At 36.2% G+C, this 207,965-nt stretch overlaps 1 protein-coding gene across 1 annotated transcript; it reads right to left on the reverse strand.

The window, feature by feature from the left end:
• Positions 1 to 1,557: 1,557 nt before the first annotated feature.
• LOC150106462 (glutathione reductase, mitochondrial-like) lies at positions 1,558 to 180,472 on the reverse strand. The gene is made up of 13 exons (XM_090392455.1): positions 180,118 to 180,472; positions 167,768 to 167,883; positions 155,469 to 155,538; positions 148,930 to 149,062; positions 134,819 to 134,873; positions 105,284 to 105,383; positions 85,362 to 85,448; positions 71,439 to 71,573; positions 38,130 to 38,241; positions 25,064 to 25,195; positions 18,772 to 18,905; positions 9,350 to 9,501; positions 1,558 to 1,770 (listed from the first exon to the last, which is right to left on the reverse strand). Exons 1-12 carry the CDS (start codon positions 180,295 to 180,297, stop codon positions 9,352 to 9,354), a joined length of 1,404 nt encoding a protein of 467 aa, XP_090248581.1. The 5' UTR covers positions 180,298 to 180,472; the 3' UTR covers positions 1,558 to 1,770; positions 9,350 to 9,351.
• Between the last annotated feature and the right edge of the window lie 27,493 nt (positions 180,473 to 207,965).

The raw sequence follows: 207,965 nt of genomic DNA on the forward strand, positions 1-207,965 counted from the left end.
AATTTTTGATACCTTTATTGTTTCTTTTTAATTCTTCCAATTTTATTGGTATTATATCAGTGCTGATTTCTTCATTATTATTTTCTGTTATTAGATTTGGGTCATACTAATATTGTAAAATAATACTGTAAAATCTCTCATGATATGTTACTATGTCACTTATCGTGTTTGCTTTTACGTTTTTCTAGGGAGATAGCACTTAAAGAAATATCAAATTTTGTATGTAATAATCTTGTATTTGTAATAATTTAACCATGAGACTTTGTTAAAATAGTGTGGCACATAACGTCATTATTTAACGCTGTTAACTCATGTCCATATATGGCAATTTCAAAAGACGTGTGACGTACAATATCATGGTCGAGTGTCAATACGTGACCATATATGGAAGTTTCAAGAGAGACACACATGCGTACAACAGAAGTCTGGGTCTTTATAAGGCATGAAATGTTGAAGGACTTTGTCTTAAGGTTTCACCTTCTCTTACCTGGGTCTACTGCTACATGAGGTCTGTTGTTGGTAATTGAAAGAGAAGCACAGTAAGTCTTGGGTTAGAGAATCTTCTACCTGGGTCTGCTGCCACGTAAGGTCTGTTGTTGGGAATCGAAAGAAAAGAGCAACACACTGCCAGCATGTTAAGGGTCTTATAGGGCAGGGCATGGAATAATCAATGACTCGGACAAGGAAGAAATCTGGCAAGAAATCAAGAACTAGCCAGGAGAAGAAAAGAAAGACAAGAAGGAGCACTTATGTGTGAACAAAATATTCATGTAAAAGGTAGTGCTGAATAAGAATTGTAAGTAATTATATATGTGATAATTCCAAATAAGAATATACATTGTGTGTCTGTTTATGGGTACAATAAGATAATCCTGATATTGAATTAAGCTTACTCAAGGTATGCTTTATTGTCAGTTATATATATTTGACTAGCAGGATAGTATAGACTGTGGTTTAATTTTAAGGGTAGAAACACAGAACTAAATCAGAATCAGGAAAATTTGAAATTGACAAAGACTTGTAATGAAAATGTGTGTGTGTGTGTGTTAATATGGATCAGACTGTAAATATTCCTTTTTGATTTCATTAAATGGTTTGTGAACAACACATTGGACTGATTCTATCAATGCACTATCCTGAAAATTTCGAACCTATATAAGATAAAGTTTAAGTGACCATGGGTATTTACATCTGGGTCTACCTATCCACTGATGAGATCTCAACAAAGGTCAAAACTGTTCTGGGTAGTGACCCCCCCCCCCCATAATGTATAGCATCATACATGTCTGCAAGGAGATGTGCTTTACATTATGGGAAATACTAAGGAAAGTGATCAGAGCTTACTCCACCTTTACCATGAGTTGCCCCTGTCATGAAAGGTTTGCTTACGCTTGGATCTGCCGAAACTTTTGTATAGTTTCTCTATTCGGCACGAAACTCTTGTAGTTTCTCTATTCAGCTTTGAAATAATGTTGGATTCAATATCCACTTAATTTGAACGAAGTGTATCAATATTTATATTTATCCAACAATTAGAATATATAAAATATCCTTTATTGTAAACTCTTAGCTTATACAAATTATATTTTTATGTAAATATATTAAATTCTATTGACATAAATAGACAGAATAATGCAGAAGGTATATGCTAAAAATTTTATAAAAACTCTGCATGATGTTTCTTTCTTTTCTTTTTTCTTTTTCAGTCAATTCTTGTGTATGTATACATACACACATACAAATACACCACAGTTTTGTTTTTTAAGAGCCCTAAAAATCACAAAAATATAATTTACAGTCAATGAACAATAATGTAAATATTTACTTCATCACATAAAATAAAACAAAGCATATCATAGTAACTTTAAACATACAGTTAATCATGAATAAATTTCTCATTTATGGAATGATGTTTCAGGGAAGAGAGGTATGGTTACAAGCAATGTACGCAACTGGTGACAGTAATGCTCATCTAGAATGTTTTTTTAAAGTACAGTAGTTTTAACCAATTAAGAATTAAAAGCAATGAGTGAAAGAACTTTTTCTTTTGGTTTGCATAAATTGTGAAGACTGACACTCTGAGAGAGTAGTAACAGCATAAAATAGTAATAAGGAATAAATGAAACAGAAATAAAAGTATGAAGGAATGATGAATATGCAATATATAATGTGCAAGATATACTATCAATTTTGTCAAAGAAAAGTGAGAAAGTTGAAGAGAGAATATAATTACTATAACAAACACTTGGGAAGAATAAAAATCTTTGTTTACAGTTCTACATAAGCAATGATTTGCTCATTTACTTATGTGTGGTATTGCAGTCAGAATTAATATGGTTTTACAAAGGAATATGAATGCAAATATTTTATTCATAAATAAATAAAGTATAATTTCATAGTGCCAATATTGCATTCACTGTTTCAATACATATGTGTTTATTAAAACTCACTTAAATGTGCTTAATGTTATTACTTGAAGCATTTTCATGCTTTACAAATGGAGAAGAAAGATGCAGAAGAATTTACACTTTTATGCTGCATAAATTCTGAAGGAAATACTTGACTTTCTTATTATTTATTTTTTTAATAATGATTTTTTGACTAGGATTTATAGCCTGCAACATCTTTAGAAACTATTTTTTATCCATTAGATGCACTATTCTATAGCAAGTTTAATGTCTCTGAAGAATCTAGCCTAAAACAAACAATATGAGGTTGTCTCTTCAGATAATTGTTTTAAACTAAAAATAAACAATATAAGACTAGTTGGTCTATGCTCCATATATGAATTAGTTCTAGTTTGTGTCTTTAAGTCTTGTGTAAAGAGTCAGTAGTTCAATCAGCGTTGATGATGTCCTTCATTTGGAAAGACCTGGGAGTGAATCCCATCTAGGATGGAAGGGCTTTTCAATTAAAAGTGAGTTAGCCAGCCTCATAAGAAGGTGGCAGAGTTTCCCCCTCTCCTAAAACCCTGGTGTTTCATCCCACAAAACATATAAACTACCAGAGAATAAATAAAGTTGACAAACAGCACACCATATGGACAGGACTAACCACCTTATCACCATTAGTTCAGTTTCTAAGAAATTTAGTTACTTGGCTGTAACAGGACTGAGCCTAACATATAAGGGGAAGAAAAAGTCCTGCTTGCATATCAAGTTTTATTATTATTATTATTATTATTATTTTTTATGACAGTGCCTCCCAAGAAACTGAAAACAGAAATCCAGTACCGTGGGTTAGTTTAAGGTTATATAATTCAGAGAGAAACCTTTTTCTAGAGACCAAGCATTGTACTTTTAGCCATTCAGGTCTCAAAAGTAGTGGTGACCTCCCATCAAGGCAATAAAACTCAATGCAAAAGCATTCACGAACATACTGCAACAAGCTATAGAATGCCAATACACAACCTGTCTGCTGGAAAGCAGAGATGCCAGCTAGGTATCTTGAATATCTTGAACTTCTTTTTGGATCTGCAGACCTGAAAAATTAGATAGAGATAAGATAGAATAAATAGATAAAATAAGAATTAGATAGAGATAAGTTCTTCCTACTTGTTACCTTACTAATGTATATGTGTTTGGTTGTGCTGCTGATTCCTGTAACTGAAAGCTATGAAGAAGTTAATGATTCACAGACATTTATGTTTGACATTAAGAGGCACCATAGCAGTAAAGGAATGGACTGTGAACTTGTTTTTATGTGCTTTGCCTGAAGGTATCTCTTCTGAGGATTATGGTTCTAGCTGCTTTTGCAGATTGTTTTAAATACAGTACTGTATATTCAATTGGTCATTTCTGTTTGTAGTAGCAAAGATATTTGCATTTTTTCCTTCAAAAGAAAGTTCTCTTGTAATAAGTAAAATGGTTTCTGACATCTATTCAACAGAACCTTTTGACAAAATGTTAAGTGTTAAGTAACAACATATTGAATTTATTAGTGATACCCAGGGCACCACAACAAATACACTTCACCGTTCTCCCATGGCAAGTAGCTAGAGACCCAGACAAAACAGAATATTTTTTGTTTAGTCTGGGTCCAATTTAAAATATGGAGACAACAGTTGGATCATCATCATCATCATCATCATCAAATTCCTGCCATGTACCCTCAAGGGTGTACAGGATATGATAGTACTACATGAAAAATTTACATCATTACTAACTTCCTATCTACAATTTTCCACAAAATCAGTCTGTTACTTGTCAAGACTCCAACATTATCAGATCTTATATTTCTATCGTCTAAGGCACTTTGTACCGTATCAATCCACCTATATCTTGGTCTTCCTCTGGGTTGTTTTCCTGCCAACCTGGCAGAGAACACTTGTTTTGCTAATCTTTTCTCTCCATTCTATTTAAGTGACCATACCACCTGAGATTAGCTCTGCTAACGCATTCCTGGATGCTGACAATGTCAAGTTCTTTCCTAATATCCTCGTTTTTAATATGATATTGCCATTGATTCTATCTGTTCACGCCGCTAATCTTTCTCAGGACTCACTTATCTGCGGTCTCTAGTCTTTGGTCAAGTGTTTTACTTCTGATCCAGCTCTCAGATCCATAAGTTAAAACTGGTTTGAACACTGTCTTGTATACAGCTAATTTAGTGTTCCAACCAATTTCTCTCTTATTCCATATGAATTTATTCAATTGACTTCCCACCATATCAGCTTTTCTGATTCTGTTGTCTATTTCTATATTGAATTTACTATCTTCACTAAAAATCGTGCCTAAGTAGCTGAAATGTTTTACTTGTTCCACAGGTTCTCCATTCACAACACAGTTGACATTTTCAATGATTCTGCCTATTTTCATTGTCTTTGTCTTTTTATTGCTGACCTTCATACCATATCTATTACAACAGTTATTCAAGTTAGTCAGGGAATCTTGCAAACTTGTAGCGAATTTATTTAGAAGTATAACATCATCCGCATAAAGCAAAGAGCTCACATTCACATCTCCAATTCTGATATCATGTTTAATACCACTTTCCTTCATAATGTGATCCATATAGATAATGAATAACACAGGGGATAATGTACATCCTTGTCTCACACCAGATTTAACATTAAACCATCTTCCTGTATTTCCTTCAATTCTAACTGCTGACTTACAACTCAAATAAAGACTAAGTATTGCTTGATATAATGCCCCATTGACACCATATAACTGTAGCGTATTGAATAGCTTCTCTCTTGGCACCTTGTTTTCTCCCTGGTGCAGGCAATGAGACTTTTCTTATTCCTTGCCTCTTCTCTCCATGTGAATTTGTGCACATTTTTATGTTGGAACATGGTGTTAGTAATAACCAGTCCATGTCCTGAGAAATCCAACAGATATTTGCCATTATTATTAGCTTTGCTCTTTTCTCCAAATTTTCCCAAAATATTTTTGCATGTCTCACAATCATTTCCTACTCTGCTATTTAGATCCCCAACAAGGACCAACTTTTCCTTTTTCATTGTGTCAGTTGCTTTTTCTAAAGCATCAAAAAATTCCTCCACTTCTACCTTAGTAGAACCTTCTGTGGGACCATAGGCACAAATAAGTCTCATTGTCCAGTTCCCTATTCTCATATTTGCCCACATTACTCTACTTGAGACTGACTGCCATTCAAGAAGATTAGCCTCATATTTTGTGTTAAATACTATGGCTACTCCTTCTTTTCTTTGATTGTCATTGCCTAAATATAACATTTTGTATTTATTGCTCAGAAAGATCTCACCAGTTTTTGTCTTTTTTGTTTCAGTCATCCCTATTATGTCGATCTGGTACTTATCTAATTCCTCAGCTAGCTCCATTTCTTTGCTATTCAGGCTTGTTATGTTGATCGTACCGATCTTTAACTCTGGTGATGTTGAGTTGGGATGTGTTTTCAGATTTGTTCCAGTAGCTGACTTTTCACTGTTTGCCCTGGTTCCCTGGCGAAAACAATGGGGGCCTTGTTTAACCGAGCGACGCTCCAGCCGGCATGAAATTTTGTCATGTTGTACCATCATTTTTTATTTTGGTTTAACCAATAAGAATACAATTTGGTCAGCTAAATCCTAAATTGCCAGCCCATCCTCGTTCGTTCAGTATCAAAGTAGATACCCAACAGGGTGCACCATGAGAAGGATCATTGGAATCATTGATTGAAGAAGGATCAGTTGGATCATTGATTTAACAAACAAGTTAAATTAGTGCAAAAGTCAAGCGACACCACTAGTAGCCACCATGGAGACCAGTGTGCAGGCACTGCATAGGAAACGTGTAAGATCCTTGTGGTCAAATATATGCCCCACAGAACCATCCACATCCACTAACTTAAAGATAAAATCTCATAACTATGAACATCTCAGAGTCTAAATGAGGCTAACCTGTTTACTAATATACTCAGAGATGAAAATGTACTGCTATTACAACACCAATCCAGACTGCTCTAGTATTGTTTAGACATCACATGTTCTTTCAATTATGACAATAAATAATATGAGCAGAAAGAAGGTTTTGCAGTGGGAAGACAGACTTATCATGGACTATATTTTTTCTCTAGTACAGTCTTTGATGTATTAACAGATTTTCTGTCTACTTGCTAATGTTTATATGAAATCCTTTGCAAGACAGACTTTGGAAGATTTATAGCATAAAAACCTAAAACATAACTGATATGAGGACTACATTTTCCTCATATTACCAGGACGAAATAACAGCTGGTTGAATTCAGCTCCTACTCTTTTTTTTTTTTTTTTAAGGAGTAAATAATTCCACACATGAAAGGTTATAAACCCACATACATGAGCAATGCAACAAACAACAGGACCCTCCTGTTCTTGGGTATATTATATCTCCACCCATGATAAACTTGCATAAGCTGTGCACAGAAAGAAATCAAATACAGGACTGTATCCCCTACCACCACCTACCACAAAAACATGTCAGAACTCTAAGGGTAGCATATATATAACATATCAATGGTATATATATGCTACCCTTAGATAAGGAGACAAAAAGAACCAAGAACTTGAATACCTAAGAGATATTCTAATTAAAAAAAAAGGTTATAGGAAGAACAATTATCAACATTTTACAACCAACACCCCACAGATTTCTTATCAAGGAAATCAGAACACAGAGGTGTCATCACTCTACACTACATGAACATATAACCGACAAAGCAGTCCTTTTGACACAATGTAGCTTAAAAGTGGCCATCAATCCCTCTAAAAAAAGTGTCCACAATTTTGTGATTGCCAAAACTATTGGATCTGCCTTTGAAGAAACCAGGTGTCTATAAGATACATTGTGCCTATGGTATTTGTTATGAAGGGGAGGCAGGCAGGCCACTCAGGTGAACTCTGCTTGAACAAGCACATCAGAGATGTGAAGGGAGAAAAAAAAAAGCATATAAATCAGGTCTGGCTTTCTGAAGAAGTAAAGAAAGTAACACAATGAAATTTGGCAACAAACCAAAATACTGTCCACTGCATATAATAGGTACTTAGATATAATTATTATTATGGGCTACTCCATGGGGTCTTTAGACTCATTGAGGGAGGCCCTAAATACATGCCAAGCATTAACCAACAACGTTCATGCAGTATCTCTCATACTTTGCTTTGAACTCACAGTCATGGCACCCAACAACAGATTCAGGCAACCTATTTCACTCATTCACCACTCTCCAAGCAAAAAATCTAGTCCTGATCCCCCCACTCCCATTAACTACACTCCTGCTCAGTTTCCAAGAATTGTTACTAGCTCCCTTACCACCACTGCTCCTGCTTTGAAAAATTTCCTCTGGATTAATCTTGTAAAAACCCTTCAGTAATTTGTATATCTCAATCATATCACTCTTTTTCTGCCTGTCAACCAATTTCTGTAACCATAAATCTTCAACCTGTCCTCATAAGATTCATTCCATAGAGCTGATACCAGCTTTGTCACTCACTTCTGAATCCTCCTCCTCATCCCCAAGAAATCCAGGTGACCAGATCTGCATGCAGAAGTCATAATGGGGTCTTACCAAGGCGCTATAAAGAAGTACCTGCTTGTCTCTCCTCATCAGGATATACTTTAGTAACTGAGTAATCCAATGAGCTGCTTTAGCCACTTCTGCAATATGTCCTCTAAACTTTAATTTCCTATCCACTAACCCCCCCCCCCCAAGTCCCTGGCTTTATCAATTTCATGGAGTACAGTTCTATCAAAGTGTACATGGCTGGTAATTTTTTGACACCTATAATTTACACTTTGCCACAATAAACTGACATCCATTCTCCTTTTCCCAGACTGCCAGTTTATCTAAATCATCCTGCAAAATTTTAATATCCACTGTTAAATTTTAATATTAACTATTGCTCTACCCAATTTTTCATCATTGGCAAACAACTGATAGTCTCTCTCAGACTGTTTCCTATATAGTTAATGAACAAATTAAACAGTGGTGCCCAGGAACACAGAACCACTAGCAAGAGCTAGTGGCTTGCCACAGAACACTGTGGCAAGCCACTAGTCACAGGCCTTCTACTGGACTCTATTCCTGAATAAACTACTTTCTGATATCATTCCATCAACCACCCTCTTATCCACTTCACCAACTTTATATTCATTCCCATGAACTGCAATTTACTGATTAGAATTCCATGCAATATCCTGTCAAACGCTTTTGGAAAAGCAGTATCACTGTAAACCCATTATCTTTATCCAACTCAGCTATCACTGTATTATAAAACATGAGCAAGTTACTGAGGCACAACAAATCCTTCACAAAACAATGTTGCCCCCATATAGTACCCCATTTCTGTATTTTGCTCTTGACTATGACTCATGATATGCTGATCAATCGGTAACTTGCTACATCAATCTTGGAGCTTCTGACCCTCCTTTATGCAATGGAAATATTTTCCCTCTTTCTATTCCCCTTGGGACTAACCCAGAGCTGAAACTTAGATTAAACAACATGATCAAAGGTACTGCCAATTTCCTAGCACTTTCTCGTAAAACTCCAGCCGATATACCATAGCTATATGCATATCAAGGTTCTGTAATATGCTATGCACATCCAGTTCATTTACCTGGAGTTCCATATAAGCCTTTGCCTCTCCTGTTAATGCAATATCTTAACCTGGATGATAGTTTTAAGGAAGCTTCTAAAATTATTTGTTTACCCATGCACTGGAATACAAACCAAGGTATTATTTTCAATCACAAGTGGACAACACACTGTATTTTGTCTTCACGTGTATTTGATTCTACATTTTAAATTGTTTTTTTAAGCAGAGTAAACAATATATAATTAAGAACATAATTACTTCAAAAAAAAGGCACTTTATCAACTTAAAAAAATTATGAATAAAATGTCTTACATTTAATGCATGGTTACAAGTTCTTCAGCAGTTGTGGGATGAATGGCAACACAATCATCAAACTGACTTTTAGTTGCACCCATCTTGACAGCTACAGCAAATCCTTGCAGTATTTCATCACAACCCTGACCAATCATATGAAGTCCGATAATCTGCAATAAAATATTAATGGGGTGTAATTTTATGTAAAAGGATATATATAATATTACTTAATAATAATATAATAAAGATTATATTTATTAGAACCCTGAATATATTTATTTTGAACTGTTTTCACAAGCATGTGAAAACAGTTCAAAATTTTCGAAATATCATCAGCTTAATAAATTATCCTATTTATTTCATTATTGCATGGGTTAATGCCAAAAAAAAGTTAAAATTAGAGTACAGCTATTAATCATCATGCTCATGTATGGTTTTCAATTTTCAACAACAAAAAACTTACATTAGAAACATTGGTTTGTTTGTCTCCTGTTTTATTTTTTGTAGTTCAAGTATCATTACTGTATATAAATTACATAAATTCACCATTACCATGTATAATACCAATATGAACTTATTTCTCATTCATTGAATGAAAAATTGAATCAAAAACCTGACATAAAAAACTTAATAAAGTAACAAGGAGTCTTACAACAGCATAGGTTCCAAGGGACTGGAAAGAAGGTAGAATTGTTCCACCATAAAGGTGGTGATAAGGCTGTAGCTTCAAATTATAGGCCAATCTATATATCTGGAGTTGTGGTGAAGGGTACTAAAGAGACTGGTGAGAACTAGGATACAGAAATGGGTTGATAATAGCAGTATTTTCTGTGGTTGTCAGCATGGGTTTGCTAACCAGAGCTCATGTTTTACTAACTTACTAATGTACTATAACAAGGTGACATATGTCTTGGACAAAAGAGATGCACATATATACACAATGGTATAATTCAATTTTCCAAAAGCTTTTGATAGACTGCCACACAACAAGCTGTTAAATAAATTGAAACAGATGGGACTGGATAACAGACTTCTGGGTTGGATCAGTGACTGGCTGTCAGATAGGTATCAAAAAGTTGTATATGGGAATGCAGTATCCCAAAAGAGGAAGGTGGTGTGGTATGCTGTGCTGCAGAGGTCAGTTTTGGAATCATTGTTGCTCAGTTTGTATATTAGTCATATTGGAATGGGTTGTGATATGCAGCTGTTTGCAGATAATGCAAAATTGGAGAGAGAAAAGCAGAATCAAGCAGATGTTATGGCCTTACAGGAGGACTTGAATAGACTGCATGAAACTTGGTGAGGAAACTTTAAAGGAGGTAGAGGAGATGAGAGATCTGGGAGTGGTTGTGAACAAGGAACTGAAATTTTGGAGCTGCATTGCACAAGTTGTGAAGACATCACATTGCATAATAGCAATGATGCAGAGGATTCTGACATGCAGAAATAAAGAGATTATGATTCCATTGTATAAATCCTTAATCAGGCCTCATATGGATTGTTGTGCACAGATTTGGTCACTGGGTTTTCATGGTGACAAGGATATGTTAGAAATGGTCCAGGGAAGATTCACAAAGGTACTCAGTGGTCTTTGGAATGTGGAGGATGAGGACACATTGAGAGAATGTAAATTGCAAAGCCTCATGAATAGAAGTTGGAGGGGGGGGGTATGATTGAGACGTATAAGTTAGTAAGGGGTTGTTATCAGGTTAACATGGAAGATATTTTTCATAGAATGAGAGAGTGGATAGAACAAGAGGCCATCACTGGAAACTATGAGGAGGGTGTGAGCAGAGAGTGGGGAGAGGGTTTTATATATGGAGAGTGGTTGGTGAGTGGAATGCACTGCCTGAGTGTGTTGCAAATGTAGACTCAGTTTAAGGCATAGCATAGTATGTATCATATAGTATATGTGATAGTATGTACCTCCCATGATGAGGCTCTTACTCCATGGTCGGATGTTAATAATAATAATAACAACCAAAGTTGTTTATAGACTATGAACAGATTTCACCATAAAGCACACCTGGTTCTTTTATTTAGACTTCCATGCAATGTAACTACAAATTGCATGAATATCTGCCAATCTTTCATTATCCTACAAATTTTTTTTTTAATATTAGACATATAAATGCTTCTTTCGACAAGAATACAAGAGAAACATGTGAAATTAATGGATGTAATGTAAATAGATGGATAGTAAATCAAGGTATGCTTAGCATGCTGGTTCCACAAGTGTGAGGGGTAAAAAATAAATGGGAGCCTAAGCTGTATAAACGACATATATTAATTTAATGAATATAAATTGTTCTGTTATTATTTTAACTGCAGTTAATTCTATTAAATTTTAATAGTTGATATATTAAAAACATAGCAACCTTAACAAATAATGAACAATTACTATTTAAATTATAAATTCATGCAATATAATCTCAAAAACAATTTATTATCATTCATAAAGGAGACACAATTATGACCAGTCATTATGGTCATAATTGTGTTATGGGTTGGGTATATTTCTTTTATTTTTATATAACTATAATTGAAATGTTCAAAGTCATAGAAATTAATGGATCCAAAACACGAGGGTGTTCTGAAAAGTTCTCGGGCTAACAATGAAAAAACAAATTTATGATTATTTAAATTATTTAAATTAAGGGGATATTAAATCCCACATTGTTTTAAAACCGAATAAGAAACTCAAAGATTGGAATCAGAGAGTTTCTTGCCGAATATAGTAAAACTATAAAGTATCAGCGACCACTAGCATGAGCTAATGCAAGTGACCCTAGTACGTAGTACAATACTGGACAACTCGTAGCAAAGGTGGTGAAGTTCTGATCGCTATTCTTAGTTTTTTCCCACAATGTAAAAACACATTTCCTAGGAAATGTATGCTGTTATTACATTATGGTGGAAGGTCACTACCCAGACCAGTTTCAGCCTTTTTTGAGGCTTCATCAGTGAGTAGCTAGACCAATTAATACCAAAGTGTATAGCGAAAAGAACTTATATATCTGCTATACGAGTTTCCAAACAGGTGCAACCATTAAGTTATTACTTAAATATAAAGAGCTAATAAGCTAACAAGCTCTTTATATTTAAGTAATTTAATGGTTGCACCTGTTTGGAAACTCGTATAGCAGAGTATATAAGTTCTTTTCGCTATACACTTTGGTATTAATTGGTCTAGCTACTCACTGATGAAGCCTCAAAAAAGGCTGAAACCGGCCTGGGTAGTGACCTTCCACCATAATGTAATTGCAGCATACATTTCCTAGGAAATGTGTTTTTACATTATGGGAAAAACCTAAGAATAGCGATCAGAACTTCACCACCTTTGCTACAAGTTGTAGCAAAGGTGGTGAAGTATTGTATTGTACTACGTACTAGGGTCACTTGCATTAGCTCACGCTAGTGGTCGCCGATACTTTATAGTTTTACTATATTCGGCAAGAAACTCTCTGATTCCAATCTTTGAGTTTCTAATTCGGTTTTAAAACAATGTGGGATTTAATATCCCCTTAATTTAAATGAAGCTTATTAGTTCTTTATATTTAAGTAACAAATTTATGATTTCAAAATTACACATGACCAAAGACTAGAGACTACAGATATGAGAGTCCTGAGAAAGATTAGAGGTGTGAACAGATGGCATCAATGGCAATATCATATTAAAAATGAGGATATTAGGAAAGAACTTGGCATTGTCAGCATCCAGGAATGCCTTAGCAGAGCTAATCACAGGTATGGTCACTTAAACAGAATGGGCGAGGAAAGATTAGCCTAAAAAGTGTTCTCTGCCAGAGAATCCAAGTCTCATCCATAGTAATAAATCGACCCACAAAATCCGTTTTATTCTTGTTAAAGCGCTCTCCACGCACTGTTCAGAGATTTTTCATGCAAGTGCATTTTTGATCTGCTATGAGCAAGCGTGGCATCCATCTTGAGCAAAGCTTTTCCATTTGCAATTCTTCATGCAATATATATCTTGCACGTTCTTTTGAAATGCCTATAGTCTCAGCAATTTCACGTGCTTTGACTCGCTGGTCATCCAATACCATATCGTGCACTTAATCGATGATTTCTAGTGTCGTTTTGACGTCCTTCACATGGATCATCTTCAAAGCTGGTATAGCCACGTTTAAACTCGGCAGCCCATTTCTTAATTGTCGAAACAAAGAGTGCCCATAAACTTTTATGAACTTCAAACGAATTTCTTTTGGCATTAAATCTTTTACAAAGAATTTTATAACTGCACGATACTCAATTTTATCCATTTCAAGGGCTACAGACAACACTTTTGCTTCAGACAGCTGTATAAAACAAACTACTTGATAGAATGACTTGCAATTTCACAAGGATGCTTGTGACAGATGTACCAACTTAGAAAAAAGAAAATCTTGCCGATAGTGTTATCTACGGTCTAGGCCGAGAACTTTTCAGACCACCCTCATCTTTTAATCTACACTGAGAATGTTATTTTCAATAAGTATTGCTCATGTGCCACCCCCCCCTCCAGATGCCCAGTTTGTTCCTTTCTTGAAACAAGTGATTTTCTTCCTGAAGAGAGGTCAGATATGATGTAATTAGATAACTAATCATATGTTTTCTTTGAATAAATACCATTATACATTACTAAGAAAACATCTATTAATGGCATGTTCAAGGTAACGTGTTTCAAATAGTCATCCAATGCTTTACTATAAAAAAAAGATTATATCCTGTTGACTTATGATTTAATTTTCTGATACTACTTGTTAGAATTATGGCTGTAGAAATTCAAGATATGAAGACAGTATAATGTGTTTGGATTGCCTTCTGTTGAAAAGCTTAAGTCTCAGATGGAATTCAAACTCAGTTCTTGCTAACTGAAAGCAATGTTATATCGCCAGCATTGACTATAGTTTATTCTGAATAATTTTGTTTTGTTGCATTTTGTTATTGAAAAGAAGCTTATATTTGAAAGTTAAGAAGTGAGATTTTCAAGAACTTTAAACTGATACCACTAAATAAAAAACACAGTAAAAAATTTTACTGTTTATTACATAGCATATGAAAGAGAAAATGATGGTAACAATGTCCCATATAGCGATGAGTTTGAGTCTGTCTGGTGTGAAGTGGAGGTTAACAGAATGAAATATTTGGTGAGGTGTTGCTACAGACCTGGCAGCTCAGTTGCAGGGGACGAAGAAATGAATCAGCGATTTAGCCTTATGGGTACCAAATAATTGATCATTATGGGTGACTTTAATTTTCCAAAAATTGACTGGGTAGAAGAGAAATCTCATGATAAGAAAGAAGAGGAATTTATTGAATTGTTGCAAGACAATTTCTTCAAGTAGCATGTGAAAGAAGGAACTCTAGGTCAAAAAGTGTTGGATTTGCTCTAGCATCAGCAGGGGTCTCTGTTAAGAATATGGCTATTTTACCAACAATTGATGACAGTGATCATGCTGTGCTTTTTTGGGAAGTATCTCTAATTGTATTGATGTTTCGATTACAACAGGTTACATGCTGAACTACAAAGCTGGAAATTATGATCAACTTAGGAGAATACTACCTCTGGTCTTATGATATCAGTTACTGAATTGGAAAAATGTCAGTAATGCAATCTTTGAAAAAGAGCTTAAATGAGGCAGTATCTGAATGTATCACTACTGTTTGAAGAATAAATAGGTTGGGAGTGAAATGGATGTGCAACCTTATTAAGCAAGAGATCCACAAGAAGACGATGTGGGAAGAATCATTATCATGGAATAAGATATATTATAATATAATAATATCATGGAATAAGAGTGAGAGGAGTTATGAAATATATAAAGCTCAGGCCAGAAAAGTAGCGAGTACTGTGTGGAAAGCTAAATCAAAGTATGAAAAGAAATTGGCCATGCAAGCTAAATGCAATCCCAAAGAATTTTATCATCATGCCCCAAGCAAAAGAAAGAATGAATGTGAAAGAATAACTTTATTGAATGCAGATGGTACTCGAGTATTGGGAGCTGATGAGATTGTTCAATTAATGAGTGCTTCACCTTGCTAAGATATATCAACCAGGTGTATGTAACATGGTGCACAGTGCTACTGCTACATTGGATAAAGAGTTAGAGGTTCATGGCTGGCCTGGTTGGCCGAGTGATTAGCATATCCGCTCTCCAGCCAAAAGGCTGCGGGTTTGAATCCCGCCATGGGCATGGATGTTTGTGATTGTCTGTGAAAATACTACTAATGATTTTGGGCAGTAGATAACTTTAGTATAGATGATGATGGTAGTTGCAGTTCGTTGTAGTTTGTGGAATGAGTGGAAGACAGAGTTGTAGAGTAGGTGCCCTCCCTCGATGAGTCTTTGAACTCTCTGGAAGTGTCACATAATAATAATAATAATAATGAAAATGAGGTTGAAGAGCTGTTGCATAACCTGGATAAGAATTTGTCTATAGGGACAGATGGAATATCAGCCTGTTTCCATAAGGAATGTTCAGCCGAATTGCTAGGCCTTTCACATGTTTGTATAACAGTTCAGGAATGGAAGGAATGTATGATAGTTCCATTGTACAAGGGTGGTTCAAAAACTGATGTGTCTAACTACCGACCTATCAGCATCTCTAGTGTGGTAGTGAAGATTTTAGAGAAATTGGTAGGAACTTGCATACAGAAATAGGTAGACAAACATGCTATACTCTGCAAGGAGCAGAGTATAGCATGTATGGATTTACTAAAGGAGGGTCATGTTTTAGCAATTTGCTCATATTTTATAACAATGTTACAGCCGAGTTAGATAAAGGGAATGGATACACTATGATAATATTGGATTTTTCTAAGGCATTTAATTGGATATCTCATGAAAGGCTATTGCATAAACTGGAGAATATGGAATTGGAATATAAACTCTTGACTTGGGTCAGGAGATGGTTGACAGACATATCAAAAAGTGGTATACAGTGTATGTGAATCTGCCAGATTTAAGGTGACCAGTGGTGTACCTCAGGTTCAGTCCTTGGGCCATTATTGTTCAATTTATACATTAATGACATCAGGCAGGGTCTAACATCAGATGTGCAATCGCTTGCCAATGATGCGAAGATAGGCAGGTCAATCAAGGATGCTACCAATATTCAGTACTTATAAAATTATTTGAATAGGCTGGAAATTTGGGCAAACGAAAATGGCTATCAGTTTAATGTTAGTAAGTGTAAAGTGAACTCTAAGCACTTTGGTGTGATTAAAGTTCCAGCGGTATATTAGTGGGGTTATGCTACAAGAAACTGAGGAGGCAAGGGATCTTGGTGTATTGGTGGATAGGAACTTGAAGTTCAAAGATCACACAGCAAAAGTTGCAAATACAACTCAGAGGATAATTGCAATGTTGAAGTGAACCTTGAACCTTCCTTATCTAAGGATGAGGCAGTCATTTTGCCTCTTTATAAGGCTTTGATAAAACCACACCTGGATTATTGGTCAGCCTGGTTGGCCAAGTGATTAGCATCTGCTCTCCAGCCAAAAGGCTGTGGGTTTGAATCCCACTGGGGGCAGGGATGTTTGTGATTGTCTGTGAAAATACTACTAATGGTAGTGGGCGGTAGATGTATGATATGGTCTTGATTTGGTCTTCCCAAGATGATAAAGAAGCTATGGAAAGGATGCAAAGAAGAGTTACTGGATTATGGGATTATGCGGACAGATTGCGAGAATGTGGATTGCAGACTTTGGTTAACAGGAGAAAGGGAGGGGTGATATGATAGAGGTCTATTAACTTTTGAATGGGTGTTATAGGATATCATCTGATGAAGTTTTTCGTTATATGGAAGGTGGGGAGAAATACGCGGGCATCCATGGAAGTTAAGTTTGTTCACAATCAAGAAAGGGGTAAGAGCTGCATACATTTAGGTTTTTCTCCCAGAGAGCAGTGAACGAGTGGATGTTGTTTACCACAGGGAGCGAGTTACTATCATCCTGACGTTCACGTTGGGACAATAGTAACTTGCAATTTGAGTAGGAGTTTAAATTAATTTAAATTAATTTTTTTTTTTTAATAATGATTCCATGCATTAATGACGCATACCCGAAAATTGTCACGTATCCCCTGAAAACCTTTCACATAATATACAGGGTGTTCAGGATAAATTTGACAGTTTCGTAAGGAAAAAGAAAATCTTCTTTGTATCTATTAAATTTAATGAATTGACAAAAAAACATTACAGGCAGAGTTAATTACAATACTATCAACAAGATTTACTCAAAATAACCACCATTAGCATCGATCACAGCTTCAATTCTGCTTCGGAACCTCGAACAAGCTGATGCTACAGTCTCCCTGGGAAGGGCCGCAAAAACTGTTTTAATTTTATCCATTAACTGGGCTTTTGTATTACTGGAAGTGCGATTGGTGTCTTTTTCAACTGCGCCCCATACAAAATAATCCATGGGGTTAAGGTCTGGGGAGTTTGGAGGCCAAACATTTGGACTGGTGAAGTCGTAGAAATTTTCAGACAACCATTTTTGACTTTTCCCAGAGGTGTGGCAAGGGGCCGAATCCTGCTGCCATACATACGGCCTACCATTGGCTACCCTTGTTATCCAGGGCTTGACTACAGTTAGCAACTCCACGAACAAAGCCCGAATTCCAATGCCAGGGTTCTTCAACACCTGTTCCTGCAGATTTGCGAGGAATTCTGCTGTACGAACGCAATCAGATCATCTGCTAGGGATCTTTCTTCTTGCTACATCCTCGTAGTCACCATTGCAAGTCTCTAGTTCATGCCTGATTGTTTTACCTGTATTCAGGGAGCATTGGGCAGCAGTCGTAATATCCTTATTTTGATGGCAGGCACGAATCATCATGATACAAGTTATTCTCTTCCATGATTCAGGTGGGTTCCAGCTATCCATCCTTTCTGACATCTTGTATATGAATGAAGAAGGGTCCAAACTTTTAAATGAAGAGAAGTGTGTGTTAATACATGTAACTTACGGAAAAATATAATTAATTATAAATATGTCAAATTTATCCCGAACACCCTGTATATAGTATAGCATACCATACTTTGAGAAACACTGATCTAATAAGTGGGTTCTAAAATATTTAGTTTTAGTATGTATGACTATAATTTTTTTTAATAATTAAAATATAATAAGCACATGAACTAAACTAAATGCCATATATTTGTAAAATATCTTGTTGCCATAATATGGCACCTACCACAATATGGCTGAACGAGCACCCTTATCAAGCAGTGCCATGAGGAGGCTGCCTCTATGCTACACCCTGTCAATGGTACTGGATGTCCATACGATACAGGCATTAAATGCAGATATTAAACCTGAAGTTCATATATCCTTCAGGTTGGTATTGTAGTTCTTGACCTAATCAAAAAATTAATGAAATTATAAAAGAATTATAACTGTACTTAATACTAGATTTATTTGACAGAAAAACATACCCTTTCTTCTTTGCCTAAGCATATTAATTTCATTAGGCATTTTGATTTTTGTTCTGTAATTGCATAGTATAAAGGAGTGAAGGATGACTTGTGAATTCTTAGATTTTCCCTTCCATATTTGTACTCTGCTTCCCCTGAAAACAATTATTGAATCCACAATAAATATTTCAGAAAAAATTTCACTAAATGTCGGAAATTATTTCTTATTATTAATTAGAATTAAATATTCTGCAAACTGACCAATATTTGCTTGATACTCCTCTTAATTATTCAAATTATATTCCAAAATCTATATATATATGCACCTCTTATATAATGAATGCATACTTAAAGGTATAACAAAATTAATTATACTAAAGCTATTGATATTATTATATTGCTGGCCTAGTTAGCTAAATGGATAGCAACTCTGCTCTCCAAACCAGAAATATTATGTTCAGGACCTACTGTGTGATGAATGTTTAAGAAAGTCTTTAGATTGGAAAACTGATTCTAAAAGTCTAGTGTGAGACACCGCCATTGCTCTGCTTATTAGAATCCTGAAATGAAAAAGTTCCATGTTTTCTCCAGAACAGGGATTCCCCTATTACCTAAATATCCCCTTCCCCACGATGTTAAATGTGCAATAAATTTTTTTTTTTGTTGGGTGAGATTAATATAAAAGATTAATATAAAATATATATATGCAATAAAAAAGTATAACCATATTTGATGATTATACTTTTTACTTATCGTCAAGGCAACTGGCATCTAATGCTATCATACATCAGTTTATTATGCTTGTCAACTGTGCATGCTACCAGACCAGTTGACCTATTTTGTTGGAGGACGAGAACCCTATTACTACTTCCATTTGAGACTAACTATTGGAAGTAAGACATATTAGTGAAATATCACTAAGATGACATCATGTCCTTTTAGTGAAAAGAAAATGAAACAAAATAGAATTTTATTTTCTTTAAATTAGGTAATAATCCTTATCCAGTATGAAAATATAAACCTCAATTTTCACTGAAAGAAATTATTTCAATTACAAATGTGTTAAAAAAAATCAATTCTCGTATATTTCAAAAACTTGGAAATTAAATAACCATAACTATTATAAGGGATTAATCAGGTAGGAGTAAATCAGGTAGATCAACAAACTTATGAACAGAACAAGAATCAGGCAAGAAAGGTGAAGAAGAAATTAGGAGAAACTAACCATGCGGGCAAAAGGAAATCCTAAGCAGTTCTTTTACAACGTGGCAGAAGATGACAGAAGCAGTTAAATTGTTGAGTACTGAGATCCTTTGCAAAAGTATATCATACAAGTGAGGTTAATGCTATAACATATGTGACAAAGGCTTATGTGGGAAGAGAGACAGATAATGCATAATCTCAATGCAAAAGCAGCTATGGGATTAGATGGGATATCAGCTCACATTTTGCAGGAATGTGAAAGTGGCAATGCCTCTGATTAGACTGTTTAATTTAAGTCTCAGCTCTGGTTAGAGTTCCGAGAAAGAGAGAGAGAGTGGAAAGAGGGCAAAATAATTCCCTTGATTAAGGAAGATTCTATGACGACAGTAGCAAATTATAGACCAATCAGTATTATCTCAGAAGTGGTGATAAAAGTACTGGAAAAATTGGTGAAAAAGAGAATTCAAGAATGGGTGGATAAGAATATGATACTCTATGAGGGGCAACATGGCTTTGTGAAGGGTCAGTCATGCCCTAGTAATTTAATAACTTTTTATTTTATAATAGAGTGACAGCTGAATTGGATAAAGGAAATGTCTACATGATGATTCTGCTGGATTTTGCAAAGGCATTTCATCTGATGCAAATTAGGCAAATGAGGATAGATATGTTATTGGTTATGTGGATAAGAGGGTGAAACAGATATCAAAAAGTGATATATGGAGGAGAATTCAGGTGAAATCTGGTGACTATTCATGTGCCACAAGGTTCAGTGACTTTGGACCTGCTAGGATCACTACTGTTTAACTTGTACATAAACGATATAGGAAATAACCTGAAAGGGAATATTCAGTTTGCTGATGATGAATAATTAGGAGAGTAACAGTGAATCAAAGCAACGTAGACAGTTTGCAGAATGATTTAAATATGCTATCAGTATGGGTAAAAGAAAATGGGTGTCGGTTTAATGTAGAGAAATGTAAAGTTATGCATTTTGGGATAAATTGATTATAAGCTGTGTATCACACTGATGGAACTGTACTCCAGGAAATAGATGAAGCTAGAGATTTAGGGGTGGTAGTAGATAGAGGGGTGAAGTTTAGAGGTAGCTCATAATATAACTTGGCTACTGAAGAGCACACTAACAAGTAGAAATAAGGAAGTTATTCCTCTTTATAAGCTTTGATATGTCCACATCTGGATTAGTGTACTCAGGTCTAGTCTCCTGGATTTCTTCAGGATGAAGAAGTGGTGGAGAGAATTCAGAAAGAGCAATCAAGATGATATGTGGTCTCTGAAACATTCCCTATGAGGATAGATTGAAGGTGTGGGCTGCAGAAGTTGGTTGATAGGTGAAAAAAGAGGGGATATGATAGAAACATCTAAGTTACTTAAAGGATTTTATAGGATTGATGGAAAGGAAATGTTTCAGCACTTAGCTGGGGGGGGGAACAGCAGAACAAGAGGTCATTCCTGGAAGTTGAGTAAAAGTGTGGGCATGAGGACTAGATTTTATACTTGGAGAGTTGTGAATGAATAGAATGGGTTTCCAGAATCAGCTATTAGTGCTGTGTTAATGGCTCAAGGGAGAGGTATGACAGATTGTGCGGATAGTTTTGGTCTCCTGCAATGAGTCTTCGAACTCCACAGTGTTCATGCAATAATAATAAATACTGTATTATACAGAAGCCAGTCAAATTATTTTAATTATTCCAAATGTCAATTTAAAACCATGATCTTTATAAACTTTGTTTGGTGCTACTATTCTCTCTATAAGTTTTTTTTTTTTTTTTTTGAGCCCGTGATATCCACAAACAAGTCCAGAGGTGAAATGAAACTATCTGAGCACAATAACACATAATACAATGGATATTATGTATCCATAACATGAATTTTAACATATCTATATGATGATTGTATTTAATAAGTTAAGGGTAATATCTCTAAATTTTCTGTTACAGGTACTCCTCTTATTTTACATATTTTAATGAAGCATATAAGAACTGGTTCCCATTTATGTCAGATTTGAATTACGTCAGTTTAGAAGTTTATAGTTAAGTGTATAAGAAGTTATAAAACTGGTAACTTTAGTTATAGAAGAAAATGCATGTTTAAGTGCTTTAAACTTGCATTATATCAGACACTTTTTTTTTTCATTCTCAGATTCTGTGCCTGTTCAGCTAGGAAACCTTGATATCAACATCAATTCTTGTAACTCTCCAGAATTATAAGAAGTGATGCTGATATCAAGTCCTAATACTTGGAAGTTGAGTTGAGCTGCTTTTTTAACATTAGCAATTTTTATGTGACTCCAACCCTCAAAAGGTTGGGAAACTTGCAATATGTTAGTACCACAGGTGGGCTATGGTTTTTATTATTATTTTCATTACTTTTTTTTACATAATCTGGAAAGAACAAACATGGAACTTTTCAAGCCACTAAAGGTTCCAATAAGTGCAAGATTTTATACGATGGAGCAGAAATAAAATTATATCAGTGAAACTATTGCTATGATAAGGACATGAGAGAGAGAGAGAGAGAGAGAGAGAGAGAGAGAGAGAGAGAGAGAGATGAGTAAACAAAATGCATTATTAGGAACCTGAAATGTTGTTATAACTATTATTAATAAATTGTGATTAATATAAAATATAACCAACATTTCAGGCTCCTAATAATTCATTTTGTTTACTCAAATCCATGAGTTTAGAACTTAAATCACAGCTGCATATGCAAGAGAATATACTACTGAGCAAAAGAACCAATGAATAATCATAAACTTCTAATATGAGGATATTATGTGTATCATCATCAAATTCTTGCCATGTACCCTCAAGGGTGTACAGGATATGATAGTACTACATGAAAAATTTACATCATTACTAACTTCCTATATACAATTTTCCTAAAAATCAGTCTGTTACTTGTCAAGACTCCAACAATATCAGATCTGATATTTCTATCGTCTAAGGCACTTTGTACCATATCAATCTACCTATATCTTGGTCTTCCTCTGGGTCGTTTTCCTGCCAACCTGGCAGAGAACACTTGTTTTGCTAATCTTTCCTCGCCCATTCTGTTTAAGTGACCATACCACCTGAGATTAGCTCTGCTAATGCATTCCTGGATGCTGACAATGTCAAATTCTTTCCTAATATCCTCGTTTTTAATATGATATTGCCATTGATGCTATCTTCACGCCTCTAATCTTTCTCAGGACTCACTTATCTGCGGTCTCTAGTCTTTGGTCAAGTGTTTTACTTCTGACCCAGCTCTATTTTTAACATACCATAAGTTAAAACTGGTTTGAACACTCTCTTGTATACAGCTAATTTAGTGTTCCGACTAATTTCTCTCTTATTCCATATGAATTTATTATGTACCGGGTGATTATAAAATAATGTCCAGAGCCCTCTAGCAAGTAATGTATTAGACGAAACACACCAATATTCAGTAGCCATCGGTGGAACATGGGGATTCGATTTAATGAAAAAAAAAAAAAAAGTACCAAAAGTCGCCAACAGGGGAAATTTTGGCGCTGCCAAATTAATTTTAGTAGGTGTGACTAAATGGCAAATGAGAGACAGCACAATCAATTTCATGATGTTTATTGTTAATAACAAATGAGGTTCAATATGACCACCATTCTGATGTTTCAGGAACTGCATACAGTGCACGACATTTTCCACAGTGGCTCGCAACATATCGGAATTGATTTGTCTCACGTGTAACGTTATTCGATCTTTCAAAGTTGGAATATTGGGTAAATGTCCTTGATAAACAATGCTTTTAAGAAATCCCCACAGCCAAAAGTCACAAGGATTGAGATCAGGCGATCTCGGTGGCCATGGCGTGGGAAATGCACGACTAATGATTCTTCTGTCAGAGAAATGTTGTCGCAAAACATGCTGTACCTGAAGTCCGATGTGGGGTGGTGCACCATCCTGCATGAAGATGGTCGAATCAAGACATCCTCTTTGCTGCAGTTGTGGAACCACAAAGTTCTGTAGCATATTGGCATACCTGTTAGCATTGATGGAACAGGTCACTGGTCCATTTTGGCGATTTTCCTTGTAAAAGTATGGACCAATGATAAAAGATGCTGTAAATCCGCACCACACTGTGACTTTGGGTGAGTGGATAGGCATCTGCAGACACACGTGCGGATTAGTTGCAGCCCAAATGCGACAGTTACGTGTGTTAATATCGCTGTTCAAATAAAAGTGCACTTCGTCACTCCATAAAATCTACCACTGCCATGCATCATCCACTTCCATGTGTGCTAAGAATCTCAAAGATAAGTCGATTTGTGTGGGCGCATCACCAGGGTGCAATTCTTGAACATGACTGATTTTATAGGGGTAAAACTTCAACATCTGATGTAGGATTTTCCACACCGTTGTGTATGCGATATCCGTTTGCCGGGATATTGCTTGTGCACTGCTGGTACCACTATAATAGAGTTTGACTAACAAAGCACGCTCACGTAAGGTAAGAGGCATCGAAAAGCAGTTCGTCTACGAATGATAAGAAATCTCACAGGCTTTCCTTTTATTGCATGATCACTCACAAAGAAACGCGATAATGCAAATTAATTCATTTTACTCGGTAAACAGCGCCAAAATTTCCCCTGTTGGTGACTTTTGGTACTTTTTTTTTGTTAAATCAAATCCCCATGTTCCACTGTGTATGTCTACCGAATATTGGTGTGTTTCATCCAATACATTACTCGCTAGAGGGCTCTGAACACTTGACGTTATTTTATAATCACCCGGTATATCATAATATTTTTTTTTAAAAAAAATACAATCATGAATTTTTTTTTCACATCACAATATATATATTCCCCTTATATTATGTTTGTAACTATTCAGTGGTTTTAAAGAACTGATATCATGTGCTTTCACACATATACAGCTAAACCAAAGACCCAAGTTGCAAATACAAATACAAGGTGTATGTCATTTTGAATGCTGTTTTACCATTCCTTAGTACCCTCCCTCCCTCTCATGTTCTTGTAACAGGTGTTAAAATGTTATTCATATTTTAGTATGTCTTACATGCAGGATTCTCTAAAAAGTTAAAGTCTCCACAAAAAAATAATGAATCTTACCTTCTGTTAATCCTACTGTACCAACAGGTGGATGACTAAATACCACAGATGGAATATTGCTATATTCCAATCTTGATGATGGTTCATTATCAAACAACCGGTGTGCCAGTTTCCGACCAGCAGCTATTGCCACTATAATATCAATATACATATATTGGTAATTTAAGTGCAGTTACTTATATTTAGTTGAATAATTAAACATTAGTTTTTATCAACCAACAGAGAAATAACTATTAGATTATACAATCATTGGAACTTTCTTACCGTTAACGAATGTTTCATAAGTTTCTTTCGTAATGATATCTAGACTGGTTTTTTGCTTCGTTCAAGTCTTTAATGAAAGGATGAATGATTTAAATTTTAAAAAAAATTAATTTAAATCACTGATCCAGTTGTTTTTAAGGTAAATAGGCCACTGATTATATTCTAGTGGTAACAAATGAATATTACTAATTCTATATATTTGTCAACATGTCGTCTTTTTAATTTATGAAAAGCAACTAATAGAGCTTCAACATGTGCCACAAGGGGTGTGTGGCACAGGAGGTAGTAAACGTAAATTGTAATTAAGACTATCTAAAATCCAAAAATGGCAAATTTCTGCCAAAAGAGAAACAATAAAAAAGCAAAGAGAATAGAAAGAGCAAATTCCAATCAATTTTACAGGGATAAGCATTCCTCTTCCAGAAATTTCTTCATCAACATGAGAAAAATATGATTGTATAAAAATTATGATTGCATTTTAAGATTCAGTATAGATAAATATGTTGTCAGTTGAATGAACCTCCCACGATGAGTCGGCTGTGGAGGGTAAAATAATAATAATAAATGATAAAAACAAAATAAATAATCGAATGCAATCAAGGAATATAATTAATAATAGAATTAATCAAACTATACCTAAAGTTATGAGATCTTTAAAAAAATGCAAATCCATATTAAAAATCTTAGCTTTCTGATGATTGTGTGTGTGTGTGTGGGGGGGGAGAATAGAATATTTTATTCTCAATAATAATCTTGACAACTTAATTTATTATTATTATTATTATTATTCAGGCCTCCAAGGAGTCAAAAGACTCATCGAGGGAGGTCCTTCCTAAGACATAAAGTCTGTCAAGACTCATCGAGGGGAGGTCCCCCCCTGAGAAACACAAAGTCTATCATACCACTCTTTAAACTCACTGACCGTTCTTGTTCCCACCACTCCATCAGGCAATGCATTCCACGGCTCAACCACCCTCCACACAAAGAAACCACTCCTTACCCTCTTGCTCACAGTTTCCTTTCGTAACTTCCAGGGATGGCCTTTTGTCATCACTCCTTCCCGCTGTTCAACCAAGCGAAAGAACTCCCCAGTGTCAACCCTGTAACCACCTCTCAACAGTTTAAAAGTCTCAATCATATCACCTCTCCTTCTTCTATCCACCAAACTCTGCAGTCCACATTCTCTCAGCCGATCCTCATAACTATCCTTGTACAGTCCTGAAACCATCTTTGTCATCCGTCTTTGTATCCTTTCCACAGTTAATTTATCCCCTTCAAATCCTGGGGACCAAATCTGAGAACAATAGTCCAAGTGTGGTCTGATCAGAGACTTATACAACGGAATTATAACCCTCTTATTTCTGCAGGTCAGTGTCCTTCTCATAATAGCAGCAATCCTCTGTGTTACCTTCACCACCTTTGCAATATGTCCCCTAAACTTCAGGTTTCTATCAATCATCAACCCCAGATCTCTTGTCTCCCCTACTTCCTCCAGTATAACTCCTCTCATAGAGTATGCAGCATCCCATCGATGTTTCCCAAACCTCAAGACCTTACATTTTGCTGCATTAAACTGACACCCCATTCATTTGCCCATCTATCTAGCTTATTTAAATCCTCTTGTAGGGCTACCACATCTGCACTATTACTAATAATCCTTCCCAGCTTCGCATCATCCGCAAACAACTGAATATCCACTGGCTATGTCATTGATATAAAGGTTAAACAATATAGGTCCTAGTACTGAGCCCTGTGGGACCCCACTTGTAACCCTCTGCCTCCTGATAACTGCTCCACCATACACAACTCTCTGATACCTATCAGACAGCCAATCCTGAATCCAGTTGACCAATCTGACATCCAGACCCATGTGCTGCAACTTAAATATCAGCTTATCATGTGGCACCCTGTCAAATGCCTTGGCCAAGTCTAAGAAAATTGCAGTATATGCCTTTCCCTCATCTAATGTTCTTGTAACTTTATTATAAAAGGCTAGCATATTGCTAAAACAAGAGCATCCTTTCACAAATCCATGTTGATTCTCACAGATAACATTACCCTCATCTGCCCAATGCTGTATATGGTCCCTCACTACTTTCTCCAAGATCGTAACAACTACTGATGACACACAGACTGGCCTATAATTAGACACTTCCAGTCTGTTACCACCCTTATGCAATGGCACTATCTTACCTTCCTTCCATTCCCTGGGCACCTTTGCCAAACCCAGACTTTCATTGAAAAGCCACGTTAAAGGCACTGTCAATTCCCTAGCACTTTCTCTCAAAACTCGTGGTGAAATACCATCCAGTCTCACAGCTTTACTTACATCCAGAGTACTCAGTATCTGAAACACACTCTCCTCCTGTACCTCCAGACCTCAAACCAGTCCTATCCCTCTAGCATTAAAACTGACTCCTCTAGGATGAAATACTCCAATAAAGTGTTCATTGAACAATTCCACTATGTCCTCTTCATCAGTCACTCATTTAGTTTAGCTACCTAATCATATTAGGTATGAGAAGAACAATGTCAAAAATGGATATGCTTCTTTGGTTCATTAACACATTCAAGCCAGGATATGTCTCATGCTGTCCACTGCAAAATACAGCATGAGACACAGCCTGGCATAAACATGTTATTGTTTCCTTTCAGCAAGTACTTAACTTCTTCGTACCGCTTTAGTTTATACCTTTGAATATATTAATAGGAGATTGGCTCAATCCATTTTCATTCCAATAATATCATCAGTTTAATCTTTAATGATAATAACACATCCCATAACATCTTTGCAATAAACACTCTTTGTCGTGACGTTCTTTCCTTCATGTTCGAATTCGCCATCTTGTTATAAGTCACTTTCATATAAAAAAAACAACTAATTGTAAATTGATCACCAATCCAAGGGTAGAGAAATTTCTATTATACTGTGCCACTCTATTCTTAGATTAGTCTATATAAAATAGCAGGATCAATTCATAGTTAGTTAGCGGTCCTCTTAATCATTTTGCCCAAAGTATTTGTTTTCCACTTGGGATTCCCGCAAGATTCGAAATTTTGTGAACGGTGCAATAAAAAGGAATTCAGGCAAACACAATAATTAGATTAACAAAATAAAACATTTAATATAAGCTATATAACACATACATAAATTCTACTTCAAATTTTAAACAATAAAATCAAGTTAAACATTAGGTCAAGTCAATCATATTAGTTCAATCTTCCAAACCTTCACATACACTTTCTCAGTTTCCGAGTCACAAAGTTCCTACAACTAATTAAATATAATAAAACTTCCTACCTAATCAGTTTTTATGCAATTATCAGCCATGCCATACGCTTAAAGAACAACACAGGCACTAATTGCTGTAAATATCTCTCAAGCAATTTTTATTTTCAATTCCCAATCTCGAAGAATTGCCACAGTTAAAGTTAGGTTAAATGTAGCGTAACTAACACTCAATTCTTCATGCATTGAAATAAATCAATATGACAGTCCTTACCAGAAACAGTTCCTAGTACATCAATCACGTTGTGAGTATACTTTCAAAATATATTTATTACTCTTGAGAACACATCTATAAGACTTCTTCACAGTTATAACTAAAACACTATTAATCACGCTTAACAATTCTAGGTATCTACTGTAGAGTACTTCAATTATCCTTGTTACCACTCATTAACTAATTAAACACTGTGCAGTTCTCCTTAGGGCAAATTAGAAATAAGTCGCAATTCTAGACTAACTGGGTTTATTCAGAATTCTTCACTGAACGTCCAGTCTTTTATATTATCTGATTACGGCATTAATTTCTTGTTATTATTACTGCTGACTTCACCTTCAGCTAACTATAAGATTCGCTTCGTTCTTGCTCGCTTATAAATATTATCCCTTTTGACTTCTGCCCTTGAGAACCTTTCATTTACTTCAACTTCACTAGTTTATACCCTTGCTTCCTCTCGCTTTAAAATTTCCATTCCAACTCCCCTTTTTTGTTACCTTTTATTTTTCTTTATTATCCTTCTCCAAGCTCACGCTCTGTTCCACTTGCGCTCGTTTACTTCATGCGTTTCCATGACAACAAATAAACGTAAACATTTTCGTTAATGTTACATAAGGCTATACCACTACATTGAGTTAATAAAAACACAATAAATAGAATATTAGAGCTACATAATCAACTCTTTCATTTCGCATACAGATAACTATAATAATATTCACGTTACAATATATATATATAAGTTACAATAAATTATACACATATTATTGTTTAATTAATTAATAGCTGATTAAATTCAGAATAAATACTTAAATGATAATTCTTAAATAAGGATTAATAAATAACTTTTATACAAGTCATGATTAATATATAATATACAATGTCAAATGTGAATGAAAAAAACAAAATACACAATATAGTTTCATTCACAGTTCAACATTGTCATGACGTTCTTTCCTTCATGTTCGAATTCGCCATCTTGTTATAAGTCACTTTCATATAAAAAAAACAACTAATTGTAAATTGATCACCAATCCAAGGGTAGAGAAATTTCTATTATACCGCACCACTCTATTCTTAGATTAGTCTATATAAAATAGCAGGATCAATTCATAGTTAGTTAGCAGTCCCTTTAATCATTTTGCCCGAAGTATTTGTTTTCCACTTGGGATTCCCGCAGGATTCGAAATTTTGTGAACGGTGCAATAAAAAGGAATTCAGGCAAACACAATAATTAGATTAACAAAATAAAACATTTAATATAAGCTATATAACACATACATAAATTCTACTTCAAATTTTAAACAATAAAATCAAGTTAAACATTAGGTCAAGTCAATCATATTAGTTCAATCTTCCAAACCTTCACATACACTTTCTCAGTTTCTGAGACACAAAGTTCCTACACTTAAATAAATATAATAGAACTTCCTATCTAATCAGTTTTCACGCAATTCTCAGGCATGCCATACGCTTAAAGAACAACACAGGCACTAATTGCTGTAAATATCTCTCAAGCAATTTCTATTTTCAATTCCCAATCTCGAAGAATTGCCACAGTTAAAGTTAGGTTAAACGTAGCGTAACTAACACTCAATTCTTCATGCATTGAAATAAATCAATATGACAGTCCTTACCAGAAACAGTTCCTAGTACATCAATCACGTTGTGAGTATACTTTCAAAATATATTTATTATTCTTAAAAACAAATCTATAAGACTTCTCCACAGTTATAACTAAAACACTATTAATCACGCTTCACAATTCTAGATATCAACTGTGGGGTACTTCAATTATCCTTGTTACCACTCATAAACTAATTAAACACTGTGCAGTTCTCCTTAGGGCAAATTAGAAATAAGTCGCAATTCTAGACTAACTGGGTTTATTCAGAATTCTTCACTGAACGTCCAGTCTTTTATATTATCTGATTACGGCATTAATTTCTTGTTATTATTACTGCTGACTTCACCTTCAGCTAACTATAAGATTCGCTTCGTTCTTGCTCGCTTATAAATATTATCCCTTTTGACTTCTGCCCTTGAGAACCTTTCATTTACTTCAACTTCACTAGTTTATACCCTTGCTTCGTCTCGCTTCAAAATTTCCGTTCCAACTCCTGTTAACTTTTATTTTTTTTCTTCTCCTTCTCGAAGCTCACGCTCTGTTCCACTCGCGCTCATTTACTTCATGCATTTCCATGACAACAAATAAACGTAAACATTTTCGTTAATGTTACATAAGGCTATACCACTACATTGAGTTAATAAAAACACAATAAATAGAATATTAGAGCTACTTAATCAACTCTTTCATTTCGCATACAGATAACTATAATAAAATTCACGTTACAATATATATATATAAGTTACAATAAATTATACACATATTATTGTTTAATTAATTAATAGCTGATTAAATTCAGAATAAATACTTAAATAATAATTCTTAAATAAGGATTAATAAATAACTTTTATACAAGTCATGATTAATATATAATAAACAATGTTAAATGCAAATGAAAAAAAACAAAATACACAACATAGTTTCATTCACAGTTTAACATAGGCTCACCCTTTCTTTAAAAAAAAAATTTTTGTTTTAAGGAAAAATTTTTTTTTTTTTTTTTTTTACATTAGGCTCCTTCATGGAGGAATTAGATTACATATTTCTTTTTTCGATTTCTTAAGTAGTACCTAGTTTGAATGAAACTTGGTTCCTTATTATGACTTGTGCATTTATTCACATTCTCTCTTTCATTAAATTTCTTGTTACTTTCATTATCAAATTCCACGTGTATTCTATGTCTGTAGTATGGGATTGTCTCTTCCAAATTAATCTCATGTTCTCCATTACCAGAATCAAGTTTTAGTTGTTTCACAATATGGTGTTTTGCTCCATTAAATAGATTGGTCACTTTCGCAAAATTGACTTCAACTGTTAGATTATTATTATTGACAATTTCCGATTCAGGCTTGGTCACAATCATTTGTTGTTTATCAGTGACAAGTGGTGTGTCAGTTTGATAGTGCACATCAGAGTTATCATCACTATTCTTCTTAGATAACTGATTTACAGATGACTCTCCTTTAGTAGATGGTCCCAATTCATATAGTAATCTAGACTGCTTTGTCTGATGCCTAGTCTTATCATAATCAAGAATTCCATTTCTTTTGGTATATCTCCTCTTATTCATCAGGGATATTTCCTTCTTAGAAAAATCACAAGAGAATTGATATTTTGCTAAGAAGTTTGTTCCTAAGATAATGTGGGAGCTCAAATTGGAAGTAGTGGGAACAATAAGTAAGTCTTGCCACACATACAGTCCAAATTCTGGTAGGTATATCCTTGCTCGAAGTCTCATATGCTACAGAGTTTGAATCTGAGAGAGAAGTAATCCTTACAGGTTGTCTCAACTTGGCAGTGCTCTTCCATAATTTGTTCTTTAAGGTTAAGAAATAATCCATTTTGATGGTAAAGGCATTGCATCCTGTGTCCAATAAGATGTCACATTTAGAGCCCAGGATATCTCCTCTAATTCTCATCATTCTTTCATTAGATGTTTGATACTTCAGAATTCTGTTATTTCTTCTATGGGTTAGATATCCAAATTTTGAGTTCCATTTGCTGTTATAGTAGTTTTCTTTGTTATGAAAACAATTCCTGGCATAATGTCCAACTTTGTTGCAATTATAACACTTAAGAGGATTTTTTGTTTTGTTTCTGTCTTAGATTGAGAAATAGCAGACATCTGTTGTCTAACGTTATCTAGTCCTTGAATTACCTTACTTAGACTAGTTAAAATAGGTTGACTTTGTTTTTCCACTTCCTGTTTAATCATCTCATTAATTTTAGCTAATTATCAGCTAATACTTCAAGGTATTAGCTGATAATTGTTTCACAACTTCATTAAGACTATCTATTATTGGCTGATTCAATTTATTCACCTTCTGGTGAATTAAAGTTTTTACTTCTATCATCAGTTTCTATCAAATTGCTCCTTACTTTCAGTTATGCTGTTAACATTACATGAGTTTTCTCCAATATTCTTTGCTTTTCCTTTTTCATCCTTATTTCTCTTTTCAATTTCTGATTGGTTGAAGGAACAATCAGTCTTATTCACAAGACTTACATTGGTTGAGGGATAAAGGTCTTCCAATATTTGTTCTTTTTCCTTAACACTTTTGAGACACTCTTCTAAAGTAGAAATTTTCTTCTTATATGCTGTTTCTCTCAATTCTTGCCTAAGACCTTGCCGGAACTGTTGGAATACAGCCCAATCTAAGTGAGGTTTATCTTCATTAGTAACATTCAAACTGTTAGCTAGTGTCAATAAACGATTGTGAAAATCAGTAATAATCTCCTTATCCTTTTGAATGACTCTCTGTAATTTCCATAAGTTAGGGCCTACACTTTTAAGTTTACAAAATTGAGATAATAAAGTTTCTTTAAATTTAGAATACTCAAACGTTTCCCGAAGTATCGGAGAAGAATATAAGAATGTTTTTGCTTTACCTATCAATTTACTTCTGATTAAAACTAGTAGTTGAAAATCAGTCCAGTTTGCTATTTCTCTAAGTTTTTCAGCATAGGTGAAAAAAAATAGTACATCATCCAATTCTTCACCTGAAAATTGGGGAAAGACCTGCTGTGGGTTCACCGTACGAAAGAATTCACTATCATTCATTTCAGAACTTGATGTAACAGCCATAGTGATTAATGAATTACAAATTTAAATAATACAATCTTTCTATTTTAAAACAAACTTTTATCTTTGCATGATTCCAGATTATAACCAATTCATTGTGATTTATTTAATTTATTTTCTAAAATTTTCAAGAAGTAATTCCACGATTATTATTACAAAGCTAAATTCAATCTCTTAACTTATAATTGTTAAATTACTTTTTATCGATTAAATCACATCCTGTCGACTGCGCCATTTGTCGTGACGTTCTTTCCTTCATGTTCGAATTCGCCATCTTGTTATAAGTCACTTTCATATAAAAAAAACAACTAATTGTAAATTGATCACCAATCCAAGGGTAGAGAAATTTCTATTATACTGCGCCACTCTATTCTTAGATTAGTCTATATAAAATAGCAGGATCAATTCATAGTTAGTTAGCGGTCCCCTTAATCATTTTGCCCAAAGTATTTGTTTTCCACTTGGGATTCCCGCAAGATTCGAAATTTTGTGAACGGTGCAATAAAAAGGAATCAGGCAAACACAATAATTAGATTAACAAAATAAAACATTTAATATAAGCTATATAACACATACATAAATTCTACTTCAAATTTTAAACAATAAAATCAAGTTAAACATTAGGTCAAGTCAATCATATTAGTTCAATCTTCCAAACCTTCACATACACTTTCTCAGTTTCTGAGTCACAAAGTTCCTACACTTAATTAAATATAATAGAACTTCCTATCTAATCAGTTTTCACGCAATTCTCAGGCATGCCATACGCTTAAAGAACAACACAGGCACTAATTGCTGTAAATATCTCTCAAGCAATTTCTATTTTCAGTTCCCAATCTCGAAGAATTGCCACAGTTAAAGTTAGGTTAAACGTAGCATAACTAATACTCAATTCTTCATGCATTGAAATAAATCAATATGACAGTCCTTACCAGAAACAGTTCCTAGTACATCAATCACGTTGTGAGTATACTTTCAAAATATATTTATTACTCTTGAGAACACATCTATAAGACTTCTTCACAGTTATAACTAAAACACTATTAATCACGCTTAACAATTCTAGGTATCTACTGTAGAGTACTTCAATTATCCTTGTTACCACTCATTAACTAATTAAACACTGTGCAGTTCTCCTTAGGGCAAATTAGAAATAAGTCGCAATTCTAGACTAACTGGGTTTATTCAGAATTCTTCACTGAACGTCCAGTCTTTTATATTATCCGATTACGGCATTAATTTCTTGTTATTATTACTGCTGACTTCACCTTCAGCTAACTATAAGATTCGCTTCGTTCTTGCTCGCTTATAAATATTATTCCTTTTAACTTCTGCCCTTGAGAACCTTTCATTTACTTCCACTTCACTAGTTTATACCCTTGCTTCATCTTGCTTCAAAATTTCCGTTCCAACTCCTGTTACCTTTTATTTTTTTCTTCTCCTTCTCGAAGCTCACGCTCTGTTCCACTCGCGCTCGTTTACTTCATGCGTTTCCATGACAACAAATAAACGTAAACATTTTCGTTAATGTTACATAAGGCTATACCACTACATTGAGTTAATAAAAACACAATAAATAGAATATTAGAGCTACTTAATCAACTCTTTCATTTTGCATACAGATAACTATAATAAAATTCACGTTACAATATATATATAAGTTACAATAAATTATACACATATTATTGTTTAATTAATTAATAGCTGATTAAATTCAGAATAAATACTTAAATAATAATTCTTAAATAAGGATTAATAAATAACTTTTATACAAGTCATGATTAATATATAATAAACAATGTTAAATGTGAATGAAAAAAAACAAAATACACAACATAGTTTCATTCACAGTTTAACATAAACTCACCCTTTCTTTAAAAAAAAATTTTGTTTTAAGGAAAAATTTTTTTTTTTTTTTTTTTTTTTACATTAGGCTCCTTCATGGAGGAATTAGATTACATATTTCTTTTTTCGATTTCTTAAGTAGTACCTTGTTTGAATAAAACTTGGTTCCTTATTATGACTTGTGCATTTATTCACATTCTCTCTTTCATTATCAAATTCCACGTGTCTTCTATGTCTGTAGTATGGGATTGTCTCTTCCGAATTAATCTGATGTTCTCCATTACCAGAATCAAGTTTTAGTTGTTTCACAAATGGCGCAGTCGACAGGATGTGATTTATTCGATAAAAAGCAATTTCATCAGTTTAATCTTTAATGATAATAACACATCCCATAACATCCTTGCAATAAACACTCTTCTCTCTGTTAATTACGCTTTGGCCTATATCCATATTAGTTATATTACGCAGAACAGAAATAGTCCAAAGATCCTATAATTATTCTCCTTTCAACTTCTCCTGAATATGCCAGGCTCAATAGCCAATGAGACAAAATGATTTCTTCAGAAAAACTTAATTATTGCTATGATGAGGTGGTTAATCTCTACATAGTGTACTCTGTCTGTAAACTGCATAATCTCTGGCTGGTTTTTCTGTCTTGTAGGATGAAAAACTGAAGTTTCCAGGAGAGAAAACAGGGCCATTTCTATATGAGACTAGCTAACTCACCTTCAACTGAAAAGCCCTTAAGATCCCACCCAAGGTCTTTCCTAGGGTGCGATCTTAAGGTTGAAAAGACCTAGGATTCAGCCCTAGGTCTTTCCAACCAAAGGGCATATTACTGACTTGTTTATGGAAGCACATAATTATTTCTAACATGAAATTAGGCCAATATTTAACTTTAAAGTTATATCCTTCTTTCCGACAGTTCTCCCTTTAATGAGCAAACAAGTCTAGATTTTGCAATAGTGATTACAAAGTTATTTAGGATATCACATCTGTTATCTTCCTTTAGACTTCTCAAGTGTCTACTATATTCCTTTCCCCCCTGTGGCTTGTCATATTTTAGTCAGTCTGGAGAATCCACTTCTGTTCATCATAAAGAACATAAAAATTATTATTAACACCAGACCTCCATGGAGTCAAAAGACTCACTGCAGGAGGAAGACAATGTTGTACACAAAGCCGATCAGTTGGTGCTTTAAACTCATTCAATGTATCTGCATTCACCACAATGCCTGACATTATGGTGAAGGAAAAGTATTCCAGTGACCAACCACCCTACATGCAAAGAACCTATTCCTTATGTCCCTACTCACAACCGTTTACCAACTTTAATGTCTCAATCATATCCCCTCTCTTTCACAAACCTGAATAGCCTAGAATTGCAAGAACATGTTATCTCCTCTAAATACAGAGTCCTTTGGAAGAAAATTAAAGTTCTACATAAAAGTTGCAATAAGAAAGTTATGAGGTATTATTAAATCTCTCTACTCTCAAACAGTCTGATAAACTACATTTATCCCACTTATTTGAAACAGTGCTCCTCAACTCTGCTCATCTTTTTTTTTTTTTTACTTAATTTGTAACTTGCATATATCATCAAATTCCTGATATATATCCACAAAGAATGGACAAAATATAGTGACAGCATTACATGATTAAGTTTACATTACTACCACATTTTATATCTATTTTTTTTCCCCAAATAACAGATTAATCTGTTATTTTTTAGGACTCCGATATTGTTGAACCTTAAATTTCTTCTAATTTTATCAATCAGCTTAGATCTTCATTTCTTCCAGATCTTGCCATCCTAGCATCAGACAATTGTTTTGCTAACCTTTCCTCTATCATGTGCTCACACATTTTTGAATGTTAACAATGTCAAGTTCCTTCCTAATATCTTCATTTTTAATAAGATTCTGTGATTCTGTTCACTCCCCTAATTTTCAGAACTCTCACTTTCATATCTGTGGTCTCTGCTTTGATCAACTGTTTTGTTTGTAACTCAACTCTCAGATCTATAAGTTACAATTTGTTTGAACTGTCACGTATACTGCTAGTTTAAGTGTTTTTTTAGCAAATTTCTCTCCTATCCCATATAAATTTATTCAACTGGCTGCCTACCATACCAGCATTAATTATTCTGTTATCCATTTTCATATTTAATTTGCCATCTTCACTAAACAGCTGTCTAAATAGCTGAACTATTTTATTTGTTCAATAGATTTGCCACTGAGAATGTCTCAATCTTAGTGGCATAGCAATATTCCTGTCTATATACATATATTTGAACTTGAGTAATTAATTGATGGTTGTTGCCTTTCTAAAACATTAGTGTTGCATTGTTGATTTTTTTTGTATGTAAGCAGGTGCTGCTGTTCCATTCAATTCATACTGAAGATGAAATGTGAATGAAAATTTTATGTTAATAAATTTTTATATGAGGTATCTTTAGAATTATTAGCTCAGTATTAAAAACAAAGGTAGAGCCAATCCAAAATTTTATGATCAATTAAAGTAATGCCTGAAGTGAGAGTGGAAGACCACACTCAAGATGAATTGATGCAGTTAGGAATGTTTAAAATGTAAGAAATTATTAAATTGGAGACTTGACATACTAGATCAAGCTGGAAAAAACTGAATATATGAATCAGTAATGAAACATTGTGTTTGGCTATCACAGTATACTGTATTACAAAAGAATATAGCAAAACTAAAATTGATTTAGTTTATGTATGCATTTACCTGGTGTCAGTAACCACTTTCCGCATACATCTCCTACTGCATATACATTTTTCTGAGTTGTATCTTGATATTCATCGACTTTAATGTGTCCTATTTCATTTAACTCCACACCCTTAAAAAAGATAAATTCCATATATATAATATAATGCATTATTATCAACAGATTCATTCATTAAAAAACAAAACTAAAAAAAAACATACACAAAAATATGCCACTTACATTAATATTCTAATATAACTACGGTAAGAAAAATAATGCAAGACATATTTAATATGAAATGCATGAAATCACATTATTTTTTCATATGAGATAACTGTAAAAATAGCCATAATTTATAATTATGAATCTTTTTACAGGTTGCTCCTGTACATTAGAATTTTATTAGTTTTGGTTTTGTAGCATATGATTAGCATATTCAAAGTACCCAATAAGAAATTGATATTAACCAATTATATATTTGGTTTAATCCTTTAAGCAAACAAAGTTTGCACCTGAAGTATTTTCAGGACTGGGGCAACTCCTGGTAAAGGTGGTATAAAAAAAAGGTGGTTATGGGAGATACTAAGACAAGAGATGAGAACTTATACCACCTTTACGAGTTGCTCCAGTCCTGAAAATACTTCAGGCGCAGACTTTGTTTGCTTACACTTGAATAAAGGATTAAACCAAATATATAATTGGTAGCATAACCAAGTGAAAAAACTTCCATCAACTTATCTCTAATCCAGAGAATTTTAATAATAAGGTGTGACACCTTTTGGCAACTGGTAAATATGACTTCTCCATTACTTCCACCTTAGTATTACCACCTCTGGGTATGGCTCCCACTGCTGAGACCTCAATAAAGGTCAAAACTGGTCTGGGTAGAGGCTCTTCCCTTAATGCATAGCATTATACATGTCTGCAAGGAGATGTGCTTTGCATTATGGGAGATACTAAAGCAAACGATGAGAACTTATACCACCTTTACCATGAGTTGCCTCAGTCCTGAAAATACTTCAGGTGCAAACTTTGTTTGCTTACACTTGGATAAAAGATTAAACCAAATACATAATTGGAAGCATAGCCAAATGAAAAAACTTCCATCAAGAAATTGATATTTACGTTAAAGAAAAATTTTAACGTATGTGAGATTTATTGTACTTACTAGAATCTGATAGCCATAATAATTTTAATTGTTCTTAATTAGAGTTAAGATATTGTTCATTCATCATAACGGTGTAGTGATATTGTTCATTCATCATAACGGCATTCTATTGTTGCTAATGACAATAACATATCAGCCATTACTGACTTCTTGCTTGCCATTTAATTGAACAAATGCACATGATCACTGGGGAGGCTGATAGGTGATTGACAGCTGAGAGAAAGAGAAAAATAATATTTGGTATTAGAGAAATGAGAGAAAACAAGAAAAGAGAGAATGGATGTTTGAGAATGCAGACCAGAGAATCTGGTTTCAGAAAGTTGGGAAAAACTTGATAGTTGGAATAAATTAAGAGGATTCTGAAAAGGAATCTTAGCAAGGTGAATCCTTAGACTGGAAAAGTTGACTGTCAACAAGTGAATGGTAATAAAAGGACATTAAGTAGATGTCCTATTTTAACATTTGAAGAAACGGTAAATAAAATGTTTCATCTTCTGTCTCAAAGACACAGGTGATGTGAATTATTTCTTTGGAATAAGTGATGGAATTAGAGAAATCTGAAACTGTAATGTTGCATTAATGAAGGTACTCTACTTTGATATATTGTTTATAAAGTAGCAAAGGAAACTGAATCTTAATTTTTTTTTTCTCTGGTAAAGAATTGGTGATTTGTGCTTGTAATTAAATTGTCTGGGATAAGAATATTTATTCTCGGTACGGCAGTAAGGATGAATGGAAAAATATACACTAAAATAGGAAACACTGCACAGTTCCATGGAAGTTAAGAAGTTTTATATTTTGAGAAAAGGCTTGATAAAGAACTGACTACAATGAACATTTATTGTTTGTAGGAATTTGTTGTGAAAAAAGAAGTCAGTCTAGTAGACTGATTAAATACTACATATTAAACAAACCAATAATAGAATGAGTCACTATGAGAATGAATTTATCCTGTAAAGATAAAGGAGATCTCTAAAGTATAGTTTTAATTTAGAAGGCCTTGACTCCAAATAGTTTTATAGTTATTAATTTATTTTATTTACCATGTATATAATTTTTAGTTTCATTAAATTTTTTTTTTTTAATCTGGTCTCAAGTAAATTATTTCCAGGATTCTAAATGAAAGAGTTAAACGTCATTACACCAATCAGATTCTTCTCTCGGTGTGAAAACAATAAGATGTATCTCTAAGAATACATCACGTGTGTACACAAAACACACTCACTTACTTACTTACTGTCCTCTTCTGTCAAGGATGGGTTGAGTCTTCCATGTTTCCACAACAACCTTTATTGATGTTATCCATTTAGTTCTTGGACTTCCTTTTTTCTTTTAATCTTGCATACAGAGCAAGGTTGGGTAGCCTTTTTGATGGCATTCTCTCGACATGTCCATACCACTGAAGTTGTCTTCTTTTGATCTTTTCTATTAATGAATCTGTATATTTTAGGTCTTGTCTTACAGTTTCATTTGTTTTCTTTTCTGTCCTTTTTGTTTTATTTATTTTTCTGAGACATTTCATCTTGAAAGCCTCCAGTTTTCGTATCTCTGTCTTCTTGAGTGTCCAAGTTTCTGAAGCATATAGCACAGTGGGTATTATAATTGTATTATATAATTTTATTTTTAGAGGTTTAGAGATTTTAATATTTTTCCAGATATTTTCCTAGCTTATTAAATGATGACCATGCAGTTGATATTCTATGTTTAACAGAATGCCAGCCTGGCTGGCCGAGTGGTTAGCGTATCTGCTCTCCAGCCAAAGGCTGCAGGTTCGAATCCCACCGTGGGCATGGATGTTTGTAATTGTCTATGAAAATACTAGTGATAGGGCTGGGTAGTAGATGACATTGGTGCAGTTGTAGTTGGTGGATTGAGTGGTGGAGAGAGAGTTGTAGAGTAAGTGCCCTCCCTCGATAAGTCTTTGGACTCCCTGGAGGTGTCATATAATAATAATAACAATAATAATAGTGGTCATGGTATCTAAGTGTTCTGTTATTGCTGTTCCTAAATAGTTTAATTGTTGTTTCAGTGATTTTGTTTCTTTTCTGTTTCCAACTTCTAATTCCCGTAGTGACATTTATCCTCTTTTAATTCTAAAGGAAGAAGAAATCATCTGAAGAACTGACATGGGGAGAAAATTAAAAATGGAGTTAAAAAAAAAGTTTAATGACTTTGGACCAGACATAGACAGCTGCTAAATCTGCTTTTTTAAGTTTTCAGAAAAACCGAGGCATTATGGATGCAGATCAGTTAATGGTGTTCACGGAAGTATCTACAGAAAACAAAGCAAACAAGAACAACCAAACTATTATTACACTGGTGTCCAAAAGCTAAGGACTACAGTTCTAAGTACTAAGAACTACATTTTTACCTGTATATGAAAACATTTTCATGACTACAGCCCAGTGTGAACATCAAAATTTATCGCCAGCATACTAATAAATGATATTACCCAAAAAAATGTGTTATAAATTTTGTACAAATTAAATTGCAATACTTTTTTTTTTGGCAAAAATTATAAATTTCCCGTTTCCATGGTTAAGGAATTAATGTACAGTGCTTACAGAAAACTAGCAGAGAAACATTTCAGTATGGAATATATCTACCCTGAACTGCGATGTAGCTCTCACAATGTCATACCATGCTTAGCACCAAGTGGTTCATGAGTTCTTGAGACAAACTGGCTCACTCCTACTTCATAGCAAAGTTAAGACCTTGTTTGTTTCTGGAGGGGAATTTCGAGCAGCAATGTGTTTCTCTATTATGTCCCAAATGTGTTTCTGTTGGGTTGAGATCTAGGGAGCATGCTGGCCACTTGATTTGATTAATATCCTCAGTCTCCAGAAGTATCTCTACTGCTCAAATACAATGTGGCATGTATTTGAGCAGTAGAGATACTTCTGGAGACTGAGGATATGTCATCCATAAAAATGAATTCTTCATCTACAGCACCATGGAACAATCAAACATGACATTGAAGAACTTCATTGCAATATTGTTCACCAGTCATAGTCCCTTTTTCCAGCACTTATAGCTCGGTGTGTCCATTAAGCATAATGCCTACCCACACCATGACTCCAGCACCGTCGTAGCTATCCCTTTCAAGAACATTCTCGCGATAATAAGCAGTACCACTTTCACGGTAGAGCAAGTGTTGTCTAGAAATGAGGAAAGACAATAAAACAAACTCTCATTTGCAAAAAGTACATTAGCCAATTGGTGTCTTGTACAATATTTATGAATGCAACATCAAAACGTGCTCTACAATGAACTGTTGATAAAGGAATGCAGACTACAGGCCTTTGGATGTATAAGCCTACTAGTTGCAGATATCTTGCTACATACAGTTTGTCAAAAAATCTGCATATCTGTGCTTGAATGGAGCCGACTCGCTAGCTGACCGGCCATGATGCATCAATTATGTTTTGCTGTTATACCCAAAAATCTATCTTTCTGCTCCGTAGCAGAGTGAGGTTGACTTCTTAGCAAACATCTGGAACACATTCCATTAGTTTGAAATGCTGTACAGAGCCTGGATACAATGCTATGTGAGATTCCAAATTCTCTGGCAATATCAGTAATTCTGTGGCTTTCTTCAAGCTTTCCAATAATTCTTCCCCATGTGAAATCATCTAGATAATGTCTATGAGACATTAAAAGACATCCAAGTTTGCAACTTTATTCCTTCACAAAAAAGAGCTTCCTTTAAACACAATTTCACAGCCTTCTGCCTTTTATCCTTTGAGTGTGTGTGTTACCATGTGACCACTTTGCACACAATTTGAAAATTTGAATGTGTACCCACTTTCTACTCAAAATTGTCAGTTATACAAATTGCCACAAGCTGATTAGTCTGAAATTGTAATGTGTTCACAATTTTAACATAGTGACCTCTAAACTTCAGACCCCTATCCAATACCACTCCTAGATCTCTCATCTCTACCACCTCCTTCAAACTTTCTCCACTAATTGTATGCTCTGCATCCCATCACTGTCTACTAAATTTCAAAAAACTTGCACTCTGCAATAATGAACTGGTATCTCCACTCATTTGCCTACCAACAGAGCATATTCATCAGATCCTCATGTGAGACTACAACATTTGTGCTACTTCTTATAGGTCTCTGCATTTGCATTTTGCATCATCTGTGAGCAGCTGCATGTCAGTTAAGCCTGTCCTAATATATTTAACACACAAGTGAAACAATAACAGTTTCAAAGAAAACCCCTATGGCACAGCATTAGTTGATTGCTCTTCATGGATACTGCTCTCCCATATATAACTTGCTCATACCTATCCGACAGCTAATCGCATATCAAGCTCACTAATCTATTATCTTATTCCATCCATTCCAGTTTAATTAATAGCTTATGTGGTAATCTATCAACAGCCTTCACAAAAACTGTATATGCATCCCACCCTTGTCCAATGCATTTTTCACCTTATACACTCGTGTTCATAGAAACCACATCACCTGTTGAAACCATGTTTTTTTTTTTTTTTTGATAATTAAATTTGAATGCCTATTTGAAAAGCAGATAATTACAATAATTGTCACAAATAATGAAGAAAGTAATATAACATTTTTATTTTGGATTAATATTTGGCTCTTTTTATTACAAGATGTGATATAATTAGGAAATGACAACAAACTTGCAAATATTTCAAAATGGACAGGACAGTGATATTTTCACTGGAAAAACAAATAGTGATATCAAAATTTAGTTCAATTACACAGTTTTACTAACATTCAAAGCTAAAAATTCACTTTTTGCTGTTTAGTACTTCATGGGTTCTCCTCTTGCCTTTATTACAACTTGGCATTGGGCATTGACAAAATCAATTTCCTGATGGATGCAACTGTCAATTCATGGTTCCATGGCTTCTTGGAGCTCCTAAATGTTTTCAGATTCTTCTTGTGTATTTCAGTCTCCATTTTGTACCATAAATTCTCAATGGGGGTGAGATCTGGGCTGTTTCCAAAATGACTTCTTCTAGATTGCATTTATATTTCACACAATATATGAGAAAGAAAGAGCAAAACATGTGGCAAATCAATGCCATTTGTGTGGACAGGGAGTCATCACAAGAAACATTTCTGTTTACATGTGTTTCGAAGAGGGTTATAACCTTTTGGAAGTACTTCATATGGAAGGGCTGTTCCAGAGAAATGGATGAATGGAAAAATAAATGGAAGTAGCAGGTTTGATGGGCTAGCAATTCAATTGCAAATGGATTGTAAATGTAACCGTAAATGTAATATCTTTGGCAGAAATGGGAAGAGCTAATGAATGCAGGTTCTACTGATTAGCACCCATGGAAATATTTGCAGACAATGCACGAGGAATATGACATCTGTGAGATAGTGTCTGGAGGAGTGTCTGTGAGTTGTCACAATTGAGCTGAACTGTTCTCTTTTGTGTGTGTGTGAAAAAGTTGACTTTTTTTTTTGAAAACCTTGAAGGTGATTAGGTTGTCATCCCCCTCACTGAAAGATGGTATGGAGAGAAGAGTTTCAAGCACTGGTTAGAGATGATTTCAAAGATTGAAAGTTTGAACAGCAAGGTTTGAAAAACAATTAAGAGGAATGGAAAATGCTGCCATTGGGAAAACTATGGAACCTTTCAGTGACCTCAAGTTATGGTTTGAGGTCAATGAGAAATCATTTATGTATATGAAGAGGATGGTGGTTGAAATAAAAGCTATGAGAAACACTTGCATTAAAAGAAAAACCTGAAGAGAGAACACTCTTCCCCACTGCAGAGAAAGACCAGAGAGAAAGTTAATGAATCAATTACAAGGGGTAGAAGGCAGACCATTAGATGGCAATGTGCTGACAGCTATTTTCTCCAAACTTTTCCATGACATGTCCAGAGGGGGGAGGTAGATGTAGGCAAGGCGATCTGCTGTAGATTATGACTAGCAGAATCCATATTAGTGGTGACTGATTAGCTGACAGTTCTCCAGGTGCTGAAGAGGTTGACTTCCTTGTGTTTAGGCAATACCAAAGTAAGAACAGCAGGTATATAGTTTGATGTCTAACAGATCTCCTTTTTTTGAAATCAGCTAAACATGGTGGCGTGACATTAACTGAATATAATGCAGCATACAAATGGAGATAACAAAGAACTGGTTAGTTTAGGAGTAAGTAGGCAGAATACCTTCAAGACTAGAAGTCTTCCTTTCTGGTATCCAGGTTATTCAAGATTCTTCTTATGTCTTTTTTTTTTTGGTAGAAGGCTACAGGAGGTATGTAATGTAATATTCCAAGTATTATTGGAAGAGATTTAAGTCATTGATGCAAGAGTTAGATAAAAATGATGCAAATGGACAAAAATTGTGCTTGAAGCTTTTTTTTTTATCCAAGGAAGTAGAAGGCATGATTGCCATTTACAAGAGCATTAAGAGCATTCTAAATTTAGTTCTTTCGAAATCCGACAGTATTGTTAACAATTTTTCTGCAATTGTTGCAGACTTTAGGTTGTGAATGAAGGCTGGAGTTTCTATCTCAAGCCACTTACGGTATGTTTTTTTTTTCACATGGAGTACCTTGGCAAATTTCCTGAAAATACTATCTATGGTTTGAATATTGGATGGAAATTCCAAAGAGAGTGAAAAATTCCTACAATATCCAAACCCATGACAAGAATTCCCACCCAAATTATTCACTTCAACATGAATAATTTCTGTCACAAGATCACAACAAAGTATCTAGATTTTGGATCTGGAGGACAAAAACATGGAAAAGAGGAGTAAACAGTCTCAGAGATCTCTCTCCATCCTTGACACTGTTGTAATTACAAACAATACGAGAATTGTAAATTGCAGAGGGGAAGGACATTCTGCTAGAGAAGAAACGTTATGAGAACACCATTATCAAATTCCTGATATGTACCCTCTAGGTACATGTCAGGAATTTGATAACTCTTCATAGGATACTATGAAGAGTTATACATGAAGTTTACATCATTAATAACTTCCTCTCAACAATTTTTCTCCAAACGTCTGTTATCTATAAGGATTCCAATGTTGGAAGATCTTATATTTTGGTCTTCTAAGATAATTCTAACTGAATCGATCCATCTACATCTTGGTCCTTCCTGTGGTTTTATTTTCTGACATCAAAAACATATTTTGTTAACATCTCCTTCCTCATTCTGTTTATGTGACCATATCACTTTTGAATTAGTCTTATACGCTTCGACCTTTATATTGAGGTCATCTTCTGGAGCATATGTACTATATATATATATATATACAGAGAAACAAGCTGCACTACAATCTACATGGTTTGTTAAAGTTACTGACCAACCGTTACAACAATTATTGGTCTGGACCTCTGGTGAAAAAAAAACAAACTTACTACATCAACGCTAGAGTCCTATTATTAATATTATCTATTGATTGTAAAATTACATTGGGAGCAACAACAAGTCTATATATATATATATATATATATGATTCTACATATAAGCTTTATACATATGCATTTAATTATACATATAAACAAATGTAGTAGCAAGGCTTATACGTTGGTCATACATAACTAGTAATTCGTTTACGGAATTAACAATGCATATGAAGTATATTAATTAAAGGTAACTTTAATGAATAACTTCTATATTTCGGCAACATCACGTTGCCATCTTCAGAAACATAAAATATCAGGATTTCAGAACACAAAGACTATATCCGGTTTCACCAGTACAGCCGCTCTGGGCTGGCAGACCATGCCTTAGATACCCACCATAGAATTCGTTGGAAGAAAACAAAAATAATACACCGCAGCAAGTTTAAATACGAAAGATTATTCAAGGAATCATCAGCAGCTCTAAAAAACGTTCCTAACCTCAACAAATTTGGGTGCATGAAACAATCCCAAATTTGGGAGACTTACATTATAACTTCAGCCCAACTGCCAAGACAACCAAATTAGCCCACCAGAGGGCATTAGGACTTTAGGAACAATATTAGTTTCTTGCTTTCTTCCTCATTTGCTTTTGTTAGTGCCTGCGTGCACATACCATATCTTTATGTTCCTGAAGATGGCAACGTGACGTTGCCGAAATATAGAAGTTATTCATTAAAGTTACCTTTAATTAATATACTTTATATGTGTTGTTAATTCCATAAACTAATTACCAGTTATATAAACAAATGATTATACATATAAACATATATAAAGATTATACATATATACATACAAACACCATGATTATACATATACATTCATATACACTACTATGATTATACATATACATATGGGCGACAAATGCTAAACACATTCCTTAGCCACCTGAACAAACAACATGAATGCATACAATTTACCATCGAAATTGAAAATCAGAACTTGCTCTCATTCCTGGACACACTGGTCACACGTCTTCCTTCAGGCAGTCTATCCTTCACGGTCTACCGCAAACCAACACACACACTGGCCAATACATACATGCTAATTCATACCACCACCCATCACAAATATATGGAGTCATTAACACCCTTAAAAACAGAGCTATAACAATTTGCTCTAACCAGCAAGCTCTGAAACAGGAAACTAAAAATCATCAGCGACACATTTATAAATAATGGCTATAACAAAAATACTATTAATAAAGTACTTCATAAAACATCATCAAAAAAGAATCTAGATTACAGTAAAACCATAGCCATCCCATACATTAAAGGGTTATCGGAAAAAATCAACAGAGTCCTACACCAGTATAATCTCAATGCCACCTTCAGCCCACCTATAAAACTTAAAAACATATTCAACTCCTCTAAGGATCCTCTCCTCCCATTGGCACATCACGATTTTATTGCATCTACTGCACCTGTAACTTACCATACATTGGTGAAACAGGACAAACAATCCCTATATACATATAGGAAAGAACACATAAGACACATTAAATATAATCATTTTGGTGAAGCAGGCCTCTCAGATCACGCTCTCAACACCTTACACCAAATCAACTGGAAAAGTACCCGCTCTTTACACCATACAAAAACCTGGTATGAAAGAAAATTTAAGGAAGCCTGCAAAATTCTGATAAACCACCCAAATATCAACAATAATGGTGGCACGAAAATTCCAAGAATCTGGATGGCACACATTCAGCTTACTTAATATTTAGTATCCAGCATACTTCAGGACTCTAGGCAACCTTCAGCTAGTACTGGAAACCATCCCATACCAACTGGTTGGAATGTATATATGTATAATCTTTATATATGTTTATATGTATTAAATACACATGTATAATATATATAATATGTAGGAGGCTTATATGTAGAATCACATATATATATAAATTTGTTGTTGCTCCCAATGTAATTTTACAACCAATAGATAATATTAATAATAGGACTCTAGGCATTGATGTAGTAAGTTTTTTTTTTTTTTTTTTTCACCAGAGGTCAGGCCAATAATTATTGTAACGGTTGGTCAGTAACTTTAACAAACCATGTAGATTGTAGTGCAGCAGCTTGTTTCTCTGTATATAGTATATATGCTCCAGAAGATGACCTTGATATAAAGGTCGAAACGTCGAATGTGGATTTTGGTTTATATTAAATTAAAGTTTTACTCAAACACAGTAGTTGTCTCCATAATTTTCCAAAATGTATTTGGATCACTGTGTAAGCCTAAAAGAAAGGATCCATAAGAAGAAGATAGTGTAGAAGGACTGTTGTGAGAATAAGAGCGAGAGGAGTTATGAAATACATAAAGCATAGGCCAGAAAAGTTACCAATATTGTACGGAAAGTAAGCTAGAGTATGAAAAGAAACTGGCTCTGCAGGCAAAGGCACCCCAGAAGAATTTTATCACTATGTTGCAAGTAAAAGAAAGAGTGAATATAGAAAAATGACTTCACTTAATGCAGACAGTACTCATGTGTAAGAAGCAGATGCAATTATTCAAATAATCAGTTCTCACTTCACAATTATTCAAATAATCAGTTCTCACTTCACAATTATTCAAATAATCAGTTCTCACTTCACTAAGGTCTATTAACCTGGTGTATGTAACATAGATCACAGTGCTACTACTACTTCATTGCGTGAAGAGATACAGGTGTGTGAGGAGAGGAGGTCCTAGAATGTTGCATAACCCGGATAAGAATTCAGCAAAAGGGAACATATGGAATATCAGCATGTATGCTAAAGGAATGTTCAACTGAACTGGCTAGGCACTTGGCATATTTGTATAATTTCAGTGTCAGTTCAGGACAGATCCCACAGGAAGCAAAAGAATAGAACATAATCTCATTGCACAATGGTGGTGCAAAGACTGATGTGTTTAACTATTTACCTATCACTATCTCCGAAGTGACTCTGAAGATTTTAGAGAAGTTGGTACAAGGTATACTTTGCAAGGAACAGCATGGGTTTATTGAAGGAAGGTCATGTTTGAGAAGATTTTTATTATTTTCTAATAAAAATAATAATAATGTTTTAGCTTGAGTTGGATAAACGGAATCAATATACTATGATATTGATACTGTTGACTTAGCTACAGTATTTGATAGGATACTGTTATATTTCCTTCTCTTTCTCTCCTTTTTGTATTTTTATTTTAATTTATTTTATTTAGTCAACTTTCTATCCTTATATGCTCTGTAAGTCGTTTATTCTCTACTAAATTCTTTCCCCCTTATTAATAAGCAGTCCTATTGGCCTCCCTATAGTTTAATCACACAACATTCTGATAGAGTTCACCCGATAAGCATTAACAAAATTTATATTATAACTGTGTCAGCTAATACCTAGGATAGATGGGACTCTTACCCAGGATGGCTCTCTCAGAATGATACATGATGATTAGACTAAAATAAACTATTTCTCTGTTCACTAATCTCTTTCATACAGTCGTGGCTCGCTTTATTTATTCATATACATGGGTTCATTCCGCTAAGTTCGTCAATGTTTTATGAGCGGCTGTTTGAATTCATAAGATAAAAAACAGGTCAGGCAGGTACTTAAAAGAAACATTTTAATAAACTTGAGAAATTATACAAGTAAGCATTACTAACATAATATCTGAAATATTCTCAAGTAAAGTTATAGGTTCAATACTAATTTTACTAAACACACAAATAAACTTGCTTAGACCACTACTATGAGCAATTTAACATTATTTCTTAGGCAACTGTTATTCCTTCTACACACACGTGGTCATTAGTTATATTGCTTTACACATTACTATTAGCTCATACAGAGATAAACCTGGCCTTGTTGGGCAGACAATTCTTAATTAAATGGGCCTGAGCCAAAACCTAGATAATTCTTAAAGTTTCATAATATTAGTCCATTTTACAAATTCTCTTAGGAGGGATCACATTCTTTTATGACTGGAATTCACAAAACAAAGGTCTACATTACCGTCCCTGATTGGATGCTGTGTCTTTCTTCTTGCCTTGTCTGTCATCAAGGCTTCCTTGCTCTGCTTACTATTTGATTACCTTCAATCAGCCATATGAATGGAATCTCAACGGGAAAGAAAGGATATGGCACGGGAACATCGCCTGAAACGGACGGCTCTGCTTGGTTCCTCCGTCACACGACAACGCACAGCTATCCTAGTCCAAGGAAATAGCTTGGCCCATTCCAAACGCTGCGACAGATGAACTAATGCCTTCCACGGCCAACCAGGAACTTCTCCGACGGAGCAGACTGGACCTATGTCTGAGAGAGGTCAGGAACCAGGAACCCAAAAAAAGCTTGAATGGGGTTTGCATGGCCCTTTTGTTTTCTTTCTCTTCTCAGTATTTCTCAGCTATCGCGACACTCGCCAACGCGGTCACGTGGATTTTGTCATTGTATTCAGCTCCCTCTATTTCATCGCATGTGCACTTGTTTTGCTCTTCTTGGAAAGCTCCTTAGTTTCTCTTTCCAGTAACCACCTTCTCCCCTTTTTGTATGCGTAATTCAGGACAGTTAAAAGTGACCCTTGAACTCTGGCTCACAGGCTTTGCTACTTTAGTACATGAAATGGGACTCTTAAGTAGATTTAACAGCTTACATTGATGTCTATATCTGGCCCACACACATTACAGATTATATCCTACAAACATTTTTATACAATTTTATACAATTCCTTGTTCTTAAATTGATTTGTATTCATAAAGTTATCTTTTTATTCTATTGCCAACATTCCACATTCTCTGCCTAAGTTAAATTAAAGTTGTGTCTATTCAGGACACATGTTAAATACGTGTTAAAGCATTTCTTAGTTTATTCAAGACACAACAATACCATATGAAAGGGTGCATAAATTGGAGAATATGGGACTGGAACATAAGCTATTGACTTAGATGAGTTGGTAAATAACTGATGAATAAGTATCAAACATGGTACATGGCGATATGGTGGATGTGAATCCTCCAGATTTAAGGTGACCAGTGGTGTTCCCCAGAGATCAGTCCTTGGAACATTGTTGTTGTTTAATTCATGTATTAGTGATAATGGGGAAGTCCTGACAGAGATCTTCAATTGTTTACTGATGTACAGCATTTATAGGGCAATTTGAATAGGTTGGAAATGTGGTCAAGTAATGATAATGGCTATTAATTCAGTTTAGTAAGTGTAAAGTTATGCATTTTGGTGTGAGAAGATTGCCAATGTTATATTACATTGATGGGATTGCACTTGGAGAAACTGATGAGACTATCGATCTTGGAGTTATGGTGAATAGGAATTTGAAGTTCATAGGTCACATAGCAAAAATTACAAATACAACTTCGGAGGATAACTGTGGCGCTTAAGTGAACATTGACATGTAAGGATAAGGAAATGAGTTTTTTATGCCTCTCTTTACAAGGCCTTGGTATATGCTGAATGGCCACTTGTATTAGGAATACTTCTCCATTTAGGAAATGGCGATATGTTCCTAATAAAGTAGCCACTCAATGTATATGACTGCACTGTGTACAGATTAGGTCTCCTGAGTTCAAATGGGATAAAAAAAGCTGTGGCTGATTACAAAGAAGAGTAACGAAGATATCAGGATTATGGAAAGTAGATTACAAGGATATGTACTGCAGACACAATTACACAGGAGAAAGAGGGATGATATGATACAAGTTTGTAAACTTCTGAAAAGGTGTAAGAAGATATTGTTGATAAAATTTTTCATTGTATGGAAAGTGGGGAGAAGACAAAGGGACATTTGCAGTTAAGAAAGGGGTAAAAGCTAGATTTTTTTTCTCACAGAATCATCAATGAATGGAACAATTTGCCTGTGATAGATGAGGATATCTAGTGTGAATGAGTTCACGAGAAGGTATAACAGCTGGTGTGGGTGATGTATGGCTTCCCTTGATGAGTCCTTTACTCCTGACAGGTCTGATGATGATAATAATGTAATTTGACATCCTCACTAAAAATAGCACTTAAATAGCTGAAACGTTTTACTTGTTTTGTAGGTTCTGTATTCAGGACGCAGCCAATATTTTCAATGCTTGTGTCTTTTTTCACAGTCTGTCTTTTTATTGTTTATTTTTACACCAAGTTCATCATCATCTCCAAACTCCCGACACGCACCCTCAAGGGGTGCACAGGATATGATAGTACCACATGAAAAATTTACATCATTACTAACTTCCTAACAGATAAGCTTAGGTGTTGATGGTTATTCGTGACTTATTTTCCACAGTATTAACAACACCACACACACTTCTATCACAAAGATGTTTTATTGACGCTTATATTTCGCTGATTTTCAACTCAGCATCATCGGAGCACAACACACTTGTATATGCAACAGTGAGTGAGTGAAACAGTATAATTGCAAAAGACAAAAGATCTAAAGGCCTATTTTTGGCACCTCTAACGAAGAAAAAAAAAAAAACTCAGCAGCTATCCAGGAGTTTTTCTTAGGATAACCATCTCCCAAATTTTTGGCAAATTAATGCAACCATATTCGTTAAGGTTGGGAGAATTCTTCAAAGCCATTGCTGACTCAAAAAGTAATCTTTCAGATCTATAACGACTCCTAAATAGCACATTAGTTTTCCTCCATCTCATCCTGTGTGAAGGAGTGTCCAAAGCATGGTCTGCCAGTCCCGATTTGCCATAGTAATAGTAGCAAATGTATCTTTCATGTTCTTCCAGGCGGATGTTCACTGATCTTCCTGTTTGCCCATAATAGGCCAAGTCACAGTCACAAGGAACTTCATACACTCCTGGGTGTGATAAAGGGTGAAGTTTATCCTTAGGCGAGCGGATCAGAGTTGCCAGCTTGACATGAGGTTTGAAAGTGGTGCGAAGGCCATGTTTCAACATTCTACAAACAGATTAATGGTACTGCTATGGGTCCCCCCCCCCCTCTCTTCCCCGTTAGCAAATTTTTACATGGAACACTTTGAAAACAAAGTACTTACCACAGCTACATACAAGTCACAAGTGTGGTTACGCTATGTAGATGATGTGTTTGCCATCTGGCCCCATGGACAAGACACTTTGGATGCTTTTGTCACCTACCTAAACAGCCAACACCCCAAAATTCACTTCACTGTAGAAAAAGAATCAAATAACTGTTTACCATTTCTTGACACATTAGTCACCCGCCTTTCAGATGGATCACTATCTTTTGCTATTTACAGAAAGCCTACACACACAGGAAGATACCTACATAAACAATCACATCATCATCCAGTCCAACAGTACGGCATTTAAAAAACACTTACACACAGAGCCAGAGCCATTTGTTCTAACGATACAGCTCTGACCACTGAACTCCAATACCTGTGCCATACGCTCTTAGCCAACGGCTACAATCCCTATAAAATAGATAAAATACTACATAGGCCCATTACTCTGCCCTCCCCCTAATACACAAGAATACAACATGATCATTTCTATTCCCTATATCAGAGGTACATCAGAAAAGATAGCCAAAGTATTGTTCAAACATGGCCTTCTAACTATTATTTCATACCTCATATCAAGCTGGCAACTCTGAACCGCTCACCTAAGGATAAACTTCACCCTTTAGCACACCCAGTAGTGTATGAAGTTCCTTGTGACTGGGACTTGGACTATTATGGGCAAACAGGAAGATCAGTGAACATCTGCCTGGAAGAACATGAAAGATACGTTCGCTACTATTACTATGGCAAGTCGGGACTGGCAGACCATGCTTTGGACGCTCCTTCACACAGGATGAAATAGAGGAAAATGAATGTGCTATTTAGGAGTCATTATAGATCTGAAAGATTATTTTTTGAGTCAGCAATAGCTTTGAAGAATTCTCCCAACCTTAACGAATATGGTTGCATTAATTTGCGAAAAATTTGGGAGACGATTATCCTAAGAAAAATTCCTGGATAGCTGCTGTTTTTTTGTTTTTTTTTTTCGTTAAAGGGAAGCAAAAATTGGACGTTAGAGCTTTTGTCTTTTGCAATTATATTGTTTCACTCACTCACTGTCACGTATACAAGCGTGTTGTGCTCTGATGATGCTGAGTTGAAAATATGTGAAATATAAGAGTTAATAAAACATCTTTGTGATAAAAGTGTGTGTGGTGTTGTTAATACCATGAAAAATAAGTCATGAATTACTAACTTCCTATCTACAATTTTCTTCCAAATCAGTCTGTTACTTGTCAAGACTCCAACATTATCAGATCTTATATTTCTATCGAGTAGCCTGTGTAGCTCAGTGGATGTGGCGTTTTCACACCACCACACTTGGCCGCACGAAGGAAGACTTGGTTTCGAGTCTAGTCGGCGACTAGAGGAAATTTTTTTAAGCCTTTTTTTGACCGGTTCCCAAGTTAGTCAATCTCTGGCACAGGCAAGCAGGTTTTTCCTCTCGGAAACTCAGGTTTTTCGTCCAGTAAACTCAAGAAAATCGACCGTAGAACCCACATTATTTCAGACATTAAATATATTGTGTTAGGGTTAGGGATCACGAGATGGCGGCACATTTGAGCCGTCTCTCTTCACTGCGTACCGCTTAATTAGTGATAGCCTTGGGCCATCTGTCTCTGATTGGGTACCAGTGGAGATTGAACTGCCCACTCAGTCTCCAAAAGTTAGATAGGGCTAAATGGCCTCGCCTACTCCCGTATACGGGAATAAAAAAGCGTTAGCTGATGCTGATGATGCTATATTTCTATCGTCTAAGCCATTTTGTACCGTATTAATCCACCTATATCTTGGTCGTCCTCTGGGTCGTTTTGCTGCCAACCTGGCAGAGAACACTTGTTTTGCTAATCTTTCCTCGCCAATTCTGTTTAAGTGACCATACCACCTAAGATTAGCTCTGCTAACGTATTCCTAGATGCCGACAATTTCAAATTCTTTCCTAATATCCTCATTTTTAATATGATGTTGCCATTGATGCCATCTGTTCACGCCTCTAATATCTGCGGTTTCTAGTCTTTGGTGAAGTGTTTTACTTCTGACCCAGCTCTCAGATCCATAAGTTAAAACTGGTTTGAACACTGTCTTGTATACAACTAATTTAGTGTTCCGACTAATTTCTCTCATATTCCATATGAATTTATTCAGTTGACTGCCTACCATACCAGCTTTGATGATTCTGCTGTCTATTTCTATATTTAATTTACCATCTTCAGTAAAAATCGTGCTGATGTAGCTGAAATGTTGACATTTTCAACAATTCTACCTATTTTCATTGTTTTTGTCTTTTTAATGCTGATCTTCATACCATATCTATTACAACAGTTATTCAATTTAGTCAGGGAATCTTGCAAACTTGTAGCGGATTTATTTAGAAGTATAACATCATCCGCATAAAGCAAAGAGTTGACATTCACATCTCCAATTCTGATATCACCACTTTCCTTCATAATGTGATCCATATAGATAATGAATAACAGAGGGGATAATGTACATCCTTGTCTCACACCAGAGTTAACATTAAACCATCTTTCTGTACTTCCTTCAATTCTAACTGCTGATTTACAACTCAAATAAAGACTAAGTATTGCTTGATATAATGCCCCATTGACACCATATAATTGTAGCTATTGAATAGCTTCTCTCTTGGCACCTTGTCACATGCTTTTTCCAGATCAACAAAACTTAAATACAGATCTTTGTTATATTCCCATGCTTTCTCAACTGTTTGTCGTAAAGTGAAGATCTGATCATGACTGCCTCTGTTTGGCCTAAATCCAGCTTGTTCTTCACCAAGCTTTTCTTCCACAATTCTTCTCAACCGTTTCTCAGGTATACTTGCATAGATCTTGCCAGGAACACTCAGTAGGGAATTACCTCTGTAATCCTCAAATTCAGTTTTATTTCCTATTTTATATATGGGTACTATTAGAGCTCTACTCTAATCATCGGGAATTCGTCCCCTCTGTCCAGGCTTTCTGAACTATGAAGTGCAGCCACTGTAAGACTCTTATACCACCATACTTCAGCATTTCTGGTCGAATATCATCTACTCCTGCTGCCTTTCCACATTTCAAGCCTTTGATGGCTTTTTCTACTTCAAGTATGGATATGTATTCCTGATTGTATGCCTGTTGAGTGTTTTGTACCACTGTGCTCTCACTGCTTGTTTCATTTAGCAATTTTTCGAAATAATTACTCCATACTTTAAGGATATCTTTTTCTCCTGTTTTCATGTCACCTTTATCATCTCTAACTCATTTTATAGCACTCTTTCCTCCATTTCTAAGCTTCTTCAACAACCTCAAGAATATCTTACCACCTTCTTGATATTTATTTTCTATGTTCTTGCCAAAGTCCTCCCATGAGTTTTGTTTAGCTAGTTTTACTATTAGATGGGTACTATCTTCAGAATTTGTAATTATGTAATTACAAATGTAAGAAAGTGAAACACTCTGTTTCACTTTCTTACATTTGTCTCTATATTCTCTAAGAGCAAAAGCTGACTTATTTGATAGGAACTTTCGATATGCTTTCTTCTTTTCCTTCACTGCCTCTTTAACTTCCTGTGTCCACCATGGAGTTCTGATTTTTCTATCCTTGCTGACAACTTCACCACATGCCTCTCTGGCTAAATCAATCAGGGTTTTCTTCAAAGATTGCCACTGAACCTCCAAGGTTTGGTTCCTGTTCTCAAACTCTTTTAATTTTTTTCTTCAATAACTTTGTGTATTTTAGTCTACAGTTCACATCTGAGAGCTGCTCAACTTTTATTCGTTTTAAAACTTTCTCACATGTTATTCTTTTTAATATGAAATTCAATTTTATCCTACACAAGACTAAATAGTGATCACTTCCAATTTCAAATCCTCTGTGCTCTCTGGTATCCTGCACCAGGGAGAAAACATCACTATCAACAATAACATAGTCAATGAGACTTTTCTTATTCCTTGCCTCTTCTCTCCATGTGAATTTGTGCACATTTTTATGTTGGAACATCATCATCATGCGTATCAAGGATTTAGGCCTAGCATGGCCTGTTCCGCCGTTAGAAGTCATCGTTGAATCGTTTAAGAGGACATCCTGGTTTTCTTTTTCCTAATAGCTTATACTTTAAGGCTTGTTTTGGTAATCTTTCTGTTTTCATTCTTTGAACGTGTTCCATCCATTTATGTTTATATTTTTTAATTTTTTCTATTACTAGTTTCTGGTTTAATTCTTTCATAATTTCTTAATTTCTTTTGTGATCAAATAGGGTATACTTTGCAGTTTTTCTCATAAACTTTATTTCTGCTGTGGTTAATCTTTGTTTGCCTTTCTTATTTTTTATTGTTCAGATTTTGCTTCCATACATTAAGACTGGTAGGGATAATGTATTGTATATACTTTTAGTCTGGTTTGTGTTTGAACTAGGTTTGGTTTAAATATAGAGTTAATTACACCTGTTATTTTTAAATATTTTGCAGTTTTTACGTTTATATCTTTTTCATTTTCATATGTGATCATACATCCTAGGTAGTTAAATGAATTCACCTGTTCTAAGATCTTGTTATCTATTATTATTTTAGTTCTTGCTGGATCTTTTCCTTTAAAGGCCATAGTTTTTTATTTTTCTGTTGATATTATCTTACCATAATCTTTGGATATCTCATTTAGGTCTAAAATAGCTATATGTAGTTTATCTTCAGAATTTGTAATTATTATTTGGTCCTTGGCAAAGAGGAGAGAGTGTTTAAGTTTACTGTAGGAGAAAGTTTAATTCCTTGATGTAAATTTTTATTCCATTTTATTATTATTTCATTTAAGTAGATATTAAAAAGAGTTGCTGAGAGGGGACATCCCTGTCGGACCCCCTTTGTTTATCTCTCTCGTATATGATAGCTCGTGATTTAATCTTATTTGTATTTGATTATTTTCATATATACTTGTGATAGCTTTTAGGATATTATTTGGTATTTGCCTTTCTATAAATATGTTAAATAATATGTTTCTTTTAACTTTGTCAAATGCTTTTTCAAAGTCAATAAATGCAATATGTGTTTCTAAATTGTATTCTCTTCTTTTCTCTATTATTAATTTTAGGCAAAAGGCCAGGTCTGTACATGATCGTCCTTTTCTAAATCCATTCTGTACTTCTAAAATAAAGTTTTCGGAATATTTCATTAGTTTGCGATTTAAGATTCTGCTATATATTTTGTAAGAGGAATTTAGTATACTGATACCTCTATAGTTTTTGGGGTCATCTCTATTACCTTTTTTAAAGATAGGAATCACAATTGCTTTTTTTCTATTCTATTGGGTTGGGGGGGGGGATACCAGTTGAGTAAATTTTATTTAAAAATATTAAGTATTTCTTTGAATCTTGTTCCTGCATATTTATATAGTTCTGAACCTAGCTTATCTTCTCCAGGTGATTTTCCATTTCTTGTTTCTTTCAGGCTGATTTCTAATTCTTCTTTAGTTATTTCCTTTTCATTTTCGTTAATTGTTTGCCAGTTGTCTTTTTTAAAATATTTGTCTGTCCACAGTTCTGTGTAGTAATTTAGAAATTCTTCTAATTTCAATTCAGTGTTTAATTTTATGTTTTCTTTGGTATCTGCATTTTCTTTGGTATCTGCATTTAATTGTTTCAAAATCTTATATACATTGGGTCTTATTTTAGATAAATCATGTTCTAAATTAGAAACAAATTTGTTCCATGATTCTCTATGTCTTTTTCTGACTTCTCTTTTAGCTATGGCTCTTATTCTTTTATATTCTATTTCATCTTCTAATCTTTTACTGCTTAACCATTTGTGATAGGCTTCTTTTTTCTTTTTGATTATTTCTTTGATTGTATCATCCCAGATCTTCAGTTTTTTTCCTTTTATTGAATTTTTTTTGTCTTTCCTAAGCTTTCATTTGCTGCTGCATTTAGTATTGTTTTTATATCAAGCCATTCTATTTCTATTTCTTCATTTTGTGTTATTTTATCTAGATATTTGTTAATTCTTTGTTCATATAGCCATTGTACATTTGTGTCATTCAATAGTCTAGTTTTATAAACAAATGTTTAAATTTTTCTTTCTGTTCTTGTTACTTGTAGCCATTTAGGTAATAATCTTAATTTTATTTTAACAAGGAGGTGGTCACTGCTTATTTCATATCTTCTGTGAACTCTAACATCTAGTGAAAATTTTGATGTCTTTTCATTTAATATGAAGTAATCTAATATTGATTTCCATCCTCTTGCTGCCCAAGTATATTTATGTATGTCTTTATGTTTATAGAAGGATTTCATTATTTTTAGGTTATTATAAACTACAAAGTCAATCGATTTTTTACCATTCCTGTTTAGAGTATGTTCTCCATGTATTCCTATATTATTATTAATTTTCGTGTTTCCAATTCTTGCATTTAAGTCTCCTGCTAAAATTACGCAATCATTTTTATTTATTTTATTACATATGTTTTGTAGCTGATTATAAAAATCAATATTATCCTGTTTTCTTCCTTCTTCTGGGGCATATAAACCAATTATTGTTAAATAGCCTCTATCTATTTTTATTCTAGCTTCTATTATTGTTTCATTCCATAATTTATAATGTTTTAACTGTTTTGAAAGGGAGTTACGAATCCAAATCATGACTCCTGCTTGTGCTCTTTGGTCTCTGTCAACTCCACTATATATCACATTAAAATTTTCAATTCTCATAGTTCCTTTTAATTTCTTTTTTGTTTCAGTGATTACTGCTATTTTAAAATGTCTTTCATTTAATAATTGCTCTAATTCTATTTCTTTATATGCTATTCCTCTTACATTCCAGTTTGCTATGTGTATTATATTTTGTCGTTTCCATTTTTGTTTTTCTTTTTCCATTCCAGGGTTGTTTTCCATAGATTCAATCCGATTATCTTTTTCTGTCAGCTTACAAGTAGGATTATGTTCTCCATGTCAGGAGACTAGCCTGACGATGGAATAGTTCAGTGGTAGGGTTGTTACCTTACGCCTTCTGAACTAGCCTTCTTCCGAATTTAAACTCATAGGAGGAATAGGGTATATTGAAGGGGAAAGAGGAGATTATAGAAGAATTATAGTAAGGTTTATAGAGAGGGCATAGTTGTAAGGCCAGAAATGAAAAGAACCCCATGGCCCTCGAGTACCCTAATAGCATAAGCGTCATAAAATAAGAAGCGTTGGCTGATAAGCCTTTTAGGAAAGATTAAAGTAAGTGGATCTTTCTCAAAGTAGAAGAAGGAAAGGACAAATCCAGCAAGGGGTCCATGGGAGTGCCGCTTCCCTTACAATCAAGATGATTGCCCCTTATGGCCCTGTTGGTCCATGAGTCCTTATTCAGTATATTCGGACCACCCCACCAAACACACACACACACACACACACACACACACACACACACACACACACACACACACACACACACACACACACACACACGTGTGCATTCACACACACATATGGTGGGCTCCCCTATCCACCACCCAGGGGACGCACTCTCTAGAGGTTACAGGGTCCCCTAAGGAGTTGCTAGGTCATTCCCCCTCCTATATTCGAAACACAACACTTCATAAGCATAATCAAAAACATTACATTAGAAAAAGATGATTTATTAGTCAGTTTTGACATCTCTGCCCTCTTCATCAGTGTCCCAATCAATGACACAATCCTTCTTTTACAGGACAAATTCCCTCCAGATATAACGATGCTCTTTGTGCATGTATTACGTTCTGGTTATGGTGTTAGTAATAACCAGTCATTTTCTGAGCAGAAATCCAACAAGTATTTGCCATTATTATTAGCTTTGCTCTTTTCTCCAAATTTTTCCAAAATATTTTTGTATGTCTGACAATCATTTCCTACTCTGCTATCCCCAACAAGGACCAACTTTTCCTTTTTCATTGTGTCAGTTGCTTTTTCTAAAGCATCAAAAAATTCCTCCACTTCTACCTTAGTAGAACCTTCTGTGGGACCATAGGCACAAATAAGTCTCATTGTCCAATTCCCCATTCTGATATTTGTCCACATCACTCTACTTGAGACTGCTTGCCATTCAAGAAGATTAGCCTTGTATTTTGTGTTGAATACTATGGCTACTCCTTCTTTTCCTTGATTGTCATTTCCTGAATATAACATTTTGTATTTATTGCTCAGAAAGATCTCACCAGTTTTTGTCTTTTTTTGTTTCAGTCACCCCTATCGTGTCAATCTGGTACTTATCTAATTCTTCAGCTAGCTCCATTTCTTTGCAATTAAGGCTTCTTATGTTGATAGTACCGATCTTTAACTCTGGTGATGTTGAGTTGGGGTGTTTTCAGATTTGTTCCAGTAGCTGACTTTTCGCTGTTCTCCCTGGTGAAAACAAGGGGAGCCTTGTTTAACCGGGCGATGCCCCAGACGGCATGAAATTTAGAAGGCATGAAATTTAGAAACCAATATAGAAAATGATGGTTACACCAAGTTTGTTACAGCAATTATTTGATTTTTGTTAAGAATACATATATCATGAGCAGCTTAAAGTACAGAGCTTGGATTCCAATCAAAGGGCATTGTTGATACTGACTGAGCTGTGGAACCTCCTGTAAATGTAACTCAGAAGCATGTCTGTATTAGCAGAGAGAGAGAGATCTACAAATAGGAAATTGCCAATACAAAGTGAGCAACAGGAGGAAATAATTCTCAAAAAGTTGAATAAGTGGTTACTTTTGCTGGATCATGCAAGAGCAATGGCACAACAATTTAACGATAATTTCTTTCCCTAGAGAATTGATATGAGCTCAATTTTAATATATAGAGCAGATATCAGTCAGTGGTAGAAGAGTATAAAAAGATTATTCTGGAACAGGTGTGAAATACATCAGGTCAGATTTTTTTTTTTTTTTTTTTTTTGTATGACGGCCAGATAAGATCAGAAGAAATGTGGAGTGGCTTCTTGGTAAAGCTGAAAGCAATTTATCTACATCAGTATTTTTGCAACCTTTTTCAACTATAGCCCCACAAACATCTGCTTGAGCATGCTGGCTAGATTCCTTCATTTCAGAGAAATGATATTTAAATCTTAGTTAACAATCCCATTATGTTTTTTAGTAAGCTTTGACAAGAAATCAGTACAAATACAATAATAATGTTGAAAATAAAAATACAACAATCAGTAAAGAATACAAAAATATATGTAATTAAAATATGTTTTTAATGTTAAAAATTGCACAAAAGAAAACTAATAGGTAACATTATCAACTCAACTTATAATGTTCATGAATTTTCTCTCATAAAAAACATAATAAATGAAAGTTTATGCATTTTGCCATATTTTATTTCATTCATCAGGAGTGATGTAAAACAAAATATATCAAGGAAAAAAAAAACATTTAAGAGCAATTTAGCATATAAATATTTTCTTGGTTCCTTTCTTTTAGTGTTACATGGTGATCAGCATTCATTTTAGAAATTATGGACTTTATAACCATGTTATAAGAAAACAGAGAAGCTACATAAATCAGTTACTACATGGTCCAAAGATACATTCAAAAAAATTACTTCCGCACTATGCTCGTTCTCCAAGAATTTATGGTCTATGAAAGATACACAAACAAAACACACCACTCCAGCCAATAGTCAAATGTGTAGACAGCCCGATTTATCACCTAGCCCAGAAATTAGCGGCAACACTCAAGGAGTTGATAGGTCATTCCCCCTTCTATATTCAAAACACAACACTTCATAAGCATAATCAAAGACATTACCTTAGAAAAAGAGGATTTATTAGTCAGTTTTGACATCTCTGCCCTCTTTATAAATGTCCCAATCAATGACACAATCCTTCTTTTACAGGACGAATTCTCTCCAGATATCACGATGCTCTTTGCGCATGTATTACGTTCTGGTTATTTTGTATGGCAAAATGCTTTCTACCTACAAAAAGAAGGCACAGTCATGGGCTCGCCATTATCCCCCCCCCGTTGCTAACTTTTATATGGAACATTTTGAGCACACGCTCTAGATTCCTCTCCTTTAAAACCCAGTCTGGCTTAGGTACATTGATGATGTTTTCACGATCTGGCCCCATGGCTGCCAGACACTTTCCTTAGCCAACTAAACAAACAACACAAATGCATACAGTTCACAATTGAGATTGAAAAGCAGAACACACTTCTGTTTCTAGGTACACTTGTCACACATCTTCCTTCTGGCAGTCTTTCCTTCACTGTTACTGGAAACCGACACATACTGGCCAATATACACATAAACTCCTACCATCACCCAACCCAAAAACTGGGTGTCATTACTAATCTAAAAAACAGGGCTTTGAAGATTTTTGCTCTAATGAACAAGCGCTTAGAGATGAATTTAAAGTTATCAGCAATACTTTCCTAAAAAATTGGTACAGCCAAAACACTATTAACAAAATTCTCTACAAGACCTCAATAAAAAACAGACAAACCAGACTACAACAAAACTATAACCATTCCCTACATTAAAGGGAAATCAGACAAAATAAACAGAGTATTACAAAAATACAACCTCAAAGCCACCTTTAAACCCCCTGCAAAATTAAAAAGCTTACTCAACTCAACTCATCCAAAGACTCATCCCCTCCACTGGTCCAACCTGGAGTATATCGTATTTATTGCACATGTAATCTGGCATTTATATGGCATTTATGCCATATAAATGGCATTTATGGCATTTATGTGCTTGGCATTGAAACAATGGCATTTATATGCTTTATACTAATGCCAGGAGTATCCGGAATAAGGGAGAGGAATTGGTGTGGCGCAGATAGCATCAGCCTGGCCAAAAATTATTGCGATCACTGAGACGTGGTTGACAGAAGGGGATATAACAACAGGAATAGAAGTCGCTGGGTATAGCATTTTTCGTCAGGATAGGAGGGGAAAGCGTGGTGGTGGGGTACTGCTTATGATAAGTGATGACCTATGTCCTCTAAGAGTGGAGAATTTGGAAGGAAGTGAGACAAATGATTTTGAGAGCGTATGGTGTGAGGTAGAGGTAGGCAAGACAGGATATTTAGTGGGGTGTTGCTACAGACCCAGGAGCACAGAGGATGGGGATCAGGAGATGTTTAGACAGCTAAGTTTGGCAAGTGCAAGAAGAATGATTGTTATGGGAGATTTTAACTTCAGTAATATAAATTGGAGAGAGGAAGATGCATGTAGCAATAGGGGAATGGAATTTCTAGAATTCTTGAGGGACAAATGTCTTAGGCAATATGTAACAGACGGAACAAGAGGTTCAAAAGTTTTGGATTTGGTTATAGCATCAGAAGAGTTGATAATAACTGAGTTGATGTCTCTCCCACCAGTTGGAGAGAGAGTGACCATATGGTGTTGACTTGGAAAATGAATAGACATGCAGGAGTGTCAAAGAGACGGGAACTTATGTGGAATTATAAGGCAGGTGATTATAATAGTCTTAGACGTCAACTTCGGGAAGTTTCATGGAGGCAGGAATTGGAAGGCCGGGATATCACTAGTACGTGGGAAATTGTGAAAGAATATTTGTTATCAGCAATGGTAAGTTGTATACCACGAGTGAAGAAGAGGACACAATTTAGAGTAAAGTGGATGACAAACAATATTAAACAGGAATTGCATGCGAAAAAGAGGCTATGGAAGAGATATAAGGAGACAGGTGAAGAGATGCATGAGGAATATAAGACACAGGCCAGAAGAGTGACTAGTGTGGTAAGGAAAGCGAAACTGGAATATGAGAGGAGATTGGCCCTAAGATCCAAAGAAAATCCTAGGGAATTTTTTAGCTATGTAGCCAGTAAGAGGAGAAATGACTGTGGAAGAATGATATTGTGGGATAAAAATGGGAATAGAGTGACTGATGCAGTGGACATAGTGGAATTGTTCAATGAACACTTTATTGGAGTATTTTCATCCTAGAGGAGTCAGTTTTAATGCTAGAGGGATAGGACTGGTTCGAGGTCTGGAGGTACAGGAGGAGAGTGTGTTTCAGATACTGAGTACTCTGGATGTCAGTAAAGCTGTGGGACTGGATGGTATTTAACCACGAGTTTTGAGAGAATGTGCTAGGGAATTGACAGTGCCTTTAACATGGCTTTTCAATGAAAGTCTGGCTTTGGCAAAGGTGCCCAGGGAATGGAAGGAAGGTAAAATAGTGCCATTGCATAAGGGTGGTAACAGACTGGAAGTGTCTAATTATAGGCCAGTCTGTGTGTCATCAGTAGTTGTTAAGATCTTGGAAAAAGTAGTGAGAGACCGTATACAGCATTGGGCAGATGAGGGTAATGTTATCTGTGAGAATCAACATGGATTTGTGAAGGGACGCTCTTGTTTTAGCAATATGCTAGCCTTTTATAATAAAGTTTCAAGAACATTAGATGAGGGAAAGGCATATACTGCAATTTTCTTAGACATGGGTCTGGATGTCAAATTGGTCAGTTGGATTCAGGATTGGCTGTCTGATAGGTATCAGAGAGTTGTGTATGGTGGAGCAGTTTCCAGGAGGCAGAGGGTTACAAGTGGGGTCCCACAGGGCTCAGTACTAGGACCTATATTGTTTAACCTTTATATCAATGACATAGCCAGTGGATTGCAGGGGGATATTCAGTTGTTTGCGGATGATGCGAAGCTGGGAAGGATTATTAGTAATAGTGCAGATGTGGTAGCCCTGCAAGAGGATTTAAATAAGCTAGATAGATGGGCAAATGAATGGGGGTTTCGGTTTAATGCAGCAAAATGTAAGGTCTTGAGGTTTGGGAAACATCGATGAGATGCTGCATACTCTATGGGAGGAGTTATACTGGAGGAAGTAGGGGAGACAAGAGATCTGGGGTTGATGATTGATAGAAACCTGAAGTTTAGGGGACATATTGCAAAGTTGGTGAAGGTAACACAGAGGATTGCTGCTATTATGAGAAGGACACTGACCTGCAGAGATAAGAGGGTTATCATTCCGTTGTATAAGTCTCTGATCAGACCACACTTGGACTATTGTTCTCAGATTTGGTCCCCAGGATTTGAAGGGGATAAATTAACTGTGGAAAGGATACAAAGACGGATGACAAAGATGGTTTCAGGACTGTACAAGGATAGTTATGAGGATCGGCTGAGAGAATGTGGACTGCAGAGTTTGGTGGATAGAAGAAGGAGAGGTGATATGATTGAGACTTTTAAACTGTTGAGAGGTGGTTACAGGGTTGACACTGGGGAGTTCTTTCGCTTGGTTGAACAGCGGGAAGGAGTGATGACAAGAGGCCATCCCTGGAAGTTACGAAAGGAAACTGTGAACAAGAGGGTAAGGAATAGTTTCTTTGTGTGGAGGGTGGTTGAGCCGTGGAATGCATTGCCTGATGGAGTGGTGGGAACGAGAACGGTCAGTGAGTTTAAAGAGTGGTATGATAGACTTTGTGTTTCTCAGGGGGGGGGGGAACCTCCCCTCGATGAGTCTTGACAGACTTTATGTCTTAGGAAGGACCTCCATCGATGAGTCTTTTGACTCCTTGGAGGCCTGAATAATAATAATAATAATAATAATCTATGATATATAGGGGAAACAGGACACACAATTCCTATCAGACAAAAGAAACATAAACAACACATTAAATCTAATAATTATGGTGAATCTGGTCTTTCTGATTATGCCCTGAACGCTTTACACAAAACTGACTGGAAAAAACACTAGTTGTTTACATCACACCAAAAACATGGTATGAACATAAATTTAAGGAAGTCTGTGAGATTTTTATCAACCACCTAATCTGAGCAATAATGATGGTCTAAAAATCCCAAACATATGGGAAGCACATATTCTACCCACGGAAGGGACATATTCTACCTAAGAGTTAGCTATTCATATTCTACCCTATTAGGCATATATTCTACCCACGGAACCTTTCTCCCTGAGAGTTAACTATAAACAGGACTGTAGATAATCCAGAATCTTAAATCTAATATAACAATTGTCATGCTAAATAGGACATCATTGTTACTGTAAGAAAACTATCTATATGAAAGAAAGTTTCTCCTATGTTATCTTAAATAGAATTTAGCTTTGGTGTAGTTTCTAAATACAGGTAACCCCCTGTATAACACAGCATTCCTACAACATGGTTTTGCTCTAACACGGTTCAAGAATTGGGGAAAATCCCCATATAACATGGCATTCCTACAACACATTCTCGCTCTAACACGGTTCGAGACTGTGGGAAATCCCCATACAACACGGGACGTGATGAGAGCTTTTAAGAGCAAGCTCCATCTCATTCGATATTTTTCATTCGAGCGTATGTTTTGTCAGATTTGGGCACAGAATTTTAGAACTTATTAGAATTTTAATTCATTTTGTTCGTGGAGTACTGAACATATTTTAAGACTTTCACTGTTTTCTTCTTTGTATGTATTATTTGTATATATTACTGAACCTTTTTTGTATGTATTATTGAACCTTTTTTAAAGAAATGTTAAATACAGGAATACCTCGATTATCGTGGTTATTGTTGCCACGAAAAATGCCGCAATAATCGAATCCGCGATAATCGGGATAAATAATGGTGTAAAATGGGTGATCAATGCCAAGTATTTTTCAAATCTATTAATTAAATTTTATATATCAAGTAAAAAAGAAATGTGTTAAACGTGTTAAGTAAAAAATGAAGGTTCATTAAGAAAAACAAGATTATTCTTTAATCTTTATTTATATATAAGAAGTACATCCAGTACATACAATTATTCTTTCTTGGATAAAAATTGGTGAAGAGTTGTCTGGTGGAATTTTCTTTCTTTTTTCTTCATATAAAACTCGTTAGCAATGGATGGAATTTTCAATTTCCTAATGAACTTTCAGTGATCGCTCGAGATTAGGATCGCCGTTCAAGATTTTTTCTTTAAAATTTTCAGCAATTCTAAACATTTCGTCCATTTCTTTGAGGGTAAATTCCTTCGGTGCCAAGTCAATTTGTTCATCATTATCATCAATTTGAGCATTGCAAGCACGTTCTCTCTCGAGGTTAATTAGGTCTTCATCATCCAGCTCCTTATCATGTGACTGAAGCAGGTCCTGAACATCACCTTTTCAATTTCGTTTAGTCCTAGATCGAAGCCCTAGAGTTTGCAGCATGGTCTAAAATGTGGCAAACAGTTGATTCATTTAGACCATACTCTCTTGCAATTTTGGCTTTGGTTATGCCTGCTTCATACTTATTTATCATATGCAACTCATCTTCTAAGCTGATCACTCTACGTTTCTTCTTGATAGCTTTAGACTTGAAATCATCCATGTTTCTTTTAGCATTCATTGTAGGGGTAAATAACAAGAGAAATAAATATCCACATGTACTTCAGGCAAGGGTGGATAGTTACTGGTAAGTGGTGAGAAGGCAGATAAAAACAAAGTGCTAGAAGAGAGCGATACCTGGAGAGTGGCGACTCGAACTGGTTGCATATGTAGTGGGCTACATCTCGCGGCCGCGATAATTCGAATTTGGTGCACAGTAATTGGAATTTTGGTATCAAATTATAAACCGCGATAAATCGAGAATCGTGGTATTCCTGTATTTCTTTTTTGTGAATTAATTTGTAGCCCTTAAGCAACAATCCGAACCATACAGAAAAATGAACAGAAAATTAGAGCTTCCATTGCTGCAGGTTGTTCTATCTCTGCAGATATGATGACAGCTCATCCCAGAGCACCGATACTTGAAAAAATGGAAAAAGCTGTTAGTATTTGGATTGATGACTGCTCAAAAAAACAGATCCCACTGGATACCAATGTTATTAAACATAAAGCTTTAAAAATTTACAACTACTTAAAAGAAAATGGAGAATCTGCTATTAACCCTGACTTTGTTAGTAGCAAAGGTTGGTTCAGCCGTTTTAGAAAACGCTTTTCATTACAAAACATAAAAATACAAGGGAAAAGCGCATTAGCTGATAATGAAGCTGCCAAAACTTTTCTAAAGGAATTGCAAAAAAATTATTGAACAGGGTGGATATACAAGACATCAGGTTTATAATGCTGACAAGATGAGCAACTGGTGAAATAAAATGCCCAAGAGAACATTTATTTCAAAAAATGAAAAAGTCGCTCCAGGTTTTAAAGCATCAAAAGATCGTGTAACATTACTTATGTGCAGTAATGCTTCAGGCAATCACATGGTAAAACCCATGCTAGTTTATAAATCACTCAATCCTCGTGCAATGAAAAAACTAATATGCTTTACCAGTATATTGGATGGCAAATAAGAAAGCTTGGGTAACTACTGATTTATTTAAAAAATAGTTTCTAAACTACTTTGTACCAAGTGTGGAAAACTACTTAAAGCAGAAAAATCTAGGTTTTAAAGTTCAACTGATATTGGATAGCCATCCGAAAGATTTAAATCACCCAAATGTCAAAATAATTTTCTTACCACCAAATACAAGTTCATTACTTCAACCATTAGATCAGGGAATTATAGCTACATTTAAAACTAATTACATCAGGAAATCATTGCAGTGGGTTTTGAATAAAGTCGATGACGAATCTATCGATGTCATGGAGGCATGGAAACTTTTTACAATTTTGGACTGTATTAATCTCATAACTTCATCCGTCAAATAAATAAAACTGACAACGTTAAATGCCTGTTGGAAAAATATATGCCCAGAGTTAGTTCAAAGTGAAAATCTAATCGAGCCAGCAGAAAACAGAATGGATGCAATAATAGAACTTGCTTAGTCTCTAGGAGGGGAAGGTTTTAACGATATGAATGTCGAAGATATTCAAGAATTACTGGTGGAAGAAGAGACTGATGAAACAAATTTGGTGGAAATGGCATCTGGGATAAACCAAATTAATTCAGAGGATGATAGGCACAGATAGAAATGATGAAGTTAAACATTTTACCCTAAAAAGCATAAAGAAAGGCCTAGACTTAGCCGAACAATTGGAGTTATATTTTCTAAATGAAGATCCTTCCACTGAAAGAAGCACAAAATTTAAAAGAGAACTTAACAAGTGCTTATCTCCATACAACAAAATTTATAAACACCTCTCAGCTAAAAGTAAACAATCGAAAATAACAGATTTTTTGCAAACAGCAGAGCATAGAATTCAAGATGCTGCTGAAGAAAGCTCAGATGAGGATATTTTGCCAGAAAGAAAAACGCCCTCGTTTAATGGTGCTTAGTAGTGATGATGAAAAAAACATTATGTAATTATGTAAACAGTATGTAATAATATTAATATGTAATACTTTTGATCAATTATTGTTTTAATAAATATACATTTCTCTCAGTTATAAAAAGAAAATAGTAGTTTTTTTAACTTTCGGAACCTAACCCTGTTTTTTGTACTAGTTCTTTGTATTGTATAACACGAATTCACATAACACGGCATTTTTTAAGAACCTAATGACCGTATGGTATGCTAGAGTATGCTAAAGAGATAAATCATTGTCTCTTTAGCATACTGTATGAAATGTAACTCAGGCTTGTCCTTGTATATACTCCAGATGATGACCTTAATATGAAGGTCAAAATGTCAGGAAATTAAAATAGTTATTTATAACATGGTTGTAAAGTCCATAATTTCTAAAATGAATTTTCTTTCTGCCTTTATTCAGTCAGGTGTTTTTTTTTCCCAACAAGGTGATGCCCTCTGGTTGGAAAGCAAAACAATGTTAATTATTTTCTTAATATAATGTTAGATTTAGGTAAATCTAACATTATATTAAGTAAACATTATTATTTTAAAATAAAATTTAAAAAAAATATATATATATATACATACACATATATATAAAATCAGCACACAAGAGTCTAAACTTACTGTATTTTCAAGTTGCAAATCCGTACATGGTTTACGTCCTATTGCCCACAGTACACAGTCTACCTCAGATATATGTGTCTCTCCATTTATTGTTAAGGTAAGTTTTCCATTTGCTTCTTTTTTCACCATAGTAACCTATGAATATAATACTAAACATCTAGATTATATAATTTACCAAAATAAGTGTATACTAACTAGATTTAATTTTACCTCTCCCAAGCTATGAATATATTGTTATCTGCTTCTTTCTTCATTCTTGGAAAACAGTTCCAACAAAAATTTTCTTGGAACTATTTTCCAAGAGTTGGCTTGGAACTGTGATCCAAAAGTTGGCTTGAAAATAAAGCAGTTAATTGAAGACCAGACATCATGGATATAAGAGTTCTAGGAAAATGAAAGGAATGAACAAATAGCATTAGTGGAAAAATCATATTAAAAATGAAGATATTAGAGGGGGAACTTAATATCATTAACATCCAAGAATGTATGATTAAAGGTAATCTAAAGTGGTATGAGCATCATTAGACTTTGCTGTGTACTTCGGTTACTTATCCTGGCAAGGTAATCTCTACTAGCAAATGAAGGTTGTGCCATAAGTTCCTCCTTGTTACCAATGTTATCCAATTATTTCAAAGAACACTTGAAAGAATGATTCTTCACTACTATCTCTCTTTGTCCTTCCATTTACTTTCATTATGTTTATGATGCATTTGCTATTTGGCCTTAATCAAATGAAGAATTAGACAGATTCTTGTTATTATTATTATTATTATTATTATTATTATTATTATTATTATTATTATGTGACCCCTCCAAGGACTCAGTGAGGGAGGGCACTCTGTTCTACAACTCTGCATCTCCACCATTTAATCCACCAACTACAACCATCATCAACTGCTCACTACCACTATTATTTTTTGTACATATTTGTGTGTGTGTGTGTGTGTGTGTGTGTGTGTATATGAGAGTGGTCTGAAAAATTCCCGGCCTAACAATGAAAAACTAATTTATAATTTCAAAATCAGTTTTATTTTTTAATCTGCCAGTCTGGTTGGCTGAGTGGTTAGTGTATCCACTCCCCAGCCAAAAGGCTACAGGTTGGAATCCCACCGTGGGAATGGATGTTTGTGGTTGTCTGTGAAAATACTAGTGGTGGTGATCAGCGGTAGACGGCATTGATGTAGATGATGAAGGTAGTTTTGGTTGGTGGAGACAGAGAGTTGTAGAGTGGTGCCCTCCCTCAATGAGTCTTTGGACTCCCTGAACGTGTTACGTAATAATAAGAATAATCTCCCTTAAGACTAATACATTTATTCCAGCAATGCTCCAGCACCATTATCCTGTCCCTGTAGTGGTTCTCAGTAAGATCTGCAAAATACCCCTCCACAGCTGCAATCACCTCTTGATTTGAAGAAAAACACTGACCAACAAGGAAGAGTTTTATTTTGGGAAGAGATAGAAGTCAGAGAGGGCCAAATCTGGAGAATAGGGTGGATGTTCCAACAATTCATAGTGCAGATCCCTTAATTTTCCCATTGCCAAAACACCTTTGTGGGCAGGTGCATTTTCCTGATGAAAGATGATTTTTTTTCTTCTGCAAACCGAGTCTTTTCTCACAAATTTTTTTGTCTAGTCTGGTTAAAAGATTGGAATAATATTCCATCATTATTGTTTTACTCTTTTCAAGATAAATAACAAACAAAATGCCTTTAGCATTCCAAAACACCGATGACATGCCTTTCCTGCTGATGGAACCGAATTTATCTTATTTGGCGCTAAACAACCGGCTTCTGTCCACTATTTTGACTGCTGTTTGGATTCTGGTGTGTAATGGTGAATTGAATCCAAGTCTCATCCATAGTAATAAATCGATGCAAAAAAATCAGTTTTATTCTTGTTAAAACACTCCAAACACTGTTCAGAGATTTTCATGCAAGTGCATTTTTGATCTTCTGTGAGCAAGTGCAACACCCATCTTGCACAAAGCTTTTTCATTTGCAATTCTTCATGCAAAATATATCCCACGCGTTCTTTTGAAATGCCTAGTCTCAGCAATTTCACGCACTTTGACTCGCTGGTCATGCAATAGCATATCTTGCACTTGATCAGTGATTTTTGGTGGTGTTATACTTTTTTGACGTCCTTCACGTGGGTCATCTTCAAGACTAGTATAGCCACGTTTAAACTCGGTAGCCCATTTCTTAATTGTTGAAAACAAAGAAGAAGAGTGCCCATAAACTTTTCTGAATTTCAAATGAATTTCTTTTAGCGTTAAATCTTCTTTTACAAAGAATTTTATAACTGCACGATACTCAATTTTATCCATTTCAGAGGATACAGACAACAATAATAAATTTAGTTTAATCCTTCATCCAAGTGTGAGCAAACAAAGTTTGCACCTGGTCCTGAAGATATTTTCAGGACCAGGATTAAGGTTAAAGGATTAAACTAAATTTATTATAGTCTAACCAAGTGAAAAATAAACTTTCAACGATGCGGACAACATTTTTGCTTCAGACAGCTGTATAAAACAAACTACGCGACAGAATGACTTGCAATTTCACATGGATGCTTGCGACAGATGTACCAACTTAGAAAAAAAATCTTGCTGATAGTGTTGCCATCTACTGTGTAGGCTGAGAACTTTTCAGACCACCCTCGTGTTTATATATCATCATCATCAAATTCCTGACATGTACTCTCAAGGGGTGTACAGGATATGATAGTACTACATGGAAAATTTACATCATTACTAACTTCCAATTACAATTTTCCTCAAAATCAGTCTGTTACTTGTCAAGACCCCAACATTAGCAGATCTTATATTTCTATCGTCTAAGGCACTTTGTACCGTATCAATCCACCTATATTTTGGTCTTACTCTGGGTCGTTTTCTTACTATCCTAACAGAGAACCCTTGTTTTGCTAATCTTTCCTCGCCCATTCTGTTTAAGTGACCATACCACCAGAGATTAGCTCCGCTAACATTGTTAGCGGAGCTAATCTCTAACATTGTTAAATATCTCTAACATTGCTAACACTGTAGCGCATTCCTGGATGCTGACAATGTCAACTTCTTTCCTTTTTTAATATGATATTCCCATTGATGCCATCTGTTCACACCTCTAATCTTTCTCAGGTCTCTCATATCTGTGGTCTCTAGTCTTTGGTCAAGTGTTTTACTTCTGACCCAGCTCTCAGACCCATAAGTTAAAACTGGTTTGAACACTGTCTTGTGAACAGCTAATTTAGTGTTCTGACTAATTTCTCTCTTATTCCATATGAATTTATTCAATTGACTTCCTACCATGCCAGCTTTACTGATTCTCTTGTCTATTTCCATATTTAATTTACCATCTTCATTAAAAATTGTGCCTAAGTAGCTGAAACGTTTTACTTGTTCCATAGGTTCCCCGTTCACGACACAGTTGACATTTTCAACAATTCTACCTATTTTCATTGTCTTTGTCTTTTTAATGCTCACCTTCATACCATATCTATTACAACAGTTATCCAATTTAGTCAGGGAATCTTGCAGACTGGTAGCGGATTTCTTTAAAAGTATAACATAAAGCAAAGAGCTGACATTAACATCTCCAATTCTGATATCATGTTTAATACCACTTTAGTTCATAATGTACATCCTTGTCTCTCACCAGATTTAACATAAAACCATCTTCCTGTACTTCCTTCAATTCTAACTGCTGACTTACAACTCAAATAAAGACTAAGTATTGCTTTTGATATAATGCCCCATTGACAACATATAACTGTAGCGCATTGAATAGCTTCTCTCTTGGCACCTTGTCACATGCCTTTTCCAGATCGACAAAACTTAAATACAGATCTTTGTTATATTCCCATGCTTTCTCAACTATTTGTCAGAAATCTGATCCCGACAGCCTCTATTTGGCCTGAATCCAGCTTGTTCTTCACCAAGCTTTCTTCCACAATTCTTCTCAACGTTTCTCAAGTATACTTGCATAGATCTTGCCAGGAATACTCAGTAGAGAAATACCTCTGTAATTCTCACATTCAGTTTTATTTCCCTTTTTATATATGGGTACTACTAGAGCTCTACTCCAGTCATCGGGAATTCGTCCCTCTGTCCAGGCTTTCTGAACTATGCAGTGCAGCCACTGTAAGACTATTATGCCACCATACTTTAGCATTTCTGGTTGAATATCATCTACTCCTGCTGCCTTTCCACATTTCAAGCCTTTCATGGCTTTTTCTACTTCAAGTATGGATATGTATTCCTGATATTCTCCTGTTGAGTGTTTTTTACCACTGTGCTATCACTGCTTGTTCCATTTAGCAATTTTTCGAAGTAATTACTCCATACTTCAATGAATCTTTTTCTCCCATTTTTGTGTCACCTTTATCATCTCTAACTCATTTTATAGCACTCTTTCCTCCATTTCTAAGCTTCTTCAACAACCTCCAGAATATCTTATCACCTTCTTGATATTTATTTTCTATGTTCTTGCCAAAGTCCTCCCATGACTTTTGTTTAGCTAGTGTTACACAGTGTTTCACTTTCTTACATTTGTCTCTATATTCTCTAAGAGTAAAAGTTGACTTATTTCCCAGGAACTTTTGATATGCTTTCTTCTTTTCCTTCACTGCCTCTTTAACTTCCTGTGTCAACCATGGAGTTCTAATTTTTCTATCCTTGCAGACAACCTCACCACATGCCTCTCTGGCTGAATCAATCAGGGTTTTCTTCAAAGCTTTCCACTGAATCTCCAAGGTTTGGTTCCTGTTCTCAAACTCTTTTATTTTTTCTTCAATAATCTTTGTGTATTTTAGTCTACAGTTCACATCTGAGAGCTGCTCAACTTTTATTCGCTTTAAAACTTTCTTACATGTTATTCTTTTCAATATAAAATTCAATTTTATCCTGCTCAAGACTAAATAGTGATCACTTCCAATTTCAAATCCTCTGTACACTCTGGTGTCCTGCACCAGGGAGAAAACATCACTATCAACAATAACATAGTCAATGAGACTTTTCTTATTCCTTGCCTCTTCTCTCTATTTTTGTGTTGGAACATTGTGTTAGTAATAACCAGTCCATGTCCTGAGCAGAAATCCAACAGATATTTGCCATTATTATTAGCTTTGCTCTTTTCTCCAAATTTTCCCAAAATATTTTTGTATGTCTGACAATCATTTCCTACTCTGCTATTTAGATCCCCAACAAGGACCAACTTTTCCTTTTTCATTGTGTCGGTTGCTTTTTCTAAAGCATAAAAAAATTCCTCCTCTTCTACCTTAGTAGAACCTTCTGTGGGACCATGGGCACAAATAAGTCTCATTGTGCAATTCCCCATTCTGATATTAGCCCATATCACTCTACTTGAGACTGCCTGCCATTCAAGAAGATTAGCCTTGTGTTGAATACTATGGCTACTCCTTCTTTTCCTTGATTGTCATTTCCTGAATATAACATTTTGTATTTATTGCTCAGAAAGATTTCACCAGTTTTTGTCTTTTTTGTTTCAGTCACCCCTATTATGTCGATCTGGTACTTATCTAATTCTTCAGCTAGCTCCATTTCTTTGCTATTCAGGTTTCTTATGTTGAGAGTATCGATCTTTAACTCTGGTGATGTTGAGTTGGGGTGTGCTTTCAGATTTGTTCCAGTAGCTGACTTTTCACTGTTCGCCCTGGTTCCCTGGTGAAAACAATGGGGGCCTTGTTTAACCGGGCGACGCCCCAGCCGGCATGAAATTTTGTCATGTTGTACCATCATTTTCTATATTGGTTTAAGCCAATAAGAATACAATTTGGTCAGCTAAATCCCAAATTTCCAGCTTATCCTCGTTCGTTCAGTATCCAGGTAGATACCCAACATTGTGCACCACGAGAAGGTGAGGATTGGACATTAGGTCAGAAGCCCTGGTCGGTTCTCCGCATTCCTTTAAAGGCAATGTGGAGGTCTCCTCTCAGTTATACAGCTTTGACCCTTAAGCGCCCCGTGTATATATGTATATATATATAAAATCAGCACACAAGGGACTAAACTGACTGTATTTTCAAGTTGGAAATCTGTACATATTTAAAATAATTGCTGAATCATTTAAAGTCATAGTGCTCTGTATGATACCTAGGCAAGAGGTACACAATCTTGACACTCTAGTTTTCTTTTTTGCCTCATTCAAAGGCACTTTTGTATCTTCTCTCACATCATGCTTATTTCCTTTCAAGTCATCATGTGTCCTAACCAACACAGTCATATTCTCCACTTCTAACTGCATGCACATAGCCACAGACATGTCATGAATTTTCACTCCCGAAAAACTCACTTTTGTTATTTATTCATCTAGAATACTCCCCACCCCAACCCCAATTCATTTTATCATCGTACACCACCATATCTTTTTTTTTTTCTGTTCATCTGGATCCCCTTCTCCCACAATTCCATCTCCTTTCTTACCTTTTCTGATATCAGCTTAGCATTTTTCCAATGTCACTCTAGATTTCTGTGAATTTGAAGGTTATGTCAAACTGCAGTATAAGGACCACATCATACGAAGAGTACAAAAAAAAAAATACACTTTACTGAATAAAAATTCTACTAGTTTTGTCAGCTGGTATGCTCACACTGTTAGGAGAGACCAAAGATGCTACACAAAAGATCTAGTTGTCTTTTGCTAATCATTATATCATTTTTGCTATGTTATCAGTGCCTACAACAAATCACATTTTGTTAAACCAGATGTTTCAATATGATTTAGTATGTGATTCGAAGGAGTGATAACTTTTTTTTTAATGCAAATCTCACCACAAAATGCAAACCTATAGTAGTACCGTGAGTTGGGTAAGTGAACTAGATAATCCAAAAATTCTCCCATAGAGGAAAGAAAATTCACCAATAAGAATTCAGTAAATGACAATTCACTGAAAATCAAGCAATCAAAAACAGAATCAAACAATTAATAATAATAAAAAAGCAATTCGTAGAACAAAAATTCAACACTGAAACCACAATTAGTCAAACGGTTATTCATTGAAAAATTAAAATTCATGAAAACTACAAATTATCAAATAATTCATTAAAAAATGAATTGCAAGGAAATTTCATTAAGCTTACATCAAATTGAGAACTCAAGTGTGTAGTAACTAAAATACGTATTTATATCAAATAAACAACAGCATAATCTGGTATAACATCATCTCACAAAGAAAAGAAAACAGTTACTAGGTGCCATACGAAGAAGTCAATGAGTGTGTATCATGTTGCCATATTTATATATGGAGGGCTTTTGAATGTGGTGAAATATTTTGATTATGCTTTTTATATATATATATATATTATTTTGCAATGACAATATGACTTTCAGTGATAATTATTATAATTACATGATGCCTCCAAGGAGTCAAAAGACTCATTGAGTGAATGCACCTATTCTACAACTCTCTATCTCCACCACTTAATCCATCAAATACAGCAAACCATCATTATCATCATCTATACCAATACCATCTACTGCCTATCACCACCACCACCAACAGTATTTAGTGCCAATTAATCTGGCACAAACACAAGTTTCTAAGGTTCCAAAACAAAATCATTACAAGCATGATAAGTAAAAGAACAAGACAAAGAGAGAGAGAGAGAGAGAGAGAGAGAGAGAGAGAGAGAGAGAGAGAGAGAGAGAGAGAGCAATCAGTTAATAAAAACTGAAAAAAAAAATTAACTATATAAAAGCTACAATTATATTTGCCAAGAAATTATATTCTTGTTTAATTCTTTATCCAAGTTTAAGCAAACAAAGTTTATGTGTGAAATATCTTCACGACTAAGCTACCACCTGTATATACAGGGGCTGTGGGATTTGCATCAATTGCCTCGGTATCACATAATGCAAAGCACATGCCCAAAAACACAGCAAATAATGGGAATGATGCGGAGGGCACTGACTTGTAGAAGGATGTTGTGGTTCCCTCGTATAAGGCTTTGATCAGGCCACATATGGATTACTGTGAGCAGATTTGGTCACCTGGTTTTCAAAAAGATGAAGATGTACTGGAAAAGGTTCAGAGATGATCGACTAAGGTGGTTTCTAGTCTTGAATGTCAAGTACGAAGACAGATTGACAAAATGCAATTTGCATAAATTGGTAGATAGAAAGAGGAGAGAACATGTGATTGAGACATATAAGCTGTTAAGAGGTTATTACCAGATTAATGTTGGGAAGGTTTTGTATAGGATGGGTGAAGATAGGAAGAGAACAAGAAGTCATCCTTGAAAGCTGTATAAGGAGGAAGTGAGCAAATGTTTTGCATGGAGAGTAGTGAGTGATTGGAATGCATTGCCCAAGAGTGTGGTGAGCACAGAGACAGTGAACATATTATTATTATTATTATTATTATTAAACAAGACCTCATGGAATCAAACACTCATCTAGGAGGTCCTTTTATCTCACACACACATCTCATCATACCGCGTCTTAAACACATTCAAACTCCTTGCAGACACCACACTCTCAGGCAAGGCATTCCAATCACTCACAACTCTGCACGGAAAAAACCTGCCTCTCACTCCCCTACTCACACCCTCTTTATACAGTTTCCAGGGATGACCTCTGGTTCTCCCCTGATCTCCCACTATTCTCTGTAGAACTTCTCCACCTTTGATCCTATAACAACCCCTTACCAACTTGTAGGTCTCTATCATATCTCCCCTCTTCCTTCTCTCCACTAGACTCTGCAAATTACATCTTTTCAATCTTTCCTCATACTCGACATTCCAGAGGTCAGAAACTACCTTAGTCAGTCGCCTTTGGACCCTTTCCAACATCTCTTCATCCTTCTGAAAACCAGGTGACCAAATCTGGGCACAATAGTCCATGTGTGGCCTAATCAAAGCCTTATACAATGGAACAAGAATCTCCCTACTTCTACACATCAGTGTCCTCTGCATCATTCCCAGAAGTCTTTGTGTTGTCTTCACAATTTTGGCGATGTGTCCCCTAAATTTCAGATCCTTATCCACTATCACCCCCAGATCTCTTATTTCCTCTACTTCCAACAATATATTCTCACCAAGCATAAATTCTGCATCCCATCTTTGTTTTCCAAATTTTAAAACCTTACATTTTGCAACATTGAACTCACATCCCCATTTGCTTGCCCAATCACTCAATTTATTCAAGTCTTCTTGCAAGGCCACAACATCTTCACTACTCTTTATGGTTCGTCACAACTTTGCATCATCTGCAAACAACTGAATATCTCCATCCAAATCTTTGCCAATATCATTAATATACAAGTTAAATAGTAATGGCCCTAAAACAGATCCCTGAGGCACTCCACTAGTGACTTTCCTTTTCCTGGATATTGCACCCCCATACACAACTTGTTGATACCTATCAGATAGCCAGTCTCCAATCCAATGCACTAATCTAATATCCAACCCCATCTGCTCTAGTTTGACTGTCAACTTATCATGAGGTACTCTATCAAAAGCTTTTGCGAAATCCAAGTATATTACTGTGTATCCTTCTCCTCTGTCCAAGGAAGCAGTCACTTTATTGTAATAAGTAAGTAGATTACTAAAACACGACCTCCCTTTAGCAAATCCATGCTGTCCATCAAAGATTATACCATTGTTGTCAACCCAACTCCGGATCCTAGTTCTCACAAGCTTCTCCAACAACTTAACCACAACACCTGACCCACAGATAGGCCTATAGTTTGATGCTTGAGTTCAATCACCTCCTTTATGAAGTGGCACAATCTTCCACTCTTTAGGGACTTGACCAAGTGCAAGACTCGTATTAAAAAAATATGTCAAGGCAGGTGTCAACTCTCTGGCACATTCCTTCAGAATATGCGGTGATATATTATCAAGTCCCACAGCCTTATTTACATCTAGTTTACTCAACTCCCCAAACACCTCTTGCTCACTTACAGTCAGTCTCTCCTCCCCATCATCAACTGCTCTTAATCTCTCCATGAAGTCACATTCACAAGATTGAAAGATCTTTATGAACTGCTCATTAAGTATCTCCACTACACATTCTGCAACAGCTGTCTTTATACCATTTCCTCCAATCAATGTCATCCTTCCATAATCATTCTTTCTTTTGCTGGCTACATATCGAAAGAACTCCCTAGGATTCTTTTTGGCTTCATTAGCTAACTGCTGTTCATACCTCTTTTTAGCTACTCTCACCAACGAAGTCACCCTCCTTGCCTGGTCTTTGTAGACCTCATGAAATTGGTTACTTCCACTTCTCTTATGCTGCCTCCACAATGCCCTTTTTCTCTCTATTGCATGCTTAATCTCTTTATTCATCCATCTCACACCTACCTTATTTAACCTTCTCACCCATAGTATACATTTAGACATTGCATCTACTGGATAGTTTTTGAAAATCCCCCAAGCTGCATTGATTTCTTTTCCAGCTAACTCCTCATTCCATGCTATACCTGCAAGCTGTCTCCTGAGCTCTTTATAATCACCCCCTTGTAGTTCCACATATACCCTTTTTTCACAGGGGTCCTTGCACTGCTGGCAACCACCCAAGTAATCACCTCATGGTCACTTTCACCAATTGGTGGATGATTTGATACCTCATTGATAATTACATCCTCTGATGAGATGACCAAATCCAAGACCCTTAATCTTCGTGTACCCTCTGTTACATACTGTCTGAGGTAGTTATCCCTCAAAAACTCGAGAAACTCATTTTCTTTACTTCCAGTTGCTATCTCTTCATTCCAGTCTATATTGCCATAATTAAAATCACCCATAATGATCACCCTTTTCTTATTTGCTTGGCTTATTTGACTATACATTTCACTATCACCACCATCCACATTACCAGGTCTATAACAACATCCCACCAAGTATTTGATTCTATTCACCTCTATCTCACACCATACTGCCTCGAGACCACTGGCCCCATTTCCCTCTTGCATCTCTGCCTTGTATGGACATAACTCTTTCTCTATCATCAATAGCACTCCCTCCCTTTTTACCCCTTCTATCCTCATGAAACACATCATACCTTTCCATCTCTATTCCTGTCGGGATGTCATCCTCATCTAATCATGTCTCACTTATTCCAACAATTTCTGGGTGCACAGATGCAATTAGTGCAACCATTTCATCCGCCTTGTTTCTTATACTTCTAGCATTGGTATACAAACACAACAACTCATTTCTGGATCTACAGCTAGTTCCACTGATACCACTCACTCGATGTGATCTCTCCATGCTGGACTGGGGCCATTTCCATTTCTGCTTCTTCATTTTAGAACCCTTTGCAATTCCATCTGTTTCCTTTTGATCCCTGATCATCCCATTACTTTCCTACACATGCTCTCACCTCCTCTTGGAGCATCCACCTTTCTCACGCTGTGTATCCCTGTCCACCCTGAGCCTCTCCGTTTCCCTGCTCCTCTTGCACACCCATTCTCTCATTTTCTATACTCATACCACTCACTTCCCCATTCATTTCCACTTCTTCAATCTCTCCTGTCTTACTCTCCTGCTCTTCCACATCACTCCCCTCTCGATCTGATTCATTCTCTCTATTCACTTCTCCACTTTCCAGCAGCAGTCTCTCCAAGCGACTCACACCATAACCACTCAAATGCAGTCCATCGCTCCCATACAGCTCACTTCGTCCCTCAAACTCATTCCACACATTAACAAACTGTACTCCCATCTCCTCACACATTTCAGCCAGAATATCATTCATAATCCTTGCTCTCTGCCTCATTTCACCACAATCATGCCTAGGCAACACACTGACTACCCTTCCTGTCACACTATTCTCTTTTATCTTTCCAAGCAGTCTCCTGACATTCATTTTGACATGCTCTTTGTTCTCTCTCAAATCATTTGTACCAATTAATACAATTAACTCTTTTTCTCGTTCCCGCCTCATATTCAATGCCTCAATTACTCTACTCGTTTTACTGCCTGGAAAACATACCTTGTGCATTTTATCCTCTAGCACACCTTTAATAATGGAGTTGCCATACAATGCCACTCGCTCATCTTTTGTTAACTCTTTCATGCCATCATGATTTATTTTAATAGTTTTGACCTGAATTCTCTTAATTTCATTTCGCATCCATTTCATTTCTTGCTTCATCCAATTCAATTCACCTTCCGAACCTCGCGACACATTCTCTCTATCATTAAATCTTTCTAACTTTCTAACTCTCAAGCCCCTCTTCTCACTTTCCCTCTCATTCATCCTTCTTTGTTTCCGTACTTTTGGTCCAACATAATATTTAAGGTGTGGTATGATAAACTGTGTGTATAACATTGGACCTCCCACGATGAGTCTGATTCCATGAAGGTTTTTTATAATAATAATAATAATAATAAAGATTTTATATTGCTATACAAGAATTAATGCAGACATAATGTCTACATTAATTCAACCTTGGTATCCTTCTGAATCTGGTTCCCATTGATGAGACTCACTAAGTCAAAACTGGTGTGGATAATGACCCTTCCCATAATGCATAGCAATATACACATCCAAAAGGAAGTGTGCTTTGCATTATGGGATAATATTGAGGCAACTGATGCGAATTTAACAGCCTCTACATACAAGTAACCTGTTCTAAAGATACTTCACATGCAAATTTTCTTTGCTTACACCTGGATAAATGATTAACAAGAATATAATTTCTTGGCAAACATAATTCCCTTTAAAATCAAGTGAAAAACTTATAGAAAGTTTTTCACTTGATTGGCTGCAGTATGTACATAAAATAAAGTACAACATTTGATCATAGCTGAATTTAACCATAAAACACTAAACTTTAAGATTCAAGTCAGAGGCCTCATATTTTTTTATGTTTTTTTTGTTTTTAGATGAAACTCAGTACTTTCAAATGGCATCTGGTTATTGTGAAAAATATCACTCTTTACTAGTGGCTCACAAGTGTTTATAAAAATAGTGTTAATCAAATTGATGAATGACTATGATCACGGTATGTTTTTAGTTTTATATTTTTAGTCTTCATATCAGAACATCAGCAGTTTGCAGTTAGATAAATACAGTTATGTTATATATAATGCATTAGTATAGTTATACACATTCAGGTCACTGAATTAGAAGCTTTTATGCAAATATACATAAATACCACTTATTTAGCATATATGCAAAATACCCAGTCATGTGCACCATCATTTGTTCTAGGCAACTATTTAAGAATGCTTCAGGTCAGTAATTGTCTATAGTGTTGATCAAACAGGAAACAAAGGGTCTTTCGAAGTTCAATAAAGACTTATTGTGGGTTTGAAAACAATATATTTTGTGAGTTTATGAACTTTGTGAGTTTAAAAACAATAGAGCGGGTTTCTCAGAAGGTGAAATATCCTGGGCATTTAATCAGTGGAAAAATAACCCACATTGCTTGCCTAGGAGGGATAACTGTGATCCTAAGACAGTCTATCAGAAACAAGTTCCTGTGCAGATATTGACCAAAGCATTTCATGAAGACTGTTCCTGACCTATATCTCACTAAACTGTGTACAGGAGACAAAAGAGGACCAGTATTAACAGTACAGAAACCACTGATTTCTGTGAAGAACTGGAAAGTTTGTCTATAGTGGCATAAGGAACATCATGACTAGACACTGAAAAAAAAGTCATGTGGCCCGACGAGTCACAATATATCTTGTTCTGTACCGACAGTATTTGGTAGGAGCCTCATGAAGCAATGAACCCAGTTTGCCTTCTAAACACAACTCAAGGTTCGGAATATTTTTTCTGATCAAGTCCATCCTGCAATGTTGACTTTTTATCAAGCAGGTGATGATTATCACATGGATGACAATTCCACTGTCCAACACAACAAAAGTTCATGAAGAAAAATAAATTCATATTCCAACAGTAATAATAATTTTAAAGAATACTACAGCTTCTGGTTATTACTTACCAAACTGCTTGATATAATGTTAATGCCAGATGCCCTAAGATTTTCAGTAACAGCTGTACTGATCATAGAATCGAAGCTTCTTAAAACCTGACAGAAATTATATTGGATATTTAGATATAAGAAAATAGATGAAATTAATCAATATTAAATACATTTTGAATAATTTTATATATTTAAATATGCCAGTTCCTTCAAAGGTAAGGACTGTCTTTGGTGAGTTCGCAATATTATTTTTCTGTGTATATTTTGAATAAACACACTTTTCTTTAAAGGAATGACAGTGTCATCATCACATGAAATGACCAGGATTTCTATTAGAAAATTAAAGCTGTGACTATACAGGCCAGTTTCAATTTCTTCTTCTTATTATTATTATTATTAATTAATGGGATGAGTAAGGAGAAAAAGAAATGATTCGAGGAAAGTATGGAGAAGTCATATTCACCCAAAAATTATCGGATTAAGTGAGACATAGTTGGATGAGGATGACATTCTGATAGAAATAAAGATGGAAGGGTATGATGTGTTTTGTGAAGATATAAAGAATAAAAAGGGAGGTGGAGTGCTATTGATGACAGAAAAAGAGTTATGTCTATACAAGACAGAGATGCAAGGGGGAAACAGTGGTAATGGTTTTGAGGCAGTATGGTGTGAGATAGAGGTGAACAGAATGAAATACTTAGTTGAATATTGCTATAGACATGGTAATGTGTAGGATAGTGAGGTAGTGACCAGGAAATGTATAAGCAAATTAGCCAAGCAAATGGGAAAGGGGTGATCATTATGGGTGAATTTAATTACAGCAGTATAGATTGGGATAAAGAGACTGCAACTGAAAGTAAAGAAAATAAGCTTCTTGAGTTTTTGATAAATGCATTGCCTGAGAGCATGGTATCTGCAGAGAATATGAATGTGTATAAAGATGGTATGATAAGCTATGTACATGGCAAAAGGGGATCTCCTAGATGAGTCTGACTCCATGGGGTTCTTAGGATGGTAATAATAATTAACCTAAGACTTTCATGGAGTCAAAGAATCGTGGGAGGTTCCTTTGTCACACACACACACACACACACACACACACACACACACACACACACACACACACACACACACACACACACACACACACACACAGTTCATCATAATATGCCTGAAATATATTCAAATTATATGCAGGCACCACACTCTCAGGCAATACATTCTAATCATTTACAACTCTCAATGCAAAAAACTTGAAACCTATCTCTCACTCCCTCCTTATACAGCTTCTAGGGATGACCTCATGTTCTATCTCCTATCATTTTATGAAAAACGTCTTCAACATTAATCCTATAACAATCCCTTACTAACTTGTATGTCTCTATTATATTACCTCTCTTCCTCCTATCCACTATACTCTGCAAACTGCATCTTCATCATCTCGCACCTTTCTTCAAAACTCAACATCCCAGAGACCAGAAATTACCTCAGTCAATTGCCTTTGGACCATTTCCAATATCTCTTCATCCTTTTGTAAACCAGATGACCAAATCTCTGCACAGCACTCCATATGTGGCCTAATCAGCCTTATACAGTATAGAGCAAAAACAGTACCGAATAACTACAATGATATATGTTATTGAGTAAATGGGTTTAGTACAAAGAAATGTATATTCACACGTGATAATATGAACATCCACAACCATCAGTGGAATCTTGTTGAATAAAGTGTTTAATGATAGTAGATTGTGTATTTGAAATGGGCACTTTGTCTTTCAAGACAAGTTTTGTAGCGCATGCGAAGGCTCTCTGTCATCTAGGAGAACAAGGATTGGGACGTCTGCTGGATATATCATGTAATTTAAAGTTATCCCTTAGTTCATGAAGATTTGAAGGCAGGTCATGGTGGAATACCCAACATATCCTAAACAAAGGCATCAAATGATGTGAGATCAGGAGAACGTGAAGGATACAGGAATTCTGTGAACCTTGAAATGAGCCTCATTAGGAAGTGTTCTGATAAATAGGCTCTAGAACCACATGATGTGTGACACGTTGCTCCATCCTGTTGGAATACCTGTGCATAGAATGACATATGCAAATCCTGGGTGAACAGAACCAACACATTCTCAATGTAGCGTTAGCTATTCAAGGTCTCGGTTAAACCACTCCTCTTCAATGAAGTAGGGTCCAATTATGCCATGGCTGGAAACTGCACACCATGCAGTGACCTTCTCACTGTGAAGAGTTCTCTTAGACAAATTCAGGACTCAAGAAACCTGTAGGTTTGTCTGTTTACATAATCACTTAAATGGAAATGTGCTTCATCCAAGAATCAGACGTTATGGAGGAAGGACAGATCTTCATAGACATTGGCCAGCAAGTAAGATACTAATTGGTCTATAATTTGTTACAACAGACTTAGATCCTCCTTTATACAAAGGAATTATTTTGTCCTTTTTCCACTCCCTTGGAACTCTGCCAGAGCTGAGACATGAATTAAAGACCATAGTCAGTGGCATTAAAGTTGCCTTGTATATTCTCGTAAAACACAATCCCACCTAATCTCATAATCTGTATTTACATTGAGATTTTGTAATATCCTGAGAACCTCCAATTCATCCACCTCTTTTCGATCCCTGTCACATATGTCACAGTAGTAATCTTACTTGGATGATATACTCTTGGAAAGTGGTCGATAACTCAACTATTTTACCGGATTCTGTCACCTCACTACCATCAGCACTTGTTAAAGTTATCCCTCTCTAATAGCATCCTTCCTCTTACTTGCTAAGAACAAAAGAAGTCACTGGGGTTTCCTTTTGCCTGATTTCTTCTTATAATCTGATTTTGCCTTCCTTGACATGCCAGTCACCTTTCTTGCATGATCCTTCTACTGTTCATGACTTAGCTGGTCACGTTTCTCCTTATATATCCTCCACATCATTTTCTTTGTTTGCAGCTCATGCTTATTTACCCTCCTGACCTTGGGCATATAGTGTATACATTGCTGTGTACGGTGTATACATACAGGGTATACATTGCTTCCTTCAGGTACCATTAACTATACCCCCCCCCCCCCATGCACCATGAACATCCTTTCCTTGTGGATCTTTATGCCATGGTACTGCTTCAAGTTGCCTCCTAAATGTAGCATAATCACCTGCCTTTTACTTCCACATATACCCCTCCTTAACTAGGTGAGATATCATGAGGTGATATTTTATTCTACTTTATTCTGGAGAGAGAGAGAGGTGGAGAAAAAAAGTTCATGAGTACAGTACAAAAGGATATTGGTTAGCATGAGACAGTTTTTAACAACCTGTGGGATACAATCCTGATAAAGGAAATACAAAGCAATATCTAAGTAATGACTTTGATTATGTAACTATGAACCTTGCATATTATTCACATCATAATTTACTTTAATATATCAGTTGTAAAGAATGATGTTTCAATAATACTCTCACACTGTCATCAAAAGGATACTTTAAAAAGTTCTGAAATAACATATAATAAAGGAGTGCCATACAAGTATCTGCTTTAATATAGGTACATAAATTGACATACCTAAATAAATTAAAGACAGAAACTTAAATTTATATGAAATAAATTTGTGAGCTATAAATTTTTGCCTGAGTATCATAGGCATTCTCAGTACAATAACAATGGAACACAAAATAAAATTACAATAAAACAATTAATTTCAAAAAGTGCTACTACAGTGTTAACAGGAAAACATATGGTCAGTAAATTTCCAATTATTAAAAAAATTAATAAATAAATAAAATAAAAATACAATAATATAATAATCAGGCAGATTTGATGGCCTTCAGGCATCTGAAGGCCATCAAATCTTTAAGTTTGTTTGGTTTAGAAAGGCCTCCCAGCTCTCCTTATATAACAGCTCTATAAGGAATCTACTTCTATGTAAAAGCTTAGTTTTCTTCCAAAAAAAAACTGTTTAGTCAAACTATGTTTATGTTTAAAAATCTAATATATGGGAGTAGAATCCAACTGATATCTTCACTTGAATCTAGAGACTGGTCGCTTAAATCTGTTACTGGCTTTCTTAATAAAAGATTCACTGAAATCAATTTTCATAAAAGCAGATTTGATATAATTCAATTCTCGCTGTAAAAGATTTTCAATGGAACAAAATATTATTAGCATGATGTAATAAGGTTTTAATGGTTCCAACCTTTTGACTAGGCAACATGCAAATTTTTTTTCTAAATCTTTTCCCTGTCATTAAAATATATCAGATTTGTTATACTGTTCCACATCTACAGTCCCTTAAAACAGCAAGAGAGGAAAAGTATAGCAAAACTTATCCTTAGAATGCACAAATGTTTTATTTCTAACCTAACTCACAGATATATGAGTTAAAAATGGTTTGAACACTGACTTGTACACCACTAAATTTTGACTAATTTCTCATATTTTGTATAAATTTATTCAAATAGCTACCATCTACCAGCTTTGACTGTGTCATTATCTATTTCCATATGTAAGTTGCCATTTCACTAAAAATTTTACACAAATAGCTTAAATGTTTTACGTTTTATTTGTTTCATAGATTTGCCACTGAAAATGCAGTTTATTATTCCTAGGTGCCTGCCTATTTGCATTAGTTTTTGTTTTTTATTATTGTTGTTGTTATTATTATTATGGCATATAAGTCAGCTTGTGCTCTTAGAAATACAGAGACAAATGTAAGAAAGCGAAACACTGTGTAAAACTAGCTAAACAAAAGTCATGGGAGGACTTTGGCAAGAATATAGAAAATAAATATCAAGAAGGTGGCAAAATATTCTGGAGATCATTGAAGAATCTTAGAAATGGAGGAAAGAGTGCTGTAAAAGGAGTCAGGGATGATAAAGGTGACATGAAAACGAGAGAAAAATATATCCTTAAAGTATGGAGTAATTACTTCGGAAAATTGCTAAATGAAACAAGCAGTGATAGCATAGTGGTAAAAAAACACTCAACAGACTTACAGTCAGGAATACATATCCATACTTGAAGCCATCAAAGGCTTGAAATGTGGAAAGGCAGCAAGAGTAGATGATATTCGACCAGAAATGCTAAAATATGGTGGTATAAAAGTCTTACAGTGGCTGCACTGCATAGTTCAGAAAGCCTGGATAGAGGGACGAATTCCTGATGATTGGAGTAGAGCTCTCATAGTACCCATATATAAAAAGGGAAATAAAACTGAATGTGAGAATTACAGAGGTATTTCCCTACTGAGTGTTCCTGGTAACATTAATGCAAGTATACTTGAGAAACGGTTGAGAAGAATTGTGGAAGAAAAGCTTGGTGAAAAACAAGCTGGATTCAGGCAAAGAGATGCTGTCAGGATCAGATCTTCACATGACAACAAATAGTTGAGAAATCATGGGAACATAACAAACATCTGTATTTAAGTTTTGTCAATCTGGAAAAGGCATATGACAAGGTGCCAAGAGAGAAGTTATTCAATACACAACAGTTATATGGTATCAATCGGGCATTATATCAAGCAATACTTAGTCTTTATTTGAGTTGTAAGTCAGCAGTTAGAATTGAAGGAAGTATGGTTTAATGTTAAATCTGGTGGAGACAAGGATGTACATTATCCCCTCTGTTATTCATTATCTATATGGATAACATTATGAAGGAAAGTGGTATCAAAATCAGAGATGTTAATGTCAGCTCTTTGCTTTATACGGATGATGTTATACTTCTAAATAAATCAGCTACAAGACTGCAAGATTCCCTGACTAAATTGAATAACTGTTGTAATAGATATGGTATGAAGGTCAGCAATAAAAAGACAAAGACAATGAAAATAGGCAGAATCGTTCAAAATATCAACTGCTTTGTGAACGGGGAACCTGTGGAACAAGTAAAACATTTCAGCTACTTAGGCATGATTTTTCGTGAAGATGGTAAATTAAATATGGAAATAGACAACGAATCAACAAAGCTGGTATGGTAGGAAGTCAATTGAATAAATTCATATGGAATAAGAGAGAAATTAGTCAGAACACTAAATTAGCTGTATACAAGACAGTGTTCAAACCAGTTTTAACTTATGGATCTGAGATCTGGGTCAGAAGTAAAACACTTGACCAAAGACTAGAGACCGCAGATATGAAAGTCCTGAGAAAGATTAGAGGCATGAACAAATGGCATCAGTGGAATATCATATTAAAAATGAGGATATTAGGAAAGAACTTGACATTGTCAGCATCCAGGAATGCGTTAGCAGAGCTAATCTCAGGTGGTATGGTCACTTAAACAGAATGGGCGAGGAAAGATTAGCAAAACAAGTGTTATCTGCAAGGTTTGCAGGAAAATGACCCAGAGGAAGACCAAGATATAGGTGGCTTGATACGGTACAAAGGGCCTTAGATGATAGAAATATAAGATCTGATAATGTTGGTGTCTTGACAAGTAACAGACTGATTTGGAAGAAAATTGTGGACAGGAAGTTGGTAATGATGTAAATTTTTCATGTAGTACTATCATATTCTATACACTCCTTAAGGGTACATGGCAGGAATTTGATGATGATAATTATCACCTATTCCACTCACACTATTCCACTCATTCACTACCTTCCAAGCAAAAAACTTAGTTCTTACACCCTTGATGACTACATTCTTACTCAGTTTCCATAGATGGCCTCCTAGTTCTCCTACCGCCAGCACCTGTTCCGAAAAATTTACTCTGAATTAATTCTGTAAAAACTTCTCAGTAATTTGTATGTCTCAATCACATCACCCCTTTTCTACCTATTAAACCAGTTTCTGTAATCCACAAATCTTCAAACTGTTCTCATAAGATTCATTCCGTAGACCTGCTACCATCTTGGTCACTAACCTCTGGATCCTCTCCTCCTCATCACCAAGAAACCCTGGCACCCAGATCTGTATGCAGTAGTCAAGATGGAGTCTTATCAGGGCTCGATAAAGAGGAACAATAACCTGCTTGTCTAAGTATTGTTCAGTAACCAAGTGATCTGATGAACTGATTTAGCCGCTTTTGCTATGTGTCCCCTAAACTTTAACACCCTATCCACCAACATTCCCAAGTATCTGGATTCTTCAATTTCCTAGAGTACATTCCACCAATGTGATATACAGCTGGTAATCTTTTCACCCCAAAATGCATAACCTTAGACTTTGCCACATTAAACTGACATCCATTCTCCTTTACCCAGTATGCCAATCTATCCAAATCATCCTGCCAAATTTTAAAATCATCTGTAGTAACTATTGCTCTACTGAACTTTGCATCATCAGCAAATAACTGAACACTTCCTTTCAGATACTTTCCTATATTGTTAATGAACAAATTAAACAGTAGCAGTCCAACAGAACCCTTTGGCATTCCTCTACTCACAGGCCTTTTTTTGGACTCTACTCCTGAATAAAACTACCCTCTGATATCTCTTCATCAACCATCCTCCTATTCATCTCACTAACCCTATATCCATCCCTATGTACAGCTGTTTACTGATTAGAATTCCATGTGGTATCCTGTTAAAGGCCTTTGCAAAGTCCAGCAGTAACACTGTAAACCCATTACCTTTATCCAGCTCAGCTGTCACTGTATTATAAAATGGAAGTAAGTTACTGAGGCATGACCTACCTTTCACAAAACCATGTGAAGAAATCTTCAGAACCAGAAATCTTCAGGCCTTCAAGACTCTTTCATTAGTCTGAAGACATTTCCATAGCACAAGTGGAAATACAATGGGACATGTTACCTTCAATTTGAAAAGACTAGTTCAATTCTCGTCGTGATAATAGAATTTTCATATAGGATTCTTCAATTGAAGGAGAGAGCCTCCATAACTCAGTCAGTATAGACAAAATGCTTTGGTAGGAAAGACCTGGGTTCGATTCCCGTCAGTGACATGAGGAACCTTTATCTGGTTCACTTTCAACTAAAGGTGAATTAGCCAGTCTCATACGGAGGTGGTGGGGGGGGGGATTAACAGGTTTTTCATGCCCCAGAATAAGCAAACCAGCCTGGTGAACACACATGGATTACAGTCATGAATACGTCCCAGCCATATGCCGATCCCGAGCCCAGATAAAATAGGGGGGTTGGGGAAAGCAATGATGAATTACCCTGTAAAATTCTCACAAGGAATACTTTGTGGGCAAAGCCTACAAAGTCACCTATGGTCAGAAATGACTGAAAGGAAAAATCATTCAGTCAGTCAACTGAAGGAGATCTATGTGTAGCAGGACTTTCTCATATGAACATTGTATATTTTAAAGTGATAACTATTTTGCTTGGATCACAGTTGGAAAATTTTATGTATAAAGCACGTGATTTCACATATTGGTGACCAATTCGTACATCCTTTATTTCTTTCTCCCCTTCAGCACGAATTGACTATTCTTGGCAATCTGCCAGACCGAGTTCTATGAACTGTGGGCATTCATTTTAAGTCTCTTTCAATTGAAGAAGCCCATATAAAAATTCAATCATTATGACAAGAATCAAACTAGTCTTTTCAGATTGAAGGGAAACATGTCTCATTCTTCCAGCTGTGTTATGGAAGTGTCTTTAGACTAATTAACTCCCCAACCGGCCACGACGTCTATAGACGTTCAGCTAAATCTGGATACGAAGCACTAACACCCATTGAATAACATGGATAAGAAGTGCAATTTGGTGTCACTATTTCATCCACATCGGCCAGTAGGGAGGTTAAAGAGTCAATGAAGGCCTGGATTTATTTAGGAGTATAATATCAACTTCATAAAATGATTCATATAAACAGTGATTAACAGTGACAATAGCATGCACACTCCTACACCTTATTTTACATGAAATCATTTTTCTGTACATCCTGATATTGTTCTGTGTAATGTCCTGGGTACCTATATATTATTATTATTATTTCGGGCAATTCCAAGGAGTCGACAGACTCATCGAGGAAGGCCCTAACATCATGTCAAGAACAACTATTCAACATTCACACAATATCAATCATGCCTTGCCTTGAACTCATTCACGGTCATAGCACCCACAACAGACTCTGGCAGCTTATTCCACTCATTTACCACTCTCCAAGTAAAAAACCTAGCTCTAACACCCTTGTTAACCACATTCTTTCCCAGCTTCCATGTATGGCCCCTAGTCCTCCCATCACCAGTCCTATTCTCAAAAATGTCTTCTGGATTAATCTTAGAGAAACCCTTCAGTAATTTGAATGTCTCAATTCACCGCTTTTCTGGATATCAACCAATTTTTGCAACCCACAAATCTTCAATATGTTCTCATAAGGTTCATTCCACAGACCTGCTATCATCTTGGTCACTCATCTCTGGATCCTCTCCACCTCCTCCCCATCAAGAAAAAACCCTGGTGCCCATATCTGGGCACAGTAGTCCAGATGAGGTCTTATCAGGGCTCGATATAGAGGAACAATAACTTGTTTGTCTCTACTTGTTAAAGTATTTTTCAGTAACCAAGCATTTGATGAGCTGATTTAGCCACTTTTGCAATGTGCCTATTAAACTTCAATTCCCTATCCACCAACACTCCCAAATCCCTGGCCTCATCAATCTCCTGGAGTACAGTTCCACCAATGTGATATACTGCTGCTAATCTTTTCACTCCAAAATGCATAACCTTACACTTTGCTACATTAAACTGACATCCATTTTCCCTAGCCCAGTCCTCCAAACTATCCAAATCATCCTGCAAAATTTTGACATCCTGTGCACTCACAATTGCTCTACCCAACTTTGCATCATCAGCAAACAAGTGAACATTTCCTCTCAGATCCTTTCCTATATTGTTAATGAACAAATTGAAAAGTAGTGGTCCAAGAACAGACCCCTGCGGCACACCACTAGTCACAAGCCGTCTTTTGGACTCCACTCCTGAATAAACCACTCTCTGGTATCTCTCCATCAACTACCCTCCTATCCATCTCACCAACCCTATATCATTCCCCATCTGCTCCAGTTTACTGATTAGAGTTCCATGTGGTATCCTGTCAAAGGCCTTGGCAGGGTCCACTAGAATCACTGTAAACCCATTACCCTTATCGAGTTCAGCCGTCACTGTGTTATTAAACGTGAGCAAGTTACTGAGGCATGATTTACCCATCACAAAACTATGTTGCCCCCATACAGTATCCCATTTTCATCTATCCAATCCTATATTCTTCTCTTGACTAGTTTCTCCAACACCTTTCTGGAACCTCCTTTATGCAGTGGACTATTTCCTCTCTTTCCACCCCTCGGGACTAACCCAGACCTGAGACTCAGATTAAACAAAATGGTAAAGGGTACTGATAATTCTTTAGCTGCTTCACATATGACACGAGCTGATATACCATCCAATCCCACAGATGTATTGACATTGAGGTTTTGCAACAGACTACTCACCTCCACCTCATTCCCCACAATTCCCGTATAATCTATTGGTTCATTCATTTCTGCAATGTCATCACCTGGATGATATACTCTTGCAAAGTGCTCGCTCAGTAATTCAACTATATCAACTGATTCGGTTACCTCCCTACCATTGGCATTCTTTAAAATCATTCTGCCATATACATTTTTTCTTTTCTTTTACTTGCAACATATCGAAAAAACTGTTTAGGATTCTCTTTAGCCTGCATAGCCAATGTTCTTTCGTAATCCTTTTTTGCTTTTCTTACCACACTCGTTACCCTTCTGGCCTGGGCTTTATACTGTTCATGTGCCTGCTGGTCACCTTTCTCCATAAATTCCCTCCATAGTTGTTTCTTTTTTTGCAGCTCAAGCTTATTGGTGTTATTCATCCATTTAACTCCTACTTGATTTATTATTCGGACTCTAGGTACACAGTCAGCCATTGCTTCATGCAAACACTTTTTAACCGCCTCCCATGCACTGTCAACTTCTAGCCCTTGCAGTTGTACATGACATGGCACTGTACCAATCCATCTCCTAAGCTTGTCATACTTACCAGCCCGATAATTCCACATGTACCTTGTCTTAATTTTAAATTCCACACCATTAGTCACCTCCCAAGTCAAGACCCTATGATCACTCTCTTCAATTGGTGGCAACGTGGTCATATTCGTTACAGCCAAATTCTCAGATGCAATTACCAGGTCAAACACTCTCTGATCCCTAGTAATTTCCATTACATGCTGTCGCAGATAGCATGTAATGGAAATTACATGAAATTACCTGAAACACTCTTAATAACCGCATAAAATCCAATTCCTTCCTCCCATGTGTCCTCTCCTCCTTCCAATCAATGTTACTATAGTTGAAATCTCCCATAATAATTACCCTCCTTCCACTCATTTCTTCTATTTGCTTATGCATACTATCTCCACCATCTATTCCATCACCTGGTCTATAGCAGCGGCCAACTGTATATTTTGTTCTGCTAGTTTCAATCTCACACCAAATAGCCTCAAATGTGCTCTTTTCTCTATCCTGAAGGTTCCACTTCTATTCTCCTTGGCTGTAGCTCATCCGCTATCATCAATAACACGCCTCCCCCCATTTTATTCTCCCTGTCTCTCCTGAACACACCATACCCCTCACATTCAATCCCACTAGCTGTGTCATCTTCTGTCAGCCATGTTTCACTAATGCCAATAACCTGTGGTCTGGAAGTGCCAACCAAGGCCAAAAATTCTTCCCTCTTGTTCCTAATACTTCTGGCATTTGTATACATGAATTGCAGAAGCTGATTTGTCCCATCCCTATTTTGATGCCTTACACTAACTATCCCATTCTGATTTGTGGTCTTTCCTACTCGCTTGGGCATATTACACACATATGCAGATTTTAGGGAGACACAACTGTCTCTCTAAAATCTGCACATCTACTCCCTCCCCCCCTTAATAACTCTAGTTTCCCTGGTTCTGTACATTCACTTCCACTACATTCGACAACACCTTTCAAGTCTCCGTACACCAAATCCATTCAAATGTAAACCATCCATTTTATATAAGTCCTTTCGCACATCGAACTCATTTCACACATCCACAAATTTCACACCACTCATCAAACATAATTCACGCATAAAGTCATTGGCAATTATGGCTCTCCTTCTATACTCTTCACTGTCATACCGCAGCAACAGACTCACCATCCTAACTCTCTCACTCTTTTCTTTTGCTACCTCAAGCAATTCCTTCACATCCTCACTCATAGCCTTTTTGTTTCCTTTCAAATCATTTGTACCCGCTACCACTATCAATTCCGTCACCCGCTGTTTTTGCATTCTAATTGACTCGCTTACATTCTTTACGTTCGCACTGGGTTGGTATGATTTTGTTAAACCCTCAACTAACATACCTCTTACTAAGGAATCCCCATACAACACACACTCTTTCATTTTGCTTACACTCACTTTCATACCCTTATTTTTTCTATCATACTTTTGCCGATTATTAGTCGGTACGCTTGTTAAAGATTTTTGCCAATGCTCCTGCTGCTGATTTACTCTATGTATCGCTCCGCGTAACAGTGTTATTTCACTCAATGCGTCAGTGTCATCATTTTTATTCTCCGATGATTCATTCAATCATTCTGTATGCTTTACTTCATTCTCTCTTTCAATGCCACTCTCACAGCTATCAGGTACTACCTCGCAAATATCATCATTCATACATCGAATATCACTGTTATCTAGATTCTTACTTTCGACAACTATATTACTCACACGACCTGAAACACTCTTTAAATCCTCACATTCTTTACACTTTTTGCACACATTCACTCCACTATCGTTGTTTAACCAGACTCCAACCGCTCTTCTAAATGCATACATTTCACAAACAGTGAATCAAGTCTTTTAAGTTAAGATTTTCAGACAAATATGGCAACCTGGACGCCATCTTTGTATTCCTATTTATGGGAGCCATGTGCATAGATAATTGTATCTATCAATTTACTATTAAAATACTTGAAAAACACACAAAAATCACCCAGACACGTTAAAATACTAAAAGTAAACAATATTATGCAAATTCATCCATTTTTACTCAAAATATCACTTATTTGGTCAGGAGCTATCCTCAGACACTACATACCATATAGCCCTCTAGTGGCTATATAACCACTAGAGGGCTATATGATTTTCAAACAGCTTTTATCTTGGCACTTGTCATATTCCATTTCCAGACCAACAGAACTTTAACACAAATCTTTTTTGTATTTCTGTACTTTATTGACTTACTGTCATAAAGACATATGGTTGTCATATTATTTGATAATCCTCATATAACCAAGTGAAAAAACTTTCAACACCTATCTCTAATCCAGAGTATTTTGATAATAAGGGGTGACATCTTTTGACTGCTTGTATATGGATAATATATAAGTTCTGCATTACTTCAACCTTGGTATTTCTTCTAGGTCTGGCTCTCACTGATCAGACCTCAATAAAGGTCAAAACCAATCAATAGTGGCCCTTCCCATAATGAATAGTATTATACATGTATTAAAAGCTATGTGCTTTGCATTATGGGATACTAAGGCAATTGATGTGAAGTCATTAGCCTCAAAATGCAAGAAGCCCAGTCATGAAGATACTTCACGCACAAACATTGTTTGTACCAAGTCTCTCTTTCACGATTATTATGCTTGCATAATTCCTGCCTGGAATCCTCAGCAGAAAAGAAACTTCTCTGTAATTCTCTTAATTAGTTTGATTTCTCTTTTTATAAATTGACACTATGCAACCTCTACTTCAACCATTTGTAATTGAGCATTTGTGTATAAATATCATCTACTCTAGGCACCTTTCCATATTTCCAGTTTCTGACATTTTTTTCCATCTCAAGTACCTGATAGGTACTCTTCTGATCACATTGTTCTTGAATATTTTCTTCTGCTGCTTCTTTTATTTAACAACCTTTCAAAAGTAATCACTAAGGGGAATATCTTTACCTTCGGTTCTATCTTTGGCATCATCTTTATCATTTGATTCCTTTTACCGTACTCTTTCCACTCTATCTCCATTTCTTTTAACAGCCTCCAGAAAATGTAGTCACTTTCGTGATAATCTATATTTTCACCTAAGTCTTCTCTCTATTCTCTAAGATGACACGGTCATTTGCTTGCTAAGAATGTTTATGTAATTTCTTATTTTTTTAGGACTTTGTCTTCTTAATGCCACCATGAAGTTCTCATTTTTCGATCTTTTTGATCTCCACTACATCCCTCCTTGGTTAAATCAATCAATGTTTTCTTCAAATTTTGCCACTGAAACTTCAAGGTTTGATTCTTGTTTCCAAACTCTAATTTTTCACCCAGTCCAATTTCTCCATTTTGAAATTTGCACACGTTACTTAAAATTGCCTACCCCACAATTATCTTTGTGTTTAATATTGAATAACACAGCTATTCCTTTCTTCCCTCCCTGTTGATCATTACTGTCTGAACATAACATCTTAGTTATTATTTAACAGTACCTTGCCTGTTTCAGTCTTCATGTCAGTAACTTCAATTATGTCAACATGCTATTTCTCCAATGTTTTTTGCTCATTCTAGTTCTTTTCCATCAATACTTCTTACATTCATACTGCTTATCTTTGATTTTGCCAAGGTTAACTTTGTTTAATGGCAATGCCTAAGCTGGCAAGAAATGTTAACATGGTGCATCATCGTGTTTATTTATGATTTTAATCAATACAGAAGACAGTTTGGTCAATTATGTCCCACACTGCCAGTTCATTCAGTATTCATTACTTGATAATGGGGAGCACCACAAGAAGGTGACATTGGATACTGGTTCAGAAATACTGATAAATTCTCTGTATTCCTTTATAGCTATATGATGGTCTATTCTCAGTTATCTAACTTTGAGCCTTAAGCAATCTCTAATAAAAGACACAGCACTAAAATCTTATCTCAAAAACCTCAGAGCATTCCAGAAATGAAGCTTTGATGATCAAAGCAAAGATCCACTGAAATTGAGTAGTATAAATGTCACTTTTAGTTATATTTTCATTGCTGCTAGGTATTATGATACTTTGCCTGTGAAGGACAAAATCACTGTACTTAACTATTCGGACATAGTCTTGACTGACTAACATGTGGCTAAAACAAGACCCTCATCACAAAGGTTTAGCATTATAGACAGTGCAAAAAAAAAAGTGTCCTTTAAATATAGTAAGCTGTCTTCCAGTTTGTTTGGATATTTTACTACTGTTTACTCATTCATTCATATGAGTGCGATTTAATGTTAAGTGTATAAGATTATGAGGAATTTGATGATGATGATATAGCTACCTAGGTACCAAGGAGATAGAGTAATTCTTGAAATGATTCAGCAAGTAATTGTGATAAATGACCTACAGAATAGTGCATATAAGGGCTGAGTTTGAGTAACAGACAGAGAAGAGAAGATATGATAGAATACAGGTTAGTAAAGGATCATATAGAATGCATACAATTGAGATTTTTCAGTGTATGGGAGTTGGGAGGGGAGGGGAGAACTCAGAATCATCCCTAGAAGCTGACAAAATGTCTGATCAGGAAAATGTGAAGTCTTGGTTATGCTCATGGCACATGGTGTGTGGCATGAGTTACTATTAAATTGCATGAGTGTGTCTTCCATTAATATATTAAAAGAGAGATCAATATCATCATCATCAAATTCCTGATGCAAATTTTGAGTTGTACCCTCAGAAGGAAAGGATATACAGGATATTACAATAATACTACACGAAAAGTTACATCAAGACAAACTTCCTATGAATAATTTTCCTCTAAATTAATCTGTTATCTGTCAAAACTACAACATTATCAGATCTTATATTTTAGTTTTCTAAGGCACCTCTTACAGTATCAATCTATCTAGATCTTTTGTCTTCTTTTAGGTATTTTTCCTGCCATCCTAGCAAAAATCACTTGTTTTGCTACAATTTCTTCTTCCATTCTGTTCAAGTAGCCATATCACCTGAGATTACCTGTGCTCACACAGTCTCAAATGCTAATAATCTCAAGTTCTTTCCTAATATCCTCATTTTTAATATTATACTGCCACTAAGGCTATCTATTTACTCTCTTAATGTTTCTAAGAAATCTCATATCTGTAATCTCCAGTCTTTGAGCAAGTGTTTTATTTTTAATCAGCTCTCAGATCCATAAATTAAAATTGGTTTGAACATGGTCTTGTATACGGTTAGTTTAATTTCTAATGACTAAATTTCATCAACTGAAATCCTGTATGACTCTTTCAGAAGGTGTAAGTCTCAATCTTATCACCTCCTCTTTCTCCTGTTTCAGTCTACAAATTCTCAATCTATCTTCACAATCAGTATTCCACAACCAATTCTGATATCAGTTTTAACACCCTCCTTTGCACTTTCTCCACTGTATCAGATTACAACAGAAATCAGGAGACCAAGTGAAGTTTAATCAAAGCCTTGTAAAGAGGCAAAATGACATCCTTATCTTTACATGTGAAAGTTCATTTCAGCATTGCAATTATCTTTTGAGTTGTATTTGCAATCTTTGCTACATGGCCCTTGAACATTCAACTTCCTATCTACTAACACTCCAAGATCCCTAGCCTGATCAGTTTCTTCTCACATAAACCCACCAATATAATATGATAGTGGATATCTAATCATGCCAAAGTGCATGACTTTACATTTACTGACAATGAGCTGACATCCATTTTCCCATGCCCACAATTCCAACCTATTCAAATCATTCTGCTAGTACTGCATATCAGCAATATTCCTGATTGCCCTACCAATCTTGGAATCATCAGCAAATAGCTTTATGTCACCTTTCAAATCCATCCCAATGTCATTAATGTACAGACTGAATAGCAGTGGACCAAAGATTGATCCTTGTGGTATACCAGTTTTTTTTATTTATTTATTCATCTTTGTATTGGTTATGGGCAGTACTACCTTTACATCATGTCCAGACTTGATATAGGCCTAAGCCTTTACAAGTGTTTTACCCTATGCCTGTTCTAGTTATCATTGTAGTCATTCTCTGGTGGCAATGCCATGCCACCAGTGCATCCTGTAGAGCCCTCAAGGAAGGAACTTTTATATCCTTCTGCGTAAACCCAAGCTGTTTTAAGTCCTTATAGCTATCTGTGCTCCATACACCATGTAAAGAGATGGTGGTGCTGGTAAACCTCGGAATTTCCCCATGCTCCTCCTGTATCTTACTAACTAAATCTTGGTTATTCTTATAATAGTTTAACCTTATTATTATGGCTATAGGCTAGTGGGCACCCTGTTCCCACGGGCATCAACTACCCAAACATCACCATCTCTTTTAATCACTAAGTATGGCTTATGCAAACTAATGGAGGTCCTATAATGTGGTTTCACCACAGTCTCCCAACCTTTGTTCTTAAAGCGGTTGTTCAGAATGGAGACCACAGCATCATGCCTCCGCATGCGGACTCCATGGGTGCGGAAGCAACACTGGGCTATATGAGACAATGTCTCACTGTAGTGGCAGCCAGTCCTACAGTTTGAGTCATCACTCCCCCCCCTATCGAGCTGTGTGGGCTCGAGTGGGCAGGGCAGGGCATTGATCCTCGTCTTGATAAGGTCAATACGATAAGGACAATACTCGAAACCAGAGAGGAGTCTGGTGCCATCCCTTACCCAGTCATGCTGGGGAGGCTAGATATGACTCTTTTAAAGGTGCACCATCTACAGAACAGTGCAGCAGAGATGCCCATCTCTTATGTTCTGCGGGTGCTGACTCAATTAAGGTACCTTGATAATGGGACCAGCCTTTAGTCAGCCTAAAGTCTTCTTGTATTAATGGGCTATAGAAAGCCTCGCTGCAGATAGGGGAAGAAGATAGTTCTAACTTCGTGATTCTTGACAGCCGCAGATGTGGGATCAGCCATCTAAGTGATGCAACCTCGAGCCTGCCATCCTTCACCCTCACGTGGAAATATGCAGTAGGGATGTCAGGCGGCAGTCAGAGCCATGATCTCATGGCTGAATGGATAGCCCTGTCTATTCGGGACAATACTGAGATATATGTCCTACTAAGCACCAACTTGTGGTAAAAGCAAGGTAGGAGATAGTGGGAAAGGAGAAACAGTCTTTGCTGGGGCTTGAGAGGAGCTTTCCTCAAAGAAGCGATCCCAGCTTCTATACGAGTGGAGATACAAGGTATTATCTCCACTCTTCCAGGATGGTCAAAGCATGAGCATGCAACAGCCTCCAGTGCAGAGAAAACTCTATAGTCTCAACCTTAAGCTTCTTGTCATGACCAGAGGGACAAGAGCTAAAGAGCAGGACTTCTCTACATTAATAGAAAGGCCTCAAATAGAGAAAAAGTCAACTGCCAGGCCAAGGAGTTCCTGCAGGCCTACTTTAGTAGAGGCTACGAGAATAAGATCATCCACAATGGCCATAGCATTAAAGGAAGAAGCACCTAGAGAGTAGCCTATATGGCTAGGAAGAGAGTGAAGAAACTCATCTATCATGCAGTTAAAGAAAAGGGGAGACCCTGGCAAACACCCCGCACTGCGGAATAGAAGTCACACACGACCCTATAGTGATATCGATAGACTTGGTAGTTTGTTATTAGAGTGTTCTAACCAGTATCAGCCAAATTGAAAACCTAGGATTTTAGGTCAGCAATTGTTTGTGCTAAGAAACATAAATTATCAACAATCTTGAACTCCTTTATGTTGACAACTAAAAGTGAATGCAGGATAGGCAACCCAACCAGTTCACCACTATTTCTGTATTTATAAATGTTTTTTGACTAACAGAGAGATAACATGAGTCTGGGATCTCACCTAATTAGCTATTTTTTTTTTCCACCAAAGGTCAAGATAGAGTCAACAGACAGTAAATCAATTAGTCTATACCAATGTAGAAAGTATTTTACCTTGGATATAATAAATGTTAAAAATATCAAGCAATTTTAAACCTGGTTTTACTCCATTTCCCAAGTAGGCAAACAGACAAACAAGTCAAGTTTGCACCTGCAAGTGATGCAAGTCTAGCTGATCCTACAGGTAGTGCAAGACCAAGGCAACTCGTGGTAAAGGTGGCATAAGCTCTGATCACTAATCTTGATATTTACCCTTAATGCCAAAACACATCTCCAAGAAGGGGATGCATGATGTTTTGTATTAAAGGCAAGGATCTCCTCCAGAGATTTTTATTTAATAGGGTTAAAACACCTTATGGTAACTTGTTCTGGTAAAATACTTATAAGCTCTGTAATACTAAATCTTGGTATTTCTAGCCTAGCTCCCACTGATGAGACCTCAATAAAGGTCGAAACCAGTCTGGGTAGTGGCCCCTTGCCTTTAATACAAAACATCATGCATCCCCTTCTTGGAAATGTGTTTTGGCATTAAGGGTAAATATCAAGATTAGTGATCAGAGCTTATGCCACCTTTACCACGAGTTGCCTTGGACTTGCACTACCTGTAGGATCAGCTAGACTTGCATCACTTGCAGACGCAAACTTGACTTGTTTGTCTGTTTGCTAACTTGGGAAATGGAGTAAAACCAGGTTTAAAATTGCTTAGTATTTTTAACATTTATAGTCTATACCAAGTTTGACACAGTAATATGTGGTTTAGCTTTAGCTGATTTTCACATAACCTGACTTGAAGGTCAATATATTGAATAATTAAGTTTATATAAAATTATTAGTTAAACATGACAGTAGTTTCCAAAACCTCTTTATAAGAAAATGATTTCTCTTGGACCAGATAAAACTACAACACTGAATCTCAAAAAGTTCAATTTGTCAAAAAAGTACCATTTACAAATATGTCCACAAATAAAGTAAAAGTGTATCTTCCTCAAGGGACCTCCTGTTCTTATTTTTAAGAACAGGATTTCTCTTTTAAATTAAAAAAAAAAAAAAAGAACAGTTATATCCAACTTTCAAAAAGATTGGACAGTTTTACTGAATATTAAAAAAAAAGCATCTTCAATCACTGCTTACTTTTTCTCCTCTTATAATCATAGTTACATCGGACTTCAGTGAATTTAAAATACCTGCAAGCTCAACAGCAATATATCCTGCTCCTACCATTACAGTTTTCCTATATAAAAAAAAAAAAAAAAAAATATATATATATATATATATATATAAAACACTTTAAATATCCACTGATAAAGCAAATTATTATAAATAAAAATGAGGAAGTGAGATATATTCACAAATAAAAAATACTCGATGAACAATCCTGTCACTTCACGTTGAAATAGCATGCCTTACTTTTATTTTTTTTCCCCAATGGTATGAAGAAAGAATTTAAGTTTGTATTGCATTCTGCTTTCTTTGTTGAAATTTTAAATTCTTCAAGAATATCAGCTAGTAATGCTTGTTCATAATCACCAGGTTACAATACTTACACGAAAATATTTTAATCATTCTCCACTTCAAACTTACTGGTTCTTCAGCAAGTAAAATTACTCTTTGACATAAGGAAAATGAGATTTCCTAATAGATATTACTATTATTATGGCGACTCCAGGGAGTCCTTAGACTCATCGAGGGAGGCCCTAAACATCATGTCCACACAACTATTCGACATTCTCACAGTATCTATCATACCTTGCCTTGAACTCATTCACTGTCATAGCACCCACAACAGACTCTGACAGCTTATTCCACTCATTTATCACTCTGAAAGTAAAGAACCCAGCTCTAACACCCTTGCTAACCACACTCTTGCCCAGCTTCCATAGATGTCCCCTAGTTCTCCCACCACCAGTCCTGATCTCAAAAATATCCTCTGAATTAATCCTATAGAAACCCTTCAGCAATTTGAATGTCTCAATCATATCTCCCCTTTTCCGCCTATCAACCAATTTCTGCAACCCACAAATTTTCAACCTGTTCTCATAAGGTTCATTCCATAGACTTGCTATCATCTTGGTCACTCGTCTCTGGATCCTCTCCACCTCCTCCCCATCAAGAAGAAACTTAGGTGACCAAATCTGGGCACAGTAGTCGAGATGAGGTCTTATCAAGGCTCTCGGTACAAAGGAATAATAACCTGCTTGTCTCAGCTCGTCAAAGTATTTTTCAGCAACCAAGTGATTTGATGAGCTGATTTAGCCACTTTTGCAATGTGTCCCCTAAACTTTACCTTCCTATCCACCAACACTCCCAAGTCCATGGCCTCATCAATCTCCTGGAGTACAGTTCCACCAATGTGGTATACTGCTGCTAATCTTTTCACCCCAAAATGCATAACCTTACATTTTGTCACATTAAATTGACATCCATTCTCCTTAACCCAGATCTCCAATCTATCCAAATGATCCTTCAAAATTTTGACACCTTCTGCATTCACTATTGTCCTACCCAACTTTGCATCATCAGCAAACAAATAAACCGTTCCTCTTAGACCCTTCCCTATATCATTAATGATATGTTTTCTTAGATGTCACCTCCTATTAGTTTAAAAGGAGGTGATCACCTATGCTAAATGAATATTGCTTGATTGATACAAGATTTTGTACAGCACATTAGATATCATACTCTTCTTCTTCTTCTCTTCAAGGATTAGGCATTTGCCTGTTCTGGCTTCACTGGTCTTTCTATCTTACCACTGGTCTTCCTCCCCCCCCCCTCCTCTCTTTTTTCCTTTGTCTATATCTATCCACCTCTTTAGGCAGCTGATATTTTTCCATCCTAAATAGATGTTCTTTCCATTTCTCTCTATATTCCTTGATCTTTTCATTTACATTACAAATATCTAGTTCTTTTCTGATGTTTTCATTTCTTATATAGTCCAATTTTGTGCATCATTTCATTGCTCTTAAAAAATCTCATATCTGCAAATTGTATTTTACTTTTATCTTTCTTTTAAATATGTTTCTGAACACCCCTGGGGATACACATCAGAAAATTCATGATGTTTCTGAACCATATAATAGAGTGGGAGTGGTCATTACTTTATAAAATTTTAGTTGAATTTCTCATCTTGTTTTTTTATTCAGTATCTTTTAATTGTTCCACAGATTTCCTGAAATTTCTTTTTTTCATCTATATCTTTATCTTTTAGATATGTTATTATGCAGCCTAAATAATCAAACTGTGTCACCTGTTCTATTATTTTATTTTCTATAACTATTTTTTTTTATCTAACATGATCTTGACCTTTAAAGGCCATGACTTTTTTTTCTTTTGTGAAATTTTTTAAATTGTATTGTTGGCTTATTTTGTTTAATTCGTAAACTGATTTCTGAAGGTCATCTTCGTTGTCTTGTAATATAATCTGATCATCTGCATATAGCATTGTATTGATAACAGTTCATCTGGTTAACTGGATACCTTGTTTTATTGTTGTTTTTCATATTTTAATAATCTGATCAATACATATATTGAATAGAGTTGGAGATAAGCTACATCCCCTGTCTGACACCCTGATTTATTTCAATCTCTTCTGTTAATTTATTAACAAACTGTAACTATATTTTTGTATCTTTATATAAACTTTGTATAGCTTGTACCAAATGTATAGGATATCCTAGTTTTTTCATTATATTCCATAGTTTTTCTCTGTGCATATTTTATCAAAAGCTTTCTCATAATCTATAATAGCCTTATGAGTCTTTAAATTAAATTCTCATCTTTTTATGCAATAATTTGTTTTAACACAAATATTGTCTATACATCATCTTCCATGTCTGAAACCATTTTATTCTTCTGACAGTAGATTGTTTTCAATATGTTCTGCTTTTATTCAGGATTTTACTGAATTTTGTAATCTGTATTTAATAAACTTATTCTTCGCAATTTCCACAACCACCTCTGTCTCCTTTCTTAAATATAGATATAACCTTAACTTTTAACCAATCTGATAGAACCTCACATTTCCTCCAACAATTATTAATTTTAAAAATCTGATGTAAATATTCTCTGCCATATTTCCAAAGCTCTGTATTTATGCCATCTAAACTGGTTGATTTTCTATTTTTTCATACCTTTATTGCTTCTTTTAGTTCTTTCAATTTCAATGGTTCTACAATATGCTGATTTCTTCATTATTATTTTCTGTTATTAAATTTGGGTTACAACATCAATTCTTATAATGCTCTATCCATTCTTTCTCTTGTATTATGTTGATTTGTGCTGTATTTCTGTCTTAGTTGTTTAATTTCCTCAATATTTTGTAGGCAATGTATTGTGTTCCACGTATGTCTTCTATTTTATTAATAAATCTCTCCCAAGAATCTTGAGTGAGCTTTCTTCATTATGGTTTTAGCTATATTTCTTTTGTTTTTGAAATTTCTTCTGTTTCCTTTGTATGTTTTTGAAGGAATGATTTGTATGCCATTTGTTTTTCTTTTATTGCATTTTCTATATCTGTGTTCCAGATTTTTAATATTTTTCTTTTTAATATTTTATTTTTCTTTCCAAGTACTTCAGAGGCTATTTCATGGATTATCTTTATTAAAATTTTCTTCTATATCTTCAGGGCTTCTTTTAGGTAATCTGTTAATAATGATTGATATAGCATTCTAATGCTTTCTTCTTGTAATAGATGTGCTTTGTATACTTGTATACTGGTTTCGATCTTTATTGAGATTGAAATAAAGATTGAAACCGGTCTGGGTAGTGACCTCCCACCATAATGCATAACATCATACATCTCCTAGGAGATGGATTTTACATTATGGAAAATACTAAGAATAGTGATCAGAACTTTCTCCACCTTTGCTATCAGTTGCCCTAGTTTGTACTACGTACTTGAACTACGTGCTTTAGCTTATGCTAGTAGTCGCCAATATGTTTATAGTTACTATATTCGGCATGAAACTCTTTGATTCTGATCTTTGAGTTTCTTATTCGATTTTAAAATAATGTGGGAATTAATATCCCCTTGATTTGAATAATGTTTACATCGCAAAATGAAGCCTATTGGCTCTTTATATTTTAAATAATTTATGGGTGCACCTTTTTGACAATTCATATAGCAGAGTATATAAGTTCTTTTTGCTATACCCTTAGTATTATACTTTGGTCTAGCTACTCACTGATGAGATCTCAACAAAAATCGAAACTGGTCTGGGTAGTGACCTCCCACCCTAATGCATAACATCATACATCTCCTAGGAGATGGGTTTTACATTATGGAAAATACTAAGAATAGCGATCAGAACTTTCTCCACCTTTGCTACGAGTTGCCCTAGTATAATAGGTTAATTCACTGTAGTTTTTGTTTTATGTGGGTGTGTGATATACTGAGTTATTCAGTTTTAAGTAAACCTCATATTTTTGTTAAAATTAGAAATGGTCGGTATAGCAATGAATGGTAAAACCAATGAATTGGCATCAATTAATGGTAGAACCATGGCAACTAAGATGTTTCTTTGTTAGGTGAATTTGCATGATTTTTTTCAATGAAATGTGAGTGAGATGTACATGTTGCAAAAATTGAAGAATTTATAGAAAGAAAGTGAAACTAGTGAATGAGTTTGTAGCAAGTAGAGAGAAAGTGCCAGTTAGGAGGAGGAGAGAATGAAGTACATGTCAGTAGAGTAGAGTAGAGAGCAACAATGGTAGATTAGAATTAATGCTGAACATGCATTAGTGGAAGTAAAGGAGAATGACATGGACTTCAATAAGAAAACAACACGTTGCATGTTATACTTCACAGGACAAAGCACAAAATTGAACAGTTACAGAAATTTCAAGAAATTAGTAGGGCTGAGAAGAGAAAAAAGCAGGAGGTCTGAGATAAGAATCAAGATTAAGTGAATAAATGAGAAACAAGGTAAAAAGAAAATTTTGTATGGAGATTTTATGATCAGAGGAGTACTTAATGAAAGTGTAACAAAATCTTGTTTTGCTGGCACAAAAATTAATAATATTAGTGATGCTATAATGATGTTGTATAACTGAGAGGAGACCTCCACATAGTCTTTAAAGGAATGCAGAGAACCAACCAGAGTTTCTGACCTAATGTCCAATCCTCACTTTCTCGTTGTGCACCCTGTTAGGTATCTACCTGGATACTGAACGAACGAGGATGGGCTGGCAGTTTGGGATTTAGCAGACCAAATTGTATTGTTATTAACTAAACTTAAACTAAAATACAAAATGATGGTACAACATGACAAAATTTCATGCCGGCTGGGGTGTCGCCTGGTTAAACAAGGCCCCCATTGTTTTTGTAAGGGAACCAGGGAGAACAGCGAAAAGTCAGCTACTGGAACAAATCTGAAAACATCCCATCTCAACATAACCAGAGGTAGAGATTGGTACTATCAACATAAGAAGCCTGAATGGCAAAGAAATGGAACTAGCTGAGGAATTAGATAAGTACCAGTTCGACATAATAGGGGTGACTGAAACAAAAAAGACAAAAACTGGTCAGATCTTTCTGAGCAATAAATACAAAATGTTATATTCAGGCAATGACAATCAAGGAAAAGAAGGAGTAGCCATAGTATTCAACACAAAATACAAGGTTAATCTTCTTGAATGGCAGGCAGTCTCAAGTAGTGATGTGGGCAAATATGAGAATGGGGAATTGGCCAATGAGACTTATTTGTGCCTATGGTACCACAGAAGGTTCTACTAAGGTAGAAGTGGAGGAATTTTTTGATGCATTAGAAAAAGCAAATGATTGTCAGACATACAAAAATACTTTGGGAAAATTTGGAGAAAACACCAAAGCAAATAATAACGGCAAATACCTGTTGGATTTCTTCTCAGGACATGGACTGGTTATTACTAACACCATGTTCCAACATAAAAATGTCCACAAATTCACATGGAGAGAAGAGGCAAGGAATAAGAAAAGTCTCATTGACTGTGTTATTGTTGATAGTGATGTTTTCCAACTGCTGCAGGACACCAGAGTGTACAGAGGATTTGAAATTGGAAGTGATCACTATTTAGTCTTGAGCAGGATAAAATTGAATTTCATATTGAAAAGAATATCATGTAAGAAAGTGTTAAAGCGAATAAAAGTTGAGCAGCTCTCAGATGTGAACTGTAGACTAAAATACACAAAGGTTATTGAAGAAAAAATGAAAGAGTTTGAGAACAGGAATCAAACTTTGGAGATTCAGTGGCAAGCCTTGAAGAAAACACTGATTGATTCAGCAAGAGAGGCATGTGGTGAGGTTTTCTGCAAGGATAGAAAAATCAGAACTCCATGGTGGACACAGAAAGTTAGAGAGGCAGTGAAGGAAAAGAAGAAAGCATACCAAAAGTTCCTGGGAAATAAGTCAACTTTTACTCTTAGAGAATTATTATTATTATTATTATTATTATTATTATTATTATTATTATTAGGAGCCTGTGTAGCTCAGCGGATGTGGCGTTTGCACACCGCCGCGCTTGGCCGCACGAAGGAAGACTTGGTTTCGAGTCTAGTCGACGACTAGAGGAAATTTTTCTAAACCTTTTTTCGACCGGTTCCCGAGTTAGTCGATCTCTGGCACGGGCAAGCAGGTTTTTCCTCCCGGAAACTCGGGTTTTTCGTCCTGTAAACAAAAGAAAATCGACCGTAGAACCCACATTATTTCAGACATTAAATATATTGTGTTAGGGTTAGGGACCACGAGATGGCGGCACATTTGAGCCGTCTCTCTTCACTGCGTACCGCTTAATTAGTGATAGCCTTGGGCCATCTGTCTCTGATTGGGTACCAGTGGAGATTGAACTGCCCACTCAGTCTCCAAAAGTTAGATAGGGCTAAATGGCCTCGCCTACTCCCGTATATGGGAATTAAAAGGCGTTAGCTGATTTTTTTTTTTTTATTATTATTATTATTATTATTATTAAACAAGACCTCATGGAGTCAAAGACTCATCTAGGAGGTCCTTTTATCTCACACACATCTCATCATATCGGGTCTTAAACACATTCAAACTCCTTGCAGACACCACACTCTCAGGCAAGGCATTCCAATCATTCACAACTCTGCACGAAAAAAACCTGCCTCTCACTCCCCTACTCACACCCTCTTTATACAGTTTCCAGGGATGACCTCTGGTTCTCCCCTGATCTCCCACTATTCGCTGTAGAACTTCTCCACCATTGATCCTATAACAACCCCTTACCAACTTGTAGGTCTCTATCATATCTCCCCTCTTCCTTCTCTCCACTAGACTCTGCAAATTACATCTTTTCAATCTTTCCTCATACTCGACATTCCAGAGGTCAGAAACTACCTTAGTCAGTCGCCTTTGGACCCTTTCCAACATCTCTTCATCCTTCTGAAAACCAGGTGACCAAATCTGGGCACAATAGTCCATGTGTGGCCTAATCAAAGCCTTATACAATGGAACAAGAATCTCCCTACTTCTACACGTCAGTGTCCTCCTCATCATTCCCAGAAGTCTTTGTGTTGTCTTCACAATTTTGGCGATGTGTCCCCTAAATTTTAGATCCTTATCCACTATCACTTCCAGATCTCTTATTTCCTCTACTTCCAACAATATATTCTCACCAAGCATAAATTCTGCATCCCATCTTTGTTTTCCAAATTTTAAAACCTTACATTTTGCAACATTGAACTCACATCCCCATTTGCTTGCCCAATCACTCAATTTATTCAAGTCTTCTTGCAAGGCCACAACATCTTCACTACTCTTTATGGTTCGTCCCAACTTTGCATCATCTGCAAACAACTGAATATCTCCATCCAAATCTTCGCCAATATCATTAATATACAAGTTAAATAGTAATGGCCCTAAAACAGATCCCTGAGGCACTCCACTAGTGACTTTCCTTTTCCTGGATATTGCACCTCCATACACAACTTGTTGATACCTATCAGATAGCCAGTCTCCAATCCAATGCACTAATATAATATCCAACCCCATCTGCTCTAGTTTGACTGTCAACTTATCATGAGGTACTCTATCAAAAGCTTTTGTGAAATCCAAGTATATTACTGTGTATCCTTCTCCTCTGTCCAAGGAAGCAGTCACTTTATTGTAATAAGTAAGTAGATTACTAAAACAAGACCTCCCTTTAGCAAATCCATGCTGTCCATCAAAGATTATACCATTGTTGTCAACCCAACTCTGGATCCTAGTTCTCACAAGCTTCTCCAACAACTTAACCACAACACCTGACACACAGATAGGCCTATAGTTTGATGCTTGAGTTCGATCACCTCCTTTATGAGGTGGCACAATCTTGCCCTCCTTCCACTCTTTAGGGACTTGACCAAGTGCAATACTCGTATTAAAAAAATATGTCAAGGCAGGTGTCAACTCTCTGGCACATTCCTTCAGAATATGCGGTGATATATTATCAAGTCCCACAGCCTTATTTACATCTAGTTTACTCAACTCCCCAAACACCTCTTGCTCACTTACAGTCAGTCTCTCCTCCCCATCATCAACTGCTCTTAATCTCTCCATGAAGTCACATTCACAAGATTGAAAGATCTTTATGAACTGCTCATTAAGTATCTCCACCACACATTCTGCAACAGCTGTCTTTATACCATTTCCTCCAAGCAATGTCATCCTTCCATAATCATTCTTTCTTTTGCTGGCTACATATCGAAAGAACTCCCTAGGATTCTTTTTAGCTTCATTAGCTAACTGCTGTTCATACCTCTCTTTAGCTACTCTCACCAACCAAGTCACTCTCCTTGCCTGGTCTTTGTAGAACTCATGAAATTGGTTACTTCCACTTCTCTTATGCTGCCTCCACAATGCCCTTTTTCTCTGTATTGCATGCTTAATCTCTTTATTCATCCATCTCACACCTACCTTATTTAACCTTCTCACCCATAGTATACATTTAGACATTGCATCTACTGGATAGTTTTTGAAAATCCCCCAAGCTGCATTGATTTCTTTTCCAGCTAACTCCTCATTCCATGCTATACCTGCAAGCTGTCTCCTGAGCTCTTTATAATCACCCCCTTGTAGTTCCACATATACCCTTTTTTCACAGGGGTCCTTGCACTGCTGGCAACCACCCAAGTAATCACCTCATGGTCACTTTCACCAATTGGTGGATGATTTGATACCTCATTGATAATTACATCCTCCGATGAGATGACCAAATCCAAGACCCTTAATCCTCGTGTGCCCTCTGTTACATACTGTCTGAGGTAGTTATCCCTCAAAAACTCAAGAAACTCATTTTCTTTACTTCCAGTTGCTATCTCTTCATTCCAGTCTATATTGCCATAATTAAAATCACCCATAATGATCACCCTTTTCTTATTTGCTTGGCTTATTTGACTATACATTTCACTATCACCACCATCCACATTACCAGGTCTATAACAACATCCCACCAAGTATTTGATTCTATTCACCTCTATCTCACACCACTATCTCACATCACAAAAAGGTGGTAAGATATTCTGGAGATTGTTGAAGGAGCTTAGAGTTAGAGATGATAAAGGTGACATGAAAACTGGAGAAAAAGATATCCTTGAAGTATGGAGTAATTACTTCGAAAAACTGCTAAAGGAAACAAGCATTGATAGCACAGTGGTAAAAAACACTCAACAGGCATACAGTCAGGAATATATATCCATACTTGAAGTAGAAAAAGCCATCAAAGGCTTGAAATGTGGAAAGGCAGCAGGAGTAGAATGATATTCGACCAGAAATGCTGAAATGCGGTGGTATAAAAGTCTTACAGTTGCTGCACTGCATAGTTCAGAAAGCCTGGACAGAAGGGACGAATTCCCGATGATTGGAGTAGAGCTCTAATAGTACCCATGTATAAAAAGGGAAATAAAACTGAATGTGAGAATTACAGAGGTATTTCCCTACTGAGTGTTCCTGGCAAGATCTATGCAAGCATACTTGAGAAATGGTTGAGAAGAATTGTGGAAGAAAAGCTTGGTGAAGAACAAGCTGGATTCAGGCCAAATAGAGGCTGTCGGGATCAGATCTTCACTTTATGACAAATGGTTGAGAAAGCATGGGAATATAACAAAGATCTGTATTTAAGTTTTGTCGATCTGGAAAAGGCATATGCCAAGGTGCCAAGAAAGAAGCTATTCAATACACTACAGTTATATGGTGTCAATGGGGCATTATATCAAGCAATACTTAGTCTGTATTTGAGTTGTATTTCGGCAGTTAGAAAAGAAGGAAGTACAGGAAGATGGTTTAATGTTAAATCTGGTGTGAGACAAGGATGTATTATCCCCTCTGTTATTCATTATCTATATGGATCACATTATGAAGGAAAGTGGTATTAAACATGATATCAAAATTGGAGATGTTAATGTCAGCTGTTTGCTTTATGCAGATGATGTTATACTTCTAAATAAATCTGCTACGAGCCTGCAAGATTCCCTGACTAAATTGAATAACTGTTGTAATAGATATGGGATGAAGGTCAGCAATAAAAAGACAAAGACAATGAAAATAGCAGAATTGTTGAAAATGTCAACTGCTTTATGAACAGGGAACCTGTGGAACAAGTAAAACATTTCAGCTACTTAGGCACGATTCTTAGTGAAGATAGTAAATTAAATATGGAAATAGACAACAGATTCAACAAAGCTCGTATGGTAGGAAGTCAATTGAATAAATTCATATGGAATAAGAGAGAAATTAGTCAGAACACTAAATTAGCTGTACAGAAGACAGTGTTCAAACCAATTTTAACTTATGGATCTGAGAGTTGGGTCAGAAGTAAAACACTTGACCAAAGACTAGAGACCGTAGATATGAGAGTCCTGAGAAAGATTAGAGGCATGAACAGATGGCATCAATGGCAATTACATATTAAAAATGAGGATATTAGGAAAGAACTTGACATTGTCAGCATCCAGGAATGCATTAGCAGAGCTAATCTAAGGTGGAATGGTCACTTAAACAAAATGGGCAAGGAAAGATTAGCAAAACAAGTATTCTCTGCCAGGTTGGCAGGAAAACGACCTAGAGGAAGACCAAGATATAGGTGGTTTGATACTGTACAAAGTTCCTTAGGAAAATTGTAGATAGGAAGTTAGTAACGATGTAAATTTTTCATGTAGTACTATCATATCCTGTACACCCCTTGAGGGTAGATGGCAGGAATTTGATGATGTGATGCTATTATGCTATTAGGTTGCAGAAAGGTAAGGTAAAACAATTAATTGCTTTGGTTGGCACTAATGACCTGAGAGGTGAGAAGTATTATGGGGAAGAATATGAAGGAGTTGAATGAAGCAAAAAAGAAGAGCAGGAGGGCAATGTAAATTTCCTCCCATGTTACAATAGAAGCTAACTGGAGAGGAGTCAGAGGGCACTGATAACAATCTGCAAGTTGTGCACAAGAAATGATATGTGGTTTGTGGACTTACAGTCTAAGTATCGCTGATGGATGCCAGGATCTGTATAATACTGATAAACGGCACTCAAGAAGTGTTAGTATTGAGTGTCTAGAAAGAGGTATGTTAATAGAGAATATGGAAACGCAAAACTAGGAAAGCTTAAGCAATTAGGATGGATGCAGGTGTGTGTCTGTGTGTGTGTGTGTGCATGCACAAAGTCACTGAGGAGATGAGTAACTGTAAGAATGACCAACAAATGAAGAATCTAGTCTCTCAAGCAACAATATCGAATAGGGCAGTCAATTCAGGAAGTAAAGGAAGATCAGGGCCCACTGGGATGCTACAACTTATATATATATATATATATATATATATATGCCAGAAGTATTAGAAACGAGAGACAGGAGTTTCTGGCATTTGTTAATGCAACCTCACCCAAAGTTATAGACATTAGTGAGACTCAGCTAACAGCAGGTGATGCAGTTGCAGTTATAGGAATAGAATGTGAAGAGTTTAGTATTTTCAAGGACAGAGAACGTGTGTGTGTGGGGGGGGGGGGGGGGGTACTGATGATAATGACAGCAGATGAAATTGCAGCCAAAAAGAACAGGAGATGAGCAAGCGGATGGCAGTTCTTTTGAATCAGCTCGATGTCCCTTTAATATCTTATAAGTTTCTATCATGTCTCCTCTTTTCTGTCTATCAACTAAATTTTGTAACCCACATATATTAAACTTATCCTCATAGGGAACATTCCGCAAACCTGTTCACCAGCTTAGTCATTTGACTCTGAATCCTCTCTACCACTTCCTGATCCTTGTAAAATCCAGATGACCAAATCTGTGCAAAGTAATCAAGATGTGGCTGAATGTGGTGTGTGTCAGCCAGCCCCTACACATGTTACCAGCTTCATATTCATTCCCATTTGCTCCAACTTTTATAAATTTTCCACTTACTATTCTGTCAAATACCTTTGCAGCCCAGCAGTATAATAGTGTAGCCTCATAAAGAGGGAAAATAACTTTCCTATATTTACATATCAATGTGTTTTTCAACATCCAAGTAATCCTCTGAGCTATTTTGCTTCTGAATTTCAAATCTCTATCTGCCATTGCCTCTAGATCACTAGCCTCATCAATTCCCTGTAATCAAGCACCATCAATGTGATACACAGTATGTAACCTTTTCAACCTGAAGTGCATAACCTTACATTTTTGCAACATTAAATTGACACTCATTATCGTTTGCTCACAATGCCAATTTATTTAAATCATCCGGCAGGGTATCTAAATCACCTTTATCAACTATTGCCTTCCCCAGATTTGGATCATCAGCAAACTGAATATCCCAGTTTCAATCTTTCACTATATCATTGATATACAAATTAAAGAGTAGTGGCTCTAGTCAAAAATGTAAGGTTATGTAAGAATTCTGAGGTATTCCACTAGTCACCCTAATTCTGCCCACTCTCTAGCGTGTGTCAGCCAGCCCCTACACGTTACTAGCTTCATATTCATTCCCATTTGCTCCAACTTTTATAAATTTTCCACGTACTATTCTGTCAAATACCTATGCAGCCCAGCAGTATAATAGTGTAGCCATTTCCTTGATCTAATTCTGCTGTCACTTTATTATAAAATGTAAATAAATTACTAAGACATGGATACAAATATGCTATTTATAGTTGTTGCCCGCTATAGGATATCATGTCCGTATCCACCCATTGTTGGCAAAACTCAAAAGAAATGATTTCTTTTTCTGTAGTTTGCTACTTGTGTCTTGGAGCTACCATTATGTAATGGAACTATCTTATCCTTTTTCCATTCCTTTAGAACCTTGCCAGAACTGAGTTTCATTGAACAATTTCATCAGAGGCAATGCCAATTCTCTTGCACGTTCATGTACTACATGGGCTGAGATGCCATCCAGTTCCACTGCAGTAATTGCACTGATATTTTTCAATATGCTGAACATCTTCTGTTCATCTACCTCAGTTTTAACAAGTGTCTGTCACATCAGCAACTACAAAATCTTCACCTGGATGATACACCTTTGCAAAATGATCACTCAGCAACTCAATTATTTCTCTTCCCTCTGTCAATCAACGTCTTACCATCAACATTGATTAAAATCATCCTACCATAGTCATTTTTCCTCTTACTTGCTAAATAATGAAAAAAAAAACTTTTTTGATTTACTTTGGTTTCTTAGCTAATTTCCCCTCAACATTCTGATTTGGCCTTTCTTATCATGCTAATCACCCTTCTTGTTTGTGCTTTAGTAGTACTCATGAGTATGTTGATCACCTTTTTATTTCTATTCCCTCCACAGTGTTTACTTCTCTCTCTCTCTCTCTTTTTTTTTTTTTTTTTGCAGCTCTTGCTTTATATTTTTGTTCATCCATTTAATCTCCATTTGGTCTATTCTCCTGACCATGGGATGTAGTCTGATACTGTTTCTCTCAAACAATTCCTGACTGCTTCCCATGCACTACTGACATTATTTCCTTGTAGCTTCTCAAGGATGAATGGCACCGCTCCAAATGCCTTCTAAGTCTGTCACAATTACCTGCTTTATAGTTCAACATAAACCCTTTCTTGATAAAGAATTCTACATCATTGGTGATGGCAGAGAAGTTGTACCCATCTAGGGTGGAGTTGCGGGGGGGGGGGTGAATAGTGACAGTGGTTTTTAAGGTGTGAAGTGAAGTAGATAGAATAAAATGTTTAATAGGGTGTTGCTAGAGACCTGGAAATGTTTAAGCAAACTAGTCTGGCTAATAAGAAAAGGGTCTGGAACCAAAGCAAACAATTCTGAATTTTTGAGGGACTTAAGCAGTACGTAATACAGGCTAAACATGGATCATGGGTCTTGGATTTCATTATCTCATCAGAAGATATTGTTGTAAATGAAGTGTCACATCTTCCTCTAGTCGTGAAAATGACCACAAAGTGATCACTTGGGTAGCAGCCAACCATATCAGGAGACTTTTGTGAAAAAGGGTTATATGTGGAACTATAAGGCAGATGATTATGACAAACTCAGAAGGCGACTTGCAACGATAGCATGGAATGAGGAATAGGATCGGAAGGAAATCAATGCTGCTTGGTCTCTACTCAGGAACTACAGCAGAGGCAATGTGACTAAGTATATTCCAAAGGTTAGTATATTAAATAAGGTAGGCATAAAATGGATGACTGAAGAGGTGAAGCATGCAATCTCAAAGAAAAGGGCATTGCAGAGGCAGCACAAGATGAGTGGCAATAATCAGTTACATGAAGAGTACAAAGAGTAATACAAGGAAGGTGACTTGTTTGGTAAGGGTAGCAAAAGTGCAGTATGAGCAGCAATTAGCAAATGAGACTAAAAGAAATCCTAGGAAGTTTTTTTTCAATATGTGACTAATAGAAGGAAGAGTGATAATGGGAGAATGATATTGGTCAGTAATAATGGGAGAATGATAAATCCTGAGGAGGATACAGTGGAGTTGTTAAATGAGTAGTTCATTAAAATATTCCATCCTTGTGATTGTAACATAATGCAGAACTTGAGAGCAATGGGAATGAGTGAGGAACCACTGATGGTGAGTGAGCAGGAGCTATATGAGGAACTGAGTAAACTTCATATCAACAAGGCTATAGGACATGATGGTACATCACCACGTGTCTTGAGGGAATGTTCCAAGGAGTGAACAACAACTTTTACTTACCTTTTTAACATGAGTTTTAGATTGGCCCAGGTTCCAAAGGAGTGGAAAAAGAGGGCAAAATTTTTCTGCTTCATAAAAAGAGCAATAAGACTAATGCTTTGAATTATATGCTTGTCTGGAGTTGTAGTCAAGGTCCTGGAAAAGCTAGTCAAGACAAGGATTTAGAGCTGGGTTCACAGCAGCAGAATTCTCTTTAATAGAGAACAAAAGTTTGCTGTAGGAAGAGTGTGTTTGAGCAATCTACAATCTGCATATTTATTATAACAAGGTGATGAATACTTTGGACATGGAAGATGTATATACAGTAGTATATTTAGATTTTGCAAAGGCTTTCAATAGATTGCCACATGACAAACTAGTAGTTAAATTGGAACAGATGGGATTGGATAGGAGATTGGCTGTCTGATAGGTATCAGCAGGTTGTGTATGGGGGAGTGATATACCAGAAGAGGAAAGTCACTAGTGGTGTGCCCCAGAGATCTGTTTTGGGGTCATTATTGTTTCATTTGTATCTCTGTAATAAACTGTCCAAATGGGCAAGTTGTGGGGATATCAGTTTAATGTAGCAAAGTGTAAGGTTTTAAACTTTGGGAAGCAAAGATGAAATGCAGAGTATTGGATTGGTGGGGATATCTTACAGGAAATGAAAGATCTGGGAGTTATGGTGGATAGAGACTTGAAATTTCATGAACATTTTGCTAAAATTGTGAGGACAACACAGTGGATTATGGGAATGATGCAAAGAACACCGACATGCAGAAGTAAGGATAATTCCGTTGTACAAGGAGGCATATGTTACTGTGCACAAATTTGGTCATCTGGTTTTCAAATGAATGATGAGTAGTTGTAGAGGTTTTCAGAGATGATTCACTAAATTGGTTTTGGGTCTCTGGAATGTAGAGTATGAGGACAGATTCAGAGAATGCAATTTGCAGAGCCTAGTGGATAGAAGGAAGTGGGGGGGGGGGGTATGATCGAGAGATGTAAGTTGGTAAGAGATAATTATGATTAATGTGGATGAGATTTTTCATAGAATGTCTGGAGATGGGGAGAATCGCTGGAAGCTGTATGGGGAAGGTGTGAGCAAGGGGGGGGGGAATCAAGAGTACATTCTTTGCATGGAGTGGTGGGTCAATGGAATGCCTTGCCAAAGAGCGTAGTGAGTGCAGAGACAGTGCATGCATTTGAGTCAAGGTATGGTAAGCTGTGTGTGTGTGAGAGTGGGACCTATAGTGATGAGTCTCCTGACTTCATGAAGGTCTGATGATGATGATGATAATAATATTTAGCAACTTCCCAAAAGAAGAACACATGGTCACTTTCCCCAACTGGAGACAGAGCATCTGCCTTGGTTATAGATATACCTTCTGATGATGTTACCAGCACTATCAAACCCCTGGTTCTCTCGATAACATGTTTCAGGTAATTATCCCTCAGCAACTGTATAAATTCCATTTCCATCATGCCATCACACCTTTCCTGCCTCTAATATATGTCCCCATAGTTGAAGTCTCCCACAATAATTGCCTATGCTGCACTCGTGCTAATCTGAAAATGCATGGCATCTACATCTTCCTGTAGACACTCTGGTATATAGCAGTATTCAACAATATATTTTGTCCTATTGGCCTCTCTCATACCAGATAGCCTCAAATGAACCATCTTCCCCATACCTAAAATCCTCTTTAACTTCTAATTGTGTTGGTTATAGTTTTTTGGCTATCATCAGCAATACTCCACCTCCTATCCTATTTCCTCTATCTTCCCAGAAAATACCTTTACATTTGAGGAGAGAGAGAGAGAGAGAGAGAAAATAAAGACCATAAAATTGTATATATTATATTATTTATATGATGTTTATTTTTTTTTCAATCATAATCTCTTGCAGAACACCAGTTTGAAAACCCTGCATTAGACATTATTGACAAATACAACATTTTTCTTTGATTTTTCTTACTATATATATATCTCATATTTTCCAAATGCACAACCATTTTGCCTCAAAAGGTGGCATTTGTAGATATATTTACTGCAATATTCCACATCAGAGAATGGTCAACATAGAATCTCCCTGTTTTAAATCTGTTTTGATTCAAGATATTTATTTCTTTTCTTCATTTCATTAAACTAGTTTCTTATCACTCTATCAACTTCTTAATTTATTTTCTTTAAATCTTGATACATTTGATATCCCTAAGGTATTTGATTTAGTTTGGTACAAAACCTCTTAAGGAAATCCATCTTATAGTACCTTTGGTATTTTACAACTGATTAGCAGCTTTCTCTCTGGTCATGTATTGCATGTGATGATTTACAATTCTTCATTCTCAAATATTGCAATGGAGTAGCACAAGATAACAATACTCTTCTCTAGTTGACTGCAACTCCAATCCACAGTTTTACTGAAGACATTTCTCGTTTCACGAACAGCACAATTCAAATCAACAATATTTCTGGGATATCTACTCTTACTCAATTCTAAATTATGATCTCCAAGCCATTCTTCAGTGGAGTTCTAATAACCTTGTCAACTTCAATGCTATAAAAATAAATCCTCTTACTTCTGCCAATATAACTTTTGATAATACTCAGATTTCTAGACAAGACGAAATTTATCTTCTTGGTATAACTCTAACCTTCAATCCTTCTCAGCATAAACATATCACAGGTTGCCTCATCAGGATCCAAGAAATTAGGTTTTCTCTTCCACTTCAGGCATCTTTTTACACCTCTGAACAACTATTAACTCTATAGAAAACTGCAAAATTAGCAAAGATTCAGTAATTAACTCAAATTTCACATAAATTTTCCTTCTGCTTCATTTTCTCTCTACTGCTGTCTGTCCTGTGAAGCAAACTCCTTTCTTGTCTATTTTCTACAGAGTACAATCTGCAGGACTTCAACTATAATATTAACACGTTTCTTCTTTCTTCTGAACTTTTTACTCATCCATTGTGTGGATTATCATTAAAAATGTTTTGTTCTCTCTTTCTCGAAAATTATATAAAATATTATCTGCTAAACTTTGAAAACAATTCTCATTCCTCCTAATTAACAACATTTTAACAAGAAATGCTTTGCTATAAACCTGACAGCAAAAATTTCTTTTTTTTTTAATTTCAGCAGAAACATGTCATTAAATTTCTGTAAATGAGATGGCAGATCTGTTTACAGCAGATGTTTTTATCTCATTAAGAATCTGCTATAAATGAGATAATGGCACAGGTACAAGTAGAGCATAAATATACAGTGAAATTAAATGACAAAGCTTGAATTCAATGAAGTTCAATTTACTGTAATTATCAGGTAACAGGTAAATAAATTTTTGAATCAGAAGAAATGTTCATCTGAAACCTTTTCTACAAGAGCTGCTATATACTAATAATACTTATGCAGCAGTTTCTTACGAAAAGTGCTACTGCATTAATGAATAATTTTTTTAACAGCTGAAGTAATAAAACTACTGGTAGTCATTAATTTATTTCCATGATTATAAATGGTCTTTAGGTGAACAATAGCCAAACTTGATACAAAAGTGATATTATGAAGAAGGAGTTTGTCATAATTTTTTTTCATATATCAATTAAAAAGTGCAAGAATGTCTGAAGATTTATGGTTGAACCACTTTGCATTTCTTTAAAGATTATTAATTTATTAAAAATTGCAATTTGTACTTATTTAAATTATAAGTTTTGAAACATCATCTTTTAAATCTAGGACTACCAAAAATATTTATATATCGTAAATATTTAACATATATAATAATGTTGAATTTACAAATTGCTGTTATTCCCGTAATGAGTACTTGGACTCCATAAAGTTAGCACATAATAAATTTAACATCTATAGACAGCTTCCATGATTGAGACCACATGTTTTAAAATAAATAATAAGATAAGACAGCAGCAACTAGCACTGTTCCAACCTATAGGAATTAATTTAATGTTTTATATTCTGGTTATTTATTTATATGTTCCATTTGTGAAGTTCTGATAACATCTGATACGTGTTATTAATTGTTTCTAGTCTCTTATCTATAAAACTTTTGTTAATACCCCTGACAATGTATGACGACTTACAAAACTTGTATGGTTATTATTACTACTCTCTACGTAGAGAGTAGTAAGATCCCGTGGAGAAAAATGCTCATCTAGGAGGTTGCTTTTGTCATAAACACAGCTCATCATACTGAGCCTCAAACACATTCAAATTCTCTGCAGATACCACACTCTCAAGCAAGACATTCCAATCATTCACAACTCTGTTGGAAGTTTTTCAACTTGGTTTGACTATAATAAATTTAGTTTAATGCTTTATCCAAGTTTAAGCAAACAAAGTTTGCACCTGAAGTATCTTCAGGCCTGAGGCAACTCGTGGTAAAGGTGGACTAAGCTCTCATCACTTGTCTTAGTATCTCCCATAATGCAAAGCACATCTCCTTGCAGACATGTATAATGCTATGCATTAAGGGAAGGGCCACTACCCAGACCGGTTTCGACCTTTATTGAGGTCTCATCAGTGGGAGTCAGATCCAAAGGGTAGTGGCCCTTTCCTTAATGCATAGCATTATACATGTCCGCAAAGAGATGTACTTTGCATTATGGGAACTAAGCCACCTTTGGGTCTGGCTCCCAAGAGACTGGTCTAGGTAGTGGCCCTTCCTTTAATGCATAGCATTATACATGTCTGCAAGGAGATATGCTTTGCATTATGGGAGATACTAAGACAAGTGATGAGAGCTTAAATCCACCTTTACCATGAGTTCCCTCAGTCCTGAAGATACTTCAGGTGCAAACTTTGTTTGCTTATACTTGGATAAAGGATTAAACTAAATTTATTACATTCGCAACTTTACATGCAAAAAACCTGCTTCTTACTCCCTTGTTTACATTCTCCTTATACAGTTTCCAAGGATGATGATGATCTCTTGTACTCCTCTGATCTCCCACCATTTTATGAAAAACCTCTTCAACATTGATCCTATAACAACCCCTTAACTTTTACATCTCTACCTCATATTCAGCATTTCAAAGATCAGAAACTACCCTAGTCAGTTGTCTCTGGACTCTTTCCAACATCTTGTCATCCTTTTGAAAACCAGGTGACCAAATCTGTGCACAGTAGTCCACATATAGCCTAATCAGAGCCTTATACAATGGAACAAGAATATCTCCTTACTTCTGCAAGTCAGTGTCCTCCACATCATTCCCAAATTTATGGTGTTGTTCTGACAATTTTGGCAATGTGTCCTCAAAAATTTTAGATCCTTATCCACCATCACCCCAAGATCTCTTATTTCCTCCACCTCCAACAATATATCTCCACCAAGCATAAATTTTACATCCCATCTTTGTTTCCCAAATTTTAAAACCTTAATTTCGCAATATTGAATGGGTATTCCCAATCCCATGCCCATTCACTTCATCTATTCATGTCTTCTTGTAAGGCCACAACATCTGCTCTACTCCTCATGGTTCGTCCCAACTTTGCATCATCTGCAAACAACTGAACGTCCCCATTTAAATCTTCTTCAATATCATTAACATATAGGTTAAACAGCAATGGTCCTAAAACAGACCCCTGAGGCATAATACTAGTAACTTTGCTCTTCCGGGATATTGCTCCCCATACACAACTTGCTGATACCTATCAGGCAATCTCTGATCCAATGCACTAGTCTAATATTATTATTATTATTATTATTATTATTATTTTCGGGCTACTCCAGGGAGTCCTTAGACTCATTGAGGGATGCCCTAAACACCATGTCCACACAACTATACGACATTCTCACAGTATCTATCATACCTTGCCTTGAACTCGCTCACTGTCATAGCACCCACAACAGACTCAGGCAGCTTATTCCACTCATTTACCACTCTAAAAGTAAAGAACCCAGCTCTAACACCACTGCTAATCACACTCTTGCCCAGCTTCCATAGGTGTCTCCTAGTTCTCCCACCACCAGTCCTGATCTCAAAAATATCCTCTGAATTAATCTTATAGAATCCTTTTAGCAATTTGAATGTCTCAATCATATCTCCCCTTTTCCGCCTATCAACCAGTTTCTGCAACCCACAAATCTTCAACCTGTTCTCATATGGTTCATTCCATAGACCTGCTATCATCTTAGTCACTCACCTCTGGATCCTCTCCACCTCCTCCCCATCAAGAAGGAACCGAGGTGACCAAATCTGGGCACAGTAATCAAGATGAGGTCTTATTAAGGGTCGGTACAGAGGTAAAATAACTTGCTTGTCTCTGCTCGTTAAGGTATTTTTCAACAACCAAGTGAGTTGATGAGCTGATTTAGCTACTTTCGCAATGTGCCTACTAAACTTCATCTGCCTATCCACCAACACTCCCAAGTCCCTGGCCTCATCAATCTCTTGGAGTATAGTTCCACCCATGTGGTATACTGCTGCTAATCTTTTCACCCCAAAATGCATAACCTTACATTTTGTCACATTAAATTGACATCCATTCTCCTTAGCCCAGAACTCCAATCTATCTAAGTCATCCTGCAAGACTTTGACATCTTCTGCATTCACTATCGCCCTCCCCAACTTTGCATCATCAGCGAACAAATGAACTGTTCCACTTAGATCTTTCCCTATATCGTTAATGAACAGATTAAACAGCAGTGGTCCAAGAACAGAACCCTGCGGCACACCACTAGCCACAGGCCGTCTTTTGGACTCCACTCCTGAATAAACCACTCTTTGATATCTCTCCATCAACCACCCACCTATCCATCTCACCAACCCTATATCCATTCCCATATGTTGTAGTTTATGGATTAGAATTCCATGTGGTATCCTGTCAAACGCCTTTGCCAGGTCCAGCAGTATCACAGTAAACCCATTTCCTTTATCCAGTTCAGCCGTCACCTTGTTATAAAACTTGAGCAAGTTACTCAGGCATGATCTACCCTTTACAAAGCCATGCTGTTCCCTGTACAGTATCTCACTTTCATCAATCCATTCCTGTATTTTTCTCTTGACTACTTTCTCCAAGACATTGACATCAACTCCTGATATGCTGATCGGTCGGTAATTTGCAACCATAGTCTTGGATCCTCCTTTATGCAGTGAAACTATTTTCCCCTCTTTCCACGCCTTTGGGACTAAACCAGACCTGAGACTCAGATTAAACAACATGGTCAAGGGCTCTAATAATTCCTTAGCCGCTTCACGCAAGACCCGTGCCGGTATACCATCCAATCCCACAGATGTATTCATATTAAGGTTCTGTAATAGACTATTCACCTCCACTTCATTCATCACAATTCCCATATAAACTAATGGCTCCTTCATTTTTTCAATGTCTCCACCTGGATGATATACTTTTGCAAAGTGCGTGCTCAGTAACTCCACTATATCGACTGGTTCAGTGACCTCCTTACCATCATCATTCCTTAAAATCATTTTGCCATGTACAGTTTTTTTCTTGCTTGCAGCATATTGAAAGAACTGTTTGTGATTCTCTTTTGCTTGCATAGCTAGTTTCCTTTCATAATCGGCTTTTGCTGTTTTTACCACACTCGTTACCCTTCTGGCCTGCACTTTATACCATTCATGTGCCTGCAGGTCACCCCTTTCTTTAAATTCCCTCCACAGTTGTTTCTTTTTTTACAGCTCAAGCTTAATGGTGTTATTCATCCATTTAACCCCTACTTGTTTTACTATTCGGACCCTAGGTATACAATCAGCCATAACCTCCTGTAAATGCTCCTTGACCACTTCCCATCTCTATCGACGTCCAGCCCTTGCAGCTGTACATGCCATGGTACTGATCCAAGCAATCTCCTAAGCTTGTCATACTTGCCAGCACGGTAATTCCACATATACCCTGTCTTAATCAAAAATTCCACACCTTTAGCCACCTCCCAGGTCAAGACCTTATGATCACTCTCACCAATAGGTGGCAATATGGTCATATTCATTACAATCAAATTGTGAGATGCTATTACCAGGTCAAGCACTCTCACACCCCTAGTATTTTCAATTACATGCTGTCTCAGATAGTTATCCCTTAATAATTGAATAAAATCCATTTCTTTCCTCGCATGTGTCCTCTCCTCCTTCCAATCAATGTTACCATAATTAAAATCCCCCCTAATAATAATTACCCTCCTTCCACTCATTTCATCAATTTGTTTATGCATACTATCTCCACCATCTATTCCATCACCTGGTCTATAGCAGCACCCAACTGTATATTTTATTCTGCCAGTCTCAATCTCACACCAAATAGCCTCAAATGAGCTCCTTTCACTATCCTGCAATACAACTTCAATTTTCCTTGGTTGCAGTTCATCAGCTATCATCAGTAACACCCCTCCCCCCATTTTATTCTCTCTGTCCCTCCTAAACACACTATAACCTACACATTCTATCCCACTAACTATATCATCTTTCGTCAGCCATGTTTCACCAATGTCAATAACCTGTGGCCAGGAAGAGCCAATCAAGGCCAAAAATTCTTCCTTCTTGTTCCTAATACTCTTGGCATTAGTATACATGAAATGCAGTGATCCCTTTGTTCCACCCCTATCTTGATGTTATTCTAAATGTCCCATTCCCATTTTTTGTCCTTAGTGCTGGCTCAGGTACATTATATACATTTTTACACTCAACTGTCTCACTAATGTCTGCATATCCACTCCCCCCCATCCTTGGTAGTTCTAGTTTCCCTGGTTCTGCACATCCATTTTCACTTCATTCAGCAACACTTTTTCCAGTCTTCGCACACCAAGTCCATTCAAATGCAGGCCATCCATCTTGTATAAGTCCTTTCGCCCATCAAACTCATTCCACACGTCCACAAATTCCACACCACACCGTTTGCATAACCTGCGCATAATGTCATTTGCGATTATAGCCCTCCTTCTAAACTCCTCTCTGTCATACCGTGGCAACAGAATGACCATTCTAACTCTGTCACTCTTTTCTTTCACTACCTTTAACAATACTTTCAAGTCCTCTCTCATAAAAAATTTATCACCTTTCAATTCATTCGTACCCGTAATAATATCCAATCCCATCTGCTCTAGTTTGACTATCAACTTATCATATGGTAATCTATCAAAAGCCTTTGCAAAATTTAAGTAGACTACTGTGTATCCATCTCCTTTTTCCAATGAAGCCATGACCATATTGTAATAAGTAACTAGATTACTAAAACATGACCTCCCTTTAGAAAATCCATGCTGTCCATTAAAGATAACACCATTGTTGTCAATCCAATTCTGGATCCTGGTTCTCACCGGTCTCTCTAACACTTTAACCACAACAACTGACACACAGATAGGCCTATAATTAAATGTTTTATATTTTATTAAACTCGTTATTACTATTATTATTACTATTATTACGGGCAACTCCAGGGAGTCATTAGACTCATCGAGGGAGGCCCCAAATCATATTCATCACAACTATTTGACATTCATACAGTATCTATCATACCTCGCCTTAAACTCATTCACTGTCACAGCATCCACCACAGACTCAGGGAGCGCATTCCACTCATTCACTACTCTAAAAGTAAAGAACCCAGCTCTAACACCTTTACTAACCACACTTTTGCCCAGTTTCCATGGATGTCCCCTAGTCCTCCCACAACCAGCCCTGTTCTTAAAAATATCTTCTGAATTAATTTTATAGAAACCCTTCAGTAATTTGAATGTCTCAATCATATCTCCCCTCCTCCGCCTATCAACCAATTTTTGCAACCCACAAATCCACAACCTGTTCTCATACGGTTCATTCCACAGACCTGCTATCATCTTGGTCACTCGCCTCTGGATCCTCTCCACCTCCTCCCCATCAAGAAGAAACCTAGGTGACCAAATCTGAGCACAGTAGTCTAGATGGGGTCTTATCAAGGCTCAATACAGAGGAACAATAACCTGCTTGTCTCTGCTTGTCAACGTATTCTTCAGCAACCAAGTGATCTGATGAGCTGATTTGGCCACTTTTGCAATGTGTCCCCTAAATTTCAATTCCTTATCTACCAACACTCCTAAATCTCGTGCCTCATCAATTTCCTGGAGCATGGTTCCACCAATGCAGTAAACTGCTGCCAAACTTTTCACCCCAAAATGCATAACCTTACATTTTGCCACATTAAACTGACATCCATTCTCCTTAGCCCAGACCTCCAATCTATCCAAATCATCCTGCAAAATTTTGACGTCATCAGCATTCACTATTGCCCTACCCAACTTCGCATCATCCGCAAACAAATGAACTGTTCCTCTCAGATCCTTTCCTATATCATTTATGAACAAATTAAACAGCAGTGGTCCAAGAACAGATCCTTGTGGCACACCACTAGTCACAGGCCGTCTTGTGGACTCTACTCCTGAGTAAACCACTCTCTGATATCTCTCCGTCAACCACCCTCCTATCCATCTCACCAACCCTATGTCCATCCCCATATGCCCCAATTTACTGATTAGAATTCCATGTGGTATCCTGTCAAAGGCCTTGGCAAGGTCCAGTAGAATCACCGTAAACCCATTACCCTTATCCAGTTCAGCCGTCACTGTGTTATAATACGTGAGCAAGTTACTTAGGCATGACCTACCCTTCACAAAACCATGCTGTCCCTGATACAGTATCCCATTTTCTTCTATCCAATCTTGTATTTTCCTCTTGACTATTTTCTCTAAGACCTTGATAATGATTCCTGTTATGCTGATTGGCCGGTAATTTTCAACAGCAGCCTTGGAACCACCTTTGTGCAGTGGAACTATTTTCCCCTCTTTCCACCCCCTTGGGACTGACCTGTCCTGAGGCTCAAATTAAACAAAATGGTCAAGGGCACTGACAATTCTTTGGCCGCTTCACGTACGACACGAGCTGGTATACCATCCAATCCCACAGATGTATTGACATTGAGGTTCTGAAATAGACTAGTTACCTCTACTTCATTCATCACAATTCCAGTATAAGCTGTTGGTTCTTCCATTCCTGCAAAGTCACCACCTGGATGATATACTCTTGCAAAGTGCTCGCTCAGTAATTCCACAATATCGACTGATTCGGTTACCTCCCTACCCTCAGCATTTTTTAAGATCATTCTACCATGAGCATTTTTCCTTTTACTTGCAACATATTGAAAAAACTGTTTGGGATTCTCTTTAGCCTGCGTGGCCAATTTCCTTTCGTAATCTGCTTTTGCTTTTCTTACCACCCTTGTTACCATCCTGGCCTGAGCTTTATACTGTTCCTGCACCCGATGGTCACCCTTCTCCTTAAATTTCCTCCACAATTGTTTCTTTTTTTGCAGCTCAAGCTTAATAGTGTTATTCATCCATTTAACCCCTAATTGATTTATTATTCGGACTCTTGGTATACAGTCAACCATTGCCTCCTGCAAACAGTTCTTAACCACCTCCCATGCACTATCAACATCCAGCCCTTGCAGTTTTACATGCCATGGCATTGAGCCAAGCACACACCTAAGCTTGTCATACTTACCAGCCCAGTAATTCCACATGTACCCTGTCTTAATTGTAAATTCGACTCCTTTAGCCACCTCCCAAGTCATGACTTTATGGTCACTCTCACCAATTGGTGGCAACATGGTCATGTTCATTACAGCCACATTCTCGGTTGCAATTACTAGGTCCAGCACTCTCTGCCCCCTGGTATTTTCCAATACATGTTGCTGTAGATAGTTGTCCCTTAATAACCGCATAAAATCCAATTCCTTCCTCCCATGTGCCCTCTCCTCTTTCCAGTCAATGTTACCATAATTGAAATCACCCATAATGATTACCCTCCTTCCACTCATTTCTTCTATTTGCTTATGCATACTATCCCCACCATCCACTCCATCACCCGGTCTATAGCAGCACCCAATTGTATATTTTGTTCTGCTGGATTGTATCTCACACCAAACAGCCTCAAATGTGTTTTTTTCCCCATCATGCAGTTTAACTTCTATACTCCTTGGCTGAAGATCATCAGCTATCATCAATAACACTCCTCCCCCCTTTTTATTCACCCTGTCACTCCTGAACACGCTATACCCGTCGCATTCAATCCCACTAGCTTTATCATCTTCTGTCAGCCATGTTTCACTAATACCGACAACCTCTGGCCTGGAAGTGCCAACCATGGCCAAAAACTCTTCCTTCTTGTTCCTAATACTCCTGGCATTAGTGTACATGAATCGCAGAAGCCCATTTGTCCCATCCTTACTTTGATGCCTTATACTAACTATCCCATTCTGATTTGTTGTCCGTCGTACTCGCTCGGGCATAATATACTCATTCGTACACTTAACTGCCCCCCTAAAGTCAGCATATCTACTTCCCCCCCTCTTAATAAATCTAGTTTCCCTGAGTCTGTACATCCACTTCCACATCATTCATCAACACTCTTTCAAGTCTCCGTACACCAACTCCATTCAAATGCAATCCATCCATCTTATATAAGTCCTTTCGCCCATCGAACTCATTCCACACATCCACAAATTCCACACCACTCTCCATGCATAACCCACGCATAAAGTCATTGGCAATTATGGCCCTCCTTCTAAACACTTCACTGTCATACCGCAGTAAGATACTCACCATCCTAACTCTCTCACTCTTCTCTTTTGCTACCTCAAACAACTCCCTCACATCCTCTATCATTTCCATTTTGTCCTGTTTCAAATCATTCGTTCCTGCCACGATTATCATCTCTTTCACCCTCTGTTTTTGCAGTCGAATAGATTCGCTGACGTCCTTTATGATCGCACCCGGCTGGTACGACTTCGTTAAACTCTCAATTATTACGCCTCTTAATAGCGAATCTCCATACAGCACTCGCTCCTTCATTTTATTGACGTTTGCAAACATTCTATTATTTGCCGTCACAGACTTCTGCCGGTTATTTGTCGGTACGTTCAACACACATTTTTCCATACGCTCCAGTTGTCTTTTAGCTCTGTGTATGGCACCATTCAAACGGGCAATTTCGCTACTCGCATTTATCTCACCATTTTCATTATCGATCAAATCATCCATTCTTTCTGTGTTTCTACCTTCAATTACATTTTCGGCGACGCTCTCACACCTATCTGGCACTACCACGCAATTCTCTAGCACACCGCCATTTTCTACATTCTGACTATCGTTCACGATATCGCTCTCGACACACGAAACACGCTTGAAGTCCTCATTCTCTTTACACTTTTTACACATATTAACTCCACTATCACTTTCTAACCAGACTCCCACCGCTCTTCGCAAGGCATACATCTCACAGACAGCACATTGCATAAATTCGTTTACATCAAAACTCTTAAACAAACATGGCGATCTGGCCGCCATTTTTTTCTTTATCGGTGCCATGTGTGCACTATCTTTTCTTAAAAATAATAATTAAAATAACAGAAAACACGCAAAAATTGTACAGACACACCAAGAAACAAAAAGCAAACAATACTACTTAAAATTCTAGTAAAATATCTAATGTTAACACAAAATAATACTAATCTTTTCAGGAGCTCTCGACAAGCCGACGATCTAATCAGTGCGACACCAAGCGGACTTCATTATCCGATAGAAGTTATCTATCTTAAGACATGTGATCTCAATACTGGAAGCTGTCTGCAGAACTACTAAACCACAGAAACTTACGTATTCAAATTTAACATGTATGAATCAGTGATATGAATTGATATTCTTCCAGCAAGAGTCACCCCTCAATCTAGAGACTATCAATCATAAAGTGACAGAAATGCAACAGCATTCCAAGAATCAAAACTTCATAGTAGAAATCAAAGTGAATGAAAGATCTGAATGCACTGCATAAAACAATAAGTTTTACATATTTCTGGAATAAAAGTTAATTGGAACATATAATAATTAAGCCATATAATTTTCAATAAATTCTAATAAATCAGTTTTGCACACTATATGTGATATGTGAACAGAAATGCAAGGATTTGGTTTTTGTGTGAATCCTACCCATAAAAGGATGTAAACCTAGAGTACATTAGTATTAGTACTGTGAGAAAGTATATATATAGTAAACTAGTATTAGTACCGTGACAAAAGCAACTAAGACTGGGAAGCTAGCATATTATGTCTGTGTTTCATGTACTAACACTGTTCCATTTATTCTCTTCTGGCTAGCTTGTCTGTTTTGCAGAATGAAAAACCTAAGTTTTCAGAATGAATCAGACCTCCAATATGCATTACAGTGATCTCACACAAGCAATTAAATTTATTTAGCCAAAGTTCAATAAACTGAGTTTTAAATGGTTTCGATTTCAAAGGTCCTTTAAAAATATACTTACTATTCAAAAATCAAAAACAAATCAGTCATATCAAGAATTAGGAATAATTTTTTTTCCTAAACAAATTGCTAAAGACACAATTTTTTTAGAAATGTTTCTCTTAAAATACATTAACATTATCAGAAATCAATAGAAATTCCTATAAATCTTATAGAAATTTAGCCAATTAAATTTAAATTAAACTTGATTTATAAATTAAATTTAAATTAATGTAAACAATTAAACTAAAATTTAAAAAATAAGAACTTACTTTGGAATTGACTCCAGAGCAAAGAAATCATCACTAGTCATGCCATATTCAGCTCCTAAGCAAAATCAATTTGAATACATATGAAGAATATATATGAATATTCATACAAAGGCATATACACATATAGATTATAACAAATATTCAGACAAGGGTAAACTGTAACTGCGATTCGTAGACCAGAATCTCATGCTAGTGGATGAATTATTATTATTATTGAAGCGACACCTCCTTGGAGTCCAAAGGTTCATTGCAAGAGACCCAAACTGTCTACACAATATCTATCCTACCTCTCCTTAAACCCACTAACAGACAAAATGCTCACAACTGACTCTGGCCACTCATTCCATTCACTCACCACTTTCCAAGCAAAAAATCTAGTCCTCATACCCCTACTAACAACTTTCTTACTCAACTTCCAAGGATGTTCCTCTACAAAGTGCCAAAAAAATTTTGCCTGCTTTAATCCTATAAAACCCTCTAAGCAACTTCAGTGTTTTTGCATATCCCCACTTTTTCAAATATCAACCAACTTCTGCAACCCACAATCTATCCTCATAGGGAACATTAAACAGCACACTTGCCACCTTGGTCACTCACCTCTGGAACATCTCCATCACACCCTTATACCTAAGAAACCCAAGTGATCAGACCTGAGCACTGACCTCAATATGTCCATATATGCATAATTTGACTTAATAGCCAAGTTATCTTATGAGCAACCTTAGCATATGCCCTCTAAACTTCAACTCTCCATCTACTACCAACTCCAAATCCCTAACTTCATCTATTTATCCCAAACTGAATATAACTTTTCATTTCTCAACATCAAAATGACACCCATTACCTTTTGTGATTACTGAATTACTTAAGGAATTCACAACATAAACTGGAATATAAATTAAAATAAACTTTAATATATACTTCCTATATTTCGGCAACGTCATGTTGCCATCTTCATGGGAACTTAAGATTAAGATCGGGAGGGAATTTGGCTTGGGTGAGCTCTAAGGTTTCCTTGAGCAGGACATTTGTGAATAGGGAGGAGACGTCAAAACTGACCATTATGTCTATGTTGGAGTGTAAGGTTTTGTCATCTCCTCCCTATTCACAAATGTCCCACTCAAGGAAACCTTAGAGCTCATCCAAGCCAAATTCCCTCCCAATATCTCAGCCTTATTTCAATTCACAATGAACTCAGGCTATTTCGTTTGGCAGGGAAAATTCTACAAACAGATAGGAGGACAGTCATGGGTTCACCACTCTCCCCACCCCTGGCCAACTTCTTTATGGAGACTTTTGAAGAGAAAGCTTTAAACTCTGTCCCCCAAAAAAACCTATTTTTATGGCTTCGCTATGTTGATGATGTGTTTGCTATTTGGCCACATGGCTCAGATACACTCCTCTCCTTCTTGACACACTTAAACAACCAACACCCCAGAATCAAGTTCACCTTGGAAAAAGAGGATAACAGCAGCCTCCCTTTCCTAGACATACTAATCACCTGCCAGCCTGATGGAATCTTCGTTTTCTCAGTTTATAGAAAACTCACCATACAAGCAGGTATATTCACCAACAATCCCACCACCACCACCCCTCACAACAATTTGGTGTTATTAAGACACTACATAACAGGGCTAAACTAATCTGTTCAAATGACAAGGCCCTAACCACTGAACTAAATCACATCCTTAACACGTTCTCAGCCAATGGCTACAACCCCCCCCCAAAAAAATCCAAAAAATACTAAAACCAGTAAACCACAACCCCCCTCTCCCTGCTACACAATAAAGATTACTCTAAATCACAGGTTCACAAACTTTTTTGGGCCACCGCCCACTTTGCAAGACATAAATTTTGTAATGGCCCCCATTATATAAATTATATAAAATTGGAAGTTTATTTTTTCACTTGGTTAGAGTATAATAAAATTAGTTTAATCCTTTATCCAAGTGTGAGCAAACAAAGTTTGCACCTGAAGTATCTTCAGGACTAGGGTAAAGTGATACAACACCAGGGCAACTCGTTGCAAAGGTGGAGAAAGCTACCAACACTCCTAACTCAGTATCTCCTATAATGCAAAACACATCTCCTTGCAGATATGTCTAATGTTATGCATTAAAGGAAGGGCCACTACCCAGACTAGTTTCAACCTTTATTGAGGTCTCTTCAGTGGGAGCCAGGCCCTAGTGGAAATACCAGGCAGAAGCATTAGCAGGTCATCTCTACCTATAGGAGTTGCCAAATGGTTGCATTATAGGAGATACTGAGTTAGGAGTGTTGGTATCTTTCTCCACCTTTGCAACGAGTTGCCCTGGTGTTGTATCACTTTACCCTAGTCCTGAAGATACTTCAGGTGCAAACTTTGTTTGCTCACACTTGGATAAAGGATTAAACTAATTTTATTATACTCTAACCAAGTGAAAAAATAAACTTTCAACATCTTTCTCTAAATCCAGAGTAATTTATTAAAAAAGGGTGGCACACCATTTGGCAACTCCTATAGGTAGAGATGACCTGCTAATGCTTCTGCCTGGTATTTCCACTAGGGCCTGGCTCCCACTGAAGAGACCTCAATAAAGGTTGAAACTAGTCTGGGTAGTGGCCCTTCCTTTAATGCATAACATTAGACATATCTGCAAGGAGATGTGTTTTGCATTATAGGAGATACTGAGTGAGGAGTGTTGGTGGCTTTCTCCACCTTTGCAACGAGTTGCCCTGGTGTTGTATCACTTTACCCTAGTCCTGAAGATACTTCAGGTGCAAACTTTGTTTGCTCACACTTGGATAAAGGATTAAACTAATTTTATTATATAAAATTGGGTTTATTTTTGTACAAATCAATTAGAAAAGTGGTTTTATATATTTTATATATATTTTAAAATGAAATATAATGAATATATTTGCTGATGTAAACATAACCTATTATACACACATATATACATGCTCTATTTTCTCATTGACATAGAAAATTGACATCTATTTTTATCTGACATGGTAAATTATCAAATGATTAAATAATTGAAATAAAAAAATTGATAAAAAAATTGATCATGTAAGATGGGCATAAGATGAATTAAAATGCAATATTTAAATTTTAAATGATTATCTAATCGCAAAATCACGAAAATAATTAATTTTTTAATATATATTATTAATTTCTTCTATAAAGAGCCACCGACCCCTAGACCGCCTGAACGCCCCCAAATGCTTCTGATCCCACTATAGCCCCCCTAGAAGGCTTCAGCGCACACTGGGGGTGGTACCGCCCACTTTGGAAACCTATGCTCTAAATCAATCACTATTCCCTACATCCGGGGAACCTCTGAAAAAATAACCAAAATCCTAAAAAAATATGACCTGACCTCTTGTTATAAACATATAGAAAATTAGCATCCCTTATCCGCTCCACAAAAGACCAACCACTTCCCCTAGACCTACCTGTAAACTGTCCTATTTTGGCCAAACAGGCAGGACAGCGAATATCAGAATTTCAGAACACAAGGACTACATCTGGTTTCACCAGTACAGCCACTCTGGGCTTGCAGACCATGCTCTGGATACTCGCCACAGAATATGTTGGAAGAAAGCCACAGTAATACACTGCACGCAGCAAGCATAAATTTGAAAGACTATTCATGGAATCAGCCTCAGCCCTAAAAAATGTGCCCAACCTCAACAGATTTGGGAAATGTACATCATGAGAACTTCAGTCCAATGCCCAAGAATACCTAATATAGCCCGCTAGGGGGCACCATCAGGAATTTAGGAATAACAGTAGTCTCCCTTGCTTCTACCTCATTTGCTGTTTTAGTGCCTGCGTGCACGTCTTAATCTTAAATTCCCATGAAGATGGCAACGTGACGTTGCCGAAATATAGGAAGTATATATTAAAATTTATTTTAATTTACATTCCAGTTTACGTTGTGAATTCCTTAAGTAATTCAATAATCATGTACAGCCAACGTATAAACCTTTCTACAAGCATTACCTTTTGTCCATACCAACAGCCTATTTAAAACATCTTTCAAGCTCTCCACATTTTCTTGATTAACTATTACTCTACCCAATAACCGAATATTGGGTAGAGTAATATTAGATTATTTCCTATATCAGTTATGTACAAATTAAAGAGCAGTGGTCCTAGTACAGAATGTATCTGTATATCAGCCACCCTCATATCAGCTCTGAAGTTCACCTGCTTGGATATCAGCCACCCTCATATCCACGTAACCAGTGTTATATCCAGTGCTTTTTTTCTGGTGGTACGCAACGGAACACAGTACCGGCACCTATTTTCTTAAGCTTTTAAAAATTTGTGATTAATTGACAGCAAAATGTATTATAAATATTCCAGTAGATGGCACTGTGTTCACGAATTGAATTTTCAGTTTTGATTACTCATAAGTTGGTACCTTGCTTTCCTGTTTCATAGGTTGATGAACAGGAAATTGTGTTCACTTCTGATTGCTTCCAATATCAGTTCTATGTTCACTCTGCAGCAGGCAGGTGTTCACTTGAGTTTTGAATTAATCTAAGTTAAATCAGTGCAATCATTGTTCAAAATGAGTAAAATAAGTAGTTACTTTATGCCAATGAGTAAAAAAAAGAAAGGCTGAAGCAGAAATTGTTGAATCTACTTGTGATCCTGTAAAACAGAAAACTAGCACCGAAAATACACTTGGAGAAGAAGGTTCACGAAACCAAGACTGAAGATTCACGTGGTCAAAAGGAAGCAGATTGTGATAATGATTGGCCTGAATGTTGGACACTTTTGCAGAAAAATGATTTCTGCAAGAGAAATGAGTGGCTGTATGTCAAGAATAAAATGTTGATACCAAAAGCAAGAAGCGATCTAGAGACAACGAGGGTATATCGGAAGATATACCCTCGTCGTTGCTGTAATAACATCTTTAAGGTGAGTACCGGCACCTTTTTTTCCAGAAAAAAAGCAGTGGTCATATCTATTCTCATTTCTTCTAATTTGCATAACAGAGTTCCATGTGGTATTCTGTCAAACATCTTTAAAAATCAGTAGAATCACTGTGTAGCCATATTTAAATTAGCTATCACTCTATTATAAACAGTTAGTAAACTGCTAAGGTATGACTGATCCTTCACAAAGACATGCTGCCTCTCAGAGTATCATAGTCTTATCCACCCATTTCTGAATTCTCTTTTTGACCAACTTTTCCAGTACTTTTATCACCACTCCTGAGATAACGGTTGGTATATAATTTGCTACTGCAATCTTAGAACCTCCCTTATACAAAGGAATAAATTTGCCCTTATTCCACTCCCTTGAAACTCTGCCACAGCTGAGACTTGAATTAAAGAACCTAGTCAGAAGCATTGCCAGTTCCCTTGCACATTATTTTAAATGCCACCTGATAATAACCCATCTAATCCCACAGTCATATTTACATTGAGATTCTGCAATATCTTAAAAACTTCCAATTCATTCACCTTCCTTCCTTCCCACATGAGTCCCTGTCACAGCAGTAACCTCACTTTGATATATCCTTGCAAAAGTGTTCACTCAACAACTATTTTATCTGCTTCTGTCACCTTGCTACTATCAGCACTTGTTATAGTTATCCTTCCCTAACAGTCATTCTTCCTCTTACTTGCTATGTAACAAAAGAATTCTTTGGGATTTTCTTTGGGCTGCTTGGCTAGTTTGTTCTCTTAATCTGTCAAACTCAGACCATAGGTCCACTAATCATACATCACTCCTTCTACAACAATCTTTGTATTAATTCATTTGCTATCAACATCCTCCTCCTCGGATCACCTCTATCATAGCATGCAGGAGACAATGATGATTTTGCTCATCTTTTTCACTTCATCCAACAACTCCTTCACATCCTCTCTCATAGAAAGCTTCTTACCACTCAGATCATTATTGCTAACCAAGACATCAGTTCTTTCAGCTTACATTTCTGCATCCAGATAGCATTGCTAATATTATTAATTTTTGCACAAGGGAAACAAGATTTTGTTACACTTTCATTAAGTATTCCTCTGATCATAGAATCTCCATACAAAATTTTCTCCTTGCCTTGTTTCTCTTGTTTATTCATATGATCGAGATTATTACCTCAGACCACTTACTTCTTTCTCTTCTTAGTCCTGCTAATCTGCCGTTTCTGCAATTTTTTAATTTCACACTTTGTCATGTGAAGAATAACATGTAAACATGCTAATTCCTTATTGATATTCACTCTTTTCTCCTGAACTTCCACCACCACATGTTCAACATTAATTCCAACATTAACATTTTCCAGCCAGTTGAGTGGTGAGAACGAAGTGATGGTAGAAATTAACATTTCTACCATCACTTCATTCTCACCACTCAACTGGCATACACTCCCAAACCACTTACTGCATACTTGCTCACCAGTATTGCTCTCCTTCCATAACCTTCAACTTTCACAATGAATACATCTGACACACACACAGCACTGTACTTGCAACAAGTTGCAGATGGCTGAAGTGATCCTTATCTACACTTTATTCTTCATAAAGGATCCTTATGTATTGCAGACACTTTTCTTCATGTTTACAGGGCATGATGTTTCTACAATTAAGTGACCCAATATGAGTTGAACTCTCATGAAGTCAAAATTCCATGGAACATCATACTATTGAAAACATATTCTAAGAAAAAAAAAAAAAAAAAACACGTTCAACTGAAAACTGGGATCTTGAATTTACATACGTTATTCAGTTGGAATAATATATTCTATATCATACCAACCATGGTCTGCTGGTAACCAAATGGTAGTGCCACTCACTGTGCCACCAAGGCTAGCAATATAAAATGCTAGCAGATCAATAAGTTTGATAGGATTAATCTTAACCATTTATTGCAAATGCAGAAAGAGCAAGCTATTACTATATTATTTTAATGTTCAACACAGTAAGGTAGAATGTTCAGAGGAGATAAAGAAGCTGTGGAAGAGGTGGAAAGTAAAGTTTCAAAGATTATAGAGGGATTATGGAATGAAGATTATGAGGACAAACAGAGTATGTGGACTACAGACACTGGTAAAAGAGAAAGAGGAATGATACAATAGAGATCTATAAACTTCTGAATGGGTGTTATAGGATATCATCTGATGAAATTTTTCATTTTTTGCTTGGTTAGGAAAGGGATAAGAGTTAGATTTTTCTCACAGAATAGAATAATCTGCCTGTTGATGTAGTGAGCACATCTAGTGTGAATGAGTTTAAGAGAAGGTATGAAAGTTGGCGTGGGTGATGTACAGCCTTTCTCAATGATCCCTTAACTCTCTGGAGGTCTCAGATTAATAATAATCTGCAGCATCTGAAGAATATGGGCTGCAAGGAACTATGTGTACACATATAGTATACTTGTACGTATAGTTCAAGTATGTATCAACAATATCAATTTTATATACAAGTTGATATTGTTCAGAGGTAAAGTTTCAATTATCAAAATGTCCAACATTTTTTCAATTTGATTATTATGATATTATTATGATTTCTGATTTAAATTTGCATTTTTCAAAAATGCAGCTATCAAATGGCAGTACTTTTGTTAAAAAAAAGGGGGGGAGGGAACCAATTAGTATGTGTCAGAGTGCAGTTTATAAACTTTTGATCTGTTTTTTTGCTCATTTGACACAGACATATAATTTTGTTTACTTAATTGTTCCACTATAAATAATATAAGTAAAGCCAAAACAGAAATGACTTTTAATTTAGATCCTAGATACAAATTTTCAGCAAATTCCATCTAGCCAGCATGGAATCTACCTAACCAGAATGGAGTTATTGTGATATATAATTTTGAAAAATCTGACTTGTCTGTGTCCTTATAAATGGTCTGAATGAAATGTGAAGATGGAGATGACTTCACAAATTATTTTGTAATGATTCTAAATACCAAATTTCACCAGACTTCTAACTATTAGAACACAGCAATACTTGCAAATTGACAAACAAAATTAATCTAATAGATGTTTATGCATTTTGTGAAATACATCTGACACAAGCAAGTCTTAATTTTTTTTTTACTTTATTTTCTTTTATTCTTTATTTCTTGTTCAAATAGAAGCATCTTGATAAAAAATGTTTAATATCAAGATTTAAAAACATGCATTTTTTTTTTAAATATATAAGAATTTGCTCCAAATGATAGTAGTAGAATTTAAAGAAAAGATGGAGAGACCAATAGAATCTTGGAAATATTTGTAGAAAATATATTCAAAATATACCCAAGTTGTGGTAGCACTGAAGTTCACAAGGTTATCAGAGCCCCACTGAATAATGGTTTTCTATTCTTCTATCATCCATAATAGAAATAAATTATTATTATTAGCATCTGTGTAGTGTAAGGATTTTTTCTCCCAGAATACAAGCAAACCAGTCAGAAGATGAAACCATAGTACACTATGCAGATAGAATGAACCACCCTAGGGTGAAGCTTTAATTAGGTTAACAAGAAGCCAAGTCAGTTGGTCATGAGCCACTGTGACTAACAAGCAGGGGAAGATATGTAGTGTAAGGTTTGTCAAATGAGAAAATGGAGTACAATATATCTTAGCAAAACGGTGGAATGGAAGTGCACTCAACTAAAAAAGACTTGGTATACACAAGAAAGAGAGTAGGTAAAATTACAACTAGCACAAATTGCAAAGTGTGGCAACTTAGTTGAAAAACACAAAAGAAAGGCATGATAGGAACTTACTCAAGCCATTAACTTCCTAGAATGTTTCCTTAAGACATGGTGATATGTTATCAAGTCCTGCTGCCTAAATGACATCAAGTTTACTTAATTCCTCATATACTTCCTACTTGCTCATTAGTTCATCCTCATTCCCTTCTACACTCAAGTTTCTCATGAAGTCACACTTGTGAGGCCTCAGCGAATATCTCAACTATATCATCTGCTCCAGTTACCAATCTACCATTTTCATCCATTAACATTCTCTTACCATAATCATTCTTTCCTCTATATGAAAGAACACTAGGATTTTTCTTGGCCTGATTAGCTTATTTCTGCTTTTGCTGTCCTTACCCAGGTCAGCTTCCTGGCCTGCTCTTTGTACTCTTCATGCAACTGATTATTATTATTATTATTATGTCCATGCAGTTAGCCTAGTGGCTGCGCTCTTCGCAACCATATGCCTGGGGGAAGGAGTGTTCTAGGTTCGATTCCCGTCGAGACATGAGGAGCTGAAGGATCTTCCTCAGTCATAGCCAAGTTAGCCGGTCTTGGGTGTGAACAGTAGGGTTTTTCCCCCAGTTTATCCCAGGGTTTTTCATCCCGCAAAGCAGGCAAACCGGTCTTGAGAACTCAACACTGCAGACATAGGATACACTGGGGCGTAGGGCTGACCACCTTATCCTATGAACGGTTTGAGGTCTGATGATTAATAAACCCTCAACACCACAAGGTAAAAAGAGAGAAAGGAAGATGAGATGAGAGATTATTATTATTGTACAGGCACCTCCATGGAGTCCAAAGACTCATTGCAGGAGATCTAAACTATCCACACAATCTTTCATACCTCTCCTTGAACCCATTAACAAACAAAGCACTAGCATGTGACTCTGACAGCCCATTCCATTCATTCACAACTCTCCAAGCAAAAAGTCTAGGCCTCACACCCCCTACTAACCACACTTTTACTTAACTTCCAGGGATGACCTCTATCATAGGTCAGGGTGAAAGAAATTACTGTAATGGCCGGAATGAATGATTTAAAAGGTGAAAAATTTGCTATGAGAGAGGACTTTTAAAGAGTTACTAGAGGCAAAAGAAAAGAGTGAAAGAGTTAAGATAGTGAGTCTGTTGCTACGGAATGACAGAGTAGAGTTGAGAAGGAGGGCCATAATTGCTAATGACTGTATAGGTTATGCAGGAGGAGGAGTGGTGTGGAGTGAGTTTGATGGGCAAAAGGACTTATACAAGCAGGATGGTTTGCATCTGAATGGATCTGGTGTTTGGAGACTGGAAAAACTGTTGCTGAATGAAGTAAATTGGATGTGCAGAATCAGGCAAACTAGATTTTGGGGGGGGGGGGGCTGTTGAGTAGATATGCAGACATCAGTGAGGCAGTTGAGTGTAAGAATGTGCATAATATGCCTGAGTTAGTATGAAGGTAACAAACCAGAATGGGATAGTTAGTATAAGCCGTCAAGATAGCGGTGGAACTAGGGGGCTTTTGCACTTTATGTACACTAATGCCAATAGTATTAGGAACAAGGAGGAGGAATTTTTGGTCTTGGTTAGCTCTTCCTGGCCACAGGTTATTGGCATTAGTGAGACATGGCTAAAAGAAGATGATATAGTTAGTGGGACAGAATGTGAAGGGTATGAAAGACAGAGAGAAAAGAATGGGGGGGGAGTGTTATTGATGATGAACTGCAGCCAAAGAGAATAGAAGTTTAACTGCAGGATAGTGACAATAGCACATTTGAGGCTATCTAGTGTGAGATTGGGGCCAGCAGAACAAAATATACAGTCGGGTGCTGCTATAGACCAGGCGATGGAATAGATGATGAAGATGCATAGGCAAATTGACTCAATGAGTGGAGGACAAGTAATTATTATGGGGGATTTCAACTATGGTAACATTGATTGGAAGGAGGAGAGGACACATGGGAGGAAAGAAATGGATTTGATGCAGTTACTAAGTGATCATGTAATGAAATATACTAGGGATTCGAGAGTGCTCGATCTAGTAATTGCATCTGAGAATTTGACTATAATGAATATGACCATGTTGCCATCAATTGGTGAGAGTGATCATAAGGTCTTGATCTGGGAGGTGGCTAAATGTGTTGAATTTTCAATTAAGACAGAGTACATGTGGAATTACCAGGCTGGTAAGTATGACAAGCTTAGGAGATTGCTTGGATCGGTGCCATGGCATGTAAAATTGCAAGGGCTGGATGTCGATAGTGCATGGGAAGTGGTAAAGGAGCATTTGAGGGAGGTAATGGCTGACTGCATACCTAGAGTCCAGAGAGTAAATCAAGTGGGAGTTAAATGGATGAATAACATCATTAAGCTTGAGCTGCAAAAAAAGAAACAACTGTGGAGGGAATTTAAGGAGAAACGTGACCTGTAGGCTCACGAACAGTACAAAGCACAGGCCAGAAGCGTAACTACTGTCGTAAGAAAAGCAAAAGCAGATTATGAAAGGAAATTAGCAACGCAAGCTAAAGAGATTTCCAAACAGTTCTTTTGATATGCTGCAAGTAAAAGGAAAAACGTATACGGCAGAATGATTTTAAGGAATGCCTATGGTAGGGAGGTAACTGAATCAGTTGAAATAGATTTACTAAGTGAACACTTTGCAAGAGTATATCATCCAGGTGGTGATAATGCAGGAATGAGAGAACCAATGGCTTATACAGGAATTTAGCTGAATGAAATGGAGATCAATAGTATATTACAGAACCTTAATGATACATTTGTGGGATTGGATGGGATGTCAGCTCGAGTCTTTCTTACGTGAAGCAGCAAAGGAATTGTCAGTGCCCTTGACCATATTGTTTAATTTAAGTCTCAGCTCAGGGTGAGTCCTGAGGGTGGTGGAAAAAGGGGAAAATAGTTCCATTGCATAAAGGAGGCTCCAAGACTGCTGTTGCAAATTACCGACTGATCAGCATATCAGGAATCATTGTCAAGGTTTTGGAGAAATTAGTCAAAAGTAAAATACAGGAAGTTATTTTCACTTGGTTATGCTAGGAATTATATATTTGGTTTAATCCTATATCGAAATATAAGCAAACACAGTTTGCGCCTGAAGTAATTTCAGGACTGGAGCAACTCGTGGCAAAGGTGGCATGACTTCACATCGCTTGCATTAGTATCCCATAATGCAAAGCACATCTCCTTGCAGACATGTATAATGCTATGCATTAAGGGAAGGGTCATTACCCAGACTGGTCATTACTTTCGACCTTTATTGAGGTGTCATCAGTGGGAGCCATTTAATAATAAGGTGTGACACCTTTTGGCAACTTGTACATGGAAATATGATTTCTGCATTACTTCCACTTTGGTATCACCACCTCTGGGTCTTGGATAAAGGATTTGGTTTAATCCTTTCTCCAAGTGTAAGCAAACAAAGTTTGCACCTGAAGTAATTTCAGGACTGGGGCAACTTGTGGCAAAGGTGGCATGACTTCAATAAAGGTCGAAACTGGTCTGAGCAGTGACCCTTCCCTTAATGCACAGCATTATACATGATGTCTGCAAGGAGATGTGCTTTGCATTATGGGATACTAAGGCAAGTGAAGTCATACCACCTTTGCCACAAGTTGTCCCAGTCCTGAAATTACTTCAGGTGCAAACTTTGTTTGCTTACACTTGGATAAAGGATTAAACCAAATATATAAATCCTAGCAAAATACAGGAATGGACAGAGAAAAATGGGATAGTGTATTGGGGGGGGGGGAAGCAGGGTTTTGTGAATGGTAAATCATGCCTCAGTAACTTGCTCATGTTTTATAATACAGTGATAGCTGAACTGGATAAGGATAATGGGTTTACAGTGATACTGCTGGACTTTGCTGATGCCTTTGACATACCACATAGAATTCTAATCAGTAAACTGCAGCACATGGGGATGGATATAGGGTTGATGAGATGGATAGGAGGGTGGTTGATGGAGAGATATCAGAGTGTAGTTTATTTAGGAGTAGAGTCCAAAAGAAGGCCTGTGACCAGTGGTGAGCTGCAGGATTCTGTTCTTGGACCACTGCTATTTAATTTGTCATTAATGATATAGGAAAGGATCTGAGAGGAACTGTTCATTTATTTGCCGATGATGCAAAGTTGGGTAGAGCAATAGTGAATACATATGATGTCAAAATTTTGCAGGATGATTTGGATAGATTGGCAGAATGGGCTCAGGAGAATGGATGTCAGTTTAATGTAGCAAAGCATAAGGTTATGCATTTTGGGGTGAAAAGATTAGCAGCAGTATACCACATTGGTGGAACTGTACTCCAGGAAATTGACAAAGCCAGAGATTTTGGAGTGTTGGTGGATAGGGAGCACATAGAAATGGGGCTAAATCAGCTCATCAGATCACTTGGTTACTGAAAAATACTTTGATAAGCAGAGACAAGCAGGTTATTGTTCCTCTTTATTGAGCCTTGATAGGACCCCATCTTGACTACTGTACCAGGGTTTCTTCTTGATGGGGAATAGGTGGAGAGGATCCAGAGATGAGTGACCAAGATGATAGCAGGTCTATGGAATGAACCTTATGAGAACAGGTTGAAGATTTGTGGGTTGCAAAAATTGGTTTATAGGCGTAAAAGGGATGATATGATTGAGACATTCAAATTATTGAGGGGGTTTAAAAGATTAATTCAGAGGAAATTTTTCAAAACAGGTCTGGTGGTGGGAGAATTAGGGACCATCCATGGAAACTGAGTAAGTGTGTAGTTAGCAAGGATGTTAGAACTAGGTTTTTACTCGGAGAGTGGTGAATGAGTGGAATAAGCTGCCAGTGTCTGATGAGATGTTTGGGGCCTCCCTTGATGAGTCTAAGGACTCCTTGGAGTTGTCCATAATAATAACAATAATTATGGCAATAACAAGGAGAGCACTGACATGTAGAGGCAAAGAGGTTATGGTTTCCCTGTGTAAGGCTTTGATCAGGCCACAAATGGACTACTGTGCACAGATTTGGTCACCTGGATTTTAGGCAAATGAGGATATATTGAAAGGATTCAGAAAAAGTTTACTAAGTCAGTGTCATGTCAATGGAATGTCAGATATGAGAAGAGAGAGAGAGAGAGAATGCAACTTACAGAGAATAGCAGAAGAGAGGTTATGATTGAGACATAAGTTGGTGAAGGACTGCTACCAGATTAATGCATAGGAAACTAAATATCATCCCTAGAAGCTGTATAACTCCTGTGATGAGTCCTTTGACTCCATGGAGGTCAGATATTATATTATTATTATTAGTGTTAGCATATTACTGCATCATACAAAATTGGCATAAAGTAAAAACAAGTAAGCATGGCTTAACCTTCAGAGATTTAAAATTTTACTACAAATGTTTTGGCTTGCAGTAATAATTCAATTTCATAAAGTGGCCTATGATAAGAATTACCTGGTAAATCTGGGACCACAGGATATCCTCCTGTAGCAATAAGGACATGCTCCCCCGTATATAAATTACCATTTACATTCACAGTTCGATCTCCTACAAATATTGCTTGGCCTTCAATAATTTCAACTTTGCTCTACTAAAGGAGAAAAAATAAAGGCTATACAATAAACTTCTGGATCTTAAATTACAGCAATATATATTTAATTTACATTTTCATTCATTTACATTCACAGTAATATAGTCAACACTAAGTATGAAGATAAACTTGAATAACTAAGTTGTGCATATAAGAGTGTGAACAAAACCCATGGGACGTTTTTTGAAAGAATATAAAAGAAAATAATAAGGATATGGCAAAATGTTCTGGAGCTTGGAAACAGAGGAAAGAATAGTAAACAGTGATAAAGAGGACATAAAAACTGAATTAAATATTATTAAATAGCTGGAGTAATTACTCTGAAATCTTATTGCACAGGATATCCTCCTGTAGCAATAAGGACATGCTCCCCCGTATATAAATTACCATTTACATTCACAGTTCGATCTCCTACAAATATTGCTTGGCCTTCAATAATTTCAACTTTGCTCTACTAAAGGAGAAAAAATAAAGGCTATATACAATAAACTTCTGGATCTTAAATTACAGCAATATATATTTAATTTACATTTTCATTCATTTACATTCACAGTAATATAGTCAACACTAAGTATGAAGATAAACTTGAATAACTAAGTTGTGCGTATAAGAGTGTGAACAAAACCCATGGGACGTTTTTTGAAAGAATATAAAAGAAAATAATAAGGATATGGCAAAATGTTCTGGAGCTTGGAAACAGAGGAAAGAATAGTAAACAGTGATAAAGAGGACATAAAAACTGAATTAAATATTATTAAATAGCTGGAGTAATTACTCTGAAAAGAGAAATGCAGTCAGGAATGCATATCAATATTTGAAATAGAAAACATCTGAACTGCAGCTAGAATAGATTATGACTAAAAACCAAAATAATGAGAGTTTACATTTCAAAGTTATATCTTTTCCAGGTGCACTTCTGCAAAAATCATGATTAAAGAAACAAAGAGTGAAAGGCTTCAACTTGATATTAGAACCTTATTTCAAGGATAACAAAGCAAATCATAAAGTTACTCAAGTAACAAACTATTATTGTTCTTATGCCAAGGCAAATTAATTATGCTATAGAAGAAAATAGAGTAATTTCTTGTCAAGTATTTTAAGGTAATACTTCAGTGAACATAGTAAATGATGACATATGTTGACAGATATAAATTTGCCTTTATGATATAAAAGAAAACAAGAATACAATGTCTTGTGAAGTGTTTTTCTATGTCCTAGATACTATGTAATACTCAGAATTCAGTAAAAAAAAAATTTCCAATACTATCTCAAAAATCAACATGTAGCGCTCCAATCAGCTTTTTGTACAATGAAAACTTTTTGTGCAATGCAACTTTCTTACATCAAATTGCTTCACACTATCTCATTGGTCAACTGAAGAAACCTTGTTAAAGGTACAAACTTGTCTAGGAAGTAACATGTTTTGAGTTTGACCTTAATAAATAATATAAAACAACCCTATTATAGAACATTCTTTACTTCAAGCAGAAGTCAACTGGTAAAATCAGTTGATTTTACCAGTTTACACATATATGCAGCACTAGTGTTGCGAGTGAACATAGCAGTAGATTTGAGTTGTGCTAAAAAGGTGTTTTTAATTAGTGTATAGTGCACCATTTTTATTGCAAATTGTGCCACATTTTTTTTCAGTTTGGATACAAGTGTCCTTCAGTAGCGTTGTTGTTGGAATATTTTGTTATTTCTATTGTGTTTTACCACTTGTTTGCTTGTATGTACTGCTTCTGCTTCTGAAAATGGCATCCATAAAGAAATGCACATTGGTGGTATGGAAGACTTCAGTACGAAGATCTAGCTCTGCCTTGGATTTTTTGCAATAGATGCACTACGAAAATTGCTATATGTATGCACTGAAAAATGTGAAAGATCTGGGACTGTTTGGGTAAACAAGGAGGAGGAAAGCATTAACGTATGTGAAAAAGTGTCTTGATAGGTTAGAGTGATTAGAAATGGGAGCAAGTGTGAGGACCATAGTAGAAGAGCTTAGGCAAGAGTAAGTGAAAGTGAAAAACAAAATGAAACATCTGGAAGAGGATATTAAACATCTAAAGAAGAAATTGGCTGATGAGAATGAGGAGGAAGTTAGTATTACAAAGAAAGAGTCAAAGGATAGTCATATATCATTATGTATGGGAACTCAATTATTAGACGTGTGATGACTAATAAGGTGCATAAAACATGCTTTCCTGAAGCAAATAACTGATGTATTGCAGAAAAGGAAAGACCAAGCGTCAAAATTAGTGGTAGTCATGGGCACAAATGACTTTTGATGAATAAAAAATGCTGATAGAGACTTGAAGTTGTTGCAGCAGGTAAAGAAAGATAGTGTTGTTGGAAAAGTCATAGGCATATTGCCCAGAATATGACAACAGTGAATTGAGAAAGGGAGCAGAGATAATGAATAGTAAGATGGCTGAGTTGTAAGAGGCAAAGGGGGGGTTCACAACTTGGAAAGTTGGAACGGTTTAAAGTTGATGAATTCCTTTTGATTGTTGATATTTGGTCCTTTTTTTTTACTAAATATAAGATATTTTCTTTGGATTTTATTGGACCATGATTTTTTATATAAATATATGTATACAATCGTCAACCAGTTTTGCCAGCTTGGGTCTGATTTAAAACAGACCCAAGCTGGCGAAACTGGTTGATGATTGTTGGAAGCAGTGCTGCAAGTCATCAGGTGTTATCTGCTTCAGTAGCGCTGCTGTTTTCTCCTTTACAAACAGTGCTGATCATTTTTTTTTATATCAATGGTGTGGTAATGGTTGAATGGATATCAGAGGGTCAGACAGTTAACCAACATTCTTACCTTGAGGTTCTGCCAAGCTGAGAGAATGAGTGAGGAAGAAGAGACCCGATTTGTGGAAGAACAATGCTTGTATTCTATCAGGACAACACTTCAGGTCACAGTACACTGTCTGTAAAGCAGTAGCTAGCTGATAGGATCCCAGTGTTGGTCTATCCGCCTTACTCACCAGACTTAGCTCCATGCAACTTGTACCTTTTTCCAAAGTTGAAATCCACATTGAAGGGATGTGAATGAGATAAAGGAGAAAGGTATCTGCTTCAGCAGCACTACTGAAGCAGATACCACCTGATGACTTGAAGCACTGCTTCCAACAATGGAAAATTCATATGCAACGGTGTATAGATAGAGGAGGGAGTATGTTGAAGGGGATAACAATTAAGTTGTACAATTGTAATAATAAACCACATTTTTGCAACCAGTCTTGTTATTTAATAGCCAAACCTCGTATATGGAATTACAAGACTGGTGATTATGAAAAGTTTGGAGCTATAGCATGGAATGAGGTGTTAAGAAGGAGGGAACTGACCAAAACATATTTAACAACACTTATGAGTGAATGTATTCCAAAGGTAAAAAGGCTGAATAAAGTAGGTGTTAATTGGGTGAATAAAGAGACTAAACATGAAATTTGGAAGAATAAAATACTGTGAAGGCAGCACATGAATAATAGTAGCAATCAATTGCATGAAGAGTATAAAGAGAAGGCCTGGAAGGTGGCAAATCAGGTCAAGAAAAACGCCAGAGAGTTTTTCCAGATATGTGGCAAGTAAAAAGAAAAATAATTATGATAAGATGATATTAATGGATGAAAATGGTAGAATGGTAACTGCTGCAGAAGACATCGCCAAGGTATTTGATGAACAATTTATAAGGGTATTTCATCTTAATCATGGAGAAATTTTCAAAAACTCAAGTAGAGGATATAGAAGAGGATAGCTTAATTGTGACCAAGCAGGAGGTATATGAGCTTGATGTCAATAAGATGATAGACTAGTGAGTTGAATCAGTAATTGGCTGTCAGACAGGTATTAGAACGTTGTAGATAGGTGTGGGGTGTCCTGAAGGAGGAGGGTCACCCAGTCAATTGGCCCCAACTGACTGTTTAATTTATATATTACTGATATTGGGATGGATTTAAGTAGTAATATGCAACTGTTTACAGATGATGCAAAATTGAAGAGAGCAAAGCAGAGTCAAGCAGATGTTACAGGAGACCTTGAATATGTTGCATGAACAGGTAGGTGAGTGAAACTTCCAGTTCAAAGTTGCAAAATGCAAGGTTTAGAATTTTGATAAAAATATACATTTGCAAAGTATATGCTTGGTGGGAAAACTTTAAAGGAGGCAGAGGAGATGAGAGATCTGGGAATGGTGGTGGACAAGGACCTGAAATTCAATGGCCATATTGCACAAGTTGTAAAGTTATCCCATTGGATAATGGCAGTGATGCAGAGGACCCTGATGTGACCATATGGATTATTGTGCACAGATTTGGTCACCAGGTTTCCATGGTGACAAGGATATAGAAAGGGTCCAGAGAAGATTCACAAAGGTGGTCAGTGGTCTTTGAAATGTTCAGTATGTAGACAAATTAAAATAATGTAAATTGCAAAGCCTTGTGAATAGAAGGAGGAGAGGGGGAGGATAAGATTGACATATAAGTTAATCAGGAATTAGGTTGACATGGAAGAAATTTTTCATAGAATGGGGAAGAGAGGGGAGGGGTAGAACAAGAAGCCATCCCTGAAAACTGTATAAGGAAGGTGTGAGCAGAGGAGTGAGGAATGGGTCCTTCAAATGGAGAGTGGTGGTGGTGGTAGTGAGTGAAATGCATTGTCTGAGTGTGTTATGAATGTAGACACACTGAATCAGTTTAAGGTACAGTTGGATGAGCTTTGTGCATGATAGTATACACCTCCCACAATGAGTCTCTGACTCCATATGCAGGTCAGATAATAATAATAAATGCTCTTTGTCGGCATTGTTTTTTTCTATAGATATTTTCAATGGCCTGTTCCACCATCCCTCCAATCAAAACATGGAAAAGCACAAGAAACTGCTGGTCTCTCACCCTCCACTTTCATTCTTTCTATCTCTGCATTTTAAAATAACCTTACCTGTTGTATTTTATCAATCTACAGCTGTGAAAAGCACATCAAGGAATACCTTATCCACTCACGGCACTGTTAATTTTTTCCTCATTTGTGGGAACGAGAGAGAAAGAGAGAGATTCATTTCATTGATATCACCTTTTGCAGAGACTCACTCCAAGAACTATTGCACAAATTATCTGTTTGTGCAATATTTTATCTACTTTATTCTTTTGATGTAGTTACTTACAGAGACAATAGTGGACGAATTTCATGCAATAGTGGCGAATGCATCCATCATTCTTCCACTTTAAGTCTACAATACTGAACAAGCAGCAGTTGGTCAACTTCCATTCACAGTCCAAATACAAACCTACTGAACAAATTTCTATTTTTCTTCCTTTAGTCTATCTATACATATTCCAAAGAAAGAGAGAGAAAGAGAAAGAAAGAAATAATTTTAACCTCTAGAACAATCTTCTTCAAATGTACCCTTTTTCTTTTCAATTGTTATGTAACTAATGTTAGAATACAGTTCTAAAGATGTTCTCTGAATATCATTCTACACAACACTAATCTGATATAGATTCTGTACCCATTCATGTAGAGAATTAATTTTCGATATAGGTAGGTCTCAATGGTGCAAATGAATTCCATGAAGTGGTCACATTATTCAAACTATATTTTCTAAAATATTCCTTGTTTTGCATTTGTTTTTCATATATGTGTATCATAACAATATCATTTTAATTTTCTCGCAAAAAATTTTCCAATGCTTTTATCTTGCAATGAATTATCTCCACAATGAATTTTTTTGTGATGAATTATTGACAAAGAATTGTGTAGACATAGAACATAGATATGTATACTACAGCTATTATGGCCTGTACTCTATTAAATACTATTATACAGACATAATTATACATTTGAGAGACTGAAACTACTCTTTGACATTCTCCTAACCTGAGTAAATGCAGCTACCCTCACTAGATATGGTAAGAGGACCTCAATGTGCCTACAAAAATGCCTTGGTGACCAAGGTGAAATAATGCCTAATAATTTAGTAAATAAAAAGTTAATTGTTATTGCAAGATGCCCACTTCTTCCATTACACACAAACATGAGTCACTAAATTGTACTAAAATATTAAGAGAAGAAGACTTAATGTTTTCTAAAAAGATACAGAATACATATTTGAAACCAAAAATTACAAATTTACAAAAAAATCATGCATAACATGATGTGGCAGGTCAGAGTCAATTTATCACCTGGAAGGTAAAGATTAAAACAGTTCTGCACACATGCAGCTAAAAGTCTACTAGTTTAACAAGAAATGTTATATTACTTAAACAACACAAAACCTATTCTTTTTTAGAATATATTCACTAAGATTTCAGATTTGAATAGTAGATATTCAAAAGATTATATGAAATGCAATGCAACCAAAATGAATAAGCCTTATATATTTTATAAGAAAAACAATGACCTTCTCTAAATTTTTCCTGTAAATGCCATTCAAGACTCTTATGAATTCATCTCTTTTCTTCTTGAACTCACTGAAATGGATTAAATAAATTTCAATTAAACAACCTTCAAAGCAGTAATAAGTTATATAAATTCATAAAGGTAATTAACATGATATATTTGCAAATATAGTAGTAACATTTGAAAATCAATTTTCATCGCTAAAGCAGCATTTTTAAAGGGTGTGTGCATGCATGTGTATTAAGATTATGAATAATATTTGTACAACATATATGCTAATTATATATCATCTCATCATTTCTTTAATGTGTTTTAGAACCGCAACTTTTTTTTTTTTTTTTTTTTTGGCAAAACTACCTTGCCACCTTCATATAGACCAGCTTTCATCTTCAGTTGAAAAACCTGCTATATGGATTTCTCACATCCTAGAGGGATGTGGCCGGCTTGGTTGGCCGAGTGGTTAGTGTGTCTGCTCTCCATCCGAGAGGCTACAGGTTCGAATCCTGCCATGGGCATGGATGTTTGTGATTGTCCTACAAACTTGTGTCGAAAGGGGATCTGTGATCCTGCCACTTATTCTAGCAGAGGACATCATTGCCAAAACCATGTGAGATACGGCAGTGACCATACGGCATCTACGGACGTCAAATGTGAAAAAAAAAAAAAAATTAGAGGGATGTGAAACCCAAGTCTTTCCAACCAAAGGCATGATCACTGTTATTAATGAATCATGGAGGTGCTTTGTACATATGTGTATGTAAATGTATGTGCATATATATACATATATCTATATATATATATGCAAGTGTGTGGTACTTCTTTTAAACCTTTATATAACCATTTTTGGTTATAAGCCTCCCCCCATTTGTTTCTATATTTTACTGTTGAAGGCTTCTCAACAACATTCTCCAACCATCTACACCAGGCCATCCATCTTTTCTCTCTCTGGTCGTCCAAGCATTTGTCTTCTTCATATGCATGTCACTGTATAATTGTCTTTGTCCATCTGTCTATTTTCATCCATGCAATATGTCCTGCCCATCTCCATTTTAATTTTATAATATCTTCCTCTATATCCAACACTTATTTCTCTTCCTATATATTCATTCCTTATTTTGTCATGCAGTCTAATGTTTAGCATAGCTCTATTCTGCCCTCAGTTTTCCTCATTCTAGTATTTGTTTGGCTATTGGTAACTGGCCATATTTCTGATCCATATGTCAAAACTAGGATGACATGACAAAAGACTGGTTGAAAATTTTGACCTATTTTCTGGTTGTGTTTTACTGTACAGGAATTTTTTTCAGTTTGTCAAAACTATCCACAGCCTAGCTGAATTCTTTTTATTTCTTCATAAATGCCTCTTTTTCCTAATGTAAAAGTTCTTCCAAAGTATACATATTATTATTATTAACACCAGACTTCCATGGAGTCAAAAAACTCATCACAGGAGATACACACATTGTTACATACAAAGCCCATCAAACCATGCTTTAAACTAATTTAATGTCTCTGCATTCCACTCACCAACCACTCTCTGTGCAAAGAACCTGTTCCTTATGTTCCTGTTCACACCCTCCTTATACAGTGTCCAGGGATATCCCCTTGTTCTACTCCTTCCATTCTATGAAAAATTTCTATCACATTAACCCAGTAACAACCTGTTACCAACTTAAATGTCTCAATCATATCCCTCTCTTTCCTCCTATTCACATGGCTCTGCACACTCCATTCCCTCATTCTGTCTTCATATCCCACATCACAAAGACCACCATATTCAGTCTTCTCTTCCAATATATCCTCAACACCATGAAACCAGGGGACCAAATCTGCACCCAATAATCCATGAGGCCTGACTGAGATTTCAAACAGTGGAACCAGAAACTCTTTAATTTTTGCATATTAAGTTCCCCCCCCCCCACACACACACATTATTGCCATAATCTGATGTGATAACTTCACAACTTGTACAATGTGTACCTTGTCCACCACCATTTCAAGGTCTCTTGTCTCCTTAACTTTCTTCAAAATGTCTCCACCAAGTATATACTTTGCATTCATCGTTGCTTACCAAATTTCAAAACCTTACACTTTGCAACATTGAACTAAGAGTTCCATATTGTTGCCCACTCGTATAATCTATTCAAGTCCTCTTGTAAGGCTTGATTCCTCATCACTCTCCCCAGTTTTGCATCATCCACAAACAGCTGTATATCACCAATTAAATCCATCCACTATCATTAATATACAAATTAAATAGCAACAGTCCCTTGCAGCACACCACTAGTGACTTTCTTTCTTTCCTCTGCTGGTATATTTTATCCCCCCCCCAATGCACAGCGTGCTGATACCCATCGAGCCAGTTGCCTATCCAACTCACTAATGTATCATTCAATCCCATCTGCTCCAGTTTAGTTACTAAATTGTGGTGTGGAAATCTATGAAAAGCCTTTGCAAAATTTAAGTATACCACTGTATATGCATTTCCCTTGTCCAATACATTTGCTACCTTTTAACAATACATGAGCAAGTTGGTAAAACATGACCCCCTTTAACAAACCTGAGTGCTGAAAAGCAGAGAGAATACGGCTGTTATCAACCCACTTTTGTATTATCTCTCTCTCTCTCTCTCTCTCTCTAATACCTTAACTAAAAAACTCTAGACATACAGATCAACTTATAATTTGTAGCCTTAATAAACATTTTAAAAAAGTTTGGTAAAAATTACAATTTGACATTCCTTCTGCTCCTCTGGGACTTGTTCTGTTGCAACTCTTGTTAAACAGGTAGGCCAAGGCTGATGCTAATTCCCTGAAATATACCATTAAGACAATTGGTGATGTCATCAAGTTCTATTCCCTTATTGATATCTAGCTTATTTAACTCCTCATATACCTCTTGCTCACTTGCCAATAAATCTTCTCTGATTTCATTCTCTACACTTGAGCTTCAGCTCTTACACTCAGGATAAAATACCCTGACTGCTCACTGAATACCTCGACTATCTCCTCTGCAGCAGTTACCAGTCTACTACTTTCATCCATTAACATCATCTTGTCATAATCATTCTTCTTTCTATGTGTATTCTTCTTTCTATGGAGTTTTTTTTTTTCATATAAAAAAAAAAACTCCCTAGAGTTTCTTGGTCTGATTTGCTAATTTGTGCTTGTACTGCCCTTTTCCCTCCTAGACTGTTCTTTATATTCTTGGTGCAGCTACTTATCATCATTATTCATCTTGTACTGCCTACAAAGCGCCTTCTTCCAGATTTCATGCATAATCCCCTCATTCATCCATTTAACACTTACCTTATTCAGCCTTTTGGCTTTCAGAACATATTCACACATTGTTGCTGATTAGTATAACTCCAAGCTGTCTCCTAAACTTATCATAAGCACCAGCCTTGTAATTCCACAATATTCTTTCCTCACAGAAGTCTTCATATGGCTAGCCACAACCCAGGTGATCACTCTCACCGACTGGAGAGAAATCCCACTCACAATCACATATTCTGATGAAATGATCAGATCTAAAACTCTCGATCCTTGTGTGCCCTCCTTCACATACTGCCTAAGTAGTTCACTCTCAAGAAATTTGTTTTTCTTATTCCCAAATGCTCTCTCTTCATTCCAATCAACACTGCCATAATTATAATCATCCATAATAATCACCCTTCCCTTGTTCACTAACCCAAGTTGCTTAATATATTTCTTTATCACCACCCTCCATATTCCCTGGCCTATAACAACATCCAACTAAATATCTCTTCCAGTCAACCTCCATCTCACTGCCTCAAAGTCATTACTACTATTTCTCTCTTCTGTCTACCTTATGTGGACATAATCATCAGTACCACCCCTCCCCTCCCCTCCCTTCCTGTCCTTTCTATCCTTGTGAAAAAACATTGTACCCTTTCATTTCTATTCCTGTCAGTATATCATCTCCCCATTCAACCATGTTTTACTTATTCCAATAATTTTGGAGTGAATAAACTCAATCAGTGAAATAATTTCATCTCCCTTATTTCTGATGCTTCTTGGCATTTGTAAATAAATATAGCAGTTTACTTTTAAGTCTATAATCAGTCCTACCCTTTTTTGTTTGTCCTTTTCCAATTAGCTGTCTTCTTTTCTCTGAGAGGTTTTTATTTTTAACATTTTTATCTTTTGCAATCTTGTGTGTGCTTCTTATAATGATTAAGATTTTCCTGACAGATTTCATTTCATTCTGTTTCATCTTGCAAATTTTTTCTTCTTCTGTTGTTATCCCCCTCCTCTAACTATTTTGAGATCACTTCTTGTTATTATTATTAGACACCTCAAAGACTCATCAAGGGAGGGCACCTGCTCTTCAACTCTGTCTACACCACTCAATCCACCAACTGACCACAACTACACCAAACAACCACCACCACTAGTATTTCCACAGACAATCACAAACATCCATGCCCACAGTGGGATTCGAACCCACGGCCTTTTGGCTGGAAAGGCGAGTGGTTAGCGTATCCGCTAATAATAATGTTATAATTGATTGATGATTGAAACATCTTTTTAACTATTCTTACATGAGATGATAGAATATAATATTTTTGTTTATCCATTTGGACTAATCCATTTATATTTTTGGTTTGGTCTTTTCTTGTAAAATGTGTTCATAGCATTCAACTGGTTTCTCATCATAAACTTTAACAACATATTTCCTCTTTCATTTTGTTCTCCTATTCCATTTTTTTCCTGTAAATATACTTTTCAAATTCATTTTTATTTTTTCCTGGTCATGCATTAAAATCTCCCAATTCTATTGCACGGGCTATAGGATCCTGCTGTATTTTGAAAAATTAACAACAAAAACTTATGTAAAATAAATTTATTAGCTGTAAAAATTTTGCCTAAGTATCATAGGCATCTTCACTGACCAAACTTAACTTGGCTATTCTCTTTATAGAAAACATTATTATATCAATTTTATGCAAATTCTTGATTATTATCTTATTGCAATTTTTTTTTAATAATTTGGAATTTATTGATTGTTCTGTTGTCCTACTAATGATGTAGTGGCACTTTTTGATACTGATTATTGTACTTTATTCCACTGTTATTATTATACTGAAGATGCCTATGATACCTTTGCCAGCCTAGCTGGCCGAGTGGTTAGCGTATCCGCTCTCCCACCAAAAGGCTGCAGGTTCGAATCCCACTGTGGGCATGGATGTTTGTGATTGTCTGTGGAAATACTATTGGTGGTGATCGGCGGTAGATAGTGTTGGTGTAGTTGCAGTCAGTTGGTGGTTTGAGTTGGTGGAGACAAAGTCGTAGAGCAGGTGCCCTCCCTCGATGAGTCTATGAACTCCCTTGGAGGTGTCAAATAATAATAATAATAATAAATACTTAGGCAAAAATTAAACAGCTAATACATTTATTCCATGTAAGTTTAAGTTTCTATCTTTAACTTTTCAAAGTATGTCAACTTGCATACCTATACTGAAGCAGCCATCGTGCTGTATTGTACTGGACACCATCATAAAATTCTTCAACTTCTTTAATAATAAATTTAGTTTAATCATTTATCCAGGTGTGAGCCCGGTGAAAATATCTTCAGGACTGAGGTAAGGTAGTACAACACCGGGCAACTCGCAGCAAAGGTGGACCAAGCTAACATCACTCCTATCTCAGTATCTCCCATAATGCAAAACACATCTCCTTGTGGATATGTATAATGTTATGCATTAAGGGAAGGGCCACTACCCAGACTAGTTTCGACCTTTATTGAGGTCTCTTCAGTGGGAGCCAGGCCCAGAAGTAGAGATACCAGTCCTTATAGTCCTTATAAGGACTGGCTTAAAGGGGTGAAGCAAGAATGCTTTTCATCTTCCCCGTTATCTGTAGAGGACAGTGTAGGGATAAGGTGTTATTGAGCTAAGCTCTGATCATGGCAGGAGGGTAACAGCAATAGCCGAGCCTCAGTTAGAACTTCATTGGCTACAGCATTGCCATCCATTACCCTCCAAGGGTATTGGATTGAATGAATCAATCACCGCATCTCACGGTCAATTGTTCATTCCATCCTGGAGATACCAGGCAGAAGCAATGGCAAGGTCATCTTTACCTATAGGAGTTGCCAAAAGGTGTGCCACCTTTTTATTAAATTACTCTGGATTTAGAGAAAGATGTTGAAAGTTTATTTTTCACTTCGTTAGACTATAATAAATTTAGTTTAATCCTTTATCCAAGTGTGAGCAAACAAAGTTTGTGCCTGAAAATATCTTCAGGACTGGGGTAAGAGAGTGATGTTAGCTTGGTCCACCTTTGCTATGAATTGCCTGGTGTTGTACTACCTTACCCCAGTCCTGAAGATATTTTCAGGTGCAAACTTTGTTTGCTCACACTTGGATGAAGGATTAAACTAAATTTATTATAGGCCTAACCAAGTGAAAAATAAACTTTCAACATTCATCAACTTCTTCATCTTTATAACATGGGATGGTGCATATATTTGTGATATTTTAATAGTTTTCTGTTCTGATGTTTGCACTATGATATATGCTATCAGATCTGATATTCCTGCATATTTAGTAACTTTGTTTGCTATGCTTTTGTTTATAAGGAAACCTACTCCTCTTTGCTTGACATCTGGTTGTTTCCAGTAAAGCCCATTTCTGATTTTATTTTTGCATTCTTCTGATTTTATTTCCATTTCACTTGGTCTTATTATATTCCACTTCATTTTGCTTCTTTCATATTTCAGTTTTTCTACCTTTTATGTTATATGCAGCAATCACGAAATTAGCTTTCTTGCAATTGCTTTATTGCTTTTTTGTTTATTTGTTCTAGACTAACACATCTGGTCTGAAAGCTCTGTTTCTCTATCAAACTAGGTTCTTTGACACACAGTATCTGGCCCAATGATGCCAGATACTGTGTGCCCATTCTTGTATGTAGTACATTTATGGTTTTAATTGGGAATGGGAGGGTCATCTTTTCTTTTTCTTCCATGATGACAAATCAGTGCTTGGGAAAGGATTGAGCTCATCAACTAGAGCTATGGAATGCCATTGTTGATATTATCAATCTTGCATCCAAAAGGATAGGATATGTATGTATGAACTATTTTGATAATTACAAAAAAATTGTCATAAAAATACTTTTGGAAAATGAAAATCAAATAATCAAAAAAATCAAACATTTTGATTCCATGATCCAAAATTTTTGAGTCCATGGAATAGCTAAGTAGTACTGCTTAGAAGCAGTATGGCTCAGTACAAGAAATGTTTCAGTACTGAAATACTGAAACAAAAAAGACAAAGCACAGGTCCACTTAATTCATTCCTCCAATGTATTACAATATAATTTAGAAAGAACCTCTGTAGCTCAGTTGGTATAGATGAAGCCCTTTGGTTGGAAAGACCTGAGTTCGATTCCTGTCCATGGTATGAGGAACTTTATCTGAGCTCTTTCAACTAAAGGTGAGTTTGCTGGTCTCATATGGAGATAGAGGGTTTTTTTTCACCTGGAAACTCGGGTTTTTCATCCCTCAGAATAGGCTGTAAAATCTCATATAGAATAAAAATAGAAATATTTTTTTCTATGTCGATTTTACATGGACAATTAAATTACATAAAATACTTGTAATTAAAATAATGTATAACTCACTTTACTGTATTAAATCTGGTAACAAATTGTTAGAATATTTAAATAAGAACCACTAGAATTGTAACATAAATTAAGCTCAGACAGGATTAGGCAAATAGACCTAATGTTAGTGACAATCGCGAAAGTCACCGGATTATGAGTTTTCCCGCCAAAACCTAACGATAGCGTGAGTGACGGAAAAACCCTCCAATAAATCCAGGGAACTTAATTTGAAGAAGGGCCAATGTCGGGAGAGTGATATAAAAGGCAGAGATTGAGGGGCCAAAAGACTCTCGTTTCGAAGTTTATTCCTGTGCCAAGCCTTTTCCAGGGAGAGTTACATTCCACGAGCAGAAGTTCCGATGAAGATGGGAAGTTCGATAGCAGCAGTGACGGTCCTTTCAAGATGTCCTACCATATGCTTCTTCGATGATCAACGTGTATGCTGAATTATCGTTGCCATAACCTAGTGCCTGATCGGAAATTTTTTTTGGAAGAAGCAGAACGTGCCCGTAAGTCTTAAGGATCTAGGACTGTGTAATGAACTGGCAAAGATTGTAAGTAGAATGTTTTAAGTAATATCCTAGATTGTGAAGTTCAAGTGACTGATGTTGGTTCTGGTAATTATTAGCATAGAAAGTACTAGAGAGATCGGAAGGCTGTACTTCAAGTTGAATGTGAATAGTAGAATATAGAGATCTAAGATTTGCTAATGTTGTGTAATGCAAAAATTGAATGTGGTTTAAGTTTTGCTTTTTCTGATGTGAGTGAAGTTAAAGTATGTTAAATTCTATCCAAGTGTCTGAAAATTTATGTGTGTTTATATTGTCTTTATCTTAAAGCTTGAGCGAAAATGCTTAAATGATCGTGTGGAGAATTAGACACGTGATTGTATTGTCTCTATTGTGCTCTTGTTGTCTTAGTTAGAACCAGACACATGATATGTGCTGTTTGAATTTTGTAAATAATTAGTCTTGGAATGAACAAACATGTTTGTTTTGTTAACAGCTTGCCTGATCTTCTTTTGCCAGTGCACTGTCTCATAAAAATATCGAATCTGTGTGAACTTAAAATTAGAGAAATTGCCACGACTGACTATTTAAGGTATTAATTTCAAAAGTTTACTATTCTATAAGTGGTATAGCTATTCTTCCTGTGCCATAACTTTAATTCAGGGTGGAGCAGCCGAAAAAAACAAATAAATTTTCCCTGAATTATATTGTGTGGGAAATAGTTAACATTGTATCCGTGAATTGCCTATTCATTTACTAACAGTGCTAACACTTGTAGGTAGTATATAGGATTACAAGCGGGGACTAAATTAATCGGCTTAAGATAGAAAAAGGTAAAGAGAACTTAACAGAAAGATTTAAACGAGTAGAAGTAAAGTAGACATAAGAATAGAGAATAAGATAAGAAAAATAAATCAAATAAATATTTACAATAGCGCAGTAGTAACACATTAAAATATATATATATATATTTATAAAATAATAATAATATCTAGAAAAAATAAATATTACAAGGCAAGCAGCCCTGTGAACACACATAGATCTACAATCATAAATATTTAACCCCCATATGGGGGCGCTCAACCCTGTCCTAATGGATGGAGGAGAAAAAGGGGAGAAAACTCTATATGAATAAATAAAAAATAAATATAATTTAGGATTTTTTTCTTCTTCTTTTATGCTATTCAGATAGTTGTCTATTTATCATGTTGAAGAAATTTAAGCCAGCTTCTGTGTTAAATATCCACAAGTACCACAGAAAAGGCTTTTATCAACAATAGCAATCTTTTGATTGCCACAGCTTGTTAAAGAATTTCTGATGTGCAAAATCTAGGATTACTAGTGCACATATGCAACTATTCAATTACTTATGAATTAAGTAAATCACTAAGCATTTGCTGGCATGGTTGGCTGAGTGGTTAGCATATCTGCTCTCCAGCCAACAGGTTGCAGATTTAAATCCTCCCTAGACATGCATATCTGTGATTGTCTTTAAGTGGAAGACGAACTTCAATGCCCAATGTGAGACCACTGTCCTGCTTGATTGGAAGCCTGAAGTGACTTGAAAAAGTTATGTTTGGTCTCTGGACTACTTAACTAAAAATAGAAAAAAAAAATACAAAATGAATAAACATAAAAATAAAAGATCTTTAGCCCACCCATAGTACATTTACTATAGGTTTACCAAACAATCAATAATACCAAACAATCACATTTTTTTAGTAAATAAGGTAAACTTTTTTTTACTAAAAAAGGATTTTCACACAGGACTAGTAACAACTCCCCCACCCCCAATCAACTTCTCAATTATACCACATCCCCTGCTTTTATTCACAAGATTCTTCACGTGACCTTCCTTTAATCCACCATGCCCAATGTTAAAGACACCTAATCCATCAGTTTTCCTCAGGACTCTTTCTCGCCCTCTTTCCTTCCAATATATCCTAATCCCCTTGAAATCAGGTGACCAAATCTGCACACAGTAATCTATAATGTTCCCTGGGCAAGGCCCTATAGAATGGAACTATAATCTCCACAAGTCAAGGTCCACCTCATCACTGCCATAATCCATTTTGTTGTCTTCATGATTCTAATAGTGTGATCCCTGAACTTCAAATTCTTGTCCACCATTACTTCCAGATCCTTCATCTTCTCTACCATCTTCAATTTTTTTTCCAAAAATTATATACTGTGCATCCTATTCTTGTCTACTAACCTTCAAAAACCTAACACTTTGCAACAATGAGGTGGCAGTCCTACTCAATTGTCAAGTTTAAAAGTTGATTAAATTTACTTCAACAGAAGTTTAAGTTTCCATCTTCAATTTTTGCAAATTTTATCCTCTTTTTCACTCTTTGGGAACTCATCCTATTGAAAGGCTAGTTAAACAGGTATGTCAACACTACCATTAACTCACTAGAATATTCCCTTCACAAACATACTACCACACCACAAAGATAATACATTTTTATTGTCGTAATACTGTATTATAATATGTCATAATGCTGTAAAATTGTGATATTCCATTGTGCACGTTCCTGTGTGTGTGCAATGGAATAGCACACAATTAACAGAAAGATTCAAAAGAAAGCACCATAGTAGCTTTAGTAAGGAACAAAGGTTCAACCAATTCCTAGTTTAAAAAATAGAAAAATATTTTTAAAATAAAAAATAAATTAGGAAAAATTAGGAGATTGAAAAAGTACTATCCTTTATGAAGGAGATACACATAGGCTATCAGATCTATTTAAGTTTGGATAGTGTGTTATCAGCATTTCATAAACTTCACTATAAAGAACATTCATAAAGAATCAACCCAGGATTTTGATTTTATTCCAGAGGAGTCATGGAGAGCTAGTATGTTCAGCAAGATCAGATTGTTTATACTCGAGATACTTCGTATTTTATGTTGCTCAATATGAACAAAGATAGGTCTTCCAGATTGTCCAAAATAAAACAAGCCACAAGAGCAAGGAATCTGGCAAAGACATCTGGAAAATTAAGAGGAGGAAGCTTGTCTTTTGATACAGAAAGAAAGGTGAACATTTTACTCCTAGGAAGAAATGCCAGAAAGATGTTGAGTGATTTAACATTTTTTGAAATGCATTCAGATATTCCTCTAACATAGAATAGTGAAATATGAGAAATTTCTTCATAAACAGAAGAGGCAGGAATCCTATAGCTGCTGACAGCTTTGTTAATAAAGACTTCACTGAAACTCATTTGTTAAGAGAAAGAGAAAGATTTGATGTAATTCTCAGTGTTTTGGAGAAAACTCACACAGTCAATATATTCATACAAAGTTGCACCTCCATCCTCATCAAAAAATTGTGACTATGAAGACCTTAGAATACTTCACATCCATGCTTTATGTTCTACAAATGAGTTACTATATAAAGAATTGCATTTTAACTTAATCATTGTGATGTTGAAACATTGGAGAGGGTCCAGAGATGAGTGAATAAGACAATATCAAGGCTCTGGAATGTTGGCCATGGAGAAAGGTTGAAGGAACATAGATTGCAGAGTTTGACAGATAAAGGAAAAGAGGTGATATCATAGAAACATTTAAGTTAGTGAGGGGATTTTATCATATTAATCCAGAGGGGATTATAAAAAAGAGTAGAAGGTGAGAGGAGAAGAACCAGAGGTTATCTCTGGAAGATATCTAAGAGTGTGGTGAAGAAGGTGGTGTGATGGATAGATTTTTTTACATGGAGAATTGTAGGTGATTGGAACACATTACCAGAATATATTGTTAATGTAGGAAGCATTAAGGATTTTAAGATTCTGTATGATAAATATGTTGTCAGCTAACTTCATGGAGGGTGTAATAATAATAATAATACTATTATGGACAAAGCACTCTCAAAATCAGTTTCTTTTTATGTTAATTTTGCCTAATGATGTTTAGCTGGTGTGCATTTTTTGCTTTCAGGGAGAATCAGAGGCAAAGGACAAGTGCCTTTGTTATGGATAAATCTTCTGATTCTATTACCAGATCTGTAACTCTCTCACCCCAAATCCCTCCATTTCACACAATGTTTTAGATAATTATCTCTTGATCTTCATGGCAGGCAACTGATATTTTTTAATGTGAAATAAAAGATAATAAAATTATTTTCAACAAAACGCAATGTAACCAAAACATACTTTCTTACCTCCAAGCAAAACCTTTTAATGTGACATCAAATCCATAAGCCTTGTGCTCATCAAGCATTTCTGCATGAGTAGCACAGTAAAAACTTAATTTCTTTGGTACACATCCAACATTTACCTAAAATTTATTATAAAAAAATAAAAATTTAAAAAAAAAAAGATTAAAGTACTTTTAGACAACAAAAACAAATTTTGCATACTGACTAAGCTATGGATTAAATAAATCACTTTTCATGTTTAAAATCTAAATCATACTATTTGAATTTTTATATTTATGTCCTAATACACTTTAATTTTGTCTTCTATAAAGTAGCATTATTGATAGTTGTCAGTGTATAATATTTAAGCATGTGTACATACACATAACTCAAATTTAATATAGCAAACATATGGAATTAAAAAAAGAAAAAAAACATAGTACAGTATTCAATATAGTTATTCTGGTTTTGTGACCACATGTTTATTAAAGAAAACTTTTTTTAAAACTAAACAAGTACTAAAAAACAACACTCGACAAGTTTCATTAGTCGTATGACTAACATCTTCAGGGGTAAAGAGGACTAATAGTTTAAAGCACAAACTATAAGAAATTACAAAAAAACAAGTTCATTTGTTGGTATTATGAACAACAAAAAAGTTCGTTAAAAAACCGAATAACAGATCTATACAACCATTAATGCGTGTTAGCTGGAGCCAATGCTATTTGTTGTCGCATTCTGTGGTTCATGCTCACTCTGTCTTAGTCTGAAATTGGTAAATTCATAATAAGTGATGACCAAACTTGATTTAAAATCAAACCTTGGTTTTTGTTGCATTGAATAGGAATTTTAATCATATTTGCTGCCTCTTTGAATGCCTTTTTCCTGCCTTCACAGAAATAGTACAGTATTACTGTGAAATATACAGTGCTTAATTTTTTTCTCACTATACTATAAGTCTCCTCTGGTATTATCTGGTATTAGTGTACCCTTAGATCCTGCAAAATAAAGGCCACTCATCAGTCTGATTTTAGTTATCAATATTATCTTGTGTTTATCATCATTATTACACGGTCTCATTATATTCATAATAATATTATTATTATGATCCTAAACCTTCATAGTCCTGAGACTAGCTGTGGAAACCTGTGGGGAACCTACTTCAGACAGAACTAAGTCTATCATCGTTGGCAAAAATGTTTACTGAGCGTACTGACTAATAAACTGCAAAAGTATGATAGTGAGTGTAAACAAAATGAAAGAGTGAGTGTTGTATGGAGATTCTTTAGTAAGGGTGTGATAGTTGAGAGTTTAACAAAATCGTACCAACCTGGTGCGAACGTTAAGGATGTAAGTAAGTCATTTAGAATGCAAAAGCAGCGGGTGAAAGAATTGATAGTAGTAGCAGGTACAAATGATTTGAAAGGAGACAAAATGGCTATGAGAGAGGATTTGAAGGAATTGCTTGAGGTAGCAAAAGCAAAGAGTGAGAGAGTTAGGATGGTGAGTCTGTTTCTGCGGTATGACAGTGAAGCGTATAGAAGGAGGGCCATAATTGCTAATAACTTTATGCGTGGATTATGCAGGAGGAGTGGTATGCAATTTGTGGATGTGTGGAGTGAGTTCGATGGGCGAAAGGATTTATATAAGATGGATGGTTTACATTTGAATGGACTTGGTGTATGGAGACTTGAAAAGGTGTTGTTGAATGTAGTGGAAGTGGATGTGCAGAATCAAGGAAACTAGAGTTATTAAGGGGGGGGGAGTAGATATGTAGACTAGAGGGAGACAGTTGAGTGTATGAATGTGTGTAATGCCTGAGCGAGTATGAAAGACAACAAATCAAAATGGGATAGTTAGTATAAGGCATCAAAATAGGTATGGGACAAATCAGCTTCTGCAATTCATGTATACTAATGCCAGAAGTATTAGGAACAAGAAGGAAGAATTTCTGGCCTTGGTTGGCACTTCCAGGCCACAGGTTATAGGTATTAGTGAAACATGGCTGACAGAAGATGATATAGCTAGTGGGATTGAATGCGAGGGGTATGGTGTGTTCAGGAGTGACAGGGAGAATAAAATGGGGGAGGAGTGTTACTGATGATAGCTGATGAGCTACAGCCAAGGAGAATAGAAGTGGAACTGCAGGATAGAGAAAAGAGCACGTTTGAGGCTATTTGGTATGAGATTGAAGCTAGAAGCACAAAATATACAGTTGGTTGTTGCTATAGACCAGGTGATGGAATAGATGGTGGAGATAGTAAGCATAAGCAAATAGAAGAAATGAGTGGAAGGAGGGTAATTATTATGGGAGATTTTAACTATGGTAACATTGATAGGAAGGAGGAGAGGACACATGGGAGGAAGGAATTGGATTTTATGTGGTTATTAAGGGATAACTATCTGCGACAGCATGTAATGGAAAATATTAGGGGTCAGAGAGTGCGTGATAGTAATTGCATCTAAGAATTTGGCTGTAACGAATATGACCACGTTGCCACCAATTGGTGAGAGTGATCATAGGGTATTGACTTGGGAGGTGGCTAAAGGTGTGGAATTTACAATTAAGACAGAGTACATGTGGAATTATCGGGCTGGTAAGTATGACAAGTTTAGGAGTTTGATTGGTTCAGTGCCATGGCATGTAAAACTGCAAGGGCTAGATGTTGATAGTGCACGGGAGGCGGTAACGAAGTGTTTGCATAAAGGCAATGGCTGACTGTATACCTATAGTCCGAATAATAAATCATGTAGGGGTTAAATGGATGAATAACACCATTAAGCTTGAGCTGCAAAAAAAGAAACAACTATGGAGGGAATTTAAGGAGAAAGGTGACTAGTAGGCACATGAACGGTATAAAGTGCAGGCCAGAAGGGTAACAAGTGTGGTAAGAAAAGCAAAAAAGGATTATGAAAGAACATTAGCCATGCAGGCTAAAGAGAATCCCAAACAGTTTTTTCGATATGTTGCAAGTAAAAGAAAATATGTATATGGCAGAATGATTTTAAAGAATGCCGATGATAGGGAGGTAACTGAATCAGTTGATATAGTTGAATTACTGAGCGAGCACTTTGCAAGAGTATATCATCCAGGTGGTGACATTGCAGAAATGAATAAACCAATAGATTATACAAGAATTGTGATGAATGAAGTGGAAGTGAATAGTCTATTACAAAACCTCAATGTCAATACATCTGTGGGATTGGATGGTATACCAGCTCGTGTCATATACGTGAAGCAGCTAAAGAATTGTCAGTACCTTTGATGATCATTTTGTTTAATTTGAGTCTTGGGTCTGGGTTAGTCCCGAGGGAGGAGTGGAAAGAGGAGAAAATAGTTCCACTGCATAAACTATACTGCTGTTGTAAATTACTGACTGATTAGCATATCAGGAATCGTTGTCAAGGTCTTGAAGAAATTAGTCAACAGAAAAATACAGGATTGGATAGATGAAAATGGGATAATGTATGGGGAACAACATAGTTTTGTGAAGGGTAGATCATTCCTCAGTAACTTGCTCACGTTTTATAACACAGTATCGGCTGAACTGAATAAGGGTAATGGGTTTACAGTGATTCTACTGGACCTTGCTAAGGCCTTTGACAAGATACCACATGGAATTCTAATCAGGAAACTGCAGCATATGGCAATGGATATAGGGTGGTGAGATGGATAGGAGAGTGGTTGATGGAGAGATATCAGAGAGTGGTTTATTCAGGAGTAGAGTCCAAAAGTCGGCCTGTGACTAGTGGTGTGCCGCAGGGTTCTGTTCTTGGACCACTACTTTTCAATTTGTTCATTAACGATATAGGAAAGGATCTGAGAGGAAGTGTTAACTTGTTTGCTGATGATGCAAAGTTGGGTAGAGCAATAGTGAGTGCACAGGATGTCAAAATAAAATTTTGCAAGATGATTTGCCTAGTTTGGAGGACTGGGCTAAGGAGAATGGATGTCAATTTAATGTGGCAAAGTGTAAGGTTATGCATTTTGGGGTGAAAAGATTAGCAGCAGTGTATATGACATTGGTAGAACCGTACTCCAGGAAATTGATTAGGCCAGGGATTTGGGAATGTTGGTGGATAGGGAGTTGAAATTTAGGGGGCACATCGCAAAAGTGGCTAAATCAGCTCATCAAATCACTTGGTTGTTGAAAAATACTTTAACAAGCAGAGACAAACAGGTTATTGTTCCTCTGTATCGAGCCTTGATAAGACCCCATCTAGACTACTGTGCCCAGATATGGGTGGCAGGGTTTCTTCTTGATGGGGAGAAGGTGGAGTGGATCCAGAGGCGAGTGACCAAGATGATAGCAGGTCTATGGAATGAACCTTATGAGAACAGGTTGAAGATTTGTGGGTTGCAGAATTTGGTTGATAGGTGGAAAAGGGGTGATATGATTGAGACATTCAAATTGCTGAAGGGTTTCTATAGGATTAATTCAGAGGATATTTTTGAGATCAGGACTGGTGGTGGGAGAACTAGGGGACATCTATGGAAGCTGGGCAAGAGTGTGGTTAGCAAGGGTGTTAGAGCTGGGTTCTTTACTTTCAGAGTGATAAATGAGTGGAATAAGCTGTCAGAGTCTGTTGTGGGTGCTATGACAGTGAATGAGTTCAAGGCGAGTTATGATAGATACTGTGTGAATGTTGAATAGTTGTTCTTGACATGATGTTAGGGCCTCCCTTGATGAGTCTGTCGACTCCTCGCCTTAAATTCATTCAATGTCTGCACTCTCATCACCCTCAAGCAATGCATTCCCTGCTCCTACTACTCTCCATGAAAAAAAAAAAAAAAAACTCCTCACTCTCTTACTTGTTACTTTCTTTTGTAAAATCCATAGATCACATCTTGTCCTTGTCCTTTTCCCTTCTTCTACCATATGAAAAATCTTCCCAGTGCCAGTCCAATAAATACCTCTCAACAGATTAAATATCTCAATCGTATCACCTGTTCATCTCCTTTCCACTAGACTCTGCAGATTGCATACCCTCAGTCTATCTTCATAATCAATTCTTCATCATCATCATCACCATCTTCCTTATACCCTCTTTTACCTTGCGGTGTCGAGGGTCCATTGATCATCGGACCTCACTCCGTTTACAGGATAAGGTGGTCAGCCTTATGCCCCGGTGTATCCTATGGCCTGTAGTGTTGAGTTCTCAAGGCCAGTTTGCCTGCTTTGCGGGATGAAAAACCCCAGAATAAACTGGGGAAAAAACCCTGCTGTCCACGCTCAAGACTGGCTAACTTGGCTATGGCTGAGGAAGATCCTTCAGCTCTTCACGTCACCAACGGGAATCAAACCTAGGACACTCCTTCCCCAGGCATATGGTTGCGAAGCGCATAGCCACTAGGCTAACCGCGAGGACTAATCAATTCTTTAGTCCTAATTTTTGTTCTCTCTGTTTCTCTGCATTCCCTCTACACTTAAATCTCCTTTAAGTCCTGATAACCAGATCTGAGCACAGTAATCCAGATGTGGCTTAAACAAGATTTTATACTATGGAACTACCATTTGTTTACCCATAGTGATCAATGTTCTTCTCGTAACTAGCACTTCAGGTTGTCATAACTTTTATAAAATACTCTCTGTACTTTACATTACTCATCTACTATCATCCCAAGATTGCTTCCTCTACTTCTTCCAATATATCTCCACCAAGAGAGAGTGTGTAGCCACACATCTGTGGAGCCAAAATATCAAAATTTTACATTGAGCTGTATTAAACTGATATTCCCATTCATTTGTCTACCTTTACAGCTTATACAAACCTTCCTAAAGAAATATAACATCAGCTAATAACCCCCTCATGATCCACATCATCTGCAAACAACTGCATATCATTGACATAAAGGTTGAACAGTAATGGTCCTGTACTAAATCAGTGGAATCTCCCATTTATAACCTTCCTACTCCTCAATACAGCTCTCAAAATACATAATTCCTTGATATCTATGAATGCTAACTTCCAACATCTAATTTAACATCTAAACCATACATAGCAATTCCAGCACTCTATATTTTATTTTTTCTAAGTTATTAAAAAAAAAGCTTGTAAAAATGTTCACTATTATAATATTTCTTAGATTTTGATTAAATTTTTTTTAATATCTAAATTAGATAGAAATAGTTTCTTAAATATCACCTTCTACAACACAAGAAATCCTGGCATAAAACTTTTTTTTTGGAAGTTTTTTCCCACTTGGTTAGACTATAATAAATTTAGTTTAATCCTTTATCCAAGTGTAAGCAAACAAAGTTTGTGCCTGATGTATCTTCAGGACTGAGGCAACTCGTGTTAAAGGTGAACCAAGCTCTCATCACTTCTTGTCTTAGTATCTCCCATAATGCAAAGCACATCTCCTCGAGACATGTATATATAATGCTATGCATTAAGGGAAGGACCACTGCCCAGACTGGTTTCAACCTTTATTGAATGTTCAAGTACAGGTCAAACTCCAAAAACACAGCGTTATTCTCCTCAGTAACAAGCTCACCCTGCCACTGAGAAGAACTCCCAGAACCGGTTGGCTCTACATTGTGGCAGGCTCACCCCCACAACTGAGCAGAGCCACTCATTTGCTCATATCTCATCTGAGGGGTAACAGCAACAGCCGTGCCTCAGTTAACTTCACAGGCTACAGCATTGCCATTCATTACCCTTCCACTCAGGACCTGGGTGACAGCAACAGCCAAGCCTCAGTTAAAACTTCATGGGCTACAGCATTGCCATTCATCACCCAAGCTTCCAACTGGTTTTGACCTTTATTGAGGTCTCGTCAGTGGTAACCAGACCCAGAGGTGGTGATACTAAAGTGGAAGCAATGGAGAGGTCATATTTACCTATATGAGTTGCCAAAAGGTGTCTCACCTTATTATTAAATTACTCTGGATTTAGAGAAAGATGTTGGAAGTTTTTTCCCACTTGGTTAGACTATAATAAATTTAGTTTAATCCTTTATCCAAGTGTAAGCAAACAAAGTTTGTGCCTGATGTATCTTCAGGACTGAGGCAACTCGTGTTAAAGGTGAACCAAGCTCTCATCACTTCTTGTCTTAGTATCTCCCATAATGCAAAGCACATCTCCTCGAGACATGTATATATAATGCTATGCATTAAGGGAAGGACCACTGCCCAGACTGGTTTCAACCTTTATTGAATGTTCAAGTACAGGTCAAACTCCAAAAACACAGCGTTATTCTCCTCAGTAACAAGCTCACCCTGCCACTGAGAAGAACTCCCAGAACCGGTTGGCTCTACATTGTGGCAGGCTCACCCCCACAACTGAGCAGAGCCACTCATTTGCTCATATCTCATCTGAGGGGTAACAGCAACAGCCGTGCCTCAGTTAACTTCACAGGCTACAGCATTGCCATTCATTACCCTTCCACTCAGGACCTGGGTGACAGCAACAGCCAAGCCTCAGTTAAAACTTCATGGGCTACAGCATTGCCATTCATCACCCAAGCTTCCAACTGGTTTCGACCTTTATTGAGGTCTCGTCAGTGGTAACCAGACCCAGAGGTGGTGATACTAAAGTGGAAGCAATGGAGAGGTCATATTTACCTATATGAGTTGCCAAAAGGTGTCTCACCTTATTATTAAATTACTCTGGATTTAGAGAAAGATGTTGGAAGTTTTTTTTCACTTGGTTAGACTATAATAAATTTAGTTTAATCCTTTATCCAAGTGTAAGCAAACAAAGTTTGAGCCTGAAGTATCTTCAGGACTGAGGCAACTCGTAGTAAAGGTGGACCAAGTTCTCATCACTACTTGTCTTAGTATCTCCCATAATGTAAAGCACATCTCCTTGCGGACATGTATAATGCTACGCATTAAGGGAAACCTGTACGAGTTGCCTTTTGGCAACTCGTATAGGTAAATATGACCTCTCCATTGCTTCCACCTTAGTATCACCACTTCTGGGTCTGGCTCCCACTGACGAGACCTCAATAAAGGTCGAAACCGGTCTGGATTTGCATTATGGAAGCTACTAAGACAAGTAGTGATGAGAGCTTATCCACCTTTACCACGAGTTGCCTCGGTCCTGAAGATACTTCAGACGCAAACTTTGTTTGCTTACACTTGGATAAAGGATTAAACTAAATTTATTATGGTATAAAACTATATCAATAACAGAGATATAAGCCTATCTAGTCAGAATAAAACCTTTTGTTGTGAGGTGAGGAGAGGATAAATTCATAACCAATTTAAAATGATATATATATATATATATATATATATATATATTTATTTATTTATTGAAGCTAGCTTCAATATACATATATATATATATATATATTGAAGCTAGCTGCCACTGGAGTCTCTGTAGCTCAAGTTACAAACAACACTTGGAAAGCTCTGAATTTGAATTCCATTAATAATGCAAAGAACCCTTTACATAGAGCTTTCAAGCAAAGGTTAGCCTTCGCATGTACAGATAGCAGGTTCTCCCTCTTGCAGGAAAGCAAACTGGCCTCATAAACAAAAATATGTATAAACATAACACACTGTCATAGAGGATGTAACAAAAGAATGTCAAAGCCAGCAAAAAGTTTAATAGCTTTTATTTTTTTTGAATTTCCTTCCTTACTGAATAATTCCTACCTTCCTGATCGCCATATTCCACTGGCTCAATATAACAGCAAAAACACATATTCATGAAACCTAGTCATCAAATTACAGTAAACAAAGTCCTTGATGGATTCATTCTACTTTTAAAATATTTGAAAATATCCATCAACTGCTGATATACTATCAAGTGAGGTATCACATATTATGATTATTCCAAATTGGTTCAATTTCTCGCATCTCAGCCTTTTCAGTTCTCATGTAGCATTCTTAACTGCCACATTCTTAAATTTCTCAAAGCAATTATTTAATTGGGCTAAATACCCAAAATATTGTAGCTGATTTATTCAAGAGGTTGTCATCCCATAGAGTCAAGATCCTTTATTTGAATATCAGGTTTAATAGCATTTTTTATGAATGACGTGTTTCATATAGATCATAAATGATAGTGGGGAAGACAGCACTCATCATTTACATCTGATTTAACATCAAAACATCTTCTCATGCATTTTTTTATTTCTAAATGCTGATTTGAACTTGATCTTTATAAGTTTCCATTTATACCATAAAGAAATAAAGAATTTAGATTTTTCTAAATTCTTTATTTCTTGTTAGGCCAGGTATTCTTTACCTGCTTTCCCTTGAATATGTTTTCTCAACCTTTTCTCACATATGCTTACATAAATCTATCCTGGAACACCCAGTAAGGAAAATTCAATTTTATTTCCTTTTTTGATAAATTGGTAATGTGAGCTGTAATCTAGTCACCTTGAATTCAATCTTTGACCAGGCCTTCTAAGTTACACAGCACTGCTGCAAAACTAATTTCAGGTCAAATATCATCTAGTCTGGCTGTCTTTCCACATTTTAGGTTTCTGACAGTTTTTCTACTCCATGTACTAGTATTTACTTCTGGCTTCTAAGCTTCATCTAAAGGATTTTCTGCCACTTTTTTTTTTTATCATTTCTCTCTCAACCTTTTCTCACATATGCTTACATAAATCAATTTTATTTCCTTTTTTGATAAATTGGTATAATGTGAGCTGTAGTCTAGTCACCTAGAATTCAATCTTTGACCAAGCCTTCTAAGTTACATAGCACTGCAGCAAAACTAATTTCAGGTCAAATATCATCTAGTTTGGCTGTCTTTCCACATTTTAGGTTTCTGGCAGTTTTTCTATCCCATGTACTAGTATTTACTTCTAGCTTCTAAGCTTCATCTAAAGGATTTTCTGCAATTTTTTTTTTTTTTTTATCATTTCTTACCCTCATGTAACAATTACTCCAGATATCCAAAATATCCTTAATTCAGTTTTCATATCATCTTTATGATCATTGGTTCCTTTGGTTGCATCCTTTCCTCCATTTCTAAGCTCTTCTTAGTAACCTCCAAAACCTTTTGTCTCCCCACATGATATTTATATTAATTCCAAAATCTTCTCATGGTTTCAATTTTGCTACCTGTACACATTACTTGGCTGTCCTACATTAAACAAAGAAATCCTAGCACTGCCAAATAATGGCAATGTCATCACTAAAACAAATATAGCTGTAAGAATTTACAACTGACTAACCCTTTATCCTGGAAAGGTAAATTCAGTTTTTTTTTTTTTTTCTTTTGATAAATTGGTGTAATGAGAACTGTAGTCCAGTCACCGGGAATTCAATCTTTGACCAGGCCATAATACTTATATGAATCATCATCATACGTATCAAGGATTTAAGCCTAGCATGCTCTGTTCCGGCCTTAGAAGTCATCGTTGAATCGTTTAAGAGGACGTCCTGGTTTTCTTTTTCCTAATGGCTTGTACTTTAAGGCTTGTTTTGGTAATCTTTCTGTTTTCATTCTTTGAACGTGTTCCATCCATTTATGTTTATATTTTTTAATTTTTTCTATTACTGGTTCTTGGTTTAATTCTTTCATAATATCTTCGTTTCTTTTGTGATCAAATAGGGTATGCTTTCAAGTTTTTCTCATAAACTTCATTTCTGCTGTTGTTAATCTTTGTTTGTCTTTTTGTTTTATTGTCCAGATTTCGCTTCCATACATTAAGACCGGTAGGGCTAATGTATTGTATACTTTTAGCCTGGTTTGTTTTTGAACTAGGTTTGGTTTAAATATAGAATTAATTACACCTGTTATTTTTAAATATTTTGCAATTTTTACGTTTATATCTTTTTCATTTTCATATGTGATCATACATCCTAGGTAGTTAAATGAATTCACCTGTTCTAAGATCTTGTTATCTATTACTATTTTAGTTCTTGCTGGATCTTGTCCTTTAAAGGCCATAGTTTTTGATTTTTCCGTTGATATTATCATACCATTATTATTATTATTGTTCCGGGCAACTCCAAGGAGTCAACAGACTCATCGAGGGAGGCCCTAACATCATGTCAAGAACAACTATTCGACATTCACATGGTATCTATCATACCTTGCCTTGAGCTCATTCACAGTCGTAGCACCCACAACAGACTCTGGAAGCTTATTCCACTCATTCACTACTCTCCAAGTAAAAAATCTAGCTCTAACACCCTTGTCAACCACGCTCTTGCCCAGCTTCCATTCATGGCCCCCTAGTCCTCCCACCACCAGTCATATTTTCAAAAATATCTTCTGGATCAATCTTATAGAAACCCTTCAGTAATTTGAATGTCTCAATCATATCACCCCTCCTTTGCCTATCGACCAATTTCTGCAACCCACAAATCTTCAACCTATTCTCATAAGGTTCATTCCATAGACCTGCTATCATCTTGGTCACTCGTCTCTGGATCCTCTCCACTTCCTCCCCATCACGAAGAAACGCTGGTGCCCATAACTGGGCACAGTAGTCCAGATGGGATACCATAATCTTTGGATATCTCATTTAGATTTAAAATAGCTTTCTGTAAGTTATCTTCAGAATTTGTAATTATTATTTGGTCGTCGGCCAAGAGGAGAGTGTTTAAGTTAACTATAGGTGAAAGTTTAATTCCTTGATGTAAATTTTTACTCCATTTTATTATTATTTCATTTAAGTAGATATTAAAAAGAGTTGCCGAGATGGGATATCCCTGTCGGACCCCTTGGTTTATCTCTCTTGTATGTGATAGCTCGTGATTTAATCTTATTTGTATTTGATTATTTTCATATATACTTGTGATAGCTTTTAGGATATTATTTGGTATTTGTCTTTCTTTTAATATGTTTCTTTTAACTTTGTCAAATGCTTTTTCAAAGTCAATAAATGCAACATGTGTTTCTAAATTATATTCTCTTCTTTTCTCTATTATTAATTTTAGGAAAAAGGCTGGGTCTATACATGATCGTCCTTTTCTAAATCCATTCTGTACTTCTAGAATAAAGTTTTCGGAATATTTCATTAGTTTGTTATTTAAGATTCTGCTATATATTTTGTAACAGGAATTTAGTATACTGATATCTCTATAGTTTTTAGGGTCATCTCTATTACCTTTCTTAAATATAGGAATCACAATTGCTTTTTTCCATTCTATTGGAGGGATACCAGTTGAGTAAATTTTATTTAAATGAATTTTACTTATTTGCTTATATGAATCATGGCTTTTGTAAAATATGGTCTTGGCTTATATGGATCATGATTATCACTACTAAGCACACTATTCAGTGATTAAATATATGATTGTTAATTGAGTGCCTTCAGGTAGCAATTTTGTTATGTATGTATATAGCAGTTTCTTAACCAACCACTTCTGTTCTGTGCTTCTTTTTTTTTCTCCGGATTATATAATAGTGTAAGAAAATAGTGGAATAAAAAACTTAAATGGTGAACTCACACATGTCCCTCCTAGGCGATTACTTTCAATGAGGGCAACGCGTTTCCCCAATTCCGCTGCTCTTCTTGCACTAGCTATACCACCTGAACCACCACCAACAACAAGATAGTCGAATTTCTTTGACAACATTGATGGAACGGAAGACGAGAACCTCTTACTAAAAACTTGGATGGAAACCATGCGAACGTGTTATTGCTGTTATTATTATTGAGAATATTTCTTTATAAACTTCAAGCAAATGCAATAGAAGAATTATTAAAGTGACAGACTAAACTAAAACCTCTCGTCACTTCAGCAGGATAGCATGTGTTGCACCCATGATTTACCTATGATGCAAGGCTGACAGATTGCGATTTTGTAATTTCCTATTTTAAATTGCAGGCGCAGTACCTGTGCTACTACAAATATAAATATAAACATTAAAAAGCAGTGGCTCGTGAAATCGTGGGAGTGATGCAACTTTTTCGAAATATACATAGACACTGTAAGTACAGTGTATACATGTTTGGATAAAATATCAAACTTATGATAAAAATTAAAAAAAAATTAAACATGAAAAAATATTGTTTATTATCGATAAAATTATACAATTTGGTATAATCCAACAAATAAAATATATTCTTCTTGTTTTGTTTCATGAAAAAATATTGTTTATTATCGATAAAATTATACAGTTTAGTATAATTCAAAATTACATAAAAATAAAATCCATTCCTTTAATTGTAATTAAAGCAATGGATATACAATTTTTGGACATTACAATTAAAGGACTTAATTGTAATGTCCAAATATTTAAAGAGACGGAATAAACACGATCAGCACTACGAACACTCTACTACTGGCGCAAACTGCATATAAATAACGGTTTATATGCAGCACTGTCCGTCGCGCAGTTCCATTGCGCGACGACAGTGCCGCATTACACTAATAGCTTGCATCTCACTATGACGTGCATATGCTTGCGCGCGTAGCAATATAACAAAGTGCTGCTAGTCCTTCGCCCTCTTAAGTGCTACAAGATGAATTTTTATTATTTTTTATACAAAATAAGAGAATTGTATAGGATTGTTCATGATAAAATTAAATATTACAAGCAAATATAAATACATTAATAAATATATTTATATATCTGGTATTTATTTATATATCTGATATTTACCAGATATTTATATATCTGGTAGATGGCGTTGGTGTAGTTGATGCTAGTTGTAGCTGGTGGAGAGTTTGATGAGTCTTTGGACACCCTGGAGGTGCTACATAATAATAATAGTAATATCGAGAAAAATTTGGGGTCTGCAGTTCCGTAGTACCTATGCACTATTCGCTCCTGTTAAAAAGTAGAGGCACTGTCCACATTTTCGCAGTTTGGGTGGCCAGATTTTTATCTTGTCGCACATTATGAGCAATAGTGACAACCAATATTAAGAAATCCTAGGATTCTGTTCTATCACTTATTCCTTCTGGTTATTATTATTATTATTATTATTATTAGTAGTAGTAGTAGTAGCTGTTGTTGTTGTTGTCGTCGTGGTGGTGATGGCCATATTAGTTTCATCAACTGATGTCCGTGAATGCAAAGATATATCGAAAACAGAACCTTTAACACGTTCATTGCCAATCACGCGATATCGCGCGATGCGAGTTCTCACCAAGCCGCCGATCACGCGTTATCGCGTTGACGTCGTTAACTAAATAAATAAAAAAAAAATTTGGCCATCACACGAAATTCCAATTTTCAGCTTGGCAATGAAAGTGTTAAAAGAGAGAGATAAAAGAAATTTCTCCACGAACTCCTAAGGCTATCAGACTGGAATTTATTATTATTATTATTATTATTATTATTATTATTATTATTATTATTATTATTATTATCTTATGACACAGACTTATATAGCGGGTCCGTTCTATTGTTACACAGAGTTCATCATACAGCACCTTAAACACATTCAAATTCTCTGCAAACACCACACTCTCAGATAATGCATTCCAATCACTCACAACTCTGCATGCAGAAAACCTGCTTCTTACTCCCTTGTTCACACCCTCCTTATATATCTTCCAGGGATGACCTGTTGTTCCCCCCCCCCCGATCTCTCACCATTTTATGAAATTTTCTTCAACATTAATCCTATAACAACTCCTTACTACCACGTACTTCTCTATAATATCACCCCTCCTCCTTCTATCCACCAGACAAAGCAAACTGCATCGCCTCAACTTTTGCTCATATTCAACATTCCATAGATCAAAAACTATTTTGGTCAATCACCTCTATACCCTCTTCAACATCTCTTCATTCTTTTGGCAACCAGGAGACTAAATCTGTGCACAGTAGCCCATATGTGGCCTAATCAGAGTCTTTTACAATGGAACTAGAATATCCTTACTTATAATGAATTAGTAGTAAGGAAAACACAATGAATTCTGGAACGATGCGGAAGTTAGTGTCCTCCGCATCGTTTCAGAATTCATTCTGTTGTCCTCACAATTTTGACAATATATTCTCTAAATTTCAGATCCTTGTCCACCATAACTCCAAGATCTCCCATTTCCTCCACTTCCAACTACATATTATCCCACCAATAACTTTCCATCTTTATTTTCCACATTTTTAAACTTTACATTTTGTAACATTGAACTTTTTTTCTCCTTTTGACTATCACCAATTATAGGCCGCCACCGATAAAGAGACCTGCTTCTGAAGGTCTCTTCTCTTGAGTCATTTTTTTTGAGTTTATGGGATGAAAAACTCGAGTTCCAGGAAAAAAAACCGGCTTGCCGGTGCCAAAGATCGCCTTACTTGGGAACCGGTCGAAGAAAGGCTTAGAAAAAGTTCCTCCCATCAGTTACAAGACTTGAACTTAAGTTTATCTTCGGGTGGCCTGGCGCAGAGTAAGCAAGCGCCACGTCCAGTTAGCTACACAGGCCTCTCATCCCAATCTATATTTCCTAACTAAAATCACTCATAATGATCACCCCCTTTTCCCATTTGCTTGGCTAATTTGCATACACATTTTCTGGTCACTACTCTCCCCATTGCCAGGTCTGTAGCAACATCCAACAATGCATTTCATTCTGTTCACCTGTATCTCACACCATACTGTCTCAAAATCATTACTACTATTTCACCCTTTTCATTTCTATCTTGTATGGATGTAATTCTTTTTCTGTCATCAATAGTACCCTACCACCATTTTTACCCTTTCTATCTTCACGAAATACATCATACCCTTCCATCTCTATTCCTGTCAGGATGTCATCCTCATCCAACTATGTCTCACTTATTCCAACCATTTTTGGGTGAACAAACTTATTCAATGCAAACATTTCGTTTCCCTTGTTTCTTTACTTCTAGCATTCGTATACAAACATGACAACTCATTCCTGGATCTATAACAAGTTTTATTGATACCATTTATTAGACGTGACTTCTCTATGCTTTCTTCTAACCATTTCTTTTTTCTCCTTACTTGTCCCAGAACCTCTTCAAATCAAACTGTTTTCCGTACATCCCATATCATCCCCTAAATATTTAATGTCTATTAAAGGTTTGTCTGGCTGGTTTGATTTGTGAGATCAAAGACACGAGCCCAAGGAGAATAAACCCTTCCACATTCGAGTGAAATTGGATAAACCATTTACCTTCTGACAAAAAAAATCTCTTATAAAGTTTCCTCGCATGCCTGACGGGATTTATAACTAGCCACCCCGGATGGTTAGAATAATCAATACTGTATCACACATACACACAATATCCTTCAAACGTTGCCTTAAACTCATTTCACTGTTTCCACCACAACTTGTCACACTCTCAAGCAACAGTTTCCACTAACAGTCATTGTGCATAAAGCCAACTCCTCGCTCATCTGCTCACACCCTCTTTACATAATTTCATGCATGACTAGCTGTTCCACGCTGTCATCCTTTGCTCTATGAAAACCACCTTCCAGATTAATCTGGTAAAAATTCTTTATCAACTATTATGTCACAGTCATGCTGATACTGCCTTCATATCGCAGTTGAAAGAACGATAGGATATGCGTCCTTCGATTAGAAAAGTCCTGGATTCAATACAACTCAGGATGAGAAGAATCTTTGGAAACTCTGTAAAGATTTTGCACAAAGTTTTTTGATGGACTACAACATGACAACTTAGTATTAAAATTGTGATGATTGCAGTTAGATAATAGACGTATGTGCGGGATATAAGATTGACTGTCAGAGAAATAAAGTTAACAACTTGCTGAATGGTATCAGCAAGTTGTTGAATGGCGCTTGTTACCTTGGGAGAGGGAAGATCACTAATTTCACTATAGATAGATCTGTTTTGGACAGTTAATGTTTAATGTATGTTCATGATTTTGGAAGATGCTTAACCACCCAACCGGCCAAGACGTATATATACATCCAGGTTACCATGGATGTGAAGTGCATGTTAAAATTGTAATATCATTGATAGTACATTGAAATATATGATGGATACGAAGTGTAGAGGAGTGGAGTATTTTATCCATATTGATGGCGACGTGATTAAATGGGAATAAATGCAGTTGTTTGTAGACGACGCAAAGTCTGCATTCAGTTATGCATGCATGGCATGCATGTGGCCTAATAAAGTCATTGTACACTAGAAATATAATCCCATTACTTAACAAGTGAATATATTCCTTATCATTGCAATGATCTGTTATACTGTTCCTTATAATTCTAGCAATGTGGATCCAAATTTCCTTCCATTCCTGTCATTATCCCTAGGCTGGTTATCTCAGCTTTCTGCAAGATATCTCACCAGTTCCATAAACAATATTTCAAGTCTATCATACAAATTTCGAAATCTAACACTGTGTAATACTGAAATAACATTTAGTAGATACATTTAGTAGATTTAGTAGTAGTGAGTAGATGCAGCTCATTTAGCTGCATCTACTCACTGCCTCATGGTTTTCCCAATTTTGTATCATCTGCAAAAAGTGCATTTTTCTCCATTTAAACCACTTACAATGTCATCAGCATGAACGCTAACCATTTATAACACCAAAATAGATAACTGAGGAATATCATTACTCTCCTCTTCCAGGATACTAAGCTCCTATTCACAACTTGCTAAAGTATGAGCAAGTTGTTCATCTTGATGATCTGACAGTCAATATTCCTAACTCATTAATTCTGTTATCAACCTCCAATAAATAGAGAAACTTAGGGCACTACGAAATACCATTTTACACTATAATCGGTCTTTCGTATCACTCGCAGTTCCTTTACTGACTAATCATGTAACAGTCCACCAAAAGCCTTTTGGAAAATCAAAAACAGTACTAGACTATTTACACTCCTCCTGTAACTCATCATTACATCCAACCTCACATTACTTCCAGAATTACTTCATCTTCTACATCACCTGCTTAATCTCTCCATTCATCCACTCACACCTAGTCTATTTAACCCTCATACTTGAATGAATTCAGACCCTGCTACTGTTAATATATCTTGAGCAACACCGCCTTATTCTTTGCTAATGCTTCACTATGCCTCGAGTTTCATGATCATCAGTCGTATCATCCACCACGCGATTCATCGCCCAAAGATGACTTTCTCTGAATGGAGGCAGATTTGACCATTCTCTATAACATTCTCTGATTCATATGAATGAAATCGAATATTATTTGCATTCGTGTATCCTCTGTTATATACAAAAAGGAAAGTTGCTAGTACTTAATGGAAACTCGAGAAATTGTTTCTGTTTCTTCCCTGAAGACACTGACTTTTGAGATTTTGAAACCTTGATCCTAGATACACTGCTTGGCAAGATATCAACGGACACCATAGTGTAACGAACAAACAGTCATGGCGCCCACATTAATAAGATGCAGGACCTCCTTTCGCTGTGATTACTTCCAATCATACAGGACATTCCAGTAATCGTGTACGATAGCGATTACTGGAGATTTTAGACCATTCTTTTAGTAGGCATGTAATAAAGTCCTGTACTGTTGTGGAGCAGACGTCCCTTGACCTCACCCAATCCTCCAGTTCACCCACACATGTTCAGTAGGGTTGAAATCAATACTGTGTGGTCTGCCAGTAATTGTGGTGATGTTCATGTCTACAAACCGTGCAGTTATAGCAGAAGCCTTATGACATGGGGCATAGTTTTGGTCAGTTCCGTAGAAACGCCACACAGTAGAGAGTATTGCATTGTTCAAAATGTTCATATACCACTTGAAGTTCAATGCTCGTGGCACCACAGATAAAGATCTGCGGCCAAACGGAGAAAAACAAGACCATACCATCATACCACCACCTTTGAATTTCATAATTGGGGTTATGCACTCTGATAAAAGACATTCACCAGGCACCCGCACCTGTTCATTCATTCAGCAGAGGGTGTAAAGTGATTCGTCGTTAAATAACACAGCTTTCCAAGCTTGCATGTCCCGCTGTGCACGCTCTTTCTACCATGGTAGACAATGCTGCATGTTGGTTCAGGTAATGTAGGATTTTCATACTGCGATCCTACCATTATTATTATTATTATTATTATTATTATTATTATTATTATTATTATTATTATTATTATTATTATTATTATTATTATTTTGACACCTCCAGGGAGTCCAAAGACTCATCGAGGGAGAGTGTGCCGACAGCATCGAACGATTGGTCCCTTCCAACTACTAACCGCGCTCAAACTTACATAACTGAGCCATTAGTAGCAGAAGCTCTACCAATCGACCAACCTTTGCTGGCTAATGGAAATTCATGTTGTGAGCCTTGGTTCTGAATGTGCAGATTCGTGTTCCAGTCGAACTCAGCATTATAATGTGTTGGCCAACGAATGGCAGTTTTTACATATTATCCTTTGTAGCACCCTATGGTCAGGTTTGACGAGAGGGGTTGGTCATCCCCTGCGGGTAGCACTTGCACTTGACTCCCAATTTGTCAATAATTTGCCGAACAGATAGGACTGCAACATGGAATCCTATCACAAAGCCTCTTTCAAACTCCATCAGTTCCCTTTTCGCAGCCATTTCACCCAGACACAGTTGTACTGGCTTGGGCGCATCATATTCCTCAAATTTATACCCGCTACAAACGTGTGACTTGCATGGCATGATGCACCTTGCCCATGGGAGTGTATCGACTTCTTTTCAAGCAATGTCCTATCTCTTGGTTCCAATTTATATTGCATAATTTTAAAAAAAATCACCATTCTCTTATTTGCTAGGCTAATACTGTGCATTTTTTTGTTACTAGAGTCCACCCAGGCTATATTATCTAATGTGATAATATAGGATATATCTATATATCCACCCAGGATATATCTAATGTGATGTTGCTTTCAGCAACATCACATTAGATATATCGTGCTGTCCGCATTCATCACACACACAATGGTGTCTCAAAAATAATGCTATTGTTAATTTTCTCATATCAATGACTTTTCCAGTTGAGTGAGATCAATTTCACTTTTTTTTTTCTTGCTAGCGATAATCCAGTATATTCAATATTTTCATTTTACAAGCCTTGAAATATTCAAAGCATCAAAACTTTGGAAATATCTACTGTGAAAATTGAGTTTTCGAATATGGAACTAGGTCGCCGAAACGAGGGTTTTATAAGTTTAATTCAAGTTGCTGACTGCAATCGAACTTATAAAATCCTTTCTTCGAACGGTTCCCAAATTAGTCGATCTCTGGCACGGGGAAATAGAATTTTTTTTTTCTCCCGTAATCTCGGGTTTTCATTCCTTCGTCTCAAAAATCGACTATGGAAATTATGCTGTTATAAATAAATAATACGACTGTTCATGTTTAGGAAGAGGTGGAGGTAGGTTTCTGTTCTAGTCTCTCGACCGAAATCCTTGGTTCGTTGAAAACTTGAGCTCACAATCCGCAAAGGTGTGAAGGATGGAGAATGGCTGCCCACTAGATCTTAGGGATAAAAGAGCTTTGCCTACTCCCTTTGGGTAATAAATAACATTAGAAAATGTTATTTAGGACGTTATGTGGATACGAAATGCATGAGGAGTGATATATTTCATTCATCATATCGATGTTGGTGTGAACAAAATACTGGAATTATTATTAGGCCTGCACAGCCCATAGTAACTTAATGTTTCTGGATACGTAGAAGAAAAACAATTCTACACTTGATTCTGTTCAATGAGTAGAGAAATTTTTTTTGTAATTTTTCAACTAAATCGCTAATAAATCAATATTTGATGCAACAGAATTTTGTTGAATTCGATTTTTTCTCAGAAGAAATCGAATTTTTAATGTTACCACTCAACATAAACGACCACAGTACAAATATGCATATAAAAAAAAAAAAAAAATCAGCTAACGCCTTTTTATTCCCGTAAACGGGAGTAGGCGAGGCCATTTAGCCCTATCTAACTTTTGGAGACTGAGTGGGCAGTTCAATCTCCACTGGTACCCAATCAGAGACAGATGGCCCAAGGCTATCGCTAATTAAGCGGTACGCAGTGAAGAGAGACGGCTCAAATGTGCCGCCATCTCGTGGTCCCTGACCCTAACACAATATATTTAATGTCTGAAATAATGTGGGTTCTACGGTCGATTTTCTTGAGTTTACAGGACGAAAAACCCGAGTTTCCGGGAGGAAAAACCTGCTTGCCCGTGCCAGAGATCGACTAACTCAGGAACCGGTCGAAAAAAGGCTTAGAAAAATTTCCTCTAGTCGCCGACTAGACTCGAAACCAAACCTTCCTTCGTGCGGCCAAGCGCGGTGGTATGCAAACGCCACATCCACTGAGCTACACAGGCTCTTCAAATATGCATATACAAATACTAAATACTTCAGGATTCGCTAGGAAATTAGTGTCTTCAAATCTTCTCTACATAGAAATATTGATTGCTCCCTCCCTTAAATTCAGCATTGTAACTGAATAGATGTTGAACTTATGATTTGACTATTTTGATTAGTTCACGCAATCAACTTGATCAAATTGGGCACATCATAAAGAACGAACTACTTCATCACATAATCAATACTCGATACTCCTAATTACGTCTCATTTATGTTGTCTTTAAACATAGGAAATATAGGAAACAGCTTAGTTCCCAATTATATAACCCACCAAATATATTTGGATTTAAATAATTGTATAATTAGCTCTGTGGAAATAGCATTTGCCTAATTAGCGCCAGAGAGCAAGAAAGAAGACAAGACTTTATGTTATAAGTTCAGTTCTAGTTGCAGAGTGCAGAAATTTATCTAGGCATCACTCCTAAACAAAAGCAGGCAAAATAGCTGTAAAAATAATAGTTTTTAAGAGGAGTAACATGGGAGTTTTCCTAGAAAAAATACCTTATCTAGGCATATTTTTTTTTTAGATATGGCGTTTGAAGTGGTCCACCTTTGGCAAACATAAGTATATTTATCTCTGGTAAAATCATTTTACCCCGCAACTCACAGAATAGACTGCAGAAGTAAATCTTTTGAAAACAATAAATTATACATCTTAAGGGTTAGTGAGCACGAAATAATGGCAGTTTTCTTCAATACTCTGTTTCGGGTAATAACACCCATGATGATAGCCTTGGAACTTAACTATGGCTGCCACTGATGGCTAAGAGTAGAGCCAGGGCCAAACGTTTCCTTTTCCCAGAAAAGCATGGAGCTAAAAGGGCTTTGCCAGTTCATCTATTAAAAGGATTTAGAGGTAAAAAAAATCAGCTAACGCCTTTTTAATCTCGTATATACGGAGTAGGTGAGGCTATTTTAGCCCTATCTAACTTTTGGAGACTGAGTAGGCAGTTCAATCTCCACTGGTACCCAATCAGAGATAGCTGGCCCAAGGCTATCACTAATTAAGCGGCATGCAGTAAAGGTAGACGGCTCAACAAGTGCCGCCATGTCGTGGTCCTTAATTCTAACACTCATTTAATGTCTGAAATAATGTGGGTTCTACAATCGATTTTCTTGATTTACAAGACTAAAAACCTCGAGTTTCCGGTAAAAAACCCTCTTGCCCGTGCCAGAGATCGAGTAAGTCGGGAATCGGTCGAAAAAAAAGCTTAGAAAATTTTTTTCTAGTCGCTGATTAGATTCAAAACCAAGAAGTCTTTCTTCATGCAGTCAATCGCCGTGGTATGCAAACGCCACAACCACTGAGCTACACAGACTCTAAGTTTTACAGGATGCATTTATTTTACTTTTCTCTAGCATTAATATAATTTCAACTTAAATGTAATGTATTTATAATAAATATATAATGATAAGTTAATGTTTTTTTATTCCCTTATAGAGTGTAAACGAGACCTTTAAACCTTATCTAGATTTGGAGACTGAGTGAGCAATTCAATCTCAACCAGTAGCCAATCAGAGATAGCTGACCCATGTGTTACACTAATTATAGACGGCCACCGATGAAGAGACTGGAAAAGTGCTGCCATTTCTTGGTACTTAACCCTAACAGAATATGTTACTGTTTGAAATAATGTGAGTTCTACGGTTGATTTTCTTGAGTTTAAGGGACGAAAAATCTGCGTTTCGGGTAGAAAAAACCGGCTTGTTCATGCCAGAGATCGACTAACTCGGGAATCAGTCGAAGAAAGGCTTAGAAAAAGTTCCTCCCGTCGGTGACTAGACTTGAACTATAAGTCTAACTTCGGGCGGCCTAGCACAGAGTATGCAAGCCACTTCCACTGAGTTTCACAGGCCTTGTGAATACATAAGGCCTGTGAAATACATCATCATCATCATCATCAGATTATTGCAGTATTATGCACTCTCAAGGAGTGTAATGATACTGCAAGATAAGGCATGCGACTGCAAATGCCGATCCTCTTCAATTCCCTGTGCATAGTTCGGTGAGATATGGGTTGGGAACAACCTCCATTAAATGCTTCAGTCAACTTGTGTACACAGGAAGTTCTCTTTGTCTGTACAAGTATTCTCAGCGAGATTTTCTTCCAAATATCTCTCAGGATATTTGGAGGAAACATCCAGTTGTGAAATGCTTTGTTTCGGTCTTCTAAGAACCTTCTTAATGCATCAATCCATATATCTTCGATTTCCTCGGATCTTTTCCCCGCCATTTTACATTAAACATCTATTTTGCTACCTTTCCATGCTGTTTAAGAGACGACACCACCAGTCATTAGCTTTGCGGATGCGCACGCGCGCGCGCACACACGCACACTGAATGCTAACACTGTTAATATCATTCGTAATCTCTTCGTTTTTATGTGATTCTGCAACTGGTGCCATTTGTTCACTCGTCTAAATTTTCTCAGAACTCGCATATCTGAGGTCTCTATTCTATGAACACATGCTTTATTACTAATCCATTTCTCAGAAACATAACTGAATTGGTCTAAAATCTATCTTGTGTATTTTGTATACAAATATTTTGACTAATTGCTCTCTTATTCAAAAGGCCTGTTTAGCTTAGTCGCTTAGGCCAATCACAGAAGACGCTCGCATCTTCTGTGATTGGCCGCTCGAAGATAGACTTATAGTCCGTGTCTAGCCACCGATTGGAGGAACTTTTTTTAAGCTTTTCTTCTACCAGTTCTCGAGTTAGTCGATCTCTGGCATGGGAAAGTGGGTTTTTTCTCCCTGGAACTCGGGTTTTTCGTCCCATTAACTCAAGAAAATTCTAGCGTAGAACCCACATTATTTCAGATAGTAACATATCCTGTTAGGGTTAGGTACCAACAGATGGCAGTACTTATTTACCGGTATGCCCACTCAGCCTTTAAAGGCGTGAATTTATTATTATTATTATTATTATTATTATTATTATTATTATTATTATTATTATTATTATTATTCCATATACATTTATTCAATTGACTCTTAGTATTCAGAATTTGTTAATCCAGATTTATATTCCCATGCTTAATTTGCCGATTTCACAGGGTACATATATCCCCCACCAAGCGATAAACCTCATCAGGGATTTTCTCGTGAACGTGATCGGCTCATACAGGGGAGTGTCAGGATTCTTACTCGCAGAAAGTCTGGTTTTTTATCTCACAATACAGACAAACCGTCCATAGAATACAGACATTAACAGCCGCAATAATTAGTAGTCTTAGTTCGGCCATAAGTTCAAACAGGTCAAATAGTCTATAGCCGTCTTCACGAAATGCACGATATATAGCCATAGGAATATATCGTATCCGATGTATCCCTATAATACTACATAAAAATGATAATCAAAAATAACAACAGTTATTAAATATTGAAGTTACGTAGCATTTCTAACTAGAGGCCAAATATAATCACTAGTGGAATGAAATGATTTCCTTTCATCCATACGGATTGGTAAGGACAGCTATGCTACCATACTAGGGAAATGACCATGAGCAAGGTGGTTTACCATTGCCTTCCTTGCCGTGCTATGTCTGTGTCCGTGCTATGGCTGTATCCTGTATGTTCACGGTTACGGTTTGCCTGTTTGCTGGATGAAAAACCCCAGAATAAACTGGGTGAAAAATCCTACTCTCCACGCCCAAGACCGGCTAACTTGGCTATGACTGAGGAAGATCCTTCAGTTCCTCACGTCTCAGATGGAAATCGAATCTAGGATACTTCTTCCCCAGGCATATGGTTGCGAAACTCACAGCCACTAAGCTAACAGCGTGGGCTAATCACTAGTATAAAATGTTTAAGTTGTATAAAATATACACACAGTTATGTTTTTAGAAGGTGGATCCACACTTGATTGAGCAAAGCATGTTGTAAGTAAAAAGCATTGATGATGAAGCCTAAAATACAACTAAAAACCAAGCACAGCGATAAGTCATACCATCTTAGCTTCTTCTATTATCTATTTCCAAATTTAATTGGCCATCTTTACTAAAATCATGTTTAAATGGAGCTGCCTACTTTTTTACCATCCCATTGAAACGAAGGAGCAGATTCACCTGAAATATTTTGTCTGTTTTATCATTTAGTCATATCATTGTCTACGAAGTATTTGACGGCACGATCTATCCCCCCCCCCTTTCCTCCCTTTTCTTTTCATATAATATATACAGTATATTGACATTATTATATAAATAAAAAATAATAAATATTAGTAAATATTTTTCACCAAAATCCAAGAATAACATCGATAAATAATATTTATGAAACTCCTGATGTTATTTAACAACATTACGTTATTATTTAGATTACTACTGCTCAGTGCAGGTTCGTGGTTTGAAATCGTGGGGGTGCTGCAACTTTCGAAATATACATACACACTGTGAGTACAGTGTATACGATAAAATATTAAAATTATGGTAAAAATTAAAAAAAATTAAACATGAAAAAATCGATAAAATTATATAGTTTGGTATAATTCAAAATTACTTAAAAATAAAATCCATTCCTTTAATTGTAATTAAAGGAATGGATTTACAATTTTTGGACATTACATGGTGGAGATGGAGAGTTGTACAATAAGTATTTTCCTGTGATGAATCTTCGGACTCCTTGGAGGTGTCAAGAATAATATTTAATTTTTTTTATTGCATACTTTTGTTACAGTTATTACATACATTACATACATTTGATTACATATGATACATTACTTACATTTGTTTACATATGATACATTACTTACATTTGTTTACATACGATACTTACATTACATACATTTTTTTACATATAATACATACATTACATACTTTGGTTTACATGTGATATGTACATTAAATGCACTTGGTCACATATGATACATCTTGGATGAGAACTAATTTCTCTGCTTTCATCCTCGAAGCTTATATTAAGCTTATCTGAGGATGACACCAGTCCGTTATTATTTATTGGTTTTTTTTTGCTATGTTGGGAAGCTACGAAATCTATGATTAAGAAATTCACACACACTCACACGCACGCATGCACACACACACACACACACACACACACACACACACACACACACACACACACACACACACACACACACACACACACACACACACACACACACACACACACACACACACACACACAATAACTTGGAATGTATCGATGCATCGCTGAACTGGAAGCTTGAACGAATGTATTGTGTTTCATTGTTTGTATGGTATTTTGGGTGCGTGTTTCTTGTTCATGGTATGTCCTTAGAGCTCTTTTCAGGCTATTGTAGTTTGTAAGGTTTCTGTATTCAAAATGTAATTTGTTTATCATGCCTGGGATGTAGAAGTTTCGCGTGGCCTTTCCGTAGTGATTATTGTATTTACATGTGATATAATTAGTAGTATGAGGTCTTCTTATACGGTATCTATTTCTGATTGTCCTGTAGTTGGAATCGAAATAATGTTTTAGCAAAGTTGCATAGTGAGATAAATGTTTTACTGTCAGTATTTTGTGTTCTGACATTGCAATGTTTACAAGGTCGTTATTTTCTCTTTGTTCCCAAAAGATCAGTTTGATCATTTTGTACTGTAGTGTCATTAATCTATTTAATTTGCAGGATGCACAGAAAGCATACGTTGTTATAGCGTATCTTAGTATATTTTGGCATTGTGCTTTGTATATTAGTGTTTTTAAGTGTATGGGAACTATGTCTTTTAACCTGTAGAGTTTACCACTTATTGTTCGGAGTTTGTTGTGTAGATGGTTTATGTGGCTATTCCAGTTCATATCTGCATCGAAGTAAATTCCAAGGTAACGTACTGTTTCAACCTGAGTGATTGTAGTGGTTTTGCTGTTCTGTGTGTTTTTTATGTTGGAAAGTGGATGTTAAATGGTTATATATTTGTTATCAATTGGTCGAGTCAGTGGATTTCTGAATATCATTAATTTTGTCTTTTCTGAGTTTAGGTGTATGGAGTTTTTCGTGAGCTAGTCTATGATCAGATTTATGTCATGTTGCATATTTGTTTGGGCTATGCTTGTGTTATTGTGGATGGATATTATAGCTGTATCGTCTGCATATTGGAATATCTTACCTTTGAGTGGTAGCTGATTAATATCGTGCGTGTTATTACGTTGAATAGAGTTGGGGAGAGTACAGCTCCCTGTGGTACTCCACAGGCTACTGGTAGCTCTCTGCTTCGGTTTGACCAGATACGTGTGACATGCTTTCTATTTTGAAGGTAGTTTGTAAACCACCTTTGAAGAGGCCCGTCTATTTCAACATGCCTCAGCTTTTCTAACAAGGTTTGATGTGTAAGTGTATCGAATGTTTTAGTTAGATCAATAAAGACTACCATGGCAATTTTGTTTTTGTCTAAGGCGGTATTAATTACGTCTGTAGGGTCTTCCAAGAGAGATATTGTTCCCTTATTTTTCTGAAAACCATATTGTGTTTTGGGGATAATATGAAAGATCTCAGTGTATGCTGTGAGTTTCTTCAGTATGATCCGCTCCATAATTTGATTGATAATTGGTAATGTTGCTATGGGTCTGTAAATGCTGATTAAATTTATTTTTCCATGTTTTTATATGGGTGTGATTATGGCGGGCTTTAGCATACTTGGTATCTGTCCCGTTTTAAATATGTTATTTATTAATTTTAGTAGGATAGGATTTAAAATAGTTGCATGTTGCTTTATATCTTTAGGTCTGATACCATCAATTCCTGGGCCTCTGTTTGGTTTGATTTGATGTATTGCAGAGAGAAGTTCTGCTTCTTTTATGGTTGGGAATCATAATGTCTGTTTTGATTGTGGTCCAAGTGAAGGGTCTCGTTTTGTGATTGGGGGACTATTTCTGTGCAGTTCTTGGATGGAGTCTGCAAAATATTGGTTAAAGTCATTTGCTAGTTGTTGGATAGGTTTTGCGTCTTTCACGAAGCTGTGTTTTATGGTTTCGGAGGCAGTGGTGTTGGGAACAAAATCTAGCATCTGATTGATCAGATGCCAGGTTTGTTTCATGTTGTTTTGTGCAGAGGTTAGTTTGTCTCTATAGTGGCTTCTTTTTGCATTTCTGATTTGTGTTGTAAGGAGATTCCTTGTTATCTTATATTCAGTTTTTAAAGCTGTGTTATTTGGATATCGCTTTAATTCTTTCCATAAAGCGTCCTTTCTGTGTATTTCTAGGATTAAGTTTTGTGTTATCCAAGGTTTTTTTGTTGTTTTTGAACGAATTCTGACTTTCTTTGTAGCTTTATTATATATTTCCTCCAGTGTGAGTTTAATGTTGTTGTATAAGATATCTGCTGAATCTGATGCCAGGTGTTCCCAGTCTGTTTTTCTTATTTCGTGGTTGACTATTTCTTTGTCTATTATTATTTTCTGTCGCTTTTCTTCTGTGGGACATTGCATGGAAATTGTCTTGGTGTGCAGGTTTAGAGCGGTGAAGTAATGGCCTGCTACTTTGTACTTTATGACTGATGCAGTGTAATTGTTTGGTGATGCTCGGACGTTTATATGATCTAGACAGGAGGCAGTGATAGTATTTCGGAATATTTCTTCTCTAGTACATGATGTTATTGTTGGTATTAGATTATACATGGATAGTGTGTCTAGGTATTGTACACTGTTGTTCTGGTTTTCGTTTGCAATATTTATGTTTATGTCGCCAATTATCATTAGGTATTCGGTTGAGCATATTTCTTGGCTTGAAAGCTAGGAATTGAGTTCGTGCAAGAATTTTATCATGTTTAGGTTTGGTGGCCTGTAAATAGCATTTAGTATTGTGGTATGCTGTCTATTGGTGGTATTAGTGATTTCGAGGCAAAGGGTTTCAGCATGCTCAAACTGATAGGCCGTTTCTTTTGCTATTAATTTTTGTTTGATAAATATTAATATTCCACCCCCTGTTTTTGTTTGGCGGCATGATCCATGTTATTGGAAGCCTGGAATTTGGAAAGCAGTCGCTTCGTCATTAGTTATGGATACTTCTGTAAGAATCAATATATCAGTGTCATTTCTCAGATAAGCCTGTAACAATAACCAATGTTTTCGGATGCTTCTGATGTTAATATACAAGATTGAAAGTCTCTCGCTTGTACTGTGTGTTGTTTCCATGCATCAAGCGATTCAAAAGTACAATTACTGATGTATTCTGGTGTAATTACATCTATCTGATGGTTCACATTCATTTTTGTTGTGTTGAGATCCTCTTATTGAACTAAGTTGGAGTCTTTTGTTTCACTCTGGCAACCTATCTATATCTTCTGAGCTTTTTATTTGTATATACTTTGAAGTCTGTGACTTTCTCAAGAATATTTTGCCGTCTTTGATCCATAAAAATTGATATTTTTTTTCTGTTTTTTCTTTTCTTGCTTGATTCAAAAGATTCTATTTGAAAGATGTTAAATACTCAGATAGAAAGATTGGCATATTGTCTTGCGATGCATTTAAATTCTTGACTACTGGTTTTTTCAGTCTGCTAGCTTTTATGAGATTGTCTCTTGTAGCCTTGCTTGTCAGACGAACTATGACTGGTGCAGGTCGTCGCGAGCCTTGTTTTTTTTTTGTTCTTCCTGGGAAACCGATTTATGATCTGAATATCATTATGCTCTAGGGCGATGTCAATTGCATGGCCTAACTGTAAAACTACGTCTCCGAGAATTTCTGTGGATTCGGTTTCTGGAAGACCATTTATGACAAGGTCTTCTTTTGTTGTTGTTGGTTTAAAACTTCGTATTGTAGTTTCAGGGAATTAAATTCTTGACGGAGTTCCGATGTGTCTTTTATCAATTTGTGCTGCCTGTCAGTTAATGCGTTAATGCTGGTTTTAATGTCTTTTACTGTTTGTAAGACTTCTTCGACTTTTAAATTATTAAATTTAACAAACTCTTCATATTCGCTAATTTTTTTGTTATTTCTTTATTCTATTTATCAAATAGTTCTTGGACAAGATCTACCAAGCTGGCTTTTATATTTTCTAAACCTTTTTCTAGTAATAAATTTACGGAACTCAAATTATAAGACTCACCAGTATTTTTTTGTCTGTTCAGTTCATCGTCCGCTTCTGCCTCCGGCATAATCAGTTGCGTCGTGGGTGGCGGCGTTTCTTTGTCCTCTCTGCAGTATAGGCATTTCCATTCCTCTCGCTTGGCATTGGATTTGCGTTGCCATGTTGTTTCTGAAAGTCCGGAACATGTAAAGTGAAGATTCCTAAGGCATTTCCTGCAGGTTATATGACTTCCGTCGGATGATAATTCCTTCAGGCACTCGTTGCATTTCATGGCTCACCTTTCTTCCCTTGGACAACTGTAAAGATGGCGACGTCCTTTTTTCTATGCTCATTAGTGACCACGGTGAACTCTGCTCAATTTTCAGCACACTCAGAATTTGGGTTTCACTTGGCCGATTTCGATGAATTATATATCACTGTCTTCAGCGTGACAAGAAGAGTTACCTTGTGTAACTCTATATAATATAATAACAATAATAATAATAATAATAATAATAATAATTGTAATGTCCAAATATTTAAAGAGATGGAATAAACATGACAAGCACTACGAACACTCTTCTACTGGCGCAAACTACATATAAACAACAGTGGAACTGCGCGACGGACAGTGCCGCATTACGCTAATAGCTCGCATCTCACTATGACATACATATGCTTGCGCATGTAGCAATATGACACTGTGGTTAACACAGTGCTGCTAGCGTCCTTCACCCTCCTAAGTTCTACAAGATGGACTTTTATTATTTTTTATACAAAATAAGAGAATTATATAAGGATTGTTGATGATAAAATTAAATATTACAAGCAAATATAAAAAATTAATAAATATATTTATATATCGAGAAAAATTGGGGGTGCTGCAGTTCCACAGTGCCTATACACTAGCTTCCCCTCTCACTGCTACTGCTCGCCAGCCTGGTTGGCTGAGTGGTTAGCGTAGCCGCTCTCCAACCAAAAGGCTGCGGGTTGGAATCCCGCAGCGGACATGGATGTTTGTGATTGTCTGTGAAAATACTAGTGGTGATGGGTAGTAGATGGCGTTGGTAGATGGTGATGGTAGTTGCGGTTCGTTGTAGTTCGTGGATTTGAGTGTTGGAGACAGAGAGCTGTAGGTACCCCCACTCGATGAGTCTTTGGATTCTCTGGAGGTGTCACGTAATAATAATAATAATAATAATAATACTGAGAGAGAGAGAGAGAGAGAGAGAGTACATTAGACAACTGCCGCCATCTCGTGGCACTAAACCCAAACACAAGTATTACTGTCCGGTACAATGTGAAGTACTAGGATCGATTTTTTGAAAGAAATATATTTGCATTGTATTTCACGCCAAAATTGCCGAAATAATTTAGTTTCTGGTTTTTTTTCGGAAAATTCTATACTAATATCGATGATTTTATAATATTTAAATAATATTTATGAAAAGTCTGATGTTATTCAACAACGTTGCATTCCTACAGATTCGAAGTGAAATATCTTCGTTCAGTAGATTATGGGTGCTAGTATAAAAGAATGATAAAAATGATTTTATTGTGTTAAACCTGGCAAAGAATTTAAGTGATGAAGAGCTGTATATTTTAGAATGGTTCTTAGTTTTCTAATGTTGAAATTCATCTCTCTGGGAAACTTACAAGAGAAAACATACGAGAACTATTTGTAGCCCCTGAATTAAAGAAAATTTGCATTTAAAAAAAAAAAACGATGTTTTCGAGGTTCATATACAATTTTGATTTCATAGATATTGTCCCTTCTAGACTTTGTCTTAGCGGGTTAGCAATGTTCCAACCCATATTGCAAATATCGGATCAGATGTATACGTATTTCAGGTGTAAGAAAATAGTAAGAAAGTTCTGAACTTAACAACCATAACTATCAGTGAGTGCTATAAAATATATTGACAATGAGGAGTGATAAAAGTTTTCTTGATCATCACTTAGTCAATAATAATAAAATTTTAAATTATATGTCACTCACTTTTCTCTTTGTAGCTGTTCCTACTCTCAAAGCATGTAGCGGTAGTTTGAAAATGAATATACGAGGGTGGTCTGAAAAGTTCTAGGCCTCGACCATAGATGGCAACACTATCGACAAGATTTTTTTTTCTAAGTTGGTACATCTGTCACAAGCATCCATGTCAAATTGCAAGTGATTTTATCAAGTAGTTTGTTTCATACAGCTGTCTGAAACAAAAGTGTTGTCTGTATCCTTTGAAATGGATAAAATTGAATATCGTGCGGTTATAAAATTCTTTGTAAAAGAAGATTTAACGTCAAAAGAAATTCATTCAAAGTTCATAAAAGTTTATGGGTACTCCTTTGTTTTCGACAATTAAGAAATGGGCTACCGAGTTTAAACGTGGCTATACCAGTCTTGAAGATGACCCACGTGAAGGACGTCAAAAAAGTATAACAACACCAAAAATCATTGATCAAGTGCAAGATATGCTATTGCATGACCAGCGAGTCAAAGTGCGTGAAATTGCTGAGACTAGGCATTTCAAAAGAACGTGTAGGATATATTTTGCATGAAGAATTGCAAATGAAAAAGCTTTGCGCAAGATGGGTGTCGCACTTGCTCACAGAAGATCAAAAACGCACTTGCATGAAAATCTCTGAACAGTGTTTGGAGTGTTTTAATAAGAATAAAACTGATTTTTTGCATCGATTTATTACTATGGATGAGATTTGGATTCACTATTACACACCAGAATCCAAACAGCAGTCAAAATAGTGGACAGAAGCCGGTTGTTTAGTGCCAAATAAGACAAATTCGGTTCCATCAGCAGGAAAGGTCATGGCATCGGTGTTTTGGGATGCTAAAGGCATTTTGTTCATTAATTATCTTCAATAGTGTAAAACAAATACCGGGGAATATTATTCCAATCTTTTAACCAGGCTAGACGAAAAAATTCGTGAGAAAAGACCCGGTTTGCAGAAGAAAAAATTCATCTTTCATCAAGACAATGCACCTGCTCACAAAGGTGTTTTGGTAAATGAAAAATTAAGGGATCTGCACTATAAATTGTTGGAACATCCACCCTATTCCCCAGATTTGGCTCCCTCTGACTTCTATCTCTTCCTAAAACTAGAACTCTTCCTCGCTGGGCAGCGTTTTTCTTCGAATCAAGAGGTGATCACAGCTGTAGAGGGATATTTTGTAGATCTTACTGAGAACCACTACAGGGACGAGCTAATGGCGCTGGAGCACACTGGAATAAATGTATTAGTCTTAAGGGAGATCATGTTGAAAAATAAAAATAATTTTGAAATTATAAATTCCTTTTTTTTTATTGTTAGACAGACAACTTATCAGACCACCCTCGTATATGCATGGTTTGAACACGTCCGAAAGCCTTGGGTGAGTGGATGAGCTTTAGTTGGCAGAGATGAGCCCTTTCCTTGGAAAGATCCTGATTCGAATGTCGCTATGAAAAAGATTTATCAGGTCTTTTCAATCAGATTGTGAATTATCCGGTCTCATATCTAGTGGTTTTTTCTTTCTCCCGGAAATTCGGGGTTTTTCATCCCCCAATAAGTCACAAGGGACTACTACTAGAATAGTTTTGGCTATTTAAAAATATTTACATTAAAGATGAGTATTCAAGAGGAGTTTCATCAGGCAAACTGGCTAAAAGAACACACACAACATAAATTGGCCCCATAGCCTTTATTGCTTCTGCTGTAATTTTAAATAACAACAGCAGCAGGGGAACTACAAAACATTTATAATTCTCGTATATTATGTGAGAAGACAACAAGACAGTGGTGGAACCTTATGTAAAGAAAATATTCTGGCCTTTCTTTATAGATCGCATAAAGAAGACCGTGGACATAAAACATAAGGTCTTGTCAAATCCCAAGAACATAATTCCACTACTATTACATGCTAACAGCGGTCTCGTAAAATAAATAAAATAAAATAAAATAAATGTTAACGCGTTAGACAAATGTATTCCCATTGCAGTACCTAACTGATTTCTAAAAATTTCAGAAGCCAAATTTAAGGCGGGTATATTTGTAGGACCTCAAATCCGAAACATATTAAAAGGTGAAGAATTCGAAGTCTCACTGAAATAGAAGCTTGGAAATCGTCTAGACATTGTCGAAATGTTTTGGGACAACATTCATATCATAGCAATCATAAATCAGAGTACGAAACAGATTGAAGGAGGGGGAAAAATATCTGAAGATCCACTTCCTTAATTCTTACACGGACATCCTTCCTAAAAACCTTGACACGGTAAGCAACGAGAAGAGCGAACAGTTTCACTTGAACTTCGTGGTAATGGAGCAATGATACCAATATGATCGGAAGACTGCTGTTTGCTTCTATTTCTAAGAGAGAGAGAGAGAGAGAAGGTACTCACAAAAGGAAACGCGCTATTTTATAAATAAGCAAGTAGTTGAATTTATCTGTTAATTTGATATTTTGTTTTTAATCATCGACCTATTCTTAATCACAAATGTATGCGGCATATTAACAAAGAACTCGGACATTATAAAAATAATTATGTTTTAAATTCCACACTCTAAATACGTAAAATCGACCTGTTTTGATTGCAGTTACCAAATCCTTGTTAATCAGTGTAAAAAGTGACTGTGACAAACCATGACTAAACACAACCATATTTACGTAGAAACCGAAAGCAATCACAAATGTGCTTGTCATTAATGAAATCAAGCTTTGGTTACAACAGCAAAAGCATATTTTTAACACAATTATATTGATTATGCATAAAAACAATATAATTAAAAAAAAACGACTGATATGGACTCGTTATATGTAGTACTTGTTTACAATGGAATTTTATTATAATTATGCAGAAAGAATGCTGATATAAGCTGGCAGAGTGGGTAGCATACCCGCTTTGTAACCAACAGGTCATGGGTTCGAGTCCCACCGCGGACTTTGGTGATTGTAAAAGCCTGGTCTGGACAAACTTATACAGTTCCTTGAGTTATGCAAAAGATACGGAGAGAAGCGAATGATCGTTAAGAAGGAAAAAAACTAACCTGCGATAAGAATCAAACCTATTCTAGTAGATAGACTAGAATGGTTTTCTCTTGCTATATTTCATAGTTGATTTTTTTTCGTTTTTCCCTAAGTACTTCTTGTTTACTACTAGCAGACAAACACCTTTTGTATATTCCTTATTTCCTTGAATAAATAGGTTAAAGTGAGTATAGCGGAATGCGAAATGAAACTCAAACATTTATGAAAAACCAAGAAAATAAACTTGTCAGAATTCTAAACCATAAAAACCGATAATTTGATTTAAGGCTAAATTTGAAAGATTAAAAATGTGAAAACACAGAAAGGAAGTTACAGGTAAAATAGCAGAAATAAAGAATGAACGGTGGAAGAAATTATAAAACATAACTTAAAAATCAGTAGAAAGCTGCCTTCGAGTTTGTCTAAAGAATAATTGAAAACGCCAAGCACTGCTGCATGTTGAATTTATATCCGTGCGATCTGTATCATGAAATGAAATACATTAATGAACGTTGTTTTAAATATGGTTATTATTATTAATATACTTTTGCCAGTGTGTATGGTGTTATTCATTCCTTATGTCACGAAGCCCTTTAAAAATTTGTATTTATAGGAAATAGTTCAAGCTTAGCAATGGGGAGAAAATATGGGATTTATAAATGTTTATGGATGTTCTCTCCGTGAATACTGCGATAGGTTCTGAGCAATACTCTCTCTTTAAACTTCTCCATTACTTTATTAACATGCTGTATGCCTGCTAAAATGCATTCGTGCATTTTAGCAGCATAAGGCTAAAATGCACGAATGAAATAAAATTATCATCCACTTTCTTCTATCGAATAGGCTCTGTAATTTTCATTCTCTCAATCTGTCCTCATATTCCACATTCCAGACACCATTAAACAACTTAGTCAATCGTCTCTTAACCCTCTCTAACATCTCTGAAAAACCAGGCGACCAAATCTGTGCACAGGAATTCATGTGTGACCTCAACAAAGCCTTGTAATGGAATCAAAACATCCTCAATTCTACACGTCAGTGTTTTCCACATCATTCCCATAATCTGCTGTATTTTCTTCAAACTTTTAGTAAACTGTCCACAATATTTCAAGTCCTTCTCCACCATATTCCCAAATATTTCATCTCCTCCGCCTCCTCTAAAATACCCCCACCAATCCTATACTCTGCATCCCATCTTTGCTTCCCAAAATTTAAAACCTTACACTTTGCTACATTAAACTGACATCCTCACACACTCGCTCATTCTGTCGATTTGTATAGATCCTCTTGCAAAGCTATAAATCTACTCTCTTCTCATGACTCTCTCCAACTTTGCATCATCAACTATATATTGTCATTAAAGCCTCTTCCAATGTCATTTTTATTCAAATTAAACAGTAACGACCCCCAAAACATATCCCTGTGGCACACCACTAGTGACTTTACTCTTCTCAGATATCATTCCCTCATACACAACTTGCTAATACCTATCAGGTAGCTGATCTCTAATCCAATGCACTAATCTACTATCCAATCCCATCTGTTAACTACTAGACTGTCAAGTGGCAATCTAGCGAAAGCCTTTGCAAAATCTAAATATACTACTGCATATGCATCCTCCTGTTCCGATGTATTCTTCACCTTGTCATTGCTAAAACACGATCTTCCTTTAGCAAATCCATGCTTTAACAAACCAAACCCATAGGCTATATACACTGACCCCCTTACCTACCACAATGTTATCTTTCACTCTCATTAACAGCCTCATGACATCCCTCCTCATATTCTTCTTGTTACCAATCAAATCATTTGTGTCAACTACCGCGACGAACTCTTTTAAAGAAGAGTTTCCAGATTATCTAATTCTTAATCTATTTGTATCTTACCTAATGCATGATAGGTTTACAACCTTTCATGAGGATTCACATTAAAAATAAATGAAATTGAAACACTTACAACTAAGCAGAATACTGGGAAGTCTGAATGACCAATTTGACACCATATGATTAAAAATAACCTTAATTCGCTTATTTTTAGAACTAATGAAACAAGCAAAATCGCAAACCTACTAACGATTTTTTTTTTTAACAGGCTCTTTAGGAAGAGTTTAGACCTTGCAATGAAGACAACTTATGCCGAAGTTGAGTAATTTCGTAAGTTCTTGTTCACTTTCGAAATTTTATAGTTTCAAAGACAAATACTGTTTGTTTACTTCGCTATAAAATATGAACACATATTTATTATCCTTTCGTTTATTTATTATTTTCATATACATGAAAATTTCTGTCATAAAGTGAGCAGTAACCTGAAAAGAAGCACTAATAAAAACGAATTCAAGGAATAAGAAGTATAATACCAGTTTCAGTACAAGTTCAGAGACCGAGATCTGCCCTACCTAACTGTCACAACGTTTCATTTCCGCAAAGCCTTCAGTGTCATCCACTTCCGAGAGCAGAGAGGTCAAGGCTGCATGAAATATAAGAGAGTCTGACTTAAAAGGAAGTCCGGCCGTTTTACCTCCGCGTTCTAAAACCTGTTTAACAGGCAACAACATGACCCAAAACAAATGGGGGAAGAAAAAAAAAGACTGTATAACCTCCAGTAGGTAAAATTAATTGAAAAGAAAAGGCTATATAATATGTTCAACTTTTAGGCAAGAACATACGAACCTGACGAGAACAAGGGAGCCTGAAACTTTTTGCCGAGGGCTAGTAAAGACAGCCACTGCACCAGCTACACGATGACATAACCGCTCATGCTGTTTCGTAACTAAGGTGCAGTGGCGCAAACATTCGCCCTGGTTGTAGCAAAAGTCAGGGACTTAACATAGTAAAAAACTAGACAGAAACACAGTAAAAAAAAAAAAAAGCATAAACTTACTAATGTGTGTGCTATTGTTTAGTATTTAGTAATTAACATAAAATTCCGGTAATAACATAATTAACACAGGTAACCCTCGTATAACGCGGATGTTAGGTTACATAGAAATGCAGAGACCGCGTTATGTAAATCGCGTTATGCTAGACTCAGATGACATAGAAACGGTAGGGTTAGATTCCGGAATCGTTTTTTTTTTTTGTTTTTAAGATTATATAAACAATGACATATCCAACAAAAAAATATTTTTATTTAATTCAGGTAATTCATGTAAGTTAAGAAAACATATAAACTATGAAACAAATACATAGTATAAAATTATAAAAAAATCATAAATTGTATGTAAACTTCATTGCACATAATGCATAAATATTTTAGGCAAAATAAAATAAAGTGTATATTTTAATCGTAATTACTCTCTTCAAAACTAACATTTCGTAGATGTTCTTTATTTACGAGTGGCCGGATGTCGTCATCACTTGAAATCTCTTGGACATCATCTGTATAATTTTCATTGCATACTTCGGCTGATTTAGTCATCAAGAAGTCAGTAATAAGACCTTGCTTACCACCATGCTACAATTTTTATTAAGTTCATAATACGGAGCTAAACAAAAATCCAATTGTCTCGTGAATTTTCCGGAGTGCTCCATTGAGAGATCATTATCCATTAAATAACTTTCTTGCCAAGTTCAATCCTTCTGCTAATTTCTTTAAACTGAATTGTTTAACGGATTAATCACAATCAGAATCTTCGGCAGAACTTTCCCCGCCATTTGGTTCGACGTCATCTAATAATTGTACCAGTTCCTCCTCATTTAAATCTATTTCCCCATCAATTAATTCACTAATTTCATCGCAAAAGCGCTCTAAGTGGCCATTACTATAAAAAATAATTTTTTTACAAAAAAAAAAAAGCATTACATATTGTATGTAACTCACCAAAAAATAAAGTGGTCAGCTTGAGATTAACACACTTATGATTTTTAATGCGCTTAAAAATGGTAGAAACTGTTTTTCTACCATTTTTAAGTAGAAACTAAGAAAATTTTCAACAATAAACACTTTATACGGTATGCAATTGACGTGCTGAAGGATATTTCCCCTAATATAAATTCGCTACTTATGACTACATGCTCGATCCGGGCAGACGCAAATTTGACGAAAATAAAATTTGATTTTTAAAGTCGCGCGTTGAAAAAATATGAAAAAGATAAAGGGTTACTACAGTTTGTAGACCATCTTTTATCGAAACCACGTTCAACAAAGGATACTACAATTTGTAGACTGCGTTATATCGAAACCGCGTTGTATAAGTACCGCGTTATACGAGGGTTACCTGTACTGGCAAAAATAAAAAATAAAAAAATAAAAAAAATTGATGCCATCTGTCATTTTCCTAAATGTTTAAAAAAAAAAAAAAACGGACAAACCGCCTTTATTCTGAACTAAGCAATTGCAAAGAAAAACATTTGCTTTAAAGCAAAAGAGTACATTAGACACATAGAACTTGCTTTATCATTCCATTAAGCTACCTTTACTAAATAAAACCCTGCTCAAAAGACCGAAACTCTATTCGATCTGCAAACTAGACAATATACTGGTGATGAAATAAATGAATAAATAAAAATATTTATTTATATAAAAAATAAATAAACTGTTCCCGATTTACTAGTAAGCCAAGTGCTGTAACTAGTCACTGGCTACTCATACTGAAAAATTATTAAGGCCAAAATTCTGTTATAGCTCCATTTGTAAGTAGAATATGATGGTCCATAAGTTTCATTCGACAGAGATATTCAACAGGGAGGGCCTGACAAATGTGAAGCCGTAAATCCAATCAATCAATCAATCAATCAATAATCCAGAGCATTTTGAAATTTTCGGAAAACCGCTATTAAAAATGATAAAAAAAAAAGTGATAAAAATTATCACTTTTTTTTCTCTGTAAACATCTCTACTAGTCACCTCATTCAAACGACTTCAACTAGAGTAGTTGTTTCTTAAAATGCTGAAGATTCCCTGGGAAATTGTGCCTACTGCGATTTAGAGAAGGTGGACACTTTCTCCAGACACTTTATAGGTCACGGCGTTCAATCGCTTCGTGATTCAACCGACTTCGACTAAATTTGGAATACAGGTA

This window comes from Typopeltis vanoorti, chromosome 5 (genome assembly GCF_054136105.1).
Source record: "Typopeltis vanoorti isolate ZY-2024b chromosome 5, IOZ_Tvanoo_1.0, whole genome shotgun sequence".
Taxonomy (NCBI): domain Eukaryota; kingdom Metazoa; phylum Arthropoda; class Arachnida; order Uropygi; family Thelyphonidae; genus Typopeltis; species Typopeltis vanoorti.

Bases quoted from the DNA above. Each gene is read 5' to 3' on its own strand.
- LOC150106462 (XM_090392455.1), bottom strand. From the start codon at position 180,297: ATGGTTTCCATCCAAGTTTTTAGTAAGAGGTTCTCGTCTTCCGTTCCA. The intron at 105,384-134,818 runs GTAAGTTCTTAT...TTTTTTATATAG, and splicing joins GCTCTGGAGTCAATTCCAAA to GAAAACTGTAATGGTAGGAG. The intron at 9,502-18,771 runs GTATGTTTTTCT...ATTTTATTGCAG, and splicing joins GCTTAGGCAAAGAAGAAAGG to ATTATCGGACTTCATATGAT.